Genomic DNA, 288,358 nt, shown 5'->3' with positions numbered 1-288,358 from the left:
TTTTTATGCGGCATTTTCCAGTTAAAAATCAGCATTTGATTTGTTTTCTCAAAGTTTAGTCCTGGACAAATCCCAAATATAATGATGATGAACAACTGATATGTTTCATCCAGAAGTTATATATGAGCACTTCACTTCAAATAAGATGCAGCTCCAGTGTACCAACTGCAAAAAGACTTAAGCATGGTTGCATTTTATATCAGGTGTTATTCAATTTCTAGAGTAATAAAATAATGGTGGTGTTGGAGCTTTAGACCCTTTGGAGAACCATGCCCCTAAATTTGCCAGATGCAGGACTCCATTGTTTCTTTGTGCAGATGATACAGTGATTATATTTTATAGTTTGAATCAACTCAAAATAACACTGAAATCTATTATATACTCTGCAGTGTGTGTGTGTGTGTGTGTATGCGCGCGCATGCGCATGCATGGATATATATAGGTTGACCTCCTCTTCATTGTGGCAGCCTCATAGATTTTGGAACACTGCTATCATATCACCCTTAATTCTTTTCATTAAATTGGACAATTCCTGCCACCATTCTTCATATGTTTTAGCTTCCAGAATCATAATCCTCTTTGTTATTCTTCTCTGGACTCTTTCTAGAATCTCAACATCTTTTTTATACAGTGGCAACCAAAGCTGGATGTAATACAAAAGGCAACAGTGTTGGGGAAAATTCTAAAATCTATTTTTCTTTTCTACATTTATTCTAGGCATCACAATACTTTAAACATGAATTCCATCAAGGGATTCTGAGAAGTCAAAAGCACATGCTTCAAAACAGGCCTTTTCTAGAAGCTTTAGAAATCTTTTTGTCCTCTCTGAAATATGAGGAAGTGAATGCATTTGCTATTTTTTGGGTTTCTGCTTAAATATAATACTGTTGGAGGCAAATATGTTCTCTCTTTCTCTTGGTGTTCTTGAGAAAGGAAATCTGACATGAGCAGCTGTTAGTAAAGCAGGCTTTATAACTTTCAAAGAAAGCAGTTTTATTTGAGGAACTATGTTACAGTGATAGGCAAGAACTTGTAAAACCTAACTTCCTACTAGGAAGAAAGAGGGAGATGGAGTACACCATGCAAGAGTGCCTTGGAAGGAGAACAGCAATCTCTTACACAAAAAGCAGGCAGATTGACAGATGAAGAGAGAACATGGAGTAGATCCTTTTCAGCTACGCAGCATCCCTTCTTGTGGTCAATAGGTTATGAGATTCTGAAAAGTCACTTCCACCAGACTCAAAAATACTATATAACAACAAACTTACAGTTCCATTAACATTTTCCTTGGATAGTGCAAGGATTTGTCAGAAGCCTCTCACAGATGTACAGTACAACATTAATCAAAGTGTATTGTTCCCAATATGCCATTTTACTTTTTCATGCTAAACTATTCTGAACTATTTTAGATGAAGTGTTAGTTGGTGTTACTACTGTTATTATTTTCTATTTCTATTTAAATATAGGCAAAATTCTGAGTTTTAAATATAGGCAAAATTAAAAGATGACAATTGGCTGTTTAAAGCATAAAACATTTAAATGTAAATCCAGATAATATAGACTTGCACAAAGAGAGGTTAACTTGGTTGGCTAAACTGAAGGGTCACCTTTAAAATGATTTTTGTACTTGTTTGTATGGTTTTAAAAACATCATTCAACAAATTAATACTGGCAATACTTTTCTTGTAGTGTAGAATCATCATTGAAACAGTACTTACTGCTGCTTTTTTTAACTCAGTAATTCTAAAGGTACACATGAGTTATTCTTACTTTAATGAACACACACAACTACAAAAGCATATCAATCTATTTAGCAATGCTTATAGAATAATTACTATCATTTCTCCTCCAGTCATCATAACCCAAACTATACTTAGTTCCATGCAAGTACTTGAACAGTGGGCTCTATCTTAACAAGACGAAATTTAATGTGGAGAAAAGTGGTCTTAAACGTAGGCAAGAAAAACCAATAGTACACTTACAGATAAGGTGAAACCTGGCTTAATAGCAGTAACTGTGAGAGAGATCCTGGAGTTCTAATGGACAATCAATTAAATGTTAGTCAACAGTGTGTGGCAGCAGACAAAAAAAACCAATGCAATCCTAAAATGCATTAACAGAGGGATTGAATCAAGATCATGTGAGATACTAGTACTGTTTTATAAAGCTTTAGTAAGGCCACACCTAGACTGTTGCATCCAGTTTTGGTCACCACACAATAAAAAAGATGTTGAGATTCTAGAAAGAGTGCAGAGAAGAGCAACAAAGATGATTAGGGGACTGGAGGCTAAAATATATAAAGAATGGTTACAAGAACTGGGCATGGCTAGTCTAGTAAAGAGAAGGACCAAGGGTGACATGATAGCTGTGTTCCCATATTTGATGAGCTATCAAAGAGAAGAAGGGAACAAGCTATACTATATTGCCAAAAATATTCGCTCACCCATCCAAATAATCAGAATCAGGTGTTCCAATCACTTCCATGGCCACAGGTGTATAAAATCAAGTACTTAGGCATGCAGACTGTTTTTACAAACATTTGTGAAAGAATGGGTCGCTCTCAGGAGCTCAGTGAATTCCAGCGTGGAACTGGGATAGGATGCCACCTGTGCAACAAATCCAGTCGTGAAATTTCCTCACTCCTAAATATTCCACAGTCAACTGTCAGCTGTATTATAAGAATGCGGAAGTGTTTGGGAATGACAGCAACTCAGCCACGAAGGCCACGTAAACTCGTCCAACATCAGTGTGTGACGTCACAAATGCGCTTCTGGAAGAATGGTCAAAAATTCCCATAAACACACTCCTAAACCTTGTGGACAGCCTTCCCAGAAGAGTTGAAGCTGTTATAGCTACAAAGGGTGGACCGACGTCATATTGAACCCTATGGATTAGGAATGGGATGTCACTTACAGTAAGTTCATATGCGAGTAAAGGCAGGTGAGTGAATACTTTTGGCAATATAGTGTATTTTCCAAAGCACCCAAGGCCAAACAAGGAACAATGGTTGGAAATTAATCAAGAAGAGATTTAACCTAGAAATAAGGAGAACAATCAACCAATGGAACAAGTTGCCTTCAGAAGTTGTGGGTGCTTCATCATTGGAGGTTTTCAAGAGGAGACTGGACAGCCACTTGTCAGAAGCGATATAGGGTCTCCTGCTTGAGTAGGGGGTTGGTCTAGATGGCCTACAAGGTCCCTTTCAACCAGTGTTGGATTGCAGGAGGTACGCCCCGGTACGGGTGTACCAGTGCCTGCCGGGAGCACCAGGTACCATTCCGGTATGGTACTCTGGAGGGCCCACCCGCCCGCCCTCGTCCCTTATCTGTTTTTGAAAGAAACGGCCCATCTGCGCGCACACACACAGAGCGTACGGTGCCTGCCCAATGCTCCGCCGAGCAGCTGGAGTGTCGTGGAGGCGTCGCAGGAGGTAAAGATGCATGCACACACTGTATACACTCATGTGATGGCCGCCGGGCCCCATTGCACCGTACAGGTTGTAACGGGGTCTGGAACCCACCAGGGCTTTCAAGTCTGCTAAGTAAGTCAGAATGTTTTCATGCTATTGCCTTTTTTAAAACAAATCTATAGAGCATTTAGAGAAATGCAGATTGTGGAAGCCATGTTTAATAGAAAAGAATGGATTGTAGTTTCAATAATAATTTTAAAAGTGCCCCACCAGATATTCAGTGTAGAGAGTACGAAAGATGACCTTGCTAGAAATATGCAGGAACCATAGCTAGGCAAAACGGCTGGAAACATTTTTTTTTAAAGTCCTGAGAAATGAGGCAATATTTGGAGATGACTCAGGCAGATGCTTCACTGATTGACTGGAATTTAGGAAAGGGGAAGAGATACAGCATAATCAGACTTGCAAGATTCTGTAATTAAAGACTCATTAAATATAATTTTAATCTTCCTGTATAATTTATTTCCTGGTCTGGTCTACCTAGTGAGGCTGACAGTTATTGGAATTTGATTCAAATGTAACTGCCTAAAGTATTATTTTGAGAGCATTATTGTGACCCTACAAATCTCAACCTAATGATCTCCAGATTTCTAGAGGAATTTTCCAGATAATTTGAAGAGGTTTAGCAATTCTGGGACCTGATGTGCAGGAACATCAGGCCTGATATATTTTCTTTTCCTAATCTACATTTATGATGCTAAAAAAAACACAGTGCAACACTGCCAGCACAAATTGGTTTTCAAAAAATATCTTTCACTATACCCATTGGAATTTGCAGTAAGAAACAACAACATGCTACTTTGTTTTGAATAATTGTTGATCAGGGTTAAAATTCATACAATAAGTAGGTTTAGAACCAATTATGCAGCTATTCAAACACAATGGTCATTAAGCAAACCCATTTTTCCCAATGGGCATTTTTTAGCAGAAACTGACAAAACCCATTGCAAATTGTAAATGGACATAAATGTGAGTCAGTTGCCAAATTTCCAAAATACAATCACATGATTGCAGGTTTTGCATGCAGCCATTGTAATTTTGAAAATATGTGGTTAGTAGCTCTGGGAAGCTGTCATAACTTCAAATGATCATTAAGCTTAACAACCACTGTGTTTGCTTAAAACCAGTGCATTTGTTTAACAACCAGAAATGGTTGTGGCTACAAATTCAGTCATGTGATACTTTGATTTATTACAATAACTTACGACAGTAATTCTAGACTCACAGTTTAAGTCAAGGACTAGCTGTAATATCAAAACATTATAATATTGGGATCAGTGAGGGCAATATGAATGTATAATCAACAACTGCTCCCCCTCTGTGGCTAGCGGATGTATAAGAACCCCCAGATGGATGCCATTGTAATTCATGCAAAATGATTATTTGAAATGTACCGTGTTTACCCCAAAATACGACATGTCCTCATAATACAGCCATGCCACATTTTTCTGGTAGGCAAAAATATAAGCCCCCCCTCCACATATAAGCCCCCTGGACAACCCCCCACCCCTGGCCAGGCAGAGCACCGCTCACCAACCTAGCAGTATCCCGAAGGTGCCAAGCCTCAGGAATCTGTGGGGAGGCAAAGGTGATCACATTGCTTGGCGCCTTCAGGATACCGCTAGGTTGGTGAGCAGTGCTGTGTCCAGCTGAAGAGGTGGGTTGCCAGGCGGCTGCTCTCTTGCGAGCGGACTCCCAAAGAGCCGGGCACAGCCTCATGGGCACTCTATGGTTGTACGCTCTGCAGGCAACTGGCCCACAACCATAGAGCATGTGCCCAGAGTGCCTACTGCTGAAAGACTTGGGTTGGAAGCTGCGGAAAAAGCCAGGCTGGTATGGTGGTGGTGGCAGAGGTGCCCTGGCTCTGTAATGAGAGCCGGGCCATGCATTGTGAGGCTGGGAGGTGGGTGAGCGAGAGCGGAACTCTCCAGCCATGCAGAGCGCCATTCACTGGCATTTGGAAGCCGCCAAGCTGCGGGGAGCTGGGCGGTGGCGAACAGGCACTCACATGGCTTGGCAATACCCCAGGTCAATGAATGGCGCTGAGCCCGGCTGCAAAGGGGGTTTGTCGGGTGGCTGCTCATGAGCGTGGTCGTTTCATGACTGTTGTATTGTGCTACTGCGACAGCACAACACAGCCATTTGCCCATGAGGCTGTGCCCTGCTCTTTGGGAGTCCGCTCGCAAGACAGCAGCTGCCTGGCATCCCCAAAACAATAAACCCTCCCCCCATAATAAAGCCCAAGCCATATTTTGTAGGTAAAAAAAAAAAAGACCCTGTCATATTTTCGGGGAAACACGATAGTTGTATTCCATTCTTGTTCAGAATCTTATCATGGTGCATCTTACCCAGGGGGGGTGGGGGAACTATCTACAAAAGATACTAAAATCAGAAGTATTAAAACGAAACATCTATTTACCATTGGGATACTAGAATTACCTCATTTGTTCAGTATGATTGACAAGATATTTTCAGATATTTACAAATATAATGATACACAACCATAAATGTGCTTTATGTGTGTATATTGTTTCTTCTAGCTTTAGATGCTAAAGCTATTTGTTTATGGGCTATTTGTTTAGATGAAATATATTCTCATTCACCCCTTTCTGACACATATCTCTTTAATTAGCCTGACTCCAATTTATTCAATTGTTCAGTTCTTGTCACGGTGACAACTTCTGAGAATGATGAGAAAACCCTTTTAAAATGCCAGGAACAAAATTGATTATCTAATATATTATTAAGTAGAAACTTATCTAATTTTGCTATTTTTTTCATTGAGGCATTGATTTATTACATAGCATATTTGATATCCTTGGTTATTAAGGAAAACAGCACCTTTACTGGGCATCGCTATCTGCTGGCCTCATAACTATGATGCATTTTTTGGTCTGAGATGCATTTATATCTTGATAACTGCTTGACAGCTGGGTTTGTTGACGGTCCCAGCACATGTTCCCTCTGGTAGATTTGTTAATATTTCATCAGTTCAATGACTCTCAAAGCCCCACTATCTTCCCTATAAACCAGTAAACATAATTTTTAGTACATGATTTATATCCTATAAAATGTTCACATATCAGCTAAGTGCTTATCTCCTTAATATCTCAGTTCCTCAGTTTTGGAGACTTGATCACAGTAGCAATTTTTTTTCCCTTAGTAAGAGTAATATTATTTGTTTCATATATTGCACTAAATTAGAACCGATTAATACTGAATGTTCAATAAGTCAACATAAATTGGGTGACACCAAATCTTAAATCAAGGTTTGCAGGTTACAATGGTGAAGGGTTACAGTTCAAACAGCACACTACTAAAACCAAGCCATGTTATTGCTTGGCATAGTGCATAACTCCAACTATTGCACAATCATGAATGGACAAGCACAGTCATAATAACCCAGAAGGAATGTCTATGGATATTCTCAGTTATCCAAGTCATTGTTGTCTCTAAGGTGCTTTTTCAAGAGACAACAGGACTTTCTCTTTTTTCTTTGAAGACGTTTTGTTTCTCATCCAAAAAGCTTATTCAGCTCTCACTGGATGGTCTTTCTATTTCCCACCATCCAGTCAGAGCTGAAGAAGCTTCTTGGATGAGAAGCAAAATGTCTTCAAAGAAAAAAGAGAAAGTCCTGTTGTCTCTTGAAAAAGCACCTTCGCGACAACCCCCAGAAGGAAATTTCATAGGGTCATCTTAATGCAACTGATGTAAAATGCTTTTTGTAGATTCAAATGATACACTCAACTGTTAACCATCAGGAGAACTGATATCAGTTTAAAACCTCTGTATTTTGATGATTGACAGCTGAATTTATATGAAATGATCTTACTGAACAGCACCATGTGTCCAGAATTATAAAGGTTCTGACACTTGTTTTATACCTGACATTATCCCATCACACATGCAAGCCTACACTGCATGGTCTGTTCATCAGGTGATAAATTGCCTGCTTGGCTAAGTCATCTTGTAGAATTTTGTTAAATGTATTTTGTTATTCAACCAGTTTTGCTAAATGAGTTTTGATATCCAATATTGTTAGATTATTTGCGATCTCCGAAGTCTCACTCATAATTAACCTCTGGCAGTATCATTGCTGTATTTTTATGGTAAAAAGGAGGAGGAGGAGCTTCCGGCAATGGCGGTCACCTCTTGAGCTCCGGGAGATGCTACAGAGCTCCAACGGGGCAATGGGTGCTGTTTCCGGCCCTCGTTCCATCGGAGGGCCAAGAGTCGGACTGATAGACCACCCAGGCTGGTTTTGGACCTATTTTGGTCCGCCAGGGTGGTCGTGGTGATCGAGGGGAGGTCATAGAAGATCATCGGAAAGGCAGGAAGAGGCTGGGCAGTGAGGAATGGCGGCGGCACAACAGCGTTCGGCGTTTTAGCGTTTTAGCGTGCGTGCCGGCAGAGGAGACAAGTGGAGCGACAGAGCGGCCGGTAAAGAGGCTAGGCAGCCGACTAGGAGAGGCCGAAAGAAGACCTGAGGCCAGGCGGAATGGAGATAGTAGCGGCTGCTTGCAAAGATGCCTCTGCCAAGGGCCTTGCCGAGGCTTTTTTGCTGAGGCTTCTCATCATCCTCTGGCGGCTCCCGGTGACTCCTGGAGGCCAGCGCTGTTGGAAGACGCCGGAAGAACAACGCCTGGAACATCGGAACGCTGGGTGAGCGCTGGGTGATAGCCTGGATTATTGGATTATTGGACCCTTCAGATGGGAGCCAGGACAGAGTGATAGGATGGTGGCTATGGGGGTTGGGGGGGCCTGGATCATCTGAGGCCTCTGGAAGATCTGGCCTAGGGCCATGGACTGGGCCTATGACCACGGAGAGGCTGGAAGGCTGCCTGGGATTATGGTTATCTTGATACCTGGGCCAAGACTGCCTCCCCCCACCTACCAAGGACCCTGAATCTCTGTTCCTGAGCCTATGCCCACCTAGGACCACCTAACACCATGGGGGGTTACCATCTATTTTACCATCTTACCATTTATCAGCTGGGGCTGTCATCCATTTTTTCTATCATTTTTTCTATCATCATCCGTCTAATCCTGGCATCTGGACATCTGCTCCCCCCCCACTCTTTACTGAAGAATTATCCAGGACAATGCCTCTTACCCCCCCACACACTGACTTATGGGACTAATGCCTTTTACCCCCCCCCCCATACTGACTTATTTTTACCATCTACAGCGCCTTAACCCTCACTGGAATTTTGATAATAACCTATTCGAGGTTAGACTTGCTCCGCCTGCGGGAGGCCCCTCTCTCGCAGGTTTGGCCCTTGGCTCTTTCAAGGGCCCGCCTCGAGGACGGGTTCGTGGACCCCGAGAGGTGCAGGAACCGGAAGTTAAGGGGATTTTTAGTAAAATGTTTTCTATCTTTTTTAGGGGGTTCCAGGGTGGGGGGGAGGGCCAATCAGACCGGGAGGAGAGCCAGTGACGGACAAACAGGTGAGTCCAGGAAGGACGGGGATGCGGTGGAGGGGGGGAAAATAAAGGTCACTCGAGTAGAGGGTTGTCCTATTATAACGGTCATGGGGAGGAGGGGATGCGAGGACAGGACAAGATCCCAAGGTCGGTTGGGAGACCGTGGCTGCTGGTTACGCCCGGTCGTTTGTACCAACCCCTGCAGTCTAGGTGGACAGGAACTACAGAGCCAGGGCCTGCGGCTGATGCTTTGCAACGCAAGGTCTGTTACCAACAAGGCCCCCCTCATTAATGAGCTGATCTCAGAGGGGGAGCTAGACCTTGCAGGGATAACGGAGACCTGGTTGGGCCACGAGGGTGGTTTACCCCTCGTGGAAATGTGCCCACCAGGTTTCCGGGCATTCCATCAGCCCCGGGCCCTGGGTAAGGGTGGTGGGGTGGCGGTGGTTATTCGGGAATGTCTAGAGCCGAGGGAGTTCACTGTCCCTCAGATACCCGGGTGTGAGTCCCTTGGTGTGAACTGGGGCCCAGGGAGGCAGTGGGGCTTGCTGATTGTATACTTGGCTCCTCGCTATGCATCAGCAGCCCTGCCCGAGCTCCTCGAGCTAATCTCAGCGACGGCAGTTGAGACTCCCAGACTTTTGGTCATGGGGGACTTCAACTTGCCATCAATGGGAGCGGCTTCTGAGGTGGCTCGGGAGTTCATGGCTTCCATGACGGCCATGGACCTGACCCAATTAGTTCAGGACCCAACTCACGAAGGGGGCCACACACTGGACCTCATTTTTGTATCTGAACAGTGGACGAGTGATCTGGGAATAGGGGACTTAGTCATCACGCCCCTGTCATGGTCAGATCACTCATCCCTCCGGCTGGACTTCCCTGGCGCTATCCCCCACCACGAGGAGGCGGAACCAGACCCTACAAGCTGGTACCGCCCCAGGCACCTGATGGAATCGGACAGATTCCAGACGGAGCTTGGGCCAATACCTGTAGCCCTGTCCCGCTCCCGCTCCGAGGACCTAGTGACTGCCTGGAATAGGGTGACGACTGGGGCGTTGGACCGGGTTGCGCCTTTGCGACCTCTCCTGCGGCATCGACCCTCCCGGGCTCCTTGGTTCACTGAGGAGCTTAGGGTGATGAAGCGCCACAGGAGACGTCTAGAGAGCAGGTGGAGGTCCTCACGCTCCGAATCTGACCGAACACAGGTAAGAGCCTACTTGCGGACTTACCTTGTGGCAATAAGAGCGGCCAAGCGTAGACATTGTGCTGCCCTTATTGCGTCCGCGGATAACCGCCCTGCCGCCCTGTTTCGGGTGACCCGCTCCCTTTTGTCACAGGGGACGCGGGAGACACCCTTACAGGGAAGAGCAGAGGACTTTGGGGAATATCTTCAGGACAAAATTGATCAGATCCGGAGCGGATGGACCCCCGTCAGTGGACCAGACGAGCCGTCAACAGCGAGTCTTGAGAGACCATTCTGGGAGGAGTTTGACTCTGTTGCCCCCGAGGATTTGGACAGGTTACGTGGATGGCTGCGGCCCACCACATGTTCAATGGACCCGTGCCCCTCCTGGCTGGTACTGGCAGCATGGGAGGTGACACGAGGCTGGCTTCTGGGCCTGGTGAACGCCTCATTGGGTGAGGGATACTTACCAACCGCCTTGAAAGAGGCGGTGGTGAGACCCTTGCTCAAGAGACCTTCGCTCGACCCAATGGAGCTAGCTAATTACCGTCCAGTCTCCAACCTCCCCTTTTTGGTGAAGGTTGTTGAGAATGTGGTGGCGCAGCAGTTTCCACGACACCTGGATGAATCCGATTATCTAGACCCACGCCAGTCCGGCTTCCGACCCAGGCACAGCACAGAGACAGCCTTGGTCGCGTTGGTTGATGATCTCTGGAGGGCCATAGATAGGGGTTGTTCCTCTATCCTGGTCCTATTAGACCTCTCGGCGGCTTTTGATACCATCGACCATGGTATCCTATTGCGCCGGTTGGAGGGGATGGGAGTTGGAGGCACCGTTTTGCGGTGGTTCGGCTCCTACCTCTCCGACCGGAAGCAATGTGTGTTGACAGGGGGGCAGAGGTCGTCCCTGAGGCCACTCACTTGTGGGGTGCCACAGGGGTCGGTCCTCTCGCCTCTCCTGTTCAACGCATATGTGAAGCCGCTGGGTGAGATCATCCGTGGTTTTGGGGTTGAGTACCACCTGTACGCTGACGACACTCAGCTGTACATTTCAACCCCAAACCACCCCAACGAGGCTGTCGAAGTGATGTCCCGGTGTTTGGAAGCCATCGGGGTCTGGATGGGGGACAACAGACTCAAACTCAACCCCTTCAAGACTGAGTGGCTGTGGGTACCGGCACCTCGGTTCAGCCAGCTGACGCCATCGCTGGCCATAGGGGGCGAACAACTGTCCCCTGTGGAGCGGGCGCGCAATTTGGGCGTCCTCCTTGATGCCCGGCTGTCAATGGAGGACCATGTGGCAGCCGTGGCAAGGGGGGCGTTCCACCAGGTTCGCCTGGTGCGCCAATTGTGCCCCCTACTGGACCGGAGTGCCCTGCGCATGGTCACTCATGCGCTGGTGACGTCTCGCCTGGACTACTGCAATGCCCTCTACATGGGGCTTCCCTTGGGACGCATCCAGAGACTGCAGCTAGTTCAGAACGCAGCCGCGCGGGTTATCATGGGGAGTACACGTTACTCCCATGTAACACCTCTCCTGCGCGAGCTGCACTGGCTACCTGTGGCCTTTCGGGTGCGTTTCAAGGTACTGATCACCATCTTTAAAGCGCTCCATGGCATAGGACCTAGTTATCTGCAGGATCGCATCCTTCCACACACGTCCCTGCGACCTATCCGCTCACACAGAGAGGGACTCCTCCTGGTGCCGTCCGCTAGGCAATGCCAGCGGGCGACACCTAGGAGTAGGTCCTTCTCTGTGATGGGCCCAGCCCTCTGGAATGACCTCCCCCCCGACATTCGAACTACCACCGACCTCCGTTCCTTCCGTCAGAAATTAAAGACTCACCTATTTCAATCAGCTGGCCTGGCACTCTCTTAGTTTACCTCCCGGGATATATCTTAATTGGGTTTGGGTTTTAATTGGGGTGTTTTTAGGGTTTTTTATAGTCTATTTATTTCTTGCACAGCCTTATCTCCTCCATCCAAATGTATTTAATTGTTTTATATTACTATTGTATTTTTATCTGCATTTGACTGTACACCGCCCCGAGTCCCTTTCTGGGAGAGGGGGCGGTTTAGAAATCCAAGAAATAAATAAATAAAATAAATAAATAAATCTTTACTTAGAAAAGCAGTCTTCCTATGTTCAGGTTGACTTATTCCATATGGTCCCCTTCAAATGTGTTGGATTGCAACTCCCAGAAATAATTTCATTGAATGGTCGGGGGAATGAAATCAAGGTTTTTTTCAATACATTCTAAATCAGGGGTGTCAAGCTCATGGCCCACGGGCTGGATGCATCATGCGCTGAACATGCCCGTTAGCAAAGGGGGCGGGAGAACCGTGATACATCTTTGATGACTCCGTGATAATGGAAGTTTGATACCCCTATTCTAAATCATAGTTCAGGAGATTCAAAATCCTTTGATTCTTTAAATTCATCCACATCTTTGAGAATAAAATCAAATAAAAGGTACCTAATCATACTAATATCTTCCTACTAAACTATATTTTTCTGAAAAGGCCCTGAAATTAGTTTTAAAGGTGAAATCTTGATAATCTCGTAATAAAAATGTTATGACTATTGATTTTCTAAAACACTTTTTTTAAAAAAATTAGCGGAGCTGAGAAATAATTTGAGACAGTGTTTAATGGATTCAATCAATTGCATGCCTATATCTGCTACTAAAAGTCCATTTTGGCAAATCACACCATTTCATTTTTTTTTAAAAAAAATATGTAATTGATTTCTCTCCCTTTGCTGGTTCATATAAATGTCAGAGATCTTGGCTAATATGCCTCCCTTTAAAAAATATTCCTGCCTTCAAAGTGCATCAAAAACAAATCAATTCTTAAGAGTTGTCTGGGGGTTATTGCCAATCCAGTAGCAGACTTTAGCAGATCGGATTTAGTTAGAATGAAGTTACCCAGCTGGGAGGGCAACACAACAGGAAGCCCAACTATTTTCTAGAGTCCAACTTCAAAGCAGAGGGTCTAATGTCTCTCAGACTCCCCACTAACAGTAACAACCTTCTTCCCAGGCTCACACCTGAAACCCAAGTAGATCTATTTCCAAGAGGGAACACCACCCTAAACATGGCTTAAAGTTTCTGCAATGTGCTTGGTAGGAATTATCTCCTCGGTGACTAGTGCTAAAACCTATGGATTTTCCCTTCCTCTATTATATTAGAGCAGTGGTTCTCAATTATTTTCTGTCATGCCCCCCTAGGAAGAAGAAAACATTTCGCGCCCCCCGCGCGACTGTAAATAGTATCATTTGTCTATAAAATTGTTATAAGTACACCTCTGCATAACACTGTATCCTTGTCAATCCATGATGGATCCCAATAAGGACGGTTACCCCTTGCGATGATGTCCAGCCACCAAACTCCCATATTTTGCGAAGTGGATAATGGACTACAAAGAGAAAATATGATTTTAGGGCTTGAAAGCTACGCAGAAGAAAGGAAGGCCAACCCATCAAAAGGATGGAGAGCTGAAGAAGGATTATTACAATATCCCTGGAAATACTACCACCTTTTTGGAGCTCATAGGCTGCTTGTAGTAGATTCTTGGCAGAGCTGAGATGGAGGTGGAACTAGAAGACCTCAAAGGTCCCTTTCTCTTACCTTCCTGTCTCCTTCCCCCACCCTACCCTATTCCAACAAAAACATTATAAAAATATTTATTTCCCATTTCTTGCCAGCCCTAGCAAAGAGGTTGGCCTTTCCTAATGGCCTCCTCTCCAAGCCCTCCTTGGCCCAGCTTCCCCGCAGCCTACATAGCTTCCCGGTTTGGGTGTGGGGGGCAAGGGAAATCCCAATGCGGCAGCCGCGATGTTCCGGACGGAGCGATTCCTGGGTTTGTATTTGCGAGCTCCGAAGCGAGCGCTCCTCTGGGGCGGAGGCAGGCAGGCAAGCAGGCAGGGTGTGCGCTGGGGCGGCTCGGCCAAAGCGGTCCCTGTGAGGCTTGTTTGCTCGGCCAGCAGGGCGGAGGGGCGGACCCCCGTTTCCCGGCGGCTTTCGTGCTCCCCCCTGACCCGGCGAGGAAGAGGAGTCGATGGGACCCGCCGTTGCCGCCTTCGCCGCCAGTTAGCTCAGAGGAGACGCGAGCAAGGCCACAAAGACCTCTTTGTGACCGGCGGCCGCAGCCCCCTCGTTTGCACCCAGATGGAAAGGGAGCCTCGCGCCCCCCCTGGGGGGCGCGCACCACTATTTGAGAACCGCTGTATTAGAGGGATATTATTTTAAAAAAGTCACACCATCATTTATTGCAGCCTGGTGCAGTTAAACATATAGTTTCAATACACAAGGAGTGATTTAAAACCTGGGGCCAGAAAAGTCGAGATGACAGGGACTGCCACACAATTAAACTTCTGTTTATACATGGGTACAATATTAAATATATACAAATCAGCCGGGGTTTCAATTATGCCTGTATTCCTGAATTTTCTAATGTTCCCCTGTATTCCAACCGGTATTTTTTTTTACTATCGGTTCTGTGGGCGTGGCTTGGTGGGCATGGCAGGGGAAGGATACTGTAAAATCTGCATTCTCGCCTCACTCCAGGGGAAGGTTACTGTAAAATCGCCATTCCCTCCCAAACAGCTGGGACTCAAGAGGCAGAGAATAGAATAGAATCCAATTTTCCACTACCGATTCTCCAGAACTGGTCAGAACCTGCTGAATACCACCTCTGCTATGGGTGCCCTGATATAGCCACAATTTTTTCCACTTTTTTTTTTCTTTCTTCTGTCCTCATGGATGAGAAGAACTATATGTATTCTGCATTACAATGCAAGAAACAAGGCACATCCCATCTCTTCAACACCCTTTATCCAAAGGCTGCATCTCAGCTTGACAAATCTTGGGAGGACAGTAACCTGGCAGGCAAAAGGCATAAAAACTTTTAACTTTTTGCCACTTGCTCTATATGTTATGTGGTATGATCTGGGGGAAGTTATGAGAAAAATGCCTAGGGGGATGTTGCAGAAAAGATTATACAGGTCTAAGAAAGCTGGAAGTGTGAGAAAGAAATTCAGATGAAGTTATTCTGCCTTTCTACAGTAATGAGCATTTCTTGAATCCCTTCACTTATCTAAAAGGGGTGGCAATATGTTGCCTGGTCAGTAATCAATTCAGTGAAAAGTAGATAAATTTGAGAGTACCTGCAATTGACCTTTCACACACCAAAAATTATTTTATGGCTTTGTTTTGTTTTTGGTGTCTCTGAATCAGTGTTCACTCTTAGCTGAGTATGACTGACTGGCCCCAAGGCACCCAGTTGGCTTTGTGCCTAAAACACCATTAAAATTCACGATCTCCCTGTTTCTAGCTTGAAACCTTAACCACTACCCCAAACTGGCTTTTTGACTCCAAGAATGCCTATTCAGAAGCTGCTTTTGGGTTGCACAGATCAAGGCAACCACTACATTGCACTTGAAAGGGACAAAATTCTCTGCTACCATCTGGTGGCGTTCATTAGATCAAGAGATTAAGAGGAAAAAAAAAAGAGAGAGAGAGAGAGAGAGAGAGAATGTTAATTGAGTTGAGCTTCCAGACCTTACAAGCACCAGTCCAGCATGCCTTGTGTAAACCATTAGTGGTGACTTTCCCTGCGATTGCTGTCATTCAAACTTCTGACATGGAAAACCACCACAGATTGTTGTTACATTGCCATGCAGTTGAGCTGAATGGGTAGAAGCACAGCAGAGCATAGCATGGCCCCGTTCCGTTTATGTTAAGGGCATGCTATGGGGGAAGCTATGGCAGAATAATTTTCTCCAGGCTAAGGGACCAGAATAAAGCATGCACAGGTGCCTGAGTGTCTAAACCTTTTATCATAAAAGTCATCATATGATATAGCATGCTACTGTAGCAGACTGTGTGAGTTCTGAAGTTAACTAATAGTGAGAGTTGATTTCGTATGCGTTTGGTACATTTTAACCATGCCATCTAACCCGCATATCATAGATATCATCTCTGCATCAGGATTATGGACTGTAACGAATGAAATTTACGTCAAAAATTTCAAGACAACTTTTATGTCTTCCAAAATTATCTTATTTCCATATTCATATCCGGCGAGCCATTGTTCTCTTTTGTATGAAATGTCTTGCTGCCACTTTTTCCTCTCCCCTGTCTTCTTTTCTTGTTAATATTGATTTAATATAGGGTTTTCCTCAGAGAGGAAAAGACGGGAAAAGATTCACAAGCTTCAATTATGCCAATGCAAGTCCCATCATAATATTCGCTGTTAATTAGTACTTTTTGTTCTTGTTTGCTATTAGCCACATCCTGTGCACGAACGTGTGGGCAATGTAACTCATTAACATTTCCAGCTAGAATATACTCTTTTTAATCTTTTTGTTTTAAAGCAGCTCTACCCTTTCGGTCTGAGGGCTGTGCTCACACGGAAGTTATTCAACATATCCGTACATTTTTGGATTCTTCAGAAAGGAGGGTAGTACAAAACAAAAGGATTCTTCTGAGCATCCAAAATGCTTCTGAGCATCTGAAATGGTATAGGATCTCCTGCTTAAGCATGGAGCTGGACTAGTAGACGTTCAAGGTCCCTTCCAGCTCTATTCTGATTGATTGATTGACTGACTGACTGTATGAGGTAGTTATTAAACAAGGACTACTTATATTGTATTTCCTTAGTTAAAATTTGGGGAATTTCACAATTGGGAAAATCCATGATTACATAGTGCAGCAAGTTTTAATTGAAGGACAGTCCAAATATTCATGGTAGCGGAGGGATGCTAGAATATTTCTGCATCTCTGAAAGGAAACAAAAGGCTTCTAGAATACTTCAAGCTCAATTGCACAACATTCCTGTGAAGCAGGGACAGGTTTCTACTTCTATTTTTCTATGATAAACATCAAGGTGACACAATGCATATAATGACATTGTTATGAAAATTAGACAAATTTGACAATACATAATGTGCACAATGTTGTCAAAATGCACATGATGTGACTTGCCTCTTTGACACCCACATGGAAGTCTATGACATCTACTGTCATCCAACTTCAACTTTTGGATGGAATATTTATTTTTCTTTTATGTTTGAAAGGCAAATGGCCTAGTCAGCATATCTAACTGAACAAGAGATAAAAACTCTTGTTCTATATTTTCCCCAAATTTTAACTAAGGAAATACAATATAAGTAGTCCTTGTTTAATAACTACCTCATACAGTCAGTCAGTCAATCAATCAATCAGAATAGAGCTGGAAGGGACCTTGAACGTCTACTAGTCCAGCTCCATGCTTAAGCAGGAGATCCTATACCATTTCAGACAAGTGATTGTTCAGTCTTTTCTTTAAAACCCCCATTGATGAAGCACTCACAATGTCTGAAGGCAAGTTGTTTCATTGGTTAATTGTTCTCACAGCCAGAAAGTTTCTCCTTAATTCCAGGTTGCTTGTCTCCTTGATTAGTTTCCATCTATTGTTTCTTACCCTGCGGTCTGCTGCTTTGGAAAATAAATTGATCTCCTCCTTTTTGTGGCAGCCTTTCAAATACTGGAATACTGCTATCATGTCCCCTCTAGACTAGCCAAACCCAAATTCTTGTGGATTTTCTCTGGACTAGCCAAACCCAAATCCTGCAACTATTCTTCATATGTTTTAGTCTCCAGGCCTTTAATCATCTTAGTTACTCTTATTTGCACTTTTCCCAAAGTCTCAATATCTTTTTTGTAAGATGTTGGTGACCAAAACTGGATGCAGTATTCCAGGTATGACCTTACTAAGACTTTATAAGGTGGTACTAATACTTTATGCAATTTTGAATCTATGGCTTTGTTTATATAACCAAGGATTGTATTAACTTTTTTGGCTGCTGCTGCACATTGATGCCTCATGTTTAAGTGGTCGTCCACTGAGATGTCAAGGTCCCTCCCACAGTTACTGTTTTGGAACCAGGTTTCATTTAACCTGTACCTATATCTTTGGTTTTTCCTACCCAGGTATAAAACCTTGCTTTTCTCCACATTAAATTTCATGTTGTTAGATACGGCCCATTGTTCGAGCCTGTCAAGATATTTTAGGATCCTAAGCTTGTCTTCTGGGGTGTTGACTATTCATGCCAGCTTAGTTTAATCTGCAAATTTGATGAGTTCTCCTTCTATTTCCTCATCTGTCATTTATGAAGATATTGAAGAGTACTAGGTCTAAGACAGAAACTTGTGGTAGCCACTGTTTACTTCTCTCCTTGTAGATACAGTACCATTAAGGACTACTCATTGTAGGGTTTATCAGCCAGTTACAAATCCATCTGGTGGTGATGCTGTCTATCCCACATTTTTCTAGCTTAACAGGAAATAGGTTGTGGTCTACTTTGTCAAATGCCTTGCTGGTATCTAACTGTATTATGTCCAGAGCATTTCACTGGTCTACTAATTTAGTCATTTTGTTAAAGAATGAAATAAGATTGGTTGGCCTGATCTTTTTTTTTTAACAAACCTATACTGGCTACTAGTTATAACTTTATTTGATTCCAGATGTTCACAGATCTATTTCTTGGTTATTGTTTCCAATATCCTCCCAGGTATTGATGTTAGGCTGATTGGTCTGTAGTTTCCTGGGTTTTTTGTTCATTTGTTTGTTTGTTTGTTTGCAGTTAAAACGGCAATGAAAAGATAATTTCGCAACTGATGATCACATTTTCAACCTTTGCAGTGCCTCTCTCAGTCTTGTGTTTACATTTATAGTAACTACACATTGATTTGTGTCATTTTTTTTATGCTCAGCCCCCTCACAAAATGGAAAGATTGACTAAACAAGTTATCTCTTTCTGATCTGCTTTTCTCTGCAGGGGCAGCCCATCCCTGAAAAATGCTAACCACAAATTAACAAGGTCAGCTCTTCTGACCTTAATTAGCTGATTAGAACAGTCAGCGGATTCACAGCTGCTACCTGAAATTGACCGCACACTAATCTGTTTCATACTAAAGTGTTTTTGTTCACTAGGCAAACAGCGTCACTAGTGCATTCCTTTCAATACACATTCCCCATTGTGTGCCTTTTTATAATCTTATAATCCCTTCCTTTTCAATCAATGTAAATAAAAACATCAATTCTCTTCTTGTTAATTATTCCAGCATCAGGATGAGCATTCTGAAGGGCAAGGGATCGGGGCAAAAGACTATATCATTTGTCCTTTTATTTAGCTTCCTTGTAAGTCAAATTCCAGAAACTGTTCCCGGCCCTTGGGCTCACCTGGCTGTTTGGGATTGTATACTTCTGACTCTAGAAAGCAAAAGGAAGCTGAAGAAAAATCATTTGTAGTCATGTGACTTTTCACTTTGGAACCATTTTACTTAATGACCAGGCTGCCAGTCACAATTATGACTGTAAAACAAGGACTACCTGTAATGCAGAAAAAAATGCTTAATAATATGAGAAACACTTCACAGATAATAAGATTTACTACTTCATTAGGTTTCTGGCCAACTTTGTTCTGAAAGTATGATGTGATACTCAAAAATCATGTTGAAGCTGGAAAATATTTCACTTCAAATATTACCTATTGCCTTTGATCCAGACTATTAGATGTCCTTGTAACTGGCTTTTAATTATACATTTCAAAGGTCCTTTTGTAGGACCTTGATTACAGGAAAAGTTTATGGTTTGTACTATTCTTTATTGTGCTACTTCCTTTTTTCCTTCTCCTTCCCTTTATTATCCCTCCCTCCTTTTATTGGCCTCTATTAAATATCATTTCTTTCATTAATCTTTTTTACTGGTTTGTTAAGCAGTAATAATTATAATCTGATTATTTTTTAATTTGTGTATGGGATTGTAACGATGTGCTATAATATTTAACTAACTGCTAATATTAGTAGGAGTTAGTTGATTTTTTAAAAAGAAATATTGGAATATCATATCTTCTGAAATTAGGTTGGACTCTCCCTGCCAGTTTTTTGGGAAAATTTTAAATAACTGATATTTCCTGGAGCATGGACGTTGGGAACTTAGTTGGAGGTTATGAACTAATGTTGATTTTGTATTGCTTAGGCTTTGTCCTCAGTTGTAAATATATTTTTGGTATATTATTCTGTGTTCAGTTTTTTAATAAAAAGAATAATTAACAATGTTATGCTGTGTACAGTATACAATGACAGACAGAAAGATAGATTCACTTCCTCTTTTAAGCACATTGTCAGTACTCTGTGGTTGTTAATTGGTTCATCGTGGAGTCAGCCGATTGTTTAGACTGGATTTGGCAGTTTTATCCATCTATTGAGTCTTTCCCAACAACCTGAGATAGGCACTAGTGTTGTTTGATAGTGTTAAAGGTTATCATTGCGGAATGTAAGGTGTTCTGAGTAAAGCTGCCTTTTCACAATTGACTTATAGTGATTTTGTCAATGCTGATGGGTTCTCCAGTTGAATCCAAGTTAGTTTTGGTACTAACTTTGTTTTCTTTTGCCACAGTCATTCTATTTCTATATACTTTATTCATTAAACATGAAACTCAGCCAACTGAACATCAAAAATGCATTACAAATACCAGTGACTGGTGTTAATGGTTGATACGGTTTGCTGCCAGCATCCTAGGTATCAACCAAGTACCTTCTTAAAATATAAGATGTATTATTATTTACTCAACAATATGAAATCACAGCTGTCAGTTCTTCAGCTGATGTTAGCCTTCAAACACATCAAGTTCTTCCAAAGATCATCGGATATTGTAATGTATTGGTATAGTACCATATATAAGTAGATCCAAGCCTTTTCTAATTGATAGATTGAGATTTTGTCAATGCACAGATTTTTTAAACTGTTATCCAAGATTTTTTGGTATGACACCCGGTGTGCTGATCACCACTGGGACCACCAGGGCTCATTCATGCCATATTATTTCAATTTTTCAGATCTTAATCTTTGTGATCTTTTCCAATTCTTTGTCCTCTGTTCTACCATCTCCTTGTCACATCAACTATTCACATTTTCTTCTTTTCAACCATAGTAAAACCTGTGTGTTATGAGCCAAGAGCTTATCAATTTGTACTCAGAAATCCTACAATATTTCAACCTGCTCGTTTTTATTACTTTTCAACTATATGTTACCATTTTTCATTACTGGCACAAGATCACTTTAACAGATGTTCCAGTGAATCTTTTTGATGACTGTGCTGTGTCATTGTTTATAATCAGTTTTTGCAATGTTCTTGTATGACAGAGGGACTTTTTAAAAAATGACAGATTTTGAAAGGATTATAACAAAACCAAGATCACTTATTATGACACACACACACACACACAAACACAAACACACAAGTACCACAATTTCAATACAGTGGGGGTTGAGTTTTTAAATCAATAAAATCCAATAAATAAATCCATACGTAAATAAATAATATGTCAAAGAAGAGCTCATTTCTTAACCTTGTTTAGACTGGGAGATGAAAGATTATCAGTTCTAGTTTTTTATGGTCCAGCTACAGATTTAACTAGAATAAGTGTATGATTGTTTTCAATATTTGCTTCTAATGTATATAATAAAATATATAATAGTTAGATTCAAAATTTCAATCAAATTTTGGGTCCTTTTTTTTAGACTGTAATACCCTACCGTCTTAACTATTACAATACAATTTATAATTGTCATAAATTAGAATTGTACTATTTTCTACGTTACATGTTTGAATGTAATATTGTATTAATTCTTCCAAATTGTAGCTCACCTATCCTTCCTTTCCACATAGGAATTGCTTTTATAATTATGCAATTTATAATTAAAGAAATAATTGCTAGATTATTTCTTGTTTCTTAATTCTTTGGTATCTAAATTTAAAGCATGGGATAAGATGTTATTATCCTTTCACATTCCTATGGAATGACACTGTTGTCTGGTAAAAATGTATGAGCATTCTTAAAGTATTCTTAAAATACACACCTTTGCTGAATGACGATGATTTTGTTAAGCAAATAACAAGCTAAAATCATGGATATTATTATATTAAAAATAAAATAAAGTACTGTTGTTGCATCATGGTATGAAACATGGTGCCATTGGGGTATGCACACATATGCACACGCACACACACACATACCTCACATTTATAGGTGGTATGTGTCTTCTTCAAACTTTGGTTTGCTACCAGAGACCTGTAATTCAACGGTTTTGAGCAGCATCTTAGCTGTTCCTAGCACCACACTCTTCTAAGCAGATGTTCTTCTCAGGATCTATTGCAGCCATTCTTCCAGCATAGGAGTCACAGCTCCAAATTTTCCTACCACTACTGGGATCATTTTGGCATTTACTTTTCACATCCTCTCTAGTTCCTTGTTCAGGCCCTGCTACTTCTCCAGCATCTCATACTCCTTCTTCCTGATGCTGCTGTCATTTGGCACCACTACTGTCTTCTGCTTCTTGTCTACAACCATGATGCCTGGTAGATTAGTCAGTATCTGCCTGTCTGTCTGGATATAGAAGTCCCATAGGATCTTAACATATATCTTACACAAGGAGGGGGGAGGAGGGGGAAGAAGGGAGGGAGGGAGGGAGGGAGAGAGAGAGAGAGAGAGAGAGAGAGAGAGAATATATTCCAAATTTATTTTAGTTAGGGTATATGTCACAAATATTACCAAACTGAACAATGATTTTATTTATTTAATCATATGGCTAACACATCTGTTGAATGTCATCTTATTATGTATTTGTCACATAAAAAGAAGATACAATTAGCTAAATTTAAATTTTAAAAGGACTATATTAAAGAATTATTATCATTAACTTTATGCATACCATCCATCTCTGGACCACATAAATCTAAATGAAAACTTAGCAAGCATTACACTTCTAAACAGAATTTTATTAGGTTGCATAAAGCAACAATACTGTGAAACAGGAGAGAATTCTAGGAAGTTATTGGCTTCTGCACTTAAAGAAGTTAAGCAGTGTTGTTCATATATTCCCCATACAAATGGGAAGATGTATACAGATCTGAGACTCATTAATCAATAGGAGTGGGGGTGGGAGTTGGCAGGGTGGGGAGGTAATTGTAGCTGTATAATACTAACTCTTAATCAGCAAAAGATGTGATAGATTGTTTGTTTCTTTTCAGCAGAAGGAAGGCTTATCACATTTATCACAATATCAAATTACTAATTTCATTTCCCTTCTCTTGCTTCCAGGAATTGTCACAAGACACTAGTTCTGTTGGCTTTTTATTGACTGGAATAACAAATGCATTGGATTTTTGTCTCCTATTTTACTAGAGAACTAAATGAAGATTTTTGAGATAAAAATTCTACATTTTAGATAGGGGGGGAAAATCACAGTTATTACAAAACTGAGCAATGGTTTTACTTATTTATTTCATCATATTTATATGCTGCCCTTCTCATAGAACCTTGAATCTGGGTGGCAGACGTTAAAAACCATTAAAAATAAAAATTACAAAAATACTCAAAATATCAACATTACCATTATTTAAAAAAAAAAAAACCTGAAAAGGGTAGGGAGAGCATATATGTTACATACAATGTATCCACCTCATTAAATACCCATGAAATCCCTAAGTGGGTTGACATAATCACGTTTTAAAACTTTTAAGGTAATTTTGCTGTCTTTTCCGATAAATTGAAAAATATGGGTGCTATGATTTTAACAGCTACTTTTCCCTTATGATCTCAGCATATTCTAATGTACAGGTAGTCCTTGCTAAACCATTCACTCAGCAATTGTTTCACATTACGATGGTGCCAACAACAAAGGATCTGAAATTACAGCTGTTGCAGTATCCCCAAGTCATGAGAATGTAATCTGGGTGCTTGGTAACCTCACTTAACATAGATTGCCAAGTGTCCCTGTGGTCATGTGATCACCATTTGATTTCCAAGTACAATCTTCCCTGCCAGCTTCCCGAGAAAATGAATAAGAAAGCCAGCGGGAAAGATTGCAAACTGTTTTCACCCATCTCCCTCTGGTTCTTGGTGGTGGACTGAAAAAGGACTGTTCTGAAATCCAAGAAGGATCTTGGCATGGAAAGTTTGCAGCATGGGGTATTTGGAGGCAGCTTCAAGAAATGAAAAGGGAGTCCTCTCATTTCTGTGCACTGGCTACAAAAATCCTATGTGGCAAATGCACAGTGCCAAAATCCTGCTTCGAGTTCAGGATGGCCACTTCTACCCACGGAAGTGGAGAAAACTCCCATGATAGGCTGGAGAAAAGAAACTTGGATCATGGTAATCTCGGTTTATTTTTTCCAGCGCTAGGGTTTTTCCCACCTCTGTATGCATCAAGGGAATTCTAGTGCTAGGCTGGAGAAAGAAAAAAAATTGGATCATGAAGATACAAGCTTCTTTTCTTCAGCCCAACATTAGAATTCGCTTCTGTGTATGGGGGCTGCAACTAAAATTCAGGGATCAACTGTGATCATAAGTTAAGGACTACCTGCAATGTATTGGATTCATATATTGCTGCCAAGCTTCTAATGATATTAGACCACAATTCATATCCTTGATGTAACTCAAAAGAGTTAAAGACTAGGCTATTTTTTCTTTGGGCTCTGAGAAAGCTTTTGGTATATTGCTCTGAAAGTTTCTAAAATTATTAGGAACCTTCAGTCCATTGTATTTTGGGATTTATTCCCCTTGTACATTATGTTTGATGATTAATGATATGTCTTCCATTTCATTTGATGGTGACATGCATGTCAAGGTTGCTCTCTTTCTTTTCTTTTTAATTTGGCTTTAGTACCCTTGTCTACATAATTAGAAATTCTGAAAGTACCATTGGAATTGCAGGAGAGAGGCATAGCATAAGAGTTGATTTTTTGCTGGTAAGAATTCATGTTTTATAAATAGGTCAGAAATAAGGCACTGATTAAGCTTATTTCAATAATAAATGAGTTTGGAATTCTCTCTATTTATTGTACAAACTAGAATAAATCAGCCTGGATGACATTGGGCACAAAAAATGTTTTTAAATTTTCAGGACTGGGTTTTAGTTTAGGGCTATGACACTTTTGATAGAGCATTTATCCTCAATATGATTAGTAAATACTTTGAATACTAAATTTCAGAATTTAGGACTCAGTTTGAATTTGACCCCCTCTGAAATCCTTATAAGGATTTGTATCACTATGTGGGGAATACTTTTAATACCTGCTTGTAATGCTCTCTAAGACATATATGGAAAATGCTTGGTGGCCGATATTATTTTAACTTATTTATCCATGAAAATTTAATTAGGAAATAATGTTATTTTGTGTGTGTGTGTGTGTGTGTGTGTGTGTGTGTTGTATTTGTGCTGATAAATGAATAAAGGGAGACTAGTATAGATCTATTTCAAGCTATTTAGCTCTCATCAGCTAGCCATACCCTATATATAAATTTATATATAGATTTATTGGAGAGAGGGTTAATTAAGCCTCTCACAACATACTTAACTTTGGATCCTCTCATCTTTGACAAAGCTAATTTTAAGCCTAAATTTGATTTACTCACAGGGCTCTTTTCAATATATGTAACTTAAGCAGTTCTTGCTTCTGAAAGTCCACAGTGGATAAGGATTTAAAAAAAAGAATTAGCTACAGCTTCTAAGCGAATAATCTTTCTAGGTAGGCAACTGAAAGAAGTTGATGAAGGTATCATTTACACGACCTTTGAAATAGTGAACTTGAATGTCCTATTCTGATAAATAAATGTAGGACTGAATTAAGTAGCATGAAATTACTTGCCCATGATCTTAAAATGAGGTTAATAGAAAAAAAATGTATTTCTTTATGCTTTAATAGCTACCCAGAAAAATTTCCAAATGTTCCAAACAGGCCAATCACCCTGTTGTTGGAGATTTAACTCAAATGTTGTATTTTGAGATGTATCTCAAATTAGCCAATATTTTTCCTAGCATGCAAGATATGTACAGTATGTGGCTAACATTTATTTTAGAACACTAGACAGTGAAATCCAGATTTGATTTACAGCAATGGGTTGGTGATATAAGTTGTTTGTCAACATCTAGATTCATTTCAATATTACAGGGAAAGAATGATCCTTCCTTCCTTCTTCCCCCCCTCCCTCCCTCCCCTCCCTCCCTTTCTGTTTTCCTTCAGTGTATCAAACTGCCAGTTTGATTTTTCTAATCTAAATTTATAAGAAGAGATTGGATAACCATTTGTGTCAATTGGTATAGAGTTTTCTGTTTGAGCAGGGGGTTGGACTAGAAGACCTTCAAGATTTCTTCCAACTCTGTTATTCTATTATTCTGGTTTATATAAAGATGCTGCTTTATAGCAATAGCAATAGCACCTAGACTTATATACTGCCTGTAGTATTTTACAGCACTCTCTGGGCAGTTTACAATGTCAGCACATTGTCCCCAACAATCTAAGTCCCCATTTTACTGATCTCAGAAGGATGGAAAGCTGAATCAACCTTGAGCCCTGTGAGGATTGAACTGCAGGCTGTGGGCCGAGTTTGCATTCGAACCACTGCACCACCAAACAGAAAGAAATTAAAAATATACCTGAAGTAAATGCAATATATCATTCCATAAATGAAATTGTCTTCTCAATTCTCAAGTGCTTTACCAAAAAGTATTTATGATTTTCCTGGCTATCTCAGCTAGAAAATTAAAATTAACAGATTGAAATTTATTCAACAGCAGACATTTCAATAATTATGGTTGAATCAAAAGTGCTAAATAATCCACTGTTTCTGTTGGGAAATATTTTGGATCATTATGCCAGCATGAATAATGAGTTTGAGATGCGAGGCTCGATGTGTTTAAATATATGCAAAGCGTTACCATTTATCTCTTATGACACTGCTTCCTTTTTTAAAATAATACAATAACTCTTGTCTGTTGTGAGTTGCAACCTCACAATGGAGCAAATTGGGAAAAGAAAAACACAGGAGAGTGTGGTTGGGACTGGGAAAATATTTGCGGTTACATAGCAGAAACAAGTGGAAAAGTGAGGAAGGTGGTAGAAGCTGAGAAGGTAATGAAAGTGACCAGAAGATACCACATATAAAGAAAGAGACAGAATGAAAAGAAAGCGGGGTATGCTTTGAGGGAAAATGGAGAAAAAATAACAGGCAAAACCTGATGCTTTACAAGTATTTGTGAGTTGTTTTGCCACATGAAAGATAAATATTGCCTGTCTTTTCCTACTTCAGGAGCTCAGAAAAATATATTTTCTAGGAAGCAAGTATATAATATGGATCATATTTCAAGATTAATAAAAAGAACAGAAATACACAATTTATCATTGTATGTCAACCAGTTGGGTTTTTGTTATTGCTTTTGTTGAAAGAAACAGTCTCTCACACTTGTACTTCTCTGTACATTATTGACAATAAAGACAAGTTGTGCTACTTTTTAAAAGAAAAATATTTATTTATGTATCATTTTCTTGAATCTCAGTTTCAAGTTTTCCATATAATTTATATAATTAGGATGTGAGCCATCTTTCGTTTGCTAGTTTGTGTTCCCAGAAAGAAACAAAATACAAAATAACTCAATAGAAATGGGGAAAAAAAGTTATGAGATTTGTGAAGGTAGGATTCTTGTACTTACTGTTGGTTTGTTTGATTTCTTCTTTAATGTGAGTTTCATTCTTCATTACTATTTTGGGGTGATATTGCTGACATATTATTGCCTGTTACCTAATATCATTTTAAAAATGATAGCTAGCTTCAGTTAATGGTAAAAATGGGATTTAGTACTTAAAATAGGACAGCTATGTTCTATTTACCAAGGAAGCTGCTTTTGGGGGGGGGGGGGAATAATAATCCCATAATGGATATATACCACAGGTGAAAATTTAATAAGGTTCTACTCATTCTACAAACTCACTTTAGAATTCCATTTTAATATTTATTTATATATCAAAGTTCTTAACCACCAATCTCCCTCATCAGCAATTTATAATTTAAGAAAAGCTATGTTTAGAATAGTTTTAAACCGTTTTGAATACTTTTGCGTGGTTTAGTGGCCTTCAAATCATGAAAGCAGTAATGAAAACATCATTATCAGGTCTTCCAGATCCTCTTACATATATCAACAGGCTTCTCTGTTCTATAACACTGCAATTTTACTTTCCAAATTTATTTGTAGAGAAGTTCAGAAGCGAATAGGCTCATGGGATGTCAAAAGTCCTGAATCAGCATCAATCAATAAACAATTGTGAGCTTCTTACCAAAATAAGTACTTCCCAGGTACTACCAGAATTAAACCACTATATTTGCTTTCCTTTCTGTTGGAAGTGGAGTAGGTCTTATATTGAAAGAAGATTTAGGAAAGTAATTGTGGCTTTCATGATAAGGCAGGGTAATTCATCTCTAGATCTGATCATACATTTTATAATCTTTTTTGTTCATTTTCTAAATCAGAATTATACAAAGACATTTGGGGAAATTTAGTTATAATGAAGTCTAATTAGAATGCATATGATGTATGCAATAGCTTTGTCCTTTTTGACAGAAGCTAATAGGGACAAGAAATAAATTAGTAAAACAAGTGCAAAGTAAAATTGAGAACAAAGATTAAAAATAGTAAATATGTAATTTTAAAAGTTAGAGAAATCTGTCAGCTTTGCCCTTTGCTCATTTTCTTTTCTTTTTCTCCAAAATGAGTTCCTTTGGGTTATGTTTCTACTGTAATTAATGGATCTGTTAAAAAAAAAACCATGTAACAATTCACAATAATTTTATGTATTGTACATTTCACGTGAAAGAGTATGTGTGTATTTTTTCTTGTTGAGCATTTCTTTTTGCAAACACCTATTCTTTTATGCAATTTTACATAAACATTTCAAAATAGATTCATTTTTGTCTGCACTTCCTCTTATTGGATATATTTCTGTGCAGCTTGCCCATTCCAGAAAGATGACAACCAAACATTTTGGAATGCATTTCAATTCACATATCGTTCTGGAAAGTATCAACTCATAGAATTATAGATGTATTGGGAAACAGTTGGGAAATGGTTGAGAAAATGGACTGGAGGGCTCTAAAGAGGGCAGAACACATGTTAAATGGCTTTCCCATCACCTCTTTTCCATTTATGAGAGTCCCATGCTGTGGATACATTAGAACTGTAATCAAGCATTATATTTGCTTGCAAATCCTTGAAATAACCCAATTAAGAGTAACACTAGGTGACTGTAAAATGTAATGTTCCTGCCTTCTGTAGAGTCTGAGATTCCCATGGTGGTAATTAATAGGAATAGTTATACTAGGCCACATTATATTGTTAAAGGATATTCACCCCCAAATAACAGTATAGGAAAATAACAAAATCAAGCAAACAAAACTACAATGTTTTTAAGTAGGTCCAACTATTTGATATTTCTGATGATCTTATTCTCCTTTTACTCATTTGGTTCTTTGTGAAATGTTCCAGAGAAAAACAACTAGCTGCCCAGAGTCCTGTTTCCCAAGTGATAAAACTTAGCAGAATAATGACTGAATTGTTACAGAACACTGCCTTCTCGACAGGAATCCTAAAGATTTCTTTCCCTCCTATCTTTAGGAGTAAAATTGATCTCATTCTGTTTGAGATTATTTGCATTTTCAAATGCCCTGCTTTTCAGGCTTCGCTAGGGGAAAAAACAGTTATATATGGACACCCAAATCTCTTTTAGTCACTCAGCAAGCAGTTCTATATTGTCCTTGGTTTAGGAACTTAGGATCATAGGCTAAGAAACAACTTTTTAAGACATCTACATCAGATATAATTCTTCATAAGTTCCAGTAAAAGATGCCGTTTTGAGTGAATCCTGCTTACATTAGTCCTTGAATTAAACTCTTCTATCTAGATTTCGTTTAGTGATTTAGTTAAATTATTAATGTATTCAAATCATTGCCTTTATAGATCAACAATGGTGACTTGCAAAATTATAGCAATTACAGAAACAAAGCATAAATTTGTATAGCAACATTTTGCTCAAACAGACCACTTCTCTATTCAAATAGTTGAAAGACATTTCATTATATTTCCCTGCTGAGATTGATTGACTCATTGCAGTAGGAATGAGGACGTGGGGGGAGGGTCTTCTACCATGTGTTTGGTAGAACAAATAAGTCAACATCTGAAGAAATGGCATATCTTCCTTGAAAAGAAAGTGCAACTCATTAATTCTTTGATGTGCATGGAGGAACAAATCACATTTCTGCACCATATCATAACTGCTGGCATTAGCTGATAACTGATGAGCCAAGGAATGAATAATTGTACACTTGTTATATACCTCATAAAAAAGCTAAATCCATTATTACCCTTTGTTTAGTGGAAAAAGTAGCAGCCACTTTAATCCTTCTGAGAATTTCCTGATGCCCAGAATTGTAGTTCCTCCCTTCCAGGGTTCCTTATAATACGACAACAAAGGTGAAATTGTTGTATCAAGTAAGAATCATTCGAATCATTTAATTTTTAAATAATATGTAGGGTATAATTTTATTTATGTATGTAAGCATTAGTTTTATATCCCAACTTTTTGTTAAGTAGCTCAAGGTGACTTATGCAGCAGTTTCTCCTGCTATATTATACCAGACCAACAACATACCTTTGGAATCGTTTGAGCTAAAAAAACATTGATTGTTTCAAAGTCACACATTATCCAAGGTTATATGTGAATTGGAACCTGGATAGTAATAGCAACAGCACTTAGACTTATATATTGCTTTTCAGTGCTTTACAGCCCTCTCTAAGTGGTTTACAGAGTCAGCCTATTGCCCCCAACAATCTGGGTCCTCATTTTACCCACCTCGGAAGGATAGAAAGCTGAGTCAACCTTGAGCCTGGTGAGATGGGAACTGCCAAATCACAGGCAGCCAGCAGTCAGCAGAAGTACCCTGCAGTTCTGCTATTCTAAACACTGTGCCACCAAGGCTCCCACTCCTAGTTCAATACCTGAATCACTACACTAAAAGACATGTTAATTAATTATAATTATGCATTTACTTATTTGTGGCATTGTTTCATCATTACAACTTTAAATACTACTCCAGAATAGTTCTGAGCTATTAGATGAATGGGTGCATTTTCATAAATGAAGTCAAAGATGAAACTCAAATATTCAAAGGCTATCCTACAGTATCTTTCTTGATGATGATTCTTCTCCATCAGGAATTTCAAAATATTTTTGACCATTCTATTAATAAGGTAATTCAGTCCTCAGCTCCTGACTTACAAACCACAAATGGTCAGGATCATACCTTAAAAGGCTATTCAGTTAGGAGACAGAAATAAAATGAAGAGTATATAGGTACTTAGGGAAAGAAATGTTGCACTTTAATCTTCTCTTAGCAGAAAGACTTTTGGAATGATTTGATTTCTATTTTTGACATCCTATAGTAGTTGATATTGTAAATACAATTTGCTGATATAAAATTCTTAGAGTGAAGATTCAGTGGTTTTGATTGATCGACCTTTATATTTTTAAGATTCCTAATAACCTGACCTACTGGTACACTTCTTTAAATCTTTTTTGACATGTACAAAATGGTAACAAATGGTATATATCTAGTGGCAAAACTCCATCCCCAAATATCTTACAATATACCGTATTTTTCAGAGTATAAGATATTCTGAAGTATAAGAGTCAGACTTTTGGGAGGAAAAAAAAAATCTGCCTCTCCCTCCCAGCAGATTGCCTTCTTCCAGCAAGCAGCCTTTCAGTTTCAGCACAGCCTGATTAGCACAAGCAGCTGATTGTCAGTTGGATCAGCCTCCTGATGATCAGCTGTTTCAGGCTGCAGGGATTGCTGTAGTCTATTGCCGCCTCCGTGTGCCACATTTTTGCCCTCCGCATCCCATTTTCAGCCTCTGCATGCCCCGTTTTTGGCCTCCCATTTTCCGCGTCCCATTTTCCCCCTATTTCGGGTGGTGGGGATCAGAATGGATGGAAAATGGGGCACACAGAGGCTGAAAGTGGGATGCAGAGTCCAAAAATGGGGTGTACCAGGTGGCAATAAGCAATGGCAATTCCTGCAGCCTGAAAAAGCTAATGGTCAGGAGACTGATCCAACCGACAATCAGTTGCTTGTGCTAATCAGGCTGTGCTGAAGCTGAAGCTGAAACAGGCTGTTTGCTGTTTGCTGCAAGGAGGCAAATTGCTGAGAGACAGAGGCCACAGGTTGGGGGCCATCAGGTGAGTGGGACTACATTCGGTGTATAAGACGGACCCAAATTTTCACCCTTTTTTAGGTGGGAAAAGTGTGTCTTATACTCCGAAAAATATGGTATTCTTGGAACCAACTTTCATTCATGTTTCTTCCAATCAACTCCGGGTCCATTATAAAAAAAATTGGAATAATCATAAAGGGACAATCTGTAGATATACACTTAGATGACATTAGATGTAGTCCAGTGGTTGTACAGTTTATCTCTGATTCTCATATATAACTTTTAATTCAGCATTTATTCACTTACAGTTCCTCCCTTTCCTACATAATTTTATGTGTGGAAAATCATTGAAAAGCAGGTTTTACCCCAATCAGGTATAGGGATTTGTATTCCTAAATAGGAATTATGATTCACGATAGATGACCAAAATACCCCCATGCATCATGGTTTTATCAACTTCTAGCTCAGTAAGGGTGCTTAATAAATGCAAGATGAGTCTCCCTAGTAGAGTATTAGCCACAATGACAGATTTCAAAAGCAAACTTTAAAAAATCATTTTAAAAAAAGTTGGAAAAAATGAATCTTAGAGTCCTCACAAGTTTTGCAGAATGAGAGAAAAAGGAAAGATGCTGACCTACTCTTATTTTGGTAGTGCTATAAATCTTTCTCAATCTTTCTTTCTCGGGCCCTCTGCTGTGAGAGCCTGCATTATCTCTTCCTTTCTATTTTGGCTGCTTTAGTAAATGGCAAGAGCTAGATGGAGAAAGGGTCTTCACACCTTGTCCTTGTGCTTCTTTCTCCCCAGTATATTGTTAATTAAAAGCAGGAGACAACAGAGCTTCCTGTCACTATTCGTTCCCCCTCACAAATTTGTTTTTCTTGCCTCTCTTCAGTATGAAGTTTAGGTAGAAATGAGTCTTTCCTATCCTCATGTATTTTTAAAATGTATCCAGCATTTATATAAAATACAATGATTGTCTATCAGGAATAAGTCTGATTTCTGCATAAAAATGCCCTTGTATTATGAGCATTTGTGATGGGCCATTATGTTACTTAACTGCTCAATATTCTTTCAACATTTTGTTATGTTCATATCCGTTCACAAGAGCATATGAATTCCAGTCTTTAACATCTTTCTCTGCCCCACCACAAGCTCACACTTCTCCCTTGCCATCTTATTTTAAGTTTCTGACATTCTCTATGCAGACCCTGTTTTTTTTCCCCTGGACATTTATTCATTCATTCATTCATTTCAAATATTTATATATATTCCCATTCGTTAACCACCTCTGGGTGACATTCAATCTCAGCACTGCTCCTTCTCTTACTCAGCTATTCATCCCCCCATCTACATTTCACCAATTCCTTTCTACCTTCACCTCAATTATTTTATTGCCCTCTGTTCTGCTCTTTCAAAGTTTTTTTAAAAAAATATCCCAACTTCATTATTTTTATAAATAACTAAAGGTGGGTCGCTAACTAAATAAATAAACTAGCCACCGGTGGCTCAGTGGCTAAGATGCTGAGCTTGTCTATCAGAAAGGTTGGCAGTTTGGCAGTTTGAATCCCTAATACTGCATAACAGAGTGAGCTCCCATTAGTTGTCCCAGCTTCTGCCAACCTAGCAGTTTGAAAGAATGCAAAAATGCAAGTATAAAAAATAGGAATCACCTTAGGTGGAAGGTAACAGCATTCTATGCACCTTTGGCGTTTAGTCATGTCAGCCACATGATCACAGAGATCTCTTCGGACAGCGCTTGCCCTTCAGCTTTGAAACAGAGATGAGCACTGCCCCCTAGAGTCGGGAATGACTAGCACATATGTGCAAGGGGAACCTTTACCTTTACCTAAAGGTGGGTAACACACCTAATATCCTTCCTCCCCCTATTTTCCCCACAACAGCCCAGTGAGATGAGTTGGGCTGAGAAAGAATGACTGGCTGAAAGGCACCCAGCCAGTTTTCATGCCTAAAAATGGGACTAGGACTCACTCTTCCTGGTTTCTAGCCTGGGGCCTTAAACCAGTAGACCAAACTGGCTACTTTCTGAAAAATTCTGATAATTTTTGTCTTGTTTTTTTTTATCTCCCTACTTCTTTGCTGCCTCACTATATTCGCTTAAGGCTTTCACATTCTTAGCAAATCACTCAATGAGGAAATCTGTGGGGAGAATTCTGCAGATTTTTCTGGCTGCAAACTTTAAAAAAACCCACCATTCAAGCTGTGGAGAGTGTGTGCAGATATAGTGATTTAGGTCTTTAATGAACCTCATTCTTAACACTGCAGAAATATTTTTTTTCTTTAAAAGCCCTTTTTGATCAGCAAAGGCATTGCTGGATTTCACATACTATAAATATAAATTTTCAGATGACCTGAATTTATCTAAAAGGTTTTTTGTCATCCCCCAAGTAATTATAATGTAAGGTCAAAAGATGTTATAGTCCTTTCTCTATGCTAACGTCATGATGTACTTATTTATGTTCTATCATTTTATAAAAGACTTGCTCTTGTCATTTTTATCAGCTAAGGACACGTTGGGAATTAATATAAGATTATCTCCAATACAGCCTCAGTTCAGATACTGAGGGGCAAACACTTAGTAGCCAAGTATTTGAATCAAATGCTTAAAAACTAACGAGTAAATTCAAAACACATCTTTGTATGTTGTGCCCTGCTCACAGTTGCTAAAAGTGTGGATCTGAAGAACAGGGACATTTCATTCATGGTACACTCCCATGCATGGTCATTTGGCATTTATTCCCAAGAAAGAATGTCTTTAAACAATGCTAAAATCACCTTAATGAGCTCATTTCCCCACTGATGAAGGGTTGACTTTGGAGGAGAGTATGTTACACGGTCTATATTGTATATTGATGCAATGGCTCAGTGGCTAAGACACTGAGCTTGTCGATCAGAAGGTCGGCAGTTCAGCCAGCAGTTCAAATCCCTACTGCAGTGTAACGGAGTGAGCTCCCATTACTTGTCCCAGCTTCTGCCAACCTAGCAGTTCAAAAGCATGTAAAAAATGCAAGTAGAAAAATAGGGACCACTTTGGTGGGAAAGTAACAGTGTTCTGTGCACCTTCGGCATTTAGGCATGTCGGCCACATGACCACAGAGACATCTTTGGACAGCACTGACTCTTTGGCTTTGAAATGGAGATGAATACCACCCCCTAGAGATGGGAACAACTAGCACATATGTGCCAGGGAACCTTTACCTTTACCTTATATTGCATCCTTGCTACTCCCTTTGATTTCCTTAAGTCATCCTGTGAAGATGGATGGCCTCAGGGTTTGAATTCCATCTTTGAGAGGAGGAAGAGGACAAAAAATACTTTAAGCTTATTACCTGTTCAGGTTGTAAAAAGTGTGTTTTATTTTAAAAATAAAGTAACTAGGAACAACATCAAATACTGCTAAAGGTGTTCAAATCACACTTAATATAAATATGTGAGTATAAAGCTCCATGAAGGTATCAGGGAATGATATAAAACATTGTGAAAGTAGGAAAAGACCTTTTGTTGGGATTAGACAAATTGCATCATAATTCATAATGGGTAGGAACATGGGTTTTGCATTACACGGAGTGCTATTAACTCCACATATCTGGGGCAGATAGCTGGAAATATAGCTAGTTAACATGGTTCTCTATAGGCTTAGAATTGCCCTACAGGTGGCTTATTTATACATTGTATTTAACTTAGTTATTATTTCATTGAATTAATTCCTAACTATGGCAAACTAGAAAATAATACATATATATTTATTTTGTCAGATGTACTGATTCATTTGTTTTAAAAGGCAAGTTAGAAGGTGCTTTTTGTTTTATTAAAGTATTTTATTTTGTGCATTTATAAGTGTTTTTATTTTACCATGTATAGCAGTTGTAATAAAAATGAAGAATTTAAATTAGTCAAATAAGCAAACAATACTTTACAATGCAATAAACATCAATTTTATAGTTATTATTAACTATACATTATTATTATATTTAAACGTTAAAAATGGTATAATTGTTATAGCACTATGGCTCATAAATGTTGTTCTTTGAGGAATAAATCAACATAAATGGAAAACATATGTTTCAAATATCTTTCTATTCTTACAAAAGTAGTTCTTGTTTGCAAGTGCCTTGTTTAGCAACTATTTGCACTTGCAACAGGGATGAAAAAATAACTTTATGACCAATCCTTGCATTTATGACTTTCATACATTTGTAGAGTGAAGGAAAGTGAAGTAAGGTTATAAGCACAGTTGTGGTTTCATTTAGCTTGCTTCATGACCATGTTGTCAGTTCCAATTGTGGTCATTAAATGAGGACTATCTGTATTTCCAAGAAGGATTAATTGACATGAACTACTTCTTCTTACTTTTAGTTTATGCAATGTATGCAATGTACTAACATATCATATAAACCAGCAGCTTATCATAAATTGCTAATAAAGGTCAGAAAATGAAGTTATTAAAAAAAAAAAACCAGGCCTTTATAACAACTTGTCTTACAATGAGTATTTTCAGCACTGACTCATAGTTTCTCTTTTCCAGCTCTATTTCGATATGTTAGAGTATGGATGTCAAACTCGTGGCATCACGTCACATGATGTCTCATGACATTTTTTACATTCACCGAGCTGGAATGGGTGTAGCCTGTTTATGACACATCCAGCCCGTGGATCACCAGTTCAACATCCTGGTGTTAGAAATTGAGCCAAAGTAAAAACCATGAACCTAATTCACATATTGTGCTGGTCACGAAAGATTATTGGTTACAGTGGTAATGAAGGCAGTGTGGGTCATATGAAATTCATTACCCCAAGATGTAATGGTTAATTGAATGTTATTTGATAAATTCATAAGAAGCAGATTTATTTTGAAGTCTACTGGACTTGAAGATTTAGGGACAGCTTCAAAGGGGGGAACCTCTAAGATATAAGGACAAAGAAATAACCATTCTGAAACAGATACCAAAAAGAATAAGAGATAAGAGGAAGAAATTCTTCTTTCTAACTAAAAAATTATATGATAAAAATATCTGGTTCAGGTGGTTAATTCCAGAAGGCTTGTTGATTTTCTGGGAGTGAGGTAGAGTGAGAATTAATACAGTAGTGGAGGCAGAAGCCTTCATGGAAAAACACAAGAACCTCCTAGATGAAGCAAGAGACACTGCACAAGACATGAAGGGGGAGGAGCCATGGCTCAGCCAACAGACAGGGGAGAAGAGACAGCAATGAGACTTAGGTCACAGAAATGATTTAAAAACACATTGCAATTGTTAACACAATGAAATGGTTAGAAGTGATATAAAGTATGGTTGAAGATGTTAAAGAATTTGAAGTAAACCTAAACTGCTAATATGTATGTAATAATGATATTTTCATATATATAAAATAGGAGAGAGATGTAAGGCTCCGGGGAAGTACCACCTTCCGTATGATGTAGCTGTCAAAATTTTTCTCCACATTTATGTACCCTTTTACCCAAAATATTTGAAAAAAAACCAATAAAACTTTTAAAAAAAGATTTAGGGACAGCAAATTTGAACACAATAATCTTATTAGTGGCAATTTGTTATTATTTAACAATTTCCCCATTCTATCACATTAAATGGAACAATTAATATCAGCTTTAAAATAGCCCCGGGGCTGAAGTTAACACACCCCTAGTTTATATTAGTATTTTGGTATAACTGAGTAAAAGGAGATTGGCTTCTACATATAAAGAACTCTTCAATAATTGAACGCTCTTCGGACATATTAGATTTCAGACAATAAAGTCTTGAAATCCAGACCTTCTGGAGGACTCTGGGTTTAGGAGAATTGCATATGAAACAGGCATGGGGTGATAGAGCTACATACTTTAATGTTTCAGGCTGCAGAAACCAACTCTGTGGTTTAGTATTGGACTCTTAATTTTATGTAGAATGATTCTTGTGTTTATAGAGATAGAATTTAAATTAACCAGAAAATTATTAGCTACTTTTAACAATCCCTCAGTAGCACAAATCCACGTAAGCATAGGGCTAAATCCAGTAAAATACTGCACAAGTCGGTAAGAGGCTCAGTCTTCCCACATTTATACCACTGTAATGAGCAGCATAATGCAGTACCCTATCTCTGCAAAGAAGTGCATTTAGATTAATTCATCTATGGGAGTTACATTCCTCAGAGTAAAACCTTATCCCAGCATGCAGGTATCTAGCCATTTGAATGTCATTAATATTAATGAGACACACTGATGAATCAATATGTGCTGTAATGAAATTATCTGGAAAGTGTAGGCACTGGGTTTTTGTTTTTGGTTTACTTCTGAATTAGATTGCAATGTTAAGGATAAACAAGGGAAGCCAAATTACTTTGACATTTATCAGCTTGATGACAATATGTGGCTGTGGGAGATCTCTAGATTCATTTCTTCTTTCCCACTTGGAAATTGTTATCCCCAAACACAAGGGAAAGTGTTTAGGACACATTAGCCAAGTAACCATTCAGACAAAGAGTGTGTTTATTCTCTGGGTAATGTTGTGGAGCTTGAAAGGTATTAGGAAAAGCAGGACGTGCCTGTCTGTAGGAATGTGAGGTAACAACCTGCATAATTTTCCTGCTTTGTGCATTCTTAAAGAAAACATGCAGGCTACAGAAGGCACCAGTATCCTATATTCCACTTGTTCTTTTTGACATTTCTACATTCAGTTAGGAGGATTAAAGGGGAGCAGTCCATGGGTTTGCTTGAATGTTGATGCAGCTGTCCATCTACAATTGCATCCTGTGTCATATGGACACATATCATAATCCCTGTGCCATTCATGTTGGAGGAATAGTTTAGGGTTCTTCCAAGTTGAAAGGATTAAAATCATTGTTGCCCAGGGGACACTTGTATGAACTCCTTTCATATCCTGATCAAGGAACTGGAGTGAATGACAGGAGCTCACCCCATCATACAGCAGCACTCAGATCTCAAACGCGGGCTTGCTAACCTCCAACCTAGCATCCTAACCAGGTGAGCCACCACGTTTCTGACATATCATAATGAAGAAAACAGAAATACAGCTTCCCTCCTTATTTCCTCACAGAGGTTAGAGGGAATAAAGTAGGGGGGGAGAGAATGCATATGTAGGGACTGGAACCAGCATACATGAAACTATGATTTATTTATATTTTATATTCTTTGACTTTCTTTAAGACATGCATGAAGACAGGACTTCATATGAATCAATCTTAAGGTACAGGAATAGTTTCAGGTTTCAGAAAGTATTTATAAACATTTAGGATGAATTTGCTGGGGGAACAGCCTTTTATCTTCCTTGAAACAAAATGATAAGAAAGAGTTTTAGCTAATGATAAACATGATTTATATTTAATATTTAATATATGAACATCATGAATTGTAGTTGAAATTCTTGATCCAAGGAGTGAACATTCTCCTAACAAAATTATGTAATAGCAGAAGGAATACACTTGAATCTATTATTCATTCAGTCCCAAGTTTCATCTTGGTGGCCTCTGTCATATTATACAATGCAGTATACGTACAATCAAGAAACAATATGCATTGTGCCAAATATGCCTATAATAAAAGCTAATGTTTTAGGATTGCAGAGACCATGACAAACACAATTTGTTATAGAGTCAGTTTGCCCATTTAGAGAGAATCCAAGCAAAACTAACATTCCACTGAAGCTGCAGACAATGCATTTATGCTGGAGACAGTTTCTGGGAATGTAAGAAACCTGTGACTGTAACCATCTTAATACCACTGGCATTGTCAATTAACTTCTATTAACAAACACTTGGCTTTCTTGAAGATAGGCAGAGCTTTATTCATGTGAAAAGCCAAAAATAATCTATTTATTGCACCAGAAGAAAACTTGAAATAATAATTTTCTTTCAGAAATCCTACCAAGTCTTCTCTTAGTCTCTCATATAGATGCCACTGAGTCTTCGTGACTAGATAGATTCCCACTATTTTGATTTGTCCCTAATGGTAATCCATAGCTCTTCCGAGGACTACTACCACCACTTCCTCTTTCTCCTCTCCTCTCTTCCTCCTCCTCCTCCTCCTTCTCCTCCTCCTCCTCCTCCTCCTCCTCCTCCTCCTCCTCCTCCTCCTCCTCCTCCTCCTCCTCCTCCTCCTCCTCCTCCTCCTTCATTTTACCAGCCTTCCCCTTCTTCTGTTGAACTCAAACGTGCCAAGCAGAGTAGTTTTTCTACTCCATAATTTGCTCAATGTATGTTAGTTTTTGCTTATGGATCATCACTTTAAGACAATAGTCAGTCATGATTTGGTCCAGGACTGATGGATTGTTTCTTATTGCAGTCTCCAAATCCATAATTTGAAGACATCTATCTTCTTAGACTCATTCTTTCTCCAGCTTTCATAACACTACATTACCAGTTGAAAAATGACTGCTTTAACTATTTTGTTCTTTACTGTCACTGGAATACCCTTATCCTTCATAAACCATTTAGTTTCTTATTGTCTTCCTCTCTAGAATTAATCTCCCCCTTGCCGCTCTACCATAGTGTATATATTTATTCTTGAGCCCAAGAAAAACATAATTATCTATAACCTTCATAGCTTCTCAGTCAACTCTGAGATTCCTATACATGGTGGTTTACATTCATTTTGTTTTATGTATGTTTTATGTTTGTTTTATTGGATTTATATGCTGCCCTTATCCCAAAGGACTCAGGGCAATGCACAGCATTAAAAAACACATATTACAAAACTTAAAAGAAAATTAGAAACAATCCAAGAAACAAACCGAATTAATATAACACTAACATTTTAAAAATTAGATAAAATTAACAGGCCAGTTAATTTTGCTGGAAAAGCCAACTTTTTAGGGCGCGTCGGAAGGACCGGAGGTCAGGGATTATGTGAAGTTCCAGGGGCAGCTCATTCCAGAGGGAAGGCGCTCCCACAGAGAAGGCTCTCCCCCTGGGGGTCGCTAATATTTTTTTCATACCTTTCTTTCTTCTGAACCAGTCTGATTTCCCTGACTCACAGTAGTTTATTATTCACTAAAATGTTTTCTCAGAAGGATAATCAGATATTGTGCCATATATATAAGCCTGAATTATTTTACCTTCTTGCATGATGCAAAATCCTTGCTATAATTAAACAAATTATCTTATGTACTTTTTCTCTCTCCAGTTTTGATATTATGTTGGTCTCATGTTCATCCTCCTTTTCTGAAATCTGCCTATTCATTTGGCATTTCTCTGTTCAAGTATGGGTCTCTTAAGCAAAACTTTTCATAAAAATTAGTGCAACGATTTGGGAATTTGTACATTTGTCTTCCCCAAATTCAGTATAAAGTATATTCTATTTTTCCCTGCCTCTCTCTTATGTTGTCTTGTTCTATATTTGTCAATCTACAGCTGCTAGCAGTTCACTGCCCTCTTCTTCTGCAACTTGAAGCAGGTCAGTGGGTGTTCCATGCCTGGTACTTTCCTAGTTGCAAGCTGATCTACTCCCTTTCCAATCTCACTTCTTAATGGAATCACTCCCTGAATATATTCACTTTTTAGAAATGTTTTTGCCATCACTCTACCTGATAGAATATTTGTATATGTTCTAGTAGTTACCCATGCGTTTAGATCTCGGTAATGATATATGGGAAAGACCTTGGGAGATGGGGCAAAGAGAGGCTTCCTAGAGAATGGTCAGATAAGATAGAGCATAACCTGCAGCTGTATAGTGGGCACAGCAAGAGGCTCTAAAAAACCCTCCCTGGCTGCTTGAATGTTAAAATAGATGGCAGGAGATTTGCACTTGCAGACTTACATGATAGATATCAGTCTTTCCAGGTTAGACCAAGCAGGAAACACAACCAATTGGACTAATTCTACTTTATTGTAAGGCAGAACAGACTCTGCAAAGCTTTTATTGGCGTCCACCCTGGCTATAGACTATGGAATGCTCTCCCTGGTTCTTACATTTTGTATTCTCATGCCATTTAATAGTTGGATATCATCAGAGCTAAAGGCAGTTTTAGATTCACTTGCTGTTTTAAACTGCTGTGATTTGGAATGTATTTTTGCTCATATACTATATACTATGTACTATGTACTATGTACTATGTACTAAATACTATATACTATATACACATATGTGTGTCTGTATGTACACACGTGTGTGTGTGTGTGTGTATTGGAGGGTGGGGGTGTTTTGGGGATTGTTATGGGTGTTGCGACTGGTCTCTGGGAGTTACGTGAATTTCGTTGTATGTGTAAATGTACAATGACAAATAAAGTATATATATTTCTGCGTTTCAAAAAGCATTGCCATGTTCAGCTGAATATTTTGCTTTCATTTGTTTAATGGAATGCAGGGAAAAAATATATTGAAGAACCAGGTTTCCCCTCAGATTGTAATTTTCATCAGTCCTCAGGGATTTGCTTCTTAAAGCCTCATATAAACATAATGTGTGTGATCTATTATTCTTCTATGCTCTTGCTTGTTTCCTTGAGATATATGAAGCTCTTTATATGGAGTCACTCTGTTGGTTCATCTCATTTCCAGGGGAGGCAAATGGTTTACACGCTGTCTTCTTATCTGATTCTTTTTACCGAAAATGTCAGGGTTTAAACCCCGGATATTCTGTCTGCAAAACAGATATGTGACTTGGCTAGCAGCCTAATGCCTTAGAAAACCACTTTTCATACATTTCCCACAGGGAATACTACAGCCACAGAAAACTGGTACGAAAAGACTCAGCTCTAGCTAAGAAAATGCTATTACTATGCAATATTTGTTAATGAGCCGTGTTATAGCACTATACCAGTGAATGGATATATAGTGGATTCTAGGGAAATCTGCAAATGGCAGCAGATTAGTTCTAAAGAAAAATAGCTGTTCTACACTGCTATCCCAAAGCATCTTGACTCAAAGGCATTGATGAATGGCTTCACATGAGGCACAGACATCTGAGCAGAGAGGCTCCATGCATTATAAGAAATAAAGCTGCATGATCTGATTGTACCCTTTATCAGGGGATCTTCTGAGTCAGTACAATAGAGACTTTACTAGGATGAAAGGACCTCTTCCCCATGTCTTCCTACCCAATCCTTTTTATTTCTTTGTTTGTTTCAGTCTCTTGCAGTATTCCAAATCTAATCCATAGCATACAAGTCTCACTGGAAAAATCTGTGGCTTAAGGCACTGCAAGGTAAAGAAGAATAAGCAAAACTCATCCACCACTTGCGTTTCTTGACTGAAGCCTCCACTGATCACAGAGTTTTCCTTCAGAGAGGAACATGCATGATTCTGCATTGTAATAATTCTGGATCTAATAATGTTGCTTTGGCACTGATGATATAAAATGAACAGAACAAATCCAGAATCATGAAAGTTAAGTTAAAAAATAGATTTTGTAACTAAATGGATGACGATAATATATCCTCATAGGTGTAGAAACAAGACATTTTAGAGACTAACTCATTATTAATCATTAGATAATACTATCTCTTCCCAATGAAGCAAAATGCATCTTAATAATTCATACAAAAATAGTACTTTCCCTAGGTAATCTTTTTCAACATCTCAGTACTCTAATTACACTCATATATTTGTGGTTTTGATGATTAAAATAACTGGATAATTGGAAAAAAGAGTACTTTACGTGACCATAAAGAGTTAATATTATAAATCTACTTATAATTTGCTGCAAAAGAAATCAGAAGGTTTTTCTTTACTGTTTCTTTCCATTCTCTTTGCACTTTTTCCTTTTTCTTCTTTCTTTTCTTTGTTTCTTTTATTCTTTATTAGCTTGTGTTAGTTTTCAGTTTTTTTTTGTAAAACTTTTAATTACATTTATATAAAATGAAAATTTCAATTAAATGAATGAGAGCTTTATAAAATTCCAAAGCATGTCCGAAAAGAGCTTTTGGTACTGTTCAGGTTTCAGCCTCATTTAAATCTGATTGACACACATTACAATGGCTGACATTTCCCCATATTTGGCAGCTATGTATACTTCTTAATGAAGAATTCATACAATGCAGCATTTAAATTAGTCAAAATCAGTGTTTTACAAATAATGGAAATAGAACTTGATAGGCAGCGGTAAAAGAAAAAATTGACAGATTCACTGCTTTATTCTTCTATGTTGGAATAACCTTCTGAGATTGGACAAAGAGACATTGCCAAGGGAATGGTCAGATAAGAGGCAGCATAGTCCACAGGTCAGTGGTGGGTTTCTACCGGTTTGGGTCCAGTTTGACCGAACCGGTAATGTTTTGTGGCCTGGGTCGCTGGAATCGACAGCGACCCAGACCTGTCACACACCCCGATCTGGTTGGTAGGCACTGTCATCTTGTTTTTTGCTTCTGTGCATGCACAGAACAATTTTTATTGCACTGTGCATGTGCATGAGCGAACCGGCAGTAGTGCCTGCCGGAACCCACCCCTGCCACAGGTGGATAGTGACAAGAGGCTCAGAGGAGATGCTCCCTGGTTTCTTGGCCTGTAAAGGAAATGGGGGACAAATGTAATTTCAGACTTGCAAGATTCGGTCAATGTAGCTTTACAATAAACTAGAATTAGCTCAGCTGACTGTGTTCCCTATCTTGTCATAGCCACAAGACTGACACCTATTCAGGAATAAACATTTTATCTTGTCATGATAGTGAGCAAGTTGAGTGCTTCCAATTCCTTACAATTCTGATACTCAGCCTAGAACCTGCTACATATTTAAGCAGTAGGCAAAGAACTATTAGGGACAGGATTTAAATTTAAGAAACACTTTGCTCCAAGAAGAATGAATTATTCCATACAAATTGTGCTGAACCTCTGTTATTAAATTATACAGTTTTAATAACTTTCCAAGCCTTGGGTGGCTGAAGAGAAACCACATCAAGTGTTGGTGAATAATAACTAAGCCTTTGATTGAACAAAGCTGAGTTTAGTGTCCTTTGGATTCAACCGACCAAATCTATCTGTGGAATATATAAGTTCCATTTACCTTTTATGCCTGTCTGAAATATGTAAGATTTGCATGCTCAAAATCCAATTCCCATTTTACAAATGTATAAAATGAATAAAATATCAAATATATGCATGTGTAAAACTGCACATGGATTGAACCACCTATCCCTCATTAGTCTATTCAACTGAGAGTTTATTAAATACTGAATTACAAATGGATACTTAAAATCAAACCAACCATCTGGTAGATCAGCCTATTGCTGAAAACTTGTGTGTATGTGTGTGTGAGTGTGTGTGTGTGAAACAATCTTAAGAATATGATGTAACATCAACATTAAGATAATGATAACAAAGAGGAAATAGCAATAGCACATAGACTTATATACCGCTTCATAGTGCTTTACAGCCCTCTCTAAACAGATTATAGAGTCAGCATATTGCCCCCAACCATGTGGGTTTTCATTTGACCAACCTCGGAAGGATGGAAGGCTGAGTCAACATCTAGCCCCATCAGGATCGAACTGCTGGCAGTGAGGTGAATTAGCCTATAATACTCATTTTAACCACTTCACCACCATGGAAAGGTGTATAGAATTATGTTATAAAGAGAATAATTCCCCAAAAGTAGCTATATTACTCAGAAATCTTCCATTACTCCCTGAAAAAGAACCATTTCCCCCCACAATCCTCCCAATATAGTTTATGGCTCTTTGGAATAGATTTCTTCTTACATATCTTACAGTCATTTTGAACCAACTCCCATGCCCAAAGTACTGTGTTTGCCAGAATATTAAAACTATGGAGTGAAAACATCAGTACTACATAAATTTCAAGGCATTACTAAGACTGTCTTACTCAGTTTGCTGCCTGAGGCAGTGTAGCAAATGATTCCCCTTTTCTCTCAAGTTAGGGCTCTGTATATAGAGGTCTAGTCTAGTTATTTTAGTACATGAGGCTTTTTTAAAAAAAATCCAACATATATTTCTTTCTAGTTGCCAATAGAAATAGAACAACAAATTCAATAACAATATACTGTCTCTTAATCTACTCCCTGAAGTGGTTGCTTCTCTCAATCTCATATTAGAACCAATGTTCCATTAAATTATACTTCATCCCGATCACCAGCAGACACACTTCTCATCAGCAATCTGTTCGGTGGTGGAGATGCCATAGTATCAGTCAATTCAGGCCAAAAGATCATATAACCCTCCCAGCAATTGCTGTTATGAATCCCTAACCATTTTGGTTTGGCATAGTGAACCTAAAGTGGAATTACCTCAAAATACTGAGCAATTTTTGAACTTGACATACAGCAGAGTAATATTTCCTTGCGCTGCCAGAAATAAAGCACACATTCTAATCTCACAAGTCAATATGGGAACCAGTCTGAACCGGACAAATAGGAGGAAGTTTCTCCCATTGTCTCTCTATTCTAAATTTCCATATCTATCTATCTATCTATTTATCTTTCTTTCTTTCTTTCTTTCTTTCTTTCTTTCTTTCTTTCTTTCTTTCTTTCTTTCTTTCTTCTTTCTTTCTGGCATAAATGTGATTGAGGGAGTTATAGTGAAGGGCATAGTGACCAGTTTTAGGAATAGTATGAAAAAAAAAGTTCATTCTGACTGTAATTAAATTGCATTATGGATTCTCTAAGGAAGAAAAGAGAGATTCTCGAAAGAGGAAGCTATGGAAATCAAATTTTCATCTGAATACAGACCCATATATTTTAAAATTAAGGCAGTTACATTAATAACATTCTTGTTCTTCATGGGAAAAATAATTTGGAGGGTATATTTTTAGCTGAAATTAGGATGCAAGAGCCTGTTCATTTTGTCATATTGCTTCAATCTGAGAGATGCAAAAAAAGGGAAAAAAGCCAATCAATAACCATAATTATAATTTTCTTCTCATTGATTGCTCAGAAGTCTTCAAAGGCACCTTCATTAATTTAAAGTTTCTGTGCAAAATGTTTAGAATTTAAAAAGCCTTTCCTGGAGGAAAAAAATAAAAAAATAAAATTTGTTCAATATGGACAAGTTATAATGTATAGTTATGTCCACAATATATAGTAAATTCTACAAAGGCTAATAAAACCAGAAAAGAAATTCTCATTCTAAAATATACTAGGAGTTTTGTTAGTTAAGTAATACAAGAAATGACCATATGGCCATTTTTTATTAGCAATGTGATAGCCTTATCAGATGACAGCTGTACATGAGTATTTATTATTACGAAGCCAATAAAAACTTATACTGAAATTAGTGCAGTTCAGCTTACCTGCTCCTCTTTATATTTGAGCAATTGTGCCTTGCAATTCAGTTACATATTTCCAGGACAATATTAACTTCACAACTATTCATACGTGTTGTTTGATGTTTTTTTAAGACTTGAATTAACAATATGAATAGACATTTTTTTGTCCCTAAATGCAGTGTAATCTGAGAGTAATGATATTTGCCACAAATTACTGCATTCAGGGCACAATTTTAATCTGATTTTAAATTATATCTGGCTAAAACATCTTGTCTTATTTTTGGATTTCTTTTTCTATTATTATTATATATACTTTATTCATTAAACATGAATCTCAGCCAACTGAACATTCAAAAATGCATTACAAATAGCAGGTGCTAATGGTTGATACGCTTTGCTGCCAGCGTCCTAGGTATCAACCAAGTGCCTTCTTAAAATATCAGATGTTCCAAGTAGCACAGTTTTTTGCAGTTCTGCTGGTGTTATTGCAGGAAGCTGCAATTTGTTGATGTATCTTGTAAAATTCTTGGACATGGTGCCAAGTGCCCCAATGACAATGGGTATCACTGTTACATGCTTCATGCGTCGCGATATTTCATTATTTTTCCTAGTTCTTTTTCTTCGACTCTGGTATCTCCAGGAACAGTGATATCAATAAACTGTACACTTCGGCCCTCTACAACTGATTGTAATCAGTTTGTGCAATTTTGCTGCATTCACATATTAAATGTGAAACAGTTTCGACTTTGTTATTGCAAAGTCGGCAGTTTGGGTTGTCAGTGGATTTTTGTATCTTTGCTTTCATGGCATTAGTTTGTAGTGCTTGTTCTTGAGCAGCCAGTATTAAACTTCTGTTTCTTTCTTGATAGTTCCCATCTTAAGCCATGTCCATGTCAAGTTGTCATCACATTTTCCTTCAATGTTTTTCAAGTGCTGTCCATGCAAAGCTTTGGTTTTCCATCTATTTAATCTGTCATCCAGTTGTTTTTCCTTATATTCTGCCTTTGTTTCTGTTGTTTTTATGTTGTTCTCCATTTTCACAGCTTGCAGAAATTTTTCTGTACTTTTGTTTACATAATCATTCAAATTTAGTTTCTCTTCTTCTACAGTTTGATGGATTTGCAATAGCCCCCTGCCCCCTATTTTTCTTGGCAGGTACAACCTGTTGATGTCACTTTGTGGATGTTAAAGCCTGGTACATATTCAAAAGTTTGCGTGTTTTCCAGTCCACATTTTCCAGTTCAGCTAGAGTCCAGCTGTGATTTCAGCTGAGTAGCTTAGCACTGGAACTGCCCATGTATTAATGGCTTTCATTATGTTTCCAGCATTCAGCTTTGATTTTAATATTTTGTGGACCCGCCTGATATATTCCTTTTGTGTTGACTCTTTGACTTTTCCATTCAAGTTTTTATCTGCTTCCAATATGCCTAGGTACTTGTAACCATCATCCTTTGCTAGTGCTTTCACTATATTTCCATTTCCCAGTTCTACTCCTTTTCCTCGCCGCATGGATAATATAGCACATTTTTCAAGCCCAAAGTTCATTTTAATGTCACTGCTGAACAGTTGAACTGTTAAGTATTGATTTAAGTTCAGTGGGGCTTTTCACATATATTTTTAAGTCATCCATGTATATTAGATGGTTTATCTTGCCATGTTGACTTGAGATTTGGTATCCCAGATTTGTGTTTCGTAGGATTATTGTCAGTGGAATTAATGCAACGTTGAACAGTAGTGGTGAAAGTGAATCCCCTTGGAAGATTCCTCTTCTGATGTTGACTTCATCAATATTCTCCCCATTGATTGTTAGAACTGTTTTCCATTTTTGTATATTTGCTTTCAAAAATGTACAGATTTTTTGCTGATTCCAAAGCTTTCCAGACAGGTGTTAATCCAGCTGTGAGGTAATGAGTCAAATGCCTTCTTGTAATCAATCCACGCCATATTTAAATTTGTTTTTCTTCATTTTGCATTTTTTAGTACCATTTTGTCTATGAGCAGCTGATCTTTTGTTCCTCTTGATTTTTTTATAATTTCCTTTTTGTTCCACTGGATACAAACTGTTTTCCATCAGATGATTGAATACTGAATTTGCCAGTAAAAATTTTGCCAGTGAAAAGCTTGAACGTTGTTGGCAGACAAGTAATTGGGCAATAGTTGCTTGGTTCTGTGCCTTTTTCTAGATCTTTCATTATCAAGTATGTTTGACCAGCTGTTAACCATTCTTCGCCTGTTGCATTTTGAAGCATTTGATCAAATTGAATGGCCATGCAATGATGGAGGCTTGTCAGGTGTTTTAGCCAGTATCCATGCAGTTCATCCAAGCCAGGTGCACTCCAGTTCTTGACTTTCTTTGCTTGTTTTGCCACCATGTTGTTTGTTGTTGAATATCTTTGATCCAGGAGGCAGTGTGGTTATTTCCACTGGGTTTTCCCACAATTCTTTCCAAAAGTTCAAAGTTTTTTCTTTACATGGGTGAATATTAGTTTGGATTCGATTTTCATCAAGAGACCGGTAGAAGTGGTGTTGGTTTCTTCTGAACTGGACATTTTCATGATATTGTTTTATTCGTCCTTCATATCTTTCAATTTCCTTGCTGTTGCTATTGCACATTGTTTTAGTTCTTCCATAATTTCCATTATTGTTTTTTTCTTCCAGGTTGTATTTTTTGTTTAAACTATTTTTCAGCTTTTTGTTCTTTAGTTTTCCTTCCTTTAAGAACTTCAGATTGCGGATATCCCCTCTTAGTTTTTTAATTTTATTTTCAAGTCGAATTTTCCACATTGATGTTCCAGTGGGTTTCTTTTTTGGCATTTTATAACCTAGTTCTGCAGTTATAACGGCAGCTGTGCTATACATTAATTGGTTGCTTTCATATAGTGTGCTGGATGGGATGGAAGTTAAAAAGTAGTTGACGGCAGTTAACAGATCTTTCACTCGTTTGCTATGCCCTTTGTGAATGATAGGTAGTCTTTTTCTTTCTTTATTATTTTTATTTGTTTATTCATTATTATTATTATCATTTGGTGAGATTCATAGCCTTTGGGGCTAGTTGGTAGCCTAACAGCTCGAGTCCTAACCAAGGACCTAGGAACTATTAAGGTAATGTCAGAGGATATAAGTTGTTCCAAGTGGGATGGTTTTTTTGTAAAGTCAGAATGTTCAAGTCAGGTAAATTTAGAATTTTCAAATAGCAAGGTAGCCCTTTAGGTATTGCTCCAAGGGCTCCAATTGCAATTGGGACAACACATGCTTTCTTATTCCACAGTCGCTCAGCCTCAATTTGCAGATCCCAGTATTTTGTGATTTTTTCTTGCTGTTTATCTTCAATTCGTACATCACCTGGAATAGCAATGTCAATGAACCATACTTTTTTCTTTTCATTTATTGTTATGTCAGGTGTGTTGTAGGCCAACTGCCTGTCAGTCTGGATTGTGAAATCCCACAAGATTTTGCCTTTCTCATTCTCTAAAACCTTCTCAACCTGATGGTCCCAGTGGTTTTTGCTCTACTCAAATCCAAACTTTTGGCACAATTTCCAGTGAATAATCTTAGCAACGCGGTCATGGCGTTGTAGGTAGTCAGTTTGTGAAATTTTGTTGCACCCGCTGATCAAGTGGTCTACTGTCTCATCTTTCTCATTACAGAGGCAACATTTGCTGTTGGTGGTAACATGTTGAATTTTTGCCTTCATGCAGTTTGTGCCTAAGACTTGTTCTTGAGCTGCCAAAATAAAGCCTTCTGTTTCTTTTTTCAGTACTCCTGATCTTAACCAGTTCCAAGTTAGTTTTTGATCAGCTTTGCATTCAATACTTTTCAAGTATTGGCCATGCATAGCTTTACTTTTCCAATTTTCAGCTTGCTTTTCAATTACTTTTTTCTTATATTCAGCTTTTAACAGTTGTCTTCAAAAGGCCTCCTTTATTTACTTCCTTAATCATTGGTTCTTCACTTTTCTGGATGTAATCATTCAAACTGTGTCTTTCTTCTTCCACAGTCTGCTTTACTTGTAGGAGTCCTCGACCACTCTGTACTCTTGGTAGATACAATCGGTCAACATCACTTTTAGGGTGCAAAGCATGATTCATTGTCATAAGCGTCCTTGTTTTTCTGTACAAATTGTCCAACTCCATCTGGGTCCAGTCAATTATTCTTGCAGAGTATCGAATTACAGGTATAGCCCAGGTATTTATGGCTTTTATGATGTTTCCTCCATTCAGTTTGGACTTTAATATCTTGTGAGTTCGTCGAATGTCCTTGGCTGAGGTTAATTCCTTGACTTTATTATGCATTAAGTCAGAGGCCTCTAAAATCCCCAAGTACTTGTAGCCTTCTTCTGGTTTACTGCCTTTATCATTTCTTCATTCTCAAATTGTATTCCACCATCTTCTAGGACCTTGCCTGCCTTGGTTGCCATTGTTGCACATTTGTCAATTCCAAACTGCATACCAATGTCTTGGCTAAATTCTTTTGTGCTTTCAATTAATGAATTCAGTTCAGCTTTTGTTTTACCAAACAGCTTCAAATCATCCATGTACACCAAGTGTGAAATTTTCAGTCCTTTCTTTGCCAGTTCATATCCACAGTTCGCCTTCAAAATTCACCTTCACTTCATATTATTATTATTATTATTATTATTATTATTATTATTATTATTATTAGTAGTAGTAGTAGTAGTAGTAGTAGTAGTAGTAGTATCATCATCATCATCATCATCATCATCATCATCATCATCATCATCAATCTGGCTTATTGAAAAATTCAGAAAAATTGAAACCTTACAAATCATTTGAGTAATTTTGATTAGTCTTAATGAATGAGTTGTTTTCTTATGGATGTTGTATAATCTTATTCGTCTTCAGGTTTTTTAAAATTAATTACTTAATTGATGACAATCTTTTTTGTATATATGATTAAGTAATTATTTTCTTGGTAGCTAAATGGACAGCACAGTTATCTAGCATTTTAGCAACAGCAGCATTTTTATAACCTAATAGAAAACCTAAGATTGTAGGTGACCTTCCTTCAACTAAGTAATGCTTTAAACTTTTATGCAAATCAACATTACTTTCTGATTTGTTCCGCAGAAACAATGAAAATGATTACTCTTGTTTCTTCCAAATCTGGAATAATATGCTACTGAATTAACCTTTATTTTCAAAGCCATGCAATATTAAAAACACTTCAAAGTCCTGTGTCTGTAGTATGATGTTCCAGATTAAGTGATTTGATGGTAGAATTAATGCAAAACATCAGTGGGTTCCCTATTCAAGTATTTATGTTTTGAATCAGAGTTTTAATCTGCTTTTTCATTTCCGTAATACCATTATAATTGTAATGCCATTCAACACATAACAGCTTGTTACATACTAATCATGTTGGCATCAAGGACACATGCTCTATTATGATGAAAACCTGCTAGAAATCTATTTGTTTATTAATTAATAGTGATCCCTGTTGTTCCTATGGAAACATTAAGACTGTGCAGTATTTCAGATCTAATTCCCAAAACATGCTTCAGAGTGCATGCAGAAATGAATATTGCACTTTTTTTGCAACTTAAAAGCAGTCAAGTCTTTATACAGAAGTAGCAGAGAGCAACTGTTGGATGTGTGGCAAACTGGATGAGTAATTTTATATGGATTACATAGTAAATATGAACTCCTTTCCTCTTTTAACTGTACTTCCCTCAGCCATGATAAATTATTTAAATAAGAATGAGGAAGGGAGTTTATAGTGGTAGTGGAGCTATGTGAATTGCATTCTTCTTTGATTTTGAAGTCGAAGGACCATAATATTGGCAGAAGCTTACATTCTATGGTGGCAGCATGGCATGGAGTGGAAGCTATTTAATTTTTCATAAAATGCATTTTATGATTACACAAACTTATGATCCACAAGGTAGAAGTAAATTCCAAAACATCAGAAAGATTTTGTTGTTCTTGTTCATCTAACAATAAAAAAACAAAACAATCAAGGCTGTGTTTGTGGTTTTATTAAATGGTTTCATGATAGAACAAAAAAGGCTAACAGGAAATTACAGAGCTATTCTCACCTAGGAACTCATCTTCAAAAAGTATATACATCATTATCATCTTAGATCAATTAGCCAGTGTTCTCAAAGATGGAGCTACCCTAATATTATTCTGATTAAAAACATTGGGAGTTGTACTCAATTACACGTGAAGAGTTTGGAGAAGACAGTTGCAGACAATGAAGAAGTAAAATATCTCCATACTCACAGGACCTGGCTGAATCTTGGTTGATCTCAATAAGTGAAGCAAAGCTGGACCTGGTTAGTATTTGAATGGAAAACATTCATTAATACCCAACTGAAAAGACAATAACAATAATAATAACAAATCAACTGATGCACAGCTGAATAATTGGGATGCAAAATCAATAAATAAGAAAAAAAGCAAACAGCGCACCACCAAAATGGCAAATTTAAAAATAAGATGCAAGCAAGCTAGAACAGATGAAAGAAAAGAAGATGAAACAAGAAGACCAAAGAATATTTGATCAAGAAATATCACCTAGAAAACAATGAAAATTGAGGAAACAATGGAAATAGTAAATTGGGTTGATACACTTGGGATAGGAAACCTGAAATAATGTATTTGACAATGGCAAATGTGTGGAAAATTTGGTTCTGTGGGTTTCCTGTTCAAACATATTCAATAATTTGTGGAACCTCTTAGATGGTCCTAATTTGATTTGGATCGCTTTAGGAGAGTCCTACTTGCATTCTCTTTTGTGGTGTTGCAGACTACTTCGTATTTAAATTTTAGGTGAATTCTCAGCCTCCAAATAATTCAGGGATCAGAGAAACCCTTTATTTCCCAGTGTGTTTGCTCTATGATTCTATCTTTCATCTTCCTGTGCCCTTTCAAATGCTACAGTAAGCAGACCGCCTAAAGAAGCACGATTCTCTGCAAAAGCATGATTTAGTCTTTCTGTCTCACATTAGCTCTATACATTTAATCATATGCATTGTTTTCACAGCTCATTTTTTTTTCTCTTTTGTATAATATATCAAGAAAACTCAATGTGGTGTTCATGTTGCATTCTGGAAAATACGCCTGGAATCAGCATTTCTTAGACCTGTCTTTGATCAACAAAAGGCCTATTTTAAAGCAGTCCCATAGCAATTTTCAGAACTTATATGAAACAACCCTGGTTCATCTTGTGTCTGTTATGTTTCCTTCAAAAAAAAAAAAAACTAAAGCAGTCCAGGTTCAAAAAAGAACCTGATGCTGCTTCTAATATGTTTAAATCTAGTGGCATCCATGAAGGGGCAGGAGGGAGAGGGAGAGGGAGAAGGAGAGGGAGGGAGGGAAGGAGAGAGAGGGAGAAAGAGAGAGAGAGAGAAGAAGGAGGAGGGGGAGGGAACAGAGGTGGATTGCTGCTGGTTCAGCTCAGATTGGGCAAACCGCAAGTAGTGGCGGCAGGAGGCTCCATCCATCCACCTGGACACTTCTGCGCATGCATGCGCATGCATCCACAAGCAATCTGGTAGTAAAAATAATAGAAACCCACCACTGGGAGGGAGAGATCCAATGGAAAGTATCATCTTGTGTAATACAGTGGTTAATGTTTAGGAATCAATGAGGGAGGAGGAGAGATTGTTTACCATCAAGAACGTAATTGAATTTATATTCATTTATAACTTTATATGTCACATTTCATTCAGGCAGTGGTACTTTCTCTTACATTATATCTAGAGCACCTCAAAGCTTTTAAAAAAAAGTAGCAAACAGGTTTATTATCCATCCATAACAGCAATACCAAAGTTGCTATTTTCAACATACAATGGTGAAAAATTTGTAATGGAGAAGAAGACTAAGAGGCCATCATGAACATGATTTAATATTTATTCTTGAGATTTATATGGCACGTTTCATTCAGGAGCTAAAGGCAGCATGTATCTTGCACCAGGCAGCATGTGTAGTGCTCCCTCCTATTTCCCCCCACCACAACAGTCCCATGAGGTAGGCTGAGTTGAGAGAAAGTGACTGGCCAAAAGTTACACAGTAACACAGTAACAAAAGTTCAAGATCTTAACTACGTTGGAATCTACCACTTACGAAGTTTTGTTGCTCTGTGGAAAAAAAATATTTGTTTGTTTTCTTCATCCTCTTGAACTTTTCAGTGATTTGAGATTTTTTTATTGGTACAAGCTGATAGAAAGTGATGGCTGACATGCCTCATGGGCCTTGCAAGCAGAGCAGTCTCATAGGAACCCAGATTAGTTTGAGCAATGATTGTACAATGAAAGTGGAGTCACACTCATAATAACCATGGAGGATCAAATTCCTGGCAAAACATAAATGAATTTTTTGTAGAATTTTTCTTGCCTTTGGAAAGTATTTATATTTTCCTTTCCACTGAATGAGAAATGTTTTACAAAGTCAAAGACATTTACAGAGTGGCTCCAGATGAAGTGCTAGATTCAGGCTCTTCAAGCTGTTAAGATGGATTCATCTTTCATTTTTGTTTCTCCCCTTCAATTCATATATTAATTAAAAGAAAATAAATCACCTATTCTTTCTTGTCCCTGAAAGAAGAAACATATATCCATTGGAAAATTGGAAATTGGAATTCAAACGGCATGAAATTCTCAGTCATCCCTATTTTGGAATAAGAAAAAAAGAATATACGCATACACATATTCAGCTCACTCTGCTTAGTAAAAGTAACATGTCATTTAGCTTCTAGAAGCAGTCTACAGACAGATATCAAAATGTTCTGTGCAAACATTCATTCATACTGAGCCTTGATTTAATAAGTGAATGTAAAGTTAAAGATGCAATCAATATATTGATTTTTTTATTGACAGTTATGATACTTCCTTTTTCTTCCTTTTCTGCCCTTAGCTCCAGAATGCTTTCCAGAAGGACATCGTATTCTCCATCATGCCTATCGCAGCATCCATTTTGATTCTCTGGAATTACAGGAAAAAGCTATTCAGGACATGATTTGTGATCATTCACTTCCACAAGGGTGGTACCGCTTCATGATTGAAAATAAGCCTGCGGAAATGCCAACTAAGTGTATAGAAGTAAGTCATGCAGTATAAAATGAAATAGAATGAAATGTGCACTCTCAATAACTCTTTCATAAACCCGGGTTCTTCTAAGACATTTTGAGTTCGCAGCCCTACAGAAATGCCCATCAACTCCTAGAATCCTCTCCTATAATATTTAGGATTTCTGGAGTGACAGACCCAAACAACTGATAGGCACCAGACTGTTGAAGGCTTTTTTGAGTATTTGAGTGGCACCGTCTTGCCTCAGATGCATTCTTCTATCTTAATTAGTGGGTACGGTACATTAAAAGGGAACAATGTATGATTAGAAGCACAAAGGAATTTCCTCATCCAGGTAACAGCTTGATATACTTATACAGATCTAATCAAATTTGTTTCTTTTATATGCAAATGAATTCACCTCATGCTTTCTGAAGCTCAAAAAATTCATTTCACAGGCAGAAATATTATTAATAGTTCAACACTTCTACTGTATTATAGCTCAAACCTGTTGCTGACATGTTTTGAGCCATATGAAATATGTGGTTGGATTAAGTGTCAAGTGTGAAGCAGTTCAAGAATCTATTTTTTATTTTCTATTTTTTTTGCCCGGAAGTTTTTAAATAATACATTATCTGCCTCTGGGAAAGTAGGTAATTCAAAATATATTGGGCATTTGCTTGACGGAAAATCTTCAGCAGTTCTGATCAGTTACTTAAAGGTTATAGCACCTTTGAGGTTTTACTTCTTTGATGGATAGCTTCTTGATTCAAAATAAATAATATATTGCTTTGCTTCTTTTATAGATAACTTTGTAATTCAAAAGAAATAATAACTTTCTAATTCAAAGCACCACCGCACCTTTAAAAAAATCATTTAAACCACAACATAAAATAGGATTCAAACTGAGAAAGAAGTTCTGATTTTTAAAAATAAAATAAAATAATAAAGCTTATTTAAAAAGCAATTTTAATTAAAATCATATCATTAAAATATATTTTTTTCATGTTTGTGTTCTTAATTCCTTGGCATTTTTGTGATAATTTTAAAATGTGTAGGTTCAACAAACTGAACTAAATTTTGCACAAAGTAAATTATCCTGATTATTTTTAAAAGCTATTCAATTTTAAAGCCATCTCACAGCAGTGAATCTGAGTGTATAAAGATTACAATCATCATAATATCATGATACCCCAATGAAAATAAAAATGCCTAAAACAAAAAGCCTTATCCCCCCCCCCACTTCAACAGAGCCCACTTAACTATAACATAACATAACATAACATAACATAACATAACATAACATAACATGTCATGTTTTAATATCAGAGTTGGAAGGGACCTAAAAAATATAAATAACAAACATTTCTTGATATCAACTGAAGAAAAATTCTGGAATATAGGATGATTTGCTGTGAGCATTTAAACTTGTCACTCTGAACTTGGAACAATTTATGCAGCTCTGGTGACTTCAAAATATGTAAACTCTAATCTAACGCTTTATACAATAGCTTCCTTCTAGAAAAGGAAACAATTAATTCTATCAATTTGTTGTCATGTATATCCCAGGACAATGAAATTCAAGGTATAGTTAATCAGTTATCCCTATGATTAACAAAGTAACACGCCTTGTTAGTAAACTGAAGCACTGCTGGTGAGTAAAGTATATTTACTAACTGTGATTCCTGTTATGATTCTTTGCAACAAGCTATATAGGCTACCACATGATCCAGATGGCTTTCCACTCATTTGAATATTACATATACAAATGTACAGATATATGAACTGAGCTTCATAGGATTTCAGATACATCATGAGAATATATATACAAGATTGCTTCCTCATCACACATACACAATCTGTATCTGATGCATTCATGATTGTTTTGTGTTTATAAATATTTCATATCATTCATTTGTCTACTGAAACTTCTTCAGTGACTATATTAAACTCAGTGTAAATCCAGTTATTGTTTCACTTCTACTATTAAGACTCTTTCTTCATTCAGAAATACCTTGCATTGCCATGGCATTAGGATCTTGTGTTATCAGAAAAAAAATGTATATATTTTAGATGCTAATTGCTACTTAACTCAATAAGGGGAAATCCATTAGAGCTGAACCAAATATATGCAGCAGAGTTAATAACATCTCATTTAAATTACAGTATATTAATCAAACTACTCCAGATGTGAAATCTGCCGTAATTTTTCAAGTCTTTTCAAGCTTTGCAACCTCATATTTCAATATGAATTAGGAATTGAAATGGAAATGAGCTGGTCACATAGCAAGAAGAACTGATGGCAGGTGGACCAAGGCAGTCATAGAATGGATTCCACTTGATTAAAAGTGTCCATGAAAGTGAGCAAAGCAAGTTGGATTTACAACAATGTGGGCCCAATTACCAAAAGGAAGCTCGGGACTATATTGGTTGGAAGCATGCTGAAGAGGCCTTCATCCTTCAGTGGATAGACAATGGCTAAAATGATGATGATGATGATGATGATAAGGAGGAGGAGGAGGAGGAGAAGGAGGAGGAGGAGGAGGATTTTACTAACATTTAATGGAAATGGGAAACTAAACGAATGAAATATGCTGAAATACACATTAATTAATATGTCATACAGTCATACAGTCAGGACATGTGATGCCAAGACTGAGATATTGTTTATTTTTCAATTAATTAAAATGGAACATTTAATATGTGAGGCTCTAAACAGCCTGCAACTAACAGTCAGGATAATACTGAGAACTTGCTATATCAATTAAATGTAAACGAGAGATTCAGACATGAACCTCTACTTATATTTAAAAACAACAGAATCTACGTAGACCATAAACAAACCAGTGGCATGATTTCTCCCCATATAACTAGGAATACTCAATCTGTGAGCACTCAATCAGTGGTAGTCTATAAGTCATTTGATTATCTAAATCCTGAATAAACAGGATAAAATAGATAAAATATAGCATAGTACTGCTAGTATGTTTATCATTTAATTGAAATGGGCAGCTCTTCCACTTTTTTTAAAAATGGGATATTTGTCCATCAAATAATTGGATAGATTAGCTATGAGAGAGGTATATACCTATGCCACAGTAGTGCTGCTTAGATTAAGAAATAATCATGAAAATGAACCGTGAGAAATACGCTAGACAATGGAATTTCTGATTCCATTAAAAATATTTTAGCTGAATTTTAGCTAAATACATGATAGCTTCTAATTACGCAAACATTAGAAACCAATTTATTCTTTATGTCAACATTAGAAACCAATTTATTCTTTATGTCATTGATTTGTAGAGCCATCCATCTCAATAAATGACTCTGGGTGGCAAACAAGAACAAACAAAATATCAACAATACCACAGATGCAAAAATTAAATGCAACAATTAGAATCCATAGCAGTCAAGAAAAACTACATAGTCAATAACACTAATATCGCTAGGATTACAGCTTTTTAATACAATACGGCTTTTGCACATTTAGGGTTGCAGGTTCAGAACTAAGTCTTTAGCGCTTTGCAATAGGCCAGCAGGGTTGGACCCTCCGGATCTCTGGAAGGAGAATGCTTCCATTTATATTTATTTATTTATGAACGTTGCTGTGTCCCAGGGTTGCGTGAGCACCTTTTGTGACCTTCTGACAAGCAAAGTCAATTTGGAAGCCACATTCACTTAACAACCGGGTTACTAATTTATCTGCTGCAGTGATTCACTTAACAACTGTGTCAAGGAAGGTTGTAAAATTGGGCAAAACTCACTTAACATGTATCAGTTAACAACAGAAATTTTGGGTTCAATTAGGGCCGTAAGTTGAGAACTACCTGTAGGTAGCTAAAATTACCAGATTTGAGAGGCAGAAGCCTAGATATCCAGTAAATGTATGCTGCCCTTTTGCTGCATTTAATGATCACCCAGAGTTATGCAGCTCAGATCAGGTAGTCCTATTATAACTTTTGTGCAGCTAATTCCCTTGTATAACAGTATGATTGTTTTTTCCATCTAAATCTTTAAAATGTTCACTGTTTTATATTAGACTTGGGGCAGTGTTGGGGCATTCACAACTTCTGGAGGCAAGCTGTTCCACTGATTAATTGTTCTAACTGTCAGGAAGTTTCTCCTCAGTTCTAAGTTGTTTCTCTCCTTGATTAGTTTCCACCCATTGCTTCTTGTTCTGTCCTCAGGTGCCTTGGAGAATAGTTTGACTCCCTCTTCTTTGTGGCAACCCCTGAGATATTGGAACACTGCTATCATGTCTCCCCTAGTCCTTCTTTCAATTAAACTAGACATACCCAGTTTCTGCAACCTTTATTCATATGTTTTAGTCTCCAGTCCCCTAATCATCTTTGTTGCTCTTCTCTGCACTCTTTCTAGAGTCTCCACATCTTTTCTACATCATGGTGACCAAAACTGAATGCAGTATTCCAAGTGTGGCCTTACCAAGGCATTATAAAGTGGTATTAACTTAACGTGATCTTGATTCTATCCCTCTGTTTATGCAGCCTAGAACTGTGTTGGCTTTTTTGGCAGCTGCTACACACTGCTGGCTCATATTTAAATGGTTGTCCACTAGGACTCCAAGATCCCTTTGACAGTTACTACTGTTGAGCAAGGTACCACCTATACTGTACCTGTGCGTTTCATTTTTGTTGTCTTTTCACCATTGAATTTCATTTTATTAGATAGTGCCCAATGTTCAAGTTTGTCAAGATCCTTCTATTAAAACGAATAGGTTAATCTTTTGAGTAAAAATGGGGAAACTACAGCCGCAGACCTGTTCGATAGATTAGAATAGCTGATCCAATTTTCTCTCTGTCCTTATTCAGAACATGGTCTAAGTAATGATGAGCACTTGAAAATTCCACTGATTTTAATGCAACAAGTTGATTATATATTTAAAGATGCCCTCAAAATCAGTGTGAAATATATTCTTAATTTAACAGGATCGTATCTTTGATTGCCAGACATATATCTGGTGCCTTTCCTGAAACCTGATCAGGAAAACAAAATGATGCCATTAAGAATGGTTAACTTTTATAAAATGGAGTGTTAAAACCATTGTTATTCTTTCCTTTAAAAAAAATCAATTTGATTTGGATTTTTGTTAAAGCAGCATACGGGTTTTTAAAAAAAGGAATTCTCAAAAGCTTAAAACATGAGAGAATAAAAAGAAAGACCAAAAGCCGGGAGGTAAAAATCAAAATAAAAGCTAAAAACATTTCTGTTTCTGTATTCTTGCTGCCATATTCTGTACTAATACAGAATAGAACACAAGTTTCTAGGCTCTCTTCAAATATAGTCCTGCCTAGAGTGCTTTGGAGTAAAAACAGAACTATATATCATCTGCATACAGGCAAACCTCAATTTATGGCCATTCATTGAATGACCATTCAAAGTTACAATGATGCTGATAAAAGTGACTTGCGTCTAATCATCACACTTATGATCATTGCAGCATCTCTGCAGCCATGTAATCAATAGTTAGGCCCTTGGCAACCAGCATGCATTTACAACAGTTGCAGTCCTGTGTGACCTTCCTAAAGGGATTCCAATAAGTACAGCCAGTTGGGGAAGCCAGATTTACTTAACTATCATGGCAAAAAAAAGATCATTATTTTTTTTGACTCACATAACTCACTTAAAGGCCTTATCGCTTAGTGACAGAAGTTCTAGTCACAATTATGGTTGTAATAACTTATATCCGTGAGGGTGAACCTATGGCACGTGTGCCACAGATGGCACGCGGACCCCTCTCTGCGGGCGCGCAAGCTGTCAACCAGCTCAGCAGCACCATGCATGCATTGCACACCTCCCACCAGACAGCTGATTTTCGGGTCTCTGCCATGCATTCTAGAGACGGGCGTGCATGAATGAGGGGGAAGGGGGTTACACATGCAACCGCGGGAGAAGCATAGGGGAGCAGCGCCCCCCTGCATCCCATTTTTTGTTTCAGGACGCTTCCAGGATTCCTGCTAGATCCAAAACAGGCCATGGGGGTGCAATGTGCTCTCCATGCCCCATTTCTGGTCCCAGGGGGCTTCAGTGAGGCCTGCTAGGCCCAACATGGGGCATGGGGATTACACACATTTGTGGGGGGAGCGCAGGCGGTTGCGCACATGCACAGGGGGCAGGGGTCACAGGGATCATGCATGCAGGCACAGGGGGGTGGGGTGCATTGCATTGTGGGTGTGGCCATGCACACGTCTACTGTTCCGCATGTGTGCAATTTTGGCACACAAGGACAAAAAAGTTAGTCATCACTGACCTATACAATACAGCATTTTCTGGGCCAGAAGTACACAGTGTTTTTCCTGGCATAAGAAGACTGGTAGTCAGGTGGCAGGAAAGGATCCGACTGGATCAAATCAAGGATTGGAACATTTTCCTTCCTCCTTCCCTCCATAGATCATTGTACTGCTCAGCACTAGGAAGTACAAACTTGTAAGAAAATGTATGCAGAGAACATGAATGACTTGTTAAATTAAATTAATTATTTTTGTATTCTAAACCACCTCAAGATCTTTTGCCACATAATGCATTTTATGTGCATTGCATTGAAACATACAACAGCAGGGTTACCTCATTGTTCCCTCTGGAAAGGGGTGAGGGATTTTTGAGTGGAGTGGCTATCATAGCAAAAGCCTCACACTGATATGAACAAATGCAAAAAAGAAAAAAAAGACATATTTAAGTACCAAGAGCAAAGGGATGAAGCATAGTGAGAAGGTTTATATTTCATGACTTTAAACTCTTCCACTAATACTCTGTGAATATTAAATGACAGTCCCAATTTGCCGCTTCCAATTAAAATAAATATTATTGTATCATCAACTTCAAACAAAAGGTTTGCTTTTCAAACAAGGCCATAACAAGAAATTAATTTACCATGTCAAATTGTTTGATATTAATTTAGTTTGCCTAACTCATTATTCTCGGTGCTGAGGGAGCCTTCCAGTGTATGTGTATGAACTAATGTGTGTCTTTCTTGGCATGCCATATAAACTTTAGCTGACAGAACTGCAGTGAAGCAAACGTAGCTTACAGGAGACCCTAATCCAACCCTGTTGTCATATACAAGAGCCATTTGTTTATTGCTACAAAAGAGCTGCTGGAACTCCTTAAGAACTCAGACAAAATTGTGCAAAAGAAAGATAACTTTTGTTATATATTTTTCAAACATTACACATTACTCAAATTCACTGGTTTCACTTGTGCATCATTTTACTTATCTACACTTGGCAATGATAACTGTTAACTCTAGAAATATGTGATCATCAGTTTTTGAAAGCTGAAAATGAGCCACTTACATCTGTTTCCATGTGTATATTTTGCTGAGAGAAGCCCATATATATATCCCACTTTGTGCTAGGATTTTTTTTACTTTCCTTTTTTTAATCCATTAGTCAATTTTTTTCAAGCTCATTTGAAACTTTCAATACATCTGTTGAGAAAAGATACTCACAAAATAACAGCATCTTCCTCCCCAGCGTAAGATTATTATTCACAGAGACTGAATGCCTCTAAAGTCAGCAATGGTTCAAGTGTAACTGATTACAGCAGTAAAATAGACGTGGTAAAAATGTGCTGTGAGGATCATTTTTCTTTCAAAAAGCAGCAGAGATTCCAATGAGGTGTCATTTGTGAAGACAGGAAACATCACCAAGGGAGGATTCACATATCATAGGAAGCTAAGAGGAACTTAATCATGGCTTGTATATCCCACAATTTCTCCAGGAGCTCAAGACAACACACATTTTTCCCCCCCACGTAACAGTTCCGTGAAGTAAACTGGGCTGAAAGAATGAAGAATGAAGCCCTGAGTCACCCAAACTGCTACTGTAACTGAGGGTAGATTTGAATGTAACCTCTCCAATTCTGGTCATACAAATAAATAATAATTGGCAGGGTTCCAAGAACAGATCAAGCAGCTCTAGAATGGCTGAGTTAATCAAATTACATTATCTCTTAGTGTTAGAAGCATTCTATATTCTGCAATCAAAACCTTCACATTGTTCAGTTGAGCAGGCTTTAGCTAAATTCTAGCTATGAAATTCCATATATATTTACATAATACATTACATTACCTTACATAATCTTGATATTGGATTCCTAGCCTTTTCTTCAAAAAAGTGCAAGTTTCTAGCTATTGCAGAAAATTTCAGGATCTAAAGCAGAATGAACAGGAATCTTTATCGGTCATAGATATTTATATGGAGAATGGTACAGTAATAGTGATTATCTGAGAAAAAAAAATAACCTATTTTTCCAAAATCTTTCCTGAAAAGTTGCTTTTGCCCACAGCAAACAATTGAGAAATCACATTAATCTTTATAATATTTTATCATTGATTCTGGTATTGATGAGGAGCTAAATGAATAAAGGACAGGGCAGCTAATGTGGGATCATAGCAACCATGGTTTAGATTACCATTTTAAAAGGCAGAAAATAAGAGTAAATGTGTTCTATAAATAATACAGGCAAAAACTTAGAGCAGTAACCATCTTCCATTATGGTAACAAGCTGCAAAGCGTTTAAAGTTAATTTAGTGTTGTCTCTAGAGTATGGCTCGAATCATTTACGATATTTTATATACAGAATTTTTAGTGTCTAATTTAAGATAAGTAATATTTGTTCACTAAAAGAAATAATACCGTTTTACAACATTGAAACTATGTTATAGTCAAAGCAACTGTATATTGCACTAGTAAAGTGTTGAAATGTCAGAGCAATGTAGAACAGACTTGATAAGTGTTCCATTTTGTGGTTTAAAAGTGCTTCCACATTAAAGGTTTCTTGATGTTGTTTATGTTGTTTCAGAACATGTATAGAGTTTACTCAAGAGAGGACATTATTTGCTCCGAGAAACAAAGAGTTTCTTCATTGTTAACTGACTTAACTGCGCTCCTAAGCAGAATTCTGTTCTGATGTTGCTGGAGATAGACCACCATAGGTCCAATTGTTGCTTGAAACTGACTGGCAAAAGCTGAATCAATGGTCAGACCTGATGAGAGAATGTCATTTGGGGGTCAGTCCCTTATGTCCTGCCTGCTTCCACAATTCATTGGGAGAAGTTTATTGTTTAAGTCAGGGGTGTCAAACTCGATTTCATTGAGGACCGTATCAAGGTTGTGTTTGACCTCAGGAGGCCAGGGTGGGCATGACCGGGATAGCCAGCTTGATATCATTCATGTCAGGGGCACCTTTGGTGGCCCAAGTGCTCTGCCAGCAAAAACGGGCACCCAATCTCCATTTTCAGCTGGGATGGCCTCCTACAACCCTCGGCCAATGAAAATGGAGCTCAGGAGGGCTGCCCTTCAGAGCTCCATTTTCACTGGCAGAGGGTTGTAGGAAAACGTCCCACCCAAAAATGGAGATTGGGAGCCCATTTTTGCTGACAGAGGCACCGCGGGCCGGACCTTTGCTGTTTCCAGGGTGGCCCTGAGAGCCAGGTCTAAGCAACCCATGGACCATATCCGGCCCACGGGCCTTGAGTTTGGCACCCCTTGTTTAAGTGCTCTACTCCTGAGTTTTAAATACTATTTTTCCCCCACAGATGAACAAATGTGGAACCCAAGCCCCAATCTGGCTATCCCTTCAATCAGATTCTCTCCCACGTCCTGGAGAGAGAAAGGCACTGACTGCCTGTGGAACCTGGCAATTCTTTTCTGGAAGCACCAAAGACTGTTGCCTCTTCCAAATCCCCATCTCAGTTAGACACTGTGGGAAGTTCCTTGTTTATCTCTTGCAGCCAACTCAAGGGTGCATGGGCTATTGTGCAGAAGGTGAGTTTCATGAACTCCACATTTATGGCTTATATTGTATTCTATGTATTCCTTTTGATACACATTGTTATTGCCATACATACCTTGGTGACCTAGCAAGTCAAGCATTGCTTTTTGTAAGATGCATACCATGCAGGTAATAAATCAGCAGCTGCCCAAAATGTTTTTATAGAATAGTTGTTATAACTTTGGCAGATTTTAACCTGCAATGTGTCAGCAAGGAAAATTTACAGCAGTTACACTTTGTGCACAATTTTCTTTTGTTTCCACGTTCGGCTTAAAGAGTGAAAATAATATATCTGAACATTTTGTATTATGTTTGTTACTAAATGGGGTCTAACACTGAAATAGTTGTTGGAAATGAATAAGTTCATTTGAAAGCTGCTGTAGGGCAGGGGGTGGGGGTGGGAAAGACAATAACTTTTAGCTGGCATTTTTTTAAAAATTACTTTGATCAGAAATTTCTACCCCTGCACCAGAAGTGGGTTGCTCCTTGAAATCCATCACTTCTACAGAATAATACAAATGAGTCTTTCTCAGAAGAACCAGTAAGCAGTATGTGAATTTTGCAGGACAACTTAAATCTCAAGGAATCTACACAAAGAAATCCAGTTGTGTAGATAGCCCTTTATTCCACTTCCAATCATCATCAAAAACATTTTATTGGTAAATCCCTGCTACCTTCATGTTGTGGACAGCTACAGCATAATATTTATAAATGCATTTAGTTTCTTGTCTACTCAAATAACTTTTTTTTCTCCTTGATTGCCCTTTGTGCTTGAAACTGCCTCTCAAAACACTTGAGTGATGCCACTTCTTTTTCGATTCAGTTCTCTCCTCGAAAATGCCCTTTTCTGTCATGATTTTGGCATAATCTCCTGACTTCCGTGCCTTCTGTAACTCAGTTTAACTTTGCGACATGAGTATCTCTTACCCTTCTTCTGACTTTTTGGCATCAGATTTTATATTGTAAGAAGGCAAGGAACATGGTTTTCTCATTTGCAAAGCACATGGATGGCACAATATTAACATTAATAGGCTCACTGATCTCAATACTATTAAACTTCATGTTAACATTTATTTATTAACTTCAGTGCTAGAAGCTAAGTTTTAAATCTTATCTGTAGTCCCAATGTGTATTTATAACAAACATGAAAACAGATTATAATCAAAGAGTCACATAAAATACACCAAGAACACTTTAAGGAGAGTGGAGCTAATAAAATAATTAAAAGACAAAATGTTTTTTAAAATGTTTTTACTATCTGCATGAAACAAACCTTTGGCAGGCTTAATCTCTGTATTCAAATTATCAAAAAATTGAGAGGTGCTACACAAAATACTTTCCTGTATTTATATTGAAAGAAACTTTCTTGACATTAGAAGATGTAATTTAAACTTTTGTGGTAAGAACCAGAAGTTTGAATTGAGCCTGGAAGCAAAATAAATGTAGTACATTTTTAAAAATATGATGAAAAATGCATATCAGAAAAACTGCCAAAATTATTTTTGAATGTGTTTATGTTTTGGTGTTGTCTTCATTTTACACACACACACACACACACACACACACACACACAGTATGGCACCACAGGGCAACTCACTGTATCCAAGTCACTGCAAGACAACTTGCCACAGCCAACTCGCTGCAAGACAAGAATTACATAATAAGAAAGAAATGGTGCAGTAGAAACATTAAAGAAAAGATGCAAAAGGAGGAACAAAAAGAAATGTGAATAACAAGAATTAATTTTTTTTTAAAAAATAAATTATTAAATTGAATTGTTGAATTGCCCTGCAATGAGTTGACAGTGATAAGTTGGCCATGGTGATTTGTCCCATTCCACTCTCAATCTCTGACAGATGGAGGGAGGGATGGAGGCGCAAACTGATAGCACTTGCTTCACCACTTCACAATTTCAAGTTAATTTCTTTATTTCCTTCATTGTTGAAGAATCACAGCTCAACTCTTTTGATCCCAAAAGAACTGAATCAGAAGACATCATTCAAGGTAATTTAATAACATGAACTGCATACAATATATGAATTATCTTTTATCTGTAGAAGCAATGAATGTATAGTTCCACATTCACATTAGTGATCTTTCATGCATATTTCCAAAGAAACTTTTGAAAATTAGGAGACCACCCAAAGCTCATATGTAGGGTGAGAATGCAACTAAGAGTTAAATAAGCAAACACTGGTTTATTATGCTTATTCTTATGCTTATTTGTAGCAGATATGCAATGTTGGCAACCAATGTTTACTTATTGCCAGGACTATTTGTAAGGTACTAAAGATCGGCTTGTGCATTTGGGCATTAAAACAGAGTGTAAAGTCTATTTTGCAGCATATTGATTGGTGCCCTTGGCTGCCAATATCTTTTGTTCGGTTTGATATGGATGTTTTTATGATCATTTTAAAATTTGTTGATGAGTCACCCACAGTTGGTTTCTCAAAAAGGGGATATATAGATAAATACTTTAAAAATAAAGCAAAGAATGCCAATAACACCCTGTTTTATATCCAGTCATATAGTTAAATGGACAGAAATTTCTTTAATGGATTGGAGTTAAAGGATTATTTTTTTTTTTGAAAAAAATCTTCCTCACTATACATCTCTCCAGATTTGGTTATTATCACAGTTGAAGGGCTTTCACATATTATGGTTTCTGAATCTTTGATGTTTGGGAATTAAGACCAAGTCAGGACGAAGTACAAACCTGTTCTCTGCTGTTTTTAAATGTAAAGAATTCATGAATATTTCTGAAACTTCAAAATCCTCGTGGCAGAAAAAAATCCACAGGTTATAGAAGGGTGTTCACCTAACTTTGGGCTACCACTAAATTACAGTCTTCATCCCTGGGCTAAGGTAATTGCAACTGTTGATGATGGGATACTATGACTAGAAATGCCTGAAGTTTTTCAATTTCAGAATCTCCTACAGATATGCTGGCCTCTTGACCTTGAGGAAATGACTGTGATTGAAACGGAGTAGGGACATTTTTTTCATGCTCCCTTGTTGATATTGAAGGATTACTAAGCAAACCTCTCGTTTGTTTGCAATCACTGGAAATGTTTTGATAAACATTTCTTACTACCTTGTTACATTGAACTACTCAGTTTAGTCACAACTTGCAACTATTCAGTCTTCACCTGTCTGCAAAAATTCCATAGTAAAAATGTCTACAGAAGTTCATCCTGTTATAGTTGTCCCAAAGATGCTTTTATTTTAAAGGCAACTGGAATTTCTGGGTTTTCTTTCTTTATTTTTTTTACTTCTCATCCAGGAAGTTTCTTCAGTTCTCATATTATAGCATAGTATAAATGTATAATTTTCATTCAGAAAACATAGGGCTTTATATGTCTTTTTCAGTTCTATAGTACTGACTCATTTATAATTTCAACTCTGTTGAATTATTTATTTTTTTAACTCCTGTGCATTATATAACAGTCTCCTTTTCTTCCCACCTAGGGAAATTACAGATTCCAGCTTTACACCCAGTTGTTACTCCTGAGTTTTTGGGGTCCGAGGTCTACCTAAAATGCACTTTCAGCAGTCCAACTCCAAATTGGGCTATGGGCTATACAGTGATCTGGTCACGGCTTTCTACATCCAATGTGAAAGAACAGCTTCATCATGACACAACTGGGCAGACATTCTCCTATGTGGAGATGGATGGAATTAATTTCAGATTGGGAGATACGGTAAAGCTTTCTTGAACTCACAAGACAAGGTCAAGAAAGACAATCATTCTGTAGTGCTTTTTTTTTTTAGTTCTTATTAACTCTCATATCTTGAGCCTGAATTTGGCCTGAAGGTAAAACGTGGAGTCCAAGAAACAATGCATTTTAATGTAATAGGATTGTTAGTTAGTTAGTTTACTTTATTGTCATTGTACATGAAATGAAATGCCGTCTTCACTGTACATTATAATTATAAAAATAAAAACACAAACATGCATCCTTTACATTCTATATAATTGAAATTAAAAACCTGATATTGCACTACACCATAGAATTCAAAATAGCTACTGCCCTAAGGTAGAAGCTGTTTTTCAGCCTATTTGTCCTTGTTTTTATTATCCTGTACCATCTGCCAGATGGTAATAGTTCAAAAAAAGGGTGCCCAGGATGAATGTTTTGAACTTTCTTAAGGCAGCGGGAGCTATAAAGCTCTTCCAAAGAGGGGAGATGGCAACCAATGATCCTCTGGGCAATGACATTGGCTCTCTGGAGCACTGTCCTATCTGCCACTGTGCAATTGGCAAAGATACATAGATGCAGTAAGTTAAAATACTCTCTATGGTGCAGCAGTAGAAGGCCACCAGCAGTTTTTCATTCATTTGTTGTTTCTTGAGAAATCTCAGGTAGAATAATCTCTGCTGGGCCCTTTTGACAGTGCTGCAGTGTGAGTGCCCCAGATCAGGTCCTCTTTTATGATATCACCCAGAAACTTAAAACTGGCCACTTGTTCTACTCAGTCTTCATTGATAAGCAAGGGTTGGATGTCTGATCTATTCCTTCGATAGTCCACTATAGTTTTATTTGTGTTAAGCACCAAGTTATTGTCTCAACACCACGAAAGCAACTGTTCCACCTCATCTCGATAGGCAGACTCATCCCCCCCCCTGGAGATTAGTCCCACCATTCTTGTATCATCTATTGAGTATATTTTATTAAGTTTAGAACTATAAAGCAATCTAATTGATTTATCAAAAAAAATGTTGGATTGCATAGCATTACATCTTTAAAAAACAGGTAAATAGGTAACAATAGATCATATAGCAATAGCACTTAGACTTGTATACCACTTCATAGTGCTTTACAGCCCTCTCTAAGGGTTTGCAAAGTCACCATATTGTCCCCAACAATCTGGGTCCTCATTTTACCGACCTCAGAAGGATGGAAGGCTGAGTCAACCTCCAGCCCCATCAGGATCGAACTTGAGCCTAGTGAGAGTCGATCTGCCAAATTGCAGGCAGCCAGCAGCCAGCAATCAGCAGAAGTAGCCTGCAGTTGCAATGCTGCACTCTAACTGCTGTGCCACTGTGGTTCATGTTGAATAAAAACCACTCTACCTTCTTAGAGCACTATAATAACCCAAAAGCAGTTTGGTTAACCTGAGCCAAATACCTACAACACAAATCTTAGTATTTAAGTGAAAATAAAACTTAATAAAAACACTAGATTTCTTTCCATTTCTGGTTGACCGTAATTGCAGAGAACCAACTGGATTCCAAAGTGGATCTCCAAAATTTTGTTTTCATGAACTCACATAAATGAGTCAATGATATAACACATTGTTAATTATATAACTTTCTCAAAAATCTGCCAATAATCAAAAGAACTAAAAAGTTATGAATCCCATATTCCTACAAATAACAGCAGATGTCCATAGTAGACCACAATATATAGCACCAATAGTTTTGTGGTCTCAGATCATGACAGATAAGAAACAAAAGAAACTCCTAAAAGAGAGGATTATGTGTTCAAAGCCTCATATAAATTTAGCCCTGGTTTCTGCTTGAAAAACTAAAATTGGCTTAATATTCCATTGCTAGTCTATCATTCTTTCTTCAGATTTTTCATTTGATGAAAAGATTTGGAAGTTCTATCTTAGTTCTTAATTGTCCCTTATTCACACTTGAGGAGACATGCCACATATTATGTCACTTACTCTGTCTAATGAATTAAAAAGACTTAGCAAACTAAAATCCAAATATTTAAGTATGCTGACACTCAGTTTTCTTAGCAGGGTACTTCATAAATAAATTGGAATCTTACCTATAGCCTGATAGGCAAGGTCTCCTTTCTCCTATCATTCCCTTTCTACAATTTTGAAATAAAATAGGCATTTTATCAATTTTTGTAAGGCTTACAAAATATTACATGCAAAGTGATTTAATGCTATAAACTAAAGCAAGATGTACATGTGAACACAAGTGAAGCATGGTTTTTTTTTGCTGCCTTTAATTTCTACCAACTATACTAAAATATGATTGATGTACTATCTGAATTGACAGGGTTTTGTGACATCCCACTTGACCTTCTTTAGTGGTCAGCTAAGATTAAGATCCATCCAAATCAGCCTTTCTATGGTGGGTGCTGCAAATGAAGGCATCTGGAATTACATACTGTAACAGCCAATTTTGTATTTATTCAATATAATTTCCAAAGTACCTCTGTAGTTTTCTGTGCTACTTATTTTTCAAAAGCTGCCAAAAAAAACCTGGGAGCTTAAAAATTAACATTCTGTTCCCATATGATTGACACATCTGAACTACTTTCCATTCATTTAAATTTTCATTAGTAATATTGTTCACACCCAATATCAAAATGTTAATCCCTTAACCAGTCATTGAGTTTGGCTGGTCCACGGAGTTTGAACTTTTATTAGCATACCTGTAAATAGCCAATACCATTTCCCCATAATGTTTAGAAAAATCACAACTTTGTACAGTTATGCTATTTGAACTCGGCTGACAGCCAAATGCTAGCAAAACTCATGCACCTTTAATAAATAAATCTGTAATATGCTATTTTCCCTTGGGTAAATGCTCAAGATAGCCCATTCCATCTGATTTGAAATTGTAGCAATCCCAAGATCTATTTAGATGATATTGACAGAGGTCATTCTATACCTGGAGGGACAGCCATCTGTAAATTGCAGCCGGTAGTATGTGCGCAGTGGGTAATGCTAAGAAAGCAAGATGTGCCAGGAAAAAAAAATGATCATTTTTTGCTCTGCACAGCAGTTTGGAAGTTCATGCCATGAAATGGCATGCACTTTAGAAAAGGCTTATGTAAAATTGCTTTTTAGTTTGTTATTAGCATTGGCCATCTTGTTGAAGAGTTACAATATTTTCCAATTATGGTGGCAACTCTTCACCCAAATACTGAAAAATAACAACCCCTTGTATAAAATTCCATAGTGATTTTATCTCTGTCGATTAGAAAGAAAGGTAATTACTTGAGATGCTTCCACTATAAAAGACTTTTAATTCTAACTGTTGACTGCAGTACAATCATTCTTGATGTATTAAATATTGCTTTCAGAAAGAGTTCTGGGGTTTTTTTAAATGAATTTTCACAGTGAAATTCCACAGCAAGGGATGTGGATGGCTTGAATGTAAACAAATCTTGAAACTACCCCCTCTGAATCAAGCATAATTTCCAATTCAAATTATTTTGACTTGCTGTAATTGTTATAGATAGTTCTGTCTAAAACTTATTGTGCTAAAAATCCCTCTCCTTCCTCTGATAAGCTTTATTTGTTCTTCTCAATAACAGAAAATATACAACATGGAGTACAATGTTATTCCCCCCCCCACAACACACACACACATGCACAACACAGACACACACAGAGAGAGACACACATTTAGGATGATTGGATCAAGAAATAATATTTAAAGACAGGAAACATCATCCCCAAGCATTCATAACTCTGTGCCTTTATGGCCCTTCATATCATCCAAAGTGAGCAAGGATATAATTTGCAGATGGGTCAGCCTCTCCCATATAGAATTCTGTATGTGTCAGACAGAAAAGTAGACCAGATTCTTACTCACTTTCTGCTATAATAATTTTCTATGCTCATTTTCCGATCATATGTTCCTCTGTCGGTTACCATGTATATCTATGAAGAACAACAATAATTAAAGGGATAGTAACCAAGTGCTATAAGGAGACCCTGAAGGAACTAGAAATATTTGCCTTTGAAGAGAAAGGAGAGAAGACTCCAAGCAGTGTATATAAGAATGTCAGAATTAAAATTCCATGTCAGAATGGCGGACATGGAAACTTGGGAGACAAACTCCAACTTGAATATTCAGGGTGGGGGAAAACCTTCATTAACAAGCATAGCACACTCCTTGCAGCATGCCGAGACTGAATATCTGTGTTATGGATACTTAGTTTAGATTCCTGTCCTGACAGTTGGGCTTAATGGCTTAAACTGCCTTTTCCAATTATTATTCTAACAAATCATGTGAACTTGTCAAATTTATGTACAAGGGATTGCTGCCCCCAAAAACCCCCACCACCACTCTAATAAGAATGCAATTATGACTGTACAACAAGGCACACATAGAAAAATTAAATCTGCACACATTGCCAATTTCTCAAACTCCATCACAAAACAATCCTCCTGGTGTCTATAGGTGTCTTCCTTCCCCACATCTCAATAGGTTTGCTACGGTTCTGGATCTCAATGATATGTTTAGCTTAAATAAACCAATCCCTTTTAATACTTTAAAATTTAGGGATAAGGAGGATTTTATTTTATTGAGAAGCTTTAGGGATAAAATATTCATTCCCACAGTCAAACGTGTCTTCACATAGCCTGTGGGGTATCTTTTCTACCCCCCCCCCCTTTTCTTTGGAAATGATAAAATGAGAGGGGAAACCTATGATTGCTTAGTTAAACACTAAGACCAATATTTAGCTAAAGGCAGGAAGCTTGTAAGAAAACATATCCCAACAATTCTGTGGTACATGATCAAGACTATAGACCAGTGACTAAAATGTATGTCTACCTATTGGGAGGAGGAGGAGATCTAAATTTACAAAGGAATAAACTTCACATATAGAAATACAATGCAATGCAGTATTTCACAGTCTGTGGAGCTTTTAGAGGTATAAATTTCAATTCCATGAATTTGTCAGATAGCCAAGATTTTTGCTGAGATTTTGTAAAAAAATAATTTAATAATTTCTACAGCAACAAATAAGAGATGCTAGAGAACTCTGTTGCAGATTCAAAGTTACAACAGTGCTGAAAAAGTGACTTATAATCAATTGTTCCATTTATGACCATTGTAGCATCAGTGTAGTCATATGATCATAATTTAGGTATTTGGCAATGGGCATATATTTTCTATTTGTGATCACACACACCCAGTCAGCTTCTAACAAACAATGTCAAGGGGAAATCTGGCAGGGGAGATCACAAATGGCAATCATGTAATATCCCTTTTAACAACCACAGTGATTTGCTTAATTGCCGCAGAAAAGGTTATAAAATTGGATGTCACTTAATAACTGCAACTTAATAACTTAATAACTGCATGATAAATAAGCAAGGAATCAGATTTGGTTTCTAAGGAGCAAGTTCCAGGAATATCAGATTCTAATAATGATTCATATCCTGCACAGCCAATATACATTTTGACCTTTTTTTACAAAAGAAAAAAAGCCTACAATTAATCAGTGTGAACAGATTTTTTTCCCAAGAAAGATGTATTGGCTAAATTTTGGGAGAGAAATTGAGGAGAACAGGAGCTTTGTTGCCTCATTGGAGAGAAGACATGTATTGCTATTATTCAAGCATATATAATTAGCTTGAACTGCAGGCAAATAGCTTCTAATGATCTTAGTTTAACTTACACTATAAACACATAGTCCAAGAAAGAAGGCAGTGTGCTTTTGAAAAGGCCATGTATTATTTTATGTACAACATTGATATTCTGTATTCCTGGTACAATAGAATATTAAAAATAGCATATGTGATTGGCTTCTTCCTCCCCAGGACCAAAAGACCACCCTGTATAGATGCTTACCTCAAAGATACTTAAATCTTTGCATTTTGAGTTATAGTTTTTTGCAATTGTTTGCCATCTAGCCAAAGACATTGTTATCCAAAGATATTCCATCCTAAGTTTGAAATCAAATCCAGTAGGTCCTTGATGACTAACCAAAACCACCCATTTATTGATCCAAACCTGGCACAAAAAGGGTAATTTAAAAGAAAAACAATAACATATATAGTCCTGTTCAGCTTTGGTGATTCTAGACAATTCGGAAGCATCGAAAAAATAATATGATCAATCCAGCAATCATAAAATCAGCAGCATAAAACCTGGGCTTTTATTGGGGGGGGGGGGGCATAAACTATAACAATCTTAGCTCCAATGATAATATTTGTTCAGAAATACAGCATATCTGTAGCACCACCTGGAAAAGGTGCCCCACTGATGACCTAAGAGCATAGGGCAATTATACGGGAATAGATGGCCTTGAAAATGTCAATCCATCTCTCTTTATTGATTCTACTACTACTTAATCCATTCCCTATATCTGAGCCCTGTAGCATTGTGCTCTCCAGTTCTATATTTCTGAAAAGCAATGCACAGAAACATCAGGGATGTGAGGGTGAGGAAATATAGCTGAGATTGTAAGGAGAATTTTTTTTGTTACCATATGCTTAAAATAATAAAGCAGGGCTGCAGCTTAAAAAATGCTGCATAACTGTTTCGCCCAATCTCACATATATTGGCAGATGTCCTAGTTCTGAAGGTCAAAGACTTCTTGAGCATTCTGTGCATTTTGAAATGGCTTGGCAACAGCTTTTAGCAACTTTAAAAGCCACATATAGGTATTTATTTGAACAATTTTTCGCAGTTTTAGTGCTTGGAGGCCTACCCCTGTGCTTTTTCAATTTGATAGAGAAGGGCGCTGCCCACCTTTTTGTGAAGGTCTACAATTGCCAAGGACAAAGAGCAGCAAAATAAGTTTTTATAAAGTGTAATCTAACAATTGCTTAGTAAGTTTTCCATCATTTTTCATAAGCCTGTCATTAAAAAAAGAGAGGCAGAAAGGTTTTGAAATAGTTGGCTTATTTATTGCAGGTCTTTTGCACTGTCACAGCTTTCAGGTGGGGCTCACCTGATCACCACTCTCTCCCTGCGGAAAGCGATGGATTCTATGCTGGAATCAAGGTAACCAACACAACATCTAATTTCATAAACTTCTCTAGCATAGCCTTGATGAGATTTCTATATTAGCCATCCTGTTTCACAAGACAACACACCATAAAATTGGCTTTAGTGATTATAAGAAGGGTGCTTCTAGATGCTGAAGCAGAAAATGTTTGAATAAATTGCCTGCCATTCTATCAATCATTCTATCAGTCTTTTAAAACACTAACAGCTGCAGCATTTTAGGTGGAGAAAAATATATTTGAAAATACTCCCATGTTCATTCACCTGAGGAGTATGGTACTGTATGCATAATTGCGTGCAAATAAATAAATAGTTATGGTAATATTTGGCTATCAGGACAGATTCATACTATGCAATATAGTATAAACTGTGTCTTTAATATGGCCATATTTATGAGGTCTGGCATGGGATTAACATTCAAATCTTTTGAATTTTCTGAAAGGCACCATTCTTTTACAAAAATGGGGGTCAAATTCTCTTTTTTATATCATGGGAACTATTGTACATCACCTGGCTCATGTACAATTTCTAAGCCCCTCTTTTGTGCCCTCCTTTGTGAAATGTCATGACAGCCAGTATGGTGTAGTGGTAAGGTGCTAGCCCAGTGGTTCTCAACCCGTGGGTCAGGACCCCTTTGGGGGTCGAATGGCCCTTTCACAGGGGTCACCTAAGACCATCGGAAAACATATATTTTTGAAAAAATATGGAAAACATAAAATAATTTTATGGTTGGTGTCCCCACAACATGAGGAACTGTATTAAAGGGTTGCGGCATTAGGAAGGTTGCGACCCACTGTGCTAGCCTAAAAACCAGGAGATGGTGAATTCTAGACCCATTTTAGACATGAAAACTGGTTGGCTGACTTTATATCAGTGTTTCTCAAACTTGGCGACTTTAAGTCCTGTGGACTTCAACTCCCAGAATCCCCCAGCCAGCATAGCTGGCTGGGGAATTCTGGGAGTTGAAGTCCACAGGACTTAAAGTCGCCAAGTTTGAGAAACACTGCTTTAGATCAATCACTCTGCCTAGCTCACCTCACAGAGTGATTGTTTTGGGGAAAATAGGAGGAAGAAAGAGTGTTGTGTAGGTTTTGCCATCTTGAATTACTTCTAAAGTAATAAAAACAGGTTAAAAAACTGATAAATACAATTTCAACAGCACACTGATAAAACTTTCTAAAATAGAAAATGAGCAAAAGTAGTAATTTTAATTGGATAAACATTTTAAACACTCTCCCACCTTTTAATGTATTTTATATCCAACACTTTTATAGAATAATTGCTGTGCTTTATAATCATCTGTGTGATTATGCCTTTGACTTAATAGTATGATCACAGCTTTGGCTGATGTAGCATTATTTATATGTATAAAACAGTGACGTGTGGTGAGGTTTATGGCTGGTGAGGCACTGACATCATCAAATGATCATCATGAAGGGAGGACTGTGACAACTTTGATCTTTGAAAGCATGCAAGCAAAATACCCCAGGATCACGGTGGCGGGGACAGCAACTCCTTCCGCTGCACTATTGAGAAGAGCCACTCTGTGCAGGAGGCTCCTCAGTGCTAGCCTTAGATCAGCGTGAGCTGCGGTCCCCTTCATGTTGGCTCAGGAAGGAAGTGAATGGGACCATTCCCCTCCTTCCTGAGCCAACATGAAGGGGACCGCTGCTTGCGCTGATCTGAGGCTAGCGCTGAGGAGCCTCCTGCACACACGGTCCCATTCACCTCCTTCCTGAGCCAACATGAAGGGGACTGCAGCTCGCGCTGATCTGAGGCTAGCACTGAGGAGCCTCCTGCACAGCGTGGCTCTTCTCTGCAGTGCAGCAGAAGGAGTTGTTGTCCCCGCCATTGTGATCCTGGGGTATTTTGCTTGCACGCCTGCAAAGATCAAAGTTGTCACAGTCCTCCCTTTTTTAGAGGCTTTTTTAAGCCTCACCTCAGCACTCGCCTTTTCCCTTTTACATTTTTTTTCTTTTCATGATGAGAGCGATGAGGCTCTGCCTCCCCTGCCTCCTCTGACTGCACGTCACTGGTATAAAATTATTTTCTTCCTCTGATAGAATGCAATAATCTGCTCAAACATCATAGATGGGTGAAATATTTTGTTTACCCTCTAATTTCAACCAGATCTGCCTTGAAGATGTTTTGAAGCACAGTTATGCTCTACATTTGTAAGGTGACCAGATTTTAACATTGGTAAAGCGGGACACCATTGACCGGGGGGAGGGCGTTCTTGATTTAAAATTTGGTCTATATGGAGCAACAAAAATTTTCACACAACGCAAAAATAGTATTGTAATATTTTTTTAAGAAACAATTAACCAATGTAACGACTTGCGACCAGAAGTTGTAAATGCTCCAAGACTGGATGTTTTTAAGAAGAGATTGGAAAACCATTTGTCTTAAGTGGTGTGGGGTTTCCTGCCTGAGCAAGGGGTTTGACTAGAAGACCTCCAAGGTCCAATGTTCCCTCGAATTTTTTTTCTGTGTGAGCAGAAAAGTATAGTGTTTGAGCGGCACATTTTCATGCCTGAGCAGCTGAATTTTTTTTACAGATGTCACCTAAGACAACAACGAAATCAGTATTATTTGAAACTCAAAGTTATGTTTATTCAAGGTACACGCTTAATTAAAAGTGTTATGTAATATCAGTATCACTTAACAAAGCTCCTGCTTAGCAACCAAAATGTTGGTTCAGAAACTCTGGCATTGAAGTGTGCAAGTCTTAAAGCTGTCAAGTTACAAGATCCTTGCACCCCTAACCCTTTAGAAAAAAAACCCCAGGGGTGTTCAAACCTGACAGCTTTTAGGACTTGTGAACTTCAACTCCCAGAATTCCTCAAGTCATGTTGTTCTTTCCCGTCGGCACCGCTCTGGCTACCTTCGTCTGGACCTGGCAGCTGCGGCGAAGTCATCAGCCTGGATCTGCTCCATCTTCGTTTTTTTCACTGAGGGCAGGGCCGCTGCTGAAGATGCCAACGAGCCCCTGCCGCCACCAGAATAACTGCTGCCGCCTCCTCCTCCAACAGCACCACCTCATTTTCTGCCTGGTGCTGCAGCTGAGGTGAAGCCGCCAAAGCTACCACCGGCACTCCCGCCCTTGGCAGCAGTGGCGGTGCCTTCCCCTCCGCTCGGAGCACCTGAGCTGGGCCCCACATTATCCCTGCCACCTCCTCCTCCACCACCGTGCTTTTGAGGAGCCATGAAGCCTTATTTTTCCTGCTCCTGCCCCTCCCCCGCCTTCCTACTGGCTCCCGCGATGGCACCGCCATCGGGTTCCTCCTTGCCACCTCACCTTTGCCAGGGCTCCGGCGCCCTTTTCCCCTCCCACGGTTGGTTCGCACCTGCTGTACAGCTCCCGCTCCACAGGGAAGAAAGAGGCCTCATGGCTCCTCAAAAGCACAGCGGCAGAGGAGGAAGCGTCAGGGGTAATGTGGGACCCAGCTCAGGTGCTCCGAGTGGAGGGGGAGGCACTGCCGCCATTGCCATGGGCGGGGGCACTGGTGGGAGCTTTGGCGGCTTCACCTCAGCCACTGCGCTGGGCGGCAAATCCAGCAGTGGTGTTGGAGGAGGAGGAGAAGGTGGCAGCAGTTATTCCAGTGGCAGCGGGGGCTTTGGCGGCTTCACCTCAAACTACGTATACTACTGTCAATTGCCCCGTGCTCATCAAAGCAAGTCTGTGGAGGTCCTTTGCGGGCGGCCACTTCTAGCTGCCTGCAAAGGACTTCCCTGTGCTTGCTTTGCTGAATACGGGGCAACTGACATAGTTTGAGCGGCGCAGCTGGCCCCTAGGAGGTCCTAGGAGACCAGCTGTGCCATGTAAGCTCCTGCTGCCATCCCCACTCCCGCGCCCATGCTAACCCTAACCTAAGGTGACCAGACGTCCCGCTTTTGGCACATTCTTTCAAAAAATTGGGACTTTTTAAAAACGCTGCGGGACGTGGGACAAATTGTTAAAAATCGGGACTGTCCTGCCAAAAGCAGGACGTCTGGTCACCTTATACATTTGGGATGTGTTATACTTTGTCACATACTGAGTTTCTTATTCCTTTTCCATTTCCACAGTTTTTCTCCTATATTTAAATGTTTTCAGCAAGTTAAAGAAAAATATTCTTTTCATCTTTTGGATAGGGAAGAAAGTGAATAAATGCTATCCTCTGAACTTTTCCCATTTCATTGTCTTCTGATTAGAGTCATGAAATATAACACTGTTTTAAAATCATTTTGGCTTAACATCTTTAAAATTAATGTTTACACCTGTGTCAGAGGGAAAGGTGGGTATCATTATTTGAATTATATTTGCCCATATTTATTTGCTATGTTTCAACAACTACTATATCTATATTTATTTCCACATTAAGATTAGAACAGGGTAGCAAATGTAGAATGATAGAAGTCAGTTATGCTGTTGTCAACATAACCTTGATTCAGAATACATCAGTTATAGTTTGCTTTTGTAAATAATGAACAAACCAGAAAGGCATAAAACAGTCTTAAAATACAGACTGGCTAGGAATCTAAAAAATCGTGAGGCAGTCCTTAGCCACAAAATTATGAAATGTTTGGTGTTTCCACATACTACTCGACTTGATCATTCATCAGCTGCAGCCAAGATCACTGATGATCAGAGATTAGAGTTGGAATCCATAAAACCAGATTCTTAACACTGTCTTAACATCCCTAATAAAAGCGAAACATGCTAGGATCTAAGAATGAGAAAGAGAAAAAACTTGACACTTCACTCAATAGATAATTTTAGTCAGGTGGCTTGATGAATGGTCAGATCATCATATTCATGTTCATGTAAATTGCTCTACTATTCATTTCAACATTCAAAGTACAATAACAGACAAGCAACCTGACCAGCTAATTATTGTAATATACACTCCAGCACATTTTAATTAACTTTTGTTTTCTTCACTACTAGCACTATAGTGCACTAAACCAGTCGGTTCCATGCTGTTAGTTAATAGAATTTTTCAAAGGTTTTTGTCCACTTTCTGCAACAGAAAAAAGAAACAATTACCCAACTATACCTGGAAATTATTTTGTAATTACCAAAGATGTTCAAAAGCAAAAGGTAGCATTTGGAAATTAAGTCAATGTCTGTTTAATAAGCAGTTACAGTGGCTAATTTGACTGAATGGTTTAGAGCTTAGCAGAAATTTCAGGGAGCCACCAAAATAACAATTTTACCACATCTTGCGAGGGCATTGATCCAAAATCTTGTTAACTTGCCAATGTAGCAGTAAGAGCAACCAAGAGGGTAAGGGCAGAAAGAAAGAAAAAAGAACAGCAAACCTTTCCCCAGTGAAAATTGGTATACTTGAAGACAAAGAAAATGAAAGGCATAGTAATTTGAGAAAAAGAATCCTTAATTCTTTAATCTGTAATGCTTAAATGTATGTATGTATGTATGTATGTATGTATGTACATATGTACATATGTATGTATGTGGGACATGTATTATACATACATAAATGCAGAGGTGGGATTCAGCCAGTTTGCAATAGTTCAGGCAAACCAATTGTTAATTTTTTGCCCAGTTCTGAGAACACAGCCCCTCTCAGGAGTCCCCCCGCACACCCCCTTTTGGCTTCCAGGTTGGTGCAGGAGGCTATCCAGGCCCAAAATGGGGTACAGGGGAGGGGCATCACACTGTCCTCCACCCCCCCCCCCCATTTTGGGTTCCAGGGAAGGGCAGGAGGCCTTCCAGGCCCCAAACCCCTGCTCTAGGGTGAATAGGGAATAAGGATTTTGCATGATTGTTACTGTGGGGTGAATTGGAAATGGGGACTTTGAATTATGATTGCTCATAAGTAGGTAGAAACCAGTAAAAAGGGAATGGAAAAATCCCTATCTGTAGATCAGTGTTTTTCAGTCTTAGCAAGTTTCAGATAGGCGAACTTCATGCTGCCTGGGGAATTCTGGGAATTGAAGTCCATGCACCTTAAACTTGAGGGGCCAAAGTTGAGAAGCATGGATCTACACTAGAGTTTAGGAGTTTCCATTCCTTTTTTTTATATAACAAAGTTTTGTTGGTTTTTTTAGTATTTTACAAAGGAAAAAGGTAGGGGAAAAGTTACAAATTTTGGCAACTGCAGTGTGCGGTAGGTGCGCCCCCCTCCATACTCATAGTATACATTTGCACATAATTCATTATTAAGTAGTAACATATAGTCAGCATATAAATTCAGTTAATAATTTCGATCAGTTTATGTCAGGTGGATTTTCTTACTCATTTTTGTGATCTGAGCTTTCTTGGTATTGCCCCATCTCTCCCCGCCGACAGGGCTCCGGCCCCTCCCGTGTCCTGTGTATCTGATGAAGAATCATCTGGTTTTTCTAGGAGTAGTTTGTTTTTTTCCCTAAAGGCCTGTGCCTCTATGGGTGTATTAATTCTAACTCTTGTCTCCTCCCAGAATATTAGCATACCTTCAGGCATCAACCATCTAAACCACACCCCCTTCTGGTATAATTTATTCGCTAATTGTGAATAACTTTTTCTTTTTTCCCTCACTTTCTTGGGGATCTGTTTCAGAATGGTTATCTCCTTATCTTTGTATGTCAGGGCTTGCCCCCTTTGTGCGCTCAGAATTTCATCTCTTGTGCTTTTTCTAAGGAATTTAATGTGTACCTCCCTGGGAACATTGTGTGTTCTAGCGTAAGCTGAGTTCACTCTATAAACCAGGTCTATTTCCCACCCCATCTGTTGCTTCTCTTTCTGGATGTAGTCAGCCAAAATGTTTGTCATGATGTCCCTTATATTTTCATCATCTGTCTCCATCACATTTTGAAATCTAAGATAAAAAGACATTCTCTCAAACTCTATTTTCATCTGCTGGGTTTCAAGTTCTTTGTTTCCCTTCTGCATCTCTTCCATCCCCTCCCTCATCTCAACCGCCCCACCCTCCAAAAGGTCCAATCTCTGTGAGTTCTTATTAATTTTGGCCTGGTTCTCTTTAATTTCTTCTTTCATCTCCTTCAGTTGTTTCTTTATTTCCTCTTGTCCCTGTAAGAGTTGCTGGAACATTTGTTGAAACTCCATCTCCGTAGATTTAGGTTGCATCAAAGCTGTTATCGTTGATTGTGTACTAGGACTGGAGGTTGCAGATGTCGGGGCAGAGGCAGCAAAGCCAGGCTTTCCAGGAGGTGGTTTTTTAGGTGACATTATTTGTAGAATAAAAAGTTCAGTCAGTATAAAGAATTGTCAATCAGCAAGGCAGGACAGCCAGGAGAGTCCAGGAGACAGAAGGTCCAGGCAGAAGAGAGTTTTTTTCCACTGGCCCTGGCAGTAGAGCAAAATTTTTCACTCCAGGGAGTTCAAAAGACAGCAATCAACAAGAGATTTGTCTGAGTAGCACGGAGACAAAGACCGGAAGCCTGAAGTTTTAAAGGTGGAGTCAGATTTCACATTTCTTAAAGACAATGGAAGTGTGCCATCTTGCCCTGCCAGCTTCGGGTTTAGAGGCAAAAAATAAAGTTTTCAAAGTTCAAAGCTCCCAAAGTTTCCAGATCATCATTGTTTTAAGGTTTAAATCCGAAAATTCACTTAGTAGGGGCGTGACATCATTGGTTGGCTCTCCCCCTCCTCCTTCCCCTGGGGCTAAGAGCGAAATCGTTTCCAGCCGCCTGTCCGAGGGAGGGGGGGGGGAATCCCCCTCCCTCCAGCCGCGCCTCTCCGAGTCAAGCCGAAAGTAAAGTTTAAACAGCTGACTTTCTTGTTAAAGTTGTTAAAGTTGTTAAAAGGAATGGAGGAAGTTCACGCCTCACCACACCGCAGCCGCATCCTTCTGTTCTTTTTTCCTCCGATGAGCCTCACAGCGAAGACGCCGGAGCGTCTCCCCTTCGTGCTCCCCAGTGCCTGGAGCGAAGTGGGGGGGGGCGCCAGCCGCCGCCAATCCAGGGATCCCCGGCAGTGCCGCCCCTCTGGCAGGATGCCTCTACGGGGCGTCCTGTGCCCCCCAAGGAGTGGGAAGCCCACCGGGGATGCGCGGGGCGAGCAAGGCTTGCCCATCGCCGTCAGCCGCCGGAACCGGAAGTCAGGAGTTTCCATTCCTGTTTTATTTAGAGTTTGGTGCAACTAAAGAAATCAGTTGTGGCTTTGTTAACAAATAGTGGTTAAAGTGATATTATTGGACTTTTTGCGAGAAACTGAAATTAAAAGTTGATCTGGGCTTTGATGATTAAATAAGGGATTATGGACCCTAGTGTGGTTAAACTGATGTTCTTAGGATGCTCTTAGAATTACTCCTAGGGCCCCAGTATGTTTCGGCTAGGCTGTCTTTTTTACTTAAGAGGTTTTATAATTAATAACAACTTCTTCCTTTCTTCATAGTCTCAAAGGTAGAAAAATTAAAGGTTTGCCTTTAAATAAGAAGCCATTTCCCATGAGGAGGGATTAGGGCTTGATGTGAGCTTAATCTAAGATTGATGACCTGTCTTTATTTCCAGTTTGTACCAGAATCTTTACAAATTGCAGAAGATGGAAAGGAACATATTTTGACAATCTTAAGTACCATTCCTATTACATGTTTGGCCCAGGATGACATCTGTAAAATTACTTTACAGCTAAGCACTCAGATTTCTGGTAAGTACCTTATGTCAGGTAGCATATAACCTGCTACATTTTTGTCCATTTTTCCGGAAGTCACCATACCTGTAATGAATCTAGAAGCACAGGGTTGGTAAAATGCTTCAGAAGTAAAATATGTTTCATAGCTATAATACCAACAGATGAGAAAAAAGTGTGTCATGCATTTAATGATGTAGTACATTAAGCAATTTATTCATTTTTATTAACATTAGAAGTTAATGTTCATGACAGCTAATATACAACCTTTATGTTAGGTTTTATAAAGCTGGTGTGGTTGAAATGTACATTGAAATAGAAAAAAATGGGTTCAAAAATCTCAATGTAATGATACTTTGTGTTAGTTTAGCTTGGAAAAAATAATTTCTTCCCATACTTCATTATCAGTTATTAAATACACACACACACACACACACACACACACACACACACACACACACGGATAAAGCATACCTATATAGGTTTTCTGTTTTAGAACTCTGATCCTAAAAGTATGGCTCAGATCCATTTTCCTTAATTATTGTGATATAGTAAATAATAAGCACAGGGTTAAGAACTCACACAATTTGTCCTCAGCGGCAAATGCTTGAAGATAAATGGCCTTGTATTCAGTGGTGGAATTCAAATAATTTAACAACCGGTTCTCTGCCTTAATGACCAGCTGAGTAGGTTAGACTCAGTGGTCATGTGACTGGGTGGGCATGGCCAACTCAACATCACTCACGTAAATGGGAGCTTCACCTTCGCTGTTACAATGTAATAAGGGTTAACCAGAGAGGCAGTTTCTGTAAGCAGAGCAATAACGATTAGGCTAGAAACAACACCAGAATGTTTCCTTCCTGCCTTCGTTACAGGATTAGCCCTGTAAAGTGGGGAAAAAAACAAAATGTGATTTCTTCCAACAACCGGTTCTCTGAACTGCTTAGAAAGTTAAAACCGGTTCTACCGAATAGGTGCGAACTGGCTGAATCCCACCACTGCTTATATCTATATCTCTCACTCTTTTTTGCCCCTGAACACTGGAAAGAACCAGTCTCCGAGACTGGAAAGGGGGAAGTGAAAGAAGTTTTCATTCTTTTTGCTCTAAGAGTGAGGCAACTGAAGAATCCACTGCTTCCTGCGACATTCACCCAATGGATGGAGCTAAAATCCATGGATGCAGAACAATGACATATAGCCCTAGATATTTCCTTTACACAGAAAGTCATACAATCCTGTTTTGAAATGTTAATGTTTTCATGTGTTAAAATACTTTATTATTTTACTTGATAAAATGTATTGTGAATCCTTAAGAACCTCTATTTGGCATGGGGGTAAACATAGATATTTTTAAATAGATCAACTAATTGATGTATGTTTTGATGTATCAACTAATAAGATATATATTTGGTTTTTATTGCTTTTTTCCTGCATTATAGTCTGTTTCTGTTTCAAAATGATGGCGTACCGTGCAGCAAGAATTATTTTTATCACACAGAGAAGACCATCCAACATCATTTACCTAACAGAAAAATACAACTAGTAAATTCTCGGAAGTGTTGCAAATTTATCCAATATGTTTTTGTGCTTTTTTAAAAAGATAACTTGCTAGAAAGGACAACGAGCATAGCCCTTTCAACATGCCATGTGGATCTGGAACAAAGGCCCTGTAGAGAAAGCAGCTGTGCAAGAGCAACATTTGCTGTAAGAGCTGTGAATGACTTTGTAGAAAATGGAAACGTTATCAGTTATATCACAGCCAAGCCAGTTCAGCCAAGTAAATCTCTGTGGCATGATTATAAGCCCAAGGATGTCAAGGTAGGTTAAAGCAACAACCAAGGGCTTTTTACAGCAAGTTGTAAAAAACAACAACAACACAGAACACTCCTTCCTAGGGATCTTAATTTATGTTTACCTTTATTATTCTTTTGCTCTTTTCAAATTTGGAAACTAATCAGCCATTTAAAAGATTAATAAACCAACCCTAACAGAGATTTTTTTTAAAATGTACTGAATAACCTACTTCATCATTTGAAAAAGCACCCTTTTTAAGAAAGAAAAAATTCTTATATGAGTTGGATTTCAGTCATTTATATTTGCTTCAATTTTGTTTGGCTTGAATTCAGTGACATTGGATTGAGTTGCAAATATTTCACATGCTTCAATTGTCAAGTATTCATTTGGTTCTGAAAAATGGAACCTTTGAACTATTCCATATTTTCAAATATATCGAAGTAAAGACTTTCTTGAATAAAATTCAGAAGAAATGCAGCAAAATAAATAACTGTATCTGAAAATAATTAGGCCTGATATCAATAGTTGTCTTTACAGCTTCTGTTATGCAGAACCCAAACCAAACAATTTGTTATTCATCAGGTCTGTCCTTTCGGCTCATCACAGAAAACCATCCAGGCAGAAACCCATATTTTTATTTTTAATGTTGCCTTTTTATATTTGTGTTGTATTTGTGCTGATAAAATAAAGGAGACTATCTATCTATCTATCTATCTATCTATCTATATATATATATATATATATATATATATATATATATATATATATATATATATATATATATATATATATATATATATATATATATATATATATATATATATATATATATATATATATGTTGTATTTGTACTGATAAATAAATAAAGGGAGACTAGTATAGATCTATTCCGAGCTAATTAGCTCTCATCAGCTAGCCATACCCTTACTGGGATTTGAACCTGTGCTGTTATATATCTCAGGCAGGAGTTTTAGCCACTAAGCCACAGGATCGCCTCCTTATCAGTTGAGCCAGGGAAATAAGTATATATTTGTGTTATTTAGGCATACCAGGGGTTGTAACACAAATATATATATACACACATATACACACACACACACACATACATACATACATACATACACACACACACACATATATATATATATAACATAAAACAAACACACACACACACACACAAACACATATATATAACATAAAACAAACAAACAAACACACACACACACACACATATATATATATATATAAAACATAAAACAAACACACACACACACACAAACACATATATATATAACATAAAACAAACACACACACACACACACACACACACACACACACACACACACACACACATATATATATATATATATATATATATATATATATATATATATATATATATATGTATGTTGTATTTGTGATGATAAATATATATATATTATACTGGTCTTGTTGCATTTGGGTCTTTTCCCGTGTAAGATTGAGATTGTCTTGGCAACGTTTCTGCAAGGTTTCACTCGCCATCTTCAGGCTGATGTTTTTGGCTTAAAGCGTGGTCGGAGCTGCTGTCTTTCTATAAATCTTGGTGGGGGTGTGTGGAGTGCTGGCTTTGTTTCAGTAAGTGGACTGATTGGCTGTGTGGTTCTATCATGATTGGTAGATTGGTGCTGATTGGTGCTGGCTGTGTGTCCGTTGTTGTTTTGTGTTGTAATGGCCTTGGTGGTGGGTGGGGCTCGTTTGTTGACTAGGGCTGGTTTCCAGATGTCTGGAAGGCGGGAGGTATCATCATGTTTATTCATGTTGTGGGGGTGTTTCTCTATTTCAATGGTTTCCATAATTATTATCTTGTTAAAGTGTTCAGTTTTGGAGATTAATTGGTTCCTTCAAAATTAATTTCATGTCCTGTTGCTTTAAAGTGCTGGAAAAGGGAGGAAGGTTTTTTTTTCTTTTTTTCTTACTGCGTTCTTGTGTTCTGCAATGCATGCATTTATTCTCCTGTTCATTTGTCCTATGTATGTTGCAGGGCAGATTTTGCATGGTATTTCGTAGACTCCTTGGTTTTCTAGCTGGATTTTGTCTTTGGGGTTTCTTAAGATGTTGGCTATTTTTTGGTCAGTGGTGAAGGCTGTCTTGATATTGTGTTTGTGGAGAATTTTGCTGATTTTATCTGTGGTGCCTTTGATGTAAGGCAGGAGGGTGATGCCGTTGTCCTGTTCTTTGTCTCGGTTTTTGGGGGGAGACTCCATTTGGATTAGGTTGGTAATTGTTTTTCTTTGGAATCCGTTGGAGATTAATACGTTAGTGAGAGTGTGTGTAATTCAGTTTTCAGGTGGTCACTGTTGGCTAGGCATTTGGATCTGAAGATGAGGGTCTTGACTATAGAGTTGATCTGTGCAGGGTGATGATGGGATTGTGCATTTAAGTAGTGGTTGGTGTGTGTTGTTTTCCGGTAGATGGTGCATCCTAGGGAGCCTTTTTTTTTTTTTTTGTAGATTAGGACATCCAGAAAGGGAAGTTGGTTGTTTGCTTCTATTTCCATAGTGAGTTGTATTTTGGGGTGTAGGCTGTTGAGACGTGTGAGGAAGGTGTCCAGTTTTTCCTTCCCGTGTGGCCAAATCATGAAAGTGTTATCAACATATCTAAGCCAGAGTTTGGGTTTACGTTCAGATTTATCTAAGGTGTTAGTTTCAAAATGTTCCATGTATAAGCTTGCGATGACAGGTGAGAGGGGTGATCCCATGGGTGCTCCTTCTGTCTGTCTGTATCTTTGTCCATTATGGATGAAGTATGTGTTGGTTAGGCACTGGTTGGTCAGATCCAGAATGTATTTAGGGAGGTTGTATTTGTTCTGGATAGCTATCAAGGCATCTTTTATAGGCACTTTGGTGAAGAGAGATATGACATCGAAGCTCACAAGTATGTCTCTGGGTTGTAGGTTTTGTTTCTTTATTGTTTCTATGACCCCACCACCTACCTGAAAAAAACCACCAAATCCAAAATATTTCCATAGTAAATTGTATTTTGGGGTGTGGGCTGTTGAGACGTGTGAGGAAGTTGTCCAGTTTTTCCTTCCCGTGTGGCCAAATTACGAAAGTGTCATCTACATATCTAAGCCAAAGTTTAGGTTTGTATTCAGATTTATCTAAGGCGTTGGTTTCAAAATGTTCCATGGATAGGTTTGCAATGATGGATGAGAGGGGTGATCCCATAGGTGCTCCTTCTATCTGTTTGTATCTTTGTCCATTGTGGATGAAGTATGTGTTGGTTAGGCAGTGGTTGGTCAGATCTAGGATGTGCTTAGGGTGTTATATCTGTTTTGGATAGCTGCCAAGGCTTCTTTAATAGGCACTTGGGTGAAGACGGATATGACATCGAAGCTCACGAGTAGGTTGCTGGGTTGTAGGTTATGTTTCTTTATTGTTTCTATGAAGTGGAGTGAGTTTTTTTACATGTGGGGTGATGGATTCTGTGTAGGGCTGAAGTTATTTGGCAAGAAATTTGGCAAGATTCTGTAGAGGTGAGCCTATGGAGCTGACTATGGGTCTGAGTGGTGTTCCTTCTTTGTGTATCTTGGGGAGGCCATAGAGTTTGGGGCATCTGAAAGATTTCTCTCAGGGGATGATTCTTTGCTGGATCTCTTCACTGATGGAAGAGCCTTTTATTTTGGATTTGGTGGTTTTTTCCAGGTAGATGGTGGTGTCTGTGTTTAGAGGTTTGTAAGCGGGGTCTTGGAGTAGGTTGGATAGTTTGGCTTGGTAGTCAGATGTGTTCATCACCACAGTGGTGTTACCTTTGTCTGCTGGGAGAATGATTATGTTGTTGTCTTTCCTCAAGTTGGTGAGTGCTTTTTGTTCTTCTTTATGTAAGTTGCTTTTGGGTGAAATTGCTGGAGCAGAGGACATTGGTGACTTCAAGTCTGATTTTATTGGCTTCATTTGGGTTGATTTTGGTTAGGGTAGCTTCAACTCCACATATGGGTATTTCAGTGTTTTCAGTGGGGATGCGTTTGGGGGTGACTGCAAAGTTGAATCCTTTGGAAAGGACATTGTTTCTGCTATGGTGAGGGTCCTGTCTGATATGTTATATACTGTTTGTTTCATGAGTTGCTGTGGAAGGGAATTGGGCTTCTGGTATTTTTCTAGTCTGTGGAGTTTGTTGATGTGTGTGTCTGTCTTGTGGGAGGTTTCTGTTTCGGCTCTCCAGAGGGCTAGTTGTTTGGATTTGTCCCAGAGTGCTGGGTGGATATTGTTACTGAGTTTGAGGCAGTGGTGGGTTTCTACCGGATCGCACCGGATCGTGCGAACCGGTTGAAGAATGAACCCGGAAGTAATTTTCGGCCCCGCCCCCTTGGCGTTTTTTTTGCATCGGGGCTGACTCCCCGCCGCCACTGCTGTTCCTTGTCTTCTGGCCCGTTTCCCAACTGGCCTTTCCTCGCTTGGAGGGCTTTGGAAGGAAGCTTCTGCAGAAGCCCGGGTGAGTGACAACAAGTTCCCGCCGTTACGAAGTCTCGGAGGCTGTAATTTTCTGAGCTGTGCGCGAGCGCCTGTTTTCCACGGCGTGGAGCAGCAGCGAGGCCGGCAATGACTCAGGATGCCATCCGGGAAGACGAGGAACGCGAGGGGGGACCGTTGACGGCCTCCGCAATCATCGCTCGCCTCGCAGAGCCTCGCTGCTGCTCCACGCCGTGGAAAACAGGCGCGCGCGCACAGCTCAGAAAATTACAGCCTCCGAGGCTCAGAACGCTTCGGAGGGAAGCTTCTGCATAAGCCCGGCCGAGTGACAACAAGTTCCCGCCGTTACGAAGTCTCGGAGGCTGTAATTTTCTGAGCTGTGCGCGCGCGCCTGTTTTCCATGGCGTGGAGCAGCAGCGAGGCCGGCAATGACTCAGGATGCCATCCGGGAAGACGAGGAACGCGAGGGGGGACCGTTGACGGCCTCCGCAATCATCGCTCGCCTCGCAGAGCCTCGCTGCTGCTCCACGCCGTGGAAAACAGGCGCGCGCGCACAGCTCAGAAAATTACAGCCTCCGAGGCTCAGAACGCTTCGGAGGGAAGCTTCTGCATAAGCCCGGCCGAGTGACAACAAGTTCCCGCCGTTACGAAGTCTCGGAGGCTGTAATTTTCTGAGCTGTGCGCGCACGCCTGTTTTCCACGGCGTGGAGCAGCAGCGAGGCCGGCAATGACTCAGGATGCCATCCGGGAAGACGAGGAACGCGAGGGGGGACCGTTGACGGCCTCCGCAATCATCGCTCGCCTCGCAGAGCCTCGCTGCTGCTCCACGCCGTGGAAAACAGGCGCGCGCGCACAGCTCAGAAAATTACAGCCCCCGAGGCTCAGAACGCTTCGGAGGGATGCTTCTGCATAAGCCCGGCCGAGTGACAACAAGTTCCCGCCGTTACGAAGTCTCGGAGGCTGTAATTTTCTGAGCTGTGCGCGCGCGCGTGTTTTCCATGGCGTGGAGCAGCAGCGAGGCCGGCAATGACTCAGGATGCCATCCGGGAAGACGAGGAACGCGAGGGGGGACCGTTGACGGCCTCCACAATCATCGCTCGCCTCGCAGAGCCTCGCTGCTGCTCCACGCCGTGGAAAACAGGCGCGCGCGCACAGCTCAGAAAATTACAGCCTCCGAGGCTCAGAACGCTTCGGAGGGAAGCTTCTGCATAAGCCCGGCCGAGTGACAACAAGTTCCCGCCGTTACGAAGTCTCGGAGGCTGTAATTTTCTGAGCTGTGCGCGCGCGCCTGTTTTCCACGGCGTGGAGCAGCAGCGAGGCTCTGCGAGGCGAGCGATGATTGCGGAGGCCGTCAACGGTCCCCCCTCACGTTCCTCGTCTTCCCGGATGGCATTTGGAGTGATTGCCGGCCACACAAACCTCGCTGCTGCTCCACGCCGTGGAAAACAGGCTGGCGCGCACAGCTCAGAAAATTACAGCCTCCGAGGCTTCGTAACGGTGGGAACTTGTTGTCACTCGGCCGGGCTTATGCAGAAGCTTCCCTCCAAAGCCCTCCAAGCGAGGAAAGGCCAGTTGGAAAAGGGGCTTTGCTCCTGCTCCGGGCTGGAGGCTTCCCTCCGAAGTCTTAGGATGTTCTGAGGAGCCCCCCAAGGAAAAACGCCGCTGCCAGGTAGTTAAAAGTACCTCTCTGATTCTGTCAGACTCTGTCAGTCTCTCTCTGATTCCCTCTCTCACTCCCTCTCTGTTCCTCTCTCTCTCTGTCTGTCTGTCTCACTCACACACACACACACACTGTGGTCACCTTGTTGAGTGTTCCAATCACATTTGAAACACTCAACAACTGGCCTGCATTTATGGTATTTTGCAGCATTCTGCAGTCATAGGACCAAAATATATGGTTAAAAGCATATATTTTGGTCCTATGACTGCAGAATGCTGCAAAATACCATAAATGCAAGCCAGTTGTTGAGTGTTTCAAATGTGATTGGAACACTCAACAAGGTGACCACAGTGTGTGTGTGTGAGTGAGACATACAGACAGACAGAGAGAGGGAGTGAGGGAGGGAATCAGAGAGACTGACAGACACACACACACACACACAGAGACAGAGAGGGGGAGGGAGGGAGAGAAAGATAGAGAGACACACACAGAGTGAGTGATTAAGTGAATGAGTGAGAGACAGACACACCCACATACACAGAGTGACAGAGAGAGAGGAAGGGAGGGGAGAGAGACAGAGGGAGAGACAGAGACAGACACACACACACACACACAGAGTGAGTGAGAGACAGACAGACACACACACACAGAGTGACAGAGATGGGGGAAGGAGGAGAGAGAGACAGAGATACAGAGAGAGAGAGAGACAGATAGTCACCCAGAGAAAATGACAGAGGGAGGGAGAGAGGGAGAGAGGGAGAGAGAGAGAAAGAGCCAGAGAGAGAGAGAAAAAGAAAAAGAAAAAAAGAAAGTGGGAGAGAGAGATGAAAGAAAGAAAGAAAAAGAACTTATGACCACAATTGAGCCCAAAATTTTGGTTGCTAAGCAAGAGCATCGTTAAGTGAGTTTCACCACATTTTCCAAGTTAGCCATGCCCACCTGGTCACATGACTGCCAAGCCACTCCCACCAGGTCACATGGCCGGCAAGCCACTCCCACAAAGGAGGCCACACCCACAGAGTAGGTTCCAAAAAAATTTGAAACCCACCACTGGTTTGAGGTGAAGAGTGAGTAGGTCCCTGTTGGTTTTGTCTAGTAGGGATATTTTCCTGTGGAGTTCATTTCTGATTAGGGCTAATTTAGTTCTTTTCAGGATCCTTTAGGCGGCTGAGGTTTTAGAATGGAATTTTAGTTGGAATCATGTGGGGATCATGTTTTTTTTACAGCTGTCAGGTTTCCACTGTCTTAAAGGTGAGGTCCAAAGCAATCTCCAGGGGGATGCTGTTCCAGAAGACAGGTATTGCAACAAAGAAGGCCCACTTCCTTGCTCCTGCTATATGACAATGCTTAGTTTATGAGACACAAAGCAAGCCAACTCTGCCTGATTGCACAGGACAGGTAGATACTATAGGAGACAGACAGATGGTCCCTCATATCATTAGGCCCTATGGCATGCCAGGGCTCTAATGCTTTGAATTAGACTTAGATTTTTACCAAAAATCAGTGCAACTCATAAAACAAAGGTATTGCACAGGCTATATTCCCCACCACTACTTCTTAAATGGAGATTCCAAAAATAAACAATTGAAATTCCAATAATAACTATGATCTAGGACCGTGATGGCGAACCTATGGCACGCGTGCCACAAGTGGCACGTGGAGCCATTTGTCAGGGCACGCGAGGCGCTGCCCTGTTAGCCTTTGCCCTGAGTTCACCTTTTTAAAAACCTTTTTTCGCCCTCCCCAGGCTCCAGAGGCTTTATAGGAGGCTTCAGGGATTGTCCGGAGGCTTCCCTGAAGCCTTCGGTATGCTTAAAATGACCCTCCGAGCAAACCGGAAGTGACTTCTGGGTTGCTCGGAGGGTCGTTTTAAGCGTTCCAAAGGCTTCAGGGACCGTCCGGAGGCTTCCCTGATGCCTTCGGAGCGCTTAAAACCACCCTCTGAGCAAACCGGAAGTGACTTCCGGGTTGCTCTGAGGGTCGTTTTAAGCGTTCCGAAGGCTTCAGGGACCGTCCGGAGGCCGAAAAAAGCATGTAAAAATGGGGGGGGGGTCGCGCGTTGCATTATGGGTGTGGCACACCCGCACACGACCCCCCCTGCGCTCCCCCCACTTGTGGCACGCGAGCCAAAAAAGGTTCGCCATCGCTGATCTAGGATATCTGTACTGTGTTAAATCTAATTTGAATTCATCTATAATTAAATGCAACCCAAATCTGGTGAGCAATTCTGGAATCCTACCTCAAAGACCATATGAATTCCATTTCTCATTTTAACTAGGTCACAGTTCAAGACCTCCCTACAGGTTATTGCTACTCTTTCACAGATCCACACATAATCACATTTGATGGATGGTGAGTATTTTTTTCAAGAAATTATGTAGATTCTCTATAGTAGCGAATTGTTTTTTTAAATCCATTTGCTTTTTTGATGCATGAATATTCCTTTGCCCAGTGTTTTACAGAATCCAAAGAAGAAAAAGAAAAATTCTAGTAAAAACCAAGGGGAAACTAGTCAATAAATTATTTTGAAAGTAAAATATTTCTAAAACAAAAATCATACTAGCAATTTGTATGGAAGTTGGTTCAAAATGATAGAAGTAAAATCTTTTTTTATAGCGCAGAATGAATTTGGATTTCCTTTGGGTGCTTTTGTCTCATCCTTGGTGGCAACAGAGCAACCCATAGGATTAAACCATAACAATCTAGCAAACAAAAATCTAAAGAATATTTATTTCAAAAAGTTCAATTAATTGAAAGAGAGATTTCCAACCAAGTATATTGAGGTAACATCGCAACCACCTAAAGGAATAATATTTCTCTGGCTCAATTATTCTTTATACAATCATGAGATCTTATTGGTGCAAAGTCAATTCATAGTAACACCTGTCAGTAATACTTGAGTATAAGCATAGCAGCTACTAGAATGGGATATGGCCCTAAGTAACAACCAAGTCAGTCCACTCTGGGAGGCTGAAGCTCATTTTAAGGGTGAAGATGAATATATCATTGTCATATGGTAGCCCTTAGGTTTGAAGAAGACACACTGTTGTGAATTTCATCTATGGATATGTTTGCAGTCCATTGTTATAGCAACTGTGGATGATATTCTGTGGCACCATTCACAGTTTTCTGTCAGTTTTTGGCAGCACCTATCTTCAAACCTCATGAAAACTTCACAATAAAGGGGTCACCAACAGGTTCTGTCAGCAGCTGCAACTTCTAGTTCCTATAAATTATACAACCGTTCAAATACAATAGTTTATAGCAAGGGTATATTGAAGAATGAGTCCCATTTTTCTGGATGAATAGGATTCTGTTGAAGCTCTATTTTTTCCTATGAAATGTTCATTCAGCAATTGTAGATCTTGCAAATGTTGGTTATTATTCATCAAAGATATTGTCATAACATTGATTTTGCTTTCAAGAGTATTAAGCCATAAAGCACCCTGATACAACTAAAGTATATTTATTAAGATATAGAGGGGAAGATACTGTATATCGCCATTTACTTTTGTCAAATGTTTATCTGCCTTGCTTATGTCTGCTGTCATAGCAGTCAGTCTAGACACCTTTGAACAGCTCATATGAATTCTTATGCATTCCTAGTTAATAACTTCATTGTGGTGTTTTAGGTTACTTACAGTGATGGAAAAGTGTTTACTCGTTAAGTGTTTACTTTCTGTCTCCTCTGAAGTCAGCTACCATATTGGATTAATTAAAGAATCTTGTTAAAAGCAAAAGTGTGCAAATAAACAGAGTATGCCATTCTGTATCTTCTTCCTTGGTGTTGTCATTTTGATTTCTTAGGCATTACAATAACTACATGGTTGGGACGTTTGTCTTGTACAAGAGCCTTAGCCGTCTGTTTGAGGTGCATGTTCGTCAGTGGGACTGTGCCAGCCACCATATCGCCATCGCTTGTAACTGTGGTGTTGTTGCACTGGAAGATAATGATATTGTTGTTGTTGACATGTGCAACAGGCAATTTCTGGAAACCAAGTCTCAGGTGATAATACAAAACATCAGAGCCTCATCCCAACAAAATGTCAAAATCATGAAGTCCTATGGAGGAAAAAAAATCACTGTATGTATATCACTTTTATTTACTATACTATTACTGATGGAGAACAAAATGTGTAAATGAAAATCAAAGAATAAAAGTGTGACTTTTAAAACCTCATAGTGATATAGTTCTAGTCTTTGTTTAGCCAATTGAACATTCACTGTTAGGCATCTTAAACAATGCAAACTGAAGTTAATTCTGCACACCAATGATGTGTTATAGACTTGAATATTACTGTTAGGGTCAGAAGACTGATTCGACTTGTTTCATCAGTCAAAAATGAATGGAGTAATATTAAGCCATCCTATGCTTCATTCAGGTAGTCAAAAATGGGAGTATTAGACTGGGGGGGGGGGGAACCCAAACATTTGGATATACATTGGGGTACTATTACTGTATTGACATTCTCCAGCCCAGAGATCTGAATCCTATGAGTATAATCTGCAGAGCTTTAATTTCTGCCGGCTAGTATAAAAGGTGGTAAAGGTGTTTTATTTTCACTTTTAGTAGAGAAAGGGTTATTTAGTTATTGGAGGGGGGTATTGTTTTTTATTCTTTGTATTGACCAGAGTCACTGAAAGTGACTGCAGCCATATAAATTCTCTTAAGTACATAAATTCAGGTGGAAAATAAATACATCCATTAAAATGTTTCCATTCATCAGATTTCTCTGTTTTTCCAGATCTTGTTCCATTCGGGAGCTTTCGTTCGAGCTGATCTTAATGACTGGGGAATGAGTTTGACAGTAAGGGCACCAAGTAGTGATTTTAACAGAACCAGAGGTTTATGTGGTACTTTTGACAGAAATAGTCAGAATGACTTCCACAGGGCTGATGGGAGCATCTTACTTTCTCACCAGAATAGCACAACGGAGGAGAATTTCATAGAAGCTTGGAGGTAAGATTTAAGTGGCAAAGTTTACACTGAAAAATGAGCCACCATAAAAACATTCAATATAAACTCCATAGTGTGCTTTTGCAGTGATCTGGGCAAAAGCTCTGTCTTACCTTGACAAAAATACTAGCAGGGACCTTCAGACTATACCACTTAAAATGTGTTTTGAACCTTCAGTATAAACTTTGGAACCATGATGGAAGATGTCTCATCCTATTGTATGCCTCTTTCAGTTAATTTATTTATTTATTTATTTTATTCGATTTATCAGTCGCGCCCTCTCTGCGAAGGGACTCGGGGAGATGTACAATCAAATATATAGGCGTGTGGCATGGAGGAGGTAAATACATCAACATTTAACAATTCAAATAGAAATAAAAGCCACAAAGTTAAGATAAATAACAGTAAAATTACAATTAAAACAGTTAAAATACCCAAAAGATTTAAATTTACAGTTTAAAATTGCCAGGGAGGTTAGAGAGTTCTAATTAAGCCAGGCCGGCTAGTTGGAACAGGTGGGTCTTGAGTTTCGTGCGGAAGGAGCGGAGATCAGTCGTTGTCCTAATATCTGGGGGGAGGTCGTTCCAGAGGGCTGGGCCCACCACAGAGAAGGCCCTACTCCTGGGCGCCGCCCTCTGGCACTGCCTAGTGGACGGCACCCGGAGGAGTCCCTCTCTGTGAGAGCGGATTGGTCGCAGGGATGTATGGGGCAGGATACGATCCTGCAAATAACTAGGTCCTGTGCCATGGAGCGCTTTAAAGATGGTGATTAACACCTTGAAGCGCACCCGGTAGACCACAGGGAGCCAGTGCAGCTCGCGCAGGAGAGGTGTTACATGGGTGAACCTCGTTCTCCCCATAATTGCCCGCACGGCCGCATTCTGGACCAGCTGTAGTCTCCGGGTGCATCTCAAGGGGAGCCCCATGTAGAGAGCATTGCAGTAGTCCAGACGGGACGTCACCAGCGCGTGAGTGACTGTGCGAAGGGCATCTCGGTCCAATAGGGGGCGCAATTGGCGCACCAGGCGAACCTGGTGGAACGCCCCCCTCGCCACACCTGCCACATGGTTATCCATAGACAGCCGGGCGTCTAGGAGGACGCCCAAATTGTGCGCCCACTCCACGGGTGCCAGCTGCTCGCCCCCGATGGCCAGCGATGGAATACACTGGTTGAACTGGGGGGCCGGTAACCACAGCCACTCCGTCTTGGAGGGTTTAAATAACTAGCTTAGCACTTTACCAAGCACATTTTGAAGTAGACTACCAAATTTATCTGAGGGCTTAATGTCTTCTTGGGGTCTTTATGTCTTTAAACATTCTCTCTGCTCCCCCACCCCCAAACATAATTCTGTTACATGTTCTAATTAACAAAAATCATATCAATCAATTGTTGAGTTTATTTATCATGGCGCACTAACACATGATCAATTATTGCATTTATTAAAACTTTTAAAGGATTTTCCTGTCACTTTTGGATCGTTAATGTAGTTTCAGCATAAACTATATTCTTACTAATGTTTACTCAATAGTTCATGCCTGTACTTAACAAATACTTGAGAAAATGTCATCATAAATCATGAAGTATTCAGGTATTAAACATATTTATCAATATATATTTTCCTGTGATTGATGGATATAGTTAAAATTTTGCTTCCAATATTTGTGCATTGTCCTCTATCATATTTTCATCACTTCCTGGATATCTGGCTGTCTAAAAAGCAAGGAATCTATGATTCCAACATTCTTCATTTTATATCCCTCCTTGGGTCTCCAATGACCAAAATTAGGTATCAATATTTATCAGTCAGGGTAAGAATGTAAAATGCTGTCCATCAAATTAAATGTATGTTTTCTTTCCCGAATTCTTTTTTGGTTCATTAGTCTGTCATCAAATGCCTTTCCTGGAATACTTTTTGTTTGAGTCACTAATATTCTCATCCAGATAACTTGCAAGTAGTGCTTCCTATATCTCACCAATTCCTTATGTAAATATGTGTATGTTTTGAACTGTATTAGATGATAGTGGAATTTACATTTTGAAAAGGTAGAAGACATATTGTTGCAATATCTCTTTCTGTTTCACAAGTCTATGTGAATATAAAATTCCAAGACTTTAGCCAAAGCACTGCAGATCTTTTTTGATTCCAAATCTCACTGCCTCTCTTTCTTTGTAGAAAAGGAGAATGGGAGGCCTACCTCAATTCAGAAGGAAGCTAAGACCTATCTGACTATAATCCTGAACCTTTGCTGAAGGACAACATGTAGATCAAGCATGTCTAACCTTTTGACATGCCTGCCCCACATTGAGTAAAGAGAAGTTGCCTTGGGCTGCATATAAAATATATAATGTAGTTTTGTGTGTATGTATTATAAATAATGTTAAAAGTTTATGATCTTGTGGGGCTGCATTATTAGCTGTCCAGGGTACAGGTGGCCCACAGGCTGTAGGTTGGACATGTCTGATCTAGATGGTGACAAAGGAAGGATTTTGAAGAGAGACTATAATTCCCTGACATAACTTTGTTAGGGGAGATTTGCACCCTGATAACACTTGAATAGATATTTAATTTATCATCATAATGCTGTTTTTCCAGCAATGCAATGCATGCCATTTACTTGCTGTCACTTCTGATGGCGTAAAAATATGCAGAATGGCCTCTCCTAGTAATCTTAAAGTATAGACAATAACTTGTAGGAGTTCCTGATAGTTCTGAACCCCTACAGCCTATTTGCTGATTCAGCACGGTGTCAGAAAAATACTTTGGGGTTCCAATTGGAGAGATGCACAAGAACAAATCAAAATGAAATCCAGATATGCTGTGAGGAAAGGACATTTATGTATTCCCAAAAGAAAAGAGGTTTGCCTGTGGGGATAGCTATAGATAAAATGAGGTACAAGGAGGCCATTTTACAGGGGAGCTTGTCCTTGGTGTGGTTCTTGAGGGGTGTGAGTGTGTGTATGTGCTGGTTCTAGAGTGTGATATTTAAGGGGAATGAGCATGTGTAGGTACGTGTCATCCAGAGGTGGGTTGCTCCTGATTCGGCCCAGACTGGGTGAACCAGTAGTAGTGGTGGTGGGAAGCTCTGCCCACCTGCCCAGATGCTTCTGTGCATGCGAAGAAGTGTTGTGCATGAGCACGCCTGCACTGGTAGTAAAAAAAATTGGGAACCCACCACTGGTGTCATTTGTGATCTTTATTTTGGTGAACATATGGTTCCACTGAGAGACAGTTTTAATTAACTCTATTTGTGTTTACAGGCCCTCTTCTTTGATATATGGATTAAGTCTGGGTAACTTATTTGTGGGTTCAATGAAGTTTGAGGAAAGGTTTTTCTCCAGTTTGCTATTTGTATTTGATTAATTTATTTTCTGCTTGACTGTTAATTGTATAGTAGAGAAGGGATTCTCAGTCCATTGTGGAATTTGTTAATATTTAAGGGAAGATAGAGACAATATAAGAAATAAAATATATTTTGATATAAAATTTCCCACAAAGGATACTGAATTTCAATTCTCAACTCAGGCTCCTGGCTTGTAAATTTCTATACAGTGAGACACATTCCTAAGGCCTTTGAAGTGAGTGATATTTTTAATGTCCCTAACATGATACTGAAATATTCTTTTTTCTAACTTGTAGAAGCATATATTTTTATTTTTATTTTTTTATCCTGATTTATTATTTTATCTATCTATCTATCTATCTATCTATCTATCTATCTATCTATCCATCCATCCATCCATCCATCCATCCATCCATATTTTTCGGAGTATAAGATGCACTTGAGTATAAGACGCATCAAGATTTTGAAGAGGTCATTAAGAAAAAGTTTTTTGCACTCTGTAGACCTCCCAAACCCTCTGCATGCCTCATTTGTTTGTGAAAAATGGGGCATGCAGAGCATTTGAGAGTCCTGCCAATTGCTCCTGGGGGTGGAGGGGAGCAAAAATGAGCAAAAAACAGCCAGTTTTGGGGTGAAAATGGGCCCGTTCTTTTGTCCAAAAAAAGGGCATGCATAGCCTTTAGGAGACTTGTAGAGTGCTCCTGGGGGCGGCGGGGGGGGGGGGCAAAATCGAGCAAAAATGGCCCATTTTTTTGCTCATTTTTGCCCTCCCCAACCCCCAAAAGCACTTTACAGGCTTCCCAAACCCTCTGCACATCCATTTTTGTGAAGGGGATGGGGTTTTGGGAGGCTAAAATACTGTATGCAGATTTTTACCCTCTTTTTTTGGAGGAAAAAAGTTTTGTCTTATACTCTGAAAAATACAGTATCTATCTATCTATCTATCTATCTATCTATCTATCTATCTATCATCTATCTATCTATCTATCTATCTATCTATCTATCTATCTATCTATCTATCTATCTATCTCAACGTGGCAAACATACTTAATACTCCTTCCTCCTTCTATTCGCCCCACAATAACAATCCTGTAAAGTGGGCTGGGTTATATACAATTTGTATATACATCAGAGCCCCAGCATCTGCGATACATTTGCAGACAAAAAAACCCTATCCAGTTTCTAACTCTACATGCAAAGACTTCATATCATATGTTATGAGTTAGACTGGGACAGAAAGGAAGATCCAATATCCAATTGGAGTAGTTGAGAACATCCTTATGAAATTAACTATACTCTGTGTTTCAATACAAATGTTCATTCATTAGGCCTGATTTGTACAATATGGATTTAGTGAATTTTAAATTCAGTCCACCCAAGGGCACTTTTGAAAGGAACAGAGTGAATTGCTCCAAGTGTGAAATATATCATTTTCAAATCTTGCTAATGAAGATATGTTGCATTCCTTTCAGCCAATATAAGATTTACAATTGTTATAGGTACATAAAAAATGAAAGCTGATTTAATATGCTTCTATGCAGCTACAGATTTTCCTTCAAATCTTGTAAAGCAGTTTTGAATTGCCACCTGAATATCTACAAACCTATGTTACATTCTCCTAATGTTCCCCCAAGTTTACCAATGATAGTGTAAAAAAATAGTTCAAATGATACCTTTCCCCTCCCTTCTATCATCACATTTGTTTTTTATCATGATAAAAAAAGAGCCCAGTAGGGCATTTCATCAAACTGCTTCTTGGACAGGATGAGGGAAGTCTGAAAGATATGATAGTAGCTTTTTTACAGGAGGGAGTGGGAAGACCTAGAGGTAAGAGATCTATGTTGCAAAATGCAGATCTTGCATCTCAAAGGTCTTCACAGCATTTCCTCTGGAGCAAGAGCAAAATTGGTGGTTGATTGGCTCAGCTTTCCAAGATCCACAAGTCTCACAGCATTGTGAGGTTATAAAGAAGGGGAACGGTTCATGAATCATTGTGCTATCTCTATGTGGAAAAGGCTTTAGAAAGTCATTGTGAAGCTAGCTTGGAAAATGTACTATAGTTCATATAAGTATTGACCCTTTCCTTTTTTTAAGAAAATGCTAATATGTTTAGGAATAACATAGAATAAAACATTTGACGGTGTTTAAAATTTCACTCTGCTGCTTGAAAGTTCAAAAGCATCCTCATTTAGGGGGAAATACTTCTATTCCTTGTTTCACTTCTTTCAGAACATGTTCTTTATCTTTTTAAAATTCTGTATATTCCTTATAATGATAGTTGCCTTCGTAAGGGAGAAAAAGAACACCTGCCCAGAGACAAATGTTATCAGATATTCAGAACTCTAGAATATGATATTATATCAATATCATCTATGACATTTTTTTTACTCAGATTTTTTTAAAACATTCAGCAGCAGTTACTTTTCCAGATGAATTTTACAACCCTATTGATAAAGTTCAACGTTGTCACTTTGCCAGCATACATTTGTGTATGAAAATCATTGTAGGGGAACGTATATTTTCTCCTCTTAGTCACTGGAGTAAGCATCAACATTTCCAAGGTCATTAATCTATACTTTCCTATTACCTGTACCCAGCTAGAGAAAATACCTGTCAAAGGAACCTGCTAAACTGATAAATTTACCACCTGTGGGTCAACAGGAAGTGATATGTGAGGATGATAATGCACCTGATCTGTCAAGTGCCAAGATGTCAGAAATCCATAGAAAAAGCAGGAGTGTAGATTATTGCTATGTATAGTATGCAATTTGACACTATCTGCACTTGGCTGTTAAAAATAAAATAAACAAAAGACTTGATTATTCTGTTGATCAGCTGTTTAAAAGAGACAGCATTCAGTCCTTCAAAAAGTGTTCCATGTTGCTTGAACAAATTCTCTCCTTTCCAAGCACCTAATATGTGTTTCACCTTTTTTCAGAAGCACAAATTCTAAGCAGTTTTAAATGCTAAATTTCTTGGTTGCAATTTATTAATCTATGGATATATCAATTCCAGCAAATAATTTACAATGGTGTACACAACTGCTGTATAAAATGGCAATCTCACCCATACTATTCTATTCAGTGATGAAAAAAATGTTTTAAATTTCCTGGTTGCAGGTCAGGTGGAGATTTGTGATAAACTTCTTAGGAGTTTAGTTTATATTCTGTAAGGAATGACAAAGTTATGTAATCTGTTGGGAAGAAAGTGCAGAGCACTTAGGCTTCATTTTCTTAAAGCAGAAATCACTATACAGTACTTGGCTGGATTGCAAAACTGTGCACTAGTTCTTTGTACATGCATTACCCAGAGGAGATAATATTTCATGAAAAATATTCAGATTAAAGCTCAATTCCTTATGCGTTCTACTGTAGTTGCTTTGCAACCAAAAGTACAGTGCCAAAAAATGAGGATGGATGGGTGGAGTTAGGGGATAGTGCTGAGTTTGTATATGTGGCTTAGTAGTGAACATGTTCACCTCCCACTCAGAAACATTCCTACGTAGCGGTAAATGTTTCTCTCCTAGGGCACAAAGAGAAAAATATCTGCTGCAAATTCCACATAGACATCAGGAAGGGCATCCATCTAGTTAACGCTCAGTTCAATCCAATCACCCTGACTCTGCCCCAAATAGAGACTATAAGGTCATAAAAAGGTTTTTTTTTATAAAAAATAATAATATTGTCAATCCAAATTTATATTCTGAGAAAATCTGCCTGAAATATTAGCTATGTGAGAAAGAAGTCATGGCCTTTGGAAGTGAGGTTTTCATCTCTGCCACTTGCATTTCTGAAAGGACCAATGGTTGCAATGGAAACTTCCATCCATCTTTGGCATACTATACCTCTTGATTGGTAAACAGAATTTGCTTGGCAGATTAGAGGCTATGCAAAGCAGTCAGAGGTCGTTAATCCTTAAAAATGATAAGCTCTTGTCACTCGTATTGGGGTTCGAGTTTATATTCTTATTACTTGTAGTTCAGCATATTGTTATACTCAGAGGTGGGTTCCTACCGGTTCAGACTGGTTTGGCCCAGTAGGTAGTAACTCAGGCTGCCATGTCCCCGAACCGGTTCTATTGTTGGCGGCACCATCAATAGAATCTTCATTGCAAAAATTTAAGGTTTTTTCCCCCTTTTCTAATGTTCTGCGCATGCACAAACCTTTTATGCTGCAAATGTGCACGTGCGCAGAGAGCAAATTTTTTTGCACGCTGAACCGGCAGTAATGCTGGTAGCAACCCACTCCTGGTTATACTTCTTAATTTATTTATTTTTTAAACTAAGAATTTGTATCAGTATGAGGTGTCAGGCATGCTAACTGTTTTTCCTGTTATTGTATTTTATCAGGATAGCTCCAGGGATGAGTTTGTTTGACTACATTCCATCCTCCTCGAAATGGCAGAAGACAGAACATTTCTGTTTATGTCAGAAGAAGCCTGAACCATACTTGCCACCTTTAAATTCTCTGCATACGTTTTGGAATCCTGCCCCACAATCTTTGGATTGCTATGATGAGAAAATTTATTACACTTCCATAATTCCATATCGAGATGTCACATCAGATTATGTCATTCACCTTGAAGCAGATCCTTTATTAAATGATGAGCAAAGTGCTTCTAGTATCTCTAATCATTGGGAAGATCTCCAAAGAGAAAAAAGGCAAGGGTCTTTGGAATATTCATCTATTTCCTCTTTCCAAAGTCCCACTGACTTTGAAAGTTTTTCATATTTTTTCCCAGAAGATTATTTTGAAGGGAAGTGGCCTAAAGTTGAGACTACATGGCCAACTCCAAGTGGCCTGACCTCAGCTGAAGTCTTAAGACATTGCAAGACATTGCTTGAAAATTCTACCATTGGCTCAGCTTGCAAAGGGTTTCTCGCCATTCAACTCGATGTGGCCATTGAAATGTGTCTTTCAGATGTGCAGATTACGGATGATCTCAAATGGGGGGAAGTACTTATTCCATTTTTGGAAAACGTCTGTGAAAAAAAGATCCTTTTAGAAAATGTAACTGAATATTTTCATTCAACATATGAGATACCTGCTGTCCATCACAAAATTATTACAGCACTGAGATGTCCCAATCTCTGTAATGGCCATGGACAATGCACTATAAGGGGGTGTCAATGTTTTGAAGGCTACAGCTCCTATGACTGTAGGATTGCCAAAGGTAAGTAAAACGTTCAATTTCCTCTTAATCGTCTTCTTTATTTCTTTATTATATTTGTATGCCACCCATCTTGCAGTTTGAGGCAACTCTTATTATTTTATAGCCTTGAATAAATGGAATGAATATCTGCAGTAAACTGTTGCTCAAACTAATAAATAAGTTTTTAGTTTTTACTAAGATTATTATAGTATCTGGTTGATCATTTTATAGAAGATTTTTGGCTAAGGTTTGTTTTTACTTTAGTTCACTGGTAAAAATGGGTGAGATGGTTCCCTTAAAGTGGGTATAGAGCCGAGGTGGCACAGTGGTTAGAGTGCAGTACTGAAGGCTACTTCAGCTGATTGCTAGCTGCAGTTTGGCAGTTCAAATTTCACTGGCTCAAAGTTGACTCAGCCTTCCATCCTTCCTAGGTGGGTAAAATGAGGACCCTGATTGTTGAGGGCAATAAGCTGACTCTGTAGATCACTTAGAGAGGGCTGTAAAAGCCCTATAAAGCAGTCTAAGTGCTATTACTATTGCTAAACAAATTGACTTTATGGAATTATGTTTTAGCCTTGTCATCTACATGCCAATGGAAATATAAGTCTGATCGAAGTATTATGTTAATGCAAGAAAGTTAAGAATTTGTATTTTGTTTATACAATTTGTACAGACTGACCACTGCATCCAAAGTGTCAAGGTAGTTTACAGAAGAATTAAAACATAATTGAACCTAGTTATTTCAGATAAATTTTATACCATACTAGCTTACTGCAGTAGTAAACTTTTTAAAACTTTCTTAAAAGTAGAGGAGTTGTTGGTATTCCTAATATGACAGGGTAGTCTAGAGGGTGGGGGCCATCAATGAGATAGTGCATCCTTGTGTAGGAAATGACCAGGATGAGCCTGAGGAAGGGGTCAAATGCATCATCAGTCATGAGTTCCTTTGCACCCACAAGAGATCTAAGCCCAGCCCACCTTGAATTCATTTGACTCTTATCTACCTCCAATTTGCTCTGGCCATTAGTAGTTTAGTCTTTTGCAGAGAGCTTAAGCTTGCAATAAATCTTTATAACCATTTGAACTGCCTAGATCTTCTGATTTCCCTGGCATCTGACACCTTGTCCCTCAGTATAATGGTATATGGGGATGACCCTGGGAGACAGGAGAAAGAGCTGCAACCTAGACAACTACTGTGCAAAAGGTATTTCATCCCAGAGAAGGAAAAGGAGCATGGGAAGCACCTGAGAAAGGAACCTCCCTAGTTTTCTGGGAAGTAAAAATAAAGGAGGGGAGAAGCGCTTTGCGGCTTTCAAGATTCTGTTACTGTAACCATTATAAACACTACTATAGCACTACTAAAGTTAGTTTATGATTTATGCTTCTTGCATGGAATACCTCAACGTGCTGACACTCAACCCCCCCCTCACCTTTCATGGAATAGAGAGGTTCTGAATACCTTCCCTTCTGATCACATGGGGCAGCCATATGTGGTGGGGAACACAAATACAAATCATAAATGGCTTCTAAGGCAATAATCACTATCTTGAATTGGACCCAGGAACTAATCAGAGGGCAATGCAATGCTCTCAGCATTGATGTAAGACTGGTGAATATGTGTATACAGCCAAAGAGATAACCTTGGAGAATGAGGTCATCAGTCACTTTTGCCAGGAGAAAATTTGCTGGGGGACGAGGGGATTAATGGGCTGAAGAGTACAGATGGCATTTCAGAAAATGACTGAAAAATATTAAATGTTAGTCTTTTCAGACACTTTTAATTGGTCTCCTAACTAAAACATTGAGTATAATCTTAAAATGAAGGGGAAAATAATAGTTTGAATAACAATGGAATGAATTTATATTTAAACTGTGGCAAAAGGACAAAGTCACTATCTAAATTGATCACTGTCATCAGTAGGTCTTTGTAACGTTGGTATTAATTGTATGTCACTGTACAATTACTTATTTGTACCCTTACTTATATTTAATTTTGTAGTTTATTCACAACATTTATAGATGTTCTTTTAGAATGTTTATAACTTATAGAAGTTATTTTAAACTTGTTCCAACCATGGAACCTGTTAGGTTTTTTTCTATAACTTTTTAAAGGTTTTTTTTTTTTAAAAAAATCCCAATGAAGAGACAAAGTAGTAGTGATGACAAATTGGCAGTAAAATAAAACTTGCGCTTCTTGGAATTTATTTATGCAAATACATATGTTAAACTTATTTCACAAAAATGGATGTTCCAATTACAGCACTGCCATTTGTTTCCCTTTTTCTGTATTCACCTGCCTCAATATGGTATGCAATTGTACTAGTTTGTAGCCAATGTTCCAATGTCTGAAAAAATTGTTCACATACATAAATATTTATTAAGCCTAATCAAAAAGCAAAACAAACACAATATGCATATGCTGAGAGAGAGATATCCAGGATGGGAATGACAATTTTATATTGTGAAGTTGAAAAATTATGCAGGAAAGTCACAATTTGAGATATCACTTAGAACAATCCCTTTCTTAGACATGTCAATGGACAGTTGAGCATAACATGACATACAGCGTAATAATATAGACAATAGTAATGCATTAATATAGTGAAATTAAAATTGGATTTTTTTTCACCATTATGAGTGCCAGACCTGTTTTCTGTCTGCTTGTCTGCCTTTGCAAATCTGATTCTCTTAACTGGTGGATATACCATTCTGAAGGGATTTGAGGCATACATGTACAGCAGCCAAGCAATGGAATCTGACATTTCTGTATTAATTCTCATCCAGATCAATGGGATTTAGGTCTAAATAGATGTGCAGAGGATGCTGCCATGATTATTAAGCATACCTCTGGGGGACATGTACAATACATGCATACACTCAAGTAATGTAGAAACTGAAGAGGGAGGAAGAGACACACTTTGATAGTTGTTGCACAGTTAGAAATGTTGTCAGAGCTTGAGGGCAAGCAAAGAATCAGCTTTCGTGTATTTGCATGTGGCAAAGAAAAGCCAGCCATTCACCTCCTCCATGGACTGCTTGCAAATGCTTGTTGCTTGCAAGCAAGAGAGAAAGAGTAGTTATCAAGACCGAAGCAGATAGCTGAATGGATTTGAAGGGGTTTCTTTCTTTAGTTCCTCAGAATCCATTCAAATCTCTTACCCTAAAGAACTCAATTTGAAAAGCCGTTCATAATGCACACTGGTTTTCATCCTCCTAAATGTTTTGTAAGGAGCTCTCCCTGATTCCACCATTCTCTACAATTTATGGGAAAAATATTTTAATAATGCACTTATGTTAATTAAAAGATTTATCCTAGGAACTGTACACCATTGACTGCAAAACTTTTATTTGACTTATCTAACAGTTACGCTTATAATCTTTGGCACATAAACCTTTGTACTCTGTAAATCTCTACATGCTGATTTCTGAATTTAGTTCTAGTCAAGCGCATATGTTATTGTAGTCTCAAAATTGCCGACAAACCTAAGCAAATATGCCAAGCTGAAAAGAGTTCTTAAAAATTGGCCATCAGACAAAAGACACCCAACTCAAACTCCACTGATTAAAAATCCAACATTCAAGGATTACTTTAAAATCATTTTCTATGTGCAGACAGCAATTTTAATTTCAGAAAAGAGCCAGGCCCTGCTCAGTTTAGCCGTCTGAGGTAGGTACCAATCACAGAGTGCTGAAAAGAGTTAATAACAATCAGGACTACAATAGCTTCGTCTTTCATTATGAAGACCATTCCCTGCTTTTCTTAAGCTTCACTGATATTATAACAGGTTCCTGCGGTGCTGTGTGCTTTTGTCTGTGTGCATGTATGCCTTTCCCATTTCACTTGCCTACTGACGCCTGACAAGCCTTGAAGGAGGTTTGTTTGAGAAGTGTAAAGCAAGGGCAGAGGGGGAACATTATTAATTTTTAATAATGACTATGTTTAACAACTCACCTTCAAAAGTCCCAAAAATGTAACAATCCACTCTCACAAATGAATATGAGCTGGCACTAGTAGACCAGCACCTTTATCTTTGAGGGTAGAGGTTCATTCTCAGAGGGTTGGTTTCTGGATGTTTCATTGTCAGGCTAGGTAATATCTTCATTGGAATGTAGGGATTTTTCCAGAGGTGGGCCTCACACATAATGTAACAACTGGTTCGGCTGGAACCGAAAATGTGACTGTGTGCCTTCTGCATCACACAATGATTATATAGCAGCTCTGGGGCAGGTGGGCAGGCCCAGCCACTGGTCAAAACGACCAGTCTGAATCGGTAGCAGTCCACCTCTGGAATTTTCCCTAAATGTTATCTAGCATGGTAACAAAATGTTCGGAAACCAACCTACAAGCTTAGAGAATGAACCTCCACCCTCATTCTACACCAGTGGTGGGTTACGCCCGGTATGCCCCAGTACAGGCGTACTGGTGCCTGCTGGGAGCACTAGGTACTGTTCCGGTACGGTGCTTCAGAGCCCCCCCCCCCGCACGACATCCTTACTTGTATTTCAGCTGTTCAGGGCTTCTGCACACGTGCATGGAACGTATGGTGCTGCGTGACGCTCCACCGAGCAACTGGAGCATCGCAGAGGCATCACGGAGCATCGCAGGTGGTAAGTATGCATGTGCGCATGAACACATGTGCACACATGTTGCGCATGTTCATGTGCTGGACGCCCAGCCCCGTTGCACCGTACCGGTTGCACCGGGATCCGGAACCCACCACTGTCCTACATCTAAGCTACAGATGTTCACCATTATTGCAAACCTTCATCTTTCCATTAGTATTATTATGTATAAGTCATAGTGGCTAATAACATGCCAAGTTTATAGAAGATCTATATCCATTCACACATGATGTGTGGTTTAATTGAGCCCAACATTTTTAAAGACATGTTATATTGTTAATGTACATGTAAGTATTACTATAGTAGTGCAAACATATCAGTTGTAACAACTGTGAATTAGTTACTACAATCAATAACAAAAGGGATTTCAACTTTGTAGCTACTTTTTAAAAATGTTTTGACCTTCTTTTACAAAATGACCACTGACACTTCAGTCCCAAAGCATATTTACTTGAAAGAAAATCCAACTGATACCACATTCAACTTATTTCCCGAAAGTTGCATTTGTGATTGCAATCTTAAATTATTTTTTTCTGAGAACATCATGCCTCAGGGGGTTTTCAAGATATGAGATAGAGTCAGACAGCTGGTTGAGAATAAGGCTAAGAAAAACTGGCACAGAAAGTCATATGCTCATATAGACATGCATAAACACGGACACACACGTACACACATCACACATCACACACACACACACACACACACACACACTGATACTGCTCTCCTTTGAAATAATCAGAAATATCACTACAAAACAAAATCAAGATGATATACAGCAGTGATTACAAAAGGTCAAAATATCATGGGAAACCTTTAGCATTTTCTTTTTCCATTTTGTATAATACACATGAAATTACCCCTTATTTTTTCATAAAGAAAGTGTTATGAAGATCACTCACTGACATCAGACTTCATTTCTCTCTCTCTCTCCCTGCTGCAATTCCCAATATTTCTATCTGAGCTTCTTTAAATAAAATAGTCTGTGGGAAGAAAGAAGAAAATATGTTTGCACAGCACAAAAACTTAAAGGTCTTGGCATCATAAACTAGGATATACATATGAATGGTGAGCATTCATTCACCCAGCCCTTCCTGACATTTGAACAATGTTATCAAGATTTATATTATTTGGGGTTTTTTATCTATATTTTTGAGGAACGTGGTGGCTCAGTGGCTAAGACACTGAGCTTGTTGATCAGGAAGGTCAGCAGTTTGACAGTTCGAATCCCTAGGGCCGGGTAATAGAGTGAGCTTCCGCTACTTGTCCCAGCTTCTGCCAACCTAGCAATTCGAAAGCATGTAAAAATGCAAGTAGAAAAATAGGAACCACCTTTGGTGGGAAGGTAACAGCGTTCTGTGTACCTTTGGCATTTGGTCATGCCAGCCACATGAGCACCGAGACGTCTTCAGACAGCACTGGCTCTTCAGCTTTGAAACGGAGATGAGCACTGCTCCTTAGACTAAGGAACAACTAGCACATATGTGCAAGGGGAACCTTTATCTTTATCTACGTTTTTAATTGTTAAAGTCATGTTTAGTGTGTCAGTATGTTGTATGTATGTTTGAACATGAGGAATACAGAGACCAATATGTTCTGTTGCAAAATTATTTCTAGTTTAGAGATCCTAACTTGGAAATAGTAGAATTAACATACATGGGCCTTGGTTATAATTATGGCATACTGCCCAAAATATATGAAAACTGACTGGTGCTATCCTTACGATTAACATGGAAGGATGCATATTACACAGCTGTGAATCTAAATCTAGATTATCTAGTCTACATCTTCTCTATTTTATTAATAAGTTTTACAAAATGTTGACCAAAACCATGATGGGCAATGGAGGTCAATATTAATGGCTTATTTATTGATGAACATACTGCATGGAAATTGTCACTTGGAATATACGTAGAACAATATGTGGCATGACTAAAAATAGATTAAGCTAAATTGCTTGTTAACAAAAAGAAAGGGAAAATTTAATACATGTGATTAGTGGTCAGATCTTATACAAAGGATTTGAGGAATATATGCAGAGAACTATGTAGTTTTGGTTATTATTGAATGCTAGAATGTTTATCAAAAGTATGATCTGATGTCAACTAGATTGTTGTGAGTCTGTAGTTGCAAAAGTTGGAAATAATTGGATGCTTGCTACATGTTGTAAATGAAAGAAACAGGGACAGATATGGGGAAAATATGCAGTATTCTGAATGAATGTGATTGAGATGAAAATTTTGAGGGGTGAAATGAACGGGTGGATCGGAATTAAATGAGAGGGTAGAGAAAAACTGAGTGGCCCAAAACATCAGAAATAAATTAGAATAGCAATCTGTTTCAAATGTACGAGGCATAAATCTATTCAAGTGTACACATGACAAAGAAATGAATCTAAGAGCACAATTGGTTTGATTGGTTTGGATGCAAATTTGAGAGAATTACTGAAAGAAATAACGATAAAAACTTTGATTGTTGGACAGACAATGGTTTGGAAAGGTCAAGAGTGAACCCCAGGGAGAAATGGACACAGAAATAAAGGAAAGAGGTAAAGAGTGTATTAGAGTGAAATTAACACAACTGAAGTCTGAGCACTGTAACAAAAACTATTCAAAAGAAGTTTGATAGAAAGAACAAAAAGTGGATTTTGAGAAAGGAGCAGTTACTTGGTGATCTGAAGACTGAGCCATTTTCAATCATCCCATTGCTATGGTCAGATCATTTCCTGGTCTGGGTACTATACAGAACCACCCAAGACCTCCATAAAAGGATGGAAGATACTGAGATGGTCTGCCTTGGACATCTCATGGATCCAATTACACATTAGAACTGGTTATAGACAATAGATTTAGTGGTGTGTTCTGCTTGGAAGCTGTATATATAAATGCAGTCTCTAGTCCCAAAGGTACTTTTTCAGGAGGCAACAGGACTTTTTTCTTTTTTCTTTTGAAGATGTTTCCCTTCTCTTCCAAGAAGCTTCTTCAGCTCTGACAGGATAATTAGGAATGGAAGGATTTATATTCCTTGCAGAGAGCTGGCCATTTGCACCCTTTTAGAGGGTTGTTGAAGCACCTAGAGGTTTATCTGTGTCCTCAGGGTCACCTGAGTAGTACTCCTGGTTCCTGTAGTCTGCAATTTTCCTCTGGAAATCCATTCCTAGAGAATCTCTACAGACATTTAGCTACACCCTGGGATGAACATGTTGTGGGAGTAGAAATGGATTTCCAGAGGAAAAATTGCAGACTACAGGAATCAGGAGCACTACTTCCATTCCCTGCTATCTTGTCAGAGATAAAGAAGCTTCTTGGATGAAAGTGAAATGTCTTCAAAAGAAAAAACAAGAAAGTCCAGTTGCCTCATGAAAAAGCACCTTTGGGACAACCATGACCTGGATGGCAGAGAATCTCTACAGACTTATGCAATCTCTAGGTTTCCTATATAATGTGTATTTGTGTCTATTGCAAAGTTTTACTTTGACATCAAAGAAGTGGGCCTTTTCCATAAATACACATAGTCCTTACTTAACAACAGTAATTAGGACCGGAATGTCCATCTATAAACAATACAGACGTAAAGCACCATATCAGCGATCATATCACTTAGTAATTCTGACACTTGCCTTTGTGAGATAAACAAATGTTAAATGAGGACCAGCCCTGATCCAAGCTATTACTTCAGTAATATTACTTATTACTGAATTAGTGAGGTACGGGACTGCCTCAGGCATGAAATCCTCTTATCTTTGCTCCCAGTTCAGCATCTGTGATGACATCTGGGTAGCTGCCGCCACTACCAGTTCGCCTGAACTGGTATAAACGGGCAGAATACCACCTCTGGACTGCCTCCTTTTTAACTCCCCACCCACCCATCTATTTCCCCTTCCCGTTTTGATCATCCTGCACTTGGTTGCCTCTACCCATCCAGCCATCCCCCGTTCTGCTGGCCCTACCACTCTGCCATCTGACCTTCATTGTCTTCTTCTTTCCACTGCTGATGAGGCACATTTATACTGGCCCTTAAGAAAACAATTGCTGGCCATGCCAGACCTTCCTCTTCCAAGGCCGTGTATGGCCTTGTCCTAAACACGTGTGACTTTCTTGCAAGGCTTTGGAACAGCATCCCTCCTGAGATTCCCTTGGCCCTGACCTTGTTTGTTTTTCAAAAAAGCCCTTAAAACCTTGACTCTTTCCCTAGGCACCGAGTCAGAGAGTAGTAGCATTGGCTGAAATTTTTCCTGCGTTTAATGTCCTTGTGTTTCAGGCTTTGTTTTTTGTTACTTGTTCACTGTATTGTTTTTGTGTAGATTTAATTGCTGTTTACCGAAGACATACACTGTGCCAAGTGAAAGTTGTATAAATCACACAAACAAATAAATCTGAATTGGAAAGCAAGTGAAAGTTTGACCTGGCAGATACATGTACTAGCGGTATAATAGAAATGAATAATAGGCTAAAGTGGAACCTAGACCTTTTTTTTTTCTGATATGCACATTTTAAAATACAAACAGCCGAAAATGGTGACATACAAACTGCATTTTTTGACTTTTATTTTTGTAGAGCAGGTGAAATAAACATATACATTTCAAAGAACAACAATTTTTTTAAAAAAATGCCATTCCTTTACAGTTTTAGTTTCCATTCTATCCAAACCACAAATAGGACTGGTTCTCAGCCATTCTTTTAACATGACATATATAAAATCCCATATAAATCAAATAAAGAAAATACATAAACTTTAATAAAAGAGACTTCCAAGATTGCATGACTTGTAAGATATACGCTCCCTGTAAAAATCATATACCGTATTTTTCGCCCTATAAGACGCTCCGGAATATAAGACGCACCCAATTTTAAAGGAGGAAAATCTAGAAAAAAAAGATTCTGAACCAAAATTTTGGGCTCAATTGTGATCATAAGTTCTCTTCCTTTTTCTTTCTTTCTTTCTTTCTTTCTTTCTTTATTTATTTATTTATTTTTCTTTCTTCCTTCCTTCCTTCTTCCTTTCTTTCTTGTGTCTCTCTCTCCCTCTTTCTTTCCTTCCTTCCTTCCTTTCCTTCCTTCCTTTCTTGTGTGTCTCTCTCTCCCTCTTTCTTTCTTTCCTTCCTTTCTCTTCCTTTCTTCCTTCCTTCTTTCTTTCTTGTGTCTCTCTCCCCCACTTTCTTTCTTCAATCCCTCTTGTGCCTCTCTCTCCCTCTTTCTTTCTTTCCTTCCTTTCTCTTCCTCTTTCTTCCTTCCTTCCTTCCTTCCTTCCTTTTCTTTCTTGTCTCTCTCCCCCACTTATTTCCTCCCTCCCTCCCTTCCTTCCCTCCATCCTTCTTGTGTCTCTCTCTCCAACGTTCTTTCTTTCTCTTTCTATCTTTGTCTCTCTCTCTCCCTTCCTTTTTCTCTCTTACTCTTTCTTTCTCACTCTCCCCCCCTCACAGACACATACCTTCCAGTTGGCAAAAATTTCTGTTTTGCCAGCTGGGAGGCTGGCAAAGAAGCCTCGTTTTCCCTGCCACCTGTGGCACTTCACTTGCTGCAACTCGGACAATGGGGAGGTGGGAGTAGCGCTGTCCAGGTTTGAGGAACGGATGTTCCTTCTGCTCAGCTTACGCACTTGAAAAGACCCCGCAGTTCCACATCCCACAGCTGATCCCTTCTTGGCCAAAAGGATCCCAGCTGGGCGTCTGGAAGAGAGTGGCTGAAGTGGCTTCTCTCTCCTCCTCCTGCCAGCCGAAGGAAAAGCCCCAGGGAGACGGGCTCCGTGTGCTGCTCTCCCCGGGGCTTTTCCTTCGGCTGGCAGGAGGAAGAGGAGAGAGAAGCCGCTTCAGCAAATTTGTGTAAGATAAGACAGGCAGGCGGGTGGGAGCGTAACCACGCCTTCTACATTTTCTCTGGCAGAGTCATGCGCCCACCCGCCTACCTGTCTTATCTTACACAAGTTGGCCGAAGCGGCTTCTCTCTCCTCCTCCTCCTGCCAGCCGAAGGAAAAGCCCCGGGGAGACGGGCTCCGCGCGCTGCTCTGCCAGACTCCCGCAGCCGATCCTTCTTCTTTAGGGGTCAGCGGAGGATCGGCAGCCCGGCAGAGCAGCGTGCGGAGCCCATGTCCCCAGGGCTTTTCCTTCGGCTGGCAGGAGGAGGAGAGAGAAGCCGCTTCAGCAAACTTGTGTAAGATAAGACAGGCAGGCAGGTGGGCACGTGACCGCGCCTTCTACGTTTTCTCCGGCAGAGTCACAGACAGACAGAGATCGCCTGGTTAAAAAGGAGGAGGCTTCACTGATCTGGAGCCCATCCAGGAAGACGAGGAATGTGAGGGAGATTTCTCCCCCCGTGGATGGAGCCTCCTCCTTCCAATTGGGGGGATCCATACAGAGGATTTTTCCCCCGCCCCCCAATTGGAAACGAGGTGGCTGTCAAACCAAGGCAGCGCCCCCCGCAGAAGAAGGAACAGGAGAGGAGTTCAAGCCAGCCGCCGGCCTGCCGCCGGCCTGCCTGCTGAGGAGGAGGAGGAGGAGGCAGGGGCGCGTTGCTGAGAAGTGGGCAGGGCAGAGGTGGGCACAGTGCTGCTGCCCTTGCCCTTAAGGGACATGCTGGCTGGCGTTGCTTCAGGGCGCCCTGACGGCCAGCTCCTCCATACACAGCCCGTTCCCCCCCCCAAAAAAAGACCATTTTCTTTTTAAAAAACACCTCTGCAGACGATCTTGAAAACCTGCGAGGTTGCTTTCGGAGGGGAAAGACGGGCAGCTGTGCAAAGGCTTATTTTAAAGCTGCAGGCTCCAAGGCTGCAGGTGCCCAGGGAGGACGGCAGGGGCAAATGCTGCCGCCTGCCCCCTCCCAAAGCAACATCGCAGGTTTTCAAGATAGTTCGGACAGGTGTTTTTTAAAAAGAAAACCCTGAAAAAGCCGCAAGATCTGGAGAGAGATCCGGCCAGCGCGAGAAGACATTTCTGAGAAGAGATCTCGCCATTTTTTGCATCGGGGCATGCTGCAAGGGGGGGGGAGTGAAGACCTTTTCCACCTGGCGCAAAGGACTTCCCCGGACTTGCTTTAGTGAATATGGGCCCGCACCTCCACCACCATCAATCCAGAAAAGGTCTTTGCTCCCTCTCTCTTGCAGCAAGCCCCGATGCAAAAAAACGCCAAGGACTTGCGAGTGAGTGACAGGGGCGGGGCTTCCGGGTTCATTGACCAACCAGCAGAAACCCACCACTGCCCAAGTGGCTACATTTGGCCTATAAGACGCACCCAGATTTTCACCCTCTTTTTTGGAGTAAAAAAGTGCATCTTACAGGGCAAAAAATACGGTAATGGGGATTAGCCTCTTATGTGATTAGTTTTTTTTCTTTTTATTTTCTTTTTTTGCAAAATTTTGAAAACAACTCTGTAAATGAAACAATTAGAAAATAGGTATTAAAAATACTTGAGAAATGTGTGTTCTATATAAGTCTAAGTGCTATTGCTATCCTCTGTGTTTATTTATTTACTCATTGATCAATTGATTCAAAGAGGCTTACAATAAATACAATGATCTAAGTTTTTAAATATCTGTGTAGAATACTAAATAAATGACCTAAACAAAGGAGCGTAAAACAATAATAATAATCGCGCAATAAATTAAGTCAACAAAATTATGAAAATACTGTCTGCAATAATTTGGCTTTTAATACTGTCCTAAGAGCCCGTAGGGAAGGTTGTACAGGCAGAGTGTTATTGAACAATATGTTATCAGGTAAAAATGTTTAAGACCTAACATGTTTAAATCATTGAAAAAGAGTGGGGGGAAGCTAACTGTTAACTCATAATCATTCTCTTAAAACACAAATATGCTCCCTGTTCAATTCCAAACAACAAATACGTTGCTATGGCTATCCAGCCACATATAATGAGACAATTTGTGGGAAATTATAAGAAACCATTTGTTCTGTATCAGAATGAATACATAAGTCTTTATTTAAACGATTATGTATTTATGCAGCTCTCAAAATTAGGAACTAAGCAGCAGTTAGTTAAAACAGTCATTTTTACGAGTTCTTAGAATGGCAATTCTTGATTTGCATGGTTTTTTAAAGCATCCTATCACTTTTTTATTTAAGCATAGTATAATGTTATGTGGGAATGACTTTAAGAGATGAGAAGAAGAGATACAAGCAGACAAGAAAGGGAAGATTCCCCAGCTGAATAACAGCCAGAGAAATCAACTTAGGAAGGACTCACCCTAACTGATCAGACTGTTAAAAGTGATGGTGGAGGAGTTACATTTTCAGGCTTGCACGATTCCATTAATGCAGCCTTAGAGTAAAATAGAATTAGTTCACCTGGCTGTGTTTTCTATCTGGTATACCTGGGAGGACTGACACAAGGGAAGTTAAATATGAAGTCTCTGTTTCCAACTTAATTTGAGCTTTGCTCAAGCTCAATTTTTGTTTCAAGCCTATGTTGCAGATATGGAGCAATAAATAACTCTGTTCACTAAACCAATTATAATGCCCACATTTACGTGAAGCTTGAATAAGAAATCTCTTTTCAGGGGATAATACAAATCTTTTGTCTTATAAAACTTTTAGGTTATTAGTGCTAAAGTAATGATAGCCCTTTTGGCTACTGTAGTGATATTGGCAAAAATATCCTATACAATAAAAAAAAATGTTGGGCTGCAAATAAACTAATAGTGACCTTTATTTTAAGAACATACGTATTGCACTGTTTAAGTTAGCCTTGCCATCCATCCTTCTTTGTAGAAGAGGGAAAGAGGGTCTTAACTATTTCACCATTCTCCTTGTTGAAGACATATAATATATACAATGATACCGACAGTTCCAACTGGACTGTTCATAATTCCCTACATGTGTTGATGGACTATTCATTCGTTCATTCGTTCGTTCGTTCATTCATTCATTCATTCATTCATTCATTCATTCTTTCATTCTATATAACATATTTGTGACTCTGGGCAGCTTATAATTAAAATATAAACAATAATGGGGAAAAAACCCACAAGCATACAAATAATGTAAAATGTTAAAATAATTAAAAGCCATAGGATACAATCACTGTGAAAGCATAGACATTCAACAACAATACCACTATTTTATGGGCAACACATCACTCTCTGATCCTTAGGGCAGATGCCAAGGCACATGTTCAGGCCCCTTAGGATGGCCTTCAGGGTTGAACCAGCCTGACCTCAAGGGAATTTAGGTGTAAATAGAGTCAAAAGCTAAACTTTTGTATATTTACATGCAAGCCAGAGGTGGGTTGCTCCTGGTTCGGCCTGGATCGGGTGAACCGGTAGTAGCAGCAGTGGGAGGCTCCCCACCCACCCACCCGAACACTTCTGTGCATGCAGAGAAGTGTTGTGAGCACACATGAGCGTGCCCGAACCGGTAGTAAAAAAAAATTGGCAACCCACCACTGATGCATGCATGCTCTTGCATGTGAATATATCATACTTGCTTGGATTAATCCTTTGATTTCCTTAATATGCTCTGGAAGGCAGAATTCATTCACAATTCAATATCCCCATTAAGGCCTACCACATTTTTCTGATCTGCCTGTACAATGAAAGGCAATTGGGGGGGGGATCTATCATGCTACAACATAAAACACCAGTCTTTAGTATCATTTTTCTCAGAATATTTCTGAAATCCCTAACCCTTCTTGAAATACTTTTTTAGAAATAGAGTGGATGACTATAAACCATAGTTTGTTTGCCAGTTATAAAGAAGAATGGCAAAAACAATTGAATCAATGTATCAATGGTGATTAAAATTTTTGAGGAATAGCCTCACAAGTTTACACTCTGATCTGTGGTGACTGTGATCTGTGACTGACCATGGTAGAAAAATTATAACAATATTTTTTTCATTTCATTTCTTATAAAAAGACTATTCTGCAAAGTTGCCTGAATTCGCAAGAATTCGGTGAAGCAATGGGTCTTAGATAGAGCACATGGAAGCCATAATCCTCTGGTTCTCAGAGGCTTAGCTGTCTGGGCCTAAATCATCTGATATAAATGAGGTGAAGGAGAAATAGGAGGAAACCCATATTTATAGATGCAAGGAAAAAGATGAAACTCAAGTAGCTAGCTAATTTTTGAACTTTGGAGGCCCCTAGTTAATCTATTTAATAGTGCACAATAGATTCTATGCAGAATCTATTACGTACGTACTTACGTACATACATACATACATACATACATACATACATACATCATACAAACAGTATGTGGCAAATATAATCTTAACGGCAATTATAACACCAAGGATATAGTGTTGGAAGTTCAGGTCAATGATTTTGATGTACTCCCAGTGTCAGGGCGGGTTATTATGAGCAATAAGAATCACAGACAGTGCAAGCTATTACTTTGAGACACGAAGTGGGATGAATTCCCCAAACAGAAAAGTGTTGTCAAGAGTTGCAGATGCAGTCTCTGATTTCTGGTTCAGATTAAGTTGTTTTAATATTAAGAGATAATGGATAATATACTCACTTGACTACCACAGGATTGTTAAATGAAGGAGAATATGCTGGAGATGTTGATCCAGGGATAACATACAACCATAATGGTGAACCTATGGCACACGTGCCAGAGGTGGCACGCAGCACCCTCTCAGTGGGTACGTGAGCCGTTGCTCCAGTTCAGCTCTGCCGCACATGCACATGTGTCTCCCACCGGCCAGCTGGTCTTCGGGTCTCTGCCACACATGTGCAATGGACGGGGTGTATGCAGGGGTGTGTGCGTGCATGCATGGGGGGCAGTGAGTATGGGGAGGGCACAGGTGCATGTGCAGGGGACAGGGCACATGTGCGGGCTACACAGGCATTGCATTTTGAGGATTCAGACGTGCACGCTTGGGCACTCGGTCTGGAAAAGGTTAGACATCAGTGGCATATAACAATGTGGGAAGTTGAAGTTAAGTTAAGGTGCCAGCTATGGATGAAGTGAATGGGCAAAAAAACCCCATTGTGTTCATAGACGTAAATCAAAAACTTTTTTCAAGAGAGAGAGAGAGACGGTCATCAGTCATGTCCATGGCATATAAATAATCACTGCAGATGGAAATGGAGCATGATGCATCAACAGACAACTCACCAATGTTGATTTAGTCAGAGAGCTGAGCCAGAGAGCCAATTAACTCTGCTCACAAGCATGCCAGTGAAAAAAATGGTCTTGGACACAGTGGTCTTGCTACTATGGAGTCCAGCTCCTATAACCAAAGCTGGGCAGTATTCTTGGAGGTTTCCAGCATGTAAAGGTCTACCTGAGTGCAATGCAACCTCTATCGTATCCCAATGTCATATATTCAAGCGAGAAGCCTCCTTGAACACTGATCATTTGTCTTAATCTGACAGAGGTGTTCTGCCTGTACAGCACCTCAAATGCAGTAAGCAGCTTTTATTTATCATGAACTTAAACTAGATTGAGATAATGGCTTTCCCTTTTGATTTAATATGTGAGTAAAAGGTAAAGACTCCCTTGAGTTGAATTCAACACACAATGACTTATTGAACATGCCCATGGCATTTTCTTGGCTAGAATATGGAAGTAGTTTGCTATTACTTTCTCCTTCATCATAACTCTACAAGTCTGAGTATTGCCTATGCAGTTTATGAGCATAGTCAATTAACAAATTTGATGAATCAAATGTGAGCCAGACGTTGACTATGTCACCCTCCAATATGTTACACTGTTCTTTCTGTATCTGTGCTGATATAAAGTCAGATTATGGCCTATGGGTTTGCCATGAACTGACTTGTTGTGAGCACGTGGGTACAACTTTGAAAAACGAACAGCCATAATCAAGGGCAGCCTGCAAAATTATGCCTAGGCAAAAGCTTAATATCTCTCCTTGCTGATTTTTATATCTCAGTTGTGAAATTAGATGAAGAATTCAGAAGAAAAGAAAATAGTCTGCACCAGCAAATAGGGGTAAAGCAACCAGAGGAAGCAATATAATCCTGAACTAGATAACTCTGAAATTCAATCCAAAATATCCTCTTCATTTATTTAAATGACCTTAGCTTTTCTTGTTATGGAGCATCTTGGCTACTTCTTGCTGGTGCCAACCTTTACTACACTGATTCCCACAACCACATCAGTTTCTCATTATTATGAAATTCAAAATTGGAATTTATAGGAGAATAATATCAAGCAACTAATTACCTTTCAAATCCAAGGAATGACTCTGGAGGAAATGCCTACGGAAAATCCCCAATTATCTCATTATCCTTATATGAAATGTGTAGATCAGGAAGCCACAGTCCAGAAAGAACCTAGTAAAAGAGACTGATTACAGGTTGGCAAAAGAATTAAACAAGGCTATATACCCTTATTTATTCAATCTGAATGCAAAATATATTGAAAAAAGATGGATTAGAAGAATGTGAATGTGGTTTTAAAATTAGAAGAAACTGCACAGGTGACTACATTATTCTAATAGCTTAAAAGACAAATGGTCTGCAAACTCTAGTAATGAAAATAAAGGAACACCGTGAAAAAAAGTTTGACAATTAAATACAAAGAAGAACAATTAAACTAATAACCACAAGTACATCAATGAATCTTTTAAATGACAATTAAGATTTTGCAGTGATGAATAGCTTCTATATTCTAGGTACAGGTAGTCCTTGCTTAATGAGTATGCATTCAATGACCATTTGAAGTCATGACAGCATTGAGCAAATGATAGCTATGATTAGTAACAGAAGTTACAACCATTCTGGCACCCCTACAAATTATATGATCAACATTTGGTCTCTTGGCAGACTGCCCACTTTTAGGACCACAGTGTATGCTTCAGCTCCCCACAAAAGTATCTCCCACTGTCTGTGCACTTTTGGCCACCCTACATTCTACTATGCCTAAACCTGCCAGCCCCTGTTACCCCAAGTTAACTTTCATAGTTATTTTTCCCTTCTATTGCTGACAAGGTAGTTGCTTGCCCTTCTCTAGGCCTTGTGTGGTATCACAAAAATCCAGCAACTGCCTTGACTGGGTAGGTCTCCAGCAGTGGAAGGATGCAGATGACAACCGTCATTTGAATGTGGCACAGATAAGTGGCGATGGGACTATTGGAACTGCCATTGCAAAATGGTGGGGTCACATGATGCTTTTCACCTAATGACCACTTTGCTTGGTAACAGAAATTCTAGCTCTGATTAGTGTTGTTAAGTGAGGACTACATGTAAAGAAACCAGCAACCAAGATATACAACATAAACCAGCAGTTCAAACGCTGTGTAGTGTCTATACCTAAAAAATTGCACTGTGCAGGTGATGGGTTTTCTTGTAATACTTTATAGACTTTGAAGAAACATGATAGAAAGAGTATTGACACTATTTGAAATTTGATATTGAAGAATACTCCTGAGAATAGAATGGTTATCAAAGGAAACAAACAAGGGATTACAGAACAAATCAATCCAAAATTCTCACCAAAGGAATAAATGAACATGTTCAAATATATCTTATTTTGAACATTTCATGAGAAGATCTAAGTCTCTGGAGAAGATTGCAATGCTGGATGAGGTAGAAGGAAAGAGAAAAAGAGCACAATTAGGAGCAAGGTGAATAGACACAGTTTTAATGGCAATAGTTCACCACTGCACCATAATTTTGAAAAGACTAATTGGGAATATAGATAGGTCTTGCTTAGTGACTGCCTCAGGCAGCACAATCTTTTGAAGTTATGATTGTGATGAAAAAGTACCTTTGCAGCCAATGCCCACATTTATGACTTTTGCAACATCTCCTACTCAGTCATATATTTGCCATTGCAGTTAGCTAGTACATGTTGTTTTGTGCATTACCTATTTTCCCATCTCCCCACTGCCAAGTGGAGTGATTGCTTAAACAAGCAACCTCTTCCTGAGCTTCTTCTCTCCAAAGTACAGTGCTTCCCTGGAAGATGCTAACCACATCTTAACAAGCTCAGCTTTGAGATCTTAATTATCCCGCAGACATATTCTGCCTGTAACTGACAAGACTTTAATCACTTTGAGGCCATCAGCAATTGTTTGGCTCTTAAGTGACTTGGGGCTTTCAACAGTTGGTGTTAGCATGTTCCTTGTACTAAATGTGTATATCCCACAGTGTGCATGCTTAGTCTGTTAGAATCTTGTTTCCTATGCTTTCATTTTATTATGGTGTACGCATAGTTTAGGGCAGGGATATCAAACTGGCGGCCCACGGGCTGGATGCATCACACACAGGCCACGGCCACCCTGGCTTAGCAAAGGCAAAAAATGTCACGATACGTCATAATACATCATGTGACATGATCGAGTTTGAATCCCATGATTTAGGAGAAAGGAACATTTTAAAATAGTATCGCCTGTAGACTTTCTGAAAAAGGATAGGTGTAAGTAATTAATAAGAAATGTAAGGAAATATATGTCTTATCAAAGTTCAGAACTGGAAGTATGATTGCACATTTTAGAAAATTTTGGGAAACCTAGCCCACACCTGGAAACTTTAAGGACATGTCCATGTAGTTGTCTTAGCAACAATGTGAAAATACCTAATAGCTACTTTCTTCAGAGATGTTTTTCAACTTCTGAGGGTAGCCTATAGTCCTCATGTTTCTGAAGAGTCCCCTATCCAATTATTAACCAGTCTTATTTGGCTTTGAATCCAACAGCACTTACCTTCTGAGGTACCAACTTAAATTTAAAAGAAAACAGAACAAAACAAAACATTGTACAAATGGAATCAAATTTGTTTCCAACGCAAGCAGCCTCAGTAGTGGGATTCAAATAATTTAACAACCGGTTCTCTGCCCTAATGATTTCTTCCAACAACCAGTTCACCAAACTGCTCAGAAAGTTAACAACAGGTTCTCCTGAAGTGGTGCGAACTGGCTGAATCCCACCACTGGACAGAATCCTAAACCAGTTTACTGATTTGGAATCCTGGTTTTGCGGTAACAATATATTGGAAGGACACCAGGCTGAGGAAGACTGAATTGAATCCAAGCATGTCCCATCCTTCCTCCAAATCTCCAGGGCAAATTTGGGTTACTTAGTGTAAGAGACATAGGAAGAATTAGAATCTGAGGAAAATTGCTTCCTTTTTTTAATTAATGATTGGGAGGAGTGTTTTCTCTAGCCAGTGGTCTGTCAGCACACACACCCGCTTCCAGTTTTTTCCCCTCTTTTCTTCCTTTGCTAAAACCTTTGTTCTTTCAGAACATAAACCTCTTCACAAATGCACTTTCTGTCTTTTTTGTCCCCCTTACCAGGCAATAACACTGATTTTTTTTATCATCTCTTTGTTTCTCAAAATATTTTAGTGCCCTAGAAGAAAAAGTCAGCATCCCAAAGGAATTTTAAAGGAAAGAAAGGCAGTAGTAGGGATTTAGAAATTGGCAGAATCTTTTTTTTTAACAAGCTTTCATGGCACTACAGTATATTTTAAACCTCCAGTCAGTAGAGTCTTAAACCATTGCCTGGTGATTCAGTCCTAAGAGTACCATTGTTCTGAATACCATAATTTTATTCATAAATATACTGGATCTATACTATTTTGAGAATATAGGAATACTGTGATATTATGACTTGCAACTTTAAATTAAAACAGTATTTTTCAACCTGATGTATAGATTTCAACCACCTGTGCAAATTTGCTATGGAAACTATGAATTAAAAATTCAAACAAATCAATGAATTAGTATTGATGGAACAAAATAATAATTATAGTTATTACTTGAAATATACTGTAGTAGTTCTGTGGGATGTATAGGTTTTTGTTTATTTTAAAAAAAACTTGTACATTTGCTAGGGAACAATGGGCAGGGTGATTAAAACCTCATGAACATCAGAATGACACTTTTATTTTATTTTTTGCATTGCCTATCATTTATCAAACCTGCTCATCCTGTTTTTCCAGCATTATTGTGCATTACACAACTGCTGAAATTACCGATGAGTGTTGATAAGCAGAAAATGACAGTTAATATTTCAGTTTCATTTATCAAAAACCTGACTGAAAGTAGAGGGGAAAAAGAGAGAAATATTTTCCAGCAGTAAAGTAAAACACTTTTAAAAAATTCTACCACATTTTTAGATTTTATTATTCTTTTAATAGGCAAGGGAGGTTTCCTTGAGTCAGGGGCCACCATTCCAGAGGTGATATTCAGCAGGTTTTGATCAGTTCTGGAGAACTGGTAGCGGAAATTTTGAGTAGTTCAGAGAAGCGGTAAATATCATCTCTGACTGGCCCCGCCCCATCTATTTTCTGACTCCCGAGTCCCAGCTGATGGGAGGGAATGGAGATTTTACAGTATCCTTTCCCTGGAGTGGGGAGGGAATACAGATTTTGCAAGCCATGCCATGCCACCAAGCCACACCCACAGATCTGGTAGTAAAAAAAAATTGAATTCCACCATTGCACAATTCCCACCACAGGAAGGACAAAGAAGGTACACCAATGATGGGGTACCATCAGGAGTGGGTTTCAAAACTTTTTACTACCTATTCTGTGGGTGTGGCCTATTTTGTGGGTGTGGCTTGGTGGTCATGCGACTGGGTGGACATGGCCAACTTGATGTCACTCACCAGGAGATGTCATGGATTGGGTAAAATGTGGTGAAGCTCACTTAACAATGTTCTTGCTTACCAACCAAAATTTTGGCCTCAATTGTAGTCATAAGTCAAGGACTATCTCTGCCTTCCTCTGCATGGCAAGTCTTGTCTCAGTAAACTCCTTCTCCTTTCTGGCAATTTTCCTCTCTGTTAGAGGCACCAAAATAATTCAGACAATGTAAGGTTTCCTGCTACAGCAGGGGGTTGGACTAGATGACCTCTGAGTAGCCTTAAATTGCTGTGCTGTTTTTCTTTCTTTCTTTACCCCCTCCCTCCTTCCTTTCTTTCTTTCTTTCTTTCTTTCTTTCTTTCTTTCTTTCTTTCTTTCTTTTTCCCTTCCCTCTGTGGGAAGCAACCTCCCCCCCAAATAACTGCTGAATGTCAGTTTGCAAACTTGAGCAGCTTTTCAATTTAAAGTAGGACTCCAAAATTTGTAGCTTTAAGACTTGTGGACTTCAACTCCCAGAATTCCACAGCCAGGCATGCTCAGTTCCGATTTAAAGCAACAGCATCCTTTCCTTTCCTTCCTCCTTCCCTCCCACTCTTACTTTTTAAAGCTTTTAAAGCCTGAACTGGCAGGCTTTAAAAGCTAACTTAAAAAAAAAAAAATTCTAATGAAGCTTCTGACAGGAGAACAGGTTCGGGGGTGTGCCCAACCCACCATTTTTACTACCGGTCCTATCCGGTATGCCAGATTTTCACTACCTCTTCTGGTGTACTGGACTATATAAGGAGGAACCCACCTCTGGGTACCGTGGCTGGAATCTTTGCATTTTGTTTGCTTTTTAAAGGCTACAAATGGAAGCTGAAGCCCTCTTAGAAACAAACTGCTCTTATGCCTCCCTTAAATTTTCTCCAAACTTGAAAATCAGCTTTGAGGTGCCAGGAGTTGGTTCAGCCTCCCCTGAGCTGACATCTTCAGGACATCTTCATCACATTGAGTTACAATCACTCACTTAGTGACTGTTCAAACTCACAACTGCACTGAAAAAAGTGATTTATAAAACCAGTTTTCACACATCTGTTGTAGCATCCCCATGGTCACATGATCAAAATTCAGATGCTTGGCAACTGGCATGTGTTTATGACAGTTGCAGTGTCCTGGGGTCATGTGATCACCAGTTGTAACCTTCTTAGCTGGTTTCCAACACACAAAGTCAATAAGAGAAGCCAGATCAACTTCTGACTCTCTCTGTTGCAGCAAAATAAGGCATCAACACAACTTTTTTGCTTTTTCATAATAATATGAACAAGCATTTTTGTAAAGATCTATCAATTTACTTGGTAAACCCCAAAATCAAAGTTTCATTATTTTCTATTTCAAGTATTAAGTTCAGAAGCAGTTTCCATGTGGAAACAAAAGTATTTATCTTCTTTTCTTTAATCAAAGTAGTCGGTTTTGCCATTTCAGCCAACTCCATCGACTTCTGGAATCATTCGACAATAGTAAGAATCATAGTGTCCTTCCATTTCTGGGCATAGAATAGTTTTGCTTCTGCCAACATATATAATAACAGAGTTCCAAATTTTTTTCTCCAGTTCTTTTTCACTTGGGGTGCAATTCACTTAATAACTGTCTTGCTTAGCAATAGAAATGTTGGGTTCAATTGTGGTCATACATCGAGGACAATTGCTGCTCTTTTAAAATAAATGAATGAAATTGCAATACTAAATTGCAGCTAGGCAACATATAGGAGTCACTTTTGAAGCATAAAACAGTAGGACTGTGGAGAACTAAAGGGAGAAAATGTTTTGTAGAAAGCCCAGGGATGCTGATGACACCTGCTGGGAACTCCTTAAAGCAGCCTTTCATAGATCCCGCTAAAGTTTCATGGGCTCCATCTCTCAAACCTTTTGTTCCTGCAATGATATTGACCTTGAAACAGTGGGTCACACTTTATTGTACTGCGAGTTTTACAAGCATTTTTGGCAGGATATTATCTGACCTAATTTAAAATCAAGACTAGGAAGAGATATTTCTGAACATGTTAACATTTGACTTGCAGATTTTTTTAAAAAAATCCTAAAATTGCAGCAGTATCAGCTCTATTTTTAAATAAGGCTATAAAAATGAAGTATTTAGTTCATATCAATAAGTTAAAATCTTAATTATATTTGTAGTTTGATATTTGGATCTTTTGGCATTGAATAATGTGTTTCTCTCTGTGCATATACATAACACATACACACACACACGCACACACGCACACACACACACACACTGCACTATACACTGTAGCTTCACAGAAGTTATGTTCCTTTTAGGATCTTTGGCCTGCCATACTTTCTATTATTTTCCTATGCTGTTTCATTAGTGTAGTAGTTGGGAGGGGGGAATAGAATGGAGTAGATTTGTGGAATGTATTGTCATTCTTTCTAGAAGCCAAGGTTATCTTTTGTCTCTGCACCTCGACACCTGACTGGAAGCAGAGGGGTATAGATGCCAGCATGGAAGATGAAGATTGGACCATGTGATGGATTATGAGTGTGGGGATAGGATCATGAACTTTCAACTGGGTGGAATCCCAGGAAGCAAATCAGATTTGGGATTTCATAGCACAATGCCAACATGTCTGTCTTATTAAATTGGAACTTTAAGGAAAGTTTTGCCTTTGATTCTGGTTTAATTCTGCATGATATTTGGAATGCTGACATCTCCATTCCGAGATTGAGAGACAGTCAAAATGCCGCTTTGCCTGAGAGGGGTAGAAGAAAAAAAACAACCCCCCTCCAATCTTCCTACTTCAAACAGATTGAATCCACAACTTGTAAAAAAAAGCCGCTACTCATCAGTTGAAAGCAATTAAAGAGATTGGAGCAAATTTCTCCCCTCTAGCACTTCAGCCGCTGCATGTAGTTAACTCTTTCCTTCCCGAATCCATTCAGCGAAGGTGCTGTTATGCACCCCCTACGCTCCCCGGCTCCTAAGGCGAAACTGGAGACCCCCCCCCATGGCTGCCGCCTATCCGGGGAGTTCCAGCAAGCCGCTCTATGGCAGGTGGTCCCTCCAAGACCCCCTGTGCTCCTAAAAGGAGCCCCCCAGAGAAGCGAACAGTGGACCAACATCCGTCGCCTTCGGAAACCGGAGTTCCTCCCCTCCCCCCTTTTTTTTTTTTACAAATTTTTCAGATAGAAAAGTGAATTTCTTTCTTTTTACTAATCTTTCACATAATTGTTAAAAATCTACAAAAATAGATTAAGGTGCATGTTTGAGTCACTAACATTTCTACGTTTAGGTTTAGCTAGTTTTTTAAGGCTATGTGGTCCAATAGTAAGAAAGGAAGAGCTGTCCATTTTCAATAGCTAAATTTATTTCAGCATTAATTTTAATATTTTTCCTAATCAAATATATATTCAAGTGTTCATGCCTCATGGTACATAGTTATTTATGAACAATTTGTGATAAAGATATTTTCACCCGAATCATACAAAATATTCTTTTATCAAACATCTTGGTCAATATTTATATTCATGAACTAGATTTATAAAGGTAAAATCATACTCTCATTATCTGGAATATTTGTGTAGTGACTTTTTTCAGTTTGCTTTAGTCACTTTTTAGAAGTCTATTTATTTTGGTACCACACAAAGAACATCATTTTTATGGCCTTTTCTTCATCGTGATGTTTGCAAATATTGCTTCATTAGATACAAGTGTCTGAAAGGGATACAAGCTGCTTTCTATTCCAGTAATTGTTGGGATTCTTCCCATAATCCTTTTTATGCTATTGGCTAGTGATTGTTGTCATCCCTCCTGCTCTCCCTTAGACACTTCTTGATGCTTTCACTCAAATCAGTGTGTAGTATGATTTTGTGTGCTTGCAACAGCCAAATTGTTACATAATCACAAAATTCCTCTGTGAGGGCAATGGGCAGTTTCAGACTTTGATAAAGAAATAATAACATAGCAAAATGACTCCAAAGGTAGCAGCAAATTACAGGTTGATTTTATAGTCTAGGAAAGGAAATTTGGGCATTCTCCCATGCTTGCTTCCAATTTCAATTTCCCTGCTTCTTAGAAAAGGAAAGGAAGAAGAATCACAGTTCACTCAAAGCAATGTTATTGTAGTAATTTGAATGCTATATGATAGAATGAAATAATGTTCAGGAACAAAGAAATTCATGATCGGTTAAATATCTCATTCATTAGTAACTGTTTGAGTACAACAAACTGCTATGATTTAAACGAGTATTTCATACCCTAATTCAGTGCTTGCAGACCCATATTTATTGTTATTGTTATTATTCAATAAATTTCAATGAAACAAATTATACTCCATAAATCATTCCATCCAACATTTTAACCCATCCTCACACATTTGGAAGTTTGCATCAGATCTTCTGAATTCCCAACCATAGATCACACTGATGATGTGGGAGCTTTGTTCCTACTTATGTGGCAGACATAAAAGTATAGTAGCTGCTTTAATAATTACTTAGCTGGTTGCGGGTATCTGTTCCAAAGTCTGGAACTGTTTTTACACATATAAAACTAAAGTGATCTGCTTGTATAGATAATATTGGCTATACCATTTTATAAGTAGCAGATTCCCAAGATATCAGAAAAAGAATTCTTGTGACAGAAGTTAGAAAGTTCCATAGAAAGTACTTGAGATGATTTTCAGAACAGGTGGTATAGAAATACAGCTTAAGAGCTGTACAATTCTTGTAAGAAAAAAAAGTCAAGGAGTTACCTATGTTTTATGTTGTTTTTGATCTGTGCTTGGTTAACAATTTCATGTGGCATTTTCCATTTTCTAAAATATGTTTGTAATAATTTGAAAACTGTATACATCTGGACCTCGTATGCTATAGATAGGGGTATCAAACTAATGGCCCATCATGGGCATGCCACGCCCACCCCAGCTCTGCGAATGGGAAAAACATCGCAAAAAGTCACGTGATGGCAATGTGACTTGGCAAATTTGAGATCCCTGGTATAGATCAGTGATGGCTAACATTTTTGGCCATTATGTGCCAAAAGTGGGGGGAGAGCAGGGGGGTTGTGCACGCATGTGCTCTCTCCCCGTGCATGTGTGCACGATCCCCCCATGCTCCCCCTGCTTTTGCTGTGCGATGGCACGGTGGACCTGTTTTTCATCCTTCCCAGGCTCCAGAGGCTTTCAGAAACCTTCTGAAACCTCCAGAGGGAGGAAAATGGCCCAAAGTGCAAACTGAAAGTTCAGGAATGGGTGCTATAGGTCCGCTATCATGGCTATAGATAGTTGGTGACAAACATACTTAATACTCCTTCTTCCTGTTTTTCCCACAACAACAATCCTTTGGGCTGAAAGAGAGTGATTGGGCCAAGCCCCCCAGTTGGTTTTCTGCATAAAGCAGAATCAGAACTCATCATTTCCTGTCTTCTAGTCTGGTGGCTTAACCACTAGAACAATCTGGCTCTTATGCCCTGCTTATTTACTACAGAGTGATTAGACGTCATAATAATATAATGTTGCATACTGCGCAGAATGATGTTTCTTGGCAGAATTCTCACAAATTGTGCTAATGTTAATATCTGTGGTAATTTGCAAGTAGTTAAAAGTTAAAATTGATAGTTCATGAAGTAACTTTCAAAGAATATTTCCAGAAATAGAAATATAGTCTAGTGTTCCAGACACATTATTTCACATTTATATACTTATGAAATCACTGTATTGGCAAGACCATTGAATAGACCAAATATAAAAAGTGTTTTCATTAGTCCCTAATCAGCCTTGAACAACATAATCTTATGAATTTAACAACACACACTGTAATGAGAAACACTTTCCTGAGCAGATGGCTTTGGTTGCTACATAAAATGTAAGAACAATGCCAGTTCATGTTTTCAATGTCTGTTTTTCATTTTGCTTTTTCTCGGAAATTGCTATGTAAGATTGACACTTAACTTTTTGACACAGGAAGGCAAAAGCTAGTATTTTAGACAATAAAGTCCTGCGAGTAAAACTTGTACATAAAAGGGTTCTTTTTAATAAAATAGAAGCTTAGATGTATGTACTTGTACACATACTGTATATATTAACTCTAGATAGAATCACTCTCTTAAAGGACTGATCTGCAATTAGACGAAGCTGATGCATTTTTGGTTCTTGCTAACAATGTGGAAGTGGTAGCCAACTGAGTCTTTGACCAACTGACATTGGTGTGCTAGTTGCAAATATACTTGGATTAGGATATCCTTGGCAACAATGATTCAAGCACATATCATCACATGACTGTGATATACTCTACTTGGAACTGCCTTGGAAAATGATTTGGAAGCTTCAATTGCTACAAAATGCAGTGGATAGGTTACTAATAGGTAGAATCACTATTTTAATGTTATCCTATCCTTTGATCATTGAAATGGTTATCAATATGCTTGTGGGTCCATTTCAAAAGCTTGGTTGAAATTGAAAGCTATAATACTATAGAAGCCTTCTTCTCTAGATGAAATCTACCTGGTTTATCATCTCATGTGAAGAGCAGTTGCTGGGAATCCTATCCTTGCATGAATCGTAAAATGTGTGAGCCCCAAAACAGTTCTTCTCTGGAGCAGTCTCCATGGTTTGGAATACTTTCCTTTCATGGTTTATCCTTCCTTTTATCTTTCCGCAAGTTAGGTATAACCGCAGCGTGGTGCAGTGGTTAGAGTGCAGTACTGCAGCTGCTTCTGCTGATCATAGGCTGCCACAGTTTGGCAGATCGAATCGGACCAGACTCAAGGTTGACTCAGCCCTCCATTCTTCTGAGGTCGGTAAAATGAGGACCCAGATTGTTGGGGCAATATGCTGACTCTGTAAACCACTTAGAGACGGCTCTGAAGCACTGTGAAACAGTATATAAGTCTAAGTGCTATTGCTTTAACAATTATTTCTGAGCAGCAATTCAGGTTTTAGATAGTTAGTGTTTTGAACATCATAGTATTATTTCTTATGTTTCTGTTTATTTTTCACTTGATTTGAATTGTGACCCATCAGAAATCTGACCAAATGCTGCAGTAAAAAAAAATGCAGAAAGTAACTAAATACAAATAAATAATCAGTTGATTATCACATCTTTATTTCCATATCAGAGCATTCTGTGGAGATTACCAGTCTACTCAATGAAGGCTTCTGTGATGTAAGCTTTTCCAACTGTAGCAACATCCAAGTGTATGGAGTTGGCTTTAATGATTCTCCTGATCTTCACTGTGAAGTTACCAGACTGACTGTAAGTAGTTTAATATGAGACCACGAAAAGAATGAAATATTCATCAGAAAGTTTCTTGAATTCAATAAACTCTCTGAGGAGGAGAGTCATGATTGACAAAACATTCAATTTCAAGAAAGTTTAGCTAGGTAGCTGAATGGTTATCAGATATAAATGTTATTTCCCCCCGCCCCCAAGTAAATACTTTTGAGTGGCAGATGTAGGAATGTAGAGTCTTCTTATTTTGTCTAGGAAGAAGATTGACAATGAATGTGTTCAAGCACAGTTGGTTGCAGGCATTAACATATACTTTATGTCTTTGAATATTACCGTAGCTGGTGGCTATCAATTATTTGGGAGATGCTGATGATTTTTTTTTGGGGGGGGGGGGGGTTAATTCTTAATCAGGACTTTCCTTTCTTTCAAGTTACTTGTTCCCTTCTCTTCATCTCTATTCAGGTTGATTTCCTTTTTTCTCTTTCCAAGGTAATTGTATTTTCTTTCTTCTCTGTTTCTAGCCTTTCCTTTCTTTTCCCAGCTTCTTTTAGGAAAGAGGAGAAGGTATATATGTATGTATGTATGTATGCATGCATGCATGCATGCATGTATGTATGTATGTATGTATGTATGTATGTATGTATATGGGGAATCAGAATTTGATAAATGGAATACCTTATAATCAGTCAATTCAGTTTTACTTAGATTTCTTCATTCTTATATGATATATTTTGACACTGCTTTGAATGTTGGGCTAAGAATCTATATACAAAGTTAGTTTTGGCAGCCTTAGATTGATAAAATATGAAAAGTAAGCAAAAACATATTTTTTTCAATGGTTATCATTTTTAGCTATTTTTCTTTGGGTGCTGGAGCTGGGAATAATCTTAAATCCAAAGTTATTTTATTTGGGATAAAGATGTCTATGACATGTTTTTGAAAGTAAAGTCACATATTAGAGAGCAAGAGAGCCAGTTTGGTCTAAAAATTAAGGCACAAGGCTAGAAACCTGAAGACTATAAGTTCTAGGCCTGCCTTAGGAATGGAAGCGGAGTGACCTTGAGCCAGTCATTTTCCCTTAGCCCAACTGGTGGTTGTTGTGGGGAAAATAGGAAAAGGAAGAAGTACTGAATATGTTCACCACCTTGAGTTACTTATAAAAACAATAAAGGTGGGATTAAATAAATGTGCTTTTTCCCAGTCTTATTTCCAAACTCTGTACAAAATCAAGAATACATGCATTTCATGAATTGAAACAATGGAAGTAAAGCAGAACAATATCTAAATAAATGACTCCTTTTTAAAATGTATTTTATATGTCACCATACACACACACACACACACACACACACACACACACACACACACACACACACATATATATATATATATATATATATATATATATATATATATATATATATATATATATATATATATATCCCAAGTTAACAGCATATTAATTAGACAAATCTGAGCAATCTCAAATGGTGCTCAAATGCTATTGTAATGCATGTAATTTCTCTGGATTCTTTTTTAAAGTCCTGTAAATCACCAAGTGTTATCATATGCATGTTAAAATAATTTCCATAATTCAAATATTTTTTTCTATTTGGTTTATACATAATTGCTCCATATTTTAATGTACTCTATGTATTTATTCTATACATTTCCTTTAGTATGTTAAATAAAATGTTTTCTATAAAGTTCAAGATACATGCTTATTTTTATTATTATTTTTCTAAATATATTTATATTTATAAACTTTTTCTAGTTGACCAAAACTTGGCAGCAAACTCCATTAATTACTGCTGATGTGCAATGGTAGAATTTACTCTAGTGGGCTATGGTAATTACAGCTAAACTAAATCTATGATGGATTTGTTTTACATTCCTTGTTTTACTGATTGGTTTATCTTCCAGCATAGATATGTATAGAGATTAGCTAAAATTATGGGATCTAAAAGTAAAAAGTTCTCTTTCTGACACATACATTTTATACAGTTGGTGTCAGAGCACTTCAGAGATTAGTTTATAAGTAAATCAAAACCATGCAGCATCTTCCATTTTTCTGTGGGCTTTTATCCCACTTCTACTATAGTTCACTGAAGCTTGAAATCACATTATTATTACTTCTCAATTTTGTGCATCTGGAATCTATACGCATGACTGTATTTCCAAAGACACTTGAATTTTAAGTGTCACAGCTAACTAACCAAGTTTCTTGATACACAGCTGTAGTCTTCATCTGAACTGAAGGATTATTAATGTTATTATACATCACATCAGATAATACAAAGTTTTCTAACACTTTGCATTATCTAAGTAAAAAGAAATCTATGGCTTAGAAGTGCATGAATGGGAGAACCTTTCAGTCATATGTTTTCAAAACTATATAAATTTTGTCATGAACTTTCTCAGTGAAACTAGAAAGATCCAGAATATTTCACGAATCATCAGTGGAAACTAGTGTGTAGCCTCCTGAATTACAAACAAAACTAGCTCTAAATATCATTGCCTTTATTCATGCATTTCACATTGGGCATGGCTGGATCCCCATGTATTGAAAGGTCTGAACACTTAGAGCAAGGGTCCCCAAACTTGACAACTTTAAAACTTGTTGACTTCAACTCCCAGCATAGCTGGCTGGAGAATTCTGGGAGTTGAAGTCCACAAGTCTTAAAGTTGCCAAGTTTGAAGACCTCTGATTTAGAGTTACATTAATATAACACCAGCAACTTTTTTGGAGATAGTGCTAGAGAGTACAGCATTCTTTCAAATATTATAAAATGGAATCAAGCCATAAGGCTTTAATAACAAAAATATTCTCAACACATTTTATTAAGCATGGGGGGCAAAAATAAGACAAACAGCACCTGTACAATTAGGGATGATATTTTACTGGACTACCTAGGCAGTGTTACGTCATGGAAACATTGTTAAAGTAAGTGACTTTCATCTTTTCAGTCAGATGGTATTCAGTTGGCGGTGCTGTAAACAGAGGAGAATATATTGTTTGATTGCATGCCCTTTGGTCAGTGGTAGACCAATTGCAAGGCTTTTGCAGCCAACCCACTTTTTTCAGCATAGAAGGAAGATAAGGATGCTCCTTTAATTTTCCTGCATAGAAGACACACTGTTTTATCAGATTCCTGGAAAAAAAAATCTGAGAGCAATTTTCCCCATTCTGCTGCAAAGTGGTGTTGGAGAACTTGCCACAAATAGGAGCTTGGCCTAGGGCCTAGGTGAGATTCTCAGGAACATAAACAGCTATAACCCTATTCTACTCAGCTTTGAATAGGCAATTCAACCCTAAGTAGTGTCAGAAATATCTTTACACTATTGCATGTAGTAGACTAGGGTGTCAAAATCAATTTCATTGAGACCCACATCAGGGTTGTGTTTGGCATCAGGGGTGTGTCACCAGGGTAGGCATGGCCAGCTTCGTGTAACTTGTGTCGGGGGCACCGGTAGTGGCCCCAGCATTCTGCCTGTGAAAATGGAGCTCTGGAGGGATGCGTGCAGCCCTCCTGAGCTCCATTTCTGCTGACAGAGGCACTGCAGGCTGGTTCGTGGTTTCCAGGACTGTCCAGTGGGCCACATCTAAGCATCCTGCAAGCTGGAAATTGCCTGCAGGCCTTGAGTTTGACACCGCTGTAGTAGACCATTTGTCAACTGTCCTCTACCTGGCAACAGTTATCCTTGTCCTGGCTATGTTTTATTTAGACTTGTTTTACAATGTATTCTGTATAGAACTCTAGATCACTGACTAGTTTGAAATGAGGCAACTCAGATGTCAGTCAGTACATTGTGTCAAATTAACTTTTTATGAAAATGTTGAAAGATGCAACGCTTCAGAGTTGAAGACCATGGCTTTTTGTTTTTGTTTTTGCTTATTTTTTTACAGCTTCTCCTCTTAGCTCTGCCCTCTCAAGGATATCATGTTGATGTAGTTGTGTCCCTCAAACACAGGGTTTGAGGGTTTGAGGGACACACTTTCTTCTATGTGTTCTCAGATTATGGAATTGCCTCCGTCTATAATTATGTGTGCATTGTTTTAATTTAATGCTTTAAATTGTGTTCTGTATTTTACTGTTCAAACGTTAATGTAGTATATAGTACACTGCTTCACTTTTATTTAGTTAGCTGTTTTACATTCCTTCAGAGACCTTTGCAGAAAGGTTATTTAAAAAGATTTCAGTAACTAATCATATAATGTTAAGTAACCTTTTGGATTTTTACATAAATGTGAAAATATATTCCAGAGCTATTCATGCAAGAACTTTAGGGAACAGCTTGTCCCTGTTTAGCTCTACTCCTGCCTTGGGAATGATGTTTTTTGCTAATTACTATTCCAGAACATGAATCAATTTCTGAACTGTATATGTGCCCTATAAACGTGTTTGTTTCTTATCATTGGATTGAAGGAGATTTCAGGGGGTCAAGCTAACCCACATAAGTTTTCCCAGGAAAACAAATTACTAGCTCAGCTATATGGTGTCAGATTTCCCAACTAAACCAACAGCTCAGCTATAAAACATTTAGAAGGCCAAATAACAAAGATGAAAAAAGATACTAGGAGACAAACATAGACTCTAAGCACGGACAGTTTGCCAAACCCTACAAGAGTTCCTCCACAGAATGAAACTATGGAACCAGGATGGCACAGTGGTTAGGGTGCAGTACTGCAGGTTACTTCTGCTGACTGCCTGTTGCCTGTAATTTGACACTTCAAACCTCATCAGGCTTGAGGTTGACTCAACCTTCCATCCTTCCAAGGTGGGTAAAATGAGGATCCAAATTGTTGGGGGCAATAGGCTGACTCTGTAAACTGCTAAAGTAGAGAGGGCTGTAAAACACTGTAAAGTGGTATATAAGTCTAAGTGCTATTGCTATAGTGCAGTGATGGCGAACCTATGGCACGCGTGCCACAGGTGGCACGCAGAGCCATTTGTCAGGGCACGCAAGGCGCTGCCCTGTCAGCTGGCCAGCACACTAGCCAGCTGAGTTCACCCTTTTTTAAAGCCATTTTTCTCCCTCCCCAGGCTCCAGAGGCTTTATAGGAGCCTGGGGAGGGCGAAAACAGCCTCCCCCGCACACCCTCATGTAAAAATGGGGGGGAAGCGCCTGTAGTGCGCACATGCACTCTGGGGCGCATGCATTGCATTATGGGTGCGGCACGCCTGCACAAGACCCCCCTGCACTCCTCCTACTTATGGCACGCGAGCCAAAAAAGGTTCGCCATCGCTGCTATAGTGCTTCTTTGTTCTTCCAAAACCTTAATTGTCTGTGTAGTCCTATCCCATTACTTCATAATGACACCATAATTACTTCACTGACCCTACTAATATAATCTGCTGGGTGTGCACGCGCATGCGCCTATCAAATCATTGTTGACACCCCTTGACTGCCTGAACTAGTCCCTCTAGTTTTATTGCCAAAATTTCAGAAGAGGTTTCCTTTTGTCTCTTTCCTAGAGCATAGAAAGAGCGACTGGCCCAAGCTGGGTTTGTGCCTAAGTCAAAAGTAGAACTCACGGTATCTCACTTTCTAGCCACTACAGCAAACTGGCTCTGTATAATGATAATCCAATCAAATATCTTTCCATAACAAATTATATGTATACTTTATTTGGCAGAAATCTAAAAGGGACTGCTCCAGCACTGTCCATAGAGCTATTGATACTTTAATATAAATGTGTTCTGGTCTCTGGTTCAAACATACCTTCAAACCTTATTCTACAGGACTTAAAGTTATTTTTACATATTTTCTCTTGTAAAAAGTTTAATACCAAGATTTTTAATGGACATCCATGAAGTAGGTCTTTCATTCCATATGAAAGTGAAGCACAATACAACATCCAAATGTAACACAATATGTTGGATTACATCATCATATTCCATTATATTTATTATATTCAGATTATATCATGTTAAAACCCATTATTTACTTTAATAATGTCTACTATGATCCAGTGTTGAACCCATTTTTTATTACAGCTTTATCCCTAATTATAATCTATCTTAAAATACATAGGGATCATTTGAAATATTTGTAATATATATAGATCTGCAATAATTAATTCACATCTTATTGCTCTGTTTCCTGCAGTATCACAATGGTGAATGGATAGCCAGAGAACACGAAATCACAAAAGCAACATTTTTGAATCTGACAGTGGTTGAATGTTCAATCCCTCTTCTGAACTTCACAGGAACAGAAAATCTTCATTTCAAGATTGATATTGAACCATATGCAAGATGGCAAGTGAAAGTAGGAATTGCTTGTGGTACTAGTAAATATTTTTTTAAATTTTTTTTATACTTTGGAAGGAAAGTTAGTCTTTCCTGCTAATCCCTACACAAGAAAGACAGAAATCAAAGATTTTAGTATTGACTAATATTAAGTAAAGAAACAAAGGAATGCCAGAAATTATAGCATTGCATTAATTTTATTCTTAAAGTGCAGAATACAGTTAGTATTATTAGTAATCATTCTAGGTATAATAGTTGAATTAATTGCAGATCAACTGCATTTTATTTCTCAGGTCATAGGTTGAAATCTTGATCGAGCCACAATTGCTGAATTGTTGAAGCTTCTGTAGTGTATCTGGGAATTCTCCTATGCTCCAAATTGAATACAAGACAGCAGTGCTTGGTGTCCGTAGGACTTACTGGGAACTCCTGACATGATTTAGTGACTGAATCAAGTCAGTCTAGGGTTGCCCACATGATACAGGCACCATGCTTCCCATAATAATTTCAGGAGTAATTCATAATCAAAGCATTTCTTCAAAATGAGTTCATTTTAGAATTACACTTTTTTATTCCCTGACCTCATAGAAAATCATGTGATAATACCTGGAAAAGCTAATGATTTCTGGTATAGATTTATGCTGACCATATGAGGGCTTGCATACATAGATACAGTATGTGTATATCAGTGGTGGGTTCCTACCAGGTTGGACCGTTGAACCAAACCGGTAGTAGCTTGGCAGCCTGTGTTGCAGGAGCCAGTAGCGACCCAGACCTGCCACACCCCTGAACCAGTACTCCTGGCAGCACCATAGGCGGCGCCATCTTATTTTTAATATTAATATTAGTTGTACTGTACATGTGCATGCGCCGGTGCACCCCTGAGTAAACCGGCAGTAGTCTCTGCCAGAACCCACCCCTGGTGTATATGTTATTGTGTTATATTGAACTTGATATCAAGTGGCAAGATAATGTTTAAAAGTACAGTGTCTTTAGAAGTGCTACATTTGTTTGCCTCTTATTAGTTTCAATACTGATTCTTGTAAAATTCTCATCTAAATAAGAGGTAATCTAAATATGTCTGTTCAGAAAAGTGCCACTGAACTCAAAGGGACTCATTATGTGTTTAGATAAAAATAAAATAGCTTTTGATGTAATTATAGTAGTATATTTCAAAGCTGCATTTCAATTTTCTCTCAGAGAAAGAGTGAAATGCTATAAGAACTAGAACGAGATAGAAAGTTTCACATAGTAATTACAGTGTATGCAGACTGAAGTATTCTTGTATTTCTATTTTTGTTAGTATTTCATTTTAATACCAACATTCAGACAATTACAACACTGTTAGATAGGCTCCAAAGCTGTGTGGTTGTGTTGTATCAATATGTATTATTATCTAAAGCAATATCTACTCAGCATTCCTTATTTATTTTAGCTCCAACATTGCGAAAATCCTTACTTAAAAATCTTAAAAATCCCATTTCTGCCTTCATTTATAACTTTCCACCTCTGTTAATAAGTTGATGAGTACATGACCCAAGACTGACCTATGTACCAGATATCTCACTTTAATTTGTTGAAGATCCATTGATCTTCAACAATTTTTCAACCATGAATGTATCTATGTAGGTGTCATACCATCAACTATGCATTGAACTAGTTTGCTAATGAGAATGTCATGTGGTATTTTTTTTCCAGCTGTTTTACTGAATCAATACATATCATGTCTAAACACTAGCACAATCTATTAAAAAAAAACACTTTAAAAAACCTGAATCTTGACAAATCCTTGCTGATCTCTGGTAATCATGGCATTCTTTCAATGAGCATCTAGGCCAGTGGTTCTCAACCTGTGGGTTGGGACCCCTTTGGGGGTCGAACGACCCTTTCACAGGGGTCACCTAAGACCATCGGAAAACACATATTTTCTATGGTCTTAGGAACCGAGACACCAATTTTATGGTTGGCGGTCACCACAACATGAGGAACTGTATTAAAGAGTCGCGGCATTGGGAAGTTTGAGAACCACTGGTCTAGATAATGTCTTCATGAATGGTTCTCACATTTCACACACTTTAATATCAGAATAAGTGAAGGCTCTGTGCATTGTCCCCATTTCTCTTTTGGAAAACAAGGATAGTGTTTTTCTTCTTTCCTCTAGCATTTCAAAAATTCTCCCATATTTTTCAAAAATAATATGTAAAAAGATCACAAGACCTTCGGCAATTTCCTTCTATACATTTGGATGCAATTCACCTGGGGGTTAAAATTTGATCCTGTTTAAAATATAAATCCCATGACTATGTGTTTATCAATCTCAAATTCTTTCATTCTGCTTTTCACCAATGTCTGGCAAACAACAACTGTCTCACTGGAAATTATTTAGACAAAAAAATAATAGTAATTGAGCAGCTTTTCGTTCTTACTTAGTCTCACAATTTCACTGAGCAATTAGCATGTTAGATACACCCTCCTGTTTTGTCTGTGTGTGTTTTCTCATATATTGTAATTTCAATTTATCTTGCTCTTTAGCTTTCCTAGTGCCCTCTCTACAGTTCTAGGCTACCTGTCAGCATTTTCCTTGATCTGCTTTCCATGTTTTCACCTTCTTTGTCTTGTATTATTTTAAAAGCTTCATTCAGTTTTGTATACTATTCTCCCCTGCATTTGCAATAGCACTTTTTAAAGCAAGTTCCATCCTTTTGAGAAGATTTTCCCATTTGTTTCTCCTGCAAAAATGCAGGTCTACCCATTGTTTCTTAGTCTCATCTACCCCCAAGTTGTTAGAAAGATAGATGAGAATATTAGTGAAAGGTTATGCAGATTATCTTGAATTCTAGGAAAGGAAATAGATAAACATTTATATGTGTGCACACATGCACACACACAAACACAAATGTATATTACATATCAACAAATCAAAACAGTTAAGATGTGTATTTATTATTTTGTCTGTTAGCTTTCAAAGCTATACCAATCCATTTTGGGTTATAGACCAACATTGTTATAAAATAATTAAAAACACAAAGAAAAGAGCAGCAAAGAAAAGAAAGGGGTGTTATTTGAATATCTTATTGCAAAGAGCTCCTGATATTCTACCCATTATTTATGCTCATTGGTTTGATCATTAGAGCTGCACTGAGAAAATAATAGTCTTGAGGGTGTTGGTTAAAGAAAGAAATTGAGGAAAAATTGCATTAAGAAAGATCGGTCTGCTTTTGCCTGCAAAACAATTGAATGTTAAGCTAATATTCATTTCATTCCAAAGTTTGATTTGCTTGGAATTACAACCTGTTCTCCATGTTAGAAGTTTGCAATACTTCCATCACTTTTACACTGACATTACTTTGGACCTTGACTCTTATCAGGGGCAGAATATAGAGTCTAATTCCAAGTAGCCCCTAGGTAGGATTTACATTTGCTACATATAATCCCATTGTGTTCTAAGATCACATGGAAACGAATTCAATGCAATGCAAACTGAATGTATTTTACACTAATAATAATAATAATAATAATAATAATAATAATAATAATATTTAATGCTTCTAGACCGCCCCCTCTCCCGCAAGGGACTCGGGGCGGTGTACAGTTCATACAAAATATAACAGGATACAATAAAATTAAATTAAATATGTACAGTTGACAATTGACATGGAGGAGGTTAAAATGTAGTTAAAAGAACTGTACAAAGCAGATATAAAATAAATTCAAACCCCTAAAAACAAATACAGTAAATTAAAAAGCCCCTAAAATAACCAGATATAATACATTTGCCAGGAGGGACAGTTGAATTATGCCAGGCCTGCTAATCGGAACAGGTGGGTCTTCAGTTTTTGCCGGAAGGAGCGGAGGTCAGAAGTGGTTCTAATGTCGGGGGGGAGGTCATTCCAGAGGGTTGGGCCCATCACAGAGAAGGCCCTACTCCTCGGTGTCGCCCGCTGGCACCAGGACAAGTCCCTCCCTGTGTGAGTGTATTGGCCGCAGGGATGTATGTGGGAGGATGCGATCCCGCAAGTAACTAGGTCCCGTGCCATGGAGCGCTTTAAAGATGGTAATCAGCACCTTGAAACGCACCCGGAAAACCACAGGCAGCCAGTTGAGTTGCAGTTGTAGAACTAGATGGGAGTTTTAATCCTTCTACCTTCTTCCAGCTCTAGTGAAACATCTTGCCTCTTAGCCGATTGATCAGGGGAAAGGAAAGGAAATTATTTGGTGAGAGTCTGAAGCATACATTTTTCATACTGTAAGCCTATTTTTCTGACAATATGCTACTGAAGTACAACTTATTTTGCCTGGCAACAATCACCTGGGGTAAACTGAGATAATGCAGAACACTGTAAACTTTTATTTAGAAACAACCGATTTCATTGCTCATACAGACTGGCCCCAGTATGATACTATAGATCCATGATGGCAAAGCTATGGCATGTGTGTCAGAGGTGGCACCCAGCACCCTCTCTGATGGCATGTGAGCCATTGCCCCAGTTTGGCTCTGCCACACATGCACGTGCGCCTCCCACTGGCCAGCTGGTCTTTGGGTCTCTGCCGTGCATACAGGGGGTGATGCATGTGTGGGAGTCCTGTGTGTATGTACATGGGTGCGGGGGGCACACATGAATGCATGCATGGGTCAGGGCACATGCTCGAGGGTGTGCACATTGCATTTTGGGGGTTCAGGCACAGCACACTTACACACTTGCACATGTACACTTTGGACACTTTGACCAGAAAAGGCTAGCCATCACTGCTATAGATAAACCTAAGAGTAAAATATATCATGGTTAACTGTGTTATATCATAACACAGTCAAAAGGATTACATAAAACATTTGTAATTATTAAAGCAATTGATTCTCTCCCTGCTGCTCATCAATCTTCTGCTAAAGTCAAAAGAGAGAAACTTACACTATTTCCCGCGTTATGGGCGAGATGTTTATTGACATGAGCAGAATTGTCCAACCTTTGACTCTTTCATCACAGACAAAATCAACCCAACAAAATGTATCGCAACCAGACTAATTTTGGAGGAATATTTGTGACTTAACACAAATAAATTCTGGAAAACCTAGGGGACACATTTGCTTCATGCAACACATATTCAGCAAAGGCAACTTCATGCTTCAATTAGTAGGTCGCAGTGAGTTCTAGTAAAAATTGATGAATTGATGAACAATAATCCGTATTCTGTGACACACATGGAAAGGTCATATCACATCTGTTTTATCAGTTGTGTTTGTCGCACAGCACAAGATGCATACAGCAAGAGAAACGTAAAGTCATCTGGCTATTTCTGGCAGATTTAATTCTGCCAGAAAATGAAAACAAACAAAAAGTTTGAGCTATTCACTGGCTGAGCAGAAATGATAGTTAGGAAATAAATTGGGTGGCTGAGCAGAAATGCTAGTTAGGAAATAAATTGGGTGGCTGTTCATAAATGTCTATATATCCTGTGAAAAACAGGTTCCATAAAGTTCATTTTCTACTTGCAAATGCATTTGGTCTCCTCCCATTTTTATCAGATGCAAAAGGATTGGCTTATCAAATGTGAACCCTTTGTAGATACTCCTCTCAACTTATAATGGTGCTGGCAAAAGTAGCTTTGTAACCAGTCCATAAACTTGCGATAGCCGTAGTGTCCCCATGATTATGTAATCACGATTCAGTCACTTTCTTACCTGTATGAAATTATGATGGTTGCAGCATTCCATGGTTATGTGATCACAATATACAAGGTTCACAGTTTGCTTATGACAAACAGTGTCAATGGAAACAACAGCAATAAGTTACAAGTCACAGTCATGTTATATCATGCTCAATGACCATAGTGAAAATAATGTTGTAAGTTCAGCACAGTCACATGATGTTTCCCTTAACAATTTAATCACTTAGTGATGGGAGTCACCAATTCCAGATATGGAAGTTAATCTACTTGTACTTTAATAGTTAATTTACAGTCCCATTTAGTGAAATAAGTGTTTATTTTTCCACTTATTCTCTCCTTTACTTCGGATCTTAGAATAAATGTTGGTTTCTACATTCAAGTTAATAGCACTAGCACTAGTATTTAGACTTATATACCACTTTACAATGCTTTTACAGCCCTCTCTAAGCAGTTTACAGAGTCAACATATTGACCCCAACAATCTGGGACCTCATTTTACCAAAAGATGAAAGGCTGAGTCAATCTTGAGCCTGGTGAGATTTGAACTGCCAAATTGCAGCAGCTGGCAATCAGCAGAAGTAGCCTGCAGTACTATATCCTAACCACTGCATCACCACGGCTAATATTCTGACTTCAGAGCTCAATATATTACTCTAATTTTCCAAGTGTGCAAGAAAAAATATAACACAAATAGTGTGATATCTATTTTAAATATAAATATGAACATTTAGGACATTTAAAACAGAATAGGTTTTTTTTTAAAAAACATACAATGCATATCCTCTGAATAGTTTGAAATGCAGAGAAAGCTAAAAACACATATTCAAAACATATTTCAATAATGGAAGGTATTAACAGCAGCTCCCTTTCAGCACTCTTTTCAAACAATGAAATAAAAAGTACATTTAATAGCTTTCTCAATCTTTAAATATAACATTTGTATTGTGGATATTTTCCTTTGTGTAGAATGTTAATTTATAAGTATCATGAGTTTTTAAATTGAGCACAATCTAGTTGAAACTTCATATTTACCACTCAGTATTTAGAGTTCTAATAAACAGGTCTGTGATCATTATTTTTCAGAGAAAAATAAAATGCAAATTAAGTAAAATACGCTATCTTCTATACAGTTACTAAAACACAGGCTACATGAAATTCACATAGAGTGGCAAAAGTATATTTGAAATTTAAAAATACTGACATATCTCTTTTTGGAAAGCTGGTGTGCCCATTCAGAACAACATTCTATACTACAAGTGCAAACTTAATCCTCTGTATCTATTTTACAATAAATGTAGTGATAGAATATGAAATATATTGCCTTTGAATGTAAAATATATTATACCCTTTAAAATGTAATTCTACCTTTCATGTCAAAATCTGAATTTGATATCCCCATCTGTTTTCACAAGAGGCAAACAAGTAAGGCCTACCTAATAAGGTTCATTGCTTATAATAGTAATATTAGTATTATCATTACGTTATTTGAACAAAATAGCAAATGATGACATGAGATGAGATAGTGGGAAAAATGTAAGAGGAAAAGAGGCAAAAGTGTGGGGGTGGATGTAAAAGAGAGATCAGCCTTGAATCTCAAAGTAATCACAAATGAGCTAAGATCAACTCTCCTTGAAATCATTTGACTTATCTAACCCCTAGCAGGTGAAAACTGTTAATTGAGAATATTCCTGTGGACAAGCGTGAGGAGTGATAAATCAGTTTAATTGGACATTCACTTGTGGACCTGATCTTTTGTGCCTAACAAAGAATTTATCAATGCATATGGTTAAATATTTTGGAACAAATACAACTTAGACAATTAATTTACATAATTGACCTATTACGGTTTGAGTCCTGTGCCTGTTCCTGTGAACTTTTTTTCTCTTGTACCTATCAGTCTGTCTCCAGTTAAATGTATTCTTCCTCTATCTATAGGAAATACATGTAAGAGAAGCTTCTTGTACAGAATGTTTGTTCAAGATGTGACACTTTATGAATGAATTAGTATCTCAGGAATATAACTTTATCTTGTATCTTGGGTGGAATAGAGGACACAATCTACCCAGCAGGATTGTCTTGCTTTGAAGCAATCTCAATGAAATGCTGTTGACATCCATAAATTTTCTCTTGAGTAAATGTTTTATGGAATGTAGTCAGTTTGGAGCAGGATTTACTGTTCAAAATTGTGTCTATTTGAGTAAAAAAAAAATTACGGAACAGATTTAACAAAGCACACAATTATCAGAAACCTGAGATTTGATCTGAGCAAAAAGATATTTTGTAATAAACGAATGGCTTTTCAGTGTGCAGTATCCAGTGATTTATTAGCTTGCTGGAAAGTAACTCACAAGTAGTTTAATTTATCTTCTTTGGAGACATTTAGTTCAGGGTTGTATTTAGAATGTACAGACAATGTCTACGTGGAACTGGATCACACAAAATGATATATTTTTGTATTATTATTTTTTTTAGATTTCTAATGATGGATTCCGGTACAGCAATTCAAAAGTTCTGACCTTGTATGATGGACTCTGCCAGGATTGCAAATTCCATCAAAATGGGATTTGCAAATTAAAGGTAATTTCAAAACACTTAGAGGTGTAGCAGTGAACATTCATCTTCTTCTTAACCCTCCAGCTTTCTAAAGTGAGTGATGTGACTAGACATGTCTCCGGGAACCAGATTTGTTTACTGATCAGCTGTATATGTATAAGTACATATACACAGACACAGACACACACGTGTGTGTGTGTGTGTGTGTGTGTGTGTGTGTGTGTTATATATATATACGGGTGTAGGTATTGTGTAAACTGAATTACACAAACTCACAAATGTATTAATCTCCAATGGATTCCAAAGAAAAACAATCACCAACCTAATCCAAAAGGAGACTCCCCCCAAAAAACCAAGACACAGAACAGGACAATGGCATAGCCCTCCTCCCTTACATCAGCAAAATTCTCCACAACCACAATATCAAGACAGCCTTCACCACTGACCAAAAAATAGCCAACATCTAAAGAAACCCCAAAGACAAAATCCAGCTAGAAAACCAAGGAGTCTATGAAATACCATGCAAAATCTGCCCGGCAACATATATAGGACAAACAAACAGGAGAATAAATGCATGCATCACAGAACACAAGAATGCAGTAAGAAAAAAAGAAAAAAACTTCCTCCCTTTTCCAGCACCTTAAAGCTACAGGACATGAAATCAATTTTGAAGGAGCCAGGTTAATCTCCAGAACAGAACACCTCAACAAGAGAATAATTATGGAAGCCATCGAAATAGAGAAACACCCCCACAACATGAATAAACGTGATGATACCTCCCGCCTACCAAACATCTGGAAACCAGCCCTGGTTGGAGTGCTGGGGTTGTTTCAGTAAGTGGATTGATTGGCTGTGTGGCTGTATCATGTTTGGTTGATTGCTGCTGGCTGTGTGTCCATTGTTTTCTTGTGTTGTAACGGTCTGGGTGGTGGGTGGGGCTCATTTATTGACCAGGGCTGGTTTCCAGATGTCTCGCAGGCAGGAGGTATCATCTCGTTTATTCATGTTGTGGGGTTGTTTCTCTATTTCAACACCTTCCATAATTACTCTCTTGCTGAAGTGTTCAGTTTTGGAGATTAATTTGGTTCCTTCAAAATTAATTTCATGTCCTGTAGCTTTATGGAATCCCATAGTTTCAAACAAAGCAATGGCTGCATCTACCAATCATTTTATAATTGGTAGATCATAATTGCCATACCGATCAAAAATGTATGGGATCCATTTTGAGGCCAGATATATTCATGGAAAAAAAAGATAATACTGAAACCTTTTCAACTACTCCCTTTTTAACATTTAAATGGCCAGATCAGATGAGATAGGATCTGGCAGGCACCCAAAAAGTATTATGTAGGTACTTTGGCACCCTTACTTGTTACATTGGGAACACAGATTTAGATAATTTCCTACATATATTGTCTGTGGCTGCTTTATGTACTTCATAATATATTATCAGTGGTCATGGAAGCTGCCAAGTCAGCTGATAGGGGAGATGGGCAGCTTAAAATGGTGTGTGTGTCTGTGTGTCTGTGTGTCTGTCTGTGTGTGTGTGTGTCTGTGTGTGTCTGTGTGTGTCTGTGTGTTGCATTTGTGCTGATAAATAAATAAAGGGAGACTAGTATAGATTTATTTATCAGCACAAATGCAACACAAATATAACAAAGGCAACATAAAAAAATGGCTTTCTGCCTGGATGGCTCCTAGAGTGACCCGAAAGACAAGAAAAAGGGAAGCAGTATGCTCCCTCCCATATTTGGGCATACCAGGGGTTGTGACACAATACATACATACATACATACATACATACATACATACATACATACATACATACAATGGAAAGTCTCTTGGATTAATTAGAAATAAAGAACCCTGGAGCAAATAATAACCCTTAAAACATCATGTGATGTTTCATAATATTTTTCCCCTTCGCCTTGAGCCTGGGGTGGCCGTGGCCTGCGTGTGACACATACAGACCATGAGGTTCCAGTTTGACACCCCTGCAGGAAATAACAACTTAGGAAGACAACTGTAAAGAATCCAAAGGAGCATTTCTCAATTAGAAGCAAGTCATATTGTTTGAACTAACATAATGTCCATAACATTACAGGCCTCTCTGCCATCCCAACCACTAGTTTGTTTAAATGAGTCTCTGAAGGCTGGATTTTCCCCCACCTTGTGTTAGATGCGAACTCCTATTATCCCAGGCTACCTATGGATGATGGGAAATCCAATATATTTGGAGATACCTAAGTCATTCTTCACAATAGCAACCATGTTTTTTTATCCTAGCAGAAGTAATTATTTTCTACTGCTGTAAACTGCTAGAAGTCATTTGGGATGGGTGATATAGAATTCCTTGCAAGCAAATTAATAGGTGCCTGAATGCTGTCAAAACTTACAAGATTGTTTTCCCTTTATCAAGGATTTTGAATAGAGAAATATATCAATACTATGGCTTTTATGTTTCAACCTCCCCACCACCACCAATTTAGAGGAATTACTTGATAAATACTACATTTCATTATTAATATATAATTAAGTAATATGTTATAGCCAAATAAAACTAAATTTTATTTGAAGATAAATGGAAGAAAATCAAAATATTGTATATTTTTATGAAAATGTCAACTTTTTTTTCTTTTAGCCATCTAATTTGGAGAAGAAGAAAAAAGATGGCTGAAGAATCACATAGAATTGGAAGGTCCTTCCAAGCCATGTACAGGCATTTTGAAGATGTTTACCTGACATGCTCACTGCCTTGGGTTATTTGTAAAAATAGTAAAAGCAGGATAAATCAATCCATCAATCAAAAACACTGGGAACACAGGAGCCAATCAGTTCCTGGGTAGGGAAAACCAGGAATGGACAATAGGCATGAAGTTAGGCCAGGGACTGATTGGGCATTCATATATATATCATTCACCAGCTTAACATTCAAGGAGAAATTATTTAGCTTTTTCTCTTGAGAATGGATTGAATTGACTATTGCTAGAAATAAACATGATATACTCTTTCAAGTGACTAACAGCTCATTTTTGCTTTTTTTTTCCTGGCAGGAAAATATGTGCAAAATAGATGGCTTGTGCTATGCAAAGGGTGATCTCAGTCTCACCAGCTCTTGTCTTTTTTGTGAGCCATCAATTTCCAAATTTACTTGGTCTATCAATGAAAGTAAGTCCTTTGGGCCTTATAAAATCAGGTGTTATTTATGATACAAAAATGCATTTAAGTGATTGAGTGTATTCTTGGCTTGAAGTAGATAGCATATATTTCTAATATTTATCCAGGCTACAAAATTATTATTTTTGGAGAAGACCATCCTGATTTCTGCAAACCAAGCAGTTTAGACCTTGTCATTATATAGAGGTTTTCATTTTTTTTAATATGACCATTATGACCCTCGAGCCAAGTTTCAAAAGAAATCCAGGAATTTATTTGGAGCAACATTTCGGCAAGTACCCAAGCAGAGTCAGCTCTGCCCTCACGTAATTTATGGGCCCCTATCTATTTCCCCCCTCCTCCCTGGATGTTTCATTAATCACATTCTCCAATAGAGAATGTTTGCGGGCTGTAGAAACCACACCCCTCCTGCTTCCTCTGATAACCAGGGATACAATCTGGAGAAAGGCATGTGTGGAATGTACTTTAGGTCGAGGCAGCCGAGCAGCTCCATCAATTCCCCTTCCTCCTGCTTATGGCAACTTGAAAGCAGGCCTAGAATGCTTTTACGAGTTGACACCTTGATCTCCTGGAACATATCATGGGGCTGGGGGTAGAAAAGCCAAGGTCTTTAACACTGGGGTACTTTAGCTGTTAAGTTCTGGGAATGGAGGCAGCTAGCCTTAAACATCATAGCCTACCTAGCAACTGTGAGCCTGTTCTTGGATTCCTTTCTCCATTTTTCTCCTTTTGTTGATTGGATTGATTGGATAAAAGTGTTAAAAGCCATTTGTTGGGGTAGATGCAGCTAGCGCTTGTTTATTGTTTATTTATTACCATTGTAATGGTGATAAAAAGGTTTCCATTTATAACCTTGGCAGGTTTATAAAGCAAAGGAAAGCTGAAGATAATAAGCATAGTTATGGTTTCACTTAGCAACTGCTTTGCTTAAGGGCTGTCATAGGAAAGTTCCAATAGGAAACAAAGGCAGCAACACAAGCAAACATTCTTATTTTTAAGATCAGAGGTTTATTGTTTCTAATAATTTGGAACATTAGAAGTGAATAGATATAAAAGATATAATAGCAGTAATACACTGCATTGACATATTAATGCAGTGGGCCAATGAGAAATAGCAAGTCCTACAAGGACCGCTATAAATCAAAGAGCGCCGAGCCGATCTTGAACCCTACCCTTTATACTATTCTTCTAACCACATACATGCTTCACAAGTTCACTGTCACTTTCTGTGAACACCTGTGTACTTTCAATTACTCATTTCCAATAGTTTCATTCTTCCCATTTTAAATGAATCCATACAAGTGCATATTTTACAAAAAGACGTATTTCACAGCGAGCAATGGTTCAGCAGGATTACAAATGTTTCTGGTAAATTTTGAAATCATCCTAGATGAAAACTTTGGTACATATCTCTTTCTTCTGGGGCCTTCTATCGTCCATTGGACTTATTGAATCTAATAGATAAATAGGCTATATTTTTTTGATTCTCACAGGGCCAAGTTGCCACTCCCAATTTTGGATGCTAAGTGAGGATTGCCTGTGTAGAAAATTAGGAGCCTTGTGACATGGGAGCCCCTAATTGGTCTGTGATAGATAGTAAGAGGAAATGATTAGAGAGCTGGCGATCCGCTGAGTTGCACTGCCAGATTGCAAATGGAAACTCTCGAGATTAGTGAGTGTACTTAATCCATCAGTCTATGCCTTGCTGATACAAGAAGGAAGAACTACCTAGAGTTCAGTAAAACATAGAGCATTTAATGCAGTCTTAGTTCTGTGTGATTCTTGCTTCCGTGATCTTTAAAGTGATTAATGCAGAATTTTGGAAACTACATGGGGAATGTCCACATTTATAGTGAATTAAATAAGACAACCACTTTAAATGATTCAGAATGCTGCTTCTCAGGTTTCTTGCCACCTTGGCTGTGTTGCCAGTAGATTAACCTTTTCCTATCCTGTTTATGTCTACTCTCCTGTTTCTTTCCAATCCTCCCACAATCATTCTGAAGAGTGTCAGGAGTTCAGTTTTGATAGGTGAAGAGAGATGTAGTCTTCTGAGAGTCTATGAAGAAACTGGGAAAGGAATGGAAGGCAGCAGGCAAGGCAGCAGGCAGCCTGTCTCATGAACAGCAAATTACCTGAGGGTGAGGGTGAGTTAGAAATGTGGGAAAATCTGTTTCAAAGTATTCAAACAGGGTCTACCTTATAAAGCCATAAATGAGAAAGTCTGAAAAATTCATATTTTATGTTCCAAAACTCTGAATTTATTCTGTACATTAAATTTGACCTTTCTGAATTCTGCAGTTTTTGGTTCCTTATTTTTGCAGCTTGACAGATAGGAAAATGTTGGGCTGCACTCCCTGTTCAAATGGGAAAATGCAATCTCTCTACTTCCAACCTGGGGGTGGAGGGGCTGATCCTGGTGACTGATTGATGTGACCTTGTTCTGAAAATGCTAAAGGTCCATCTGTAATAAAAGTGTGCTAGCTAGGTACTGGATAAGAAGCAGAAACTGGCATGTATTGTCAAAACATGGTTGAATAAGGTCAGCAGTGTGGCCTTCATAGAAATTTGCTCTTCTAAGTCCTTCGTCACTCTTAGTGCCAGGGTCAGGGATGAGCAGGGCCTGGAGAACCAATGTAGGAATATGAAAAGGAAGGAAAGCACCTACACTTCTCTTATGTGGGATGGCTGCTTTTGGGGGGGCAAATACCTTTATGGGAAGACAATTGCCCATAAAGTAGTTATGGTTATTTTGCATAACACTTTGTTGAAAAAAGTTGCTCAGTTACATGAAAATCTTGCCCCTTCATTGGCAGAATCCATGGTGGTGATTTGCCATGGTAACTGAAATCCTTTTTAGCTTCATCAGAATCTGATGAACTAAACACGATCATTACTAATATGTTCTATTTCATTTGTTAGTTAAGCATGTGCATAGGTCAGAAGGGACAGGGCTGGCTGGAACCTGAGATGGTCAATGCTTCAACTTGAGATAGGGTGTTTCCTGCAGCTCTAGTGCACCTCATTGCTAAGAGAGTTTCTTTGAATTCAGCTGTATTGGTTCCTGGTGGCTGTGAGGACCTAGATGGATCACAGCGTGCTAAGCTGAAATCCTTGTAAAATGGAGTTGCTGGTTGGCAGAGATAGATTTGATTCTGGTTTTACTTCTTGATGGGTTGCTTTCATCTAAAAGACTTGATCTTTGACAGTTGACCATAATATATAAAATCAACATCCACCACTGATCACAAGTACCACTTCAAGTACCACACAATATAATAAAAGGTAAAAGTTCCCCTCGTACATACGTGCTAGTCATTCCTGACTCTAGAGGACTGTGCTCATCTCCATTTCAAAGCCAAAGAGCCAGCGCTGTCTGAAGACGTCTCCGTGATCATGTGGCCAGCATTACTAAATGCCGAAGGCACACAGAACTCTGTTACCTTCCCACCAAAGGTGGTCCCTATTTTTTCTACTGCAGTTTTACATGCGTTCGAACTGCTAGGTTGGCAGAAGCTGGGACAAGTAACCGGAGCTCACTCTGTTACGTGGCGCTAGGGATTCAAACCGCCGAGCTGCCAACCTTTCTGATCAACAAGTTCAGCGTCTTAGCCACTAAGCCACCACGTCCCTCTCACAATATAATAATGCTCATCAATTACTTATAAGTAAATTGCAGGGTTTTTTTCCCAACTCAGCAAACTTTTAATTTATTTTCAGGACAATTATTTTGATTTTTCTTTTTTTTTAAAAATTATTCACATGGTGCATTTCCAGCAGAAAAACACAATGTAAAATGTAGATTTAAACTGACTGAAGTTCTGGTAGGATTCTGACTGTAGAATTGGCCTTCCATTGGTTGTATTTTAAACTTCCGCTTTACATTCACCACAGCCATCACACTCAGATTCAGATGGTAATCACTTTCTGAAATATGAAAATAAGATGAGAGGTTTTCTCCCACCATAAAAACCTGTTGATGCATTTCCACTCTCTGCATCATATTAGATAATCACTTGAGGGCTCATTTCAACTCTGATTTTTTAAAGGTTTTGTTGATTAGAAAAGGGAGAGAGAGAATGCAAAAAAAATGCAGCTGTAAATGTATTAATTTTATTAGATGTGTTTAACCCTTTAAGTATCAATGGTGTTCCTCCAAATTACTAGCTCAAATTGTTAAATTGCTTGTCATTTGCAATAAAATGTTTACAGTTTTTCTTAAATAAAACAGTATTTCCTAAAGTAACACCCCTCCAATTTTTTATGTTTAATTTAGACAACCTGCCACCTGTGTTTCTGGCCCCATCCAATCAGCTTCTAACCTTTGCAGGGGAAACTTTTGTTTATCAGTTGCAAGCAGTAGATCCCGAGAGATCAGCCCTGCTTTTTACTTTAGAAACTGGCCCTCCAGAAGCCTCCCTCTCTCCTGCTGGCCTTCTCATCTGGCAGGTCCATTCTGGAGAAGAGAAGAGTTTTGAATTCACGGTATCTGATGAATGCAATGCACAAAGCAGACATTCAGTGCAGGTAGGAAGGAGATCTTAAAGTAAGGTAAAGGTAAAGGTTCCCCTCGCACATGCATGCTAGTCATTCCTGATTCTAGGGGACTGTGCTCATCTCCATTTCAAAGCCAAAGCACCAGCACTATCTGAAGGCGTCTCCGTGGTCATGTGGACGGCATGACTAAATGCTGAAAGCACACAGAACGCTGTTACCTTCCCACCAAAGGTGGTTCCTATTTTTTCTACTTGCATTTTTTATGGAGATCTTACAATCCTTCAAAAACTAGTTTGTTGGCTCTTGGTTACTCCAATAATAGTTAATAATGTGTTATAGTCTTTAAAAAGCTAAGACTCCGGCTGTTTTCAAGTGAGTGAATAGTATCATTCATGACAGTAATGATGAATTAATCTAATGAATATCTTGGAGAAAGTGAATCCCATATATTCAATGAATCAGAAAGAGTTCTGCATCGATTGCTGTCTGAAAGACCACTTTTTTGCCAAGCTGGTTAATGTTTAATTAATCTGCTTTAAAACTTGCTGTGTGCATGTGGATCTTTGAAGAAAAACACATCATGACATAAAGGACCAGGTTTTAGCCATAAAGGGAAAATTATAATTCATTTGCAGTAATATTTTTATAGGATTCCCCCCCCTCCCCCTTATACCATTACTCTGTAACCTTGGTTTCTTGGCTATGCTTTCCTGCTTTGTCCTTATAGCAAGCTATTCTATTAATTTTGCAGTAGCATTTGCTAATAATGCAAATGCACAGGAGGAAGAAACTTACAGCTAAAAGAGGCTGGCTAACATGGATAATTGCTAAGGGAATTGTATAAAATAAATGTTAACACAGATCACTAGATATAAAATTTATGCAGAACCTGGAGGTATTAGCAACAAAGCCCCTAGGAGTTAGATTCATTGAGCAGTCAAGACCAATCTATACATTATGCTAAGTAACCAGTTGCTTTTAAGAATGCCAAATGCAGAATTGGTCCTTTTTCCTTTGTGATGTCTAAAAGTCAACCATACCTTTATATCATGATGCTTTATGTTTATTGACTCTTAACAGCCAGTAACAGAAGAACATTATAACATTGTTATAAAGATTGTTAAAAGTTCTATTATATATTAGAAAGGAAAAGATGAATGAACAATTTCAGTTTTCAAGTGGCAGCTATGCATTTATCATGTGCCTGTGTTTTGTTTCTCATTATCATCTATGAATATTGGGAACTTTTTCTGATATCTTTCAGGGAATAAATCCACAAATCACTCTTACATATATCATTTCATACGAAGTTCAATAAGTAGCCTTATTGTAAAGTAATAAAATGCTTGCTTAAATACAAGACATTGTTGCCTTTTGTAGATTTCAGTGAAGCCTTGTGGCTGCTTAAATGGTGGAACTTGCATCACCAACATTAACTTCCCTCCTGGTGTTGGGGAATATCTGTGTATGTGTCCCAGTGAATTTGAAGGGGACCGTTGCCAAAACAGCTATAATCATTGTGAATCAAATCCATGTGGTATTGGTTCTTGTACTGGTGGAGTAGAGAGCTACGAGTGCAAATGCCCAGCAGGTTGGAAAGGTGAGTTGTGTTCATAATCTTGTCTTTTCATGTTTTATTTTCACACAATTCGATTATAAATGTAGTATTCAAAATAAAAATTGAGAATCATGGCAGAAATATTCCTTTGAAAAAGCCATTGACTCCCTAGCCAAAAAAAGGGTTTTTTCCAAGGTAAGCATTTGATGGCAGCTATTTGCAAATGGAAGACTAAAAATGATAAGCTGATGTTATTTCAAGACAGAAAAAGAAAAAGTTTGCCAATCAATATAAGTCACAGTATGGTGCATTTGATTTTAGGTTAGTGTGTTTTGTAAATCTAACTACTGTGTTTTGCAAGATATTGTTTATAGTTTAAAACTGTATAAGCCTACTTGATTTATATATATATATATATATATATATATATGTTGTATTTGTACTGATAAATAAATAAAGGGAGACTGAAGATGGAAGTTCTATATATAGAACTTCCATCTTCCATAGTACATGGAAGAACAATGTTAACTCATACCCAGTATCTTCTTTGTCTTCAGAATGTGTTTAGCATAAGTACAAATAAGGACAATCAAGAGCCTTTATGCTCATTTGAAGGATAAAAACTAAAGTACTAACATGGTACTGAAATTAGGGTTATTTTGTGTGCCAGTTTACAGGCCCAACACAAATGGAACACAAGACTGATGGTGTAATAGCAGAGTGGTTATCTAAGATCTATGGTTGGTAATAATACATTGGCACAATATTTTTCCTATTCTGCTTCTACAAGCTGTGTACCACCTAATTCACAAAACTAAAAGCAGTTAGTTTAAGTAAAAGTACAATGAAAATCAAATCCTGTGAGATTGTGTGAAGCTCTTCACTGCAGTATTTTTAAAAACCATCCCTATTTCCCCATAAACTTAAATTTAAGCATTTGCTTTCCAACATTTTCATTGGATGCTAGTCTGCTAATTTTGTTTTCTTCATCCACATGAACATAGTGATAAGATATTGCCTGCTAAGAAAAAGAAAGACACCTGCTTCAATTACTCTCCTTTTTCTAGTTGATTTAAATAAAATATTCATTGTTTCAGCAGCTGCTTCCTGAGCTGAAAATAGCAAACATGAGAAAAATGGGGGGAGGAATAAAGAAATGATTGAGAGGCATTCCTATTTCATTCAGTATTTTAATAGCAGGTGAAAAATTATACGCAAGTGGAGCTGAAAACCAGCTAAGAGGTAGATGATTTTACTCCAGGGCAGATTCTGTTACAGCAATAAAGCTTCTTGAAGTCGTGTTTGTCTCAATTCCCCAGAAAACCATCAATAATCTAATGAGCAGGTAACACTGCACTGCTCAAGTGACAAGACCATTATGGCATCACACCTTTACAAAAGATAGCAAACAGATAGTAGTAACAAAACACTTGCTCTTCAGAGATCACTTTTAAATATCATCCCTAGAGAAGCTCGTTACTAAAAGAGTAGGAAGCACTGTTATGCATGCAAAACTACCACTGCATTCTAAATCCCATTTTGCTGTCACTGACAGGATGATAGTAATTACAGATGTCCATAGGGGAACAAGCAGAAGGCAAAGATTAAAAATGAGCACGAGTGATGGAAATGTCTACACAGAGTACAGGCCCAGAGTGAATCTTTTGTGGTTTAAACTTCCATAAACAGGTTCTCCTGTTGGGACCTCATTCCAAATCTCTTTTGGGATATTCAAAGTATTTAGTGCATATGTTTGCTATTGGTCCTTAGTAGCAGTAGAAAAACACAAATACACATGTGAAACATAAGCTTCAGAGTGAACCTTGTTCATCAAAACATTTCTTCACTTCTTGAAAAGCGCACACAATTTATTGCATTGCTTCAGTGGTATATGTTGATTGAGAAAGCATTGGTGACCAAAAAAGCATGTGCATTTTCACAGCTGGGAAGAGAAATGTGCTCTAATTTTAGAACAGCTGGTCATAGACAATTAGTAACTAGTTGTCATTATTTACTTGCATCAAATCTGAAAATGTGTTAACATAACCAGTTGGATATATGTTCCAGCAAAAAGATTATAACATGGACAAATAACTGATAAGTATCCTGGAGATTTATCTCAATTTGTTTTTTTAATGAAACAATCACATGGGACAATAAAGAGAATCCCTGCTAAGACTATGGTTTTTTAACCTTTACTACATATGTAAATTATCTTCCTATGATTAACCTTTCTGTAGCTAGAGTGCTTCATTTTTATTACCGACTTGTATTTTCTCCATCTGTATCTATGTTTGGAAGGGGCTGGGAACCAAAAATAAGGATGATGGATTAATTCAACATTTAAGTCCTTCACTTCAACCTTCTAATCATATATACCAAGTATCTTGCACACTTTTACAGTTTTCTACCTAGTAGTACTGTGTACACACTGATTTTTAGCTGCCCAGTTGTGTCCAGAAAATGGGGCTGGCATCCTATTTTTTCCTAGTGTAATAAATATTTTGGATTCCTCAACTAAGTCTTAATGTTAGAACCATGATATTAATGAGTTCTATGTTATTCACATTTTCCTGCACTGAGCTCTCTGTTTTAGCAGCTACTGTTTTACCTGTTCTGCTTGTTTTCTAGCAGATCTGGCGCCTGTATATTTTTGGGGTTTTGACTTGGTTCCCTGAATCAAGCATTCCTTCATTCATCAGTAACTTTTTGGCAATTTTTATATCTTTTTGTCTTCTGAGAACATTGTTAAAATTTCCTTTTGGACTAAAAGCCTGAAGTTCTTTGACTTATCTTTTAGCAAAAATATTGTGCGGGCTAATGCATAGAATTGAAGAGATTCTTTTAGTACCAGGTTGGAATGTGGTCGGAGCTGCCGTCTTTCTGTGGGTCTTGGTGGGAGGGGATGGGGTGCTCACTTACTGAAACAAAGCCAGCACCCCATCCCCTCCCACCAGGACTTGCAGAGGGACGGCAGCTCCGATCGCATTTTGGGCCCATGGCTTGAGGATGGCAGGTGAGATCCTGCTGAAACGTTGCAAAGACAATCCCAACCCCACACGGGAAAATAATAATAATAATAATAATTTGAATTTATTAGCCGCTCCCTTTCCAAGTAGGACTCGGGGCGGCGTACAATGGAGCATATAAAACATAGAAGATGTATCAAAACACATAAACATACATACATACAAAACACACATACACGCATACACGGAGGAGGTAACAAATTACATCATTTAAACAGTTAAAAATCAGCATTAAAATACCCCAATTGTAAGAAACCCAATATGCAATTAAAAATTTGACATTTAAAAGACAATTTAAAAAACAGTTAGGAGGAATAAGAGAAATTACGATTGCGATTGAGCCAGGCCAGATAATTGAAAGAGGTGGGTCTTCAGCTGTACACGGAAGGAGCGGAGATCGGAAGTAATCCTGATGTCACGGGGGAGGTCATTCCACAGGGCTGGGCCCATCACAGAGAAGGCTCTGCTCCTTGGTGTCGCCCCCCGGCACTGTTTGGCGGACGGCACCCGGAGAAGTCCCTCTCTGTGTGAGCGAATTGGTCGTAGGGATGTGTGGGGCAGGATGCGATCCTGCATGTAACTAGGCCCTGTGCCATGAAGCGCTTTAAAGATCATAATCAAAACCTTGAAACGCACTCGGTAGACCACAGGAAGCCAGTGCAGCTCGCGCAGGAGAGGTGTTACAGGGGAGTATCTAGTCCTCCCCATAATCACCCGCGCGGCCGCGTTCTGGACCAACTGTAGTCTCCGAGTGCATCTCAAGGGAAGCCCCATGTAGAGAGCATTGCAGTAATCCAGGCGAGACGTCACTAGCGCATGGGAGACTGTGCGTAGGGCATCCCGGTCCAATAAGGGGCGCAATTGGCGCATCAGACGGACCTGATGGAACGCCCCCCTTGCCACGGCTGTTACATGGTCATCCATGGACAGCCGGGCATCTAGGAGGACGCCCAAATTGCGCACCTGTTCCATGGGGGCCAGTTGGACGCCCCCGATGGCCAGAGATGGAAGCACCTGGTTGAACCGGGAGGCCGGAAGCCACAGCCACTCCGTCTTGGAAGGGTTGAGTTTTAGTTGGTTGCCATCCATCCAGACCCGTACGGCCTCCAGACACCGGGACATCATTTCGACGGCCTCATTGGGGTGGTTCGGGGTGGAAATGTATAGCTGAGTATCATCAGCATACAGATGATATCCCACCCCAAAACCACGGATGATCTCGCCCAGCGGTTTCATATATGTGTTGAACAGGAGAGGCGAGAGCACCGATCCCTGAGGCACTCCACATGTGAGTGACCTCCGGGTCGAACTCTGCTCCCCTGCCAACACACGTTGCGTCCGATCAGAGAGGTAGGAGCCAAACCACCGTAAAACGGTGCCCCTGACTCCCAGCCCCTCTAGCCGGTGCAACAGGATACCATGGTCGATGGTATCGAACGCCGCCGAGAGATCTAATAGGACCAGGATAGAGGAACAACCCCTATCTCTGGCCCTCCAGAGATCATCAACCAATGCGACCAAGGCCGTCTCCGTGCTGTGCCCGGGTCGGAAGCCGGACTGGCGCGGGTCTAGATAATCATTTTCCTCCAGGTGACGTGGGAACTGCTGTGCCACCACACTCTCTACAACCTTCGCTAAAAAAGGAAGGTTGGAGACTGGACGATAATTGACTAGGTCCGTTGGGTCCAGGGAAGGCTTCTTGAGCAGGGGCCTCACCACCGCCTCTTTCAAGGCGGCCGGTAGAGACCCCTCACCCAACGAGGCGTTCACCAGGCCCAGGAGCCAGTCGCGCGTAACCTCCCAGGATGACAGTACAAGCCAGGAGGGACACGGGTCCAATAAACATGTGGTGGGTCGCAGACGTCCACGCAACCTGTCCAAATCCTCGATGGCAACCGAGTCAAACTCCTCCCAAAGCGGTCCCTCAAGACTCGCCACGGGCGTCTCTACTGAACCACTGAAAGGGGCCCATCCCATCCGGATTTGAGCGACTTTGTCCTGTAGATATTTCCCAAACTCCTCTGCTCTGCCCTGTAATGGGGCTTCCCGTGGTCTCTCAAACAAGAGGGAGCGGGTCACCCGAAACAGGGCGGCAGGGCGGTTATCTGCAGACGCAATAAGAGCGGCACAATGTTGACGTTTGGCCGCTCTTAATGCCACGAGGTACGTCTTCAAATAGGCTCGTGCCTGTGCTCCGTCAAATTCGGAACGGGAGGATCTCCAACGACTCTCTAGGCGTCTCTTGTGGCGTTTCATCACCCTTAGCTCCTCGGTAAACCAAGGTGCCAGGGTGGTTCGTCGCCGCAGGAGAGGCCGCAAAGGCGCCACCCGGTCTAGGGCCCCGGTAGTCGCACTATTCCATGCGTCTACCAGGTCCTCCACTCGGGGGCGGGTCAGGTCCACAGGAGGTGGCCCAAGTTCCGTCTGGAACCTATCTGGTTCCATCAGGCGCTTGGGGCGGAACCATCTAATACCTTCCAGTTCCGCCTCCTCGCGGCGGGGGGTAGCACCAGGGAAGTCCAGCCGGAGAAGTGAGTGATCCGACCATGACAGGGGAATAATGTCTAGATCCCCTATTCCCTGATCACTCATCCACTGGCCAGAGACGAAAACAAGGTCCAGGGTGTGGCCTCCCTCGTGAGTAGGGCCCTGAATTAACTGGGTCAGGTCCATGGCTGTCATGGAAGCCATGAACTCCCGCACCCCCTCAGACGCTTCTCCCATCGACGGCAGATTAAAATCCCCCATCACTAAAAGTTTGGGGGTCTCAACCGCCACCGATGAGATCAGCTCAAGGAGTTCGGGCAGGGCCGCTGAGGTATAGCGAGGAGCCAGGTATACTATCAGCAGGCCCAACTGCCTCCCTGGGCCCCATCTCACGACGAGGGACTCACACCCGGATGTCTGCGGCACGGTGAACTCTCTCGGCTCTAAGTCTTCCCGGATAATCACTGCTACCCCGCCGCCCCTTCCCTGGGCCCGAGGCTGGTGAAATGCTCGATAACCTGGCGGGCACATTTCCACAAGGGGTAGATCTCCCTCGTGGCCCAACCAGGTCTCGGTTATTCCGGCGAGGTCCGGCTCCCCCTCCAAAATTAGATCGTGGATGAGGGGGGCCTTATTAACAACGGACCTCGCATTGCATAACAGCAGTCTCAGGCCTTGGGTCTGTAGATCCTGACCACCTAGTATGCAGGGGTTGGTACAAACGACCGGGAATGACCAAAAACCCCGGTCTCCCAACCGACTATGCGCTCTTAAACTGTCCTCGCACCTGCCCCTCCCCACGACCGTTGGTATTAAGGAGCCCTGCACAGGAATGCTATCTTCCCTCTCCTCCCCCACTCCGCTCCCTCCTCTTTCGACCACACCTAGGTGCCTGGCTCTTCCATCCCTCCTGACTGGTTCCCCCCCCACCCCTGGAACCCCTTACAATTTTTAAAAAAGAATTTATTAAAAAACCCCTCAATGTGCGCTTCCTCCGAATACAACAAAACCAGCATACCTACACCCGTGAAAATCTACGAAAACACACACACACATATATATATATATATATATATATATATATATATATATATATATATATATATATATATATATATATATATATATATATATATATATATATATATATATAAAAATTAGACATATGAAAAATTAGATGTCTCAATAAATCTTCTTCTTCAAATATTTTCTACCCAGAAATATTCCACATTCCACCTAGTACAAAAACAAAGCAGTCCTTTCGACTATGCTGTTTTTCCTAATATTTACCTGTAATTTAGAATATGGCCTATGCTGTTCATTTAATTGTTAATGTTTATAATGGGGAAAGTACCCACTGCAGTTGATATTTTGACTGAATCCCCACTGGACTTGAAAATGTAATACAATAGTCTGTCTTGAGATATCAGGCTCAGTAGGAAAATATTTGATGGGTTCAGAAAGATATTTTCATATTCTGTCCTCTTAATTATCTCACTGTCCCCAGCTGAAACAGCAATCTCTTCCGAAATTGTTTAGAGTGAGCTGAACTTTCTCTGCCATATAACTATAAGCAAAAGGTAGTGTTTCTTTGTGTGTGTTTTAATATAAAGCAAAATGAAAACAGACTATGCTCAAAGTTTTTATATAATTCTGAGAGCTAACAGAAGGAGACAATAATTAACCCTCTCTGCTTGTCAATTGTTTTCAACCAGTGGAATATATATTGAATTTAACATTGGAAATAATGATAACTATAACAAATAATTATCATAAACACATGCCAGTTACTAAGTGCCTGAATTTATATCATGTGACTGTGGAGATACTGTGATGGTCATAAGTAACTTTAATTTTAACTTTAACTTTATTGGATTTTTAGACCGCGCCTCTCTCAAAAGAGACTCGGGGCGGTGTACAGTCACATTAAAACAGTTAGACAGTAAATATACATGTTATAAGTATACAATAAATAAATTAAACATAGGACTGGAGGAGGTAGTAGAAATTCCCTGTACAATTTAGTTAAGTTAGATTAAAAATTTTAGAAAATTTAAAAAAGTTAATAAACATTAACCTTAAAAGCAATCCTTAAAAGCAATTAGGACCAGCCTCATTGTAACATGGTCATAAGTGTGATTAAGCAATTAACCTTAAAAGCAATGAGGACCAGCCTCATTGTAACATGGTCATAAGTGCGAAGACCAGTCATGAGTCCCATTGTAACTTCGAATGATTGCAAAATTAATGCTTGTAAATTGAGGGCTACCTCTATAGTCACAAAAAATATTTTGGTGAAGTCAGTTTCTTTTTTTAACTTCATTATTTAAAAAATTGAAATGTTTTTTTTTTAAAAAGCACAGATTACTGACAAAGTAATTATGAAATAGTACATTGCTGGACTTTTTCACTTTTTTAAAAAAATAAGTATATTGTATAAAGAAACACACACACACACACACCTTGTCTAAAATTAGAAATATTCTCTATATCAAGCAACTATTCTACCTACCATTCTACCGCAGAACTATCGATGAAGCTTTTAAATCATCATTACCTTAACAAATAGTTTCATAAAACTGTTTTCTAAGATAATAGTTTCATATTTCAATTATTCTTTAATTTGTACTAATTATATTTCTCTAATTATTGTTTTTATAATATATATATATACAATATATATATTTCAGATTGTAGTTTTACTTTATTATATGTCACCTGAGTCACTTCTGGTGAGATGGGCAACTATCTTTTTTTAACAAAGGAAGAAAAAAATAAACTGCTTTCTGTCTTTCTTACAAGTGTTAGATCTGAAGTTCATGTATCATTTTGTACAGCTTCCATCATGGAAAGCTTTGTCAGCTCTTTTCTTTCTTTCAATCAAACTGATATTAAAACCTGAGGACTAATTTGTAGACCACAATTAGACAATTCCCAGTAGTATTTTCAGCACAAATGACATATACCTGGAGGGGTGATAATAAAACATGGTTTTAGGAGTATATTAGCTTTATTTGAGTGAATAACATTCACATTTTTACATTTGGGGAAGCAGTACACTAGTGCCACTAGACAACTACAACATCAGGTGAATCTGTTGGGTGCCTTTCAATGACAAATGACTGACACCTTCACCAATTCTACTTCTGGGAAGTCTGCCTAATGTGTATGAAGATTTAAGTAAAGGATTAAACAGCAGTAGCAACATCTTTCTATTTATTAACCTAAGCTTTATTTTTTTTGCCACAGGGCATACTTGTCAAGAGGATATAAATGAATGTGAAGCAAATGCTTGCTTTCCTGAGGTCTCTTGCACAAATACCATGGGGTCTTTTGAATGTGGCAGCTGCCCTATTGGGATGAAAGGTGATGGTAGAAATTGCAAGTGTGAGTATTTTGTTACTGATGTTACAGTAATTAAGGAAACAATTGTAATGGGTTCAACCCCAAAATAAATTCCGTGAGTCAAAATAATGCAATATTTGTGTCTTTGTTCCTGTCTGTCTGTCTGTCATCTGTCTATCCCTCTATCCATCCACCCAACCACCCAACCACCCACCTACCTACCTACCTACCTACCTACCTACCTACCCTTATATACATATATCCATATATATGGATTATCTCTGATATAATCAAATGTATCTAGAAAAAGAAAGGGAGGTTTTTTCCCCAATGGAAATTTGCTGAATAAGAAAAGTGTATAATATAATTTGAACTGAATTGAAAATAAGATAAATACTGGACTGGCATTAATCGAAGCATATTCTGAATGTGTATGTGTGTGTGTTCATTTGTCTTATTTGCACAGGATAAGCACAAATAAGGTAGATCATATGGCATGATAACCAGACACTTTGCCCAAAATGTGTTTTGCTTATGAATATCCACATATTTTTATTTTTGTAGCACAAAACTATAATGCTGCTTATCCTGATAAGTTGTCTAAACAATAGAGATTTTCAGTATGCTGTATTCTATATCATGTAACACTATCCACCTTTCTACAATTTGACTATGCATACAAAGGACATTTAATGCCTTCACCGAGGGACATGAGAAAACGTAGACATGACACATAAGTAGTAATTTACTGAATCTAACATTCATTTGCAGTCTCCTCTGGTCATATCGAAACACAGGGAAGACAGAAAGGCTAAGACCTAGTCTCTACATAGAAGTCTGTTAGTAGAACATTGATGTAGTCCAATATTATTTAGCTAGTTAACTTAAACATTGGTAACGATGCTTTGATATTATCCTTCCCTCCTTTATTAAAATATATTTCTGAATACATTGTAAAGTTTTCCTCTAGAGTCTTTCAAAGTCTTTCCAAACTTTAAACATTATCCTTGTTTTTAATTGTTGCTTCTGTTAAACACAAGTTTATTTCTTCAGTAAATCAATAAAAGTTGTTAAATAACTTTATGAGATGAACAGCACTTTTCAGATTAACCCCATCCTCAAGGAAAAAAATGCCCAGAGACTCCCAAGCTAGTGTTACAGAGGAAGTTCAATAAATCGTTTGCTTCATTATGCATAAAATAATTTATGAATGCTCCTGAGGATGTAACCGCCTGCCTCCCTGGTATTTTTGTTCATGTATACCTGACTATTAACCTTCAGTGTAGAAAACAATTAAATGAACTATCCAAGAGCATTCTTCTTCTTCCTCCTGCTCATTTTTGTTCATTGTACAAACAACAGATTATGTAGGGAGACAAAACCAATGGCTTAGAGCTGAAAAATCCTAGAAAACATGAACAGTCTGTGGTAATATTGACTCAGTCTTCCCTTGGTTTATAGTTTTACCTTATAGAAACTATTTTCTAGTCTTTGCCTTGTTTCAGGACATTTGTGGCTGCCTTGAAGTGTTTTTGCCTTCTGTGAATTAATTCTGTTAAGCATGACTGGAGAAAGGAAGATTCAATTAATGCTTAAGTAAAATCCTGCCCTTAACTGAAATGTGGTTGTTTATTTGCACACTTTCAGGATTTTAAAATGCTTCATCTGATACAGCAGTTGTACACTACTCATTTAAATTACCTTACAGAAGTAATGAAAGTGGTTATTGGTTGCGAAGTTCTTTTTTCATAGCAAAAGTTCAGTGACATTGGGAAAGATAGAAAAAGTTACAGTTCTGAAATATGATGCTTCTGTATGTCTGGCTTAAATTTGGGGAAAGATCCCCTTATGCTAAACCAATCGACCAATCGACTCACTTTGATTTAAACAACGGTTCCTCCCTTTATGCAAACCAGGTTCCACTATGTACTATATAGCAGGCTCTAAAGTCATGAAGCTACAGGAAAAGTAGAAAGGCTCCCAATCCACTTCTATGCTATATCTGACCTATCCAATGTTATACTGTCACTTTTTGCACTGGGAACTTTAAGAAACCATGTTATTCCTTGTTTCTTAAGTCAGAGATAGGCAATGTATAATTTACTGTACACCAGACCTGTCTCATTTGATTTTTAAAGAGACTCTTTTAAAAATGAAATATATTAAAAGAAAGTAGCCAAACTGTAAAGCAAAGCACCAGTAGCATCATATTTATTTACTGGTATGTCTTGAGAAGTCTTTACCGAAGCCCCTTTGAGATTCTAGGCAGCATCTGAAAGACTAAGCCACCTTTAGTGATTCACCATGTCTGTGAATAGTAGCTGTGTTGTTCATTAGCAAATTCCCATGACAACTCTGCATCTAACACAAAGTCTCAAAATTCCAAATGTGTTCCAAAGATTAGCATACCCCTGTACTTGGTTGGCAGCAGTCTTAAATAAAGATAATCAACTTTTCGTCAGTCAAAGACTGCAGACTATGATTACAACACAACACTGAAATATATACAGTTCAGTAGCTAAGGGTTCCAAAGCAGTGATATTAGAAAGCAATGTGGAGTTGTGTTCTGTTGCTAGAAAATAGGCATTGGGCTACAAAATCAGTATTTCCCACCCAAGAATTTGATTTGATTTAGCACAGTGGCATCAGAATGACATTTCATTGTTTGTCAGATTGTAGTGGTTTTTCTGTTATGATCGGCACTTCATTCTCATCTGAATTTTCCTGAGGATGGGATTAATCTAAAAACTGCTCTTCAACTCATAAAGTTGTGTAACACCTTGTATGATTTGCTGAAGAAATAACAATCACATCATGCCAGAAAGGGGGGGGGGGGCTATTGAAATTCTTTTGCCTATGTAAGATATATTATGTAAACTATATACAGTGAATCCCCTCTTCCTCCTCTTTCTAAAATTTACCCAGGATTCTTGAAAACTTTTACTAACTTGAGCACAATCATGACTTTCTTCCATTTGAATTAAAATATTCACACATAACTTCCCAATAAAGTAGCTAATTGCTTTGAAACATGGCTACAAGTGGAACATTCATTCTGTAACTTTACTGGAGGAAATTAATATTTTAAATGGTCCCTGATTGACAATTTAGTTGATTTACTTCTTTGAGCACTTCAAGCCACGGTATCCAAAGTACTTTTCTTGAGCCAGCTGCTGCCTGGAGTTAGTGTGGTATAGTTTGGCAATTGTCCATGGGTAGGCAGATGGAGTCAAGCCAGCATGATTTTCTTTTAGAATTGGTCAAGCCAATGTGTTACTCATTGCTCTAGCTGTACACCTGCCGCTAGTCTATAAGCCATTTGAATTGTTTGCCTCTACTTCTGGATCCTCCACTATATGTGGATATTAAATGAGATCCTGTTCTAATGAAATCCCAGAGGCTAACTCATTCAATCTCTTTGATTCCACATTTGTCTTGTGGGGGGGGGGGTGTAAATAACCTGGAAGATAATGTGATGTGATATTAGCATTCACCTCCATCAATAATCACAGCAAAAACAAATGCCATGGCTTTTTTCATCTCCACTCTCTATCATTGCAGCTGAAGACTTTGCTGACAGGATAGAAGCTTTCATTACTAATCATCATAATATCAAAGGTGAATGGAAAACAAGTGAAAGTAAACAGCTTGAGAAAGGCCAAGAAGCAAGGACATTGTCAGCAATTAAGTATGTTAATACCAGCAAGGTCCATGGTAAGTATAGTCTAAGTAGATGGGTGTCAAAGAGTTCTGCTCCAAGCTGTCAGCTTTTATGTGAAACTATTTCCCTAAGCAGTCACTGCATATCAACCTAAACAGAGAGAGTTTGAACACAGCACAAAGATAACTTTTAAAGAAAGTTTGTACAATGGATAGAGCAGACAATCAAAAGGCAATCAGTTGTGCTACGGTTCTTAAAAAGTTACTTGAGAAGATGCAATGTTGATGTTATGGCTCAGCTCCACTTGGGATGTGCCCATCTTGTTAGATCAATTATATCTACTAACTAACAAAATATAAAATATCCAGAATAGAACTCGATTAGGAAATATAAATTGCATTAGACTCCTATTGTCAATGGTTTGGATTTTTGCCTTAGCCTTTGGTTTGGAGTCATAAGTCATACCTTTCCTTTCTTCTTTGGAGTCATAAATAGCACTCTTCTGGGTTTAAACAAAGTCATAGTGCAGTATCTTGTTTCTAACTATGAAATCTTTAGAAAACCTTCAAGCAAAACAACATCATTTTCCCAGTCTTACTTCCCAGAAAGCCATCTATTTGGAAACAATTGTATGTGAGACCATGTATATCTTATGCTGGCTGGTTTTGCACATTGCACTAAGCATCTTACTTGCTTTTTTATTGTATGAGCCCAATAATTCAGTTTGTAAGCTATTTTATGGTTTAAAATGATATATTAATCTGGTCAGTTGTGGGCGTATTCATAATTGAACACAGTGTACGAACCAAGTAATTACCTGCAAATAATAAAGTCCCAAATGAATTCTTCTTTTTTGTAAATTAGTCACTGAAATGGGAAGAAAGGAAAAATAAATATGATTTTATCCTGACAGTCTTTTTCCTCTGAATCACTAGTTGGATTCACACAATTACTAGATCGTGGTTTGGTTAACTTTGATTTAGTTAATAAATCATACTTGGATAGTTTTGTATGACACTAAACCATATATCTTCTATACATCATAAAGTCAGGGTTTAAACAACATATAAAGTTAAAGGTAAACAAATCATGATATGGGTATGGATAATGCATTGTATGGCCTGTTTCACAATATCTTCCCCTTCTGGATGATTGCACAGCTATATTGTAAGTAAGTTAAAAGCAGAGTGAGGGAGTTTAAAGGAGAAAACTTCAGGCAAGAAGTGGTTGAGTTAGCATGACTTTCTCCGCTCTTTCTTCTCTATTACAAAACAAGCCTTCTACTAGATGCCTCACAAAGGAGAGGAGGCCTCTAGGAATTCATTATGTAACCCTGCAGAGAAATGTGTAGTTTGCCCCCTGACTAATGAAACTTCTCCACCTAGGTGTTCCTGGCAGTGAAGAAAAGTCAATTTCACCTGATAAATGCCACACACTTTTTAATTCTAAACTTTACAACATGTAATTAGAGGGCTAATAAATCTTGCCTTAATGAGAAACAGCTGGTTGATATGTGGTGCCTTTAGGGTTTTCTTATACTAGGCACACAATTTGGGAGCCTCTAGCATTAATTATGTTTTGAAAGAATAAAAGAATCAGAAAGCCTTAGCCAGTGCTGATATTTGCTCCCTGGTTTATTTTTAAATTAACAATGGTCTTGGATGTTCCTTCAGGTCATGCGGGAGTCCTACCATCTCTTACTAACTGTGCTAATAGACCTTGTTTTCCTGGAGTGCTGTGTGTTGACCGCAAACCTCCAAAGACTGGATACTTCTGTGGCCGATGTCCCATAGGTCTATATGGGAATGGACGAATCTGCACAAAAGCATCTAGACCAGGTATTTTTCTTTCATTTGGGGTATCAGAGCTGCAGAACTGAACTAGATAATTGATTTGTCAACATATTTGCTGCAACATCATAATCATTTCATTATATCAGAAAAAGTATAAGAAACTATCCGTACTTCATCAACAGTTTGTATATAGCCCAGTATTACTTACCAATCTCAATACTACATTATTACATTATTACCATTAGTAATGATAGTAGAAGCACAACGATTGACAAAACTACATATGGGGATTAAAATAATCCATACCTCCAGAAACCAGATATTTATTGTTCTTTGAAAAGATGGGGGGGGCATCATTTGGATTTTGGGAAGCAAAATATTCCACCAGAATGGGGTAACGGTTGTTTAAGGAAATGATTACTTACATTTTCCCATCAAAACTGGAACTCACAGTCCAGAATCAATGACCGCTTTTAAATTAGAAAGGACAATTGATTTTCTGTTTTAAGCCCTGTAGAAATACAGTGACTGTTGTTTTATAGAGGTTCCAAATTAGAAGGGTACAAAAACTGCTACATCAGGGTTGAAGCCACTTGGGATTTGAAAAGAGTTAGATTTTTTTCATATATATTTTGTCTGGAACTGAAGAAAAGTTGTTGTAGAATTGAATACACAAGTTCCTACCTGAATTGAATTGTTACTGAATTCTTATTTACTATCAAAATGTTTCTCCTACTGTTCAACTGCAATCTATGCTTCTGTAAAAAAATCCAGAGAAACATCTGGCTTTCAAATGTTACAAAATTCTGAGCCACCATGATTAAAGTTGTTCAGCAATATCTGAAAAGCTACAGATGCTCTACTCCTGCCTAAGGATATTTGATTTAGTCCTTCTAGATCACAGGTGTCAAACTTGCCATATCATGTTGCTATCACGTGACGTTTTATGACCTTTTTCCCATTCGCAGAGCTGGGATGAGCACCACGCCCGCGGGCCGCCAGTTTGACACCCCTGTGTAGAATCTAGATGAAACAACAAGGATACTGTTGGTACATGATGGATCTTTACAGTATTTCACATCCTCATAATTTATATTCTTATTTGTGGAATATAAACCCACAGGATGAAAATCATAGCACAATGTGTGCTTTTAGAATGAATTTGAAGTGCTTCCAATCTTAGGCAAGCAAAAAAAAAATCTGTCTTTTCTAAAGCACCTCATCCTTTTTCAGTTTTCCAGAGAGTCTGAATAAATATGTGCCTGCTTTAGGAGTCGCATTAAATATAATGAGTTAAACAAGTAGATCTTTTTTAAGCTTATGCAGAAACCTTTGGGAAAAGGTCTGCTTTAACGAATTGCAAAGAAGTGCAGGGCCAATGCAAGTTCTAAAGCTGTTCCTCCAAATCATTTTCAAAGCATACAGAATTCTAGAAGACAATACACTTCTAGCTAACTTTTCCTAAAGCGCTTCAAATTGAAACCTGAACAGAAATACTCCATACAGAACTGCAAACATGAAGTAACCCATTTCTTTAAATTCCAAGGAAAAAACTGACAACTCTTGCCATTGTCAACCTTGCTTCCTTGCTCCTCATTTATACTTCTTCAGGCTATAACTATACCAATGTCACCCATCCATAAGTGAAGAAATAAATGGCAGAGAGCAACTTGTAATTAAAACATTCAACCTCTCTGTAGTATGTTGCAAAAAGTCTGCCTTTAGGAGTTTCCAAACATCACATCTTTTACTAATCTTTGAATGTGGAGAATGAATAGAATGCTGAAGAGATGTCTTCCTATAATTGTAGACTGGATGAATCAAAATGAGTGAGCTGAAAGACAGAGCCATACAATTTTGTTTCCCCAGCTTTTTTAAAAAAATCTTTCTTCCCAGTTCTTGAAGGATAGACAGAATTTAGTCACCTTTCCTGTCAAGTTATGCCTAAAACAACTTCATCAAAGAACCCTTAATTTATTTACTGAGAATTCAGGGGAAGAATTTATATAATTACTCAAGTTAGATTCCCTTCTTTCATTTCTTGCTATACAGTTTAATTATTTTGGAAAGCAACACTCACTCCTGCTGCTTCAGCAGGCATCAAGATTAATGTCATTTTGCCATATTAATTAAACTCTTGACAAAATGGAAAGTTAGGGCTTCAAAAAAAACTGAGGCTCAGTGATTCTGTCAATGTTTTTGAGGGATTTTTCTTTCTCTTTTTTTGCCCAGAGATAAGATTATGACTCATACATACAGCCAGTAAAACAAATCATTTGGATGGACACTCCTCTATAATGTATGATTTTTCCCCCTACAAATAGAAACACTTATCTGTTTAAGCAGGAAAAAAAATTCCATGAAGTCATTCCTCTTGTTATCATATACTATATGTAGTAAAGCTGCAACTGACAGAAAAATGTCACTAGCAGACATAAATACAATCATTTGGAAGTACAATTTGCATTTCTTCTTTCACCATGACAGGGGCGAACACAGATTTATGCATTATATAAATATTTATATCTTCCTTCTAGTGCTTATATACCATTCAGAATAGTTTACAATATTTAATATCAATTATAAAATGCATTCTAGAAATTGATAAAGCATCCCAGTTCATTTCAGTGTCAAGAGGTGAGGAGGAATGCACATTGTGGTGTCATTATGATTTGTACCAGGTGCCTCTGTCTCCCCTATCTTACCTGGTTTATATCTCTGTTGATTCTTTCAAGCAGCGTTTCAAAACCCCAACAAGGTTTTTCTCTTTGGTCGTGGAAGTAAAAGAGGAATAGTTTTCCATGCTACATATGAAGATTAATGAGAACCCATCCTTAATCCCTGATATTTTTTGTATAGATAAAAATAGAGAGTAAAACAAATGCTCACAAAGCGCAATAAACAAAAAGCCAAGGCATCAAACATCTTTCTCAAACTGATTCCAAGGGACAACTTGAATCACTGTAATTTAGTATCCCCAAATCTGTCCTACACAAGTAGTCCTAAATAATGCCATATTTGATGTTATCAAAGGTTACTCATAAATCAGTGTACCAACAAGAACATATTCTTTCTCAGTAGTTCTTCATAAAGATCAGCAAAAAGGCAACCAGGGATGTTTCAGAATATAAACTGTCTCTGCAGCCAGTTTGGATACAGAGTTTGTATCATCTTTAGGGTCATTGACACTCTCTGAGCTTCATGGATTTCTTCAGATCTTTATCGCAAAGGTACTTTTTCAGGAGGCAACTGGACTTTCTTGTTTTCTTGTTTTCTTTGAAGACGTTTCCAAGAAGCTTCTTCAGCTCTGACAGGATAGTGGGGAATGGAAGGATTTATATTCCTTGCAGACAGCTGGTCATTTGCATCCTTTTAGAGGGTCCTTGAAGCACTTGGAGGTTTATCTGTGTCCCCAGGGTTACCCGAGTAGTGCTCCTGGTCTTTGTAGTCTGCAATTTTTCTCTGGAAATCCATTCCTACTCCCACACCATTCAAAGGGTGTTCATTCCAAATTGTATAGCTAAAAGTCTGTAGAGATTCTCAGTCATCCTGGTCACGATTGTCTCAAAGGTACCTTTTCAGGAGGCAACTGGACTTTCTTGGGTTTTTTTCCCTTTTCCATGAAGACATTTTGCTTCTCATCCAAGAAGTTTCTTCAGTTCTGACAAGATATTGGGGAATGGAAGGATTGAATGACTGAGAATCTCTACAAACTTTTAGCTATACAATCTGGGATGAACACCCTTTGAATGGTGTGTGAACAGAACTAAAGAAGCTTCTTGGATGAGAAGTGAAATATTTTCAAAGAAAAAACTGATAAAAGTCCAGTTGCCTTTTGGAAAAATCGCCTTTGTAACATTTCCTTAGTGTAGTTTCTTCAGTGATCTAGAATTAGCACCCAACATGCTTGATCAGAGGCTCAGGCCTAGTAGACACATGGGGCCTCATGTCTCTGGAGTGCTATAAATGTATTCTAGCCACCAGTGAGTCATCTGAAAGCTTCTGAAGTCAGGGCAGATAAAGTAGTTATCGTGCTGCAGATCCCATCCCATGGTGGTCACTATTGCAGGGCTCAAAATATATGACTTGTCTGGGTTTAGTAGGAGCCAAACTGTCACCTGTCCAATTTGCACTGCTGCCAGGAAATTAGTCTGGGATGAGAGATTAACTCTTGGCAAATACTACCTGCATTCTTTGCTCAATCCTCTCAGGAACATTTCCCCCCTCTCCCCGCTGCCAAAATGAGGCAACACAGAACAAATCAATCTAGAGCTCTCACTCAAAGCACAAATGACCAAACTCAAATTATCCTATTTTAGACACATTATGCAAAGACCTAGGTCTCTGGAGAAGTCTATAATACTGGGAAAGATGAATGGAAACAGAAGAAGAGATGATTAGCAGCAAGGTGGATGCACAAAATTACAGTAGCAAATAGATATTAACTTGCAGTTGTTGTGTGAACCTATATTTCCAGTGCTACCTGATTCTGGGATGCTGCTGTGAACAAGACTTTGAGGCATATAGCCATGAATTATGTTCAGTTTCAGCTTTTAATATGCAAAAAATTTCCAGAGAATGATCTAAACTATTGCTTGAGGCAATAATATTGTTAGGTCTGCAAACAGCGATAAAGCTATAGATTGGGTATACTGGGATATTTTTTCTAGGTTTTTTTTTTCCAGTGTGTAGAAAAGAGAGCAGCTGTTTGTTTTCATTCTAAATCACACTATTTGCACTGAAGATAATTAATTACTCCATTCTTTGCATCAGTGATTGTGGCTAGAGTGGTCCTCATTTCTTTATATGATTCCAAATTTATCATAGGTCATTGCGGGGATCCTGTCAAGAGAAAAATAGCATTTGGCTAGTATGTGCAACTCCAAATTGGAACTTTATAAGAAAAGAGCACAAACACAAAGAGAAAGTGCATCTACTTTTTGTGATTTCTCCTCTCTGATACTGGAATAAATCTAAACAAAACTGTCTTGCTATCTTTTAAAATCAGAAGAATCTGAGTGCTTTATTACCTACTTAAGGGCACTTGAGAGAAAGAAAGAAAGAGAGAGAGGGGGAGGGAGGAAGGGAGGGAAGGAAGGAGGGAGTGGGGGAGGGAGGGAAGGAGGAAGGGAATGGGGGGAGGGAGTGGGGGAGGAAGGGAGTGGGGGAGGGAGGTTGGTTAGTGGTGATAGAAAAATACTTTTTCCATCCAAAATGCAAAATTCCAAATCCAGTACTATCTAGCAAATAACTTTGGAAAAATTGCCAGTAATCATCCTCATTTTCAGGTTAAATTTAATTTAACCCACTTAAAATTAATTTGCCTCCACCTAGGCAACAGCTATTAAAATCCAGATACTTCAGAAAAAGAAAGAAAGAAGGTTAGAGAGATTTTCTACAGAGTATTCGGTGACCCAGATATAATACCCAATGGTAGATAAGATGGGGGTAATATTTTAGATAATGGAAAAGATAAATTATTTCCAACCTAGCTGATTCATACAGTCCATCAATATAGAATTCATTATGCTCTTCAGATCCAGATGATATATTAGCCAGCAAGGTTGCTCAGCAACACAAAACCTGTGATTTCTAAGCTATAAAACCATGAGGAAAAGGCCAATTTTACCGGCCTTGAATAATATTTACATTAAGTTGCAACATCTGCAGCACATTATATCCATTCCATTTCCTAATAACTTTGTTGGTTATTAGGTAAGATAATGTGTTTTAAAAAATTGGCTAGCATACAGGTAGTCCTTGACATATGACTACAATTGAGCCCAAAATTTATGTTAAGTGATACATTTGCTAAGTGAGTTTTGCCCCATTTTATGGCCTTTCTTGCCTCAGTTGTTAAGTGAATCACTGCAAGTGATAAGTTAGTAACATGGTTGTTAAGTGAATCTGGCTTCCCCATTGACCTTGCTTGTCAGTAGGTCAAAGAAGGTGATCACATGACCCTGGGATACTGCGACTGTCATAAGTACAGAGCAGTTGCCCAGCATCTGAAGCACATGATCATAGGTATGGTGCAAAAGTCGTAACTGTGAAAAACAGTCATAAATCACTTTTTTCAGTGCTGCTGTAACTTTGAACAGTCTCTAAATGAACTGTTGTACACAGAGGACTACCTTTATAAGCTTGATACGATCACATTATGTATCTTTAAAAGAGCAGCCCATAAATGTGATGAGTTATATATTTTCTTTACAACAATAACTTAAAGGATTATATCCAATATCACAATTGATAACAGGGACCCTCAGTGGCACACAAAATAACCAAATTTTAGACGAGGATAATATTTATGAAGGGCTAAACTGCATATGATATCAGGAAATCTGGTTATCTGAAATCACTCCTTATTTTTATCTTGCTATTTGGATTCCAGATCCTTTAAATAGGGACACCATATCCACACTTACTTGGTATTAATCTTGTACATCCAGCCATCCATTTCTTTTATTTCCATTCCAACATAAGAAAGAAGAAGAAAAAAGATTACTATAGATTAGTCACATGCTTGAATACCTGAAAGAACTATACAAATATATACAGTATTTGTAAAGCAATTTATGTTTGCACATTTTTGAAAGAAAATAATTTGAAAACATTTTAAAATGATTTTTAAGTCCATTGTTACAGTTCATCCATGGAGTTACCTCATCCTCATGAATGCAGATGGAACACAATGGGTTGTAAATGAAATAAGTGCATAGTATCTCAGAGATGGGGGAAATTAGTTCCACTTCTGCATATAGTTAAAAATATTACTAACAGCCACTTCTGGAAGTTTGTACCTACATCATATTTTCTTTCATTTTTGCCTGGTATAAATCAATGTTGACATAAATAATACAACTGGCTACATGTTTTACATACAAATTTCTTTCAAGTGAAATCCTTTCAGTCTCCAGGATTTATTTATAAAGAAGCAAACTAATACAAGAAAGGAATCAACGCAAAAGCATTAAGACAAAATCAAACTAAATCTTAGTAACCCAGACTATTCTTTTGTCATGGCTCATTTGTTTTGCAAAATAATTACATTTTTAAAGCTTTCGTAAACAGTGGAAAGTTAGGATCATTCCTAATCTTGGGAAAGGCATAGTGTTCCAAAGGGTAGGGACCCTCTTTATGATCACATGGGGCTGGTAGAAAAAATGACCCCTGAGTTAGTTGGATGCCAATAAATAAAGTGTTTAAATATGATAACAAACACTTTCAACTGGATCTGGAATTAAACTGAAAGCCAGTGTGGTGGCCACCAACTGGAATCTGTTACTTCCAGTTATCAGTCCCACTTTTGCACTGTCTTCAAAGGCAGCCATTCGGTGGTAGGATTCAAAATTTCTTACTACCGGTTCTGTGGGCGTGGGCTTGGTGGCTGCATCATGGCTTGGTAGTGTGGCAGGGAAAGGATACTGTAAAATCTCCATTCCCTCCCAATCAGCTGGGACTCAGGAGACAGAGAATAGATGGGGCGGGGCCAGTGAGAGGTGGTAAATTTATTGGTTCTCTGAACTACTCAAAATTTCCACTACTGGTTCTCCACAACTGGTCAGAACCTGCTGATTACCACCTCTGGAGCCCATGCTTAGTATGACAACAATTGAGCTTAAAATTTCTGTTGCTAAACAAAACATTACTTAAGCAAATTTTATCCCATTTCACGACCTTTGTTAAGCGAATCACTGCAGCTGATAAATTAGTGACAGGTTGTTAAGTGAATTTGGTTTCCCCGTTGACTTTGCTTGTCAATAGGTCACAAAAAGTGATCACATGATGCTGGGACACTGCAACCATCATAAACGTGAGTCAGTTGCCAAGCATCTGAATTTTGATCGCATGACCAAGGGGATGCTGCAGTGGTTGTCAGTGTGAAAAATGGCCATAAGTCACTTTTTTCAGTGCCGTTATAACTTTGAAAGGTCACCAGATGAACAAGGATTACCTGTATTTCTCATCCGAATTAAGTGAAACTCAAGTTGTTTGCAATATATTTCATTTATCTTTCATTCTTTTTTATTGGAAGAAATGTAATGATGCTCTTTGGGGAGAAAAATGATGGAATTTCCTCCACAATATGTTCTTCTGCATCTTTGTTTGCCTATGTCAGAGAGAAAGATTGAATCTCTTTTGAGTGTAGCTCATTTATATGTGTCAGTATCACACTGGTTTTAGCCAGGAGGAAGAATCTGACAGCACAGGAGACATAAGATAAGAACGGCATTTTATTAATTTCTCTGTGTTTCTGTGAGCATTTGAAAGGGAGCCTGTGAAAAATTCTTTAGTCAAATATAATGTTGCAATTATATTGGTTAGGTAAGCAGCAGGTCCAACACGGCTGAATGTCTAAAAAAGATTATTCAGGCACTCTTTCCCTCATGAGATTATAGTTATGTGGAATTATAATAAAATTATGTGCCCAGGCACTAGGATCATTCTTCACTGGCACAACTTTTCATGCACTCTGTAAAGGGGAAATATACTGAATGCATACAAGTTTGTTTCCCTTGTTCATAACTAAACATGTTAATCTTGGTTGTGATTTGAGCTTGATTTTTGCATTTCCTCTGCGTCCAGCATGCCCCTTAGTAGAAGTGAATTATTTCAATTTTATGAACAAAGGCTACAATTAAAAACTCTTACCATATTGGTATTCTTCCCACTTCTTCTTTCTAGTGTCTTTCCAACTTACCTGGCTAATGTACACATTAATTTAATTAAGCTTAAAGTGAAAATAATTTTGATGGATTGTTCCTTCCTTGGAAAGCACCGTGGGTAGTTTCTTAATGAACAGATAATGGAATATTATATACCTGTTTTGTTTAATGTAGCATGTACATGTCTATCAATAAAATAAAAAAATTTATTCCCTACATCTTTTTTAATGCAGTTGCTCTCATATTCAGCGTTTTATAGGTTTATTCTAAGTGAATACATTTACTATAGATGTGCCCACTCTTCCCGTGAAGTATAGTTATGCATTAATACAAACTTACATAGGTTTTTTGATCTTTGTAGAAATCTATAAACTGACTTTGATCCATAAAGATAACAAGGTTATAAAAACAGAAATATTATAGAATTACCATAAAATTTAAAATAACAACTGCAATAACTAAAATCAATCAAGAAAAATATATTAAAATAAGAATGCGTAGGTCAAAAGGAATGCTATGATTTGGTAGCATCAGGAAAGAAATAGCACCAGTCTTTCTTGGAAGGACACAATTGGCATGAGAGCTCAGCAGTCCTCTAATCTGTAAATCTATAATGATAGATCTCACTGAAAAATAAAGGATTGGCAAGCTGATATAAGAGGAAGCAAACTGTTCAGGGGTTTAAAATTAAATCAGTGCCTTGAATTAGTCTTGAGAATAAAAAATTAGCTACTGGGTTTTTTTTTAAAGCAACTTGTATAAGTTTGCTAGACCAAAGTTTAATTGCAAATGAAAGGTCTGAAATGTAAGCCAAAAGAAAGAAATTAGCCCGTTATCCCAAAAATGCTTTCCCAAAAGGCAACTGGACGTTGCTTTTTCCAGGAAAAAAAAAACAAAGTCCAGTTGCCTTTTGAAAAAGCACTTTTGGGACAACCATGACTTGGATGACTGATAATCTCCATAGACATTTAGTCTCTTGATTGTTGTGCGTGCAAAGGAAAGTAAGAATCAATTACTTTCCAGTAAAACGGACCTAATGAAAGAGGTTTGGGAAAAAAATGTGCAACATTCTCAAAGAATGTGATCTGGGACTCCTCCATTAGGTTGCTTAAATGGGTGAGGGGAAACAAGAAGAGAGAGTACAGAAAAAAAATGGTTGGACGATTTGGAGATCCAAGAATATATGAGAATGGTGATTGTTTAGCTCTTTATCCCAAAGGTGTTTTTTAAAGAGGATTTTCTTGTTTTTTTTTTCTTTTGAAGACATATCGCTTATTTATTTATTTATTATTTATTTATTTAAACTTATTAGTCGCCCCCTCTTCCCACAGGGACTCGGGGCGACATACACAAGCAACAGTCAGCACAGTGTCATACAGAGGAGGTAAAAAATAAATAAATAATTACAATACTGAAAAAGGTTAAAACCCCAATAACATTAATAGTTTAAAAACTAAAATTGACAATTAAAAATGACCTAGGGGTGGAAAAGTTGTCGAATTATGCCAGGCCGGCTAGCCGAAACAGGTGGGTCTTCAGTTTACTGCGGAAGGAGCGGAGATCGGTTGTTGTTCTAATGTCTGGGGGGAGGTCGTTCCAAAGGGTAGGGCCCGCCACAGAGAAGGACCTACTCCTGGGCACCGCCCTCTGACAATCTCTAGAGGACAGCACCCGGAGGAGACCCTCTCTGTGTGAGCGAATGGGTCGCAGGGATGTATGGGGCAGGATACGATCCCGCAGGTAACTAGGCCCTATGCCATGGAGCGCTTTGAAGATGGTAACTAACACCTTGAAGCGCACCCGGTAGGCCACAGGAAGCCAGTGCAGCTTGCGCAGGAGCGGTATTATATGGGAGAACCTCGATCTCCCCATAATTACCTGCGCGGCTGCATTCTGGACCAACTGCAGTCTCCGGGTGCACCTCAAGGGGAGCCCCATGTAGAGAGCATTACAGTAGTCCAGGCGAGACGTCACCAGCGCGTGAGTGACTGTGTGCAGGGCCTCCCGGTCCAAAAGGGGTCGCAATTGGCGCACCAGGCGAACCTGGTGGAACGTCCCCCTCGCCACGGCTGCCACATGATCTTCCATAGCCAGCTGGGCATCAAGGAGGACGCCCAAATTGCGTGCCCGTTCCACCGGGGCTAATTGTTCATCCCCGATGGCCAGTGATGGAATGTGCTGTTGTACCGGGGTGCCGGAAGCCACAGCCACTCTGTCTTGGAGGGGTTGAGCTTGAGCCTGTTGTCACCCATCCAGACCCGCACGGCTTCCAGACAACGGGACATCACTTCAACAGCCTCGTTGGGGTGGTTTGGGGTGGAAATATACAGCTGAGTGTCATCAGCGTACAGATGATATCTCACCCCAAAACCACGGATGATCTCGCCCAGCGGTTTCATATATGTGTTGAACAGGAGAGGCGAGAGGATCGACCCCTGTGGGACCCCACAAGTGAGGGGCCTCGGGGTCGACCTCTGCTCCCCTGTCAACACACATTGCGTCCGGCCAGAGAGATAGGAGCAGAACCACCGCAATACGGTGCCCCCGAGCTCTGACAGGGTAGTGGGGAATGGAAGGATTTATATTCCTTGCAGACAGCTGGTCATTTGATGGTAATCTGCATCTTTTTAGTGGGTCATTGAAGCACTTGGAGGTCTATCTGTGTCCTCAGGGTCACCCGAGTAGTTCTCCTTGTTCCTGTAGTCTGCAATTTTTCTTCTGGAAATTCATTCCTATTCCCAGACCATTCAAAGGATGTTCATCCCAAATTGTATAGCTAAAAGATTGGGATGAACAGATGTGCTACAGTAGTCCAACTTAGAAATTGTGAGGATGTGAATTACTGTGGTCAAGTCCTCCCTGTACAGGTATTGGTATATCTGGCCCACAGCCTGAAGATTTGCAAAGGCCCTCCTAGCCATGGCTGCCACCTGTTCTTTGAACAGAAGTTGTGAGTCCTTTAGGCCCCACACATTGCATTCTGGGTCTGTTTGGAGCAGCACAATCCCACCCAGAATTAAAAATGGAAGAACCTTGTCTCTGGGAAGGTCCAAATATTCACAGCCACTCCGCCTTGCTAGGATTTAATCAGATCCCATTTTGCCCCACTCCCCAGCAGCCTCCAGGCACTCAGATAGCACATCCACAACATCACTTAAAGGCCCTGAGGTAGAAATATAAAGCTGAGTGTCATCTGGCAGTATAGCAGATGTTAATGGATAATAAATGAATGAATAATGAATAATATCTGGGAAGTGAGGTATAATTTATGTTGGACAGGAGTATGCAGACCAGAATTTTGTTCTTCAGCAGGTCATTGAGAATGTATGAACCTGTGAAAGAAATATTATTGTGTGGTGGTTGCTTTTCAAACAGTAAATGAGCTTGAATTATGTGAACATTTGCTGCAGATGTAATTAAATAAGCAGTTGAATTTTGATTGCTAAATGCTTTAAAGTGTATTTGATGAAAATAAAGTATTTGTAAGAATGAATAGGATGCATAGTGAATGGTTAAAATTGAGCAAGGTGTAAGAGGTCTAAACAATTTGTAAATAAATTATAGTATATGAATGCTTATGGTGCTATTAGAAGTGGGTTTAATTATATATATATATATATATATATGTGTGTGTGTGTGTGTGTGTGTGTGTGTGTGTGTGTGTGTGTGTGTATATACATACATACATACACACACGTCTTTGATTGTTCGGGTTTTCTCCCGCGTAGAATTGGTAGTATCTTCACGACGTTTCGATGAAGTCTCATTCATCATCTTCAGGCTGGTGCTTCCGGCTTGCTGCTTCCAGGAGCAATGTGAGATCTCAGCCAGTTCATCTTTTTAACTGCCAGTGGGGGTTTGAGCTGATTGGGTCGGAGCTTGGCTGCATTCTGATTGGGTGGAGGTGTATTCTGATTGGTAGGAGGCTTGGCTGTGCTCTGATTGGATGGGAGTTTGGTTGTGCTCTGATTGGATGGGGGCGTGTTCTGTTTGGGTGGGGGCCTGGTTGTGCTTGTGTTAGTCTGAGTTGCAGAGGGATTTGAGCTGGTGAGCTGCGTTACTGTTGTTTGGCTTCACGTTTGTGGTCTTGCCACATCTCCGTGGTGGGCATCAGTTTGCTTCATGTATGGATTGGAGGGGTTTAAAGTGGATACTAATGCCCTCACTGACAAACGAGTCCCTAACACAAAGAATGATACCAGACCCACACTCACGAAAACCACACAGGATGTCACCATCACACATCCATGCAAAAAGCAACCCCAAACCCACACCGATGATGACCACAAACCAGAAGCCCGACCACAAACCAGAAGCCAGACCACAGCTGCATTAGTAGCCACTGTAAAGACTCCCCCCAAAAAACCAAGACACAGAACAGGACAATGGCATCGCCCTCCTCCCTTACATCAAAGGCACCACAGATAAATTATCCACAAGCACAATATCAAGACAGCCTTCACCACTGACCAAAAAATAGCCAACATCTTAAGAAACCCCAAAGACAAAATCCAGCTAGAAAACCAAGGAGTCTACGAAATACCATGCAAAATCTGCCCTGCAACATATATAGGACAAACAAACAGGAGAATAAATGCACACATCACAGAACACAAGAATGCAGTAAGAAAAAAAAGAAAAAAACTTCTTCCCTTTTCCAGCACCTTAAAGTTACAGGACATGAAATCAATTTTGAAGGAACCAGGTTAATCTCCAAAACAGAACACTTCAACAAGAGAATAATTATGGAAGCCATCGAAATAGAGAAACACCCCCACAATATGAATAAACATGACAATACCTCCTGCCTACCAAACATCTAGAAATCAGCCCTAGTCAACAAACGAACCCCACCCACCACCCAGGCTGTTACAATACAAAACAACAATGCACACACAGCCAGCACCAATCAGCACCAATCTACTAATCATGATACAACCACACAACCAATCATTCCACTTACTGAAACAAAGCCAGCACTCCATCCCCTCCCACCAAGATTTACAGAAAGACGGCAGCTCCGTTCGCACTTCAAGCCAAAGACAACACCCTGAAGATGGCGAGTCAGATCTCGCTGAAATGTTGCCAAGACAATCTCAATCTTACACGGGAAAAGACCTGAATACAACAAAACCAGCATACCTACATCCATGAAAATATATGAAAAAACACACACACACACACACACACACACACACACACACACACACACACACACACACACACACACACACACATATATATATATATATATATATATATATATATATATATATATATATATATATATACTAGTCTCCGTTTATTTATTTATCAGCACAAATACAACACAAACATAGCAAAGACAACATTAAAAATAAAAGTATGGTTTTCTGCCTGGATGGTCCTCGGTAATGAGCCGAAGGACAGAAAGGGGGAGTAGTGAGCTCCCTCTCATATTTGGGTATACCAGGGGTTGTAACACAAATATATATATAAATATATGTATATAAAATCCACCCAACACTCTTGGACATATCCAAACAACTAGCCCTCTGGAGAGCCAAAACTGAAACCTCCCATAAGACACACACCAACAAACTCTACAGACTAGAAAAAAAACAGAAGCCTCACACCCCTCCACACACCAACCGCCACTTATACGCACAATCCCATCACCACCCTGCACAGATCAACTCCACAGCCAAGACCCTCATCTTGCATGGTATTTCTTAGAGTCCTTGGTTTTCTAGCTGGATCTTGTCTTTGGGGTTTCTTAAGATGTTGGCTATTTTTTGGTCAATGCTGAAGGTTGTCTTGATATTGTGTTTGTGCAGAATTTTGCTGATTTTATCTGTGGTGCCTTTGATGCAAGAGATGAGGGCGATGTCATTGTCCTGTTCTGTGTCTCGGTTTTTTTGGGGGAGTCTCCTTTTGGATTAGTTTGGTTATTGTGTTTCTTTGGAATCTGTTGAAAATTAATACGTTTGTGAGAGTGTGTAATTCAGTTTTCAGGTGGTCTTTGTTGGCTAGGCGTTTGGTTCTGGAGATGAGGGTCTTGGCTATGGAGTTGATCTGTGCAGGGTGGTGATGGGATTGTGCGTATAAGTGGCGGTTGGTGTGTGTTTTTTTTCCAGTAGATGGTATGTCCTAGGGAGCCATTGGGTTTTTTGTAGATTAGGATGTCCAGAAAGGGAAGTTGGTTGTTAGCTTCTATTTCCATAGTAAATTGTATTTTGGGGTGTAGGCTGTTGAGATCTGTGAGGAAGTTGTCCAGTTTTTCTTTCCCATGTAACCAAATCACAAAAGTGTCATCAACATATCTAAGCCAGAGTTTGGGTTTGTGTTCAGATTTATCTAAGGTGTTGGTTTCAAAATGTTCCATGTATAGGTTTGCGATGATGGGTGACAGGGGTGATCCCATAGGTGCTCCTTCTATCTGTTTGTATCTTTGCCCCTTGTGGATGAAATATGTGTTGGTTTTGGCAGTGGTTGGTCAGATCTAGGATGTGCTTGGGGGGGTTGTATTTGTTTTGGATAGCTGTCAAGGCTTCTTTAATAGGCACTTGGGTGAAGAGGGATATGACATCGAAGCTCACGAATAGGTCGCTGGGTTGTAGGTTATGTTTCTTTATTGTTTCTATGAAGTGGAGTGAGTTTTTTACATGTGGGGTGATGGATTCTGTGTAGGGCTGAAGTTATTTGGCAAGAAATTTGGCAAGATTCTGTAGAGGTGAGCCTATGGAGCTGACTATGGGTCTGAGTGGTGTGCCTTTTTTGTGTATCTTGGGGAGGCCATAGAGCTTGGGGCATCTGGATGATTTCTCTCTGGAGATGATTCTTTGCTGGATCTTTTCACTGATGGGAGAGGCTTTTATTTTGGATTTGGTGGTTTTTTCCAGGTACGTGGTGGGGTCTGTTTTTAAAGGTTTGTAAGAAGGGTCTTGGAGTAGGTTGGATAATTTGGCTTGGTAGTCAGATGTGTTCATCACCACAGTGGTGTTACCTTTGTCTGCTGGGAGAATGATTATGTTGTTGTTTTTCCTCAAGTTAGTGAGTGCTTTTTGTTCTTTATGTAAATTGCTTCTGGGTGGATTGCTGGAGCAGAGGACATTGGTGACTTCAAGTCTGATTTTATTGGTTTCATCTGTGATGATTTTCGTTAGGGTAGCTTCAACTCCGCATATGATGTTTTCAGTGGGGATGTGTTTGGGGGCGACTGCAAAATTGAATCCTTTGGAAAGGACATTGGTTCTGCTATGGTGAGGGTCTGATATGTTATGTACTGTTTGTTTCATGAGTTGCTGTGGAGGGGTGTGAGGCTTCTGGTGTTTTTCTAGTCTGTAGAGTTTGTTGGTGTGTGTCTTATGGGAGGTTTCAGTTTTGGCTCTCCAGAGGGCTAGTTGTTTGGATATGTCCCAGAGTGTTGGGTGGATTTTGTTACTGAGATTGAGGTGAAGAGTGAGTAGGTCCCTGTTGGTTTTGTCTAGTAGGAATCTTTTTCTATGGAGTTTGTTTCTGATTAGGGCTAATTCAGTTCTTTTCATGATCCTTTCATTGGCTGAGGTTTTAGAATGGAATTTTAGTTGGAAGCATGTGGGAATCATATTTTTGTCTCAGCAGTTGCATAGGAATGTGAAGTCACATAAGTTGGTGGCTCTTCAGACTTCGAGTTTCTCGTAGGGCCTAGTCAGCAGGAAGGTTTCCTCCCCATAGGGGTAAGATATTTGTTTTCGTAGATTTTCACAGATATGCAGGTCTTGGCGTATTCGGGTCTTTTCCCGTGTAAGATTGAGAGTATCTTGGTGATGTTTCGATGAGGTCTGACTCGCCATCTTCAGACTGGTGCCTTCGGCTTAATGCTTGTGCGAGCAAAACGTGATCAGAGCTGCCGTCTTTCTATAAATATTGGTGGGGTGTGTGTAACAACACAGCCAACCAACCTGCTTACAGCAACAAAGCCAGCACTCCACACACTCACCAATATTTTAGAAAGACGACAGCTCCGATCACGCTTTGCTCACACAAGCTCCAAGCCGAAGGCACAAGCCTGAAGATGACAAGTGGGACCTTGTCAAAACGTCACCAAGATACTGTCAATCTTACATGGGAAATGACCTGAATACGCCAAGACCTGCATATACATATACATATACATATACATATACATATACATATACATATATATATATATATATATATATATATATATATATATATATATACACACATACATACATACATACATACATACATACATACATACATATGAGACCTCGCCAAATTGTTGCCAAGACAATCTCAATCTTACACGGGAAGAGACCCGAATACAAGAAGACCAGCACATACATACATATACATACATACATACATACATACATACATACATACATACATATATATATATATGCTGGTCTTGTTGTATTCGGGTCTTTTCCCATGTAAGATTGAGATTGTCTTGGCAACGATTTGGCGAGGTCTCACTCGCCATCTTCAGTCTGGTGTTTTCAGCTTAAGGCGTGGTCAGAGCTGCCGTCTTTCTATAAATCTCGGTGGGGGGGTGGGGGGTATATATAAAGACGGCATCTCTGACCATGCTTTAAGCCAAAAACACCAGCCTAAGGATGGCGAGTGGGACCTTGCCAAAACGTTGCCAGAACAATCTCAATCTTACATGGGAAAAGACCTGAATACAACAAGACCAGCATACTTACACACGTGAAAATCTACGAACACACACACACACACACACATATAAAATCAACACTCATAAAATAATGTTATATTTTCATACAACATAAAACTGATCAAATATAATTTTTTGAAAAAAAATTATTAGATTTTTATAATGGCTTTATTACTTGATAAGTAGGCGTCGAACATACCTAGTACTTCTTCTTCGCCCTCTTTTCCCAAAAACTGGTTGAGATGGATATAATTGAGAGAGTAACTGATCCAAGATCATCCAGCCAGTTTTCATGCCTAAAATGGGTCTAGAACTCACCATCTCCTGGTTTCTAGGCCTGCCTCCTTAACCACATCAAACTGGCTCAATGCAATTTAATTATGTAAGAATATTAAAACTCATAACTTAATAAAACCAGACATTTTTAAAAAGCTGCAATTAACACGAAAAAAAAGGTATGAACTGAATTCTAGTTCAAAATCCAGCTATCGTAACTATCAAAAATGTATCAAACATTCCCAGACAGCCCTGACACTTCAGACAGAAGATAGAACACAGAGTAAGGTGTCCTTCAAAGATCGATGTAGGCAGGTTTCAATGCAAAGAGGGAGCAATTTAAATATCTTCTCTCCAAAGCAATTATAAGTATCACTGAATTAAAAAACAGGCTTCAGTATTTTGTATTGGCTGATCTTCAGAATGCTTTCCCAGCTCTGTGGAAAAACTGTTATAGTAATTTAACCTGGAGGTGATGTAGAGCAGGTATCTAATCATTCAATTTTCTGTCCCAGCAAATAATGAAAAGGCTGATAAAAATCAATTTAAATTCCTGGCAAGCAGATAATCATACAATTAAGTAAACAGATGCTTAAATACAATGACTTGAAGGAATATTGGCTATATATTATGAAACTACCCTCTAACAGCAACACTATAAAACACGGGCAGGCTGGAATATTTTGGCTCGTGTGTGAATTCTCGCTGGCCTGTTATGGCTACTCAGAAAGTATCCAAAAGGGACAAGGCCATGGATTGATGGGCAAGTAGTAGAACAGTCATTCCTTACATGTGCAAGATTGTAAACCAACCAAGCCATTAGGACAGCAAAAGCTATGACCAGCAGATGTTATGACAACCACTGTTGATCTGCTATGCTTTTCCTGTTATCAACAGGGGAGTATACTTATCTTACAACCACAAATGAGACCAAAACTTCCTTCGCAAGAGAGATATGCCCCATTTTATTACCTTTCTTGTCACAGTTGTTAAGTGAATCAGTGCAGTTGTTAAGTTAATAACACGGTTCTCAAGTGAATCTGGCTTCCTCATTGACTTTGTCAGAAGGTTGCAAAAGGTGATTACGTGACCCCAGGACGTTGAATATGAATCACTTGCCAAGCATCTGAATTTTGATCATGTCACCATGGGGATGGTGCAATGGTCATAAGTGTGAAAAACAGTTGTAAGTCACTAAATAAATGATTGTAAATTGAGGATGCCCCCTATTCTTGAGGCTGCTTTGTTTTGCTCTGGAATGATGGGAAAATATTCTCCTGTCACTTTCTTTCAGCATTCCCAATTACAACTGGCTCAGAAAACGAGAGAGGGAGGGAGGGAGGGAGAGAGAGGGAGAGGGAGAGAGAGAGAGAGAGAGAAAGAGAAAGAGAAAGAGAAAGAGAAAGAGAAAGAGAAAGAGAAAGAGAAAGAGAGCTAATAAAGCTCCAGCAATTGTAACACTGAAAACTGTATCAATGATCCCCAGACAGGTCTTCTGATTGCCCAGAAATGAAGAAAAAAAAGGGGGGGTTACACAAAAAAGAGTCCACAAGAAAGTAAAAGGTTTATGTTTTACTACTGAGCCCCAAGAATAAAAGTACAAATTACATACCTCAGGGGTTTCCTCGCTCCCCATGTCAGTGGCCTTTGCCAGAATCTCTTTAAAACAGGGGTGTCAAACTTGATTTCATTGAGGGCCGCACAGCAGGGTTGTGTTTGACCGGGGGGAGCAAGGGGGGGCAGCTTGATGTCACTTATGTGATCAAATGCCATTTTTTCTAGTACTTTTTTTTTGCTAGCACACTGCCAGTGAAAATGAAGCTCGTGCACAGCCCGCCTGAGCTCCGTTTTCACTGGCAGAAGCAGCAGGCCTTCACTGTTTCCGGGGGGTCCCTGCAGGCCAGATCTAAGCACCCCTCTGCTTTAAAGCATTATGTAGTTTACAACTGCTCTTGACCTGGCCTTTACATCCTATTGTTTCCTAAATGCACGGATCTTTGTATTCTCCACAAGATCCCCAAAACTATTTTGATCAAATTCTTGTATTAGGAGAATGCCAAGCAAACATCTCTCTCTTCTTTATTTTCATATTTATGCAAGAGTTAAAGACAGGAATATATCCAATTTGCATCAGATTTTTTTTATCTATTCATAAATACAAGCACATTAATTAATCTATCCTGACAGATCTTATACAAAATAATGTTGCTTTGTGGGTGGAATGCAGATTTCATTTCGACCTTGTACATTTTATGCTGTCCCCATTACTTTTCATCATCTTCAATTATATGGTAGCACATTGGATCTCGGACAACTTTTCAGTGTTAACCATTTTCCATAGTTTAATAAAAGTGCCATTTTAAAAAAATGCTGTTCTGATTCTAATTTCTACTTATAAAACCCAATTTCTTCTTCGCGTCTGTAAATTATGTAGCATTTTAAGTAAGGTGATTATCCTTGCCACTGAAAGTACAGTATAATATTAAATGGAAGAGAAAGTTGGAGACCATATTTTGCCACTTGCTGTTTTAAACAGACATGTCTATCACACAGTTAGTGGGTTATTTTCTTCATTAATTCAAAAACTCCTTAGAAACTTATATTGGCAAGCAAAGTGAAAAAGATCCTATTACACTACTGTATGACTAGTTCAATGCATTCCCCATTTGGGAATGTATCAATTATGCATTCAATGGAAGATGATACTGTATGAGAATATGATATAGGGTGGTATATAAATATTTTAAATGAATCAAAAATTTAAAAATCAATAACTTGGGTAGGAAATTAGAAAAGAAATAGAAGATTTCAACTGGTACTACTAATAATAATAATATAGGGACAATTCTGAACTTATCAGAATAGCTGACTTTCACTAAGGTTCTACAGTACTTTTGTTTTGTTGCAGTTCTGATACTCAGTATTAATTTGGAGAAGGTATTGTGTAGGAAAGAATTAGCTGATACATTAAGTGTCCCTTTGAATAGGAAATCAGCTATGTTGGGATATATAATTTCAAAATCAGAAGCGGATAGAAAGGACCGTCCAAGTGAAAAATTGGTTATATTTTCAAACTTTAGAGGAATAGACAGAATTTCTAGCTGACAAATATATTTAAGATACATATCTTATCTGGAAAATGCAGCAGTCTTTTGTAAAAACAACATTCTGGATGGCGAAGAGCTGCCTTTCCCTCCAAGCTTTGAGATAGGGGGAGGACAGAGTTGGAAGAGAGTGTTGTGGATTGCTTCGGGGAAATTTAGTTGTGGAACCAGGTTTCTCTGCAGATAATCACAATTGAGTGTTTAAGTTAGAAAATGTAGCAGTATTCTTATCAAAATTATTTGAGATAAATTTCTTCCTAACTTATTAAACAGAGGATCATATTTACTAAAGTGCTAATTGATCTTTAAAGTCTGACCGATTAACATTTACCCTTTTGAAGGTGTTTCGGTTATCACAAGTGCATCTATTTTATAGATGGGTGAAAACTCTGTTGCTGAAGTAGTATTTTCTGCAATTGAGTTTGGTGCGGTTTACCTTAAGTTTGTATCTATTGTGTGCTCGTGTATTGTTGTGTTGAAGTAGTCACTGACATGCAGGGCACTGTAGCAGATAATTTTATGTACTATGTTTAGGTCAGACCGAAGGCAGCGTAGTTCTAAGTTGTTTAAGCCCAAAATTTCAAGCCTGGTGGGATAAGGTATTCTGTTGTGAGCAGAGGAGTGGAGGACTCTTCTCATGAAATATCTCTGGACTCACTCAATTGTATTAGTCTGATATGCAGAGCGGGTTCCAGACAGATGAGCTGTATTCGAGAACTGGTCTAGCAAATGTTTGTATGCTCTAGTTAGCAATACAATATTTAGAAAATATTTACAAAATCTGAGAAGAGAAATATCTCCTCTTAATAGTTAGCTGATTTTAGCATTTTGTATATTTTGTAGTAATTTTACAGTATATTTTAGTTGTGATATATATTAGGCATACCAGGGGTTGTAACACAAATATATATATATATATATATATATATATATATATATATATATATATATATATATATATATATATATATATATATATATATGATTTTTTTCATTGTATGTATGTATGTATGTATGTATGTATGTATGTATGTATGTATGTATTTGCTGGTTTTGTTGTATTCGGGTCTTTTCCCGTGTAGGATTGAGATTGTCTTTGCAACGTTTCGGCAAGATCTCATCTGCCATCTTCGGGCTTGGGCTTAAAATGGGAACGGAGCTGCCGTCTTTCTGTAAATATACACACACACACACACACACACACACACACACACACACACACACACATATATATATATATATATATATATATATAAATGAAAAAAATCCAATAAAGTAATAATTAAGACAAACCCAAAAATGCACAGATCCTGATCACACATCTCTCCCCCCCCCCCCGTGTGTGTGTGTGTGGTGAGAGAGAAGTAAATATAAAGTATTTTGTGCTGATCCTTTTTTCTTTCCATTTAGTGTCAAGTTCTGCAAAACGTCTGCCTGTTGTAACTGGGGAAGTCCCTGGGGAAGTCAAAATCTTCTTTTCCCAAGGTGTTATAAAGAAATTGCAAGGTATTGATTCTGCATCTTCACAAGATCATATTCCAAAATTAGAAACAACTTTCCACACAGCAAGATATTCCCTAACTATTGATATTCAAACTCCATTCAAAGAACGGGTGGTGCCTCTGTCTTTTATGCCATCTATAGGAAAAACCTTTCCATTCAGAAAAATAAAAAATGGCACCCACGGAGCCTTTCTTCAAAAAAATGAAGCAGGAGCTGCTGAAAAACTTTCAGACCATAAACTGCAGGTTCAAGTGGGTATCACAAGGAATACCTCCACTCAAGGTTAGAGTTTAAATATTTTCCACATGCTTTGATATTTTCAATTTGCTCGTCCAACACATTTGCCGAAATCTAAATCTATATATTAGGAGTATACCAGTAGTGGGTTTCTGCCAGTTCGCACCAGATCGGGCGAACCAGTTGGTCAATGGACCCGGAAGTAAGTTCCTGCCCCGGCCCTGTCGCTCACTCGCTCATTCGCTCGCCCCTGCCCGTCCAGAAGCTGCTCCATTGCTCGCTCCCCCACCCGTCTGCACTATCCTAGCCCCGCCCACTGCTCACTGATTGGCTACCTCACCAATCGCCCCACCCGCCGCTAAGAACCCTATCTAAACCCACTTACCTTTTTCCTGTTTGGCTCTCTATTGCTGCCTGCTGACTCCGAGGAGGTAAGTAAGCTGCAACTAAGCATGGGGCAGGGGGGGCTGCTGTGGCCCTGCACTATAAGTGACTCTGGTGACCTTTTGCAGCCTTGCAAGGATCCCGGGCTCGCTTATAGCACAGGGCCGCATGGCTACCAGAAAGTGCGGGGGTGGGGACAGCGGCGGGAGCTTACATGGCGCAGCCGGCCCAAGTTTGGGGAACCTTGCAAGGCCTCAGAGTTTTTTGCATCAGGGCGTGCTGCAAGAGAGAGGGAGTAAAGACCTTTTCTGGATTGTTGGTGGTGGAGGTGCAGGCCCGTGCTCACTAGAGCAAGTCCAGGGAAGTCCTTTGCACCAGCTGGAAAAGGTCTTCACTCCCCCCCTCTTGCAGCATGCCACGATGCAAAAAATGGTGAGATTGGCATACTTGGGGATGCTGCTGTGATGTCCAGGGAGGCTAAACCAAGCTGCGCACCTCCCCCAGCCACTTTCGCGGCTTCCCGGAGCACCAAGAACCTTTGCGCTCTTCTCCGCGCTCTCCTTGGCTCCTCGTGATGGCAATAGCCATCCAGAAGGGTTTACAGGGGCTGGAAACTCTAGCCCCAAAAGCTGATTCTGGACATCTATTGCAGTCGTGAGGAGCCGAGGAGAGCGCAGATCAGAGCGTGAAGGTTAGGGTTACTGGGCAACATGTGTGTGTGTGTGAGGTTGGAGCAGTTCTGCTCTGAATGGAGGGAGAGGAAAACAGTTGGGATTCTCCCTGCTGCTGCCTTTATATGGCAGAGAGAAGCCAAACTCCGCCACCCCCATCCACAGAGGAGCTGCGGCTCCCTTTATGCTCCCCCTGGCCCCCTCCCTCCCATGGGTTGAAGCATCTGAAAGGGCAGGCAGGCTGCCACAGCTCCACTGAGAAGACATTTCTGAGAAGAGAAACTTCTCCAGTTTGGCTGCACCCGAGCTGGTGGAGCACCTGCAACCACCGGCCCTTTGCCAGGGAGACAGCCAGTGAGGTGAGCCATGTGGTTGCTCCAATTGCATGGGGTCTCCACCAGCTGGGGTGCAGCTGGACCGGAGAAGTTTCTCTTCTCAGAAATGTCTTCTCAGTAAAGCTGTGGCAGCCTGCCTGTCCCTTTCAGGTGCTTTGACCCTCGGGAATGAGGGTGCACCCCCCCCAGATCCTCCCTCCCGAGGGTCGAAGCACCTGAAAGGGACAAGCACCTCCTCTGTAAATGGAGGGAGAGGAAAAAAGTTGGGATTCTCCCTGCTGCAGCTTTTAAATGGCAGAGAGAAGTCGAACTCTCCCCCACCCCTTCACAAGGAGTTGCTGCTCACTTTATGTGGATGCGTGATATTTTGCAAGGACTGGGAAATCTCTCATGCAGTCTCTGAACAAGAAAAATGTATTTGCATGTTAATGGGGGAAACAGGTGGTCTAATTATAATCTTAAACTATTTTTGGCTTACTAGACAGATAATTTAGTGCAAAGCTGTGCACAACCGTATTAGATTTCTGTGGTTTTACCTTCCTTGGTTGGTTTTGGGGAGAGCTATGGAAAGCTAAAACAAATGCTGTGTAACAAGGAAGTGTGAAACATTCTTTTTGATTCATTGGAGAATTAAAACCAAACCTTATTTCAAAGGAGAGAAGTTTCATATCATGCAACTTTCATCAAAACTGTTTCACATGCCCTTAAATCTTGGGGGGGGGACAATAGTGAACATCTAGGAAGTAGGGTAGTAGTGGCACATATCTTAGAATAATACTTTGATATAACTATTGTAAATTGTTCAGCAATAATTTAACTAAAAGAATTGTGCATACTATATATAAATTGTTACTTCTTAGCAGGAAGTCCAATATTTTTTTCTTTGGATTTTCCCATTTGGCTGAGTTTTTCAGTACTCCAACATACTATTCTTTTTTCTTAGGGATATATTTATGAATTTATTTTTTTAAGCAACAGGCCAGAACCTGTTCATATTAATAAGTAGGAAATCTGTTGGACATCAAACTTATTTTAAAAGTATCATTATGTAGAACTCTTTTTAGTAGTCTGGATTATGGAAGAATTGCAGGAAAATATTAGATAAGACAGAAACAAGCTAAAATAGGGGTGGTGGTGGTGAATCAACTTCTTGTTTATTGCCCATGTTTTGTTACAAACTACTCTAACTGCTGCCTGTTTTGTTTAGCAATAATGATTACATTGAATATGATATTAATATATAAAGCATGTGATATAGTTCCAGGATCAGAGCTGGTCTATATTTGAATGGCCTGAAGGTGTGTTAACATTCAAAGAAGCTAAAGCTGCAATCTAGGAAAGGCAGTTCTTGGCCCTCTAAGTACTTGGAAAATAGACCACCTGTGAACCATATGTAAAACCACCCTGATCGCCATATAGAAGAAAGTATGAAATAGGCCTGTATAAATCATTTGGTGGGATTTCAAAGCATTGGAAAGTTGTGGGAGTACTTTGGAACATCTGCTTCATTGACCAGATCTGGAGGAGTTCTCAGAGCCCTGTAAAATAACTTGCCTAGCTTTAGTACAAATGCTAGGACTGCATGGTACTTTGGATTCTGTTCCAAACAAAGTACTGAAGAGAATACAAGACTGTAAATATAGTACCCCACCCACAACTCTTTAAAGTAGATATTTCATGAATCCAGGAAAAATGTGCCGCTGCTTTAAAAAGTACCAAGTAGATGCTGTGGGCTTTACATTCCTATATATTCAAAAACAGTGCATAGCCCTAACAAACATTATTATTTAATGAATTTAAGTTGTTGCCTCTGCTTTGAAGTTAAATTCAGTTGTATGGATGCCTCTTTCTTTTCTGTGCAATTTATACCTCTATCTTGACTGGGAATGCTGACATCATCTTGGTCACTCCCACCCGGTCACATGGATGGCAAGCCACTCCCACCCGGTCACATGGACAGCAAACCACTCCCACCCAGTCACATGGCTGGCAAGCCACCCCCACCCAGTCACATGGCCAGCAAGCCACTCCCACTCAGTCACATGGCCAGCAAGCCACTCCCACAAAGCAGGCCACACCCATGGAGTAGGTTCCAAAAAATTTTGAAACCCACCACTGGAGTATACAGTATACCGATCAACACACATACACACTCACACACACACACACACTCACATACACACACCACTTGCCATGGGAATAATTGGCAGCGATGTGACATTACTGAAGTGACAAATTAATGCACTCTTTTTATCATTTTATAAATCTTTTCTTATAAAACATGGAAAAGATGTCTTAGAAAATATGGGTTCTATGAGCCTCATCACTACCTGGGATCATTAGAAGGGTGAGATGGAAAGACAGAAATACTGTAAGTGTGAACCATGTTTCTTTATGCATACAGTTATGAAGGATGGTTATATGAACATGCGACTCTATGTAGTCTTCAGAGTAAAGAATATTAGCCATATGTTTGGCCTCATCACTATCTCACTATTGACGTGACATATGAATGAGACCTTTGGTGTTTTTTTTTTAAATCTTCATTGCCAATTATATCACCTGATTGTGTGACTGCTGCCTTATTTTGTTTCAACACAATTTTCTTCATGCCCTTGTTACAAGTTGTCCAGAGGTTTCATTAAATACGCAGTCTCCTAAAGAAAATCATTCTACTCTAAGCTGCTGATTTTAATTTCCATTTGGAAAAATGCAGACTTGTTACAATAGTCAAATCATTACATCCATTAAGGTGGCTTGCCATTTATTTTATAAGATCTTTGATGCACTGGGATTTGTCCTTATTTTTCTCTAAGAGTAACACACATATAGAATAGGAAACACGTTTTAGAACATAGCTTAGAAGATGGCAAGTGTTTTTTGCATTTATTGATTTGAAGACGTTGGATGTGGTAAGAGACAAAGCAAAAGAAATGTTGAAAAATCGATCTTGTTAAAGGACACAGAATGTTGCCACTTAGTCTTGACTCAGATATGACAAAAGTGAAAGCATTTCTTCATAGAAACATCCAACATAACTTCAAGGTCCAATTTAACCTCATTTAAATGGTTTTGCTAGGTGCACTGGAATAATAATAATAATAATAATAATAATAATAATAATAATAATAATAATAATAATAATAATAATAATAATAATAATAATAATAATAATAATAATAATTTTATTTGATTAGCCGCAACCCTCTCCCGAAGGACTCGGGGCAGCGTACAATCAAAACAGATAAAGTACAGATAAAGACAAACATATATACATAAAGAACAAAGACATATACATGTGCATGGAGGATAATTTCACTCATAAGTGAAAGACAATTAAAAAACACAATTTAAAATCCCGTTAAATAAAATTACTGAATTAAAAGACCCATCAGGAGCGTTATGAAGTTATGATTGAGCCAGGCCGGCTATTTGGAATAGGTGGGTCTTGAGCTTTACACGGAAGGAGCAGAGGTCAGTAGTGGTCCTAATGTCCGGGGGGAGGTCATTCCACAGGGCTGGGACAGGAGAACAGTTTATTTTGTTAACTTTATTTGCTGAATCTGACCCCCACAGCAATGCACAGTTAAAATGGGCTTATATTAATTCAACAGTCCCTAAATGCTTCTCTCTGCCTAATTCTGGGCATACTTTAAATGTATGATTTGGGGTTAGAGTGATTTAAGTGCCATTTATTTTTATTCCATTTTTTTGCCCAGTCTAGTTTGTGAAATACTTCTTCAAGGCAAGCTAAGAAAAGTATAGGTGATATTGTATCACCTTGTTGTACACTTCGTTCTACGTTGATGTCCACTTTAATATCATCAAGGCAAATTGTTGCCATTGTTGTTTCATATATTGATTGTAGTAAGTTTCTGTAAGCAGGGTCTACACCTTGGTTGAACAATGCCTTAATCTTTGCTTGCTAGAATACTGAGTCAAACGCCTTCTCATAATCAATGAAAGGCATGTACAGAGGCATGGTGTACTCATTGTGCCTTTCAATGACTTGCTGAACAACTTGGATATGATCCATTGTGCTGCAGCCACTTCTGAACCCTGTCTGCTCCTTTGGCTGTGCATCATTTAATGTTCCCAATATTCTTTTTGCTATTATCTTGGTGAAAACCTTGTAGATGACTGAAAGAAGGGTTATCGGGCAATAGTTCTTGAAATCATCTTGGGCCCCTTTCTTGTGTATAAGAATCACTAAACCATTTTTCCATGCATCAGGTATATTTTTTTCTTCTCTGAGGCATCTCGAGTACAGTTTTGCTCATATCTTGTGTAACTTTCAGCATTTCAACCGTAACACAGTCATTGCCTGAAGCTTTGCCAGTTTTCATTGATTTTATGGCACTTGATATTTCCTCCACTAGGATATCTGGCATTTCCTCTTTTGTGGATGTTGTTACATTTGAGTTATCCTGATCTTTGCATAGCCAAGTAATATTCCAATTATTTCTAACTTTTCTTGGCTTGTTCTACACACAAATCCATCTTCACTGCAAAACTTTTTCTTGTATTTTTAAGCTTCCATTTTGCTCTATTAATCCCTTTGTTTTCTTCAATTGTCTTTTTCACAAGCTTCACATTATATTGATATGTTTCTTCTTGGATACATTTTCTTATGGTCTTGCAAAGTTCAACATACTTCAATTTATTAGTGAAATTTCTAGTATTCTTCGTTCTTTTTTCATTAAATCAATAGTTTCATCAGAGCTTTTTTGACTGTACCAAGTATTTTTTCCAACAGTGCTATAGATGTAGCAGATTCAAGGATGTTTTTGACTATCCCTTCATTTTGGTCCATAATGGTCATCTCTTCCAAATCTTGCCATAGAGCAAAGCGATTTGATAGATTAATCTCAAAAATCACTATTCTCCTCCAACACCTTTTCACTCTATTCTTTATTTTTATTTTTCGTGACATCTGTATCATTTTCATACAGCTTCTTTGACAGACAATCTTCATTTTAGCTTGTATATTCTATGGTGACTTCCAATGTTAACACAATTGATGACAGTACAATTGCAGAATATGGTGTTATCACTTGACATGTTGTACTCAATTTCACTTGTCTACTCAGATGGACTCTTCCATGTCCATTTTCTGCTAGCCCTTTTCTTGTAAAATGAGTTCAAGATATACAATTCCTGCCCTTCAGCAAAATCTACCACTTCCATATGGGCCAGTCACTTTTTCTCCAGGTATTGTTCTTTCTATTCTTGCATTAAAGTCACCCATTATTATTTTGTATTGGCATTTTTCTTTGTCTTCAAGGTCAGCCACATAATTGTAAAACTCTTTGACCTCATCATCACTATAGCTTATTTTTGGCTGGTAAGATTGGATGATTTGAAGCTTGTATTGTTTATTCAAATAAATGATGCATTGGACTATCTCATATATAGTTTCAAATTTTATTACTGAGTCTTTTAGCTTTTGTTTGATTTTGTTTTGTTTGGAAAAAAACTAATTTCCCCACTTTGTCCATCTTTGGTACATCTAGTGTATAATAAATGCCCAGTCCTAAAAAGTTCAACTAATTTTTTGCCTTTTCGTTGTGTTTCACATAATCCAATGATATCCCAATGCATATTGTTGAGTTCAGTCATCAGTTTTTCTAGTCGAGCATCAGTTTTCATTGTTCATTGTTAATTTTTTAAAAAGCTAATATCATTCTCATTTATTGACAATTGATAATTTAGATTATAAAGTGCAATAATGCTTTTAAAAAATGGCAGTCTTTCCACCACTGAATCTACTAAATTTCTATCCTTCCTTAATGTATATTGTACATTTCACTATATACAGCTGTTCATTTTAGTGCTGGTTAACATATAACAGGAACATTCTGTATCAATTCCTGAGTGCTCAGCACTCATATGTCTGTGGAAAAAAATAATACACATTGGTCTGTAATCTAGCAAACACATTTTTGTAAATATTTATGCATGTATATTTTCCCCTTAATATTTACCACTTATATTCTATATAGAATAATTTAAAAACCATCACTCAAATCTGAGATTTTCAATAATTTCTCATACGCACATATCCTACTGTTCTTTGCTATTGCAACAGTTAATTTCTTAAAATATGAAATATACTAGGCCCACAAAAATGAATTCATTTCCCCAGGTAAAAAAATTCCAAGTTATAATTCAGATTTTTCTTTTCTTAGTAATTGTATGCATCCTTTGCTAGTCAGCACAAATATGTGTAATTTTTTTAACTAGGCATTTTTTCTTGCACATTCCTGTGACAACTTCCTTCTTAGCTTTGTGTTCCAGAAATTGCAACTCAGATCAGGATCAGAAATTTTACTTAATCATATATATCTAGATATAAATAGTGATACAAAACTATAAAATGGAATTAAATTCTAAAATCAATATTATAAATTTATAAATTGATTCTTGATGTATTAGGATTTCAAAGAACTATAGTCTAAATAAATGAGGATTCTTTGCTAGGCCAATGGATGGGGAGAAATATAGGCTACCGTATTTTCCAGAGTATAAAATACACTTAATCCCCTCCTAAAAGAGGCTGAAAATTTGGGTGCATCTTATACTCCGAATGTAGTCACTCCCACCTGCCGGTCTCTACTCTTTGGTCTCTGTGCATCCTCTTCCTGGCTGCCGAGATTGCCATCAAAAATGGCTTGTGTTTTTGGACTCTGCGCATTGCGTTTTCAGCCTCCAAATGGGGCACATGGTAACTAAAATGGCTATTTGGAACAGCTGCTGCCTTCTCTTACCCTTTCTCCGCTTTGCCTGCTTTAGTCACTAGAGCTCCCTCCAAAGATCAGCTGTGCTTTTGAAGCTGTTTTTCAGCCCAAACATGAGCTAAGCAATCTTCCATGCTTTTCCTCCTTTTTTAATTGCTGCTTCCTCCAACAATCAGCTGTGCTTTAGAAGCACAGCCCCCATCATCCTCAACTGCAAAATCAGCAAGTGAACTAATGTGCTGAAACTGACCAGGCTAAGGACAAGCCAGATGAATACCTGGTAGGCAAAAAAAATGCCCCTATTTTCCTCCCCAAAAACTAATGTGTGTCTTATATTCCGGTGCGTCTTATACTCCAAAAATGTGGTAATTATATTATAATCCACAACTAACTCTGATAATCAAGAAAATCAATTTTTATTATAAATACAAAGGAAATAATTGTATTTTATTCATACTTCTTCATCCTCCTGAAAAGAAGTACTCTATGGTGGATTTTTATAGTCAACTAACTAAATATACAAAGATAAGGATTATAAATACTTTCTGCAAAGGAAGATTAAATTAGGATAAATATTCATGGCTAGGGTAAATGTTATTGATTTGCTGTTATGATTTGTGCCTTGCCTTTCTATTCTAGTGAATACTCAAGGTGGCTAAATAATAACAATGTAGCATACATAAAATTAATAGTAAAATTAATGCTAAAATCAATTAGCAATTATGAGTTTAGCAACAGCAAAAGTTTTTTACAGATGTTCTAAATGCTGAGAAATTTGAGGGAAAATATAATGCCCAAAAGAGTTGTTCCATATCTGAGAACAATGCAAGAAAAGGTCCTTGTATAATACTAAAAATAATGGGGAGGCAGGATACACAAAAGGGTTTCATGTTCAAATCCTGAACAGCTTCATCATGGGAAAGTTAATCTCTATAATAGGCTCTACAAGTGTGCCCAGTGGTTGATTTTGCAGTACCAGTAGTATATGATCCTGTACCTTGTACAGGTTGGCAACTTAGCTGGTATGATTTGTACAAGCTTCTGTTTCTGCACATTTTTCAAAGATAGTGTTAGATCTGGGCAACGAGAGACAGACTGCGGACACGAAGTGACTTAACAGCTCTTTATTAGTAGTAGTAGTGATCCAGCTTACTCTGTGGTCGGAGGGTTCCCCTTTTATAGGGATCGGGTACACCCCTCGACCAATCAGAACGATACCTGTTTCCCGCTGTAGCAGCGGACCAGAGGGGAGACTTGCCAGGATATATACTAATATCTAACAGATAGTACCAGCTTAAATAGAATGTGTAGTAGTAATAATACCAATGAAGTGTAACCACGGCTTTGAGAATCAACACCAAATCCATTCAGCCCAGAAGCCTACCAGCCTACCCATTCACTTATATTGTGAATTTGCTTTTTCAGAGGGAGAGTTACTCCATCTCCAAGGTCTCTTTTCCTATTTACCAAGAGTACCTTGGTTTCTCTGGTTTTAATTGAGTAGGTTCTCCCTTATCCTCCCAATTATCAGATTTAGGCAATGTTTAACATATTGATTGCTCTTTCAGTTAACTGATAAGGAGCAATACTGAAGACACCACACTCTAAATCTCTTGGTGACCTTCTCCAGCTGTTTAATGAATAAAATGCAAGATAAGATGCAACCCTGTGGGACACCATAGGTCAACAGCCTACTGTTGAGCAATAATTCCATTATGTAAACCCCTGGCATCAGAGTGAAGCATTGTAAATCTTTTTTCCCCCAAAGACCAGGCCCCCAGTTGAAGCAGAAGAATTCTGTGGCTGATGACAATGAACCCTTGAGAATTCCAAGGAGCTTAGCATTTCCCCCAAAATAATCAAAGCATCTTTATGAATGAATTAGATCCTAATAATTGGAATCCTTCATAAGCATCTGAAGGGTGAAACTATCACCTTCTTGATCATCTTTCCCAGAAATGATATTTATGAGATAGGCCCATAGTTGGTAGATACATTATTCAGGCCAAGAGTGTTCTTTTTCTTTTTCATTAGAAATCTTAGAAGTGCCTCCTACAGGCAGGGAGAAACACATTTCATTTCAGCAAACATTGCTCATTTCAATTAACCATGTTTCCCAAGTTATCCTAGCTAATTGAATTAAATAAATAAGATCTTATATAACTTAGTGCATACCTATATAAACTACTCTTCCTGTGGTATTTGTGACAATGATTTGAACCCATCTAAAATTATGTATAACATTGGTTTCACGTGGTTATTCTGCACTTTCAGATCATCAATCCCATCCAAACAGAATATGTTGGGCCAGCTACTACTAAGGGAGACAAATTTATGGCTGTCAAAGAAGACATGAAATCCCAGATTGTTCTTGATTGGACAATGTCAGCATGCACATTATAATTCTCCTGGACAAGAAACCCCATATAATCTAAGAACATATTAGAGATTATTCATTCATTTATATTATTATTTTAGAAATAACCCAATGTATGCAATACACTTCTTCCTCCTATTTTCCCCATAATAATAATAAAAAAAAAACCTTTGTGATGGCTTGGGCTAAGAGAGAGTGACTGCCCAAAGTCACCCAGCTGGCTTCCACGGTTAAGGTGGGACTTAATTCATGGTCTCCTGCTTTGCAGCTTGGTACCTTAACTATTACACCATACTGATTTCCTCCTATAGGCTGCAAAGGGAACGAAAGGGCAGTCAATCATCAACACTCCTATTCTTTCTTGCAATAATCTACTTGTTCTTCCCTACCATATTTAGATTTGCTTTGTTCAATCACAGAATATTTTCTGTTCTTCACTTTCCCCAGAGAGTGTATTCTTCATGCAGTCCACAATACTTCTCTCACACTTTCCTAAGGGGAAAATGTTGTGATGCAAAGAGGTAACAAGAGGGTTACCTGGGCAGAGGTAATTTCAAACCCCGGGCATCTGATGCACTTAATCAAAAACTGATCCTGTGAGAAATCTGTTTTCCACAGGTAACACTAAGGCAAGCAATGGCAGGCAGCAGCTAAATGAGACAGCACAGTTTCATTTTCACACTCTCTGGTCCAAATGGCAGCTTTATTTTTAGTGTCCACTTACTGGGAGCTGTTAGTAGCTAACTAGAACACAGTAGCTACAATTTAAGTCATACTTAGAAATAGTATGGGCACGCCATGTGCACTGAAATGCCAAATGCTTAAAGCAAAGGTAAGGAGCTCGGGCGGATGGACCCTCCGGAGCACAGTACCGGAACAGTATCCGGTGCTCAGGGAAGACTCCGGTACGCCCGGAATAGGCACTCTCATTTGTATGTCTATTATGATTTTTCAAATACTGTAATGAGATATACAGAGAAGAGAAGAGAACAACAGAGTTGGAAGGGACCTTGGAGGACTTCTAGTCCAACCTTCTGTTTAGGCAGGAAACCCTATACCACTTCAGACAAATGGCTATCCAACATCTTCTTAAAGACTTCCAGTGTTGGGGCATTCGCAACTTCTGGAGGCAAGTTGTTCCACTGATTAATTGTTCTAACTGCCAGGAAATTTATCTTCAGTTCTAAGTTTCTTCTTTCCTTGATTAGTTTCCACCCATTGCTTTGTGTCCTACCCTCAGGTGCCTTGGAGAATAGTTTGACTCCCTCTTCTTTCTGGCAACCCCTGAGATATTGGAACACTGCTATCAGTGTTTCCTTCTTTTCATTAAACTAGACATACACAGTTCCTGCAATTGTTCTTCATATGTTTTAGCCTCTAGTCCAATGGTGGGTTCCGGATTCCGTTCCAACCGATACGGTTGGAACAGCCCTAGCATCACCCACATGGATGCACACAGCACGTGCGCACACCCGCGTTGTGGGTGCATGCGTCATACTTGCCTGTGACGCTCCCTCAAGCCTCCACAACACTCCAGCTGCTCAGCAGAGCGTTGCACAGGCGCCAAATGCTTAAAGCAAAGGTAAGGAGCTCGGGCGGGCAGGTGGGCCCTCCGGAGCACCGTACCGGAATGGTATCCGGTGCTCCGGGCAGACTCCGGTACACCCGTACTGGGCCTTACCGCCTGTACCCACCACTGCTCCAGTCCCCTAATCATCTTTGTTGCTCTTATCTGCACTCTTTCTAGAGTCTCAACATCTTTTTTACATCTGAATGCAGTATTGCAAGTGTGGCCTTACCAAGGCATTATAACACTTTATAATGTATTAACACTTCACATGATCTTGATTCTATTCCTCTGTACTTATATTGCTCAAGTCACTTGGGAAACATATTTTGCTACCATTTGACCAACATCTATCTATATAATCTATTGCAACTCCTTATATTGTTCCATTCAGTTAATGTGTACAGCCTTTTTCACCGGCTCAAAATATGAAATGTTCTTTATTATGCAGCTACTATATGTCTGATAATAAATTACAATTCAGTTTGAATTTGTACTTTGGTGCAAAGCGTAGATTTGATTCAAATTTGCAATCTGATGAGTTGATTCAATTCAAGGGCCTATGTGCCTGTGCAGAAGTCCATCGGGTTTTCTGAATGACTGAAAGACAGTGAATAGAACTGATTTGATTATTCAGTTCAAAGAGGTAATTTCATCAAATCATCTTAAAATCAGATATTTCGATGAAAGCTTTGCACAAACTTAGCAATTAGTCGCCTCCAGATGAGTTAGATAGCACACAAACTTAATAAATAAATCCTTATGCTAGACACTGATAAATAATTTACTTCAGTTACTATTCACCAAGTATCATTCCTGTACAATATAAGTCTATTTTAAATTATGGGATGGTAACAACAGCAGTGCCTGTGATCAGTAATTTTATAAAACTCTCCAATGAGATGTATTTATTCAAGTAAATTCAGCTTATTTATTCAAGTAAATTCAGAAGCTGAAGACTGGTTTGCCTTCCTTGGAGGCAAGTGAGGCACAGCCTCACCTCTCATCATGAAAAGAAAAAAAAATGTAAAAGGAAAAAATAAATTTACCGTTCAACTAGTCAGGCGAGAGCTGAGGTGAGGCTGAGCTAGCTGCTGCCTCACTGTGGATGACTCTGCTTAACTGTTTAAAAAAGCCTCTAAAAAAGCGGCCTCTACTATAGGACAGGAGAACTGCGTGCCTCACCTAATCTGACTTTTTAGGCTTTTAAGCTTCTGCTTAACTCTGCTCGTGCTGAGCAATCATAAAATGCCTAAAAAGTCAGTCTAGGTGAGGCATGCACATATATTGAAATGGATCTTATGTCAGAGTGTATAGTTTTAAATGAAAAATGAAAAAAACACAAATACACCGCAGTGGCTTTTTTTAAATTTCAGAGTTGTAAGTGAGAGAGTTTTAAATATGGCATGGTGTTTTTTAAAAAAAAAAATACATGAAAAACCAATTTAAAAGACCTCTGTTTAGAAACAAGAAATATATGTGTAATTTAATTTGTGTCTTGTTTCTTAGTTTCATAGTGCATAGAACTCACACGATAACTAACCTGCCTAATAGCAATGTGGAAGATGGAATACCTATAGGTTTTATTTTGGGATTGAGTAGTTATTGTGTGATTCAGAGAAAATTTGTATTTGATTTAAGAAGTGCTACATTCACATTATCCTATAGTTAAAACCTGTTTTGCCTTTGAATCCAAATCATTCTACAGGCTTTTTTTAAAAAAAATCCTTACTCTAAAATAATTTCTTTTGAATTAAGTGGAACTTACTTCCAAATAATTCAGCATTACAACCAAAGTATCACAATATGCTTTCAGTTTTGCAGAATATTTATTTGCTTACCATTTTCTAGTGGCATTATAATATGGGAACAAGAATAGCTTTAAAAAAAAAGCCATGGAAGTCAAGGCCAGGGAATAAAATGTGTCTATAGCTATAAAGTCATTTATCCAATTAAATTATAATTTTTGGAAAACCTTATAGATATTTTTCATACATCTTTCTTACGTTATAATCAATTGCCACATGGAAAGTATGGAGGCAGGCAAGAAGAAGCAGGCAGGCAAAGATCACAGAAGAAAGCTTAGCTTCTCTTTGTGAAAGTATATGTAATAATAACTCAATAACTGAATTGAGTTTCCTTGTGGGAAGCTGGCAGTGAGCTTTGGAAATCCCCTTTCCTCCCTCCCTAGAATTCCTGCTGTCTTCCCCATTTACTTTCCTTGTGGGAAGCTTGCAGGCGCAAGATCAGTGGGGAAACCAGCAGAATTGCAAGACCTAGGGAAGCAGCTAGGTAAATGGCAGTGGTGTTGAAGCAAACCAACTTCCCCAACTTCAATTCATGGGAATTGGGAATGGGTCCCAGCATTCTGGGCATCTTTTGCGTTATCTTGGTTCAATCGTTATTTCCCTATGCTTTATCGTTTTGCTCAATTAAGGTTACAGGCAAACATCAGAATTTTAGAATTACATAGATAAAGCAGAGATAGGTCAGTGATAGAATATAGATCAACAGGATCCTCATTACATTACAGCCAATCTATTCTAAATTCAGTTATCATGTTTCTGTTTTTTTGTATAGCACTTTGCAATCCACTGTGTGAAAATGGAGGGACCTGTATCAGTCACAATATCTGTTCCTGTGCATATGGATTTGTTGGTTCAAGATGCGAAACATGTAAGTATACTATTATGCATATGTAACTTTAGCAATCTTCCCACATTTTGATAGCTAATAAATAATATGAGAAAGAAGAATGCAAACTTTACACAACAACAGCAATAATAATAATTGGGGAGGACTCAATAGGTAGATAAAAATGCTAAATCCAATCTAAGCATCTGGCTGACTGTGTGACAAACCATAATTCTGACATTATTTGAAATCAATTCTAATCTAGTATGCAACATGTAACTCAGTATTTCAATATTAATAAATATATTTAATGCTCAATAACATCAAATCCGATGTTGTGCTTTCTAAAAGCACATTAACACCGTAAAATGTATTCAATCTTTTTCAATACTTACTTTGAAACAGCTCTGTTGCAGAGAAACCTTGTTTATAGTAATGTTTGCAAAATTCAAAGCATTGAAAAAAATACATTAAAATACTGAGAATATAAAGGACTTGGGGAGGTTGTCATTGAGTCAAGTTATTGTTCAACATGTATACTAATATGTTAATAACTTTAAGATAATCTGTCTTTAAAACTAGTCACAATTTAATAGTACACACATTTTACATTATCTTAACTACAAACCCTGGTCAGTGACTGACTATCCTGTGATCCTTGATCATTTTTTTAAAAAACACCTCTCTGCAAAGATATCTACAGTAGGTTTAAAAGAAGTTTCTGTGTGAATCACGTTCTTTTAAAAGCTGTTCATTAAGAAATGACGGGTTTACATGACATTTGAATTTTGGTTTTAATAACATAGTCCTTGAGAAGCTTTCAGTGGCTGCCCTTGCTTTCAATCAGCACAATGTAGGGCAAAATTCAGGTGCTTATAATTGGTACAATTGACCTTGCCTTAATTTGTTTTTCAGTGGTTTGTAATAAGCATTGTCACAATGGTGGGGAATGTGTAGCACCAGATGAATGCCAATGCAAGGCTGGATGGAGTGGTCCTTTATGTGAAACAGGTATATGTTACTAAAAAAATTCCATGAAAACACAGTATATGATAATTCTCTTAAAGGTATAGCATGCAACTTCTGTAACACATTTATTTGGGGCACATATTAAATTCTCCGCCAAGCAGCTGGAGCGTCGCGGAGGCACCACAGGAGGTAAGGACGCATACACACGTGTGCGCGCATGCTGCATGCATTCATGGGGTGGACGCTGGGCCCCATTGCATCGTACCGGTTGCAATGGGATCCGGAACCCACCACTGCATCAAAGAGTTCAATAAGTATACCTCTTTACATCTCACGATTATTAACAGCAGACATTTCTGATGCAGTAGACATTTCATAGTCTAGTTTTCTTGTTTTCACCAACAGCCAAATGTGAAGCCAAAGTAGTGATTCAATCTTAGGGCAGCATGTGGCCTCTGAAGCTTCTGTTGAGGACCTTCAAACATTCTTACTATGGTAATAGTAAGATATTATAATATGACAGTAATATTATTATATGATAGGAGGGGAAATCTTTTATAATACAATTGAAGAGTAATAATTTGAACAGTAAGAGTTTTAATGAAGTAGAAACAAATAAAATTAAGCTTGTAATTTTATGTTAGCTGAAAACCTATGACTTATTGGATCTATACTTCCTGGAATATAGAAACCGGCAAATTATTCTAAGAAAAATACAACACTTGGCCCCAAAGTATTGTTATGCATCCCATAACAATAAGAAAGTCTTAAGAAAGGACCCTAAGTGCAAAAGCACATGCTATGAAGATTTTTGTAAACTGTAATTAGCACTCCTAGGTAATGCTGCAAATATGGGGGGGGGGGGTGTTCCCTCCCCCCCCAAAAAAATCTACAAATCACTATAAATGAAGATATGTGAGTCCTTTTAACCTGTGAACTGCACTCGGTGGAAGCTACACTTTAATGCTAAATCTGATTTCATTCCATTTCACTTTTGTTAACACCATTTATGAATTGTCAAAATTGCTTCTTCCCTATCGCATAGGAACATACTGCAGTGGCCATGGGGTGGGTGGGGGTGGGGGGGCTTTGGGATGTTAAAGAGTTCCAGAGTCTGCATTTTTACCAAAGTCAGGGGTTAAATAAATGGAATCAGGGTTAGGGTCTGGTAAAAACTGATGCAGAGCAAGTTCTATACGACAAGTTTACACAAGTTGAAGTGCACCAAGGAAGCCAAGCACGCAAATCATAAACAACACCCAAGCAGTGATTCAATAAACCTCCTGCTTCCTGCTGGGACCACTTTTTTGAAATATTAACGACCTAACTGGCTATAATATAACACTAGTGTCCTGTCTTCATAAATCTCAGGTTGGCATCATGGCATCAACTATATTCAATATTTCACTTTCTGATTAATGTGAAAAGAGGGGAAAAATATGTCAATATGGTCAGTGTATCCCTGTAGGGATTATTAGTGTTAATATTATTTCTGTCCTTTTTTTTTTTGCCATATTTCTACTGTGGGGAGAGGGAAGCAGCTTTCTTAATAATTAGATTTAAAGGAAACATTTGCAAGTTGCTTTTCTAATTGGCTACACTATGCAACAAAAATGCAATAAAAGCTGAATGTTGAGTGGAGTAAAAAGTCTATTGTATTTATTGTATACACATTTTAGGTTGTTTTTGTCAGTTTATATGAATAACCCTTAAGAATTATATTTACAGGTGTAGCAGCTTGTATATCCAAGTCAAATACGGACCGATTTGCATTAATGTACTTAAATATTAATAGTGCTCATGGCATTTTGCTTCAATTATTTTTCACTGAAAGTACTGCACATTGACTAACATACAAACACAGAAATATGCATACAGGTATCATAAAAGTACTAATGTCTAATTGTACAATTCATACAAATTAATGTACTTTATAGATTTGCTCAGATCACTAAATAAACATTGAATAAACATTGAAATATATATTTATAATCCGATTAATTTTATCCTCAAACTAACAAAGTAGCTCCCATTTCTCTTAAGCTGTTTTGTCTTATTCAAGACAAGGCAACATGGATGATTTTATTGTACATGAATGCCAGTTTATATTATTTATAGATTTGACTGAATCCTCATTTTTACAGCATTGGTAAAATACAAAGCATAAACTTCATGCTATGAACCAGTAAATAGTAGTCAAAATATCATGGACTTCAGTGTAATAACATTTACAACAAATTGAACAGGTGTTACTGCTTCTACAATGGACAGAAAAGGTGAGAGAAAAAGCAGAGAAGAAATTTGTCTCAAAGTCCTTCAGAAATAGAGATGCACCTGGAGAAGCAGATTGCAAAACAAATATTAAACAAAATATTACTGTGATTCTAGGAGACAGCATGTCTCATTGCTCACTGAGCCATTGCTTAAAACAGAATTATTCTGCATTCTTAATAAAAAAATAGTGAGAGAGCAAAGAAGAATATTTGATATTTTCCTCCTTACCTGAAATAAGTTTTATGTTGTTTTCTCTTGGGACAGCCATTTGCAAACCCATTTGCCTAAATGGTGGGACCTGTATTCGCCCAAATATATGTGCTTGCCCATTTGGTTTCTTCGGGCTTCAGTGTCAATCTGGTAAGATGAATAACTTAAATTCTAATGATTAAATATTGTTTCCCTTCCCTAAAAGAATATTGTACATTCTTTCCCATTATTTGCTCCAGCGTCACTTTCATTCAAAACAAACCATGTGCTGGCATATTGTTTATATGACATGCATTGTAAGATGTTAATTGAAATAGTGCTATATATCGAGTTTCCCTGTATTATTTTTAAAGACAGAAAGGCATATAGGTAACTAATGTATTGAGCCTATCACAGCAAAAAAAATCTGTTATTCATAATGAACTCAACTTTAAAATATATGTTGGCAAAATATCAAAATATACAGTACTCTACTATATCAGTACATTCAATATTGTAAGCGAGAACACTTGATAGGCACTGTATTACTTTAAATGAGAGTAAAAGGGATGGATAGATGGCAAGTTTCCTTTTTGTTCTATCAGCCAGGAGATAAATTCTTCTTAACTGGTTTGCATGTACTGTTTCTCCCCATACACAGACTCTTTCTAATAATCTGATATAAATTACTGTTATAATTTTCCTAATCTAATATAATTACAAGACTGTTAACAGTTCAAAATATGTTACACATTTACTGGTATAATATGCTTGTATTGCAGCAATCCATACAGTAATTTCTTCCTGGTCAATACAACATAGATTTTTTTTTAAATGTGAGATGTATTAAATTATATTATGGTCAAGGATGATTGAATTTTGCACTCCATACTTTGGTTTCTTCTGGTTTGCTCTATTCTAATGAAATACAGTTTAAAAAATTTCCTGACAGTAAGAACAATTAAACAGTGGAATCAGTGGTGGGATTCAAACAATTTACTACCTGTTCTGTGGGTGTGGCTTGTTGGGCGTGGGAAGGATACTGTAAAATCTCAATTTCCTCCCCATTCCAGGGGAAGGTTACTGCAAAATCCCCATTTCCTCCCAATCAGCTGGGACTCAGGAGACTGTGAATAGATGGAGGCGGGACCAGTCAGAGGTGGTATTTACCGGTTCTCCAAACTACTCAAAATGTCCACTACCGGTTCTCCAGAACTGGTCAGAACCTGCTGCATACCACCTCTGAGTGGAATGGTTTGCCTTCAGAAGTTGTGAATGCTCCAACACTGGAAATTTTCAAGAAGAGACTTGATAGCCATTTGTCTGAAATGGTATAGGGTTTCTTGCTTGAACAGGGAAGACCTCCAAGGTTCCTTCCAACTCTCTTATTCTGTTCTGTTAAGAAGGAAACTTTTGATAACCAAACATTTGCCATTTCGTATCCTGAAAGAGTGAAAACAGTGCCAGCCCTGATAGTAACAAGTAACTGCCATTTGTCACTGATTCTGTTAAACATCTATCAGAGATTTTGCAGTTAACTGCTTTTCACTTTCTCATTTAAATTATTTTTTTCTTACCAGCAACATTTGGAAAAAAGTGTTTATCATCATATTTTTAGTGATTAAAATATTCCAATCATTGAAGTCCACATAACCTTATTACATCTAATTGTGTCTATGATCTGCATATAAACAAATTAATGCCTCATTAAATAGTCATTAATAGTAGTTTAAATTATCTTATTGCAATTTTTTATTTTGTAATTACTGTATTTTGTTTTAAATTGTGTGGCTTCTTTTTAAAATGGTATTATTTCTTAGCTGTCTGAGGGGAGGGGGAAGATGAGGAATTAAAGTAAAACAATAATTGTAACAGTAGTAATACAATATAATTATTACAATAATGCCGTAGTAATGAAGTTGATTTCCATTGAAAGCCTAAAATAGAAATCTTAAATGAACAACTTCAAAGGAAGTCTGATTGAGATGCCTTCTGAGTACCACATACATAACATTGCACTGTAAAGCTAACACCTAAATACATTTATTTATTCCAGCAATCTCTTAAACTCCAGTAATATCATCTTTGATAAAAGGCTATATAGCTGCTACCCTATATTTCTTTACCTCAAAGTAGTGTAAATATATGTAATGGGACTTTTTTCTTAGTAGACATATAAAAATAAAGCTTTCCCTGTCAGTCATGCCTGACTAGGGTACGGTGCTCATTTCTGTTTCTTGGCCAAGGGAGCCAGTGTTGCCTGAAGACAATTTCCATGGTCATGTGCCAGCAAAGGTGCAGAGAATGCTGTTACCTTCCCACCAAAGTGGTACCTATTAATCTATTTGCATTTGCATGCTTTCAAGCTGTTAGGTGGGTAGGTGCTAAGCTATGTTTTGTGCAATCATGGTGAAGGTAGTAGTAGTAGAGGAGGAGGGGGGAGGAGGAGAAAATATTACTAAATACAAAGAGCTGCAAATAGAAATACTATGACTGCGGCAAAAGAAAGCAAAAGTGGCAGTAGTACCAATAATCATAGGCGCCTTGGGCAAAATCCCAAAACAATTGGACTACCACCAGCAATGACAAAAACACCATTAGTTAATTGCAAAAGGCAGCTTCACTCCCAACAGCTTACATCCTGCAAGAATATCTGTAACCACATCAAACATCCACATCTGCCTATCCCAGGTCCTTGGCAAGGACTCAATAAGCGGTCAAAAATGCCAAATCTAGTCTCAATATCTAGCTCGTTGTGCGACAAATCATAATAAATAATAATAATTGCATAACTGGAACAATACCCCTTAAGACAGGGGTGTCCAAACTTGGGGACTTTAAGACTTGTGGACTTCAATTTCCAGAATTCCCCAGCCAGCCATGCTGGCTGGGGAATTCTGGGAGTTGAAGTCCACAAGTCTTAAAATTCCCAAGTTTGGACACCCTGCCTTAAGATATGGTGGCTAAGGTCATAGAGTGAACTGAATTGAAAGAAAACAACCCACATTCTGGCTTTTCTTCCTATATACAGCTATGCTAGAATAATGAAAATCCTCTGATGGAAGGGCTTCCTTGAGAAATCAGATTCTATCAGTAATCTGTAATCCTAAATATCATCATGGGCACGGTACTACCAAGGCCCTGTGCTATAGCATTAGGCTGCTGAGGTCTATTTTGCAATTTCTGTCCTATTACCAATAACCTTGGTTTATTTGTTTGCATTGTCATTAGCATTCTGCAATCCTCCTTGTAAGAACAAAGGACTATGTGTGAGAAACAACCTCTGCTCCTGTATGGAAGGTTATGTTGGAGGAAGATGTCAGAAAAGTAAGTTTTTCCACTTTGCTTTAACTTTCCAAATATCTCTTGCCTTAGAAATACTTTATCACCTAGGGAGGTTTCTTATTGCAAGCATATTAAACAGGATCCTTTGCTTGGATTAATCTTCTAATCTTTCATTTTTACATCATGGCACGTATATCAGTAACTTTACCACAAAATGCACTATTTTCATTTACTGGAGGCTTTCTTATATTATATCTCAGTACATTAATGGCACTAACATTGCATCAAAGGCAAGAAAAGGTTTAAGCCACTTTGGATCTTATCCTGTCTATGTATACATTTAAAATCATTCCAGTTTAATAGAGAAAATCTGTATGAGAGATAAGCTAATTAGATGAATTAAAGTTAGTTGGGAAAGTTGTTAAAGCCGAATCCACAGGCATTGACTGGGACAATTTAAAATGTCACTGCTTACAATTCTTCTACCCTAATTAATACAGTTAGTTAATGAGTTGTGTTTATGTGTTTTGGTGGCCTCTTTCCTCGTTATTAGTCACAATGTTATCTATTCCTACATAATTGGACCACTTCTATCAGTTTTGTTTTAGTATTTCACTAAAAGTGTAAACGACGGTCTGCCTGCACAAGAAACCTACTAACCTTTACCTTTTACCTTTATTTTTGATTTTTATACCGCCCCCTCTCCCGAAAGGGACTCGGGGCGGTGTACAGTCAAATAAAACAGATAAAATGGAATACAAATATGCAAACATAAAAACATAGAAGAGGAGGCAATACGACACTGTACAGGTAAAGCAAATAAAAACAGTATATCAGCAATCCTAAAAAATACCCAATTAAAATTACCCAGTTAAAATATATCTGCCAGGAGGTATAATAAGGTTATGAATGGTCCAGGCCGGCTAAACGGAACAGGTGAGTCTTCAGTTTTCGTCGAAAGGAGGGAAGGTCGGTGGTGGTTCTGATATCGGGGGGGAGGTCATTCCAGAGGGTTGGGCCCATCACAGAGAAGGCTCTACTCCTAGGTGCCGCCCATTGGCACTGCTTAGTGGATGGCACCCGGAGAAGCCCCTCCCTGTGAGAGAGAATCGGTCGTAGGGAAGTGTGTGGTAGGATGCGATCCCGCAAGTACCTAGGTCCTGAGCCATGGAGCACTTTAAAGATGGTGATTAACACCTTGAAACGCACCCGAAAGACCACAGGCAGCCAGTGCAGCTCGCGCAGGAGCGGTGTTACGTGGGAGTACCTAGTACTCCCCAAAATAGCCCGCGCGGCTGCGTTCTGGACTAGCTGCAGTCTTCGAGCGCGTCCCAAGGGAAGCCCCATGTAGAGGGCATTGCAGTAGTCCAGCCGAGACGTCACCAGTGCATGAGTGACCGTGCGTAGGGCATCCCGGTCCAGTAGGGGGCGCAATTGGCACACCAGGCGAACCTGGTGGAACGCCTCCCTTGCCACGGCTGCCACATGGTCATCCATTGACAGCCGGGCATCTAGGAGGATGCCCAAATTGCGCGCCCGTTCCACAGGGGGCAATTGCTCGCCCCCTATGGTCAGCGATGGAATCAACTGACTGAACCGGGGTGCCGGTAGCCACAGCCACTCAGTCTTGGAGGGGTTGAGCTTGAGTCTGTTGTCCCCCATCCAGACCCCGACGGCTTCCAAACACTGGGTCATCACCTCGACAGCCTCGTTGGGGTGGTCTGGGGTGGAAATGTACAGCTGCGTATCGTCAGCGTACAGATGATACTCCACCCCAAAACCACGGATACTGAGAACATCATAACTAGTAGAACCTTCTGCATATCAACAGCAATAAATTTATTCCCTAATACTAAGAATAATTACCATATTTTTCAGAGTATAAGACGCACCGGAGTATAAGACGCACCAAGGTTTTGAAGAGGCAAATTTTTAAAAAAGTAGGTAGGTAGATAGAGGGATAGAGAGGGAGAGAAAGAGAGAGAAATATAGTAGGTAGGTAGGGAGAGAGAGAGAGTAGTTAGGTAGGTAGATAAAGGGAGAGAGAGAGAGAGAGAGAGAGAGAGTAGATAGGTAGGTAGAGGGATAGAGAGAGAGAAATAGACATACAGTAGATAGGTAGGTGTTTCTGCTGGCACAGCTCTTGATCAATGTAATTCTCATCAATCAGTTAAAGAGCTTTCCAAAAGGGGGAAAAAAAGTTTTTGCACTCTGCAAACCTCCCAAAAATGGCCCGTTTTTCATGAAAACGGGCCTGTTTTTTTCAAAAAAAGGCATGAATAGCCTTGGGGGGGTTTTGCAGAATGCTCCTTGGGGGGCGAGGGGGAAACGAGCAAAAAACAACCCATTTTTTGCAAAAATGGGCCCGTTTTTTATCAAAAATAAGTTGCATGCATAGCCTTATGGAGACTTATAGAGTGCTGCTAGGGGCTGGGGGGGCAAAAACAGCCTATTTTTTGCTCATTTCTGCCCTCCCCAGCCCCTAGGATAGCTTTTTTGGCTCGCGTGCCATAAGTGGGGGGAGCGCAGGGGGGTCATGTGTGCCGCACCCATAATGCAATGCGTGACCCCCAGTGTGCATGCGCACACTACAGGCACCCTCCCCCCATTTTTACATGCTTTTTTCGCCCTCCCCAGGCTTCAGAGGCTTTACAGTGACTTCCGGTTTGCTCAGAGGATCGTTTTGAGCGCTCTGAAGGCTTCAGGGACCATCTGGAGGCTTCCCTGACGCCTCCGTAGGGCGTCCGGCGGGGAAGGCTGTTTTTGCCCTCCCCAGGCTCCTATAAAGCCTCTGGAGCCTGGGGAGGGGGGAAAATGGCTTTAAAAAAGGGTGAACTCAGCTGACAGGGCAGCGCCTCGCGTGTCCTGACAAATGGCTCTGCGTGCCACCTGTGGCACGCGTGCCATAGGTTCGCCATCACTGCCCTAGGAGCTCTCTGAAAGCCTCCCTGAGAGTATGCACGGCCATTTTGGTGAAGGGGCGGGGCTTCGGGAGGCAAAAATGCTGTATTTGGTGTATAAGATGCACCCAGATTTTCATCCTCTTTTTTAAGGAAAAAAGGTGCATCTTATACTCCAAAAAATACAGTAAGAACATTTTATCTCTATCAACAAGTGTCCAGTAGATTTTTAAAAGGCAGGCACACAGAATTCTCAAGACTGATTTGCCATGACAGTTGAACATTACAATAGCACAAAACAGTCAGAAAGTCAGATTGCATATTTAAGAATGTCCATTTATTTAATAATAAACTCACTGGATTTAATTTTGAGTACCTGTTAGAAGTCTTCATAGTTGCTGCAGCTTTTGCTTGCTTAGAAAATATCCATTGAACATCATAGGAATCACTTTCTAGTAAACCTGCACAGCCACATTGAAAAACTTCCAAAATCTCTCTAGGGCCAACCAAAATGGAACAAAATACTTTTTTATATTTCAGGTTTTTCAGAAATCTCCCAGGGAGATATACAAATTTACTGCTAGAGATACTAATAATGTGTACTAAGTTATTTAAATGGATGGAGAAAAATATTAATCTTTGAGTTCAAGCCACTACTTAGTCAATTTTCTTTTGCCAATGTAGAGTGTGTAATTTCTGTTCACCATTCGTATGACCTCTGTCTCTACCTAATTGGTTTTGCTGCTTGCCCTATAATTTTCATTGATCATCACAATCCACTGGCCTTCCTTGTTATGCTAATTGTATAAGAGGATCAAATAGATTTGCTACATATGTCAGGCTAAACATTCTAGGAACATTTTTCTGCTTCTTAATTACTTCACCGCTCTACATTTCCTGTATGTAGTCACCAACAAATAAATTCATGATTTTTTTAACCACCCCATAATCCCTTGCAGGGTGGACTCTGGGGAACTGAATGGAGCTGAGTGTTTACTGGCCGGATGCCCTTCCTGTTGCCAATGTGGAGTTTTTTTCAGCAGATATATATTCTCAGTGTACCCAGAGAAAGAAATATCTGTCTCTACCTAGGATCTAACTCACAGCCTCCTGATTATGAGGCGAGAGCTCCACCTCTAGGCCACTGCTTCACGCCACCAACAAATGAATTACCTCATCTTAATAGCATAATAGCATATCCTGTTGGCTAATAATATTAGTTATACATTGTATAATGTGGTATTGTTGCAATGATTTAAACCTGCCATCTAGAATGCTTACTTGGAAGAGTATTTGGTGAATTCAATAAGTGTTCCTTGAAAGGATACAGCAGTAAAATTTATAAACTGGTATCAGCGTATTTCCATAGCAATAGCAATGAACAAATGGTGAACATATCTAAATCAAACTATGGCCCATTTGTAGATTGAAAATTTGAAGGATGACTACACATCAATTATACATAAGGTGTTTTAAAAATATGGCTTTCCAGAAGGCTTAGCATCTCTTCAATTAGGCCTACCAATTAAGATGTTTCTGACTCATATAGTACCCAAATGGTGAAAAATCTATAACTTAAAAGTACATCCTGGTAATTGATGTGACATGTCATAGTCACAGGTGATTACAACTGATGTAATCAACAATTACACAGATACAATGTAGCAATTTGAATGAGAAGAAACCTTGGTTTGCAATAGTTGTAGTAAAGGCGTAATATCTAAAATTAGTTCTACAACGGGCAAGTTTGCTTTGTTTTATTTAATTGTTGAGAAGTGAAGTACAGGTAGATGTCGCTTACCAACTTTGTTCAATGACTGTTCAAATTTAGGAGCACACTGAATAAACAGACTTACAACTAGTCCTGAGAATCGTAGCCAGTAAAGCATCCCCATAGTGATAGATAGCAATTCAAGAGCTTGGCAGCTGGTACACTGGTTACAACATCTCATAGTCACATGCTCACCTTTTGTGAACTTCGCAGCCAACTTCCAACAAGCAAAGTCAATGAGGAAGCCAACAGAAAGTCACAAGTCAGACTTCTGTAGTGTCTTCTTAATGACCTGAGGTGATTCATTTACCAATCATAAATTGAATTTACAAACTGCTGTTGTAAATCAGGTGTAGTCACATGAATATTCACTTTACAACCTTGTCATGTAGTGACAAGGTTGTAAAGTGAATGTTGTAAAGAATGTTCTTTCTGAGCCAACTCAAAAAGCTCAAACTGCCTAAAGAGCTGCTGATTCTGTTCTACAGAGGAATTATTGAGTCTGTCATCTGTACCTCTATAACTGTCTGGGTTGGCTCTGCAACCAAACAAGGCAGACACAGATTTCAAGGGATAATTAGAACTGCAGAAAAAACAATTGCTCCCAGCCTGCCTTCCATTTAGGATTTGTATACTGCACGAGTCAAAAAGAGTGCTGTGAAAACCATTCCAGTGGTTAGAATGCAGTATTGCAGGCTAATTATGCTCACTGGCAGCAGTTCAATTCTCACTGGCTCAAGATTGACTCAGCTTTCCATCCTTCTAAGGTGGGTAAAATGGGGACCCAGATTGTTGGGAGCAATAGGCTGATTTTGTAAACCAATTAGAGAGTGCTGTATAGTACTATGAAGCAGTATATAAGTCTAAGTGCTATTGCTATATCAATCAAGAGAAATCCATTGCCTTTTCTTATCCATATCAATAAGGCATAATTTTGGAAGGGTATTATCTACTTATTTACTTATTTAAAAAATGACCACAATTTATTATGGTATTATGCTGTGCATAATTGTTTCCTATAGCAATATTTTAAAGTAAACTTTACTTATTTTTTTGTTAAAAAAAAGAACAAATTGCTTTATGCATTTTTCTAGCAGTATTACCCTCAGTCATATTCTGCGTTTAGAAAAAAACGTATTGGATTTCCCTTGATTCTTCCATCTGAGGGCATTTAGATGAGTGGTGGGATTCAAAAAAATGTACTACCAGTTCTGTGGGTGTAGCTTGGTGGGCGTGGCAGGGGAAGGATACTGTAAAATCTTCATTCCCTCCCCATTCCAGGGGAAAGTTGCTGCAAAATCCCCATTTTCACCGATCAGCTGGGATTCAGGAGGCAGAGAATAGATGGGGGTGGGGCCAGTCAGAGATGGTATTTACTGGTTCTCCAAACTACTTAAAATTTCCGCTATCGGTTCTCCAGAACTGGTCAGAACCTGCTGAATACCACCACTGATTTAGATAGAAAGATCCATTGAATGATTGAATGATAATGAATGAATTGAATGAATGATGAATCTATTGATAGGCATCCAATGGGATCTCTCCTGATTTCTAAAAAAATATAGCAAGATGCTCCACCGAAAGGAATGACTTTCATGAGTCTATTAAATACAATTTACATAATTGTCTCAAGAGACTCTCATCAGTGAACCTTAGTGGCTCAATGGCTATATCTCTTTCTCACTACAAGCTATGCTTGAAAGAGGACGCAGCCAAGGAGCTCTCAGCATCTCCATTTTAGCCAAACTATATCCAAGCATGTCACTTCTCATTTCTTGTCTATAGTTATTGAACTGAAACCAGATAACAAACACTGTTGCTGTTAATCAATGTCTATTTAACTCATTTTAATGACATTGGGAGTGTGTTTGATAATTATTTCCTGGGTTTGTTAGTAAAATATACCAACTTTGAACTAATTCCCGCTAGTGACTTTAACAGGGCATTGAATCCAATGAAGAACCCTTTACTTCCTCTGTTTATTTTAATTATCTATTGGTCACTTTTATTTCCAACCTGCTTTCTCGAAAGATAAGGAAAATAATTACAGAGGGTAGAGATTAGCTAATTAGAATTGGTTTTGTTTGTTTTTAAATTCTAATTGGATCAGTTAAAGGTGATTCCTAAGACAAAATCCTCTAGAGTGGAAACGGGTGGAAGTGCTATTCATTATATGTAAATCTCAAACGTTACCCAACAGAATAGTTGGTTTTAAGATTGATTTTATTATGATAGGGATCATTTCTCTCTTAACCTGAAATTGCATTATAAGGCTTCAGGTTTCAAGGCCAGAGCACAGTTGTGCATATGAAACCATCTCAGTCAGGAATACCCAATAGCCACTTTCCATTTTTTAGCTTCCTTGTAGTCTCTCAATGCCCTGAAGCTAAAGTAATAATAATAATAATAATAATAATAATAATAATAATAATAATAATAATAATAATAATAATAATAATAATAATAATAATAATAATAGGATTATTGGATTGAATCTAAAAAAAAAGCATTGAAAGACACTGCTGAAAAAGGAAGACCAAAAAATAAAAGAAGAAGAAATTGTTAATTAGAAGAAGGTAGCTGAAGCAACAAACGATCAATAATCCACATATTTTCTTTTGGTTTTTTGCAATTTTTGAACTACTATTCAGCCAAAAATGCCTCTAGGTTAGCGTGCTGATTTCAACTGAGACATGGATAGAGCCTATTCAGAACTAACATATGTGGGTGGTGACTATAAAATATTTATTTGCTTGGTCTCCTTTATTTGTTTCTGAGATATGTGCCCTCATAGCAGAGCTAAAGAACAACACAACTACATTACTTATTGTGGGTGAGGCAAGGGGGGGGGACGGAATTTGACCTTGACAGAACTATTAAAAAGCAAATTGTGACTGGTGGGCTGTCATACAATACATATCCTGTATTACCACACTGACCTTTCCTTTCAGATTCATGGCTAGCATCAATCTCTAACTTTAAAAAAGGTAGTAAACTGGCCTGACCAATTTATGTCCAAACAGCATCCTGAGCATTATTACAAAATTAAAATCCAGGCATCTAGGTAAGAAAGTTGTTCACTGGCTGACTCAATATACTAAGTTTGACAACTGTAGGTCTGGACGGGAGCTCAATCAATGCATCGTTTTGATGAAGAAGTACTTAGATTACCTTCAAAGCTACCTCTCTGCTGTCTTTATTTATCTGAAGCTGGCAGGCTGAGAGGAGACATTATGGGGAAAAGTAACAACAAGAAGTCCCTACTGATCACCCAGTACTTTGATTAATCACTATTTATTCATCTAAGGTGCATGCTGCCCGAAAAAAAAAGAGACTAAATTCTCAGTCCCCTCCTCTTTAATTGATTTTATTCATTTTATCCTTCATGGTTGGCAAAGAAATCTGTATTTCTCCTTCTGCATGCTGATAATTCAGTTAGTTTTGTAACAGGCTGGCCTGGGGCAGAGTCTTCAAATACCAGCCACATTTTGCAGCAAAGAAAAAAAACCTGTTAATTATAAGAAAACTTAAGTGCTTGTGTTTACTAAGAGGTATATTAATAGCAAACCTAATAGGAAGATTAATTATACCATCATTGAACAAGTTAGGCACCAAGTACCTGTACTTCAGGGTCCCTTTTCAGCACAGAAGGAACATCGCTATTCAGGCCTAAAGCTGTTCTACTTGCTGCAGACAGAGGCCATACTTTTGTACTCGATACAGTGAAATTATTCAAAGCCTTTTGCTCTGTGACATGTACCTCTGTTAGTATAAAGGTTTAAGAGCTTTAGAAGGAATCCAAACTAAATTGTAAAAAGCTATGCTTCACATGCCAGATGTGATAAATGCTCCCTTTCGTCTGGAATTTGGTCTTTCTCTTCTGCAGAGGCTGGCAGGAGAATCTGCTATTAAAACGGCAGCTCAAACTAATCTTCTCAATGGAATCTCTTCTTCCTTAAAACTCTGTGTTTACCTGGAAGAAAAGCATGGGTGTGGTCTTTCAGCCCAATTCTTAATCCAACAATAGTATAAGAAAGCAAGTCAGAGAGAAAAAGGGATGTTCTTTGAAATATTCTGTAAAAGCGTTTCAATGCAAACGGTCTTTTACTTTGGTTTTTTTTTTAATATCATAGCTGTCTTGCACAGAGGAAAATTCTCGTTTGCGAGCTTTAGCATTTTACAATCTATGATACTGAGATCAACTATAATATTATCTCGTTAGAAGATTATTTATATCATTTGTTGACTGAGTTAGACTCACGTTTTGTCCCACTGGACCAGGGCTGTCAAACTCCCATGCGTCACACGCTGGTCACACCCATACCCGTTTTAGCGAAGGGTGGAAAAGTCCTGATACGTTACATGACGCCTCCGTGATGCCATTAGTTTGACACCCCTGCACTGGACCAAAGCAAGTGTTCTGCTCTATTAGTGCTCCTGGGGAATTTTTCTTTTCTTTTCCACTGCTCGTGCATTTGCCTACAGAAATATCAATTAGATTGTCAATTGTTGTTCAAAAATGATTACAGGAAGGAGGATTTGGATCTCATTTTGGAACTGTCTACTTGGTGGATACTTTTAGTTTTTAGTTAGGTATCATTATGTGTGTTACTCTTTTATAACATTTTTATCTTGTTGCTGATTTTCTTGCTTTCTTATGCTCAGTATTTGGGGTTTTGTTTTCTGAGTACATTGATTTTTTTTAAACATACCTTGACATAAATTCAAAACTAATTTATTTTGCTTTCCTAAAATGGGGTTACTTTTTTGTGCAAAATGGTGTCTACAAGTCATAATCTTGGAAAATTTCCCATTTGCATGGGAATTTCCTTGTGGTAAATAGGCCATATTATATCTTGTAAAAGCTCTCCTAAGTTTTGATATTTATAGGATTCATCTTTCAAAAGTGAGCAGAAAGTAATTGTCCATACAGTTCTTATGATTAGATTAGGTTGAAGGAACTCATTTACTGGAAGTCCAAGAGTGACTGATGACAATCATTACAATTAATCTTGTGTTTACTTGTTGTTTTGTTCACACATATAGATTATGGTTTAATTCTGGTTGAATTTTTCAACCTGTGCCACCTGTGGTATGTGTAATTAGAGTGGCTATATACAGATGGTCATTGACCGAAGACCACAATTGAGGCCAAAATTGATGCTGCTAAGTGAGACATTTTTAAGTGAATTGTTCCCCATTTTACGACCATTCTTGCCACAGTTAAACGAATCACCACAGCTGTTCAGGTAGTAGCACGATTGTTAAGTGAATCTGGCTTCCCCATTGACTTTGCTTGTCAGAAGGTCGCAAAAGGTAGTCTCATGACTTGGGAAACAGCATCCGTCATAAATATGAATCAGCTGCCCAGCGTCTGAATTTTGATCACATGACCATGGGGATGCTGCAATGCTTGCAAGTGTGAGAAATGTTCCTATGTCACTTTTTTCAGTAAAGTTGTTACTTCGAATAGTCCCTAAATGAACGGTTGTGCATTGAGTACAACCTGTACTATAAATTTGTTTAAAAATAAATAATTTTGCTTCATTATGCATTACTACTTTATTTAGACTTTTCTGGCAGCTGTTATTGCTTGAAGCAACCGTATCTTTCCTCTTGCCTCTACCATCTATATTCTGGTGATGGGGAGGGAATAGCACCGAGAGTAAAAGGGTATGTTTAATGAAAATGTAGACAAATATAGTATGTTATGTAAATTTCACTTTCTGAGATTGACTGGCATCTGAAACACAGAGTTTTGATCCTTAGGTGCTTACTGGGAAATAACCACGCTGTGACTATGCTATCATACATTTGGAAGCAAACTGAAGTGGATGTCAGGATTAGCAATAAAATGCATGGTAATGCATGAAGTAATATGCAGCCTCCCTTGATAATCTATTTTACTGAAAATTTCACTATTTAGCATCCACACAGCAGAAATAACTCCTTGAATTTATTGCCCTCTTAAAAAGCTAAAGGCGAGATAAGTATCTCCCATTTGGCTATGTGCCTTTATGTCGACCTCAGCTTTATAGAGGGAAGGACTGGGAATGTTTTCTGCTTAGATTGGTTAAAAAAACACACACACCACTAACATTGTCTTTATTATATTCTGCACTAAAAAAATAGTAAAATGATCTAATTTCTGACTTTAGAATATTGAATAATTACAGGAGCACAGCACACATATCCATAGAAAATCCAGCCTAATAGCCATATTAGTTTTTGAAATGACAATTCAGAATATCCTAAACAACCAAACATTCTCCTTTTCAAGGTCAGTGCTTTCGGTTAAATATCAAAGAAATTTCCCTGATACTAAAGGTAATGTTTGGTTCAATTATAAACTAAGTGGAAAAAGAAATAGCTAATTCTTTACAGTATGCTTCTTTCAGGATTAGAACAGTAAATGTAGCCTAGGAATAATGAAGTTAATGGAATAGAAATGAGCTATTCCAACCAATATATTCCAAATAAAAACTGACTGTTACATTTTTGGGCAGTTGAAGTTCCTGAGCCTTTTTCAAACGATGTCCTAATTCGAATATATTACAATAATGAAGCCTTCTTCTAAACCAGACAGCTGTCATTGTCAGGAAAAAAAGTAGTCCACTGTATATTAACAGTGGACTCCACAGTTTCACAGGATTGTAAAATCAAAATTTAAAAATTGATGTATATGGAGAACAATCCAGATATAAGGCATTTAATTGTAGAGTGTAGATGGAAAGTGTCTTCCCATCCATCTTTTACAAAAAGAAACCAATGAGAAATATGGGACCACCAATGCATATTCCAATAGATATTCTTGCTGTTAGATGTTTTAATGCTCTCATCTCTACCTCCTATAGTGTAATACGCCTTATTGATCTAAATTATAAGCAAAGGGGCAGTAGAACTATGAATTCTGAAGATTCAAACAGAAACCTAGGCTTATTGTTCAATTAGGTTTGGAGGACAATAGCTAGCTAATCATAATTAATACTTCTTTTTAATCTGCAAACCCACAACACCAGCCAATGTGGTACATTGGGGATAGGGCAATCCAGATTCTATGTCTCTTAAGTACACAAATCAGCCATATCACTTTAGGTTAATTTCTCCCAGGCGAAACCGAGAAGTCAAAAAACATCTATCTATCAATTCACATTGGTACTAATAAAGAAGAATTTATGTAGCTCATGGTTGAAATGAAAGGTCCTTGGGGCTCTGTGAGCTTGCTTGTTTTCTTACAGATGTTTCATTACCCAAACTACAGTTCATCATCAATGAGCACTGATATTAGGTGGGTAACAGTGCTCACTGATGATGTGCTATATTTTGGGTAATGAAACATCTGCAAGAAAACAACCAAGCTCAGGGTGTCAGGGTTCCAAGTAAAACACCCAACAAAAGAAGACTCCGAGGCTAGAATTTCCTCAACGGTCCATTTTGTTAGAGATGTCATATTGGCACATCTGTGAAAACACAAATCTGAAAGCTTCCAGGTTTTCCTCACCCAACAGAAAGTCCAAGACCCTTCCCCTGCACCCACATGTCCATCACATGGTCCAATCAATGCATCGTCCCAACTGGAGCTGCCTCCCAGTCACGCTATTCCAGATTCAGGCCAAATGTCCTTGACTCTCTGAGAAAGGAATGTTATTATGGCTAGATATCCCTGCAACCCTATGCAATCCCCCCTCCCAGTTTCCCACAGCACTAAAATGTAGCAGCCCTGAAGAATTCAAGAAAAAGATGACCTCCAGGGCTGACACAGGGAGTGTCAGGGAAAAAAAATGCCCTGGGAAATCTGAGATCAATGGACCGTGGCTGATTCCCTTCTGCATATCTTTTGAGATATTGAGAAAAAATAAGAGTCTTCAAAAGTATTCTAATTAATAAACAAACTTTAATAATAAAATAATAAAAGTAAATGAAACAGAAATAACTAATTGGTTACATTTTGATAATGAAAGCTACGTCTGCCAAGTTAGCAGGCGAACAAAGAAGAGAGGAATTTTGGAATGTGTAACGCGTGCGCAATAAATCACTTTCAGATAACATTTTGTTTTGGACCGCGCGGGTGATTATGGGGAGGACTAGATACTCCCCTGTAACACCTCTCCTGCGCGAGCTGCACTGGCTGCCTGTGGTCTACCGAGTGCGTTTCAAGGTTTTGATTATGATCTTTAAAGCGCTCCATGGCACAGGGCCTAGTTATATGCAGGATCGCATCCTGCCCCACACATCCCTACGACCAATTCGCTCACACAGAGAGGGACTTCTCCGGGTGCCGTCCGCCAAACAGTGCCGGGGGGCGACACCCAGGAGCAGAGCCTTCTCTGTGATGGGCCCAGCCCTATGGAATGACCTCCCCCGTGACATCAGGATGATTTCCGATCTCCGCTCCTTCCGTGTACAGCTGAAGACCCACCTCTTTCAATTATCCGGCCTGGCTCAATCGCAATCGTAATTTTCCCATTCCTCCAAACTGTTTTTAAATTGTTCTTAAATATTAATTTTATTGGGTTTTTACAATTGGGGTATTTTAAAGCAGATTTTTAACTGTCTATTGATGTAATTTGCTTCCTCCTCCGTGTATGTATGTGTGTTGTGTATGTATGTACGTTTGGTGTTGTTATATATGTTTCATGTTATATGCTCCATTGTACGCCGCCCCGAGTCCTACTTGGAAAGGGAGCGGCTAATAAATCCAAATTTATTATTATTATTATTATTATTATTATTATGACCTGCGCAATAAAGCTTTCTTAGTTTAACTCTTGAGTGTCAATTCAGGCAGTTCAGGCCTAGCAAACTTTTTAACATCGTGACACCCCTTCTTTTGCTAGTCTGGGCTGACGTCATCAAATCATCAATTAAGGCACATCTTCTTTTGCAGATACTCGTGTTGATTTGCGGCAAGTGGTTTGTTAAGCATGTCTGCGATCTGATCATGTGTAGAAACATATTGCAATTTAACAAAACCTTGCTTAACTAATTGCTTTGTGTTTTGATAACGAATGTCAATGTGTCTGGACCTAGAACCTGTAAAATGTGACTCAGAAATATAGACAACAGATACATTATCTTCCATCACGGTGATTGGTCGAATCGGACGTGTCCAGATATCTGTGATCAAAGCATCAAACCACGTTAGAGAATTACAAGCATCTGAAACACAAGAATATTCAGCTTCAGTAGATGAACATGAAACAAAACTCTGTTTTCTCACTTGCCAGTAAACAGGACAACCATTTAGGAACATCATGTAACCAGAAGTGCTTTTGCGTGACTTCTTGTCGCTCGCCCAGTCGGAATCAGAAAAACAAATCAACTTTGGTTGATCAGTGTGTGTTGGTTCTAGCAATAACTTCATGTGTTTAGTGTGTTTCAGGTATTTCAACAACTTCTTAATGCATGACCAATGAAATTGTGTTGCCTTACCTACGTGTCGTGATAAAAGATTAACACTAAGTGCGATGTCAGGTCTGGTCCAACTACTAATGTATAATAGTGAACCAATGACTGAACGATAAAGTGTTTGATCCTCGAACTCAGGACTTGGATCATGTGTTAAGTTGTGAAAATATGTTTGCATGGGTGTCTTTGTTGTGCTAGCATCTTTCATGTTGCAATGATGTACAATGTGGTCAATTTTCTCTTCTTGTGAAAGACTAAATCCCTTCTGTGTCTTTTCAATTTGAACACCTAAATAAGTCCTAATGTGTCCTAAAGATTTTAGTGTGAAGTATCTCTGCAAACTTTTGGCAAAAATCTCACTCATTTTCTTATTTGGACCAATATAAACAATATCATCAACATAAACAAGAATTATCTCATATGCATTGTTAGATCTTTTTGTGAACACGCATTCATCAGTTTCGGACTTAATAAAGCCCATTGAATTTAGTTTGTCAGTAAGACATAAATACCACATTAAACCTGACTGTTTCAGACCATAAAGACTTTTGTTCAGGAACCAGGTATCCCCTTCTTGCTTTCGGAATCCTGGAGGGCTTCTCACTTAGATCTCTTCATCTAGGTCTGCATGTAGATAAGCTGTGTCTACATCAAATTGGAAAACTTCTAAACCAAGAATAGTTGCAGTGGTTAAGGCAATTTTTACACTTTCAGTTCTGACTGTTGGTGAGTAAGTGTTTGTGTAGTCCTCAGGATAACGTTGAGCGAAACCCTGAGCTACCAGTCTGGCTTTGTATAAAGACTCACCATTTGGTTTCTTCTTGATTCTGTAGACCCATCGGGTGCCAATGACTTTCTTATTTGCTGGAGGTTTTGCAGGTGTGAATACATTAAGTTTCTTTAAACTGTCCATTTCATCCTGCATTGCATCATACCACTTGTCTTGTTCTGAATCAGGAAGCTTTTTGATTTGTGTGAATGTCTCAGGAGGAAGAGTAACGTTGCAAATCAAAGGTAATGGTGACTTTGTCAGTTGCCATGAATAACGTTGTGGAGGGATTCCTTTTGTGGCCCTCTTGGAGCGTCTAGGAACATCAGTCCAGTCTTCTTCTTCTTCATCATCATCATCCTCGTCCTCACGTTCGTCGCTAGCATCAGCATCCGCGGCTTGCGAAGACGGAACATCAGGTTGTGAAGAACTGGTAGAAGGAACATCTGCCTGCAAATTGTCATCAGGCTGCGTGGCATCTGGAACACCATCTCTAGGAAAATAAACTTCAGGATCATTGGAATGAATCCTGGACCAGTCAATGTCTTCCTCAAAATTAGCAGATTGTGAAATGACAATCACATGTTTAGTATCAATGAATTTGTACCATTTTGAATTATCATCAATACCCATAAATCTCAGTCTCTTTGCTACTGTACCTCCCTTTCTTCTTTGACTTAAGGGAGTGTTCACCATAGCATATGAACCAAAAATGTGGAGGTTCTTGAGATCAGGCTTGTAGCCATACAGCATGTAGAAAGGAGTTTGATTGATTACACTGCTCCAAGTACGGTTGACAATGTAATTTGCATATTTGATTGCTTCACCCCAGTATGCGTTACTGAGATTGGCATCTTCTAGAAGACAACGCATCATGGTTTGTAGAACCCCTTGTCTTCTTTCTACGACTCCGTTATGAGCCGGTGTATATGGAGCAGATGTCTGATGAAGAATTCCATTCTTACGCATCCAGTCCTGGAAACGCTGAGACATGAATTCTGCACCACGGTCACTCTGGATTCTGGCGATGCGAACTTGGTATTGTGTAGAAACAAAAGCTGCAAAGTCTTTAAAGATCTGAAAGGTCTCAGATTTCTCTCTCATAGGATATACAAATCCATATCTAGAATGATTATCTACAATTGTTAAAAAATACTTTCTGCCACCAAGTGTTGGTGGGAAAGGACCCACTATGTCAGTGTGTACCAAATCAAAAATGCGTGTTGACAGGCGTGTAGCGTGTTTGGGAATTGCAGCCGCCTTGGATTTAGCCTTTTTGCAAACCGCACAATCCAAAAACACCTTACACCCCTTTAGATCCAAACCTTTTGCGAACTCCGGCATCTTTCTAAGAACACGGAAACTGGCATGCCCCAATCTTCTGTGCCACTTATGAATACACCTGGAATGCAAAGGTTTACCAGTTAGTGAATTCTCAACATTAACAGTTTCATGAGGACCCTCAGGCTTGCTCTGAGCAATCTGTTTTTGTTTTCTCTGTTTGTTGGCTTTAGGAGCCTTTGGCACAGTAACGCTTTCTCTCTCTGGGACAACTCTCTCTGGGTCTGCGTTGTGCCTTTTTGGAGTTTGCATACTTGCCTGTGCTTGCCCTTTAGGCTTTGGCTTTAAGTAATAAACACCACCAATCAGCATGGTTTCAGCAACAATATCACCATCTTTAACTAAGTAACTTGCTTTTTCGAGGTGGTGAACCTGGAACTTTAACTCTCTAGACAAGTGACTTTGACTAAGCAAATTACTGGTTGCTGAAGGTATGTAATAAACATCAGGGATGTGTGTATCGAGCTCTTCAATGTAAACAGTTCCTTTTCCCATGACCTTGCAAGTGTGGTTGGTGAAGGAATACAGTTCTCGATACTCGGGCTCTGGTTCGCCCATCTCTGTGAAAAGTTCCCTTCTGTGGGTAACGTGCACAGCTGCTCCACTATCTAAAGTCCACAAAAGACGTCTGTCGAAGTTTGGATCAGGTTGTGGAACGTTGGTTATGGCCAGTGTCACAAGTGGAGCTTGTGAATCACGCCTTGGACCACGATGACCTTGTCTTCCGCCTCTACCTCTGCCTCTGGAATCTGTTCCTCTGGGCTGGTACGTGGCGAGAGCTGGAACTCGTTGGGGACAATCCCGGGTGTCATGTCCCACACGGTTGCAGGTGTAGCATTTTGGCATCCTTGGAGCGTAGCCTCTTCCTCGGAAGGGACATCTGGCTGGAGCCTTTGACGCTGGAGGTCGTTGCAGATGTGGGGTAGCTAACCTGATAGCTTCGTCTTCCACTAAAAGTCTGCAAACGTGGTTAACTGTGCGTTGAGCAATAGGCACGTAGTTAATCTTTGCAGCAGCATCTTTCCATTCATAATTCAATGAGTTAATGATGATGCTAATCATTTGGATATCATCGATTACATGGCCATTTTGTCTCAATTCACTTCTCATTCTTTTCAGTTTGGTCAAATGTCCACCAATTCGTTCACCAGGTTTCAACTTCGAACCATGGAACTCAGACATGAGCAAACATGAAGATTCAATTGAAACGGGCCTGTAGCAATCTTCCAAAATAGCCCATATTTCTTGGGCAGTTGCATCAGGTGGAAAGATACCTTGGATCTCAATTTCCATTGACATGAGTAAAGTCGTGATTGCTCTGTTTTCGAGGTCTCTTATTGCAGGCGTCCACGGTGGAGGAGGAGGATTAAAAATCATGGAATGTGTGCCTTCTCTTCGAAATAAGAGCGCAATTTCACTGACCCAGGCTTTATAATTCTCTCCTGACTCCTTTAATTTGGACTCACCAGTCAAGGGGGTGACTGTGAATACCTGCTGAGGAACAATTTGTTGCTCTGGTTGCAAATCTGGTTGTTGAACCAGGGGATGCTGGGGTTGCATCATTGGCCTTTGCGTGGCAACATCAAATTGGCTTCCTCGAATTCGCCTTTGGCTTTGCCTTTTTCCATCTAGGGAGGATTCAACGCCGCCAGGGGGTGTTGAAGACTTAACCTTTGGGGGCAAAGTTTGGGCTTCTGTAAAACTCATAGACAGATCTCTAAAAATCTGGTCCAATTGCTTCATCTTTTGCTGTAATAATTTTTCTCCGCCAGCAGATGGCAGTGCAGCTTCACTTTTTGGCTGCCTCTCCTTTCTATACGTATGCGGAAGTTCAGTTGACTCAAAGGGACCACGTGACCTCGGTGACGTGTACATGTCTCTTTGTTCTAATTGACCAATGAACTCTGTGGGGTGTGTCTTAGGCTGTTGTTTTGAAGACAAGATGGCGTCCTCAGACATTTTGGGAGTGGGGGAGCTTCTCCTACTTCGCCTTATCTCTTCAAAACACACTCTCGCCTCCCTAGCATATCTTTCGAAACGTTCTATTTGATCAAGATAGCTTTGCATTTCTTGCTCATCATCTGGGGGGATTTCATAAAATCTGCTTTCTGCGTGGGAGGATTTTTTTTGTGCCGGCAGTTGCCATTCATCAATCGTTTGATAATCTGCGAGTGTCTGGGAATGGAGTGGCTCTGGCAGAGTGGGAAGTTTTGGCTTGGCCCCCAAAAATTCATAATCTCCTGGAGATATTTTAGAAGGAGGAACCACTGACCTCGTTTCGTGGATGTCGCGTCCTGTAGCTCCTTCCCCCATATTTGGCTCGGCACTTTGTTGCTCCTGGAATACGTTTGAAGGTTTTTGCTTCTCTGTGTCCGAGGAAGCCTCCTCGTCAGAGGAAGCTGATTCATCTGTGCTCGCCCCATCTTTCTTTTTCTTTTTTTTCTTTTTCTCCGACATTGCTAATTAGGCTTAGTCGGTTATCTTGAGATAGCGTGAAGAGAAAATACAGCCATAAATTGTAACCATCTCAGCTGGTATCATCAAAACCAAAACTCTGCTACCAAGTTGTCAGGGAAAAAAAATGCCCTGGGAAATCTGAGATCAATGGACCGTGGCTGATTCCCTTCTGCATATCTTTTGAGATATTGAGAAAAAATAAGAGTCTTCAAAAGTATTCTAATTAATAAACAAACTTTAATAATAAAATAATAAAAGTAAATGAAACAGAAATAACTAATTGGTTACATTTTGATAATGAAAGCTACGTCTGCCAAGTTAGCAGGCGAACAAAGAAGAGAAGAATTTTGGAATGTGTAACGCGTGCGCAATAAATCACTTTCAGATAACATTTTGTTTTATGACCTGCGCAATAAAGCTTTCTTAGTTTAACTCTTGAGTGTCAATTCAGGCAGTTCAGGCCTAGCAAACTTTTTAACATCGTGACAGGGAGCACCAAGGATCATCAACCCACATTGGATCAGTATGGTAAATTGTGGTCTACAACCTTCAATGAAGATGTTTTTATTTTGCAGTGGATTCATTTGGGCTAGTCAGGATAACAATATGTGTATGTTTGTCCCATCTCTCTCTGGAGGTGTTTACTCCATTTAGACTCCTATTTAAGTTTTTAATGTGAAATATTAATTTGTTATTGTGGTTTCTGTTCTATTACAATGCTATAAATGGGAAGAAATCACCTTTCACGAAAGGAAAAAATAATCAATTTATTTAAATATGATTTCAAATGTTATTTTCAAACACTGATCTTCATAAAGACTCAGACACAAAGAAACGGTATTTTGGTTAGTATTGATCTGCTGTTAATTAACAGTTATGAGTCTCATATTTTTTGTTGTACTTTCTGACCAAGATACCAAAAACCTAAATTACATAAAATGATAAATATATTAAAATTAGATGACTGAGATGTGAAACCCCATGACTGTGAGATATTTCTCAAATAATTCTCCGTTGAAGGAATTTCACTGCTGTTGAAAATAATTCAAGAATATGTGCTTTGCTCTCTTTCTGCTCTACCCTTTATCCAATATTTGGGGGTGCATTAGCACCCAGGAGCTGCATTTGATACATTTAATTGTTTGGCTAGAATATATTGCTTGGAGGAAACCTCTTGCTTTCTTTGAGGTGGGATAGATTATTGAGGTCAATTTAACAGCCTTCTGGGGGGGGGGGAAATCCAATATTTTTAAAACGATATCTTCCAACTCAGCACATCAGCACAGTCCTGTTTTTCCCTTATCTCCTATATTATTCAGGTGATGCAGTGACAGGTAATCATTGTAGTACAGCTTAACAGAATCTAAATTATATTTTGGGAAAGGTTAGTTAGGTTCAGTTCTTCTGAAATAGCCCACACAAAAGGGTCATAATGGAGATCAGCAAACTGATTTAATACTCTTTCTGTACAGGATTCCACACTTAATTTCTCACTCTAAATACTGAAATACCACATCTGGCCCAAATGGAAATGTGTGTGATAAGAAGAAGAATATCAAGCTTAGGATGCTTGGATCCGAACTGCTGCATGTGATGAAATGTACCACTTCAGTAAGAAAAATCAAGGCATTGAAAACAAAGGCGATGAAAACTCATAAACTTTGTGACTCGAGTGTCATATAACATTAAGCATAACATCTGGGGTTGAATCAGCCAGGTCTGCCAAGAAGCAATCATATGAGAGTCAATTGGAGTGAGATGGGTGGCTATAGAAATTGAATGAATGGAGGAATTTGATTTATTGATTGATTGAATGAATATATAGGGTTGGCTGATACTGTGGCCCTGCACTACACCCAAGGAACTGTAGTGCTTCTGGCCCTATTAGTGCAACTTCAGTGACATAACTGGGCTCCAGAGTCAATAGAAGAGAGAACCCAGGCTCACTGCCTAGCTGAAGATATGGCTTCACCAACTGCAAGGCAAAGTATTAGCCATTTGAGGTTGTGACAGTGCTTGCAACAGTCATGTGTGACCAGTACAGACAGACAAAGTTAGCTGTCCTTGGATACTTCAACTGATAATGTTGAGTTTCTGTCAATTCTGGCCTATCTTCCTCTGTTCTGCTGTGAATTATGATTGGGATTGATTATTGCCCAGTTAGCAAATATCCCTGCATCATTTCATAAACATATACCAGTACTATTTCATTGTGCTTGCCAAATGGCTGTGATTACTTATGTCACCATTTGCAGAATCAAATAGTGCTCCAAAGAAATTGAAGATAAAGGAATACAGTAGCAGCTAACAGGAAAAACATGGGGAAAAGATGGGGAATATTTAGGGATTTTAAGGAAATGTTTTAACCTATCCAAAATGCTAATTCAGCTGAGACCCTGAAATTAATAAATAGTGAATATTTCCTCCAGCCCTTGCAGCAATGCACCAGTAAATATTAATGATTTTTAATACTTTTTATTTTAAGTAGAAGTAAACATCTTAAAATATTTCATGGAAAATATAATTGTCAGTATCTCTTTGATACTTCTCTTAGGAACATTTATTATGGTAAAGTTATTTTTTTCTTATAGGTCACTTATTTTGAATGAATTGTCTTTTTTAAAAAAACAGCTCTGTTTCTGTGTTATTATACAAGTAATTGTTACAGTGATGGCAGTTGCAGTGAAAGGCGCATTACATGTAAATGAATGTAATAGTTAATAGGAGACCATTAAAATACTATATAATGATGAGCAATAGACAATGTAGAATCTGTATTACAATGCAGTCAAGGAAAATTTCAGAATTAACTTGCAGCTCATGAGTTTGATAACACCATGCACATTTTAATAAAAAATAGTTATCTTGTTCATTCCAAAAGCCAATGTTAGTTTAGTTTGATTTTTATTTATATTAAGCAGCTAGAGATTGGAGAACTGAATTTGAAAAGCCTGAACTTTTCTCCAGTGGAAGATCCTTGAAAGTTGTTCTTATTAGGAAAAGACAAGGAAACTCTTCTCCATTAAAAATGTTGGCACTGCTAAGTTGGAGAATGAATCACGTCCAAAGCTTTCCTTGTTTGTCCTTGTTCTCTTCTGATGCCTTTTATAAATAGAATATGGAAAAATCTAGTTCAAGATGTTTTCTGATTTTCAATTTCAAAAGAAGTTGATAGGATGGTAATCAAAAGTGAAGAATGTGAATATCAGTAATTGGTCTTGATTGATTCTAACCATTGGCCAGTCTAGCCAAACTTCATGGTTTATGGCCAGTCCTCCAAACTTCATGGATTCTAACCATTGGCCAGTCTAGCCAAACTTCATGGTTTATGGCCACTCCTCCATCGTTATCTCACTAAACAAGGGCTGTCAAACTTGCAGCCCATGGGCTGGATGACTTACGTGCTAGCCACACCCACAATCATTTTAGCGCAGGGGTAGAAAGTCGTGTTACGTCACGTGATGATACCCTGATGATGTCAATTTGACATCCCTACACTAACTACATGTAAAATATAGATTTGTGTTACAACCCAACCAAAGTCAATAAAGAACAACAGTTATTTAAAAAATAGTTGAAAGTTTTAAAAGTTTACTGGCTAGTCAGAGGTGTGAATGTTTTTTTTTAATACATTTGAATTCTATATAGAAAACTTATAGAACTTCATTAAACTTTCTGGTGGCTTGTCTAACTGTCTAGTGTCTTCCAGGTAATTCAGATTACTTACTATTTGATACAGATGCTACAATCTTATAAGTAGGATAGTGTTGTAGGGTTATAATGCTACACATGCATTTTTAACAGACCTACCATATCTGGGCTGTGTAATTCAAAGTGATCACTAGATGGCAATCAATGGTGAGAGTTGTTTACACCTTGTTGCTGACATTTAGTTGTGTGCTTGCTTATTTGCATCTACTTTATGGTACACCTAGTCTTAAAAGTACTTTTAAATCTGCAGAACCATCTTCTACGTAAATGTGGACGCAATCAAATTGTTTGTTTATTATCAGTTGTCAGTTTCCAGTTTATTCTTTTAGAAGTTAATTCCCAACACATTAATTTAGTGAAGGTAGATATAGCTGGCTGTGGCCATCTCTTCGAACCCCCAGATACTAGAAGCTGCATTCATCATTGTCCAAAGAAGGACTTTTAAATAAATGTTAAAAAGTAATGTTGAATCTGTTTTTCTATCTTAAAAAAAAAACACCCTTCTGGCAATTCTATCCTTATCTTGTCAGTTATTCTTGATGGATAAAATGCAAAAGCTTTCTTGAATTGTGTGAAACTAATCAATTCTCCATCGCCTCCAGCTGATCCAGATGAATGCTTGAGAATATGTTTTCTAATCAGGAGGGGAATGGTCTTAACAAGAATTTGGCAATCAGCAGTAGTCAGTGGCATTGGCCTGCCTTATAGCTGCCACCAAAGATTTCCTGTTTACTTATTCAAGAATTGTTGTAATTAATGTTTCTCTCATTCCTTTGGCGAGGCAGCTCTTACTGAAGACTCCTTGAAATGTCTCTTACACACAGTGGACCTCAGCAGATTCTAGAAGGATTTACTAAAGCTTGCAAATCCCCAAATTTTAAGACCGCTCTTCACACTCAAATTACACTTTGTTTTGAATTATGCAAAGCACTGTCATTATGAAACTGCACACCAGCACTCTACTTTAGAAAAAAAAGAAAGAAAGAAAAATAGTTTGGACTATTCTTCACTTGACACCTGTCTTTAATTCTGTGACACTGCAGGTATCTGCAATCCGATGTGCATGCATGGTGGGAGATGCAGCAGGCCCAATGTTTGTGACTGTCCATTTGGCTGGGAAGGAAAGCACTGTAGTCTACGTGAGTCTGAGTCCCCTTTGATTCAAATAGGCTATTCGTTGAAGTACACCAGTATGAGTGGTAATCTGTTTTAAAGCTAATTATTGAATGTTTGGCTGGTTTGGGACTTTGAACGGGGTTATGTTTTGGTCATTCAAATTAATACAACATTTTACACTTTCCAGTATAACCATAAAAGTCCTTCATTTCTGTTCATCAAAAACTGTCAATCTGTTAGCCAACCTTTAGACTTGGTTATTCCTGTAGGCTTGGGGACTCCAGAAGATAAGTGAACTGGTGAGGTAACTCTCCTACTTTTAACTTCCCTTTGTCTATTATTCTTTGTTTTAGTTTGGTTTTTACAGTTTTTGATTTAATAACTGTGCTTAGTTCTGTTGTATGCCAGCCAGAATTGCTTATTTTGTGATGGTTAGTTTATAAATTGGTTTATTAAATAATAAAGATACCGATAAGTCTGAATATGAACATTTCTAAGTTTTGAGAGCTTCTTTTTGTTTGCTTGCTTTTATCTTCACCTCAGTCCTTTAAGTTTTGGGCAGCTGGTTTAATAATGAATTTTTGATGATCTCTCAGCCAGGGAAGGAAGACATCATATGTAAATGATGGTTTTAAAAAAATCTTAAGCAACTGTCCTTGCCTAAAAGATTGTTTACATGGTAAACAAGGCTACTTTGCAACAACTCTGTCACTCAGCGTCCTACAAAGGGCATTGATCTGATTAAAGCACCATTTAATATCCTCATGTTCAGTCTGAAATTAATGGGTTACTCTGTTAATCACTCAATCAATTAAGGATTTCAGACTTAATAGAAAATGAAAATTTAATGACTAGGGAATCTGCCTTTGGAGCAAATCCATGATGAAACTAGAAGTCAGAGTAGCAGAGATTAAGGGGGAACTTGCTAATCATGGACATTTCAGAATGCAAATTGCCTCATGAAGAATGCTCATTAAGCTCTTTTGAGATCAAGCTATTTTGAAAATAATTGTAGGAAGCTAAAACGACATGTCACTCAGTAAAGTGACTTAAAACTCATGGGCCATCATAAAGATCTTCTTATTTCCTCTCTTCACCTTTATTTTTTTTTTCAGCTGTGTGTCTACCCAGCTGCACAAATGGAGGTGAATGCATAGAGCCTAACATTTGCCAGTGCTCAGAAGGATGGGCAGGTCTCCTATGCCAAATACGTAAGTAGTTTTTGAATATGATTGTCTTTTCTCTTTGCTTTTTGTCTCTGTTCAATTGATGAATTGATGCAGTTTTGCTTTCTTCCATATTATTTAAAAAAGAAGATAAAGTTATATTCATAATGTTTATGGAAAAAATAGAAATATGGCTAAGTTAAAAAAAAAAACATTTTGATATATACTATAAGCCAGATTTCATAGGTACCACAGTGGTGGGAGTAAAAAGAAATTACTACCTGTTCTCTGGGCATGGCTTGGTGGGTGTGGCTTGGTGGGTATGGCAGGGGAAGGTTACTGCAAATCTCCATTTTCTCCTGATCAGCTGGGATTAGGGAGGCAGAAAATAGATGGGGTGGGGCCAGTCCGAGGTGGTATTTAAGCAGAACTGGTACCACTGCTAAGATTTTATTTAATCATCCCTTCTTTTTAAAAAATGTAATCCAAACCAAAACAAAAAGTGTTTTTTTTTCTGCATCTGACGGTGGAAGTTTTTATAACTTTTATGGAGTGTTAGAATGGCAGTGTTTATCAAAAAGGCATCAGTTAATTTACAGTTTCTATCCACTGTATTTAGTAGTAACTGTAAATTAACTGATGTGTTTTTCATAAACCCTGCCATTCTAACACTCTACTTAAGCTGCACATCCTCCGCAAAGATTTTTTTCTACATACCTCAAATTTTGTACCATTTCTCAAAAACAATTTCCCAAAGGATATGGCTAAAATCTTGACTCTGGTTTTCCCTTTTCCTTTTCTCAACCAAAAGCATATGATTCTGTCTTTCTTTTCTTGTTTAGACACAATTTTAAGTGGTGATTTTATAGTTTAATGTTATGCTTGTCTATTCGGAAATAAGCCGTATTAAGTACAGTGAGACTTACTGCTAGCTCCAATTTTAATTTGAAGAACTTTCTTCAATGTGCCCTGGGTAAACAGTCTTACTATAAAGATACTCAGAAATAAGCCCTATTAAATTCAACCAGTCTTTTTCCGAAGTCAGTTTTCATAGCTTTAATGGCATGATAGGAATTTTAAGCATAAGCAGGGAAAGGGCATTTCTTTTTTTCCATTTTGCTCACATAAGTCAAATCAAGTAAAACATGCTTACAATTTGTTATGTTGGATGGGTAAAATGTAATTTCATTATCACATTATGCAGAAAAGACATAGAGAAGTCATGAACATCTGTACCGCTGACCAAGACAATTCTTCTGCTGAAAATAAATGACAGAATGCTAATAGGAATCCCACAATTTTTTTTCTTTCTGCTGCCACCTTATCTAGGACTGAATTCTCTTAATAATTCCTCTTATTGTTTGATACGATGCATATTGCTGCTGAGAAATCCTGTGAAAGCAGTGTATGGCAGCGCATACAAAAAGTTTGATTTGAAATTGTTAAAGCAGGCACATCTTTCTTTCCATTCTTGCATGGCTGCTTCTGGCTGATTCCACTTGTGCTAGGCAAAATGTTGTGCATACACCCACAGAGATAGCCAGAGATAACTTCCAAAGAAGCTGCATGAACCTGAAGAAAGGTGCCATTAATTTAACATATCAAAGAGATAGACTTTGCATATCCTCCCGTGCGTCCTGAAGCACCTTTTTCAACAGGATTTTCATTGTCCTAAAAATATGCAGTACAGTCCACATCATCTCTCTTATGCTCACTGAATTAAATAGTTTCATGGCTCCAGCAATTAGCCCCCAAATTTGCTTATAAAAGTTCACCTTCTGGAAATCGCTTTGATTGGAATGAGTTTATTTTTTAAAAAAACACCTTGCGATGCAATCAGGTGAAAGCAAAAGAAAAGTCATCCTTACTAACAATATGTGCTCCAGTTTTCACCTTCTCTGTCACAGAACACAGAACACATTTTCAGGAAGATTAAGTGTTTTAAGTTGTGCATGATCATTATCGCTCTATCTTGAACAATCAGAATAGTCGCTATACAAAATAGCAAAATCACAAACATAAAAATAACAAGGGTAGAAAAGAGAGGAATAACTAATCTAAGCAAGGTGAATCATCCAAATATTGGCTAAAAGAGCCAACTGGTGGCCAAAGACCATGAAAAATAAAAGAGAGGCTAGCTCTTTTAAAGTTTTTAAAAATGAAATGGCCAAAATCTTCATTTTACTGTTTTTGTTAGTTTGATACAGTATGATTTCTCCAGAAGCTTAAGGCAGCTTCATCTTCTCCGTACAAGAAAAATCCTAACTATAAGGTGGCTTGAGCTGACAGAAAGAAATGGTCCCAAATCGTTCAGTGTGTTGGCCCAGGAAAGACATAAAATTGGTCTACCCAGTCTTAGGAACACTGTACATAGGAGTGTCAAGTTTATGGACCTCTAGTTGGTTCACCACGATAGATAGATAGATAGATAGATAGATAGATAGATAGATGGATGGATGGATGGATGGATGGATGGATGGATGGATGGATGGATGGATGGATGGATGGATGCATGCATGCATGGATGGATGGATAGTTAGATAGGTAGGTAGGTAGGTAGGTAGGTAGGTAGGTAGGTAGGTAGGTAGGTAGCTGGGAAGATGATAGATAGATAGATAGATAGATAGATAGATAGATAGATAGATAGATAGATAGATGATAGATAGATAGATAGATAGACAGACAGACAGACAGACAGACAGACAGACAGACAGATACCCACATATAAATATATTGTGTTTGTTTCACTTCAGGAGCCATCAAATATCCAAAAAAGATATTTTTCAAAGAAAGGTGATCCAGAAGAAGATATTTTTGTTATGCCATTTACTTAATTTAGGAATCACTGTATGATATTCAGCTATAGAGAACATTGAATCTACTTTTCTATTTGAAACATCTTATAAAGTTATTAAAATAATGACTAATCAGACATCCTGCTCATTAACCTCAGTGCCCACACGCTGATTAATATCTACTGCAACATAATGTTATATATGCTAACTCTTTCATTTGCCCCTTAGGAACATCTTACTTTCATTCACATGTCAAACTAGTAGGCTTATAATTTTCTAAATCTCCTTCCACTGCTCCACCCCCTTTGGCATATCTCATTCTAGATTTTCTCTTCATTTTTTTGAAGTAAAGTGTTCAACGATGATAGTCATTTACATTAATGTTCTTGCCAGCACAAGGGGAAGTCTTTTTATTGATTCTAATTTCAGCACAAGAATCTTGGCTTAATATTATAGTCTTGCCAAGACTACATAGCAAAACGTCTGCTTTACTTCAGGGTTTAAGATTCCTTGTAAATACATTTCTGAAGAATTCATCGAGATTTCCCCTTGACTATATTATGTGTTTAATTTTAATTTTCTTTTGGAAATTTTAAATTGTCCTCCCAATAATATAGATAGAAGTGCATTCTATTTTATTGCATTTCCCTCTTTTAGCATAATGCTAATCCAATGTCGAATAATCCACCAATATGCATTTTAAAGCATACTTTATTATGTTTTATTGACACAAAGTTTTTTTTAGCCCACTTGTCTGTAGTCAGTGCTTTCCATTTCAAAATGTGACATGACCCTAGTTGAAGCAGTAAATTGAGCCAAACTCACACCTATTGCTGGCCTAATCCACCAACACATCCAGTGGGGAAAAAAATATCTCTCTGAGTCAGTTATTCCCAAGTACAAAAAGAGAGAATGAGCAAAGGAAAAAATTAGTTCACCTTATTCTCTTCTTCGCCACTCCTCCACTTACTCATATATAACACAACATATTTTACCCAGTCTTTTCACTTCTCTCTGTGTAAAAACAATCAGCCTTAACAACTGATAGTAATTGCATTTTGAAATCATGCTTACAGTTTTTGTAGACTATAATTTAATAATGACCCATCATATAGCTGTTCCAGAAATTATCACCAGGCAACTTAAGCAATATGTTTAAACACGATTGTCTGAACATAAGGTGGGATTCCATGAAGATTTTGTGGATGTATCTATCACCGAAACGTCAGCTCCTGAGATCCAATTAAAATAGTAATAGGACATGCGGATTCTTCTTGGAATAGTGCCTTATAAATTGGCTGCTCTCTTTTTTTTGTGCCAAAACAATGTCAAAAGAGCACACACTGCTAATTAGGGAGAAGGGGGAGCTGGCTTGTAATCAGCAGTCCCATTGCCTTAACTTTTATGAAGGCAGGAAATAGCTAGGTTCTAGCAGAATACTGCTGAAATTGAAGTAAGGGTCAATCCCATAAATCATATTTACAACCTTAATATAGCAATATATATTTTAGATGCTGAAAACAGCTTGCCAACATTGCTTTCAATTAATAAATAAATTATATATCCAAATGAGCTTGGAAAGGCAAACCGAATTAGCAAAGAAAATGTCATCATCCTGTTTGTTTATTTTAATAGACTGATAATAGTGTAGGCTTTTCAAAGGATTATTTATTACATCACATTACATTATTTTAGGCCAGATACATTAACGGGTCTCCACCATGAGAAAAAAGAGGGCAATTTATTGCTTACCAGAAAAGTCTGGAATCTGACTTTGCTGCAGATTCATTGAAGCAAGGAAAAAAAGAAATAAATTACAAATTGGGGCTGGAGGTCCCCTGCATATTTGTTCAGATCTTGTGAAATTTGCTGCAACCAATCAGAAGTAGCGCTACAGCATATTACAGAACATGTATTCCAGGGGTGGGATTCAGTTACCTTCCCTACCAGTTCACAAATGTGAGTACACGCGCCTCGTCTGTGCATGCGCAGAGCCTTCTGCGCATGTGCAGTGCTTGCACATTACATCGGGGGGGGGGAGTCTCCCTCATCCACCGCTACCAGTTTGCCTGGACTGGAGAGAAATGGCTGAATACCACCTCTGGTGTATTCGTTTGTTTGTCTTTGGCCCAAAGTAGAAAAGGAAAGAGCATCCTCCCTGGCTCTTGCTATTCTCTTTTCATTCATTTTTTTATTTTTTCTTCAGCTGCTCAGAACTCACATGCAGATGCAATAGGCGTGCCTTCATTTGGCAAGGCCTTCGAATCAGAGAAACAAAACTGATTAACCTTCATCTCTCTCTCTCCCTCTCCCCCCCCCTCTTCCTCCCTCCCTCCCTCCCTCCCTCTCTCTCTCTCTCTCTCTCTCTCTCTCTCTCTCTCTCTCTCTCTCTCTCTCTTTCTCTCTCTCCCAACTCCAAGTGTAGAGAATAAAATGGAATAGATGGTTTGCTTTGCAACAGCACTTCTTAAGTTTTGAGTGCTTATTGAGGGCAGCAGCGGAAGGTCTGTGCAATCCAGCTTGAAGTGCTCCTGGATTGTTTGGCCAACACTAGGAAAGAGAACAATTTCCTCCAGCAGTTCCATTTTAAGACTTCAATCGTGTGGGTGGGTGTGTGGGTGGGTGTGCGCGCGCATGTGCATTCTGCTGCTTTCAGCTACTGCTTCAGCTTATACCTCTTTTATTTTTGTGATCATGTTATTGTGTGTCACTCTGAGAAACGCTGCTGTAAAGAAGAATATTTTTTTTTTAAAAGAAATGATGACCTGCTTCCTCTTTTCAGTTCAGAGGTTGAGAAGTCAAATAGATGCTGTAAGATGGTGCAAGAGTTTGCTTGTAGACACTCTAATAAAATCCAAGCAAACTCCATGTCACCTTCAATCAAGGCAAAAAGAAATCATGTTGTATGCTTGACCAGTTCCCCCTTCCCACGAAAGAACCCAGTGTGCTAACTCATTGTTGCAAGGAGCCAGATGCTTTCGGGAGAGATAAGTGAAGAACCCCTGGAGTATATAACCCCAGCAGGATGATCGGAGGTGTGAAGGTCATCCCAGCTGTTCTGCTAATGAAACAGGCACATCTAATGCACAGCAGTGACATAGGACAATGCTGCAGGCACATCATGTTAATGACAATGGCAAAGGCATCACTTCATACTGTGCAGGAGATAGAAATAGTGAACCATTCCTTTAATTTAGTTTTTTAAAAACCCTTTACGGATAGAAAATGCAAAATTATTGGCAATATAATGCTGGATGATAGGCCACTCAGGCCAGGTGACACCCAAGATACTACTGAGTATATCCTGAGGATTTTTCAGAGTGATAATCGGGTTTATGATGTGGCTGGTTTAAAGTTTAGTTGGTGATGATGTCGCCATGCTGAAAAATCTGAGGCTGCAGCAATAGAATTAAGAGTATGAACATGGGAAAGCTCAACACAGTAAAAGGTTTCCGGTAGTCCTCGATGTATGTCCAAAATTGAGCCCAAAATTTCTGTTGTTAAATGAGATGGTTGTTAAGTGGATTTTGGTCCATTTTCAATCTTCTTTGTCACAGTTATTAAGTGAATCATTGCAATTGTTAAATTAGTAACAACATTATTAAGTGAATCTGGCTTCCCCACTGACTTTGTCAGAAGGTCACAAAAGATGATCACATGATCCCAGGACATGTAACCGTCATAAATATGAGCCAGTTGCCGCGGGGATGCTGCAATGGTTGTAAATGTGAAAAACGGTCATAAATCCCTTTTTTTCAGTGCTGTTGTAACTTTGAACATCGCTAAATGAATTGTTGTAAGTTGAGGACTATCCGTACATAAATCTACACACATTACATCCTAGGTATCAGCAAATTGAGATAGACAGGAAATGGACACTCTCGGTCAGACAATCACACTGTTTATTACTCAGGTTTAAGGTTTATTCAATTTATAGACTGCCCCCTCTCCCCGTAGGGACTCGGGGCGGTGTACAGACCGTTCATGTTCAAAACAACAAAAACATAACATAAGACATCAGACACAACAACGCACACATACCGTCTGTGTATAAAACCCAAAACCAATTTAAATAATTAAAAACAATTCTAAAAACCAGTTTAAAACCCCAATTTAAAATTTAGAAAGCCAGGAAGGTTAGTAATAGATGTTCCCTGTAAATACAATTACAATTACATTTAGGCCAGGCCGGCTAATCGAAACAGGTGGGTCTTGAGTTTCTTACGGAAGGAGCGGAGATCCGAGGTGGTTCTAATATCGGGGGGGAGGTCGTTCCAGAGGGTTGGGCCCATCACAGAGAAGGCCCTATTCCTAGGCACCGCCCGCCCGCATTGTTTAGCGGAAGGTACCCGGAGGAGACCCTCTCTGTGAGAGCGGATTGGTCGCAGGGATGTATGGGGTAGAATGCGATCCCGCAGGTAACTAGGTCCCGAGCCATGGAGCTGAAGATGACAATCAACACCTTGAAACGCACCCGAAAAGCCACAGGCAGCCAGTGCAGCTCACGCAGGAAAGGTGTTACATGGGAGTACCTAGTACTCCCCATAATAACCCGCGCGGCTGCATTCTGAACCAGCTGGAGCCTTCGGGTGCATCTCAAGGGGAGCCCCATGTAGAGAGCGTTGCAGTAATCAAGACGGGAAGTCACCAGGGCATGAGTGACTGTGCGAAGGGCGTCCCGCTCTAGTAAGGGGCTCAATTGGCGCACCAGGCGAACCTGGTGGAACGCCCCCCTAGCCACGGCCGTCACATGATCATCTAGCGACAGCCAGGAATCTAGGAGGACGCCCAAATTGCGTGCCCTATCCACCGGGGGCAGTTGTTCCCCCCCGATGGCCAGAGATGGAACACATTGGCTAAAGCGGGGCGCCGGTAGCCACAGCCACTCCGTCTTGGAAGGGTTGAGCTTGAGTCTGTTGTCACCCATCCAGACCCGCACGGCTTCCAGACACCGGGACATCACCTCGACTGCTTCGTTGGGGTGGTTCGGGGTAGAGATGTACAACTGAGTGTCATCTGCATACAGATGGCACTCAACCCTGAATCCTCGAATGATCTCGCCCAGCGGTTTCATGTATGTGTTGAACAGGAGAGGTGAGAGGACCGACCCCTGTGGCACTCCACATGTGAGCGGCCTCAGGGTCGACCTCTGCTCCCCCACCAACACACATTGCGTCCGACCAGAGAGGAAGGAGGAGAACCACCGCAAAACGGTGCCCCTCACCCCCATCCCCTCCAGTCGACGCAATAGGATACCATGGTCGATGGTATTGAAAGCCGCTGAGAGATCTAACAGGACTAGGATGGAGGAACAACCCCCATCCTTCGCCCTCCAGAGATCATCCACCAACGTAACCAAAGCCGTCTCCGTGCTGTGGCCGGGTCGGAAACAGGACTGGCACGGGTCTAGATAAATAATTTCCTCCAGGTGTCGAGGGAACTGCTGCGCCACCACACTCTCAACAACCTTCGCTAAAAAGGGAAGGTTGGAGACAGGACGATAATTGGGTAACTCTACTGGGTCCAGGGAAGGCGTCTTAAGTAGGGGCCTCACCACCGCCTCTTTCAAGGCATTTGGTAGGAACCCCTCCCCCAGCGAGGCGTTCACCAGCCCCAGGAGCCAGTCTCGTGTAACCTTCCAGGCTGCCAGTACAAGCCAGGAGGGACACGGGTCCAATAAACATGTGGTGGCCCGCAGTCGCCCGCGTAGCCTGTCCATATCCTCGGCAGCAACAGAGTCAAACTCCAGGACCAAAGAAATTAAAAAATGGAATGGCACTGCTTTCATAAGAAGGTTATAACAAGAACAGTATTTGACTACAGTGCAATCATAATTGAATAATATTAATTAAACTTCATGGATGCCCCTTTAATACGTCAGTCATCCAAGTTTATGTTCCAAACATTGACACAGAAGAACACAACATTGATGGGTTTTAATCAAGTTCATTGTGAATCAATAGAACATGCAAGCAAGATTTGCTGTTTGTTGAGATTGGAATGCCAAAATTGATAGAAATATCAAGGAGAAAAATATAGTTGGATTTGATGGCCTAAGTCACCCAATTAAATCAGGAAAACAACTAATCAAAAATGTTTTTTCAAGTTTTTTAAAAATGGTTGTTTTACAAGTAAGCTCATTATTTTTGTTAAGTAAAGGTAACAAAAATAATGAATTTAATTGAGGGACTTGGTAAAAACAAAAGCTTTGGTTTGTGGCATGAAATAATTTCAGGCACAAATACATATGATTTCTGAATGAAAATATAAACTTTTATAACTCATGATTGTAAGAAAATGTGGAATCATGTAGGATAGAAGTTTCAATTGAGCCTAAAAAGGAAATTTTCTCATATCTCTGTCAAAGATGGCTTTAGCACCACACAGATTGGCAGCCATTAATGCCTGACAGATATCTATCATTCTCTGTTCCAAAGTTCACACAATTACATGTTTGATAAAGATACAGCCAACAATTTGACAAAGTTGTGTGCAAATATATACCTACAAATATACTGATATATATTTGTCTGACTACAGTTATATTGTATCTGAATATCAACACAGCATATTAAGGTAAAATAACTTCAATGGAATAATGAATTAATTCCACTGTCACAATCCAGATTTAACCTGATACTTGTTGATTCTGATCTGATGCTCACCTGATATTTGCAGTCCAAACATGCATTCTTATACAGTGATCACAGAATTTGTGGTATGTAGCTTGATTAAATTTTTAGGGAGAAAAGTAATTCAGAAAACTATCAGTAAAATGGAGAGGAATAATTGTTCAACCCAGATAACATTGCAATTCTTTAATATACTTGCACAAATTTTAAATAAATGCCTTTTTCCAAAAAGAATTACTCAGGATACCTTGAATCGGACAGCTACAGTTTCAGTCAGAATAAGGGCACTTCAGCAAAAAGGATGGTTTATGGAACTTAATATAGCAAGACTGCAAATTGCAGGATTCACAATAGAAAAAAAAACTTTTGAGAAGTATTGGTTTCCATCAGTGTCTAGTTTCAGTGCAGCTACTTTTGCTGTGGTTCACATCCATTTGTTGTCACTGTATTTAGAAAGGTTCAGCTCAATTTCACAGTCCTTGTCTACTCCGCTGACTTCCATTTTTCGCAAGAACAGAAATCTGACTTGTAAAAAGAAATAGCTGCCATTGTTGTTACTGTATTTATCCCATTTCAAATATACCTCTGCATTTGCTGCATCTGAAAAGGTCAGTCTGAGCCCATTAATTAACATATATCAAATACTTGCATCTTCCTTAGAGAGAAGTAACATTCTTTTATGACTCTAACCAGTGTCAAGGTAGTAGGTTAAAGACAAGAAGAATAAAACATGAAAAAACAAGATAAAGAATTTCTATCCACAAAAACTATTATCTACACACACACACACACACACACACACACACAGACACACACACACTCGTATAGATATCATGAATAACAGGGACACTTGACTAATACTCCAGATAACAGTCAATGGAAGTAAAGCCTTCATATGAAGAGATTCACATTGGGAGAGAACAATTGTATCTTCTCACAACTCTTTCAGATTCTTTGTTAAGTTCTTTCTTAAGATGATCTTGGTGTTGGCTTCTCTTCTATTGGAGACTTCTGCTCTGCTTTGACATCCAGTTTGTTTTCTTCTGTTTTTTTTTTTCATTTTTAGCAAAAAAAATCACATTGATCTCTAATGACATCTCTAAGTTCATTCCATAGTTCTTTTGATTCTATGTCGCTGTGGTTCAGGTCTTCAAAATGATTCCTGAGATTCTCCTTGAAAATAACAGCTATTGTATATGTTCATATCAGAAAAATTGACTAGTTTTTCATCTTCCTTAGCTTAACCTGGAATTGCACGTGAGCAATTCACGATTTGTTTCACAGTCTTTAATGCTCTAATTGGGATCTTCCCACTTCCTTTTAGCAATAATTTAGTCAATTTGGTTTCTTTGTATTTCATCTGGTGATCTCCATATATGCAGGTGTTCCGGTCCTTTGAAGATAGTGTTAGCTATGAAAAAATGATTGGAGGGCAGAAAATAATAAGTCGTTATAACCTGCTTCAGTTTGGTTTCCGAAGCAAAATCCAACTATGGATAGTCCTTGCTTTATGACCACAATTGAGCCCAAAAGTTCCTTTGTTAAGCAAGACAGCTGTTGAGTGAATTTTGCCTCATTTAAAAACTTTTCTTGCCACTATTATTAAGTGAATCGCTGCATATTTCCAACTTTGGCATTCTCTAGTCTCAAGCAGCACATCCTCCTTGTGGATTCTTTGATCTCAAATTGAAGTTGATTATAACACTTATCAACTCTGTCTTCTTCTGCATCAGCAGTTGAAGCATAAACTTGAATGATTGTCATATTAAAGCATGGTCCAAAATCCAATTGATATTATTAACTAAGAATACAAAACTAAGAAATCATAGAAATATAAAAAGTCATATTGCTAAATTAACCCCAAAGACCTTACAGAAAAACCACATTTCCACTTTGCTTCTGGAAACGTGAAGACAGAGGCCATAAGTGATTCAAAGGAAAACCATGTTGAACGTTTTAATTTACATTTGTGTGAGTTTAGAAATAATACAAATGTGTTGTTTTTGTTGTAGCTCTTTGTGATCCAAAATGCCTGTTTGGAGGCCGATGCATCCAACCTAATGTTTGTGCTTGTAGAAGTGGATACGATGGTCTTGACTGTGGAAAGAAGGTATGGCATTGTTTCAAACAGTGGTACCGATTAATAAAAGGGGAATATAATTAAATGGCAATGCAATTAAAACATTTTGGTCATAACCTATAAAAAGAGTGTGGCTTTTGTTTACTCTTACAATAACTTATCTTATTAAACAGGCTTCAGTGTATATGGAATTGAGGCATATACGGGACAGAGGAATGTAAGGACAGAGAGGAATGTAAGGTCTGCTGTATTTAGATTATGTTAGATGAGACTCTTATAACAAGCTTTCCACATTCAGTATTCTGAAAGTAGAGTCACCTTTCAACTCAAAATTACAGTTATTGGTGTATTTTATGACAGTGACACTCTTCCCAGCAAATTCCCAGCTTTTACTTGAAATTAGCATATACAGTACATGTAGATAAGGAGAAACAAGATTTATTGTAATTTCAGATTTCATAATAGCTATGTAAACTGGGCAGTTTTAGCCAGAGATAGTGGTAAGCATCCTGCAATTTCTAAAGTACTTTACTTCAATTTCTGCTACGTATGAAACTCTTGGTTTCAATGAAATGCACTAAAGAGATTGATTGTTTGTGTGTGTTTAAATGCAGAAGGTTTTTTGGAATGGTGTTTTGCAAGTTGACCTTTCCATTATATCAAAATCAAAATTATCAGTTGTGTTTTCAGAACACCGCCATAATTGTGAATGCGAGGCATGAGATCTGTAAGCTTTACAAATGAAGTAAATCTTTGTTGCATTTTGTAGAAAATACCAAATCACATGCTGAGCATCCATTTTCCTATCAGCGAGCCATTGTACAGTAAATAGAATTTGGAGATGTGTTAGCAGCAGTTCTAGCATATGAGAAATGGTACCCAAGGGGTCACTGAACTCTCACTAACTCGTTTATCTTGTCATCATGTAAAGTCAGTTTTAAAAAGAATACAGTCCACACCTAACCAACCATGGTTAGAAGGATCGCCAGCAAAATTGAATGAAACTGTCTTATTCGTACTCAAGTTCAGCTTTGAATCAGACGAAGAATAAAACTAACAACTAGTCATTATACTCAGTCCAACTTCTGAGATTAATAATTTGATTCTTCTGAATCGTTGAGAATTCAATTGTTTGTGAGAGGGGGGGTGGGAGGAAGGAAGAATTGGGATTCAGTGGTTTAGGCTTATTCCAGGATGATTAAGGCTGTGCAAATATGACCACAAACTATATTTTACCACTAATCTTAGGAGATGTATATATCCATTTCTTTCTTTCTTTCTTTCTTTCTTTCTTTCTTTCTTTCTTTCTTTCTTTCTTTCTTTCTTTCTTTCTTTCTTTCATCTATCTATCTATCTATCTATCTATCTATCTATCTATCTATCTATCTATCTATCAAAATTTATAGGCCACCCATCTTACCTCAAGGTAACTCTGGACAATTTACAATCATAAAAGATAAAAACTACAGTATATAAATTAAAAACATAAATACATTGATACAAAAACCAAACACTACAACCCAATTAAAAGATGGGAATGATGGGAGCAGATTTGGGGGGTGGGGTGGGATCTATTGTTAATTGATCAACTGCCTCTATTCTGATGTTCCATCATTAGAGCCTAAGCCAACTGGAAATGCCAGGTCTTTAGGCTCTTACGGAAGGTCAGAAAGGTTAGGGCTGACCTCAGCTATTATATATTTACATTAGATGTGTGGCTGAGCCAATATTCTGGTTTTGCTAATTGTTATTGTTTTTTTCCCAAGCTTCTATATGTGCTATTTATCATTTTGCTTTATGTTTTTCCCTTGCTTTTCAGTATTTTTTTTAAACTCTGAATTTGACATGGGCAGCCTTACAAAATGAATAAATATACACATAATTATAGCACTTTTTCTGTATAGTACTTTTTTTACTCCAACAGTGAAGTAGAAAGGAAGTAGCTAATTTCATTGTTTAATATTCTAATGCTTCTAAATAGACATAAATCAATTTTCATAGTGTCCATAATGATCACTTCCATTGTATACTTACTGTGGCTATCATTTCCTTCTTTTTCCACCTTCATAAAATGTGACCCTTTTTTCTAAACAACTTATCCCTACACTGGGCATAAATCATGAACTCCACGGTTGGTTGAGGAGATAAAACAGAATATCAAAAAGAAAATAATGGAAGGTTGAGATTTTATGAATGGTGAAGACATAAATTTCTCAATCCATCTGGCCATAAATGAAATGAAACACAATCTGAGCTGTAGGAATGCATTGTATTTTTGTAATAAAATTGTTGAAAGGTTTAGTACAAAATAATTATCTTATGAAAATAATCTGCCTGGAAAGAAATTTCTTATTTAGAGATTCTCAACAGAGATCCCAAAGTCCAACAATAATTAATTGTATTTACTCTCATATAAAAGTAAATCCTACTGTATCCAGTAGAGTTAACATATCTGAGTAAACATTTTTGAAAGCAGACTATTGTAAATGCCTTTGAAAGCAATTAACCAGTTAGCTACAGGTAACTAATTTCACTTTGAAAAGGCTGTAGTCATAAGCAGTCATGAGTAACTGCAGGTATGGGTTTTATGTTTATATATATATATATATATAAATGTTTTAAATCAAGATCCTTCAAATGAGATTACTTTTGGTTTTATATTTTAATACATTTAGCTTGTAAATACTTATAAACAATTAATCTGACAGGAAAATGAAATAACATAGTCTTGACTGAGAATTATCTTTAATTTCTGGACAATCCTTTGAAAAAGTACATCCCCTAGAACTAGAAAGCAGTGCAAAAGTTGACAATTGTGTTTTGAATACTACTACTACTATTACTACTACTACCGTACTACTACTACTACTACTACTACTACTACTACTACTACTACTACTACTAATGGCATACATACTATCTGGGAATCAGAAGGCAAGTTGTTCTAGAATTTCTTCTCCATCCTTGATTATTCTTTGTTGTTGTGACTTCTTCAAGGATTCCTTTCAATGTTCTAGTAAGTGTCAAGCAGAACTTGATATGTGATGTCTTTGGGTCAAGATGGTGGCTGTAGATATGGGAGGATTGCTCAGCAGTGAAACAGAAGAGATAGTCACCAGGACTATTCTCAAACCACACCCAATACAGTCCCTTCTTTAGCTAAACTCATTTTATAAGACTGATAATAGTATGATGCATCTCTCCAAACTCTCTGCTCCACAAAGAAGGGCATAATACTATGAATAACTTTGAACTCAACAGCATTAGATGAAGGTTACCCTGGGATAGTGAAGTGATTTTAAAATCCGCAAGGGATCAGTAAGAATAACTTCTTACTCTATATTAGCAATGTAATCTATCTCACCATAATAATGTCTGTAGAAGTACAAAATATGGTAGAATTCTTCAGAGGAAGATATGAGTCACCAGAGCCCTACTGATTAATTGTGCCTTGTTCTTATTCTTAGTGGAGAGAGACTTACCATAATTTGACTGAGCGTAACTACTATCATGAACAAAATATCTCTATTAGTTCATGAGTATGTGTTCTCCCACTCTTCCCTTTAATAATTCATAATTGAATGCATGGAACAAATGGATCTTAATTTTTTTCTATAACAAAGAATGTCCATCTCAACTCCCCCCTCTTTTTCTTCTTCTTCTAAATTCAGATATATTTAAATGTATTCAATATTATTTAATCTTTTTCAAGTTGCATGTGGGTGAATTATCCTCTTGGAAATGGAAAGCCGGGGAATCTGGCCTAACTTGAAGTAGTTATTCCATTTTGAGCCCATGTCCTGGCCTAAGAGGAAAGGACAATTTCCAAAGATTTTCAGTGATTTTTCAAAAACCAGGAAAAAAGGAGATTCACTATAAGAAATTCCCTTGCTTGCTTACTTGCTTGATTGCTTGCTTCTTTACACCTAATCTCTATTCTTTCCCCATTCCAGTCCCAAAAGTATAAAGTAAGTACTAGATAGATAAATTGCCATATTGATTACCTTTTCCTGAAACAAACCACTGATCTCATACTAAAATGTGTAATTATTGTATTTCAATTCAGCCCTGAAAAATTCTGCGTAAACTCAAACTGTGAATAGGAAACAATCTTTGACCTTTCTTTATTCACTTGTTGCGATGGGAATCGCACAGGACTACTCATTTTTAAATATTTACTATTTTTTATATAGTGCTTTCAAAAGTTATCATGCATAATAAGATTCTGTACTTCTCTGTCTCCATTGTTGTTTTTTCATTCTTCCTCTTTTAAGATCTTCCCATTTATTAGCATGTATATCCTTAACCAGTATATTGAGCTATATTGGTTAGGATACTGGATGTATCAACTCCTTACTCAGCCACTCACTCCTGGCTCATAGGGCTGCTATGAATAAATAATGAAGACACACCACACCCTGCTGTTGACTTGAGTTCCAGAACAAGAATATAAACCCAAGAAATAATAAATTCTATAAATAATCAGGCTTCTTCTAGTGTTGGAGCTATGATTTTCAGAGTTCCCAGCACACATCTGAAATCCTCAGATGTCTGGAGGCACTAAGACATGGCAGATTGATAGCATATATGATAGGAAAACAGTTGAAGACAGTGGTTTTTAAACTGTTTGATTCAATAATCCCTTTTCTGGTCTCAAATAATGTCATCAACAATGTCCCCACCAAAAAATGTAAAAAATAAATCCATATTCATTTGTTTTCCCAAGCATCTCGGCAGCAGTAATCTCAGTCTTGTTCCTTGACTCACAAACAAACAATTACAAAATCTCCATTTCTCCCTTGGTAAGCCATTTCCATTAGTTACTTATGGGTTATTTTTCAGTCAAATATTGAAGTATATGGCTGCATTGTATAATGACTGCGTGATGGAACAGTTAATCAAATATTGGCAAAACTCCTGCCAGGTTATATTGTAGCAGGAAGAGGGACCTCAGGGAAAAGGATATGGGAGGGGCAGGTGAACCAACAGCTTTTTAAACAAAGTTTTATTGGTTTTTTTAAAATTTACAAGGGGAAAGGTAGTGGAAAAGGTATACAAATTTTGGCAGTTGCAAAGTGTGGTAGGCGCCCCCTCCCTCCATACTCATAGTATACATCTAAGTAAAAGTCATTAATACATAGTTGTATATAGTCAGCATGTTAATTCCATTGGTACTTTCAATCAGTTTAATACATAGTAGTATATAGTCCGCATGTTAATTCCATTGGTACTTTCGATCAGTTTATGTCAAAAAGATTTTCTTATTCATTTTTGTGATCTGAGCTTTCTTGGTATTGCCCCATCTCCCCCCGCCGACAGAGCTCCAGCCCCTCCTGTGTCCTGCATATCTGTTGTAGGATCTTCTGTTTTTTCTAGGTGTGTTTTGTTTTTTTCCATAAAGGCCTGTGCCTCTATTGGTGTATTGATTCTAATTCTTGTCTCCTCCCAGAATATTAACATACCTTCAGGCATCAGCCATCTGAACCACACCCCCTTCTGTGAACCAACAGCTTTGAGGGGGTCTCAATGCAAGCTGTTGTGGTCCGCCAGCAGAGCTAGCAGCAAATTAAGATGGTGAGGAGGTGGGGGAAGAACATGGGCCAGTCCTGAAGTCTGGGGAAGGCTTTGGTGAGGGCGTCAGAGACAGAGATGGGGCCAGGGCCATCTGACAGTTACTGGCTGCCTTCGGAGTCAGACATCAGCGAGGCAGATAAATAGCTGGAGCCTGTTCCCAGTGTGGTTAATTGGTTCATGACAGATAAGGTCTGTGACTGTAAATTTACCCTTGAAAGACTTTGCTGGATGTGAATGAGAGGAATCCACAGTAACTTAATAAAAAGGGTTTTTTATCGGGACAAGGAGTCTGCTTTGTGGTTTGGGGGAAGCCTAGATCAAAATTTAGGATTAGCTTTCCATCAGGGAAATGTGATTGGGAATAATGTTAAAGTAGACTAGAATGTATGGGATATAAATCATTTATAAAAATAAGTGAATTGGTTTTAAACACATTTTACTTAATAAAAGTCCATTTGTTCAGGGGATATCCAAGCTTCTGAGCTACCCTTCTCCACATTTTACTTAGTTAACTGAGAAACTTAAAAAAAAAAAAATCAACCCTCAGGTTCCCACAACATGGAAGCTTTGTGGTATATGTGATAGACCTTTGCAGAGAGCACTTCTGCTTGCTTTGCTTTCCTCTGCTTTTAATTCCAATCAAAAAGGGGTCCAGTAGAAGTGAAACAATCATAAAACACACAGCTGGTGTGTCATTTCCCTAACGCCTAAAGGGGAGTGAGAATACTTCTCAAAGCCACACAAGCTGATAGGCATTGTTGCATTCATTTGCAGTCAGCCTTCTGGCTGAACAATACAGACCTCCTGAGGAAGAAAGCAAACCAAGATCTATGTGCCTGTTTATGTTGCTGAGTGATTGCCAATTCATTTTTTGACATGTTTAGTTTAATTTGTTTCTGAGTTTTGCTAAAAAGGGATTTCTAAATGTGTTCCTGGGGGATAATGAACTTTCTAGCACAGTAATCACTCTTTTATTTTTTAAAAAAAATCTATTGTATTTTGAGCATATCTGGGTTGTTTGCAAGATGCAGATAATGTGGTTTGGAAATAAACATGAAGGCAAATGCCCTTGTTAGGTTATAAAATCAAAGCTGACAGATATGGCAGACTTCTTTACAAAAGAGGAAAAACTGCTAACAAACCAGCCATGTACAAAGATGTTTTTTTTTAATGTTAATAAAATCATTAGCAAAAACAAGTTAGATGAAACACTACTGAATAAACAAATACTGATTTGTGTATTTTATCTAGTTAAATTTGAGGGGTGTAATTAAAGATTCTGAGCTGGTTGGCTGGAGAGCTGACAGCCCGGGTTCGAGACCCCAGCACTGCGTGATGGGACAAGCTCCCATTCTTGCCCAGCTCCTGTCCACCTAGCCAGTTTGAAAGCATGAAAATGCCAAGAGATAAATAGGTACCACTTCATGGGAGGATAACGCCATTCTGTGTTTCACCACAAGGTCTGCCCGGTGGTGTGATGTCATCAGTGATGGAATTCAGCCAGTTTGCACAGCTGCAGGAGACCCGTTTGTTAACTTTCCGAGCAGTTTGGTGAACTGGTTGTTAAAAGAAACCATTAGGGCAGAGAACCGGTTGTTAAATTATTTCAATCCCACCACTGGATGTCATGCTGGCTACATGACCATGGAAATGTCTTCAAACAACACTGGCTCCCTTGGCTAGGAAATAGAGATGGGCACCAACCGCTAGAATCGGACACAACTGAACAGGGGAAACTCTTTCTTTTATTTATATTTGAATATCCAAAACATTATTTTTGTTTAGGTCATCTAAGTTTGCTCTCTCATAAACCTCTGACAGAAATTACTTCTTAAAGATTTCTGAAAGAAGCTTTCAATAAATCCTTTGTTTCTTAGCTCTATGGTTGCCACTTCTTTAGCTTAGTAAAATTTCAATTTTGGCTAAAGATATACTTTGGGATGTTTTTCATTCGGTTTGAAAAAAAAACATTTTTTCACAATTGTGAACATTGTAGAACAAACAAAAGCTCCATAATTTCATGAAATGTTGCATTCCCTCCCTCCCTCCCTCCGCCCCCTCTCTCTCTCACTCTCACACACACACACACACACAAATTGAATTCTAGATCTAGATTTCCATAATTTTCTGCTGATGAGATACATGGATTACTTTAGGTATACAATCCTCATTTAATGACTAAAATTGGGATCAGCAACTCAGTGAAACCACAACTATGCCTATGATCTTCAGCTTTCCTTTGCTTTAAAGATTTGTGAAAGTCATTGATGCAATGATTGGTTTTAAAGTTACTTTTTCAATATTGACATTATTGTGAACAATCGCTAAATGAAGCAGTTACTAAATGAGGATTGCCTCTGGAATTGGTAGGCGAAAATAAGGTGACACAAAACAAAGATCATGAGAGAAAATGGAGAAGATAGAGCAACGCTAAATTATGATTACCTGTAAAGTATCTAATAGGAATTAAATTTCATTTGACCAATTAGGTTGTATTTCAACTATAATTATAACTATAGGCTATAACTATACTCCAGCAAAAAAAAAAAAAAAAATGCTGGAAATATTTCTCTTCTTCCTTCTATGCCTTGGACCATTGTTAGGATTAGATTAGGAAGAAGAAGAAAGCAGCTATATGAGGAAATGGATAAAACAGTCATTAGATATTAAAAATTCCTGTTATGGAATTGTTGGAACAAAGCTGCTGTGGATCCATGAGATTTGATGGCGCATAAATGTAATAATAGAATAAATAAAGTGGAACATCTTGTGACTAATCCCAAGTAGGTACAAGCTCCTGGTATAAATAAACTGACTACTTCCATTTCTACACAGGCAAAAATCTGAAATAAGATATTTTTTGGGAAAGAAAAAGAGAATGACAGGGGATAAAAGACAGATCCTGCAAACACAACTTTACTCTGCAAAGATGCGACTGAACTGAAAAATATATGAAGAATATATGTGATATACCTATTTCTTTATTTTCCTACATAGCATGTTAGATATCATATATTTTAAAAAAAAACATGCATAGCCTGGCTTTGGTTCTTTCTGCCCCTTTAATCGTAGACCCATGCTGAGTCACATGACTATTTCTCCCATAGGATTACATGGGGGGAGGGCTGGGGGGGTTCCCCTCCAGAGCTCTTATCCAAATTTGGTCCCTTTTCAAATTCAACCTTTGTGGCTTCTCCCACACCCCAACTCTGACACCATACTGTCAAGATTTCAGAATTTTATCCTGCTATTGGAAAGACAGTTTAGTTTCATGCTCATAAATACATAATTTCTTTCCAACATTATGTTGGAATAAAAATAGGTGACAGTAGGTGCCTAGTTATAAGAACTGGTGTAACTAAGTTGGCTCTTTCTCTATTTAAGATGTACAGGAACATATTTATGGATTTAACTTCCAAGGTAGAGTTATTTATTTAATTTTTTCCCTTCAGTCAATTTATATTGATGAACTAGCTTTTTAAAAATACATCAGAGCAGACCATTATAGCAAGGATCTGAAGTGCTTTGAATGCATGAAAATGACATTCAGATGTGTATCCATCATCCAATGAATTATATACGACTACTGTATATTTAGTGGTGTTTATCAGTACCATATATGATATCTTAATACTTTGTAATATGATTTTGCAACCTTTAACAACTATATTGAATTGGATATAGAAATCCTCTTCTCTTAGAAATGAATCAGAAACAAACTTTTGCATCCTGTTTCTGGATTTCCACTAAAGTTTTCTTGTAATCCTATAGATGCCCTCAACATAAGTTATTTTCTATCATTTAATTTCTTGTTTATCAGCTAAATTGTCGGGACATTGAATCACAAATCTGTATGGTATAAAAATGGACAGAACATATTCACTTTTTTAAAAGGTTCCTATGTGGTATGGAAAACAGCAATTGGTGGCACCTCTGCTTTAGAGGGCAGCCAAAATATTTGAGCAATATAGCTTTTTTTATGTATTGGAAGAGAAATTGTCCCTTGCTTGAGGATTTCTCATTAGATACAAGTGTTAGACTCAGATCTCTCTTTTGGACTGCTATGGAAGTGGAGGTGAACATTTGGGTGGCCTGGTGAAATCTAATTGGTTTTGGACAATGACAAAAGTTAAAACTGAAAAAAGTATGTGGGCAATAAGAAAATCAAAAGTAAGGCAATGGCAGCAAGACATTCAATGTTTCATGCTAAACTTGTTTGATGACAGGTATTTGTGTTTGTATTTATTATTTTGTCAGACATGTACAAGATAGAAGGTATAAATATAAACATGGACATGAAGGAAAGAAATGAATACCAATAAATGGGGACAGTAGGACAGGGACTGTAGGTTGGATGGTGCGCTTATACACACACACCTTTACAGACTTCTTAGGAATGGGGTAAGATCTACGGTAGACAGTTTAAGATTGAAGCTGTGAGGGTTAGAGGATGTAACAAAGGTGTCAGGTAGAGCATTCCAGGCGTTGACCGCTATGTTGCTGAAGTCGGATTTTGTGCAATTGAGTTTGGAACAGTATACCTTCAGTTTGTATTGATTGTTTGCCTGTCTATTATTGAGGTTGAAGCTGAAGAAGTCATTGACAGTTAAGACATTGTAGCAGACAATTTTGTGTAATGTGCTTAGATCATACCACAGGTGGTGCAGTTAAAGATTGTCCAAGCCCAAAATTTCAAGCCTGGTACATAGCAAATTCTATTGTGAGTAGAGGAGTGCAGTTCTCTTCTCATGAAGTACTTCTGGACCCGCTCAATTGTATTAATGCCTGATATACAGTGTGGATTCCAGGTACATGAAACTGTGTGCAATCTAGTCTTATTAATGACTGAGTACTTATTTCTGTTTCGCAGCTCTCCATACGATGACGAAAACAACAGGACAGTGAAGATACACATTTTGAAGTTATTGTGCAACCTTTAAAAAAAAAGATTGGCTGAGAGTGCTCTGCAAAGGACTGATGAATTTCTCCTTCTTCTTACTCCTTCCAAACATAAGTTCTGTGGGGAAATGGCTGATTTCAGAGCATAGTCCAGAAATTTTAACAAGTTGCTGGTGCCACCCTAAATGATATTTCTCTTTTGCTGTCTGCCTCAACCTTAGCTATTTGCTACCTGTAGGTGCCAAACTCCAGTGTGACTTTGTTGGGTGCTGAAAATAACATTGTGTTGTGTCCTTTTAGATATGGGTGGTATACTAAAACTAACAACGTTGGAGATGACAGTATTTCCTCATTATATTCTTTGTTGTTTCTTCTCTTTATTCCACCAGGATAGACACTGAGAGAAATGAGAATTTCATTTCTTTTCCTTAATAGAGTTGATTTTTCTCCCTTCATACATCATCACTTCCATGCCATGTTTTTGTACACAGCTTTACTGATGTGCTACACAGTCTTGTCTGAAGCATATGTATTACACATTAGGATTGCTGTTATATGTTTCATGTGTTTTATCATAAAATATGTATTGGAAATAAAAAGAAAACGGATAAGAAAGAGCGAAACAAAGTGGAATGGATGCACAACTTGCTGGAATATATTCAGACTCAAAATAATTGGGAAGAACGTTTTTAATATCTTGGTTGCCCTTCAAGAAAACTCCAAAATATGAAAAGAATTAGAATAAAGAGAATTTCTGAATAAATCCAACTCCAGATTTGTGTGTTTTTCTCTTCTTTTTAATATCAGCCCAATAGACTGTATCTAGTTATTTTGATGTTATAAGAAAATACTCCATATACATCCTGTCTTTTGATAAACCTCACAATATACCTTTTTTATTAATTAAAATATATACAATTTGTCCCAAATCATCCAGAAGATAAAATATATAAAGATATGAAAACACCTTTATCCCTTTAATGCATTACCTATCAAGAAATCTTTACTGAATTTCTTCTAAAATGGAGGATAATGTTTTTGAATAAGGGGGAAAGAGAAGGAAACTTTTTTTTTCAGTAGAGAGTCATAAGTTTGCTAATACAATTTGGAACCAGGTTGGGATTCCAAGTACTGTATAGTCTGACAGACTGTTGGAAGAAATGTCCATCTGGGTTCAACTCCAAGTGAGGAAAAAGACACTGGAAACATAGAGGCTGCTTGGAAAGATGGTTTAATGATGGTCAGGATGACATGGCTTGAGTTTCTGAACAGAAAAGGGGGATTACATGCTTCAAGATGTTTGGTGAAGAAGAAAAGAGAGTGAGATGCTGAAAATCCCTGGTTTTTTGCCCTCTCTGGCTTTTGATCTTGAGCTTGTATTCTGATTGGTTGTCAGACTCCCATGGGGCCATGCAGGAGCAACTCTTTAGGCTATGCTTGTGGTGAGTTTCTGTGTAAGGCTAATTCTATCTTTGTTATGTAGAGTAGACTAGCTCAGGCTTTTAATGGGTCATTGACAAAGGTGGGGGCTATTAGAAGTGAGTCTGTTTCCTGCCTAAAAACATGTTTCTCCATTTCTTATCCAAGAAAATATAATATTCTGCCTTTTTAAAATTTCCCAGGATATTTCATTTTTCTAGGAGAACGGTGGGTTTTACCTTCCTACAAGACAAAGGAAGAGTATGGATTTGTGAAGAGTAAGCAAAACTTCGGATGTCCCAACATATCATTACTAGCCATGAGGTACAATTTTAAATTAGCAAGCTTAATTTCCTCACTTTGTAGAAAATTGTCCACCAGGAGATGATCCTGATCTTAATTGGTAGGGTTTTTCCACTCAATACTCCTTTGGTCAACTCACAGCCAGTCAAGCACCAAAGAAGTGAAATATCTTCTCTCTTCTAAATTTCCAGTTCCCCCTTTGATAAATAAGCACTGTCTAACAGTAAGAAAATGGTTCAACCCTGTAAAAATGTATAAACTAAGATTAAATTAAGCACTAGTAAATTTGGCCACCTGAGAACACTTAACAAATGGTCTTAGAAGAAGCTGGCAAATCCTCTCAAACGCTCCTAACTGGATTAACACTAATTCACCACTAACCAGATAATGAAGAACTGGAAATGCTTGATCTCTGTTGCTAAATAGCAGACAATACTGTAAAAAGAGAATGGCAGCCATACATGCATATACCAATCTAGCAGATTTCAGTGCTTTTATTTATTTTTTGTTAGCTATAAGCGATATAGTTATTTTACTAGGCCACATTTAAAGAATCCACTAATTTCTTTCAGATCCCTAAAATAGTGCGCCTTAGTATAAGATCTGTCTTTATCAATTAGTGATAGAGAAAAAAATGGTGAATAAGCAGCACATCCTGGGTTTTATTCGGGGGACATGAAAATAATAAGGCGTTAGTTTGTTTTCATCAGTACTAATTCAATTTCCAAGTCACAAAATAATCTCCAAAAGGAGAATGAGAAATGGAAGCCAAAATGGAAGCTAAAAGTTGAATCAGTCACATGTTGGGTTAAAAATAAAAATCTGATCCTTAGACCTCTGGATTCAGCAGAAACTGAAAAACAAACAATTACAATGGTGAAGGAGCACAAGTTTAAGAGTTCACATATAATAACAGAGCTCTATAAAATTAATCCGTAGCTGCTTGAACAAAGAAATAAACCTTCCATGATTATTTTGCAGGTTTCCAACATCAATTCTATGGGCAAAGTCGACAATGATCAGTGAACCTGTTATTGATGAAAAAAAAAAAACCCAGACGGGGCTAAACTGTATTATGAAATGCTCATTTCACATGTATTGAGTTACTGTTTGGCTTAAGAATTATAGATTCATTGGGAAGTAAAAGATCTGATTTACAGCATTGTTCAGTTTTTGCTGTCGACCAAAAATAAATAAATAATAATAACCCAGTGATTAACTCAGATGATTCTCTGCTTAAAATACATTTCCACTGGTAATGTAATTATGATACATTTGTGGAATAGTATGCTCTTTTTGTTCTGAGCATTTCATTTGATATTATCCGATATAGGTCCAAAAAGAAGTTTGTATTCTGTTCTTGAAATAAAAGCTGTCTATCAATACCTTTAGCAAAAGAAATACATGCCATTTTCATGAATGGATGTCCTCCAGTAAAGAAATAAAACAGTAACACTCAAAGTATCATCAAATCCTCTTTTAAATAAATACCATACGTAATACGGTAAAATTGCAAGATTTTATTCACTAGCCATCTGTCCAAACCTACTAAGCTAAGAGAAATTCTCCATATATATATATATAATATTTATAGATTGAAAGTACTTTGGGGGTAGCATGTTTAGAAGCTAGTAAGTTTGGAAATGAGCTCCAAAGTTCACTCCAATGTTTCCAGGAAGTCATTGGAACAGAAGGCTGGCAACAGATGAGTGTTACAAGATTAAATTTAGGATAGCAATTACACTTTTCTTCAATTACCCAGAGAATCAATAAAAAGAAGTTCCATTACCTTACCTCCATAATGGCTAAGATGGGCAGTGTTGATGAATAAGGAGCACTTGCTAATTGTGAATTTGGGGCCTGAACCAGATTTCATTTGCCCAGGATCTCTCATTTTAGTTTTAGAAGTTATCGTTACATTAAGGTGCATCGTAGCTCGCATTTCAAAGAGCAAAAAATGAATCTATATTAAGACAGAATTTGGAAAGGGAGAAAAGAAACATGACATAATAAAGATAGATGATACTGCCAGGAAAACAGCAAGTAGTAGGTTCCAGCTTTTAAAAGGGAAGCTGTATTTATACTCACCAAATTGCTACAATGAATAAAACACCTTCCTGCTTGTATAGCAAGCTAAGAAGGGAATTTACTGTGAAGAAAATATCTTTACAGTTACATAAATATCCAGCTTTTTTATATGTTTAGTGATGCCCACTGTGGTTAACAACAACTAGTGGGGTCAAATCCACAGGGAATCCTTTTCTTTCCTTCCTTCCAAAATACTCTAAAAATTTTAAAACTTTCTCAATGAATATCCTGGGGATAATGTTTCTCAGAGTTTTTTTCCCAGCTTTGAAATATTGGCTCATATATATATATCAATGATGCAACAAAACAAAAACAAATTGTATCAAGTACAATTGATACTTAATTATAAACTGATACAATTGATAATTATAAATTGCTGAAGTCACAATTGTCCAAATGGGGTGGCAATGTAAATATTTTTAAGACAGTAATATCAAGTGCCGTGGAAATCAGGAGATTCAGGCAGTTCAAATGAGTTTAAAGCTTTAATACAAGCTTAAGCGCTCTATAAGAATCTGAACTATTAATTGTCAAGGGAAATAAGTGGAAGTTAAGGAAGGAATTCAAGGTGGGCTGGACTTAGATCTCTTGTGAGCACTCAAGGACTCATGACTAATGATGTGTTTGACCCCACCCTCAGGCTCAGCCTGGTCATCTCCTACATAAATAAGGAGTATGCAGTACTTTATGGTCTTGCAGGAGAGCCACATAATTTAGTTGGGGGTAAGCAGTATTTACAGGAAATAATGTATCAAGTATGACACACCGGAGCATAAGATGCACCAAGGTTTTGAAGAGGCGAATTTTTAAAAAAAGTTTTTGCACTCCGCAAACCTCCCCAAAACGGCATGTTGTTTGGGGCCCATTCCCCCCCCCCAAAAAAAGCCATGAATAGCCCTTAGGAGGCTTGTAGAGTGTTCCTGGGGGTGGAGGGGGAACGAACAAAAAATGGCCTGATTTTCACAAAAACGGGCCTATTTTTTTTGTCAAAAAAAGTGCATTAGGAACTTATAGAGTGCTTTGGGGGCTGGGGGGGCATAATTTCTGCCCTTCCCAGCCCCCAGGAGCTCTCTGAAAGCCTCCTACAAGCTATGCATGGCCATTTTGGTGAAGGGGCAGGGTTTCAGAAGGCAAAAATGCTGTGTTCAGTGTATAATATGCACCCAGATTTTCAGCCTCTTTTTTGAGGGAAAAAGGTGCATCTTATACTCTGAAAAATACGGTAATACATTTTCAAAATCATATTTAAAAATTAAAAATATATACAGTAATTGTATATATCTAACAATGTGAGTCACACATATTCTGATTGGCCTATTTACTTCAGTTTTCTTTATTTGCTGCTCTGTTGGGTGGAAGCTTACAGTAATCTTTCAGATCCAATTATAAAACTGAATATTCAAACATTTCTTCTCCTCTTCCATAGCAGCCTTAGAAATAGGTCTTAATGAAGCATAGCAATCTCACAAAGCAGTTGCAGAGAGCAGTCAAGAGAACGAATACAATACAACTGTATAGAAAAGCAGCACAAAAGTCTGGAAAGTCCATTGGACTATTCACACACACGCATAATCAGCAGTGTTTCACTTAGAATAAAATGTAACAACTTCAGAGGTGAAATCTGCAGTTAGAATAATTTTCTTGGCCAGATTTTCTGAGCCCATTCATGAATAAACACAAATGACAGGTGCTGGATGTAGAGTAGCTTATTCATTCAATCACACACAATGGTTGAAGGTAGCTTACATCGTTAGGCATCTACCAGTAGAGGTAGCTATAATGATGAGCAGGCTTTGATATGTGCAGATTGAGGTGCTCCTGTCCTGGGCTTTGATCCTGAGGTGCATGTTGGATGTGTATATTAGGATGTTGCCTGAGGTGTGAAGTCTAGAAAGAAAGATTCCCCTCAGATCACAGGTTTCGCCCCGCTTCAGGCAAACCGGTAGTGGCGGCAGTGGGAGGCTCCTTCCATTCACCCAGACGTCATCACGGATACTCTGAGCATGCGCAGAAGCGCAACATATGAGCGAAGCACTCCTGGTTCCAAATCGGTAGCGAAGGTAAGAGCATTTCATGCCTGCCTCAGATACAGTATGTATATTCCTCCTTACATATTATCAGCATGTCAAATTGGAGTATTGACATAAAACACCCCCCCCCCCAATGCCCAGGCTATAGACTGGTACCAGTTCAAAGAATGCCAGCAACTAGCCTGCACAAACAAGAGAAGCCCCATCTATGGGATGCAAGCAGCATGCAAAACCACACTTTCTCTGGTCATGGAAAAACCTTTTTCCACAGAATCAGTCCTTGGTGCCCAAAAGGTTTGGGGCCGCAGACATAAAACGTTTCCCTTATCAGCATAATCCGGCTAAAAGGGGAGGTGGCACATCACACACTTTTAACTTCTAACACAGCAATGGACAATTCTTTCTGAGCAAAAGCTTAATCTCCATTCTAAGTACTGATTCTCTTATCATTTGAGGAGGGGCTGGCATACCCGGGAGGGTGAGAAGGAATGAATGAACAAATAAGAAAGAGTGAGGAAGGCAGGTAAGGAAAAGCTTATATTGTGTGGATTCTTTGAAACAATATATTTCTTAGTCATTTCAAGTGTCACAGCATTATTGCTCTCTCTGGACAGTCTGCTAAGGTCCAAGAGGCAGTGCTGATAACTGGATGTCACAAGAGGGGAAAAACTCATGCACTGGAGAAGATAACCATAAATTTCAGCAAGTTCTGCAGACATGCTCAAATTTGCTTGGCTCTGCTTTTTCTTACATCTCTGCCGCAAGAGCAACACTTTATGCTGCCACCTTGTGCTGTGAAACCCCAATGCTGCTTTCTTTTTCTATAGAAATACATCAGGAAAAAGCAGTAAGTAACTCAAGAATTCTTCCCCATCCTTCTGTCCATGCTAGAGTTTGGTAGCATCAGGTAAGTCATCAAGCAACTACCACACTGTAAAAGAACTACTTCAAAAAAGTATTTCAATAATCCCTATTAAGAGCCATGAAAGAACCATTTAGACAAAGAGTACAGACTGTGGCTGCAAGGCAAGCCACCCCTCCAAAAATTGTATTGGTTACTACATCAAAATGAGTCTGGTGTTGTGGCTAAAGCACCCAGTTAGAAAAAAACAGGAGATCATAAATTCCAATTTCACTTTGGGCATGGAAACATATTTTTTTGAAATGGTCTTGCTATGAAAAGGATTTGGAAGTAGTGCTTTGGATTTCAACCAAGCCTAACTATGGTAGGTCTCTACTACTCTTTAAAACCACCATGTCTTTTTTCATGTCTTTTTCATGAGCTTGAAAAGGGAAAGTAGCAGCTGCTTAAAAGAGTTAATTTACTCAAGTGAATCTGTCTCCTTAAAGTGAGGTTACCTTTTTTTTCAAATTCATAAAGAACTCTGGAAAAAAGTGGTTGCTTTAAATTGTAAAGCACTTCACCAAATCGTTGTCAAAGTATGCAAGAGCTTGGAAGTTGAACACTCTGTGAGCGTTCCTGCAAGAAGAAGCATGACCTCAGTATTAGATTGGGTAATGGAAGGCACACTCAGGCTAAAGGCAACAACAGTCTAGTTTAAGTCTAGTATAAGTTCTTCTAGGTCTCGGAACTCGCAGTACGCTGCGGCCTTCCATAGCGCTGCAATGTACTCGTTGATTGACTCGCCTTCCTTCTGATTACAAACATTAAATTCGTGCCGGTGGATGTGCTTAGCCGACAAACCGGAAGCTTGGGAACGGACTTCCTGTTTGCTCGGAGGGTCATTTTGACTGCTCCGGAGGCTTCAAGGAAGCCTCTTGAAGGTCCCTGAAGCCTTCGGAGGGCTTAAAACAACCCTCCGAGCAAACCAGAAGTCACTTCCAGTTTGCTCGGAGGGTTGTTTTGACTGCTTTGGAGGCTTCAGAGAAGCTCATGAAGCCTCTGGAGGGCCTCAGGGGGGGGGAAGGCTCTTTTCGCCCTCCCCAGGCTCCTATAAAGCCTCTGGAGCCTGGGGAGGGCGAAAAATGTCTTTAAAAAAGGGTGAACTCAGCTGGCCAGCACGCAAATGTGCACTGGCCAACTGACAGGGCAGCGTCTCACGTGCCCTGACAAATGGCTCCGCTTGCAACCTGTAGCACGCGTGCCATAGGTTCGCCATCACTGGACTAGGCTTTGCCCATCATTACAACTTATTTCTTATAACTAGACATCCTTTGTCTTTTTATTTATAAAATAATAGTTTTATTTATTCATTCAAAGGTTTGCTCGGAGGGTTGTTTTGACTGCTTTGGAGGCTTCAGAGAAGCCTCCTGAAGGTCCCTGAAGCCTCCGGAGGGCTTCCAGGGGGCGGTGGAGGCTGTTTTCACCCTCCTCAGGCTCCTATAAAGCCTCTGTAGCCTGAGGAGGGCGAAAAAAGCATGCAAAAATGGGGGGGTCGCACCTGTAGTGCGCGCATGCACACTGGGGGTCGCACATTGCATTATGGGTGCAGCACGCCTGCACACGACCCCCCTGCGCTCCCCCCACTTATGGCACACGAGCCAAAAACGGTTCACCATTGCTGGCCTAGTCTGTAACCAGTGGTGGAATTCAAATAATTTAACAACTGTTCTCTGCCCTAATGACCAGCTGGGTAGGTGGGGCTCAGTGGTCATGTGACTGGGTAGGTGTGGTCAACTCAATGTCACTCATGTTGATGGTTGCTTCACCTTAACTGTTACAATGTAATAAGAGTTAACCGGAGATGCAGTTTCTGTAAGCAGGGCAATAAAGATTAGGCTAGAAACAACACCAGAATGTTTCCTTCATGCCTTCCTTACAGAATTAGCCCTGTAAAGTAGAAAAAAACAAAATAAGTTTTCTTCCAATAACTGGTTCTCCAAACTGGTTAGAAAGTTAACAACCAGTTCTCCTGAATAGGTGCGAACTGGCTGAATACCACCACTGTCTGCAACTAGCCACAGCCTATCATATGAAATGGCCAAAGCCAAACATGTTCTGTTCATGAATAGAGTAAGGAAAAAGATGGAGAAAATGACTGCAGTCATAGATAAGGAAGTTATTTCTCTAAACCCATACTTCTCTATTTATGTTCTACTTCCCTCTTGTTGTCAGGAGATCACATGACAGGAAGGATTAGTGCCATTGGCTTTGAATCGGCAACACAAAGTCCTACAAAATTTGACCCTTGGCCTGAAAAAGATGTGCATTTCTGCTTTAGATGTTTGTTCCCAAGAATGGCCCACCACAAGTAAATTTAGAGTTAACACAAGGAGTCTTACATGTAAGCAATGCAGCTTGTGTATTTAAAAGTTACAAAAGTTAGCTACAAAATCCAAAAATATTGATGTAATAAAGGACACTTTATTTACATAGCTAAGTAGTAATAGCCATACTGGGATAACTTTGTTCCAAGAAATTTATCCCAATTCTATACAATAAGGCTGGGCAGACTTTAATCACTTTAAGAGTTTCATAGCTCTGCATGGCTTATACTATAGTTTATGACATTTTTTAAACATTATTTTTAGATGACAACTTGCTCTTAAAATGACAGGAAAAGCTATTCAAAATCATACTGTTTAAATATTAAGATTCAACACTTTGTATTAAATAAATATAAAAAAACATTCAATTATACTTTAATTATACCTTCATAACAAAAAAAATCTTGAAACAGTGAGAACAATATAAGATATGATTCTCATTATTCACATGAAAATCAGAAGAACTCAGTCAACCACTCTGAACTTTACATTAGAATAAACCACTATTTGCAACTGCAACATAACTGAGACCTTTCAAAAATTCAAAAAAACAAAAACAAAATAAGTGTCATCCTAGGAGAAAGAGTGAAAGATTCAAACTGAGAGTTTGGGTAATGAAAAACCAATGGAAGAATGCAATGGGGAAATGATCTACAGGCATACCTTGAAAAGAAGCTCCTCTTTTTAGCTGCATGAGAAGAGTAGCCTGGAAACGAGCAATTCAATCGGGACATGAAAGTTCTGCATAAAAGAAAATTTGTACTGGCAAGATTTATCTGGTTCAGTGGTGGGATTCAAACATTTTTACTACCAGTTCTGTGGGCGTGGCTTTCTGGTTGTGGCAGGGGAAGGATACTGTAAAATCTCCATTCCGTCTCCACTCCAGGGGGAGGTTACTGCAGAATCCCCATTTCCTCCCAATCAGCTCGGACTCAGGAGGCAGAGAAAAGATGGAGGCGGGGCCAGTCAGCTATTGTATTTACTGGTTCTCCAAACTACTCAAAATTTCTGCTACCAGTTCTCCAGAACTGGTCAGAACCTGCTAAATACCACCTCTGATCTGGTTGCCCTGCCCATTTAATGTTTGGCTTGTCATTAGAAACCACCCTGATGAGATAAGAGAAAACAAAGCTAGGAAGTTATAAAATTAAAAGATAATAAATTTAAGTTGGATTCAGAAATCAATCTTATCAAAAGTTATATACCAGTTCTCAACCTGTATCTGTCAGATGGATCTTATTTCATTCATATCTTTCATAACAGAGCCAAACTAATGGCTGCTTCTCAATCCAAGTTATAGCTCAGTTCAGAAGGACACACATACACCATTTAGTTGTAAAAACTCTTTAATGACAGCTTCAGGCATTCCACAACTGAGAAAACATTTATTGAGTGTCATATACAAGAACAGCCAGGAGACATTCAGGTCATATATAGCTTCTGGGAAGAACTTTTGACAAGAATATAATCAAAGGCAATTGAGATGCTGGAGAAAGGAAAGAATAGCTAAAATGGAATATTAAGGAATTGAACAATTAAACATTCGGTGACAAGGCAAACATAAATAATACAGTAATTGAAACTAAAAGATTGTAGAGGCAAAAATGGCACATATACTAAGTACATTTAATATAAAAATAGTGTGCAACTCAACTTAATGTCAGTGTAATTTATTTCTCCATTTTGTTGAAAATGCCTTTTTCATAGAAGATTTAATATAGCATAATAGCAATAGCACTTAGATTTATATACAGCTCCATAGGGCTTTACAGCCCTCTCTCTAAAAGTGGTTTGCAGAATCAGCATATTGCCCCCAACAATCTGAGTCCTCATTTTATCAACCTCGGAAGAATTGAAGACCGAATCAACCTTGAGCCGGTCAGAATCGAACTACCGAACTGCTGCCAATCGGCAGTCAGCAGAAGTAACCTGCAGTACTGCATTCTAACCATGGCACTGCCACAACTCAACATGTATTAATATCCGTTGCCTTTTTTCATCCTCTAAATCAGTTTTCTGACTCTTTAGTCTTGCTTGGTATGAATAGTCAAGGAACCCATGATCTGGCATCTGTGAAATAGTTTTAGGGAAAATCTAGTTCTATGGCAGAAAATTTGTACTGAGGAGGCTTTTGTTTATACAGTTGGATGTACTTTGGCTTCACTATGCAGAGATTCTATTATTATTTTGGCTTCAGTGAAAGCCAATTCTCACGTAGGTATTGACAGAAAGTTGCCAATACAGACTTCTATATTACACATATAAATGCTTGTTTATTGGTGTAACTTCCTATGAATGGGGCGGGGGGCATAATAATCATAAGTACTTGGTGAACAAGGCTCTCCTCAACAGTCCGATTCTGATCCTAATTATTAGGGTTTCTTTCCCCCTTTCACAGAAAAGCCAATGAATTATGTATGTTTGTATGTATGGGATCAATGGGATCATTATAATTAGTAATATAAGTATCCGGTGGTTGGAGAAATCTGTTTGGGCCAAACTAGGCCTGCTTTAAAATTAGAGATCCTCTCATTTTTAAGCAGGCCTGGTTTGGCCTAAATTTATTCACTCCAATCACCAGAGTCTTGAATAACAAATTACATTCTTATACAATAAGCAGAGATGTTTTAAAACTGCAAACTAAACAAAGAAATTATAACTGAACTATTGAAAGAAAGCTCAAAGGAGGGAAGGGAATGGGGGAGATCTGGAATCTTTTGCATGATTGGATGTAATTGATGTTAAGTCCATATCCTAAGAAACTTCATAACGCCACCTATTAGCTGTCAAGGGGCAAAACAATCAGGCAGCTAAAATAAAGGACAAGGACAGCATCAGCGCATGAAGAAGAGATGACAATGGACAATTTTATCAGTGTTTCTGCTAACATTGGGATTAACTTCTCTCTCTCTCTCTCTCTCTCTCTCTCTCTCTCTCTCTCTCTCTCTCTCTTTCTGTCTTTCTTTCTTTCCCCATTCAATGAATGGAGAAAATGGAAAAGAGAAGAAATGGGGGGGGGGAGTGGAAAAAAAATCAGAGAAATGCCTCTCATCTTCTGATTAGATTCCTTTTTCAATAGGACACAGAGATGTGTTGCTATGGATTTATGACATTAAAGTTACTCAAGGAGTTCTACACAAGGACACTTAGTTTATACAATTAGAAGGGATTGGAAAAAATGATAAGAAACTCACAAGCTACTAAGGTCAAGTTTTCCAGATGCTCAGCAAGAACACAAAAAGAAGTGGAGACACTGTATGTTTTCAGGAACATTAAAATGATTAGCCACGATGGCGTTAGATACGGTCAGATAAGAATATTGCTGAGAAGGTGTATTAATTCTTTATGTTTGTACTCACTGAAAATGATGTAAAGCAGCGGTGTCAAACTCAATTTCATTAAGGGCCACACCAGGGTTGTGTTTTACCTCAGTCGGGGGGGATCTGGCCAGGGGGGGCATGGCCAGCATGATGTCACTCATATTGGTGGGGGGCACTTGTGGTGGCCCAAGTGCTCTGCCAGCAAAAATGGGCTCCCGAGCTCCGTTTTTGGCCGGGACAGCTTCCTGCAACACTCTGCCAGCAAAAACGGAGCTCGGGGGGGGGGGGCTGCATGTGGTCCTCACGAGCTCCGTTTTTGGCTGGGACGGGTTCCTGCAACTCTCTTCCAGAAAAAATGCAAGGTCCATTTTTGCTGGCAAAGACATAGCAGGCCAGTCCTTCGCTGTTTCCAGGGCACCCCATAGGCCAGATCTAAGCACCCCATAGGCCGTATCCCGGCCCCGGGTTTTGAGTTTGACACCACTGATGTAGAGCAAATATGTTCAGTTTAGTTAGCCTGAACTGGTTGTTTTCAGGAAGAGGATCTGAGGCAAACGATAGAAGAAGAAGAAAAGAGATTAAGTTTGAAACCTTACTGTTCGGTCTCAGGTTGCAGGCAACACAGGCAGGCACAGTTGCTATGGAGTTAAGCAGATAACAGTAGACAAGATTGTAAATCAGAGCCTGTGCAAAGAAAAGTTGCCTGAATGAGTCCATTGGACGTTTAAGCAGCAATCGAGTGGTCCACATTCGTTCCAGGAATTAGAGCGCCAGGTCAGGTAGTCAGCCAGTCCAGTAGTCAAGGGTTCATGAGTAAGTAAATACAGGAACAAGAATAGCAAACTCGGATTCCAAATAGTTGTTTTTAAACAAAGACTGCAGGCAAAGCAGCCCTGAAGATGTGGTTTTGTCAGCAAGCCTGGGGGAACCTGAATGGAGATGGAATCGATCAAATGGTTGACCAGATTGTGTTGTTGCTACCTTGGGCAGGGTGGAGTGGGGTTTTGGTTTTAATGCTGTGGGGTTTTTTTTTTTTATGTTGTAAGCCACCCAGAATCACTTGTGTGTTAGTAAGGTGGCCCTATTAATTTGTTTAAGAAATAAATCTGTTTGCAGCTGGTTGTATTTATTCAGGACTCACCATTTTACCTAGTGAGGGGCAAATGACATGGTTTTTGTAATTTGGTAACTAACATAGTTGCTTTGTATTTTAATTGGATTTATTTTCTCCTGTTTTAAATGATGTTCGGGTTTATTAACATTCCTCAACTGATAAAGAAGCTGGAAACGCTCCAGATAAGAAAAACTTTGTTAATACAAATTGGGGTCTGGTTTATCTCTTTTATCTCAGTGGCTAAGGTGCTGAGCTTGTCCATCAGAAAGGTCAGCAGTTTGGTGGTTCAAATCCCTAGTACCACATAATGGAGTGAGCTCCCATTACTTATCCCAGCTTCTGCCAACCTAGCAGTTTGAAAGCATGTAAAAATGCAAGTAGCAAAACAGGAACCACTTTTGGTGGGAAGGTAACAGCATTCCGTGTGCCTTTGGCATTTAGTCATGCCGGCCATATGACCACAGAGACCTCTTCAGACAGCACAAGCTCTTCAGCTTTGAAACGGAGATGAGCACTGCCCCCTAGAGTTGGGAATGACTAGCACACGTGTACAAGGGGAATCTTTACCTTTACCTTATCTCTTTTGTGAACTCCAAGCAACCTTTTTTCTTACAATTACACTCCTTCTGGTGTCAGAACTCATTTTAATGAACATATGGGATGCAAATATGTAACATGTTTGACTACATGTAACTGATCTTACTTTTACCCTATCCAATCAACTTTCTCTTGCATTTTCTTTGTTGTGTTAACTATAAAAAAGAGGGAAACATGGGGTTTGGGGTTCTCGCTCTTCCTTTTTCATTGAGAGATTCCATTTTATCAGGGTACCCTAATAAACTGCTTTAAAATGATCTTCCTTCTCAGTTGTTTATTGGGAAGATAAACTGAGGCAGAATCTAGATTGGCTTTCACGAATAAAAAGCCTTATTGACTGATGTTGCTCTGCTTGCCACTGTATGCATCTAGACCTGGGGTTTTTTTTTGGGGGGGGGGTTCCTGCCTCATCATCTGATTGCTCCATGTTATATCTATGATTGCTCAGTCTCCTCAAATGAGTCATGGCTTGAAGATCCCCTGAGGCTGATAATCCACAGATTCAGCTGGAACAACATTGTCAGAATCGGAGTCAGAGTTTGAATCTGACTCTTTGGCCCAGGTTGTCTACCAGTTTTCTGCACAAACTAGGATTAGAGTTTCAAACAGGGTGTCATCAATCCAAGTAATGAACTCAGGGAAATCAGGACTCTGATGCTTTATGCAGCTTCAAGAGATCTTTTATTGAGTACATCATATCGGCACTTAGAAAGGTGAAGCTAGGTCTAAATGATCCCCTCGCTTAGGATAGCTAAAAGAATTAGACTTCCCCACCCCACCACTTTGTCTCTCAGGTCACATGGGCCAATCAGTCCAGTTGTGGGTTCCCACTCAACTTCTACAGGTGTCGATTGACATGACCTTGGTTCTCACACCAGCTGGTAGATGTTATGGCTAGCCGGCTAAGGCATCACATTCCTGAGTCCCTCCCCCCCCCCCAAGCTCTCCCCCATCCCCCTTGAATGGCAATCAAGAAATGAAGCAGAAGTAAGTGTGGCTTCAGCTGAAATCATTCTGCAGGTTGACAGTTTTTTTTCTCAGTCCTATCTGTAGAGACTAAACTCAGTATTAGTTCAAAGCATGTCATCTCATTTTAAAAACTTCAATTCTGTATTCCTCCCCTCACCCCTTAAAATAGTACAGTCTCAGCAATGAGGTACACCAATAACTGCACAAAAAGCAGCATGTTCTCTCCTCAATTGGTTTTGCCAGGGGAAATGCCTAACCTGTGTTGGATCTTGTGTGGGGTACTACACAAAGGCCCCCTAGCTTTAATTTCCTTTGAACATCTTTGTTTTCAACCTTTCTCAACATGAACAAGCAAAGAAGCAGTAACTTTGAAATAATTGAGCGGTGATGCTTTCATCTGAAGAAGAAAAACTACTACTGCTATTTCTGCTTCAGCTGGAATAGAAATATTTGAGAGGATTATGGATGGCAATAAGAACTACTGATGTATAGGTTTCTTCTTTTTAAATGATTGCTATTGGCATTTGCACAAAATAATTAGTTATGCAGAAGACGACAAAATATATTAAAGGGTATATTTGGTTTGCGAAAATAAGAGAAAAGATCTCCATTTAAACAAGAGAGAAATCAGATAATGCTACTGTATATACATATCTTACATGGAGCAGATAAAAAACAGAGTACATCAGAGACAGAGGAGAGAAACAAACCATAAATGAAAAAATGAAAGAGAAAGAAACAATGGGAGAAAAACAATCTAAATAAAAATATTAAGCAAAAAGACTGATACGGTTATAATGACATAGATCCAGTTGTTGCAAACTGTGACTGACAATTAAAGGGTTTTTTTCATTTTCATAACATATAATCACATGTATACTATTACATAACAACATCATATTGTATTGTTACTTGTTTAGATCAATTCATCTTACCAACAACTCCCAAAAACCAATTATTGGCTTTTCTGCTCTCCATACATCATATTTGTACTTTATCCATCACTTTCTTCTCCCTCTCTCCGCCCCCTCCCTACCTCCTTTCTTCCTTCTGTCCTTCTCTTCTCAACTTCCCCTTCCTCTCCTCCTCCCTCCCCTTACCACTCCTCATTTCTCTCCTCCTGTTCCTCCCCCTGTCCTCTCTCCTATCCCTCTCTTCTTCCCTTACCTTTCTCCTCTGCTTCCTACTCTTCATCTCATTTATTTGGTGTATTTCAGCTTCTGAGCAAGCTCCCTTTTATGTTGATGGTATTTATATATTTTTTCAGTATGCATATTTAATTTTTCTCCTCTTTTTTAGTAAAAAAAAGTGATATAACAGAAAAGTATACATATATAGTCATTGTGCTTTTAAACAGCACAGTTTCTTGAGCACCATACATATCTCATGGGCTTCAGATCTTTCTTGGATCTATTCAATTCCAGATTAAGTCATCAAATAGTGGCTTGGAGACAATGTCTTGATGGGGCCTAATACCACATCAAGATTGTCATAAATTATGTTATATTATTTATGAACATATAGTGCTGTGGTGGCATTGTGGTTAGAATGCAGTACTGCAGGCTAACTTGTTGCAAACTCCAGGAGTTCAATCCTGACCAGCTCAAGGTTGACTCAGCCTTCCATCCTTCCAAGGTCGATAAAATGAGTCAGATTGTTTAGGGCAATATGGTGACTCTGTAAAGCGCTTAGAAAGAGCTGTAAAGCATTGTAAAGTGGTATATAAGTCTTAGAGCTATTATTATTGCTATATTCATTGGAGACCAACCACATTTTGGATGTACAAGAGGAACCAGTGCTGAGAAGTAACTACTTTCAGGGATGAACTGAAGATCATGGAGTCATAGCCAATGCCATGGTGGCATTGTGGTTAGAATGCAGTACTGCAGGCTAACTCGTTGCAAACTCCAGGAATTCAATCCTGACCAGCTCAAGGTTGATGTCCTCTAGTCCAATCCCTTGAACAGTGCAGGAATCCTTGTAGCATTCTGGACAAATGGCTGTCCTGTCTTTTTAAGATAGCCCTCCCCTTGTCTCACATGCAATAATCAATCAAGTGGTGGTTGAAACTGACCTTAAGATTGGAAAGAATAGGAGGCTAGCTTCAAAGATGCAAAGTAATAATAAGACAATTATTAAGTATTCATTAGTAAGTGTTGACTGTTTTCTGTCTCCTAGCTTCTGCTATTTGATGTTGTTGCCCCAATCTTCCAGTCAGCAGCAAGCTTGTACAATCAGACTTAAATTGATACAAAGAGACCACAATTTTGAGTTTGCAATTCGAAGTTAACTCACAAGCTACAGTGATTTGATTTTAGTTGCATTGGGACTTGACATTTAATTGAAAAATAACAAGATTTTTCCATAGCCAATAAGGAGCCTTCAAAACTCTAGCAGCCGCTTCGTTTTGGGGTAAAGGTGGATCAAAATAGCATGGATATTATACTATTTAAAAGAAATGATGAACACTGCAAAGATTTGGCTAGATAGCTTCAAAATTTTCATCACAACCATTTTTTAAAATAATCTCCCTTATTCGTTTTAAGGAAGAGCTAGTAGGGATGAAAAAAGAAACATACAGCAACCAGCAAATTGTTCAGCTAAGAGGCAAAGCTGTGTTGAATCTATACAGAAAGTAGCAAGTTTGTATAACCAAATGAATAAACTATCCAAATGTTTAGAAGGTAAGTTTATTTTTTGAAGTGCCAGTCTTGTTTAGATACTGAAGAACTTCTATAAGCTGCTTGAACAGACAGAGAAGGAAGGAAGGAAGGAAGGAAGGAAGGAAGGAAGGAAGGAAGGAAGGAAATGTTATTGAGTGTTTTTTAACTCTGATAATTTACTTTTGACAATTCAGATGAATTCCCATTTTTGTAATAAGGTCACCACAATAAATGTAATATTGTGTGTTGGGGGGCGGGGAGAGAGATGAAGAGAGAGAATGCAAACTTAAGATTTGTGCCTGACCCCAATGAAGCTTCCATTAGATGAAGGACAAAGCAAAGTGGTATTTGTCTTGCTATCCCAAAAGTGGATGGAAAGTACAATGAGGTGATGAAAGTCACTAGCCAGGCACTGAAGCTGGTGTCAAAGAGCTCTACATATAGAGGGACATTACACCATTGCATATTATTTCAAAACTCCCAGGAGAGGGAGAAATATTATCATATCCTTATAAAACTAAGAAGTACTTCAAACCTGTAGGTCTATTTCTGCCAGGCCCAGCCCAATAAGTACACAGAACAATCTAGCCAAAGATCAGTTCTTTATTTACTTACACACAATAGACAGAATCTTGCCAGACTAAACCCTTACTATTCTCATTCTAATAGATATATCCTCTTTCATTCTGGACAGTGGCTATCCTAACTCTCTTCCTCTGTCTTCTATCCAGCTTCAGGCTGTTCTGTCTCTTGTCTCATCACCCACCTTGGAATCTGCTGCTTTCTTCCTGGGAAACTGATACTTCACTGAAGCACATTTCATCAGCTCTCTCTCTATAGGCACCATCTCTCTCCTCTTGTACAGGTTGATTCAGCTGAAGCTTAGTTTAATTAAACCCACCCTTCAAAACTGTGTACTCTTACTCAGAAAGGGCTCGCCAGCAACAGCAGGAAGAGATTAGATAATGATAGGAACCAGTGGAAGTCCTGGGGAATAGAGGCAGGTCAATGCAGCATATCTGGCTCCAACAACAGGATCCCCATCCCTCTTGCTAGTGCAAAATTCACATTTCCTCCCACTGAACACGAATAGGACTCATTATGAAGCTTAATATAAGGCAAATATGAGAACTGATGGGCTTAAGTTCTTTTGCACAGTCCCAGGTCCTTTATATCTCCTCTGACATATTGTAGGGTTTGCAAAATAGTCTGGACAGGAAGCATACACGGAAGTATGAGCTCTATCTTTGTGGTAAAGTTTCATTAAAAGAATTTTGCAAGTTTCGAAGCATAATGGGGAAGGTACCTTCTGAGACATTTGCTATGTGCATTCCTTCTCTGAGCTAAGCTGCCTCTTACCCAACAATTCCTCTGAGTGTGGCTCTTCCCCTTCTCCCAAGGTCATTCCCACATCCCACTGGATATATTTCTTTTAGGCTGAAGGTAATCCTGAACAAGGCTACTATGCACAAATGATGGCCGTGAATAATTGCAACCAACTCTCCCAACCATGACTCCCTTGAGTATAGGGACATATCACAGCCAAGCCAACCTCTACCTGTATCAACGTAGCCAATAATGTGCCTCTTCAGGCATTGTTTGACATCTGCAGGCTTCACATCTGGAAATTTGGACAAAACGTTTCACCCAACTGGGACTCTGCTATGCTAGCATTTTGCTTCATGAATATCTGGCTTATTTGCTCTTCCCTGATTACACTTCTACCATGGGGCTGCTCTAGTATATTTCCTTAGCTTTCTCTCAGGTTGCTAACCTATAGAGAAGTCATCCTTACCAAGTAGACCAAACAGAAAACCTGGCCAGATGAGCTAATTCTACTTTATTTTAAAGCTACATTAACACTCTGAAAGTACAATTCTCTCACTGTCTTCTTTACATTCCCAATAACTTAAGGAAGGACCCTCCTGAGTTTCCTGCTCCACCAACTATCCAGATGTGGGCTATGTTCCCTCTTATCTGACCATTCTCTAAGCAGCATCCCTTTGATGGTCACCCAAGCAGGGGTATAATTCAGCAGGTTCTGACAGGTTCTGGAGGACCGGTAGTGGAAATTTTGAGTAGCTTGGAGAATCAGCAAATACTACCTCTGGCTAGTCCCAGAGTGGGATGGGAATGGAGATTTTGCAGTATCCTTCCCCTGGAGTGGGGTGGGAATGGGGATTTTGCAATATTCTTCCCCCAGGAGTGGGAAGGGAATGGGGATTTTGCAGTATGCTCTCTCTTCGCTTTCTTCCTTTCTCTGTTTTCTTTTTCCCTCAGGCTGCATTGACAGGTGGGAAGAGAGAGACCTTGTCCACCCCGCCTGCTTACAAGCAGGGAGGTAGCTGCTCCCTTTCCTTTGAGTGCCACAATGGCTGGTGATAGGGGAACCAAATAAAAGGAAAAGCAAAGAAAACATAATCCCTTAGCCCAGCAATATCATTGCCAACAGAGGATTAATCTCTGACAAGACAATTTCAGGGTTGCTAGGAAACCAAATCTTCCACTCTGAACTGGGGGGGGGGGGGAGGTTTTGTAATAGGAAATCTGTTTTAAGGCTGTTTTAAAGTGAAGAATCTGAGAAGCTGTGAATTTATTCTTAAAACTTCAGTGCTATATGGTAGTAGAGGGATATACGTAATTCACTGACTATATATGTGTGTGTGTGTGTGTGTGTGTGTGTGTGTGTATGTGTGTATATGTATTTGTGTTATAACCCCTGGTATTCCCAAATATGGGAGGGAGCTCACTACTCCCTCTTTTTGTCATTCTGCTCATCACAGAAAACCATCCAGACAAAAACCCATATTTTTATTGTTAAAGTTGCCTTTTTATATTTGTGTTGTATTTGTGCTGATAAATAAATAAAGGGAGACTAGTATGGATGCCACCTAGTGGCAATTACATCGGCCTAATATGTAACACAGCCCAGGTTCAAATCCCAGTAAGGGTATGGCTAGCTGATGAGAGCTAAATAGCTTGAAATGGATCCATACTAGTCTCCCTTTATTTATCAGCACAAATACAACACACACACACACACACACACACATGTATGTATACTTATACACATGTATAAGTATACTTATATACTTCCTGTACATACATACATACATACATACATACATACATACATACATACATACATACACACACACATATACAGTAAAAATGGCAAGCAGGAATGGCACACAATCCTGTTCTTTTTCTAGGGTCATGTTTCATGAAATTACATGAACTGTAATGTAACATGCACTGTGAATTTTGTTCTAAACAAACAATGCCACCATTCCTTCAGGGATGGGTGCGCAACGCAGCAGGTGCATTTAAGGAGGGGGGGGAGTGAAAAGTAACACAGCTGTGCCTCACAAGGGAAAGGATAAATTATGAAGTGGATCGCACTTTATTGTCAGCCTCTTAAGAGGAGCCTATCCAGATACAGGTAATCCTCGACTTAGGACCACAAATTTATGTTGCTAAGCGAGACAGTTGTTAAGTGAGTTTTGCCTCTTTTTATGATCTTTCTTGCCAAAGTTGTTGAGTGAATCATTGTAGTTGTTAACTTAGTAGCATGCTTGTTCAGTGAATCTGGCTTCCTCATTGACTTCGTTTGCCAGAAGGTCGCAAAATGTGATTGCATGACCCCAGGACATTGCAACCATCATAAATATGAGTCAGTTGCCAAGTGGCCGAATGTGGTCACATGATGATGGTCCCATGACAATGGGATGCTGCAATGGTTGTAAGTATGAAAAATGATCCACGTCAGTTTTTGCAGTACTGTTATAATTTTGAAGGGGGGATGCGGTGGCTCAGAGGCTAAGATGCTGAGCTTGTCGGCAGTTCAGCAATTTGAATCCCTAGCACCGCATAATGGAGTGAGCTCCATTACTTGTCCCAGCTTGTGCCAACCTAGCAGTTTGAAAGCATGTACAAATGCAAGTAGAAAAATAGGGACCACCTTTGGTGGGAAGGTAACATTCCATGCCCGTTGGCTTTTAGTCATGCCGGCCACATGACCACGGAGATGAACAGCATTGACTTTTCGGCTTTGAAATGGAGATGAGCACCGCCCCCTAGAGTTGAGAATGACTAGCACATATGTGTGAGGGAACCTTTACCTTTACCTATAATTTTGAACGGTCACTAAAGCAACTGTTGTGAACTGAGGACTATATGTACAGAACCTCAACTTGGTTTAAGAGCAGGAAGATAATTTGAATGGCATCCAGTTCCAGCTCCTATTGTCACCCCGACTGTCTTCATCATCCCAAGAAGTGTGAAAGTGTATCCTTCTAAAAGCCTTATGCCACTTAAATCTGCCCCTGCCACCTTTTTGGCAGTTGTAATTTACTGTTTAAGGACCTCTACTGGAAGACAAATCAAGAAGAGCTCTTCTTTCAGAAGAAGGATAATCATGGAGACTGTCCTTTTTAAGAAAACTCTCTTTAGACCCAGCAAAGTGACCAAGACAGTTAATGCTGTGATTCATAGAGCAATCAGTAAAGAATCACTGATAATTACAGTGGAAGTCTCAATATGAATGGCATCCGTACTCTGGAAACGAAAGATAAACAAAGAGTAGTTGAAGCTCTTTTTTTTCTCACAGAGACAATTAATGCACCAGGCTTCATCTAGAAGGTGCACATTTTTATTGGGTCATTATTGTCAGTCAACAGGGCTATCCTGAAAAAGATTGTGAGAGCGGGCTTTAGAGCTTGTTGCAGGAACAAACACAGCCTGCTCTCTTATTCCCGAAAACCATACCTCTTTTTCATGCTTCGGTAGGATGGGGAAAGAAAAATGGGTCTTCTAAAAGATCACATTACCTGTTGACAACTGGTGCCTTAAAAGAGCTGTACCTGTTTTCAGGAGATCAGGGAACCTGAAAACTAAACAATAAAGGAGAATATTTGTAGCTCAGGCTTGGAATGAGAGGTCCTGGGTGCTCTCTGAATTTGGTTGCTTTCTTGCAGGCCAAGATTAACATTAGGCCAACAATCAAGAAATAAACAATATTCCAATAAGGAACTGCCAAACAAGCAAACAGTAAACAGGCCAAGCAAAGAATCTCTTAGGCAGGTGTCAAACTCATGTCATCACAGCAGTGTCACATGATGTATTGGGACGTCACTAAATCGGGCATAGTTGTGGCCAGTGCATGATGCAAAGAGGTTTGACAGCCCTGCTCTAAGATCAGAGATGGGTTGCTGCAGGTTCGGCCTGGATCGGCCGAACTGGTAGTAGTGGCGGCGGGAGGCTACTACCTGCCTGGACACTTCTGTGAGCATGCCCAAACCGGCAGTAAAAAATTTGGCAACCTACCTCTATCTAAGATCATTCCCACCAACCCAGACAGAGCAAGCCACTAGAATATAAATTGAGAGCAAACCCCACTCCTTACTAGCACGGATTATTTTCTCTAGTTTGGATAATGAAATATCTGAAAGAGAACAACCAAACTCAGAGAGCACCAAGCAGCTCTCAATCTGAAAAAAAAGAAGGGCTGTCTTAATGAATCACAGAGAGGTGCTGTGCTCATGTAAGCTGGGTCCCAAACACTTCTGATTCATTTTTTAAGTAGACATTCCTGATGGAATCCTGATTCCTGAAAGCAATTCCCGAGCATTGTTTCTGAAATCAATTTTTGTAATTTATGTAATTATAAACAAATATAAAGTAGCTTTCAATAACTTTGAATTGGTGGGTTTTTCCCTACTTATATTTTTTTGGATATGAGAAGTGATTCTACAAGCTGCTTACCGTTGTGTTTATGCATCAGCACGAGGCAGGCAAATAATGTCTGAGGGACTGAAATGAGATAATATAATTGTTTGTGAGTTGAGAATACGCTTGGGATTGCTGTGGCTGAGACACCTTTGTAAAACAGCAAAATCTGGAGAATGCCCCCCCCCCAGGATGAGTAAGTAATGGTGTTAATTTGCAACCTGGAAAAAAGGTAATTGAGCCAAACAGTTTAATATATAGATTGCAATATAGACATTTTTAAAAAGTGCAAATAAAAATCCTAAATAAATTCTCCCTGTACTGAGAAAAAAAAGAAAAGAAGAGGCTGAGAAAGGAAGGTCCGACAAAGGAATTACAGTGAGGGGTCAAAAGGGAATTTGACAAAAAAAAAGGTGGAGTGCATTTTTGTCCTTTGAATCTCTGGATTCTTGTCCTGGATCTCTGCACAACTGTACAATCGCACCACATCCCTCGTACTAGAAGCAATAGGCAATTATACCCAATCCTGCATTTCAAACATAAATAGGATAAGCAAATAATCTCTGATGACCTAAAAGTGAGATAATGTTATGCATTAACTTCTAAGCCTTCTCATAAATTGAGCAAAAGTGGATTGGTAGCTTCTAATTTGCTTTACAGAACATCTGCCTTTGCAGCTGCTTTGGATGGATGCAAAAATCCAAAAAGTATGGGGTTTCTTCCCCCCCAATTAGCTGGGATATTAGACATAATTTAAAACCCACAGATCTTTTATAACTACTGCTTCTATTCACTGGAAGCAAGAAGAATCCTGAATCATAGGTTATTTCATTATGTTTCATTAGAGATTTTGCATTTCTTTTCAAAGAACATTTATACTGCTGTAAAAGAGTTCAAAGCATTTAATTTAGCTTATATATTGACATGGAATGGCATTTACTATTATACGTCCCTGATTGCATTTCATAGCATTTGTGGACTCGCCGTCAAATGAAGTGGGAAGGGATGCACAAGAAGGATGAAGTACATTAGAGTCATGGGCAGCATTAGTAATAATAATAGTAATAAATAATGACAATCCTGCCTTTCACCCACATAGTGATGTTGGCAGACTCTATTTACCAAGAAAAATAGGTGGGCATGGAATGTTGCAAGTACACCAGACAGTTACAGAAGAAAAAAGAGCTTTGGAAGAATATCTGAAGAACAGTGAAGAAAAT

At 38.8% G+C, this 288,358-nt stretch overlaps 1 protein-coding gene across 1 annotated transcript; it reads left to right on the top strand.

Moving 5' to 3' along the window:
- Positions 1 to 65,932: 65,932 nt before the first annotated feature.
- Positions 65,933 to 264,421, top strand: VWDE (von Willebrand factor D and EGF domains; the record flags this gene model as incomplete). Its single annotated transcript, XM_081955237.1, has 28 exons — positions 65,933 to 66,161; positions 68,116 to 68,172; positions 69,637 to 69,869; positions 76,793 to 76,882; positions 85,343 to 85,478; positions 87,061 to 87,278; positions 95,645 to 95,718; positions 97,174 to 97,450; positions 98,112 to 98,326; positions 106,014 to 106,837; positions 135,055 to 135,191; positions 141,279 to 141,440; positions 149,558 to 149,662; positions 152,692 to 152,806; positions 157,092 to 157,342; positions 158,693 to 158,912; positions 167,636 to 167,773; positions 171,293 to 171,445; positions 173,066 to 173,230; positions 195,310 to 195,684; positions 210,291 to 210,386; positions 211,260 to 211,355; positions 213,852 to 213,947; positions 217,008 to 217,103; positions 240,462 to 240,557; positions 241,650 to 241,745; positions 253,140 to 253,237; positions 263,652 to 264,421. 28 exons carry the CDS (start codon positions 65,933 to 65,935, stop codon positions 263,664 to 263,666), a joined length of 4,863 nt encoding a protein of 1,620 aa, XP_081811363.1. The 3' UTR covers positions 263,667 to 264,421.
- Between the last annotated feature and the right edge of the window lie 23,937 nt (positions 264,422 to 288,358).

Source organism: Natrix helvetica (genome assembly GCF_964273705.1).
Source record: "Natrix helvetica genome assembly, chromosome: 1".
NCBI lineage: Eukaryota > Metazoa > Chordata > Lepidosauria > Squamata > Natricidae > Natrix > Natrix helvetica.
Note: the sequence above shows the minus strand (reverse complement) of the source record. Positions and strands in the feature narration are given on the sequence as shown.